This window comes from Trachemys scripta, chromosome 14 (assembly GCF_013100865.1).
Source record: "Trachemys scripta elegans isolate TJP31775 chromosome 14, CAS_Tse_1.0, whole genome shotgun sequence".
Lineage (NCBI taxonomy): Eukaryota > Metazoa > Chordata > Testudines > Emydidae > Trachemys > Trachemys scripta.
This window is the reverse complement of record NC_048311.1, coordinates 32,437,918-32,686,513: the sequence shown is the minus strand read 5'-3', so window position 1 is coordinate 32,686,513 and position 248,596 is coordinate 32,437,918. Positions and strand designations below refer to the sequence as shown.

The following is a 248,596-nucleotide window of genomic DNA, read 5'->3' as shown; positions in this document are numbered from 1 at the left end:
AGGGGGGGCTAGTGCAGGGGTGGAGATGGGGGGCAGTGCAGAAGAGGGGGGGCTAGCGCAGGAGATGGGGGGCAGTGCAGGGAAGGGGGGAGGGATGCAGTAAACTGACTCGGGGCTCTGCATGAAAAAATATATATCTATTATTTGTTTTAAACTCGGGAGTCAAATCACAAGCGGGGCCATTTGTCCTGCAGCCGTGCACAGACCCACCCCCACCCTACTCACACCCAGGGGCTCATTTGTTAGGGAGCAGTTCCCCCCCCCCGCATTGGTTTACCCCCCCCCCCCCCCCCCCCTTTCCAGGGGCTTATACGCCCCCCCCCCCCCCCCCCCGCCCCACGTTGCAGGATATCATCACATATAATGCTCCATAGGCTGACACTGCTTTGCCCCCCAACAGTTTTTTCTGAAATGATTCCCCGGCTGGCACCCGCTCTCCCCCAGCGCTCTCTCACACGTGCAGCCCCCACCCCCACCCCACGCTTGGGGCAGCGCCAGCACACCCCACTAGCTGAGCCCTGGGGCCACGTCTCACCCAGGCGTTGCACTCGAGATCTCTTTGTGCACCAGAACGATCCAGCATCTGGGCTCCCCGGCTGTGTCCACCCCAAGAGACTGACGAGCCCCGATCTCATGTTATTTCAACCCCAGAACCCCTAGCTACAAACAGAGATGAACAGAACAAACACAGACACGGGCGCCTGCCTGGAGCCCGGGGGCTTTGGCTACAATGGGAGCCGGATCCCACCAGAGCCCGACTGGCAGCAGTCCCAGCGCAGCCCTGGTTCGGCGCTGGAGGCATCTCCTGCAGGAGAGCGTCTCGTCTGGCAGGGCTGCGTGGCTGCAGCGGACCCAGACTTGGCCTTGGTGCACAGAGCATTCAGCTCAGCTGTCCCAGTGCTGTTTGGATTCCTCACGGGACATTTGTGCCTTTCCACTGGTTTGAAAACAGAGGAATCGAGAGTCCTGGCTTCTGTTCCTAGCCCTGCCGCTGACTTGCTGTGTGACCTTGGGGAAGTCACGTCACCTTCACCCGTGCCTCAGTTTCCCTGTCTACGAGGGGGGATGATCTTTAGCTGCGTCACAAAGGCAGAGCAGGGAGAGCACATGAAGTTCTTTTTATTGGTGTCCAAAGTGCTTGGAGAGCATCGTACTAAAAGATGACGAGAGCGTTCGGAGTCATTTGAAAGCGGCCGCTTCCACGCTCAGCAAAGCTGCTCTCGCTGAACAGAGATGGGATTCACGGCGTCACCAGGAGGCAAGATGGCTCCCAGCTCAGCAAAGTGCCACCCAGCTGGCCAGGCAGGAGCTAGTGGTGCAGGGGAATGATCTGAGGACCCAGCATCCCCTGGGGACGCGGCCGAAAGGCTCTCATCTCACGAGGGCAGCCAGAGGGGCTCCCCCCGCTTTCTAGGCCAGGGGCGTGACCTAACCGAAGAGACAGCCCTATTTTCCCAAGCAATGGTGTTGCAACAAGCCCAGGGGGAGGCTGTGCCTGGCTAGAGGTGCACCTTCCCCCTCCCTGCCTCCTGGACATTTACTGAGACAGCTGAAGGCCTAGGAGGAAACCTCCCTTGATCGGCAAATGATTTAATGTTCCCCAGGTCCTGGTGACCCACTAGCTGCTCCCCTGGTGCCCAGGCTCGCTAGGTCTCACATGCCCAGTGTGACGAAGTGGGACTGTTCTTAATGTTTCCTCTGAATACTGTGTGGGTGCCTCAGTTTCTGACCGACACTCTGTCGCCTAGCAACTAATGGCCGGGCCCTTCCCTCCTGCAAGGGATGCTAAAGGTGTGGGGGAACAAAGAGGTCAGATAGGGTGACCAGACAGCAAGTGTGAAAAATCGGGACAGGGGGTGGGGGGTAATAGGAGCCTATATAAGAAAAAGATCAAAAAATCAGGACTGTCCCTATAAAATTGGGACATCTGGTCACCCTAAGGTCAGATGACCTCCTGGCCCAGGAAAGGAACTCAGCAGAGGAGATGGAGCTGGACGGAAAGTGAGGGCAGACGGGGGTGTCTGGCTCGCCAGATCCCAGAATGGACCCGGCAGAGGGATCCGGTTCGCTGGACCTTCAAGCTCTGTTTTAGACGTGTTCCCGTCATCTAATAAACCTCTGCTTTACTGGCTGGCTGAGAGTCACGTCTGACTGCGAAGTGGGGGTGCAGGACCTCTGGCTTCCCCAGGACCCCGCCTGGGCGGACTCGCTGTGGGAAGCGCTCAGAGGGGCATATGCTGAATGCGCCAAGGTCAGACCCAGGAGGTGAAGCCGTGTGAGCTTCTTGCCCTGAAGACAGTCCGCTCCGAGGGAGAGGAGGTTCCCCAAAGTCCTGCCTGGCTTTGTGGGGAGCAGTCCCAGAGCATCGCCCGGGGACTCCCTGACACCGTTTGCCCCAACATCACGACTGGAAGCGTGCGTCGGAGGAGGGTAGGTTAGCATGGCTACACAGTGCTAGCGGCATGCTGGGAGGTTGAGCTTTTAGCACAGCAGGGAACATCCTTTCCTGCACTTTTAATATTGAAAGCCAAATTTACGTGCACCGTTAATTGATTAGAAGACCTGAGCTTGCAAAGAACACTGCGCTGCCGCTGTCGCGCGGCCACAAATAGATCCCGGCTTGGAGAAATTAAAGTCTTCTTGCAAATAAATGTTCTCCGAGAAGGCAGCCGCATCATTCAGAGCTCATTTGCTTTCTCCCTGGGACTGGAGATTACATTGCTTTGTACCCAGCTCTGCTCAGCACAATTCCCCCTTGTAACCAGCATGGAGGATTGTGAGAGTGGTTGCACAGCACACAGGCTGAACAAGAGCAGAGAGCACAACGCACATCAAAAGAATATTCCTCCGAAGCGGAAAGGAGTTGGGGTGGGGGGGTGTTAGTAAAATTCACCCTGGTTTCCAAGCAGGGCCCCAGCCAGGAGAGCTGCTGTTGGAATCACAGTCACGTCCTTACAGACAGAGAAAAAGCTGTTGGTTTCTCACTCACTTGCAGAGTTTGTGCTCATGGAGCCACGTTTTCTAAGGGCCGCTAACCCTCCTGGAGACGTTTGCATGCACATATCAACAGCAGCTGCACATGCAAATGCAGGGGAGTTTGCACCTGCTGACAGGTGAGGCTGCAACGCCGTGGGTGTGTGCCAGGCAGGTGCCCTTTGACTCGGGTTCAGGATGTGCAGTGGTGACACATTGCTCGAATACCCAGCGACGGGTTTTCCCCCACAATTCTCAAAGATCAGGCTTGAGCGTAACTGGGCTAAATCCGGAGCAGTTCACAGCGACGCTGAAGGCACCGTTATCCTGTGGTGTGCACTTGCACGGTGCTTTACAAACCGGAATGCAACCGGTCCCTGCCCCCAAAAGTGCACACAGTTGTGATGCAGGCATTTTCTCTCGCCCCCTCCCTCGAGCCTGCCTCACTCCTACACATTATACATGCCAGACTGTGCGCTCCTCTTTATACATATGCATGCATGCCAGGAAGGTAGGAGTATTACTATGCCTGTTTTTCAGGCGGGGAAACTGAGGCCAGAGAGGAAGTGCAATTTGACCGAGGTTACACAGTGAGTCAATGATGGCTCGCGGGCCGGCTTAAAACGGCTCGTGGGCCGTAGTTTGCCCATCCCTGTGCATGAGCTTCTGCAAAGTCGGCCCTCCCCGGTCACCTCAGTGCGGGGGGCTTTGCTTGCTCCTGGAGAGAGGGAGGGTTTTCAGGACTAGACATCTGTTCTGGAGACTCCCCCTCCTGCCGCTCTATGGCCAGCGTCCTGCCCCCTCCGCAGGTGCTCAGATGCCAGCTGCTAATGAGGCTCTGCTAATGCTAAGCTATGCCAAGATAATCCGAGCCGCTTGCTGCCAGCGTCTTGAAAGGGCCCAGGAGGGCTGCAGTGGCCGACAGGTGCAGCACTCCCTAAATAGCAAGCCCAAGCGTGTGCCTATAAAACCCGGGGACACGCCTAGCGCCCAAGGAGAACTTGCTGAGGGCTGTTCAGGAAGGAGCCTGCCACGAAGCCTGCACCAGGTAAGTGCCAGCCGGAGACCCAGAGGAGAAGGAAGCTGGTGAAGAACGAGGCATCAGCTGTAAACCCTGCATGGAAACCAGGGAGTGGTCAGATTGGAAAGAGCCCCCGGCTCTCCCTGGGAATGACCTGGCCAGCCCCAGGGGGAGATGGAGGAGGGAGGTGATGATGAAGGCGCCCGCCAGTCACACAGGGCCTGAGTGCATTGAGCAAGGCACCCGCTGCCCACAAAGTCTGGGCATGACTCTCCCGGCTCTGTCCCCGCAAGGGGCCGGGTGCTCCACGGTCACTGGGAACTGGGTGGCGGTTCCTGGTTTAGGGGCACAGCCACCGTCAGGGAGAAGGCTGCAGAGCGCACAGCCGCAGGGTTAGTCCTTGAGCCCAGTGGGAAGGACACGTCTCTGATGGTGAACGCAGGACTTTAGGGGCAGCTCTCTGGTGGGCGTCAGAGGCCGCCCAGCCCAGGGGAGGCCAGGTATCTGGGGCGATGGGCCCCTGGGACACGCAGGGGCCAGCCTGCAGCCTGCCTGGTTAGAGTCACCCTGTGAGCGTGCTGCCAGGGACGGGGGGGACGGACGGGGAGAGCCCAGGCGGGCATTGGCTGAGCTCTTGGGTCTGGTACAGTTCGGGGGAGCTGCCGAGTGGGGATTTTGTTTTGGACTGTTAAAGTTAAAAGTCTAAGGGTCCCCAAGCCCAGGACAGGGGATCACTCTCCCCCAACCCCCTCGCTGTGACTGGAATGCTAAGTAAATACAACACAGGAGTCCCCAGAGGAAGAGAAGGTGAATGCAAAAGCCCTTGGGGTCCCAGTGGGCCACGGGCCTTGTGCCGGGGGAGAGGGAATACAGCCTGGGCAGCACAAGGACTCAGGGCTTGTGCCGGACCCTGGCCTGGGCCCTTCCCCTGGGTCCCCCCGGCACTCGTGCTGGGTCAGCAGTGACGTCTGGGCTCAGCAAGGCCAAGATTTCGCTCCCCCTTTCAAATGTCAGTCCATCCCCGCGCTGGGGCGCCTGGCCACTTGGCACACCAGGAGCTCGCTGCGGGCCAGGGCCAGCGGCACAGCCAAGGGGCCGGAGCCAGTGGGGCGGGCCCCTGCCAGTCATAAATAGTTGCCGGCTGCACTGGCCCCACGAACCGGATAGTCCGCTGGGAAGGCTGAACTATTTCGTCTCAGTGTAACTCTAGAGCGGAGTCGCATCACAAGACGCTGCCCTGTGAATAGAAGAGTCCCAGAGAGGCTGGCGCCTTCTTCAAAACAACATGCGACCCCCCCAGAAATAAATACACGAGCTGCCATGGGGAAGGAGGGGGGCTTGAGGTTCTGCCCTTTGAGCAGGATTCCTGGCAGGGCGGGGGTGATGGACGGTTTCCAGGGTCCTTGTTGGGGTCTGTCGCTGCAGCTGGTGCCAGTCCCCATAGCAAGGACACGGTGCGGAGGGCACAGAGAAGAGCTCATGGAGGGACCCCATCAACAACCAACATCATAACCCCAGTGGGAGACATCCTACCCGCCCGGGAGAGGCAGGGCTGATGCCCGCTGCCCTCCTATGGGCTGGCACTGGGGTAAGTCAGCCCGGACTTTGACCCAGCTGGTCTGTGGGTTTCTGCCGGGAGCCAGGACGCCTGGGTTCTACTCACAGCTCACATTGTAGGTGAGGCATCGTCCCCCTCTGGCCCCCGTTTGCTCAGCTGTAACAGGTCTAGAAATCCCAGCGCGAGGCTGAGAGGTGCCATGAACTAATGCCCACAGAGTGCGCCGAGAGCCCATGCTGGACAGGGCTGCAGCGGGCGAAGGGAAACGCCAGAGCCAAGAAAATGGCTCCTTGGTGGGAAGGGGGCAGTTTGACTGTCCCTCTGGTCCCTGTGCCGAGAGCAAACCGGGCAGGGGGCTTGTGTGGGGTATCGCGCTCCTGGGGAAAGCGGTGCAGGGGCCCTGGTGAGCTGGGTGAGGGGGTGCCCGACCGTGTCGACTTGCCATGAAAGGTCACAAGTAAAAGGAACCCTCCCAACGTGCCAGGAGAACTCAGTCCATCTGACCAGCTCAGCAGGGACACAAGCTTCTAAACTAGCCCGGGCAGAACAAGAAAAATCCCCCCTCCCTGCCCGCATTCTGGCCCAGGCCCTGACGGCATGTGCTGCAGATCCCCCCAGGAGGCACTGAGAGTGCCTGGAGGTGTGAGTGTGCCAGAGTCACGCTATCAGTGTGCAAAACTGCATAGTGCCAGAGGGTTCCCAGCTCTGCACCAGGCCAACAACAGAGGGGTGTGGAGTTTGGCTGGGATCCCAGGGGTGGGAAACAGCCTGGTAAATCATGGAACATGCCGACCCCCCCTCCAGACCCTCTTTGTTCCACCTGGGAGGAGTCAGAGATTCTCAGTGTGACGGGTTGGGACACGGAAACCCCCTTGGGAACTGCCACCTGATGTGCTGAGACTACCTCTGAGACCGTTATCCCTGGCAGCTTTGGACTTCAGTGCCCTGCCTGGTTGTGACAGACACACTAGCCTGCTACAAACACAGACCCAGGTCTGAACCACGTCCCCCAAAAGCGGCAGGCTTAACTGAAAACAGCTTAAGAAGTGTTCCTGTCTCCAACACCCAGATACCCAGTTCCCAGTGGGATCCAAACCCCAAATAAATTGTTTGCCCTGTATAACACTGATAGAGATGCACTGCTGTTTGCTCCCCCAGGTATTAATACTTGCTCTGGGTTAATTAATAAGTAAAAAGTGATTTTATTAAATATAAAAAGTAGGATTTAAGTGGTTCCAAGTAATAACAGACAGAACAAAGTAAAGGACCAGGAAAAATAAAACAAAACACGCAAGTCTAAGCCTAATACAGTAGGAAACTAAATGCAGGTAAACCTCACCCTCAGAGATGTTCCAATAAGGTTCTTTTACAGACTAGACTCCTTCTTAGTCTGGGTCCAGCAATCACTCACACCCCCTTAGTTACTGGCCTTTGTTCCAGTTTCTTTTAGGCATCTCTTTGGGGTGGAGTAGAGGTTACCTTTTGAGCCAGCTGAAGACAAAATGGAGGGGTTTCCAGGGGCTTATATCGTCTTTTTCCTGTGGGTAGAAACCTCTCTCCTCTCCTGTGTAAAATCTCCTCAACAAGATGGAGTTTTGCAGTCACATGTCTATGAATGATTCAGCTTTTTGCAGGCGTTCCCAGGAAAGCTCCGACGTGGACTGGCATCTCCCAAGGTCCATTGTTAGCCACGTACTCCCAATTACTTGAATAACTCCTTCATATTATGTTGACCAAATCTGCCTTAGGTGCTTCCTACGGCAAACCCTTTAAATACAAGCACAGAGCCAACGCTCATAACTTCAGATATAAAAATGACACATGCATACGAATAGGATGACTACATTCAGCAGAACATAACCTTTGCAAAGATGTGGCATATCTAGCATAAAACATGTTCCAGTTGTGTCATATTTACACTCATAAGCATATTTCTATAAAGCATTATGGGGTGTAACATCACACTCAGCACAAACGCCCCCTGCACCCAGCATAGCTGAGCTCAGCTAGGAGACGCCTGGCCTGCGCCCAGCCCTGTGGCGGATTCACCAGCAGCCGAGGCCCCCCTGTACCCACATTTAACAGTGACAAAGGGGGAGTCAGTGCCAGCGCCCTGGGAGGTTTTACCTGTGGGACTCCCGGTGACTGTCATGGGGAAACCCTGCATCCAAAAGCAGGGAGCATGGGGGCTGAGTTAGAGCTGCGGCTGGGAGCCCTGACAGAGCCCACCCCAGCATGGCTGTTGCCATGGGCTGGCTTAGCTGGCAGGCACAGCCACCGGGCACCTCCTTAGATGCCCGCTGCTTCTCCAGGAGGCGTCGGTGCCCATGCACCAGTCCCCTCCGAGTGCTGGTCTCCAGGATGATCTTGCCGTGCCGGGTTGGGGGTGCTAGGACAATGGACCTGGGGAAGATGTGTCACCTCCACGCACAGGTCAGGGGAAGGGCTCAGAGGGCTTGAATGCTCCCTCCTGCGCTGAGACAGAGCCGCTCTCGGGGCCGAGAGCGCTACAGAGGCAGGGCTGCCCTTGGCCTGCCCGCACTGGAGAGCAGCTGGGGCTAGGGGCATGGAACACCAAACACCTGGCTTCTGGCTAGCCCCCGTGCAGCAGGCCTGGGCCTGGCTCCTGGCAGGGTCTCAGCAGCTGTTTGTCCACCTGCCCTGGCTTGGAAGGGCAGAGAGGAGCCCTGCTGGGAGAGGCGCTGGATGGCTCACGGTGCATTGACAGAGCTACGCAGCGGCTCGACGTGGGGCAGCAGAGCTGCGTGGTGCAGCCTGGCAGGTCTCAGCGCCACGCGCGCCAGCGAGCTGTCAGCCCCGGACACAGGCAGTGCTGGAGCGTCTTCCCTGAGAGGGCAAGCTGTTCCCTCATGGGGTGGGCTCTGCTCAGCCCAAGGCAAGTAGCCACAGAGGGTTGAGGCTCAGTGAGGAGGCGCTGTGGGTGCAGATTTGGTGCCCTGCATACATGGGGGGGCTGGGCCCCGGGGCGCTCAGCCTGGGGTATTTCTCCAGCGCTAAACCCTCTACCAGCCTTCTGCAGACTAACAAGCAGCGGGGGGAGGAGGGGCAGGTCCAGTCCAGTGTCCCCAGGAGTTTAACCTGAGGCCTCCACTAGCCCCCGGCTCCCCGGTGCTGGAGAATGGGCGAGAGCGGGTTACGTGGCCTCCCCGAAGGGGAGCACCGGAGAACATCCCCATCCACACACACAACACCTGCGTCCTCCCGTGGACACGCAGCCCCCGGGCTCTCGGCTCAGCTCTCCCCTTTCCTCGCCAGGGGACAGGATGGAGGAGAATTTTTCCTGCCAAATCAAGAAGATGGCGCTGGCCTTGGGAACGTCTCTGACGGACAAGGATATTGACCTGCTGCCCTCGGAGATGAGACATCACGGTACGGAGGGGCCGGGCCCTACCCGCCCTGGGCTTGAGGCTGGCTCCGACCCGGGCCCCGGGTGCATGGCGGGGGGAGGCTCATGCAGATGCAGCCCCGGTTCTGGGAGGGGCAGGGGTTTGTCCCCCAGCTCTCCTTTTTCGGCCAGTGAATTCAAAGGCGTTGAAGGGGCTCAGCTGGGCCCTGGGGAGGCCATCCCAGACTGCAGGGCTGGAAACCAGCAGCAATGAGCCCGGGCCTTGCGGCCCCTTCTTGGAAGGGCAGCGGCTGGTTTGTCTCCTGCTGCGACGGGCAGGTGCCCACTCGCCCCCCCACCCGCCCGCTTCCTGACGGGCGGGCCCCCTGCCCCTCTCTGCCCACAGCTGCCTTCAACTACAGCAAGTTCTTCGAGTACATGCGGAAGTTCCAGACACCGAGCGAGCAGCAGGAGCAGTTGCGCAAAGCTTTCCAGCTCCTGGACAAGGACAACAGCGGCTTCATCGAGTGGAACGAGATCAAGTAACGGCCAGAGGCTTGTACCCTCCCTCCCCCTGTCCACCCCCCCCAGGGCACACACCTGCCCCCCCCCGTGGTGCCCCACCTTGCCAGGGGAGCGCTGGGGGAGCTAGTGCTGCGTTATTGGGCTGGCTGGCGCGAGGCCTGTGCTCCCCAGGGCTAAGCGCTGCCACGGTGCCCCCGGCTCAGGGGTGGGATCCAGCAGCAGGCCCGGGAGCAGCTCTGGGTGCTGGCCCTGTCTCCTCTCAGCCCATGTTCCCAAGGTCTGTGGGCATCCATCAGCTCTCAGCCCAACAAGCCCCTCCCCAGACAATCGAACACTACCCTGGGGACCCATGGGCCGAGTCTGGCCCATCCCCTCAAAGCCCACCTGTCGCTCTGCCCCGCCTGGCACCGTGAAACCCTCCTTGTCCCAGGCCAGCTGAGGCCCCAGCCGCCTCCTGATGTACCCGCAGGTACATCCTGTCCACCGTGCCCAGCACCATGCCTGCGACGCCCTTGTCAGACGAGGAGGCTGAAGCTATAATCCAAGCGGCTGATGCAGATGGGGATGGGAGGATTGATTTCCAAGGTAGGGGGCCGGCTGGCGGCCGGGGAGTCCATAGCACTTGCCCCTGGGGGATCCAAGCTCTGCTAACCCTGCCCCCACTTTCGCTGGAACATGGGACCCCTTTGGAGCTGCCCTTTGCAGCACGGGGCGGGAGGGGTGTCAACCTTCAGTGGAGACTCCGCTCCCCGCACCGGCCTCCCGGGGCTGCCTGGAAGGCGCAGGAAGCCAGCTGCAGCGTTCGGTCTCCTACTGCCCATCTCCCCGGCCTCGAAGCACGGCTCGCCCCGAAACACACGGCAGCCTGGCCCAGCACCCACGGCTCCTCTCCCCCGTCTCCCTGCAGAGTTCTCCGACCTGGTCACAAAGGAGAAGATCCCCAAGAAGAAGTAAGGCAGGAGGCAGAGGAGAAGGAGCGCCCCACTTCCTGGCACCAGGCTGCCTGCTTTGGGGGCAGCCCCCCGCGGAGGCCACCGCCGGCCACCCATGCAACACTGTGCTTGTCCTGTGTGTTCTGTCGCCTAGACCCCAGTTTGGAGGGGAAGGGGCTGCCACACCTGGCCTGGCGGGAAGGGGAGAACAGGGGTGGGTACCCAGCTGCATACCAGGCCCAGAGCGGTAGGAGGCAGTTCTGGGCCAGGGCAGGAGAGAGGGAGGGCTTGAGAAATAACAACCGCCCCACTGCAGCTTAACCTCCCCAGCACACGACCAGCAGCAGGGGCATTCGAGATGGTGCCGCTCTCCCTCCGGCCTCCCACCCCGGCAGAGCGTCAGGGCCAGCCAGACCGGGACTGGAGCAGAAAGACTGAAGAAAAACCAGACCCAACCTGGCTCCGAGCCTTGGGCCTCCTGCATCCATTCCCTTCCCCCGGCTCCTCCCCTCCCGCTCAGACTGGGCCCAGCTCAGCACCGTCCCGAGAGCCCTGCCTGTGCCGGCTGGCTGCTCTCTGCCCAGAGAAGGGCGAGTTCACCACTGGCACAGCCAATGGGGCCTCCTACCACGGGCAGCAGCTGCACTAGCGCCAGGAGGGTGGGGGTGTGGGGTGGAGAAAGTTCCTATTTGCAGCCGCTGTCCTTGTGCCGTGTCCTGCGTTGCACCCGCCCCGTCCCTGCCCCACCGTGCGGGGGCAGGGGAGCCTCAGCACTTGCATTGCAGCCCTGGTGCCGTTCGCATCCATCGGGTCCGTTTCCTGCCCCGAATAAAGACTCTCTTGTGACCCTTTCTGCAGCCAAGCCCCCTGCTTTCGCCTGGCCAGCGCTGGCACAGCTAGGGGCCGGGGGAGAGAGTGCGCACCGGCCCCCGAGCCTGGCCCCCTCCCTGCACCCATGGCAGCCTCAGGCAGGAATTCCCGCTGGCCCTAAGGGCTTGGCCGGACAGAGGGCAGTTAGTGGCAGAGAGAAGCCAGGAGGCCTGGCTCCCAGCCCCTGGCTCTGGGCCTGGGGAGACCTACTCAGGATCCACAAACCCTACTGGACTGCTGCGGTGAACCCCTCTACCCCCCTCCCCAGCATGCAGCACCAGCCGTAGAGCTGGGGGTTAAAGTCCCTCTGGACACGTCCCAGGGCCTGGCACCGCTGGGCAGTGCCTGTTCTCAGAGCCCCACGAGCACAGCTCAGCACAACTGCGGCCCGTTCTGAGACGGAGCAGAAGCTGGGCCAGGAGAGGACGGACCAGAGAGGGAAGCTGAGAGCCAGGGAAGGTGCTGGTGCGATGGGGAGAGAGGAGGAAGAGGAGACCCCCCGAATGCTGCAGTGAAAGGGGTCCAGATTAATTCGCCGCACCCCTTCCCCTGACACCCCCAGCCCGGTGCGCCATACAGCACTGGGGCCAGGCCCAGGGGTGCTCAGTCCTTAAAGTGAGGCGCACGGCGCAGGGCCGAGCTGCCTGCACTGTGACGCTTGCTTCCCTGCTGCGACGAGTGTGCGCGGCGTGAGAGCCCTGCGCTCTGCTCCAGCCGCCGGGGGAGATCCCCCCACGCCGTGCCAAGCCTGCTAACGTGTTCCAGACTCCCAGCTGATACGGCTGGGTCAGCTCATAATCGCCCCCGCCCTGAGTAGACACCAGATTGACCTGCAATCTCCCCAAGCTGCAAAACCTCTGGCAGCGTCTGCCCTTCTCCCCAGAGGAGCAGTTCAGCTAATCCCCCGCTGAGAGGTCCTGTTATCCCACCTAATCCACTAAACAAGAAGCTGGTTTTCAGCCTCCTTAATTGGGGATCTTTGGCCTAGCTTATTGTAGCTGCACTGGTCGCATGGCCTTTCTAGCCCCGTTCCTCCAGCGGGGATGGGCCCCACAGGGGCAAACAAGGAGCACGGCAGCAGGGATGTGGCCAGAGCAGGATAAGGTCCGTGTGGAGCCGCCTTGGCTGACTCTAGAGCTGTGGGCGGAGAGGACTCGCCTTCAGTTTAACTTCTCCCTGGTGCAGAACACGGGAGCGGAGCTGGGCGAGGCTGGACCCAGCAGCTCCAAGCGGGCGATCCGTCTCTGAACCAGAATTCCTGGGGCGGGGACCGGGCCGGATCTGCCAGATGCAACAGCTGGGGCCCCAGACACCATCGCCTGAGGGACATGGGGCAGCATCTCCAAGAACATGGCATAAGGAGCCAGGCTAGCGCTCACCAACGGGGTGCAAACCTGTCAGGCCAAAGGACACTCCCCTTCTGCTCGAGCTAAGGGAGCAGCACCGCTCGCTGGCAGCAATAGTGGGCTGTTAGCCGCCACAGCAGGCGACACCCCCCCTTTGCCATTGGGGTACGCTGCCTCGACACTGGGGTTAGGGTGAGGTAGCAGCAGGTGCAGGAGCACCCCCAGGCTGTTGTCAGCGCCAGGGCCCTCGGGCCAGACAGAACCACAGGGCAGGCAGTTCAGGGCTGCTCTCCGCCCCCGTACAACCCCAAAGGCCATGACTGCAGCAGGGGACTTTGGGAAAACAGGTGAAATTCCCTGAGCTGGACCAGGCTATGGCAGAGCTGCCATTACAGCCCAGGTGTTCCTGGCTCCCAGCCCTGCTCTTACCCCACTCCACCTGTGCATGAGCAGGCCCTGGCTCCCACGGTGCTGGGCCTTGCAGAGATGCCCCCCAGAGTCCACTCTAACCCCCCGCTTCCACGCCAGCCCCGAGCCAGGAGCAGGACAAGGGCTGTTTGGTTGCACACAGCTGAGCCTGAGTTCTGTCTTTGCTCTGCTACCCAGAAAACGTCTCTGCCCTGCTGTGCCGATGCTGGGAGCCAGCTGAGGTCACTCAATCAGGGTGAACTGCAGACAGACTGGGGCAGACAAACCCCAAACGCTGGTGGGTTATTCCAATACTTAGATTTACCAACCAGCCCAAAACAGCTTCTATAGAACCTCACTGGTTGCTTAGAAGTCCAAACAACACAGTTCCCTTAAAGTGCCCAGCCTCAGGCCTCCGTCCAGACACACACGTCAAACATAGGATGATAAATTCTGAAAATCTTACCTCGTCATATAAAAGAAAAGGTTCTCCTGATCCCAAAGGACCAAGCCCCAGACCCAGGTCCAATGATAACTTAGATCTTCCCCAAAATACACATTTATAGACAATTCTTGTTAACTAAGCTAAAATTTATTTAAAAAGAAAAGAGAGAGAGTGTTGGTTAAAAGATTAATATACAGACAGACTTGAATTCAATTCTTGAGGTTCAGACACAGCAGAGATGAGCTTGTAGTTGCCAAAAGTCCTTTTAGAAATAGTCCAGAGGTTATAGTCCAATGTCCATATTCAGGGTGACTCCAGTCAGTGACTGGGGATCTCAATCCTTATGGCTTAAGGTTTCTCCCTCTTGAAACCCAAAGCAGATCTGAGATGAAGCAGGATCGTGTCCCAAGGTTTTTATACATTTCCAGCAGCTTTTTGGCCTGAGAAAACAATAGGCTCAACTCTCCTTCTCCCAAACACCCTAGCAATTAGCACAGGGTCATTTATCCATTAAACAGTTCAGATACAGGTTACCACAACCTTCAAAGAGACATAGAGACAATAATACTATTTCACTCAAGTATCATCACAAATGTTAATATTCCTTTTTTGATCTTTGAATCAAAGCAATAGACAAGACTTGTTTGCTGACATGACAAGCCCTGAGCAAACAGCTCCCCTTGAGATCTCTAACAATGCAGACTTGCATTTCAAAGCTCTATTCATTTACGGATCTTCCTAACCAGTCTCTAAAGTTCGGCCAGGGGTCAGGTCAGTCTGAGTTAATTAACTCTTTCTGGCCCTGTCACCTTTCAATGAGATATTGTATTACACTCACAATGTCACACCTGCTGCACTCCTTCCCCAGGCCGCATGGACCAGAGGGGGCAGCCGTGCCCCAAGCCTGCGCCAGCAGATGGGAGCGGGGGTCAGCCAGCAGGAAAGGCTAAAGCCATTGCTGAGTGACGCCTGGCTCCCTCGAGGGAAACGTCCCAAGGAAGCACTTGGCCCCATTCTAGCAGGACAGACGCGGCTGCCTTTCCGTGAACACGACTCCCATCAAAGGGAATAGGAGACCTGTGGGTGAGGACGGAGTCCATGGGCCGACCGACCTCCCCGCCAGGGGCCCGGACTACTGCCTGCAAACCAGACCCGGGAGCCCTGCAGACAACTGGCTCACCGCCCTGCGATTCAGGCTCCGTTTCCACCGAGGGTCCCAGGCAGCCAGCCAGGATAAAGCTACAGAATCTGTTGTATAAATTGCCCAATTCAGACGTGAATAAATGGGCTATCGGCCTAGAAGTTAGCCAACGCTGCTGCTCACGGGATGGAGAGACACTGCCATGAAAAGGCAGGGCTGAGCCTACGACCCAAAACTACGCCAGCATCGGCCATCCAACTACATTGTGCCCACCGCTGTGGGCTTCCCGAGCTAGCAGGGCTGGGTGGGGTTGCAGGACTTCTGGCCCACTCCAAACTGATCTGGAAGCCCCAACCCGAGAAGGGAACCTGTACCTAGAACCCCCAAGCTAGCGCCAGGTCTGGCTGGGGCCGGCTGGTTTGGAGCAGGTGGAGATCACAATACCTGGGGGTACAATGATCTCGCTACAGTTCAAGTCACATTTAAAAAATGATGCAAAGAGAATGGGGGAGGGCTGGAGCCTGAGCCGCTGTCCCATCCAGGGAGCGGTTCACAGCAGCTGGGAATCCGGCCCGGGGATTGTAGATGCCCAAGTGAAGCGCAGCCGAACTCTGACCCCGAAGGGAGAGGCTTGAAAGCGCTAGGCAAGGTGCAGGAGCCGCGTCCCAGCTCACAGCGTCCTGCCCTGAGCACAGTGGGGCGACAGCTGGACAGTCCAACGGGGCTTTTCCTTCCCTGAGGTCTAGGTCCCAGCTTCACGCTTGACGCAGGGTTTGTTCCCAGTGCAGTGCCGGTGTCTCTGCCCCAGCGCCCCACCAGCCAGGTCCCGTCTGAGCCGGTGCGTCAATCCCTTCACTCTGCACTGCCCAGCGCAGACCTGATCTTCAGCCTCTCATGTGCAGCGTGAGGAGCCGGCTCTGGTGCAGTTCCTGCCACAGGCTCATCTCCAGCTGCAGGTCGTGGTTGGCGTAGAACACCAGGGCCTTGTGCGTCAGGTCGAAGTAGTGATCGGAGTAGGCCTGGTAGTCGGGGGTGATGAACCCGTAAGCGCTCACCTGGGAGAGGGGGTGGAGTTAGCCAGACCCTGCCAGGAGCCCTGAACAGCCAGGCACAGATCCCACCTAAAATCCCACTTGGGGAGGGGCCAAAACAACACCTTACCCCGCCCCCAGCCCTTTAAAGGGAGATGTGGAGCAGAACCTGATCAGAGACCTCCTGCCTGCGGTGTACGAGCCTCCCCTGACCCACTCCCATGTGTGTGTGGGGGGTGTCACCCTCATGAGGGTCTTGCCAGGTCCGTGGGGGGGGGAAGATTGTTGCACCCACTGGGAAAGTGCAGATAAAACTCTCCTGCAGCTTCCAGCTAAGCGAGCAGGGCAGGAGCCCTGCAGCAGCAGCGATGCGCCACGCACTAGGGCTGCATGGCCAGACACGGGGACCGCGCGTGCCACACACCAGGGCAGAGCCATCACCACAGCGATGAGGGAACTACACATGCGCTAACTGCAGCGTGTGGCTCGCAGCAGGGCTAACACACCAGGCCTGCGCAGTGCAGCCACCAGCGGGCACGGCGCATGGACCGCAGCGGGACAATGAGCGCAGGCCAATGCAACGGCTGGGGCCCAGGCAACACAGGGGTGCACGGCTAGGCACATGGGCTCGACCAGCAGGCTCCAGAGAGAGGCCGGAGGGAACGCAGGCTGCAGGGGTTAAAGCAGCCAGCGCAGCCTGCCAGGCAAGCTGTGGCTGCTGTCCAAGGAGTCCAGCACCGGGGCTGGGGAGGGCGAGGAAATGACCGAGTCCCTCCCGTCCTAAGGCTGGCAGTGTGCCCTGCGACCAGCAGATGGCACCTTCTGCCTTGTGGTCAGGGCAGAGTAGCCTGAGCGGGTTATTAGCCGTCCCTACCTCATCGCAGGTGTGGAGGGCAGCCAACAGCATCACTGCCCCAGTGGAGGGACGGTACAGCCTCCACTGCGGGGTGTCCAAAATGCCAGAGCGAAGGAACCTGCCAGCCAGGAGAGAAGAGGGAAGACTACAGCTGCTGGTGGGGACCGTGCCTTCACCCCACGGAGCACGGAGAATTCACCCACCTGGCACTGGGACAGAGGATCCCCCCGCTGCAGTTACCCGTCTTCTGGCGGATGGCTCCCCTGCGAGCCAGCCACACAGGCCCTGCAGATCAGCTGGGCTCCCTCCCTGCCTCCCCGGGGGGCAAAGGCTCCGTCTCTGCAGCGCTCGAGGGCTCTGGGGCTGCGGGGCCCTGGATCCAGCCCTCCCCCCATGGCAGTGCAGGGCCGCGGGAAGCACTTGCAGCCAGAGGCTCCGACGCAGGATCGTTACCGGTTCCTGATGTAGCGGATAAAATCCGGGTGAAACATCTTAAACTTCTCCGCCCGCAGGTCGTTCCCGAAGTATCGCTCCGGCCTGTGGGGAGGAGACGCGCTGGTGTGAGAATCCCCCCGGCCCGAAGGGACTCCCCACAGGCATGTCCTCCGCCTGCCCAAGCTGCTTGGGTCACAGCAGAACAATGGCCCGTCCAGCTCAGCACTCCCACCCCCAGCTCCGCGGACATTAACCGAGCCCCAAGGAGCGGGTTTGCGGGGGCTCCTGCTGCCCCTTCGCTGAACGACGGCAGCATCAGAGCAGGCTGCTGCTGCGGCTAGCGACCGGACGCCGGGGCACCACGGGCAGGGAAGCTTGGTCCGGCACCTGGCGGAGAGCAGAGGCCTGTACTGCACAAGAGAGCCTCCATGTCTATCCTGGGCCACGCGCAGAGATCTCCAGGCCTTGGTTTGCTCCACTTTGCCTCAGGAGTCTTCACAGAGCCCTGCCCCCATGCCGGGACCCCTGCCAGCTGGCCTCTGTCACATGGTTGTTAAACAAAGGAAATTCACCCACAAAAAACTTTGTTAAGCAGCACCAGGCTCCGAAATGCTGGGTCAGCAGTGTCGTGGGCTCTCAGCTCCCCCATAACAGACACTGCCCCCTTACCTGTGCCTGATGGGACCTGGCCCCCACTTCCCAAGCGTTACATGGATGGCGGGCACCCAGCTCCCCTCGTGTGGTGAGCAGTGAGCGCACAGATATCCTGGAGCATGTCACGGACCTTGGGCAGCACAGGAACCAAGCAGCCTGTTTCAAATCATGGACCCTCCTCCCTGCCCCGGGACTCACCGAGCACCCTCATCTGGGCCTCTGTTGACAGGGCGGTGGGTCAGGGCTGCCCGGAGCAGCAGGTAATCTCGGTCGTGGTCCGGGAGGAAGATGTACTTGGTTTCCTGTTGCAATGTATACGTCGATTAATGGGGTCATGGCCCCTGGCCCAGCACTGCCTTCCCCACCCTATGGAGCCCTCGTCTGGGCTCTTTGTTTGCTGCTGCCTGACCTGGGGGGGTGACAAGGCAGCCGTGCTCGGCCCGGGGCTGGGAAATCCCAGAGTCACCCCTGGCATTCAGTACACCTGGCAGCCTGGGCTCAGATAGGCCCCACAACAGGGCTAATATTGAGGTGCATCAGGAGAGGCAGTGTGGGGAGGCCAGGGCTGGGCTAGCAGAGGGGCTGTGGGTTGGGAGTGCAGGGCATCGGCAGAGCGGTGCGTGAGATGATAAAATTAATAATATTGCGATGTTCATCCGTAGATCTCACAACACATTACAGGTCAGGATCATTCTCCCCATTGTGCAGATGGTAAACTGAGGCCAAGGGAGAGAGGGACTCGCCCGTGGTCACCCAGCAGCTCAGTGGCTGGGGCAGGAATAGAACCCCTGTCTCCTGAGTCCCAGTCCAGTGCTCCATCCATTAAGCCACACTGCCTCCTTGCTCACGCTGCTCAGACACCCGGGCTCTAGCCAGCGGCATCAGCGTGTGACGGCCGGGGCAGGCGCGTCCCCTCACCAGAGTCTGGGGCAGCTGGCGGAAGCCATCGCTGGCGTAGTTATGCAGCGAATTCATCATGGTGTTAGTGGAGAAGACGTAGAAGGAGGTCCTGCGGCCCACGTCTCTTTCGAAGCCCTTGGTGAGGGCCCCGTTGACCCTGCGAGGAGAGGAGGGGAGGAGAGTCAGCGCTGCAGGCCGCTCCGGGGACTGAGAGCCGAAAGAGCCCGCACCGCCTTAGCGCAGCTTCGGCCACAGGGACGTTCTTCCAGTGCTGGAGAGAGCGTTCCCACAACGCCCTGGGGCTGCTGGAGCCAGAGGGATCTGGTGTTGTGACAGGGCTTCTCCAGCGAGGGCCACAGACGAGCTCTCGGCCCAGGGGACCAGGCGCCCGCGGCTCCGTCCTGGAGCAGGCGAAACAGCTACCGATGGGGAGCAGAGAGCACCAGCCAACATCCGACCCTGCCCTGCTCACGAGTTTCATCCGCCACCCCCTGGCCAGCCTGCCCCCTCTTCCTGCTCGCGCCGGGGGAGACTCCGGCTCTGCCTGTACTATGCTCTGCCTGCAGCGCAAACGTGACAACCCCAGCCCACGGCCCTCATGCAAACATCACTCACTCGGTGCACGACTAAGCGAACTCCCCTGTGGCCTGCGTGTTGCTGGGGGACCTGCAGGTCCGATTCCCCCCCACATCCCTCCGCTGCGCTGCCCAGACAGGTTCCCAGTGAGCTCTCACCTGGGGCAAGTATGCCCCCCCCCCCGCTGCCCAGCCCCCCCAGCGAGCTCTCATCTGGGGCAGGTACGCCCCCCCCCGCACCACGCTGCCCAGCCCCCCAGCAAGCTCTCACCTGAAGACATAGTCGTGCCGGTCGATCGCAGCCCCTGCCCGGGAGCCATTCAGGATACCACCGTTGCCCACCACGGCGCAGCGGACGCAGGGGGAGACGCCCGCAGCAGCTCCGGGGCGGGCGTCGAACATGTGCTCATTGGCCGACGTGTTGAGACGGGTCAGCGCGTCCCTCACAACTGGAACCACAAGCCAGGGGCAGAGGGTGAGCCGGGGGCGGCCGACGTGCCTGGCACACGGCAGGCTTCACCTCCAGGCACGGGGGCACAAGGGGAACTCCAGTGTGTATGGCAGAGCAGGGTGCCCAGCTGCCAGTGCTAGCCGGGTTGGAGACCGAGGCAGATTCTGCTCCCAACACAGCAGACCCAGCACTGCCTCCTAGGGGCGGGAGTCACCCCCAGGGCAGCGCCAGGCCCCAGCCTTCCTGGGAACAAGCGGCCAGCGCTCGGCTCTCAGGGCGACAGACAGCTCCTCCCTCGGCCCCGTTCGCCCCTCACGCCCCGCCACGAGCTCTCACCGGGCCAGCCGACCTCCTGCCAGCCGTGGGCCCCCCCGTAGCTCCGCAGGCGTTGATACTCAGCCAGCCGGGCATGCCGGGCCCACTGCAGCACTGGGATGGCCTCCAGGAAGACGCTGCTGAACTTGGTGCTTGCGATCCTCTTCCTGATGCCAATGGGGCACCTCTGGCAAAGCAAAACCCGAAGAGCGGGGGATGAGGAGGAGCCAGGCAGCCCCGCCAGGAGGGGGTGGGGGGGCCTACCAGTGGGGGGCGGGGGGGAGCAGTCTTTGTGTGAGCCCAGCTCGAGGCCAGCGCTAGACACAACCAGGAGGCCCCTGGTCTGGGCAGCCATGCAGGGGAGCTCAGGCTGGCCCCTTGGAGCTGCAGGATGAGAGGTCGCCGAGGGGGGATGACGGGAGCCTGGCGGCAGGAGCCCAGCATTGTCCTCACTGGCACGGCACACCCCTCCTGTGCACAACCGCGCAGTGACACTTCCCCCTCCAGGAAGGAATCCATGGCCTGGAGCCCCCAGGCCTTCACCCCCCCCAAGTGCATACCGAGTTCCGGTACGTCTCGTCCCGGCCATACAGGTCCCCCAAGAACGGCTGCAGCGTGGCGCTGGGGGCCCTACTGCCCAGCGGGGTCACCGGTGCCTGCGCTGTCATGGCTCTGGCTCCAGGCTGGCGAGCGCCGAGAGGATCCCTTGGGGCCGGGGGCAGAGAAGAGAGCAGTTTCACGGTGCGTTCCCCCTCGGCCTGGCAAGGTGTCTGCCTGGCAGAGGGGACGCGGGCCCTGCTGCTTCGGGCTGCATGGTTGGCCCCTGTAGCTAGGGACTGCGCCCCCCATGGCTAGTTACAGGACGGCACCTGTGGAAGTGCCGGCCAGCGGTGCCATATGAAGGCAGCTACGCAGGAAGAAACAGGGCATTAAAGGAGGCTCTGCCCCCTCCCTGCCCCCCTGTTCCTGCACATCAGCTCTGCCCCCAGGCATGGGAGTTTGGTCACTGCAAAGGTTAAAGCCCCGAGATTGCACAACCAGAACCCTGCCCCCCCGTCCCCCGGGGCATGTGGGAATGGGACCCGACCCCCTGCGGTGCTGGATTGGAGCGTGAAGACCCCGACGCACAGAGCAGGGGGAGCAGCTCCCCACCCCGGAGCCGCACACAGGAGGGAGGGGCAGCGCCAGCCGCCCGGCCTGCTCGGCTCTCCCCCGAGGAGACAGGCACAGCTCCGTATCCTGTTCCTGATCCCGGGCCCAGTCGCTGCTTGTGAGGGGAGGATTAGAGCTCAGCACAGACACCAGTGCTAAGCCAGGGCGGCAGGGCTGCAGCCCCGCTGAGGGGAGGGCCACAGGCAGGCCAGGGGAGTCGGGCTCGCATCCGGCTCTGTAGGGCAGACAGAAGCGGGAGCAGGGGCCCGTGACCCCCCCAGCCGGGACCGTAGGGAGCTGGGATTCTGAGTGTGAAGTGCTGGGCAGCCGTTCCTGCCTCACAGCAGCCCCCCCCTGCAAACGCTTCATCCCCAGCTGCCATTCAGAGCAGTGGGCGAACGCACAAAAAGGAGCCAGGGGTTCGTTTGCTTCAAAAGCAAAAACCCCCTGGCCTGCAACGCTGCCTCACAGCCAGCGCCCCAGAGCCCGTCGCCCTGCTCCTCTGGCCCGGGCGGCCCCAGGATGGGCCACACCCCACCGCGAAGCAGCCAGAGGGGTAGAGGGAAAGTCACAGGGGGAAGGGGGTCCCCGGGTTTGCTAATCATTATCCGCCTGCTGTTCGGAAAGTTCCAAGGGCACAATATTGGCACAAAGACCTGAGCGAGGGCGAGACGCCACCGCTGGCAGGGGCAGCTTGGCAGAGCCCCAAGGCAGGGAAATCCCCCCAGATCAGCAGAACACGGCACCCTAGCCACGCGTTTCTGCTGCTCCCATCGCTGGTGTCTACATGCTGCGCTACAGGAGGCCCACGGCAGGGACGGGGTCGCCTTCCTCGCGGCTAGAGCCCTCCGAGAGCAGAGAGGAGACCGGTTGGTCTTTACCTGTAGGAAAAGCTCGGGAAGCTTCCCCGGCTGTAGTGGGTCCTGGCTTGGTACAGAAGCAGCAGGGTCCCGGCACCCAGCAGGGCCCAGCGCAGGGCCCAGCTTCGCAGGCGGACCATGGCTGGCGCAGCGGCACCGGCAGGTGTTGGAGCAGGGTCTGGGCGACGCGGCGGTTCTCGCGGCCCCGTGGAAGCTGTGGAGCAGGTGCAGACACACAAACCCGGCTCACGGTCGGCCTCTTCGTGCACACAGCCCCGAGCGGCCCCTCCGGATCCCCCCACCTCGTACCTCTCCGCTCAAATTCTAACCCAGCTGCGTTTCTCCAGGATCCCAGGCAGCCTCGAGGCTAAAGCACGTCAGCTCTGCCAGCAGAGGGCCCTTCGGAAAGAGATCAGGCGGATGGGAGGTGGAGTGGACGGCTCTGTCCAGCCTGGAAAGGATCCCAGAAGAGGGCGGCACAGAAAGGGGGAAGGGGAAGAGACCGTTCCTAGGAATCTGCAAGGAGAACTCCATGCTATGCAAGATGTGGCTTCCCGTCCACCGACCCACCCAGCCTCGGTCCACCTCACTGCCTGCCTAGCCCACCTCCAACCCAGCCACCCCACTTCCATTAGCTTCCGTCCCATAGGGGCTCTTTGCCCCTGCCCGGGCCTCCTCCCTGCCTTTGCACCTTCCAGCGGCACTGCCTGATCACAGAGGGCTCTTTCCAGCCCTGGGACGTGTCTCTGAAGCACCTTTGGTCGTACTGGAAATTACGGGCGGGTGGATTGTACGTGCACTGAGCTCGGTGCAGCCCACAACGGAAACCCCAGCTGTAGCACACACAGGATGTCTGATCAGCCAGCCTCCTGCATCATACCAGTAACATCTGCACGCTGGCGATAAGGAGGAGGTCCTTTGCTGGGGACAGCCTGTGAGGGCCGGGCAGTCTGAAGTACTCACTGGGTTTGCATTCCTCCAGGCCGAGGGATTTCCCCAGGGCTGTTTGTTTAGACCGTTCTAGGTGCCCTTTATCAGATCTTCAAAACACAACAGAGAGGTCAGTCCAATGAGACTGGCCAGCGTGGAAAAGGGCGCATGCCGAGAACTTGGTAGCTAGCTGAGCAGGACGCATTCAGGGCCACACGCTGCAGGGGGTTGTTTCCTGGGTCAGCAGCACCCAGGCCTGAACCAAGGGCCGGTCGCTGCACGATGCCCTCTCAGACCAACCCTGTGGGAATGCCGGCTGGGGCATGGCCCCCAGGGAGGTCACACTCCCAGCATCATCCTGCAGGTTGTTATGCTGCTGCTGTCTGTGGGGAGGGTGGTAAAGGAAAAGCAGAAAAGTCCCAACTCTGCCTCTCTCCCCTGTGGTCAGTAACTGCCCCCAGACCTGGAGGAGCCGTCCTGGCCTCAGGGCGCCGGGCAGCATGGTTAACACACAGCAAGGCAGCCTGGTTGCTCTCAGAGGGAGGACAGAGAACACGGCCCCAGCTCCCCACTCCCCGGCACAGGCGGCCCGGCTTCCCATGCTCACACGTGAGCCCAGGGCTGACTCACCGGCAGGTGGCTGTGTTCAAGATCAGCAATTGGCTTGTGACCTTTAACAGGCCATGGGACGGATCCAAACAAGAACACATTGGGGAACCAAGAGAGCTACAAGCCCATCTTGGAGGAGAGAAAGGCCCCTCTCGCACCTTGCCATCCATCTCACATCCCCTTCCCCCGCCATGGTCTGTCTGGGGTGTTGGGATGGTGCCAAATCAGTGTGGCCATACTGAATGAATGGTGGGAGCGTATCTCGGGGGAACACCCTGCACCCCCATGTTCATCCTTATGATCGTGTGGGATCCAATGCAAAGTTTGTCACGGTGGGTGTCTTCAGAAGGCTCATGATGCACTGAGCATTGTTCTAGTAATGTTCTAGGTTGTAATTTCATGTATATAGTTATGAGGCTGAAAATGTGCCCTTGTGGCTTAAAACAAGCCCAGGCAAAACTCTCCAGGAACAGAGAAGCAGTTCACACCTCATCAGGACATGGATGGGACAAACCCAGCCCAGCCTCACAGGAACAAAGGACGCTGGCTTAGGCAGCAACAAAGGATCTGTTGGACTCTGGAGTGAGTCACTTCCCTCCCCTTGGTCAGTTTGGGACTGCGATGAGGTAATGCTCGCCTGACCCTGAAGGGGGGGCAAAGCCAAGAGGAAAGAAAGGACATGGTAAAAGGGACGTTTGCCATGCTCTCTCTCTTCCTCCTCCATCTACAGACACCACCACCAAGCGACTGAAGCGCTGATCAGGGGAGAGCCTGGCTGAAGGCAACCAGCCAACCTGTGGTGAGAAGCATCTAAGTTTGTAAGTGTTAAGTGTTGAAAGTGTTAAGATCGACTTAAAATGCGTTTTGCTTTTATTTCATTTGACCAAATCAGACTGGTTATGCTTTGACTTAAAATCTATCCTTGTAGTTAATAAATCTGTTCGTTTGTTCTACTTGAAGCAGCACGTTTGGTTTGAAGCGTGTCAGAGGCTCCCCTGAGGATAACAAGCCTGGTACAGATCAATTTCTTTGTTAAATTGACAAACTCATATAAGCTTGCAGTGTCCAGTGGGCATAACTGGACACTGCCAGATGGAGGTTCCTAGCGTTGTGTCTGGGACTAGAGATATTGGCTAGTGTCATTCGGTTGCACAATCCAAGCAGCTTACATGTCAGAGGCTGTGCGTGAACAGCCCGGGAATGGGAGTTCTCACAGCAGCGCAGGGTCAGGCTGGCTCCCAGAATCATGGACTGGAGTGACCGAGCAGATCACCGGTTTAGATAACACCAGGGAAACGTCACAGCATAACTTGACATGACTGAAACATGGCTGAAGGGCTGCAGTGTTAGCAGAGCTTGAAATGAGTTCAATGGAGAGGACAGAGGCTGCAGGATGGAGGATAGCTCGGGATTTCTTAACCCCCGCTGAGTTAAGAAAGGTAGTTTCGCTGATGCATCATGAGGAGGGAGAGTCAGTTACGGCTTATTGTGCTAGCCTGTCCTCTAGCTGATACGGAGGAAGGGCAAGTAACAGATTGGTTATACAATGATTTAAGGGAACCTATTAAAGTGTTTATAGGATCTCAAGAGAAGTTGGATCAGGCTAGATTGATTAAAATGACCTGAGAGGCCGAAAAGGTAATAAGCAGAAGTGGCTCCTCCCAGAAGGCCGTCAGCGAGGTTTCTTACTGCAACTGAGCAGGCTACAGCGGTCCTAATCACGCCGGTATGGAACGTGGAATGGGACAACCCAACAAAGGACGCAGAGGGTCTGGTGGAGGATCAGTGCGAGTGCAGATATGGGCTTTACACCAGGAGAAAGGAGCAGATATGGTTTGTTTAGATGGACGACCTTTAGAGGTTCTGTTAAATGTTGTGAGTGATTTGGCAGGGAACAACTTACAGCCTCTGCCATAGCCTGGGGGTAGGGCTGTTGAGATTGCGGGAACAGGAGCGGGAGATGTGGTAGGCCCTTACGGCTTGTTGTCCCAGGAATTGGCTCAGATGGACGTGGCAGCTTCCCGTCAGAGTAGCTCCACATCTCAGTAGGGTTGCCGCACCCTTAGTAACCCCTGCCCCCCAAGATTGAATGTTAGTGGCTAAACTGCAGTCCCATGTAACTGGTAAACCTTATGTGGAACTGGGGCAGGTGGGGATGGAAGGAAACATATAATGGTTGCTAGTATTAATTGATATTGGAGCGGAGGCAACGCTGATGAAATCGGTGCAGGAGGACATGCAGAAAGGACAGACTATTCCTTTATTTGGATTTCAGGGCACAGGAGTGAAAGGAATTTTATTGAAAAACCTGCCATGGGTGATAGGACACAGTAAGTTTTGGACAGATACAGTGGGTCTGTAACAGCCTGACTGAAAATGCCATCTCAGGTGCAGATGTGGTACAGCAGGAGAAATGGATCATTGATCTGGCAGGAGGTTGGCTGTGGAAAGGGGAGACGGATTATGAGCGAGCAGGTGATTTCAGGAGGATAGAGGAAAGGAGCTTGCAAAGCCACTGCAGCTGTGGTGCTACCAGATCATGACTGGACACAAGAGTTCCCTATGGTGTGGGCCAAGAAGAAATCCAAATTGGGGGCATACAAGCAGCAGTGGAAATTGTAGGAACATTTGTAAAACCAGTTCCTCGATATTCCTATCCTGCCGAAGCTGTTCCACATATAGAACGGCTACAGGATTGAAAGGAACAAGAAGTGGTGGTGGAGTGCCGAAGTCCATGCAATTCTCCACTCTGGCCTGTGCGGAAAGCGGACGGAAGGTGGTGCCTCACACTTGAGTATAGAAAAATCAATGCGGCTATCGTCCCGATGGCACTAATAGCAGCTAAGCTCCCAGCTACACTGGTGGGAATAGCTGCAGCTGCTAACCGGTTCTCTGTATTGGATAGTGCTGGTTCTTTGCCATTCCATTAGCCCCCGAGAGTCAGCCTCGATTTGCTTGTACATTCCAGAACAAACAGCTCACATTTCAACGTGTCCCCACGGGTTACCATGATGCTCCAGCTATAGCACATGCACATGTGACAAGGAAGTGGGATCAACTCCCTGATTTGGATAATCCGGGGGTTACTTCTGATGTGGATGACATACTGATAACAGCCGTTTCCCAGGAGGAGTGTAAACATCGAACTAAACTGGTCCTGGGAATAGCGGAGAAAACAGGCTTTAAATTACCATGGGACAAGGCACTGCTGGTACAAGACGTTGAATACTTAGGTACTATCTTGGGACCGTGGTAAAAGCATTCTTATTAATGATGGGAATCAAACAGAAATGGCAGATAGTCTACCACACCCAGAGTGCAGGAAAAGTGGGAAGGAAGAATAGAGCCTTGACCAAGCACATTCAAACACAAGGCTGAGATTAGGAAACTGCTTTACCCACATTCCTGATGACCATGAGTGCCTTGGGACACGCTGGAAGTAAGTACCCGCCTTTTGAGTTAATGACAGGTCGAGCTAGGAGGACTCCTGAATTCCTACTCCCACCTAGAAAACAGAGACCTGAATGGGTGTGAAGGAAATTGGAATTTGGAATGGAAAGGAGGTAATCTCACCATGAATTTACAGTGGAAAAATGGTTGGTGGGGAGTATATGAAATAAACCAAGATATATGTTGGTATCAAAAGGAAAAGGGTAATGTAACAACCAACCAACCAAACCTGGTTTATGAACCAAGGGATGTGGTGTACTCATGGAGATATAACTCATTTCCAGTACGAACAATATCAGTGGCACCCTCAGATGACTAAAACCTCACCCTAGATTAACATCGCCAAATTTGAGGGAGGGGGAGTGGAATGATACAGATTGGGATATGGAGATACAAACTCATCAAGGCACACTGGACCAAATAGAACGGTCACTAGACTGATAATATCTGTAAAAGGTATGCTTGCTCGAAAGTATAAAATTGTTGAAAAGGCTGTAGAAAAAATAAGATCTCAAATGTGTGCTTGGTACGATGTTATATGTCAAGTCACAACATGGAATGGAGTTGAATGGGCAATGTTATTTTGGATTTCTGGAACTGCCGTATTATTCCTTGTGTGTTTCTGTTGGGGATATCAGATGTGTAAGCAATACAAGGAAATACAAGCTTTGCGGAAAATTTATAAGATTGAGTTGTTGGCTTATGTTACTGATCATGGCAAGATAATGCTTTAAGTTTTATAGAATCCAGAAAAGGAGACACAGGATCTAATAGTAGCGTACAAATTGCAGGTCTGATTGATGCGATATTACAATTCTCTTTGGTAATTGAATATCGAATGGAGGGCTGTTGGGATGGTGCCAGATTGGTGTGGCCGTGCTGAAGGAATGGCGTGAGCACAACTTGACGTGACAAACATGGCTGGAGGGCTGCAAAGGATCCTGGGAGCAGGGTCCCTTTAAGCAGAAGCAGATTTGATAAAGGACTGGCGAAGTCTGCGTGTACGATTGATATTGAACCTATTGGCCGGCAAATATGGGCCCATGCAAAAGTAAATATCACATGTATAAAGTTCCAGCATGGAGCACAGGTCGATCTAGTTGTAGTGACCTTACAGCAAGGAGAGCCAGAGTGAATGACTGATGAGTGAGTAAATGGGGGGTAATCTTCGTTCGATACCACCACCCAGACCCTTAAAAAATATATGGAGATATATCTATCTCATAGAACGGACCCTGAAAGGTCACTGAGTCCAGCCCCCTGCCTTCACTAGCAGGACCAAGTACTGATTTTGCCCCAGATCCCTAAGTGGCCCCCTCAAGGACTGAACTCACAACCCTGGGTTTAGCAGGCCAATGCTCAAACCACTGAGCTATCCCCCCCCCCCCCCAATCAGATCACATTAGTAACCACACACCCCCTGGGGACGCTTTTAAGACATGTGACTCCTTTGAGGAAAACGAGTATGAGCACCAAGCAAAGTACATTACTGGGGTTGAGATTCCTTACTTGACTCTTGAAGAAGCAACACTGCCCGACAGAATAGCCAAACCTCTGCTTCGTGGGCTCACGTAGGACTGTGACCAGAGGGGTCTCAAGGCACAAGGCCTGGCCTCGAGGGAACCCAAGGCAGACCAGAGGGCTGAGAAGAACGGACCAGCAGAGAAGAAGCCGTCTATAAAACTGGTAGCCCCCTTCGCTGTTTGCCAAGCAGGAACTGTGTGAGGCCAGCGCAGGGCCTGTTTGTGTATGTTCGTGAGAGAGACACTCGTTAAGAGGAATGCATCTCTCTTAATGTATAGCTCTTAAATGTCTAACATAGGAGTTGTGTGCTTAATATAACCCCTTACCACTTGTGTAATTCCTTCTCAATAAACTACTGTGTACTGAAGACAATGACTGTGGACCTTTCTCACTGGTATGACAGTAATCTGCTCCACTGGGAGCCAGTAAAGATCCATTTCAGGGGGAGTAGAGCCCGCTGTTGTCAACTTGGGGGCGACCCTGTCCCCTCCATGATCAGCCTCCCCTCCTGGGAATGCTCAGCACCCTCCATTCCCACTGCCTTCTGAGGACATCCAGCACCATTGTAGATTAATCTCTGATAATTTTTATATAACTTTACATTGTGCCTCTTCGTATAACCTTGTGGTGGGTCTACCCACGTGTGACCTCTGTTTTCATGGGACTTTGCATTGCCCTTGGTATAATATTATAGCCCCTAAGGATAGAATAAGATAGAAGAAAAATTTTTTTTACTAGCAGTAGAACAAGAGCTCTCCCCGCCCCCACTCTTAATCAATTGCCCTGTTGAATGAATGAGGTGTGGATGAGCAAGGCATGGAAGGCAGCACCTCCAGACAGCCTCAACTGTTGGAGAGGGGCTGGGAGCCAGACCCAAGAACAATAAAACGTGTCAAGTGGGCTCATTAAAGACAAGCAGACATACTGACGGCCTCAGGGGTTAGAAGCAAGCACCTTCTTTTGGAAACACCCTCTTTGCAGCATTGGGACAACACTCAAAAGAAAGCAGCACAAAGGACCAATGGACACGGACACAGAGTTTGAATCTGGTATAGATTTGCATAAGAGGAAAGCTGCTATAAAAGTGAGGTGTCTTGCAGAGGACCCCGGGTCTCGTCTTGTCAACATGGGAGCATCGATCCGGATCGGCAGAAGCCCGGCTCCACCCCCTCCCCCATCTAACTCACCTGGCCAGTGAAGTTAAGGGGAGCAACTAATTGGTAACAACAAGACGAAGTGTGTTTGTGTGTGTGTGTGAGTGTAAGTGTAATATATTATATGCATATAATACAGTGTTAATGAATACATGTATTACTAATAAATGTGGTGTTTTGCCTTATTCCCCCTGAAAAGATCCTGTGCAGTACTTTAAGTACAACATTTTGGTGGAGAATGCGAAAGGGGGAGCAAGCATAAAATCCACAGTTATTATAAAACTGGTGTGCACACCGCCAGCTTTAGCAAGCCTGGCACTAGAGGAAAAAGAGCGTAAACTTTCAGTTAATTAACCAAACTCTGAAGGATATAGGAGTTTAGGTTTAAATTGTGTTCATGACTGAGCTAAAGAGAAGAACTTAGTGTTTCTCACTCTGATCCGGGGAAGGATCTGATCCGGGGAAGGATTTGTATAATTGGTGTATGAACCCTCGGAGGTAGCAGACTGAGTAATACAGAGGGAGGCTTAGCGTCTCTCCCTCTGGCCCAGAGTGGGTTAAAAACATAAGATACAGATCTTGTTCTGTTAAACCAAACTCTGAAGGATATAGGAGTTTGGGCAGTGTAGTGTGGTTTATGTTTGTTTTGTTTTGTTTTTGTAAGTAATATTGTGGTAATTTCAGAATTTTGAAGAAAATGTTTAAGAAACGGAACCAGGAAGGGTGGGGGTTAGTTGGAAAGCCCACCCTCCTTGCTAAATTGGTAGTGGAACAAGGCTTGTGCCCATGGAAAGAAACTGTTTATTGGAAAAAGCAGGATCGGGCCCAGGCAAGCAACAGATAAAGAAACTAAAAAACAGGTTGGGTACAGAGAGTTAAAACAGCACTCTCAAATCTTACAGCAGCAGTAACATCAGGAGAAGAAACATTTGAGACCCCAGAAGGGGGCAGACCTTTGGGACCCCTCTGGAGATTGGGAAGCGGAATATTTGGGATATTTGGGTAAATTCCTCCTCCCAGGGCCAAAATGCCATTAAAACAGTTAACAACAGTGCCTGCTTCTGCCTCAGATCTCCAGGCCATGGCAAAATGGCTAAAGATTTTAAAACAAAATTTTTTTTTCTAGATGGAGTGTTAACGCCCTTTTACTGAGAGAAAGGAAGGATTTACACTCACAAAAAATGCACCACTTAATTAGCATTTGTGCAGCCCCAAGTACCAAACACACTGTGGCAGAAACCAAGCAGGTTCTGCCATGGTAAAAGCACTGTGCTAATTTGTTTCCAAGCTTCTATTTTTCAGGCTCTAAACCAGAACATCAGGAGAGCTGGTACCAGCTGAAGAGTTATAAAATACCATGGTTATAGTGTCATGACAAAGTCTGTGTTCAGTGTTCTGTGTTGCATGTTCTGTGTCTGTCTCTAGTGGTGTCCTGTGCTAGCACTGGGTCTAGAAAAAGAGGGGATACTACACTAGACAGGGTAAATGTCTTTTCCTCTCTCTACTTCCCCCCATCTCCATCCAACTTGTCAATCACCCCTTGTCTCCAAAAGACTTTGGTCCCCAGTGCATCAGGGTTGTTTTGTTTTGTCAGGTTCTCTAATAGTCATTTTGTTGTTAATTTTTGTTATTAATACATTTGTATTGTTAGTTACATTTGCTTGTATTATTATTAATTCCACACTTTCCTCTATGCACTCTGGTTCTATTTCCCCAAACCCTAAAGGGTAGTTCTTGGGCCCCCATAACCTGTAAAACCTTGGCCCATAATTGTATGGCCCCATCTTTCAGGTCCCCAGAAACCTCTGAGAACAACTGTTAAAAATAGGAAATTCTACAACATTTTAGCAACTCAATGTTAGTTTAAGTCCAAATCAGCTTAACCTTGCATAACAACTGTGGTACTCCTACAAAATCTTATTTGTTGTGTGTGCTTAAGAAGGTCCTGACCTCAGTGACTTTTATTGTTTGATGGCTATTGCAGCATCAAACTTGGGCCTCATTTTTTTTGTCAATGTACCCAATTATTGGAATGGTAATGGTTTTGTTGTATTTCCAATTATTATAATGATAATTGTTTGCATTTGTGTTTATGTTATATCTGGTGTTTAGTCAATTGTAATGGTTTTAGTTATAGTCACCTGGTTATAATTGTTTGGTTTGTATGCAACAAATACAAAAGATTTATATGGTGACCACTCAAAAATTGTTCTTGAGAGGTCAAAAGGGGGACAATGTAGATCAATCTCTGATAATTTTCATATAACTTTACATTGTGCCTCTTCGTATAACCTTGTGGTGGGTCTACCCACGTGTGACCTCTGTTTTCATGGGACTTTGTATCAAAGCCTCATTTAGAAACTTTGCATTGCCCTTGGTATAATATTATAGCCCCTAAGGATAGAATAAGATAGAAGAAAAAATTCTTTTTACTAGCAGTAGAACAAGAGCTCTCCCCGCCCCCACTCTTAATCAATTGCCTTGTTGAATGAATGAGGTGTGGATGAGCAAGGCATGGAAGGCAGCACCTCCAGACAGCCTCAACTGTTGGAGAGGGGCTGGGAGCCAGACCCAAGAACAATAAAACGTGTCAAGTGGGCTCATTAAAGACAAGCAGACATACTGACGGCCTCGGGGGTTAGAAGCAAGCACCTTCTTTTGGAAACACCCTCTTTGCAGCATTGGGACAACACTCAAAAGAAAGCAGCACAAAGGACCAATGGACACAGACACAGAGTTTGAATCTGGTATAGATTTGCATAAGAGGAAAGCTGCTATAAAAGTGAGGTGTCTTGCAGAGGACCCCAGGTCTCATCTTGTCAACATGGGAGCATCGATCCGGATCGGCAGAAGCCCGGCTCCACCCCCTCCCCCATCTAACTCACCTGGCCAGTGAAGTTAAGGGGAGCAACTAATTGGTAACAACAAGACAAAGTGTGTGTGTGTGTGTGTGTGTGAGTGTGTGTGTGAGTGTAAGTGTAATATATTATATGCATATAATACAGTGTTAATGAATACATGTATTACTAATAAATGTGGTGTTTTGTCTTATTCCCCCGGAAAAGATCCTGCACAGTACTTTAAGTACAACACCATGCAGGATTGGGCCTCAGCTTCCCTGTCATGGCAGATCCAGGAGCAGAGTCCCCATTGAGCTAAGAGAAGTAAAGGAAGGGAAGTTACTTCAGGGAGCTCCTCCCTGTCTTCCCTCCCCCATTATCTCAGCACCTTCCTGGAACAGACACCAGAGAAGCAGCCCAAGGACACCAGTGAATTAACCCAGCAGCAGCGCCTCACACTAGCTGGCCTGGATGAAAGAAAAACCATCAGCTCAGCCTAGGCACAATGGTCCGTTTCCCTAGGCAGGAAACACAGGATGTGCCTGCCGGCCACACAGCCGGAGAACCACGGTGAGCTGGATGGGGAACTCCTCCCCAGAGAGGAAACAGACCCGAGGCTGAAGTAGGACATTTCCTGGAGCTTTCACCCCTCCCCCCGACAGGGATCTGCAGACAGAGTGAGACCACGCAATCCCTGGCTGGCTGGAGAAAGCCCCAGGAAATGTCATGTCGGCCTCTCGGGGCAGGAGTGACAGGGAGCACATGGGCTGCACCTGTCGCCTCAGGATCCCAATGCGCTTTACAAGCTGGGATCATCCGTACTCTACAGATGGAGAAACTGAGATACAGCGAGGAGAAGCGACAGCGAGTGGACTGAGGTCTGCTGTTAACCAGTTCCCTGCTCCTCCCGCAGATCACGCCCTGCTCCCAGCACTGGCAACGCTTGGATGGTAGTAACCAGCTCAGGGGTAGGTGTCAACTGTTCTCAAGTGGGCCATGGGCAGGACTCCCTTAGTCAGCAGAGCACAAATAAGAGGTAAGAAAAGGGGGTGAAAACCCCATCCTAGTCCTGGGAGGCCCCAGAGCAAGTGCCAGTCAACACATGCCTGCAGGCACGCGCCAATGCTCTGTAACAGTCCACACAATGGGTCTCTCTCAGCAGGGTCCCGGCCATGGGGAAGACTGAGCGGCATCCCAGGGAGCCTTGCTTCTGAGAAGACCAGGGACAGTAGAACTCAGAATTATGAGCACCAGGGTTACGAACTGACCAGTCAGTCACACACCTCCTTTGGAACCGGATGTGCACAATCAGGCAGCAGCAGTGACCAAATCAATCAATCAATCAAATACAGGGCTGTACAGGCAAGTCTCATCTTACGCGCATTTAACATGTGCAAATTCAACAACAACAACAAAGAGAAAAATAACAATTGAAATACTGTACCTGTAGTGTGGGCGATTCTGCCCGCCATTACACTCAATGTAATTTTGACTATATGTGATTTTCGCTTTACGCGCTGACAGCAGAAAGTAACCCCAGCATAAGATGAGACTCGCCTGTACGGTGTTATATGTAAACTACTAAGAAAAGGGAAAGTTTAAAAAAAGATTTGAGAAGGTAAAGAAACTTTCTGTGCTCGTTTCGTTTAAGTTAAGATGGTTACCTAATCACATCAGCCATACCATCAGGGGCTCGTTCACCTGCACATCTACCAATGTGATATATGCCATCATGTGCCAGCAATGCCCCTCTGCCATGTACATTGGCCAAACCGGACAGTCTCTACGCAAAAGAATTAATGGACACAAATCTGACATCAGGAATCAAAATACTCAAAAACCAGTGGGAGAACACTTTAACCTGTCTGGTCATTCAGTGACAGACCTGCGGGTGGCTATATTACAACAGAAAAACTTCAAAAACAGACTCCAACGAGAGACTGCTGAGCTGGAATTGATATGCAAACTAGACACAATCAACTCCGGTTTGAATAAGGACTGGGAATGGCTGAGTCATTACAAACATTGAATCTATCTCCCCTTGTAAGTATGCTCACACTTCTTATCAAACTGTCTGTACTGGGCTATCTTGATTAGCACTTCAAAAGTTTTTTTTCTCTTAATTAATTGGCCTCTCAGAGTTGGTAAGACAACTCCCACCTGTTCATGCTCTCTGTATGTGTGTATATATATCTCCTCAATATATGTTCCATTCTATATGCAGCCGAAGAAGTGGGCTGTAGTCCACGAAAGCTTATGCTCTAATAAATTTGTTAGTCTCTAAGGTGCCACAAGTACTCCTGTTCTTCTTTTTGCGGATACAGACTAATACGGCTGCTACTCTGAAACCGATGGTTACATGCAGCATTTTTCTTCTGCGTAGTAAAGTTTCAAAGCTGTATTAAGTCAATGTTCAGTTAAAAGCAACAGAGGGTCCTGGGGCACCTTTAAGACTAACAGAAGTATTGGGAGCATAAGCTTTCGTGGGTAAGAACCTCACTTCTTCAGTTGTAAACTTTTGAAAGCACCACCACAATGTTTCGCTCTGAGTGACGAACAGCCTCAACTCCCGAGGTGCTCTGACGTCGGAGGTTCTAGTGGAACAATGCGAATCCCTCCTCACAGGAAGCAGCAATGCTGTGAGGGCCCAGCAAACATTGCTCAGAGCCCAGCCCGCTGTCCTGGCAGATCCTGGCACCATTAGCCGTAATGGTGGCCGATCCCTCTGCTTTCCCACTGCTGCAGACAGGAGCCTGGGGGAGAGGTGCTGGAATGAATGGAGACGGGTGAAGAGACCCCGGTCTCAGCCTTGTGGCCTGACATGCTGAAGCAGAGGTACCTAGCTGCTGATTCCCGGTTCCCTTGGTAGCGTATTTATGCAACAGGCCCCCCGTTATTAAAGGGTGTCAGTGCTAGTGGCAATTGGTGGACTGAAGCCTGGGGACTGAATTCCGCTCCCTTGGCACAAGATAGCTTCTGTTGTGCTGCCTCGCTGCTGGCAGGAGCGCAGCCGACGCCCAGGGTCTACCCCAGTTACAGAGAAGGCCGGGCTTGAAGCACCTTCTGCGCATGGCACGGAGCGTGACTGTACGGGCTGATCACCTAGCACCAGGCCTGAGGTGAGCGAGTCGCCAAGGAGGAGCAGCCTGAACCAGTGGGAACCTTAGCTCGGGGTTTCCTGACTGATGCAGTTACAATGCTAGTGTTAACCTGGCACTGATGGCGGGGTGGGCTGCGTGTTCTGTGTACCAGCCAGCAGGATCGCCAGGCTGGAGAGCACAGCCCAGACCAGAGACATGTAACCCAGGGCTTCTGCTGATCACCCGTGGGACAGCGACAGCTCGCTCACCCCATTGCCATGGGCTCAGTACAGCCGTCTACTGACGTCGGCCACACCCAGAAGCGTACGGTGAACGGGGAATGGAAGCCGCCGTCCAGCTCGGCGTGTGTGCGTAAGGAGAGTAGAGGGGGCTGAGGGCTGGCTCAGCTGTGCTGGTAGGAAGCAGTGAAGGTGCATTTCCCACTAAACGCTCTGCTCCATCCCTCTAGCCCTTTGCTGCGAAGTGGGGACGAGTCCTCATTCACCGCGGGCAGCCAGAGTGTCTGGATCACACTAATCCCTTGCATCTGACCAAGAGAAAAACCCGGGGACCAGCAGCAGCAGGTGTTGGGGGAGGCCAGGGCATGATGAAGGGCGGGAGGACATGCCCTAGTGCATACCCAGATGCTACTCAGTAAAGGGGTCAAACGTTTGCTCTTTCAGAAACTGCACAGCACCTGCTCATCCCCCCCAGCAACCAGAGATTGGACGGACTTTAGAAACACGCACGCAGTTTACTGTTAAAATACCACACAAAAGCCTGAGCACTGGGAGTCCTCTCCAGCAAGGGGTCGGGCTGAGGCACAAGTAACGGAAGTTGTAAAAAGAGAACAGCACAGGAGGAGGGGGAGACTCCACTTCCAGCCCCGCGACCACAGAGCAACTTCCTGGGCAACGGGAGCCCCTGTTCCTGCCGTACTGCGGGAGGGGGACGGCGCCCTGGTTGCTAGTTAGTAGCCAGCAGCTGTTTTCGCTGTTGCTCTAGCAGGGCTTCCAGGTGGTCTGCCCGCTTCATAGCTGCCTGGAGCACACAAGACAGGAGAGGGAGCTGAGGTTAGACACATGGCAGAGGGGCACAAGGAGGGACAAAACCGGTGCCAGAGACCCTGCCCCAGCATCAGGGCTCCTGCCCGCAGGGACACTTACTTCGTACTGTTTCCGAAGAACATTCACCGTCTCCTCTTTCTTCACGATGGCCATCTTCACTCTGCACGGAGACAAGGGAGACACGCCCACGGCCGGGCTGAACACCTGACACATGGCTGGGATTCAGCACAGCAGCGGCCAGCGACAGGCGCTGGCGAGGTGACAACGGTCCCTCTCCTCTCCAGGGACTCACGTGCCCCTGCACACACTCATCGAGCCTGTTGTGCTGATGAGGGGGTGTCGGGGATCAGACGTTAATAAAACCCTTGCTCCCTGTTATGACATCAAGCAATTTGGGGGCCTGGATCAAGTTACCAATGCCGAGGAGGAGGTAGCGACCTCGCTGCGCTGAAATTACCCAAAATGCATTGAGATGACTTGAACCCTAAATACTGCCTTTCCTTTCCAGACTCTCAGGTGCTAGCCGCACTCCTCTGCCGCTTTGCCAGCAGCTTATCACAGCCCTTTCGGCTTCAGCAATACCCTTGGCACCAGTTTTCCTAGTGCCAACTTGGGGTGACCTTTCCCAGCGATTGTATGTAGCAGAGAGAGCTGGACTTGTCACCTCAGGCACAGCATGCTGGTCTCTGCAGCAACCGTCGGCCCTGCAGGGAGGTCACCGATGCTCTCCCTGTTGGATGCACGGTGGGGAAGTTGGCAGGCTGAGAGGGAAAGTGTCTCACCCCGAGCCACAAAGCATGTTAGTGTCAGAGCAGGTAGCTGCTCCCAGATCTCCTGACTCAGCCTTGTGGCTTACCACAAGAGCATGCTCCCTCGTCAAGAACACGAGAGGCAGAGATGGGCCCAGGTGGTGGGGAGGAGGAGACACTCCGAGGGGCTGGAGCGGTCACACAGCCTGTGTGCAGACACCAGCACACCGCACCCAGGGCCCACTCCTCCCCAGGTACCTGCCGAGTCCTGAGCGCACTTAAAACCACACAGCAGGAAGGACGATGCCCGCCGCCAGCCCCAGGAGTTCACGTCACTGTAGTGCTTCACCCGACGCTGCTGATCAAGAACCCCTCGCCCCAGCTTTGCCTGCCAAGAAACATCCCGTCCCCCTCCAACCTGGCCTGATGGTGCAGTCTCCCCCTCCTCCTTCCCTCCCCCCAGCTGAGGGCTCTGCGCCAGAATTCCCCGCCTTCCCTGACAGCGGGATCAGCTCCCAATCTGCTCTTCTCTACCTTTCCGGTCAGACTCTCAGTGCTGCTGTTTGCCATCTTTGGCACGCTAGGTCTACAGAGCCAGGTCTGCCGCGGGGGCGGCCTGGCTATCTCCACGGCAGCACCTGACAGGAGCCGATCGTAGGCCAGGCATAACCCAGTTGCTTCTGGATAGTCACAACGAGCGGCGGCATGTCTGCGCACATGTCTGCACTCCTCTGCCCTCTCCCGGCAGGAGTATCTACACCACCAGACCAGCTAGAGCCGCTGAAGGCCCCCCTAGCTGGGCCAGCAAAGGAGCAGCTCCGGTGGCTCTCCAGGGAGAGGCCCGTAGGTCTGGTGCCACAGGGCTGCCACTGGGCCCAGAGGGATCAGCGCAGAGCAGCAGAAACCACAGGCAGGTAGCTAGGGTGACCCATGGCTCCACGCAGGCAGGCATGTGTTAGAAAATGCAGTGCTAGGACCCCATGTGACATGGTCGGTTTTGCATAGGTGACAGGCTGTGGGGCTCGACTGCCCCCAAGCCCCAGTCTTGCAATCGCGGAGCCCAAGCCCCATGGAGCGGGAGCTCAGCCCTCACCTCTTATGAACCTCCTCCAGCTCTTCCTCCTTGTCCCGGGCTATCCTGTCTAGCTCCAGGCGCTGGCGGGCTCGCATCTCCGACATCTCTGCCTTCAGCCGCTTGTTCTCCTCCTCCGTCCCCACCAGCCTGTCCGCAAACTCCTGGCGAATCACCTCCGACAGGCTGCTCCTCTCCTTGGCCAGCTGGTCCTTCACCTGCGGGGGACAGGAGAAGTCAGGTGCTCTGATGGGCACCGAGCATCCAGGTGGAGCTCAGTGCTACGCGAGGGGGAGCTCACAGGAGAGCATCCCACACACCTGGGCAGCAGAGCTCCTGCCCAGTCCCAGTGCACAGCCTGCCCCTCACCCACCTTCCTGATGTCTTCCACCTCCTGCTCCTTGTGCTTCACGAGGCCCTGCAGGTGCATGTTCTCGCCTTCCCGCTCAGCCAGCCGCCCCTTCAGCTCGTTGCAGCGCTCCTGCAGCTTCCGCTCAGACCTCTCCAGCTCCTGCAGCTCCGCTTCGTACTTGTCTCGGACCCTCTTTATCCTGGGGGAAAACACAGGAACAGCCAGCCTGGATCAGAGCCCAGGCCCACCTAGCTCCGTTTCCCACCCCTGGTGTAAGAGCCCCACAGCAGTAGACCCGGGATAATCTTACCCCACATTGGGTCTCAGCCTGGCCTCTGATGGTTAGAAATCGGCTTACACCCTTAAGCAGATGGTTTCGTATCCCTGCCCCAAAGATGTAATTCTGTAACTCTGGATGTTGTTCTTGTCCACAGAAATGTTCCATCCCTTTTGGAATCTTGTTCGATTATTGGCCTTCATGGCCTGTGGCAGTGGGTTCCACAGGCTAACCACACACGGGTGGAAAAACCTTTCCCTTCATCGGTTTTCCATTTCCCACCTTTAAACTACACAGAATGTCCCATGGTTTGAGGGTATAGGGGCAGGCAAGGATGCTGGGTAAATAAGGCCCTAAAGGGAGTCAGGTTACGGGGGAGGGAAGCAGTGTCAGAGCTCTGAGAAGGAGATCAAACAAGACAGCTTTCACTCCCATAGGTGGCCTCCTCAGCCACCAGCATGGCATTGTGGGAACCACTGGGCCTACATAAAGGAGGCCTGCCCAATGGCTATGGAAGATCAATCCCTCCTGGCTTATTTAACCCCTTCCCAGCCATGGGCGGGGATGGGTGCCTCTAAAGGTTCAGTGGGGAAGCATCTGCTTTGCCATTCAGCACTCAATGGTGCAAACCTTCATACATGCTACCTCTTCGCTCCAAAATTAACAGTGTTCAGACTCAACAAGGAGTCTGGTGGCACCTTAAAGACTAACAGATTTATTTGGGCATAAGCTTTCGTGGGTAAAAACCTCACTTCTTCGGATGCATAGAGTGAAAGTTACAGATGCAGGCATTATACACTGACACATGGAGAGCAGGGAGTTACTTCGCAAGTGGAGAACCAGTGTTGACAGGGCCAATTCAATCAGGGTGGATGTAGTCCACTCCCAATAATGGATGAGGAGGTGTCAATTCCAGGAGAGGAAAAACTGCTTCTGTAACGTAGCGTTCAAACTGCAAACACAACTGTGTGCCTAACTGGGTGCGCAAGGTTGCGGAGGTGCAAACTGGGCTTTGACACACACAAATCATTAGATGCGTATCAGCTGGTGATGCAAGCACTCATAAGTGCATCCACAAATCAGGCACACAATTTCAGGCTGAGTTCAGAAAAGCCAGGCCTTTACAAAGAAGCGTAAGTGAAGCCGTTCTCCAAATACGAGTACCAGAGCGCTTATTTTCATTGCTTACTACTGTGCGCCTTAATTCCTGGGTCAGGGCGCTCCAGAGCCCCCCAACTCACTGAACCCCTGCTTTCCTCCACTGAGGTATGGAGCCTGGGGCATCCTCCCACACTCCGGTTAGCGTGTTCTTGGCATGGAGAGGTGGGCCCAGCTACAGAGATGCCAGATGACTGGGTTGGAGGCCTAGAAGCACCAGGGCTCACTCATACAGGCTCAGTACGTCACTGTGGCCACCTGGCCCCTTCCTACCTGTTTTCTGCCACCCTCTCGCACTCTTCCTTGGTAGACGACATGTCGGCCTCCAGGCGCTGGATGACCAGCTCGATCTCTTTGTCCCTCTCTTTCCTCACCTCCTCCTTCAGCTCCCGCTCCCGGGAGAGCAGCCAGGCCTCCTGGGGAGAGAGTCAGACATGGGGTCAGATGGCAGGAGATCCAATTACAATTCAGACTGGGGTAGGGGACAGCAGCTTCAGCGAGGAGCTGATGTGATAACTGGGCCTACACATTTACCCTAACTGTGAGCTCAACTGTGGGAAGTGACTGAAAGTTCATACAGTGTCACAATAACCAAGACAACAAACGCTGACGGGGTGCAACAGGAAGAGACAGACAAGCAGTCCAAACCAAAAGGCCTCCTGCTACACCTCAAGGGTTGCGTTAAAATCATGCCTGATAAACAAAAACAATGTGAGACCAGAAATTATGAACCCCTTGGTGCGTTGGAAATCAGGCCAACAGAAGGAGAGGATGGGCTTCCCCACCCATCACTTCTTTTTGAGGTCCCCCAGAAGTGACTTGGGGTTGAGGGCTACTGCAGCGCTGGCTGAATGAAAGAAGGGGAAGGCATTAGCTTTGCCATTGGAGTTACCACCCCCGCCATCTCCTAGGACCCTGGACTTTTTTCTTCCTAATCCTGAGAGAGATCCTGAGCAGACCAGGATAGAGAGGGGGGCGCTCAGGTGACATCATCATCTCCATTGGCTCCAGCTGAGTCCTGACCACTACCTGGGATGTGAGACTGTCGCACTCCTCCCCCCACCTGGTGCCGTCTTCCCCACTTTATTTTTCTCTTGGCTATCTCCCCCTTCTTTTCCCTTCTGTCTGAGAAGTGTCTGGCTTAGCCAGCCACAACAGTATATTTTGCAACAGTGCTGCGAGCCTGTGACCAGAAAGGCAGCGAAATGCAAGGTCCTAAACAGCCCGTCGCTGGTACAAGTTTGCCAGGTCTCAGGGTGGCTGATCAGATCGTGGGCTGGGCCCGGGGTTTCCCAGCAGCGAGGATGCAAGTGAGAGTTAACACCAGAGACTGAAGCTGCATTTTCTCTCATCGCTGTTCTTCTCTCTCCCCTTTTGTGGGTCTTTGTCTTGTTTTGTCCTCTAGGAAACGGGATGGGACTTTACCAGCAGCGCCAGCTCCAGCTCCCCTCAACTAAAGTCATCCCTTTTCCCAAAGACCGTTATTACCGTCTTAACCCCATCGAAGAGATGGTCCGACAAGGGGGGTCTTTGTAAAACCTCTCTCCAGCTAAAGGGAAAGGGAACAAGGGCTGTTGTCAGACTGAAAGCTTTACTCAACCCTTTCTATCCCAAAGGCTCTCACTGGTTTTCCTTCTTTTCTGTACCGTTACTAACAGGTGAAAAGGCTGTGAGACGGCGTGTTGCCATGGTGCTAAACGGGCTCAGGTCTCCGGGTACCAGCCCCCAGACTGGCACCGTTTAATGCTGGACAGTGACTGGGTCATGTTAACACCGATTCTTTGGGCCCGCATATTCCATCTAAATTCATAGAACAGCCACATTCGCAGCCAAGTGTGCCGTTACCTCCTTCTTCATGTAGTTAGCCTCCCACGCCTGCTTCTCAATCTCCAGCCTGTCCTTCAGCACCTTCACCTCCGCCTGCAGGAGGGAACAGTAGGGTGAGAAACCTGCTCAAGGGAGCGCCACGCACCATTGGCCAGCCAGAATGCCCCAGGCCTTCCGCAGGCGAGGCCCAGCTCCTGCTCCCGGCGGGCAGTCTGCTTCACCCAGCACATCCGGAGGAAAGGTGTCCACACTGCTGAGAGGGGGCTTCGACCAGCCCGGCAAGCTGCACCCAATGCAGGAATGTGGGTGTCCATTCTGCACCCCATGGCTGACAGGAGTGTGGGGTGCAGCTGACTTTAATCTGCTCACGAGGCCACCCTCAGGGCACCCACAGGGGTATTCTATCGCCCAGGGCTAGAGCCAGGAGACCACACGCATGGGCTGGGGTGTGGGGCAAACCTGGTGCCGCCTCTCCTGCTCCTCCTTCCCCTTTTCGTACTCCTCCTTCAGCGCCTTGGTGACTATGGAGCCGTTCTCCTCCAGCTGCCGCCTCAGCTCCTCCAGCTCCACTCTCTGCCTGTCGGACACAGGGTCAGCACTGTCAGTTCACTGTCACAATGCCCCTCGCCAACCCATGGCCCAGCGAGCTGGCAGCCCTACTGGACTCAGCAGGACTCTCACCAGGCGTCTGTGGCCCACCCTGGCCCCTCCAGCACTCGCAGCACAGCCTCCCCAGTAAAAAGCCAGCTCTGCTATCCCTAGGCCCAGCAATGCTTGTCCCTCAGTGCAGCCAGACTGGGCCATCGGCTCCCGCCCCATTCCAGATAGGAAACAGAGCCATTCTGCTTCCACAAACCCGGGGAGCAGGAACCGGCCGTCTCCGCTCGCCGGGGAGCGCAGTGAGAAGAACCTCACAGCTGACCTCTCCTCCAAGCCCCACCAGCCAGGATCAGAGCTGTTCTCCCAGCCCTTTCCTGCAGCGTGCTTGCGACCGCATGGAGAGACTGCACCCCGCGGCACAGGGTCCGCCAAAGCCAGGAGTGACGCCAGTGGGAACAGCAGCCCCTGAGAGACATGGGGGCCGGTGGAGACAGGATTTGGCCTAAAGGTTCGCGCTCTTGCTGGACTAACAATATGGTTTTAGCCAGTCCCTTGATCAGGGAAGAGTCCGAGAACCCCGGTTCCACCAGGGGGCTGGTAACAGTCTGGCATGGGCATTTGCCTCAGACAGCCCAGACGAGCTGGGTGGCGTGAGGGAGAGCCCGATTCCCACGCTCTAGGCTGAGCACAGACCCATCTCTGCACCGGGCTGCTCTCACCTGGCTGCCTGCTGACTGAGCCGCTCCTTCTCCTCAGCGACCTCGCCGTAGAGCCTGCGGCGCTGCTGCTGGAGTGCCTGCTCCTCCTGCTCCAGGTGCTTCTCGTACCTGCCGTGGGGGAAGGACCGCTCCGCTCAGGGAACTCGCCTGCCCTCCCAATGCTGTCCCTCTGGGGTTACCAGTGGATTAGTGGGACTCAGCTCTGCAGAGCCGCTTGCCTCTCCTCCCCCTGCAATGCCCCAGCCCTGTTACGCCGCTCTAGCTTCGCGGGAAGCATTCATTCCCTGCTAGCTGCCCGCGCCTCTCAGTTGAGGCAGATGGGGGTGGCTGTCCACGTGGGGAAGGAACTTCTGCAGCTGAGATCCACCAGCAGGCCGCAGGCTAACGGGGGATATGGGCAGCTCCTCTCAGGCCGGGGCGCTGGAACGGTCTGGCCAACGGGTGCTAGTTTATCCCAGTGGGTGGGACACATGAAGGCTTGAGCCAAAGCTGCAGCTGGCCATCCAGCCTAGGGGTGATTATCTCCCCCCACCCCTCTGCCTCCCGCACAGGACAGAAGCAGATGGGAAGGATCCAGTGTGAAACTCCAGCCCTCCCTCTGGGTCCCTACGTACCGCTGCCTGGCCAGCTCCCTCTCCCGCTGGCCCTGCTCCTCCTTCTCCCGCTCCAGGAGCTCCCTCAGCTCCTCTGTCTGGCGGATGTAGCGCTGGGCTGCCCGTTCGTCCGACTGAAGCAGCTCTGCCTCGTGCAGCGTCTTCAGCTTCTTGATTTCCTGCTTGTGTTTGGCAATTAGCTTCTGGATCTCAGGCTCCAGCCCTGGGGGTCGAGGCAGGGGGCGGGGAGGGGAAGGGAAAAGACACTTAGCTGGTGATACTCATGGGGAAGGACAGAGGCATCATCCACACAGCCTGGGTGAATGGGGCTCTCAGAGTGTAACATACTCACACCCGATTCTCAGACCAATGTCCTTGGAAGGTGAGTAATGGCTCTGCCAGTGGTTAGCTCTCACCACATCATGGCCTGGAGATAGGACAGGCAGCTAAAGGAGTGGGAGGGAAGGGGGAGCTACCCAAGCTTTCCAGCTTCAGGACTGAATACCCCATAACACTGATGGGGCAAGCCTTGAGTCCTTCCACCATGCCAGCAGGGAACTAAATAAAACACTCTGCTATCCCTAACTCAAAGCTTCGCCGCAGCCTGCTAGAGTGTAAACTGTGAGGGACAGGAACCGGCGTCGCATCGCATGCAGCATTACTTATGGGCAGGGGAGGAAACTTGCTGAGCCCTGGACAGAAGTCAAGGTCCTCAGCTCAAGAAACAAAGTCCAAGAAGAGCATGAACCAGTCACTTTATTGTGAGCTCCGGCCAAAACCCAGCCTGGGGCGGGAAGAGGGAGCCGACAACAGGAAGGACAAAGGACCCAGAAAGCGCAGTAAGGAAGGATCCTGCACTGGCTCCTAGGACAATGGGCTGGATGAGCTAACAGGGCGTTCCCTTCTCCAGCTGCTAATGCTCCCGTCTGCTGTGACTACTCGGTGCTTGGCAACTGGCATAAAGGACAAAACCAGCAGGGAACCGTCACTGCTACTGTGAGCTGAGCTTCAAAAGGGAGAGGACCAAAAAAAAGCACAAAGGCGGGGCAGCCTCCAAGTCAGGGCCAGGACGTGGAAACGCGCCATGGGCAATTCCTGACCCTCCCCACCTCGCTTGTTGATTTAAGTTACTGTTCAGGGGCATGTGTCCGAAAGCAGGATCTTGGCTCCTCAGAAGAGCCTGCTCTCAGCCCAGTACCTCACAACCCTCCTAGCAACAGCGAGCTGGGACGTCAGCACAGCGCGTTACGGCCCCGGGCAAGGAAGCTGCAGCCGAATCTCCTGCTCGCACTGGACCATCAGCAGAGCAGGAAATGCACAAGCAGAATAGCCCTGACATGTGGAATCTGCAATGAGGTGTCAGCAGCTCCTTATGGGTGGGGCGCCCGCTGTGTGCATGTGGGGGTTAGGGACAGACGCACACTGGCTTTCACACCTCTGCAGCGAGAGGACCCTTCTGTACCTTTCACAGTGATTTCTTTGATCTTCTTGGTTTTCTCATCAATCCATTTCTCTCGGCGGATTTTCTCAGTCGCACTCATCAGCTCCTTGAGTTTCTTGATCTCCTGTTGGGAACCGAATATCAAACTTCAGGGACAAGATGGAAGGCAATAAAACTCCCTACAAATGCAGTTTTCCCATTGAGAGGAAAGTCCCTTACACCAGACAAGAGCCAATGACCTTTGCTATGCATGGGCAACTTGAACAGCCGCAGCCCAAGCGCGCACCCCACAGCTAGGCAAAGACACACTGTCCCAGTGCCTTTACCCCTCTCCTTGGAGGGGGCCAGAAAGCCCTGCGGAGCTCAGCAAACAGTAGCAGCGAAGTTACCTGTTGTAGTAGGAAGCCCTTGGAAATGCATCTGCTGAAAGTAGCAAACAAATGAGAGCCCCAGCTGGAAACCTGGTTTAGGGCGAATCCAGGCTGATGGTGCCTATCTGAGGACACAGGGAGGCACATATGCACATCCATGCGCACATGCAGTTACCTGCCTGGAGAGGCGTGTACGGAGTGCTGTGTTCTTTTGGGGAATCTATGAGTACTTGATTTTCCAAGCCCCGATTCAGGACGGGAGCACGGGGGCTATAGGAGGACAGACAGACGCACCTTTCACAGGATCTTGCAACGTCACAGTTGAATCTACACAAGCTTTACAATGCCACACAGCTCTGCTAAAGAGGATGTTTTCTGGCCTTCCTGCAGCAGGCTGTGCCCAGGGCAGATATTAGCATGTCACTCCTTCCTTAGACATTACTGCTTCGCCAACTGCTTCCGATTCCATGGGCACACGTGATGCTGGACACTCCAGGTCCTACTGCTCTTACCGTTCTTCTCTAGGGCGCTTGTTTGGGAGAGCCAGCTCCAGCGTCCAGCCCAGTCAAATGTAAATCATTAACACTTGGCATTAATAAGTTTCCATGGAGGTTTCAGTTGAATAAAGCATCTCTAATTGCTGGCTGGAATGCAGTGCTCCATGTTCGCACAGGCTACAAAGCACCCTGAATCCTTTCGGATGCAAAACACTACCGAACCGTAGGACAGCTGTATCACCTGGACTCTGTTTGGAAGGAAGGAAGGTGGGGGCCATTCTAAAGGGGCTGTGGCTCTCTCTGGACAGCGTGACCCCCTCGAGGGAGAGGAGACAGCGAATTGCACAGCAGCAAAGTCAGAAGAGGAAGAGAATGATGGCTCGGACTCAGCCCCTGAGCCCAGTAACCAGTGCAGGGAGGAAGTGTGGTTCTGGCTGTTATTGTCAATGACCAACCCTCTGTGTCGAGCTGTGAAATCCTCCACATCCTCCCTGCCCCGGGCAGGGGTTTGCCTATTACCATCTTGATGCTTTCACCTGTAGGTGCTCAGAGACAGCAGCAGCTCCAGGTCAGGCAGACAGTGCACGGAACAGAGGTGCATGGCACAGAGAGAGCCAGGAATAGTTTTACCTCCCACAAGGGGGCCAGAGTGCACCAGACTGGGGAGAAACCCAAAGGCGTGTAAAGTCCGAGAGTCTGGGTGGGAGCAGAAACCCAACAGGGGACTGTGGTGACGACAGGAAGATGCAGCCAAGCGGGTGAGTTAACATGTGGACAGTGCTGAGAACAGCACTAAGGAGTATCACAGCTGGTCCTGCACCAGAACATAGCTGTCTCTGCTCACACAGGCGAGGGAGTGCAAGTCACACCTAGGCTTCCGGCTAACCGGCTGCAGGAAGTGCTGAAGGGAGGGGGCACATGAAAGCACCAACTGCTCGTTCACCCCCGTGACTCAGAAAGCAGATGCAGCAGCCTAACTAGCTAGGCAGTGGGGCCAATACAGAAACCGGCAGCTCTCAAAAGAGCCGAGTGGCAGGAAAGTCCCATGAACTCAATTCCTCTCCGCGGACCAGCATGCGACGGGGCTAGCAAGGAAAGGAGAAGGGGCTCCTGACTGCTTGGCAACCCAGCTGGCCTTAGAGAAGCCGAGAAAGGGAATTTAACCCATCACACAAAGGATGACCCCGGGGCTGGGGCATCAGCGTGCGACTTAGGAAGCCTGGGTTCAACTCCCTGCTCTGCCACAGACATCCTGTGTGACCTTGGGCGAGTCCCTCAGTCCCTCTGGGGCTCAGCTCCCCTCTGTGCCACGGGGCTAACAGCCCTGGCCTGCTGCACAGGGGGACGTGAGGATAAATGCGCTAAAGATCATGAGGACCCCAGATATTATGGTCATGGGGGCCAGATGAGTACGTGGGGCAGACAGATCATGGCAGGAGCCCTCAGCCCGGGTCTGTACCACCCCTCACTGTCCCCAGCTAGTCTCTCGCCAATAAGTATTGCTGCCTCACCTCTCGACCAGGTGCTGAGCCAGCTCACCCACTGCAAGATGCGAGCCACCCAGAGGCTCTGGGGAGCACGAGCGCACTTGCCTTTCCCTCCTGTCTGGGCTCAAACTCTGGCTTAAAAGCCAAAGTGAAACGAGCGTGGTGAGTCTTGACTTAGTTTCTATGCGTCCACGTGACAAAGTGGCCACGGTTTGATGCTAATGGCTGTCTCCACTCGATGCAGGGCTAGGAAATAAACAGCAGGACTGGGGTTCATTGGCTGGTCTGTGGGCAGGCAGGGGGCTCAGAGCACAATAGCAGGAGATGCAGCAGGCCCATAGTCAGTGTGCATGGGAGGGTCGGGCACCCTCGCCAAGGAGTCAGTTCAGAGCTGCTGAGACTGGCTGAGGAGAACAGATCTGAGTAAGGCGAGGCGATGGGTTGCTGCTCTGTCTGACCAGCGCACAGCGACTGAGTCACAGGTAAAACCTGGGCGAAGGGAAACGCAGGATGACCGTTCCTCACGACGAGGCAGCATCCCGCAGAGGATGGACTGTTTGCCGGAGGGCGGCAGGACAAGCTGAGCTCTCAGAGCCCCTTTGCCATCGCTCCCTCTGAGGATTCAACCCACATTACCCTCAGGCCCTGCGCATTTCCAGCCTGGGAACAAGCCCCTCTGTTCAGTATCCAAAGCCACTGTAAGAAATTCTTCTGCAGAGGCAGGTTTGTTCTGGTGCCTAGTAAGGCCTCAGCCGGCGCTACCCAGCGGGCTTGGGGCGTCACCTCCACAGCCTGGCCTCGGTGCGGAAACAGGCCGTCCTCAGCAAACTGACACTAACAGCTTTCCATTGCGTGCCCAGCTCTAATTCCGGTTGGCCCAGCCAGGCAGGGCTCGGATGTAATGCAGCAGCCCCAGTCAGTCAGGATGGAAGCCTCCTCTGGCTTGCCAGCTAGACTCAGACTGGATCCACCCCGTGGGGGAAGCCATGCTCTCTCCCTTTCATCAGCAGAAGAGGTAGCCAGGACCTGGATGGCTCCAGCCTAAGAAAGCCCACAGATTGGAGAGGACAGAGTGTTCTGCCTCACTTGCGCTCTGCTGTGATGGTCTCAGAGCGAGTCTCGTCTCTCCACTTCCCACCCCGCACCCATCCCTCCCTCCTCCACACCTTCTCACCAGCTCATGCTGCTCCTGCATTTGGGAAATCTTCTTGGTGTATTTCTGGTCCACCTGCTTCAGCTCTGCCACCATAGCCTCGCACTTCTCACTCAGAGCCTTCTTATCATCAATCAGCTGAGAGAGAGGGTGGGGGAAGGTTAGATCACCCTGCTCGGGACCCAGCACCCACGTCATGGGTACTGACTCCACTGCAGGTCCTTGGGAAGTTAAAGGGTGCTCTGCCAGCTAACTACTCCGAAAGGCTGGTATAGAACCTGCTCCCTCCCCACCAGGCAGCCCCTTGCTGGAGAATGGGAAGCAGGGTCCCCCCACACACACACCCAGGCACAAGGGCTTTCGGAAGGAGTTTGTAACTGGAGCAGACTCCCAACACTTCAAGAAGGACCATTGGAGGGGTGTGAGGAGGGGGCTCCTGGCTTCGTGATTCTAAAGCGTCCCACCCGGGAAGGGAGATTACCTGGTCGATGAAGGCCAGGTGTCTCTGGATAGCAGCCTCGTACTGCTCTCTCTGCAGCTGGAGCTGGTGGCCAAGCTCCTTCTCAGTCTCTTTGACGTGCCGCACGGTCAGTTCCCGCTGCTGTGCCTGTCAGGCGCAGGGGAAATAACCACAGGACGTTAGGGAGAGCTGCCCACATGGAGCCGAGGCTGGCATAACCAGTCACTTTAGTCCTGAAGGGCACAGAGAGGGCAGAGACCAGGAATGTGCCTGCCCACTAGGTTCAGCTTGACTGGGGTTGAGGGCTACCATTCTAGCCTCCTGGGGCTGCCAGGTCCCAGTGGGAGGAGGTGGGGAGGAGAGAAAGGGAGCAGAGCACAGACTGGGCAGGTGGGGCCAGGGGCAAGACAGACAGCAGTCCTGGCATGCTAGTGCTCTTCCCTTTCCTGAAGAGTTACAGGCTGCATCAGGAGCGTGGCCAGGACCCAACCAGCTCCCATTAGGGTCACTGACACTGTCGGGAACTTTGGCAGTACAAAGAAGGCTCAGAAGTCCCCACCCGACTGGGCATCTTGTGGACAAGGAGAGTGGAGGTGAGCACACCATGGAGGGGAGGGATTGCCCAGCCCCCGAGCTAGACTTTCCCAGACCACTGCCAATGGCGCAGTCCGTGTCAGCTCAGGATCCATCCTTCTGGTCCCTCCACGTTAGCTTGGCACCATGATGGAGAGGATCTGTCCCCAACTTGCCATGGGTATTTAGCATGACTAACTGCTCGCCCTTTGGTGCAGGGAGTGGTACAGCTGCCCTCTCACATGGTCGAGAGTGCAGGCCAGCCCTGAACGGCCAGCTCTGGTTCCCACTGCTGCAGGCCCCACGGCCCTCATTCCCGCCCCAGGCTGACGAGTGTCTGGGCTACATACCAGCGCGGTCTGCAGCAGGGTGATGGCTCGCTTCTTCTCCTCCACCTCCAGTTTCAGCCTCATGATGGAGCTGGTGACCTCTGTTGCTACGGCTGAAGCTTGCTCCAGGTGGGCCACCTCCTCTTCAGACAAGAGCCCCTGGGAGAGGAAACCAGCTCAGTGTCGGACCAGGAGACCCCCTCTTCCCCCCAGCATCCTCCCCTAGGTCTCCAGAGGCAGGAGGGACTCAGCCACTGTACGGTCAGGCCCCTCAAACGGGCTCTGGAAGCCCAGCCCTCACCTACAGGACAGGTCCCTTGCTAACCTCCTGGAATGGAGACAGCAGATGTATTCCCTTTCTGTGCTCCAACCCCCCACTTGCCCAAGGCCACGCCTTTTAGAGACTCCCCGCCACCCCAGAGCATTCTGTAGGAGTCAAGAGAGCAGCAAGGAGTAGGGGAACATAGTCCGAAGGCCTCGGTGGCTTCCCCTTTCCCAGCGAGGATGTCGACGGCTCCATTTCAGTCTCCGTTATATTGGCCCCATCTCATTCTGTTCCACAGCAGCTTCAGAGCGGACCAGCCAGAGGGCAAGTTCCCATTTAACACAGTTCCGGGGGCTAGGCTAGCCCACTGCCCTGCTGCTCACCTCCTGCTGAGTGGCAGAGGCAGCAGATCTGGGCCGCTCCTGCTCCGACTTCTCCATCTCATCCAGGAAGGTGATGATGCTCTGGATCTTGGCTTCGGAGAGCAGAGCCCCGTCCCCAGGGACGCCGGGGCAATGGTTCAGCTTTCCAAACTTCTCCAGGTTGTCAGCAGTCAGGGAGTTTGAGTCGGCCTCCTGCTCAGGGAGAAGATGTCTCGATTTCATGGACACAGGAGTCTGCAGGGAGCAGAGCAGTGCAATAGCACAGCAGAGAGTGGGGACTGCTTGGGAGGACGGCATTGGGTGAGTAAATCAGCCGTCACCAATGGAACCGAATTCTTCCATCGCCCCCTAATGGCCAGTCCTCATGTGGACACGCTCACACTCCATGTCCGCAGGAATTCTGGCCTGGTTGAGAGAAGGGTTTTAGCAAGGCCCTGCTGCTCCTGGGGGAGGGGAACAGGGCATGCATGCTTCACTTCCCCAGCCAGGCCAAATTCCACCTTGTCCCCGATTGACACTCCCAGAGGCACAGTCTGAAATGGTGGCATTTCACGGGCATTAACTTTGCATCCCATCTCTGACTGCGTGGCCCGGGGAGGGAAACCTCCTTGCCCACAGCAGCCCTAGCCCAGCTCTGTCTAGGGGATGGTCTTATCCAACCCTGAGCCCTGACATTACCCCATCTATCCAGGCATATTTGTCTTTCTTGTAGAGCTTAGGTTGGGGCATCAGCTCCGGCTCCTCCTCCAGCAGTTTGAGGGTGTCCAGAAGCTCATTGAGGGTGACCTTGGACTGGGCTCTGCTGGTCGCAGTGACCACCGTCTGCAGCTCCTCACTGGCCAGCTCTCTGGAGTTCACATCCTAGGGAAGAAGGGGTGGGAGGAATTGAGGGAAAACCCACACATGGTAAAATGGTTTACAGGGCCTGCCCAGCTTGTAATCCGGGCTTTAAAGAGCCACAGAAGGCGGGGGGCTCAGTGCGGCCTGATGCAGAACAGGGAGGTCAGTAGCCTTGAATCAAGACAGGCCCAACGCAGTCCCAGCTTTCTCTGCAGTGGGGTCATTTTCCACGCTCTCATGCAAGCCTCTTTAGCGCAGACCCCTGGGCCGGCTGAGCACCTGCTGGGCCTCCCTGAACTGAAAGGGTCTGGAGGGAGGGGAGGGGAGGGGGAGCCAAACCCGGCGCCTGAGCTTTCGAAAGCCCCAGGGACTGGAAAGAAGAGGAGAGCTGAGCCCACCTGCGGTTTGTCCTCTGCCGCGTTATCCTGTCCAGTGCCCGAACCGGGCCCTGGGGGGGAGATTTCTTCGGGCTCGGCAGCTGCTGCGCGGAAATTTGCATCTGTGGGAATCAAAGCAGCATTCACTGCTTTACACCAACCCCAGAGCCCTGGCCCGCCGTTCGGCTCTCCCGCCCCAGCACCCGCTGCCCAGGCTCTCGGCCGCTGGCGAGAGGTGCACACGGAGCTACGGCCCGAGGGCCTTGGGGAGATTCTCACCTGCATTATTGGCTTTGACGACGCTGTTGGAGGGACTGATGTTCTTCACAGAGGCCGGCTTGGTGGGTTTTTTCCTTCCCACCCGTCTGCTCTCCTTCAGCAGCACCAGCTCCTCCTCCGCGAGGCGCTTCGCATCAGAGGCCTTTTGGGCTCGTTTCTGTTGAAGCTCCTGTAACGGGAGACTGTCCGTCAGCATCCTGCCTGGCACAAGGCCCCCCTCTGCCCATGCAGCTGGGCCCCTGCACCACTCAGTTTGTGTGATCACTGGCTGGGGGCAGGGGGCGACAGCGTGAGCACTGGGGAGATGCTAGTGAGCGCAGCAGGCACTGAAGGGTTAATGAGAGGACAATCCCAACCAGCGAGACTTAAAAATGGACATGTCCACGCTGCATCGGCAGCCCCCGGAGACCAAGCCTTCCTGAGCAGGGCTGGCAGGGTGGGAGTAACCACGGTACAGCCTGCGAGCTGCTCCGACAGCGCCGTAACGAGGGCACGATACACAGGACAGACGCTGCATGCGCAGCAGCAAAGCCAATGCTCCCCGCCAGCGTGCTTCAATCTGCCCTGTGGGGACCTGCTCCTCCCAAGAGAGGAGCCCTGTCGCTGTGGCCCACTGAGCCGTGGCCTCTCTGCAGGGGCGGCCAGTTCGGATGTGGACGCCAAGAGCGAGACTGAGATCAGCTTTTCACACAGACTGCTGAACGGCAAGAGACTCCAGGCTGGCCAGGGTAGAGGTGCTGGATCCCACCCCACACTGAGCTGCCCAGCATCCCCTCAACTCTTCCCCCAGCTAAGCTGCGTGCAGCCCTTGTGAAGGCAGAGAAACACCCCTCCCTGCCCTTGCCCCACATACACATTAAAGATGGCTCCTGAGTAGGTAAGCCAATCAAACTGACCCACCCATTGCTCAGAGCCCACGGGCCCCACCATTACCTGGATAGCAGCTCGCCGGGCCAGCTGGGCCTTCTCCTCCCGGATTCTCTGTCTCTCCTCATCCTTCTTCCGCTGCAAGTCCAGGACGTTCCCCTCCTCCATCCGCGGCTGCTGTCTTTCCTTCACAGAAGCACAGATGGATGTTACTGAGAATGATGGATGCTCCTCGCCAGCATTCGCTACCCATAGCAAAGAGATGCGAACAAACTGCATTTCCCTCCTGTCTGGGTTGCCCCAAACCCAGAGAGTTTCCTGCCCCAACCCTCCCTTTTCAGAGACTCTGTGCCCAGAGAGGTTTCACCCGAGGGTGCATGTTTATGAAACACTAAAAGCAATTATCTGCTGGCTAGGTTTGAAATCACTGATGAGACAGGCTTAAAAATAGAATCACACATGCAAGAGCTACGGTTTTTCCCCCTTATTTAGATAAATAATTAAATACAAAGAAATATAAAAAGCTGCAGATGACGCATCACTTCCTAAGGTGCCAGTTATTACCAACGGAGCACAACATGCCAACACAGGACATCACTGCCCTAGACATTACGCGTGCCCAGTAACCGGACACTGCAGAACCAGGACTGGAGCCTTCAACAGGAACTACTGCTGTTACTGCCAATCAAGTGGCTGTTTGCAGCTACACCAAGGGAAGGGAATGACACTTGCAGAGACCACTCAGAGGCTGAAGCCAGGGGCTTGTGGCCTGGTTTTCAGAGGAACTAAATTCCCAGGGATGTCAACGTGAATATTCGCCATTCGAACACCCAGGCCAGCGGTGCTCTGTGCTGCCACATGAGCCACCCGAGTTCGATGCCTGGGCCCTTCTCTGGCTCCATGAGCCTGGAGGGGCCTAATGCCGCTCAACACATCCCTCTGGCTACATATCAGACCCTGTCCAGTTCTCAGCTGGGTGGCTTGGTGGCCAGAGGGGAACTACTTTTCCTGTTTCCAAGGGCAGCAGCACGCCAGCATCACACAAGGCTGTGCTGGACTGGGGAGTTGGCTCCGAGCGAATACCCAGGAGACCTGCCAGTGACAGACCTCTCTCTTGGAAGCCAACAAGTGCTCGAGAGCGGCTGCACCCATCTTGTGCCTCTGTGAGTGGCGTCGGTACCAGCGCTGGATGGTCACAGCTGCCAGGTTAACCTGATGAATGAACCTACAAGGGAAAGAGGCGGCTCAATGAAACTGCTGCAAGCACATGGGCAGAGACTACACACCCACAGCCTGAGGGACTACTGACTACCTCCCTCATAGGTCTCGCCGTTCAGGTGGACATGCCCACCAGGGGACAGTAGTCAGAAGAACGGCCATACTGAGTCAGACCCAAGGTCCATCTAACTCAGTATCCTGTCTTCCTGTCTGATCAGACACACAAGCTCCCAGAGAGACTGACAGCACAGACCCAGACCACAGGCAGGACGAAATCGACGTAGCTCCATTGAAGTTAATGCAGATATGCCGATTTCCACCCGCTGAGGATCTGGCCCACAGACAAACCCACAGAATATGCACATCCGAATGTGTTACTGGACTAAACCTGCTCCCTCTCCCAGCTTTTGCGCTGTATCCCACTTCCATTTCCCCATGCCCTCTGCAATCTGCCTTGACAGTGTCCATTGCCTCCCCCAGCCCTGGCCCTCCCTTCTCCCCCTCCATTAGCCCCAAGCTTCTCCCACCCTGCCTGAAAACTCCCCCCCCCACCTTTCTGTTCCGCTCCCTGCCTCACCTCTCTGCCTCCTCCTCCGTCACCTCCTTCCTCTTGAGCAGGCTGCGGCTGTCGTTGCGGGGCATTATGTTGTTGCTGGAAAAGTTCTTCTGAGACTTCTTGAAGCTGCTGCTCTCACTGTCCTCATTCGAGGTCGCCTTGATCATATTGCTAAGGGAGAGGAGGAGACTGTCTAGGGCCATCCTGCTGAATGCCACACCCACCCAGTGGGCTGGCCCAGTGCACAGGGCAGTAAAAGGCGCTTTGCTGTGCCCATGGGCACCCATAACCGTCTCACTCTGCATAAAACCAGAACCTCTTGCTGGACAAGGAACTGCTCTTGGGCTTCGCCCTTTGCCAGGGACCAGCACCCAAGGGACAAAAGCACGTTTCAAGGGGTAAGGAAACCTTGAGAGAGGAGAAGGCACTTGCCCACGGCCATATAGCGAGTCAATGGAACAGCTGAGAATATAACCAGGAGTCCTGGGTTGCCAGATCTCTGCAAGCACCTGCGCTGGTCAGGCAAGCACAATGAAACTCCATTTGTAAAGAGCGACTAGGGCTTTAGGAGCTGAACGGAGAGTCAAACGCTCAGTGTTTCACAGAGGAGCCCCCTCCCTTCGCCTTGTCTCACACACCCCCTCAGTTCAAGGGCTAGACCAGTTCTGAGCCCTCAGGAGGTGCCTGGAGGTCCATGGACAGGTCTGGGAACATTCTATCAGAGCTGCTAGCAGTCGTCTGGCATGACGCAGCTAAGGGCCTGCACTGTCAGCTAGCAATATCAGTCACACTTAGGGGGTGACATGTTTGAAGACGCATCCTTTCTCATGCATCTAAACCCCTCCTGAGCGCATGGCGCAAGCCAGGCACAGAAGCAGGTCTGGTCACCCAGTCCAGGCCTGTCCAGCGGCAGAGAAATAGTCCTCAGCAGAGCGTTCACCCATACGTACTTGAGGGAAGTTGCTGCTTGGTTGGAACTTTTCGGCGTGGAGGCCTTGTCTGCGGTGGAGTAGTTGTTATGCACCATGGTGGTGACGCAGTTGCCCATGGCTCCTTTGTTACTCCTTGCGTGGAGAGAAGAATGAGACGTTAGGACTGGCTGGATCAGAGCACAGAAATGGGCTCTTAGGATAACTGTTTTCCCAGCACCCCAAATACTCACAGCTTCTCTTAGGCTTTCAGGCATTGTTACCAGGTGCATTGCTGCCCAGAAGGCAGCTCCTAGAAATTCACTTGACACCTAGAACGTACTCCTCCCCGGCTGGTACACAGCATTATGCAGAGAGCTACACACACATCCCCTTAGTGCAGGAAATGTGCTAACGTGGGACTACAGCCAAGAGCCTGTGAGTTTGCGTCTGCCCGTCCTGGCATTTTCAATGCGTTGGTCTGGAGTAAGCCTTGCCTTTCGCAGCACGGGAAAGGAGGGAGTTTCAAATGCTGCATTGCAAAACCCTCTGTACATATTTCCTATACCATCTAGTCACCTGCAGTACGGGACTCCTGCTCTCTAGAGCAAGTGGAGCCACTGTACTCTCTAGTAAACGAGTGAGGAAGGAGCTTTGTACCCAGTGCACTGGAGCTACTCTACCCAAAACATTGCAGCTAAAGCCATCTTCCCCTCCTGCCATGTTCTCCTCCAACACCTTTGTCAGCTTCCTGCCTCTTCAACACCAGGTTCAGTCTCCTCATCCTCACCTGTGCAGCTCCATCCCCCTGCCTTTGCCTGCTCCTTCTACTCCTGGAGTCACACATTATTCATTCCCTCTCCTAAATCTAGAGCAGCGTCTCTCTTCCTGGGCACTAAGCAACCTTCAAGTGTCTCCTCTCCAGCCCAGCCTTCCAGGACTAATCTCTGCTCAGATGCCATCAGCGTCCTGTTGCATCTGACCCTTAGCTATCGCGGTGCAGTTAGTTTAGATGGGGAGCTCCATCCCCCTGGTCTGTGAAATCCCATGCATACACTATACATTACGTGCATGGGGGTCTAGATAGCCGTTCACATCTCATTCTCAGCTGACTCATATCACTACCTCCTTTTCCTGGTTTTAGCTCCACATCTAAAGAAGAGGGGTGAACCGTCCCAGCCCTGTGCTGCTCCCTGTCTTACCTGTTATTGGCAGTGAAGTTAGGTGCCAGCAGCACAGTGGTTTCTTTCTTCCTCATGCCTGCTGGGGACTCCAGCGTGCTGGAGCTGCGGGTGCTGGATGGGATCGGGAAGACCCTGGGCTGATCGTCCTACGGTGGCGTTAAGCAGAAGCAGGAGTGCGCTCAGTCAGTGTGTATTATAAAACCTCCCCAGGAATGTGGACTTCCTGCAAGGGCCAGTGTCTCCCAGAACGATTCACTGTCCCACCATGCATGTGCTCTGAAAGGTCCATTTGCACTCCTCCAGGCGAGGGACCAACAGCCAATGGGCCAGACAAATAGACCATGGTTGAACACAGGCCAGGGAGCACCCACGTGGCAGTAGGCTACCTTGCTAACCATTTGTGCTGCAGATCTAACGGGCAGGATATCAGGGTGTTCAACCACAGCAGCACCACACTGGAAATGTACCCCTATACAGAGAGAACCGATCAAGGACTGAAGCACGTGGCTTGCCCCATTAACTTGAAGTCAATGGGCTACTCACATGAGTATGGGGAGCGTAATGTTGCCCACAGCAGTCAAAATAGGATGTCTCCCTTACCAGGATATTCCATGTGGTTTTCTTTTCTGGAGAGGTTTTGCTCAGACTTGCCAGCTTTTTTCTTCCCCCAGAGCTGCTGTCAAAGAAGGTCAAGAAGTCTCCAGGCTGCTCGGCACTGTGTTCCCAAAAGAAGGACATCCCAGGAAAGATAAGGAATGAAAAAAATCCTTTTCAGGAACCTCAAATGCAGAAATAACAGCAAAAAGACAGTGCTGCCCTGGGGGTTTCTCCTTCAAGGGCTGCATCTGTGGTGCCAGGGGAGGCTGTTGGGTGCCTTGCTCTTCACAAATCGGCACAGTCTGACACTAATCCATAGAGCTGGCCTGAAAAAGCCAAGACTCACCTGGCACCTGTTATCCAAAACAGGAAGTAAAAGAGCTTTGCAGGAAGAGGGTGTCGTTAAGTAGTCATTGGTTCTACATAGAATTAGCTCATACACAGTGCTGTATATTTCAAAGCCCCATGTAAAGGACTATGAGCGAATGGCACAGCAGGGACTGAGAGTCAGGACTCCCAGGTTCTATCGATGACCCGTGGAAAATCACTGACTCATCTCAAATGGGGAGAATATCTCCCTCGCAGGGGTGTTTGGAGACTTAACAAGAGAGTGCAAAGTGCTTTGTGATTCCTGGAGAGGTGGAAAGCGTGGAGGAGTGTATGTGAGGACGTGTGTGCAAAGGCTGTACATACCTAGCAATAACTCAACGGGGGGAAATCTTTCACTGAATGCAGCATTTTTATTTTTTTTTTTTAAAGTCTGAAAACCAAAATACCCAGAATTAAAGCTCGGCCGAAAAGAAACCTTCTGACAGCGGGAAGCACCTGAGCACAGCATCTGCCGTTCCCATGGCACCCTGAAGTCCATGCGGACACAGAGTCTGGTTATGCTTCTACAGCCAGTCCGTCTGTGGATAAACGTTGCGCAGTCTGTCAAAGCCTTTGCAAACCTCGCAGTCCGCTGCACCCCAAACATTCTCTCATCTCTAACTCAGCAGTGAGCAGCCCCTGCTCAGCACAGACCTGTGCTCCACCTCCTGCTAAGAACTTGCAACTAAACCAGGGCTCATAATTTCTGAGCTACAAAGTGGCAAAACCAGCGTTACAAGAATTTGCCAAAGAAGTAAGCCTGTTCATTCAAGCTCCCATCTTTCAGAAATGGTGTCTCTCTTCTGCCTAAAACTGGCCAGGACGCCTCCTCTATCCACCAACCACAATGCAAAATGTGAAGGGCAGAGGGCCTTTAGTGAGGATTTACACAGCGGGAGGCAAAAATCAGGCTTATAAGGCAGAGCTGATCACAACTCGGAACATGGGAACAAGCGAGCTCCCCAAACTAGCCCCGATTAACCTGGAAACTTTGTGAAGAACCTCACAAACAGCACACTAGTCTGAGGTGCCAGCTAGATCAGGACTCTGGTCTGTGTCAAGTGGCATATAAGAGAACTATTCTCTAAGCAGACTGGGACTTAAATCCCCATTTCATCTACTATTCTACGCACAAAAGAATTTCCCTTCAGCATTTAACAATGCATTCCTGGAGGTGGGGGAGGCCTAGCTTTTAAGAGAAGCAGCAGCAGCAAGAAAAGCAAACCTTCACTGTGCATCAGCTCCTAGGAATAGGATGTCCAGAGAGCCTGCATACCCCACTCTTACACTCCGATGTTCAGCTCCCCCTTTTCATGCTGATCAAGTAATCAGCCTTTAGAACGTGTAAGAGAGGCCCTAGATGAGAAGCACGGTATAAAATATTACAGCCTGAAGCTGGAAGAGACATGGCATTCGTTTCTTTCATTCCTATAGTTCCCCTTTGCCTCCCTCTCCCAATTCCGCATTTTACGTCCCTAAGAGTAACAAAGGGCGAAAGAGCAGCAGGATCCCATGGCCTGGAGGCAAATTTCATTCAAAAAGGAAGCACGGTCCTTCCCAATCAGAGACAGTCAAGAATCTGAAATAGCAGAATAATGCCCTCCTGCCCCTTGCAAGACAAGAGGAGTGAGGACGGGCCCCAGGGAGATCACAGCAGTTGACAACAGTAGTTTCTTCGCTCCTGAAATAATACTGGATGCTCTCTCCCCTCTGAGAGCTGAAGAAATCCAGTTACCTCTTTATTAGGCCTCTACCTCAGTAGTGTCTGAGCACCCACAGGATTGGGAAGCAGATTCGGTCAATTCAACAGGTCAGCTGTCCCCCTCCCTGCCTTGTCCACCTTGCAAGCACAATGATTTGCTATTGTATGGTTGCTCATAAGTGCTAGGCAGCACAGGTTGGATTATTAGCATGGGCAACAGTGCCTATTAGAATGAATATGGCATTCAGTTTACTTGAGGCTTATTTCTGAAAGAGGTTTCAGGCCCACAGAATTACACTTCCTATCTCCCTTGGATTCTAGCCCCATGATCCCCCAAGTGAAGTACCTGGAACTCAGAGACTGACCAGTTAGCCTAACAAGACCACGAAGCAGAGGGTTTCCTTGCTGTTTAGTAAACAGGATGGGTGGGTATTTTTTTAGCCCTTACCGAAAAGCACCGTTCACTTGCTGGTTGACCTGGGTGGTACTATTGGATCTCCGGAGATTATTAATGGCTCTGGAGCAGCCAAGTCCTGCATCTTCCTGCACAGGAGAAAGTGAAATCTGTGACAGACACCCCATATTCACACCCTATACACTACGGCAATGATATCTGTACAAAATACGCCTTGTGAGGTGTCTTAGGAAAGCTAACACCACACTGGATATTAATGTCATGATCCAAGGCACGTGTTGACTTTATATGTGGAGTTACAAATTCTCTCTGTATGATGGTGAAGACAAGACAGCCTCGCCAAGGTAAAGGGGATGCATGGGTCTGTCCTACACAAAGGAATGTGGCTTTACCTCAATTTACATATTAGCAGTAAACAAAGCTGTCCAGCTAAAGGAGCAGGGGGTTATCCTGTTCCCAAGCTCAAGAGACAGAAATTAACATGGCACCTGCACCCTTGACAGATGCAGGAGACTGGGTCCTTAGAGGCCTCCCTGCCTGGTAAGATGAAGAAATCCTTTTGGGGATGTAAGAAACAGAGAGAGACTCCACCTTTATCCTTCACCTCGGGCGAAAAAGAAACCAAGTGATTTACTCTGTGATAGGTCCTGCCCAGGCCAGCCAGTTAAAAGCTCGAAAGGAGATGGGGGGTAAAAGAAACCGTCTTGAATAAAGACTGTATCTTTAAGTTTTAGACCTTGAGATGCATGTTTTCACTTTCATTTGCTTGTAACCGTTTCGAACTTTCTCTCTTTTACTTGGCATCACTTAATCCATGCTCCCTCGTTAATTAACTTGTTTTCCTTTTACTATAACCCCCTTCGGTGCTGTGATTGAAGGGACGGGAATATTTACCTCAGTGATATTGATAAGCTGTGCTGTCTGACTAACAGAGCAGCAAACTGAATGCCTTCTGTGAAAGCACAGGGGTAGGGGCTGTGCACTGCCAAGAAATCTCTCTGAGGCGCCTGGGGGCTGGAATTCACTGATTGTTACGTTACCTGCTGGCGAGGTCTGGGCTGGGAGAGCCCTGAGGAGTTTGCTGGCGAGGAAGACAAGCTGGCATGGCAGGGAGCTGACACACAGTCTAATTTGCCAGCACAGCTCACTCTTGCAAAGGCAGAGAGGGAACACAGTGGCTCAGAGCTCTGGGTATCCCTAGTAGTGTGTTACAAAACCCAACAATAACTCTCTAAAGTGATGCATGGGCACAGAATGCCGGGATGGACTCAGCAAAGCAAATTCCTCCCAAAGAACTAAGGAATTCTAGAATAAAAATGCACAGCAATGGTGCCTCATAAAACAGCAACAGACCCTTCGTGGAACCCCCCATTCCAAAGCACACACCTAACTTCTGCTCAGAGAGCAAAAGCAAGGGGAACGCATGTCCCCAGGGGATGAAGTTAAACACTCAGCAACCCCTAGAGAATAGAAGTCTGAAATGTCTGCCCAGGTTCTCCTGGTGATGGGAGGGTTTGGGAGAAAGCAACCCACAAACGCAGTACTCACCGGAGTGTTCCTTCTGGGCTTGCTCTCGGTGATGACGGAGATGGAACGAGCGATGTGCTTAGCTGGAGAGGCACTGCTCGGCCGCCGCAAGACTTGCAGTGGGAGGCCTGTTAGACTCAGGTCCAAGCCATTGGTATTGACGGCTTGGAATGAGGAACTGCCGCGGGTGCTTTTCATTGTGGGATGGAGAGGGTGACAAATCCTAAAACTGCAGTGGATTGAGAGGAGATGAAGCACAGAAGAGTACAACTATGGTCAGGTGGCAAGAGAGAGGCACCTACATAGCTCAGTGACAGGATAAGTCATCTGCCTCTCCCAGGGTCGGCTCTGGCTTTTTTGCCGCCCCAAGCAAAAAAAAAAGGAAAAAAGGATTGGACGGAATGCCGCCCCTTAGAATCTGCCGCCCCAAGCATGCGCTTGCTCGTCTGGTGCCTGGAGCTGGTCCTGGCCTCTCCGCTTTCCCCCCCAACAGCCCAAATGCACAGGGGTTGAATATCCACCAGCTCACACCCTGCTTGGCCTGGCTCTCTGCACCTGCGAGTACTTGCTAAGCACCCAGGCCAACATCTTCAGAAGTAGCCTAAAATTTTTGAACTTCAGGCACCTTAGGCCTGATTTGCTAAGCATTTACAGCTCTCTGCATCTTCAACTGGGTTTGTGGGCACTCAGGCCCTTTGAGGGTCAGATCCAGCATGTCTCAAGTTAGACTCCCAAAATGTAAGGTACCCAAAATCAGTGGCCACTTCCTTGGTATCTTGGCCTAACTAATCCCCAGACCCACCTGTGTCAGGCAGGCATGTAACACTGTCCCCATGTGACAGATTGGGAAGCTGAGGCTCACCCCACTACACCATACTGCATCCAAGAGGGTTCTTTCAGTTCAGACACCATTCCCCACCTCAAACTCCCTTCATTCAGATTTTACAAGTTGCAACTGGAGTGTGTTGAGAAGGGTTGTGAGATGCACGAATTAACACAACTTTTGTCACTCACTTCTAGCCAGGAATGTGTCCTTTCAAAGAAGGTTTTGAGGGAGTGTGAGGCCAAATTAACACACTGCACCCTCCAACCTTAACAGCCAAAGCGGTACTTTAATTCTGCCCCTTTCTTCCTTTTGCATAGCAAATCCCAGCTCCCAAGGACCGTGCCGGCTCCTTTCCAACCCCCATGGTCTCAAAGCAGTTTCACAATTACTCTGCTATGTTGTTTTATTTCTTTAAATAGTAATAAATGTCCTGGGAAGCAGCTGAAATTGCAGAAAGCTTCAATTCTTGGAGAGAAAGGGGAAAACTATCTGACCTCACATCACATACATACCTAAGCTCTTTCCAAAGACATTTGCAATTCCCTTGGCACAAGAAATAAGAACAAACAAAAGGCTCTCTATGGAAACCACCAAGCTCACACCAGGAAGATGGGTCACAGCCTCAGCTAGCGCTGGGCTTGGGAGTTGGGTACATATTTGATCAGAGAAATGTATAGTTAGGTTAACTAATAAAATCAAAAGGTTTGCTCCAGGTTCCACACAGGTACAGCAGAAGCGATTTCAGGATTAGGGCTGTATGCAGTAAGCCCTTCGAGGCGGGGACCATGGCTCCTTATTTGCATGATGAGGTGCCCAATACACTTTTGAGTGCTATAAAGTAACCAGCTCTGCAATCTGAAGGCCACTTGACTGTAACTGTCCATTAGCTGAAGCGCTATAACAGGGGTTCTCAAACTGGGGGTTGTGACCCCCTCAGGGGGTTGCAAAGTTATTACATGGGGAGAAAGGTCATGAACTGTCAGTCTTCACCCCCCAAATCCCGTTTTGCCTCCTGCATTTATAATAGTGTTAAATATTTTTAAAATGTGTTTTTAATTTAAGGGTGGTCGTATTCAGCCTTGCTGTGCAACAGGAGTCACCAATACAAAAGTGTGAGAACCACTGCGCTATAACACCAGCCTTCTTATTCCAAAAGCTCCTCTCCCTATGCCAGACCCCTCTCGGGTGCCGTGGCAGGTCAGGTGTGCATTGGGCCAGGATTGCTCCTTGCACATCCCCAGCCAGAGGAAAAACCGCACACGAGGAATTAAAAAGAAAAACTAAAAGTTTGTTGGCAAAACATCACTCACATGTGCCAGCACCCAGGTACCTGCATGCACAAACAAACCAAAGGGGATGAATAAGAATACAAAGGGGGTTCCTTACCTGCCTGAACTTCCAGCCGTCACAGTGCTGGGGACACCTGTATTTAGGGCTATTTGCCCAGCATCTATTTTTTGGGGGGTGGGGGAGGGGGATGCTTGAGAGAAAAAGGCAACTGAAGACTCCAGGCCTTATAATGATGCTCCAGCAGCAAAGAGGAGCTTGGGACCCTGTTACAGCCCCTCTCTCCTGGGGACTAACCCTGAGCTCCCCCTACACTAGAGAAAGGGGGCTGCAAAGCCCTTGGTAGGATGGTGACCCTCCCCTAGGTGACTCGGGAATTCAGGGTCCCCAGGGGTGATTTTAAAAAATTTCTGGAGGAATCAGGGGCTGGACACAACCTGCTACCCCCAGCAGGAGCTATAGGGCCGGGGTCCCTCCACCTCCCCCCCCCCCCCCCAGAAGCCGGGGGGGGGGGGGCCCTCCGCCGCCCCCCAGCAGGAGCTATGGGGCGGGGGCCCCTCCGCCTCTCCCCCCGCGCAGGAGCTATGGGGCCGGGGTCCTCCGCCTCTCCCCCCCGCGCAGGAGCTATGGGGCCGGGGTCCCAGCAGGAGCTATGGGGCCGGGGTCCCTCCGCCTCCCCCCCGCGCAGGAGCTATGGGGCCGGGGTCCCAGCAGGAGCTATGGGGCCGGGGTCCCTCCGCTTCTCCCCCCCGCAGGAGCTATGGGGCCGGGGTCCCAGCAGGAGCTATGGGGTCTGCTGCCCGCCCAGCAGGGGCTCTAGGCTCCCGCCGCCCCTACCCAGCCAGGAGCATTGTGGGAAGGGTCCCTCGGGCCGTGCCCACCCCGCGCAACTAACGAGGGGCCAGAGCCAGACGCTAGTAACCGGCCCAGGCACAGCCTAACCCCGGCGGGGCGCGAGCCCGCCTCCCCAGCCACGCCATTGGCGCGCTATGGAGACACCGGTCTCTCACTGGGCGGCTTGGCTGCCCGTCGCGCGGGGAGTGGGAGGGGGGGGAAAGAGTTCGGTTGAGGTGGCAGGCCGGACAGGGGCAGGAGTGCGGGGCTGCAGGGCCCGCCAGGGGGCGCTGAGGGGCCTAGCCGGGCTCTGGCCTCCTGCGGCGGCGCGGCGCGGCGGGGCGGGAGGAGGAGGAGGAGGGGCAGGAGCAGGGCCAGGCCAGGCAGGGAGTGGGGTGAGGAGAGGAAGGGTAGGGTGGGGAGTGGGATAAGCTATGGGGTGAGGAGGAGGGGCAGGAGCAGGGTCAGGCCAGGCAGGGAGTGGGGGGAGGAGGAGCGGGCAGAGAGTGAGGAGGGGCCAGCCAGGGCAGGGGGGTGAGGAGAGGAAGGGTAGGGTGGGGAGTGGAGAGACAAGAACGAGGAGAGGCCAGGCAGGGGGTGGCATGGGGTGAGGAGGAGTAGGGCAGTGGGGGGGGGGAGAGGGGGGAGGGCAGGGGGGGGGGAGGGGGGGGGGGGGGGAGGGAGGTGGGGTGAGGAGAGGTGGGGGGGATGAGATTAGGAGGGAGGGGGGGGGGTGGGGCAGCCAGAAGAGGGGCTGGGTGCAGCCATCCCATTGGGGTCCCCATGGAGTGTGGGGTGTCGGTTGAGGATGCCCCGTGCAGGTCCCGTGGGGGATTTATCGCTACCGGAGCAGGCTCTCTGAGGTATTCAGGTGTCCGTTCCATGATGCAATCTGCTCCTCAGGTGGAGTGGCCTCGTTTGGAGAAGGTGGGTTTACACGTGATGCGGTTTGGACTGTGGCCTGTCTCCTCGGCGCACAGGCTGCCCTATCCACGCACCTCGCTGCAGAGAACAGCTTCCTTGGTGCGACTGGTGTGGCTGCTGGAGCGGTGATGGGAAACGTAGCGACCTGTGAGTCCATAGCTGTCTGTCCCGTTGTTGAAGCTGATTGTGATGCGCTTTCAGGTCTGCCAGCCGGACAGGTTAGTTCAACAGACACAACACAGTTACTACACATGCTGCCCGCAACGCCCCCTCCCTGCACTGACACTGTGGGTGGCAGAAGGCCAGGCTTCACAGAGCCTACCTGAAAGAATGCCAGGGGGCTATTTATATGTCAGCAGACAGTTCTCAACAGGAAATAGAAAGTTTTCCACAATTCAATGATTTCAAACCTAATTGTGCATAGCAAACCTGGTTCCTCTGGAGAGTAGCAGGGAGCACGAATTCAGGGATCATTATGCCCTGGTTCTGGGCCTTGTTAAAGAAATACAGACTATCTGCCCTCCTGATTGCACCCTGCTGGCACAGCTGTGACCTGGAAGGCAACCCTGCCAAGGCATGCTGAGAGTGTGAGATGGCCAAAGCTGCAGGAAGAAGGAAAGTTACAGGCTTTGCCATGGGATGACAGCCCTTTGGTGTAGGTAGTCTAGAAGCCAGCTGAGGCTTAATGCTTGAACAGGGACATCTGAACCATACGTATGCTCAGCAGGTTTGTGTAGCTCTGGAACTGGGGGAAGAAGAGTCCTCTCAGACTTGGTTACATTTCATCCTATAGCTGCTCGCTCCTCTGAGCTCGCCATCACCGCTAAGGCCAGGAAAGCCATCCCAGCGTGCTCTGAAGCAGAACGCAGATTTCACCTGAGGCACAGGCTATAAACAAGCACACTTTGTACCTCAAAACAAGAGAATTAGTGGAACTTTAAATATGCACAACTTAGTGTTTATTAAAGTCATATTAGCAATGCCTCCCCCCCACGCTCTGTAAACATGGAACATCCTCCCAGGAGGCTTTCTGGACAATGGACCCTTCCCTCCTCCCAGCCCTAAGAGCACAGACAGGTTGCGGGAGCTAAGTTGGCAGGAGTCTGTGAGCAGGGACCTGGCTGCAGGATGTGATTTGCACACAGCAGGAGCCCACCCAAGCCTCTGCCCCGTGGGGCAGATCAGACATTGCTAGAAAGGGATTTTCTCCAGCGATTTTTAACTTGCCTGTTGCAAATTTGCCCCAAGGGGACAGGTGGGCTGGTCTGGATGTCATAAGCCCAAGGACAACACACAGACTTGTACATAACCAACTCTCACAGCAAGATGGACTCGCGTGTGACGTGTAAACACTAAATAAATGCCAATCTGCTGCCCAAAGCAGCCTGTGCCTGTAATTTGACTTCCCTTTGCCCAGTAGGATTTGGCAAGAGATCAATCTGCAGGTGTGAAAGGGGCTGCTGCCCCACACAGGGGTTCATGCTTCTACGCAGATGTTCTCTAGTCCCTTCCATTGCCAGCCCTGCTAAAGTGCACCAAGGGGTGTGTGTGTGTGTAATGCACCTTCAAATAACAAGTAGCTACAATATCGGATTCCCGGTAGGAAAACCAAACCACCTCAAAGAGATTCCCACAGGAGCTCAGGCAAGGTCTGCAGGGGATGTGGTATCAACTGAGGTCCTAAAGCGTCACCTTCCTTGGAAAGATCTTCTGAAACCTGGCTTCCAGACTGCCGCACTCAATGCCTCTCTCCCTCAACAGCAATGGGACTGAGCAGGTGCGATGCTGGGGAAAGGCAGCCAGCGTCCCTGGACCTTCCAGGGTACCATTAACCACGCCCCAGACATGTTAAGTGATTGAGGTGGTTACTAGTGCATTCATTCACACAGGCAGAGGCCCAGCACGAGAGGTTGAGTCCATATGGACTCACTGCCCCTCCCTCCCCAGCGTGCCCCAGGCCCTAGTCTGAGCAGTGTTACAGACGGCCACTGATGGATGACCCAAGCAAGGGGCCAGAGCAGCCAAGCCCATATGATTAGCCTTAAACCTCTAGCACAACCTTAACGTAGGGGTAGAGTCAAGGGGATTCTCATTCCCACTCTCCCCTTTGGGAGCCTGGAACTGGCTATCGTGACACATTTCCCCCTCTCCCCCCCATGTGGGATCATGCTGGATTGTTATTGTAGGGTTGCTCATGGATTTTTTGAGGGCACCTCCAGGGATCAAACTGAAGGGAGTGACTGGGGACTCCATTTCCTCGTTGTGCCCTAGCGAGATCCTCCCCAGCAGCACCGGCACTGCCAGCCCCTTTCTGCAGGACGTGGACTTGGCAGCACCCACAAGAAACGGGGAGGCCTCGCTTTGAGCTGAGCAGCCGGTGCCCCGTAGTGCCAGTCGGTGCCCCTGTAGTGATGGCCTGAGAACAACACGCAGCGAGCGAGACCCCAGTTCCTCAGTGTCCCGCAGCCCCAGCTGCTACATGTTGAGGAAGGAGAACGCCGAAGGTTCCCTGCTGCCCTCGGAGTCCCCATGAGCCTTGGCGCTGGCAGTCCCAGTGCAGGGCAGTGTCCGTGGAACATGAGAGGCACATTCCTCCCCACCAGGGTTGGCTACTGCTGTGCCTGGAAGGGCCACCAGCTCCATGCCAGCGAATAGGGAGAGGCTCTGAGGGGATGTGGCTGCCCCCCGCCTGCCATTCAGAGTCTCTGTACGCCCGGAATCCATCCGGGCAGCATCCAACTGGGACTCAGGCCCCGTTAGTCTGCACTCCACCTGCTGCTGGCATCGACTGCCTGGTGAGACATCCCCAAGCTGCTCCCAGGTCTCCGCTTCTGTGCCCTGCTCTCCCGCAGGGGCGGGCACGGCCGCAGGATGCGCATCGAATGCTGGGGCTTTCCATGTCTCCGAGAGGAAAGGGGCTAAGCTCACGGGTTTGAGAACGGTCTCTCCTGCCAGAGGCATGAGGTCCGTCAGCAAGTCACGCGCGTGCTGGGGGGAGCCCCCGGCAGGAGCAGAGGGATCCGTGTCCGGCTGTGATCTCTTGGGAGACGGGCAGCTCCTGCACAAGGCCTCAAACTGCCTCAGGAGCTGGCAGGGAAAGGGAGGAACAGAGCAAGGAGTCAGTGCAGCACAGCAGGGCCTGCCCCACAACTAACCCCTTCACAAGCAACAGACAGCCAGCCCCTGCCAGCCTGCTCCCCAGGGGGGCTGGATGGGGTTTTGGGGAGCCCTTTTATTGCCTGGCACTGAGTGCTGGAGGAGCGCGGGGTGTGCCATGCACAGTAGATCAGACATCAAGCTGGTATCCTGCCTGGCAGGATTCAATACCTGATGCTTTGCAGGGGGCTCACCACCCACACCATACCTGGCCTATTGTGCAATATTTCATTCCTTCTTTCCTGACCTGTGCAGCCACCAGCTGATGCCCTGAAGCATGTTATCTCCTCTAGGAGCAAAGTTCAGCCCAGTACGGGGGTGGGGAAGGGGAAATGACCCTGCACCCTCTGGTGCTCCCTGCTCCAGGGGAGGACAGAAATAGCTGCGTCCGGCCCGGCAGCACAGAGCCAGTCCTTCGGGCTCGCAGGCTGTGCTGGGGTGGGAGTGAGACACACGAGTCACCTTTGTTGCTTTGTTGGCCACCGGCCCGGGAGTTCTTTGGCTGAGCTGCTGCAGGTGTGGCCGGGTAATCCCGGAGATCTGCTCGTGGGCCAGCAGGTCGGAGCACAGGAGGGAGGATATGGCACACATGGACCTCTGGCAAGGACAAAAGAGCAGGTCAGAAGACAGGACCTACGCCGATACTGCAGCTGCAGGCAGCTCGTCCAAGCTGGCTTTAGTGCCGTGACACGCACTGGGGCGACTGCCTGCAGAGCTGCAGCTCCCCGATTCCCCAGGGCCCAACATCAGCGGCAGAGCAAGTTTCCCCAGCCCAGGCGGGACCAGCTCCAGGGCCCAGTCGCTCAGAGTCCAGCCATGAGGCAAGGGGTGCTGGAGCTTTCGCCGTGGGAGCCCTTCCCCACTAGGGACTGGGCTGCACCCCAGCAGTGCAGGCAGATGAGGGCATGAACCAGCTCACAGCCACTGCTGACCCACACTAGATCCCTCGTTTCCTGAGCCACCTCCTCCCATGGGGCAGCCGGGGAGCCCCTCCACACTCCTGAGGCTTCTCGGTCCCCGTGCCCGCAGGGTGGATGCAGCGTCTCCCCCGTGCACCCACCATGCAGACGAGCTGGCTGGGGTCCTGCAGCGTCCGACTCAGCAGCTCCAGCACCACCTCGCAGTTCAGCAGCCCGCACCTGGGGAGAGTGGGCAGCGCGTGGTCACGGCAGCAAGCAGGATGCAGCTTCCCAGGCTCACGCAGGGGTGGGCTTGGCATCCTCAGCCTCTCCGAGATGGCAGGGAGCAGCCCCATGACCTGCCCCCCAGGGGTCACTGGCTGAGCCCGCCAGGGTGAATGGTGTGGGGCAGCACCTTGGCGACACTCCTGGCTCCCTGCTCTGCTTTGCGGCCAGATCTGCCCATCAGACAGCCCAGGAAGGGGCAGGGGACCCCGTGCGACCAAGAGGGCTTTGGAGAACACCCAGCCCAGCCCCTCTGGCACCCTGGCAAGGGTGGGGAATGCAGTCTCCCCCCGAGCCCAGTGGCCCGGCAGCACCGCTGGGGGTGTGGAGGAGGGGACGCGGCGGACTCTTACTCTTTGATGAAGTGCTGGGCCTCCTCCCGCGTCAGGAAGACCTTGGAGCCCCTGGTCAGCGCGCTCACCAGACTCAGCTCCTGCAGGCAGTCGCCCTCCACCCTGCCAGTGGGGAGGAGACACCAGCCCCGTTACCTGTGTCCTGTGAGGGAGGACGCGCTCCCGGCCCCGCTCCCCGATTCGGAGGGGCAGTGAGCAGGCTTCCCTGCCAGCTCGAAGACCCTGCCCCCCAAGGAGCCCCCCAGCAGGGCACGGAGAGAGCTGGGCACTCGGCACTCCTGCATCCCAACCCCGCACCAACGCCGGCCTTGGGCAAGTCACTGACCCTGGCCACCTCCCACGAGCCCCAGCACACAGGCAGCTGCAGCCCCAAGTGCTGTCACTTTGCTCCGCCCACCCAGGAGGGGCTGAAGGGGCCCCCAGGCACTGGCCCCACAGGGTGAAGCAGCACAGGCTGGAAGAACCCCAGCATCTGCCCGACTGCTCCCACTTCCAGTGCACTGAGCCGGGTGGCTGAAAAACTGGGGGGGGAAATGGGGACCCAGCACCCAGAGGGGACATGAATTAACAGGGCCCAGCGAGAGAGGAGACCATGCGCATTAAGGGACTTGCAGGGATACTGGAGAAGGGGGATTCTAATGGTTTTAACCCCAGCTGCACCCGTGCCACAAGCTCAGAGCCCTTCCTTCTCTCTCCACCCTGGCCCCGGTCATGGGCTCTCCGGCTCACCTCTCAGTAATGTTCCCCAGCTCCCTGCTGGCCCCCGAGGGGCTGTCGCTGCCTGATTTGCTGTAGGAGTCGGAGGTCCTGCTCAGCTCCCCGTTCTCCTGCGAGGAGTTCTGGGAGCTGTGCCCACTGTCCGTCTCTTCCCAGCCACCTCCTGCCTGCCCAGGCTGGTGACTCACTATAGGAGAAGCAACAGCAGGAGAGAGTCACCCAGAGCCAGAGCTTCCTGCCTGCTTCAGGGATTGGCAGACAGCTCTGCCACGACCCAGCCTCCACCTGCACCATACAGGAAACGGTGGGCATTCCGGAGGAACCAGGGTTCTTCTTCTATTCCAGGCCTGGACTGTGGAACAGTGTTATGTGCTGCTAAATGGCAGCTGTGTTTCACCCCAGAGGTGGCTGCATTTCATTTGCTGAGCATGCGGTGAGCCCGGGGGCGGGGTGGAAACGGCTAACGAACATTAGGCATTAGCATCACTGCATGGAGGAGTGTCATCCAGCAGCGAGAGCTGGGAACTGGCAGCCTAGACTCCTGGGTTCTGTCCCCAGCTCTGTCACTGAAGCTAACGTGTCCATCTTTAGAGTAGGACCAACCTTCCCCTCCCGGCTGGGGTGTCAGGAGCCCTAATTTGGCAGGGGTGATGATGCACAAGAGCTGTTTGCGGGAGCTACCACGGGAGCCGCTTTCCATCGCCGCAGCCCCACACACCTACCTCGCAGGCTGTGGGCTGCAGGACCAGGGGGCTTTGGAGGCACCACACAGCTTTTACCAGGAGAAGGCGCCGTCACGGGCTGGTAGGCATCGTCCTGCAGCTCCCTGGGGCAGGGAGGGGGGAACTCCGGGCTGGGCAGCACAGCGCTGGCGACCACCTCGGCTGCTTTCTGTATGGTGGCGAGCAGGGCCTCGCCGGCAGAAGCTGGGCAAGCACAGGAGAGGCCAGGGCGTGAGTCTCTGTGCAGGGCTCCACCCCGAGGGCAGCACTGCCACCCACCCTCGGGGCACCCTGCCCGCAGGGGGGGGGGAAATTAGGCTGAATCCCGTTGCCCGCCAGGGGCTGTAGGGGCGTTGGGCCTTCTCCCAGCCCAGCAACCCTGCCCACTCACTGGCAACAAGAGGTCTCTGAATCCAGCCCGCCCCGAACTCCTGAAACACACCCACAGCTACTTCCCGAGGGAGCTGCCTAGAACAGCCCCGCACAATTTGGAGCAATGCTAGTTGGCACGAACTGGGCACTTAACAGGCATCTCAGCAGGGACGCCAAGGTATGGGCCAGGGAGACTGAACTGCCCTTTCACCCCCAGCCTGGGACCCTGGGTTGGGGCTAAGAGACAACGGCAGGGTCTGGGCACAGGGAAGCTCACGCTGCTGCTGGCTGGGCAGTGCCTGCTTTGGGCCTATGGCACTTCAGTCTAGCCCTCTCAGCAGCACATCAGCACTGCCACCTGGAGCGTTCAAACGCCACGAGCCAGGCCCCAGAAATCACAGTTTGGCTGGAAAATCCAGAGCTTTATTTTCACATAAGAAACGTGGGGTTCTTGCTCTTTGCCCTCTGGTTTGTGAGCACACGGGGGCATTTGGGTCGGGGGGTCTCAAGATTTTCTCTGCCATGACCAGGGCTAAAAACTGGTTTCACGTTTTAAATGACTGTAGAGCCTCCTCTAATCCCGGCCCCCGGAGCGGAGGATGCTCAAAAAGCACCGTCTTTTGGGATAGCAAATGTGAAACATCAGGACAGAGGGTGTGTGTGTGTGGGGGGGTAATAGGAGCCTATATAAGAAAAAGCCCCAAATATCGGGACGGCCCCTATAAAATCGGGACATCTGGTCCCCCTAGTTGGGAGCTGTGGGCTAACCCCCGTGAGCTGGCGACGTGGCAGGGGGTGGCGCGGAGCCGGGCCCTGTGGACGGCACTTACGAGAGCCGCTTCTCTCGCCCGTGAAGCCAAAGCCTTGGAAGGAGCGGCAGGGGCTGGGCTTGGAGCCCATTCCTACGACCAGAGGCACAAAGCACATTTCAGAGAGAGAGAGACAGAGAGCTCCAGGGTCCCCTCCCCATGCTGTGCCCCCTCTGCCCATTCCTGCACTCAGGGGCGCCCGTCCCGCCGCCCGGACACAGCCAACCCCAGCTCTGCAGGGGGCACAGAGCCAGGAAGCCACTGCAGCTAGTCTAAACCAAACTCGGCCTGTGGACCCGACACAGGTGCTGCCCCCTGGTGGGGAAATGCTAGTAGTGCTGGGGAGCTGGCACGCGCAGCCCTGAGCCCTGCTTGCGGCAGGACCACAGCCTGGCTGGCTGGAGGCTGCAGGGCTCCTTGCTTCGGTGACCTTTAGGGGTCGTATTTTCCAAGGGGCCGAAGGGAGCCTGGTGCCAACTCCCACTGACTCCCCATGGCAGCTGGGCACTTAATGCCCCTTGCAGCCCCCACCCCATTTTCTGACCCTCTGTTTGACGTGAGTCGCTGCCCAGCCCCATGGCACCCACCCGACGGGAGCTGCAAGGGCCGTTGCTTTCCCTGTTCTGCCAGCACCTCCATAGCCTCCAATAAGGATGCATTTGTCCTGCCATGTGAGAGGCCCTGCCTGAGTTCCCTCGGTGGGTGGGCCACGCGCTTAGCAACTGGAGCCACGGGGCCGCAGTGGCGCCACCAGCTGGGAGATGTGGCCAGCAGGGGCAGGGACCGTTTCCTAGCTCCCTGGGCGAGTGGGATTCCCAGGAGGATCGGGCATGAAAGCAGCGCAAGGTCGTTAGAGGGCAAGCCAGTGTAAACAGTGAACTGCCCATGGAGCCTGACCGCCCCTTCCCAAGACTCCCCTCATCGACAAGCAGCGGGGGGCGGGGGGAGTTTGCCCTGCTACTGTCTGAGTGCACCTGCCCTGGGGATAAGGCACTGCCATCAGGGTCTCCCCCCCCCCCCCCCAGCACCCGTCTCCAGGGCTGCCAGCTCAGCACCTCCCGGCAGTGCCATGAGCGGGGGGTGGGTGGAGGGAGTGTTCACACCAGGGTGCTGGTGTTTACCTGTTGGGGGAAGTGGCCTGCAGGGCTGAGCAGAGGGCGGGGGCGACAAGGTATCCGAAAATAAAGCACCGGCCAAGTCCTGCAGGGAAAGAACGGACAGTCACAGCCGGGAGAGGGCACTGGGCTCCCGGCCGGCTCAGCAAATCCCTGGCCAGTGCTTGGAGCAGGGGTGGGAGGGTGCCCTGAACTCCCCCGGCCCGTGCAGAGTCCTCTCCCCAGGGTCAGTCCCCTGGACGGGGCAGGGTGTCACTCACCTGTGCTGCTGCTCGGACCTTCTGGTACAAGCTGTTGCCGTGCAGGGGATCTGGTGGCCCCGCGAACACTAGAAGGCAGAGGGTGAGGAAGGGCTGGGTTAGTGCAGCTGTGTAAGGTCTAACGGGCACAGCTAGAGGGGTATGCCGGGCAGTCATCACATCACCCAGCAGTACCATCGCCCCTCCTGCAGGTCCCCATCTGAGCCCCCCGACGGCTGCACCAAGCTCACAGCCAGTGGCAGGGAAATCAAGAGCACCGGCGGGATTTGGGGCTGGGGGCCTTTCCCTCCGCAGTGCTTTCCCCAGTCAGCGCGAGGCTGGAGCAGCGCTGCCCTCGGCTAGTCTCTCTTCTGGTAACAGTGCGGACCCCAGCCCAGCCCCAGGGCCGCCCAGGTGCCCTGTTACCTGCTGCTTCCTGGATGAAGGTGGAATTCCTTTTCAGCTGCTGGAGGAACTGCAAAGAGCCGTGCGTGCACATATACAGCAGAATCTTCAGCACCTGGAGACACAGGAGAGGCTGAGCAGTGTCTGGGGCACCAGAATTGGACACCTGGGGACTCACTCGGCTGCCTGCACTTCACCAGCCCAGAACTGTTCGGGGCTGATGGAAAGCGCCAGGTCCAGACTCAGGCGGAAGGAGTCAGTGCAGAGACTTCGCTAGGAATGTCCTGACACCAGCCCCTCCCCACTCACACCATGGGGGTGGTGGCGCCTGCCCCAGCCTCAGACCCCCCTTTTCCTGGGAACATTCAGGTCCCAGGCCATTGCGGAGAAACTAAATGAATTCTTTGCATCGGTCTTCATGGCTGAGGATGCGAGGGAGATTCCCAAACCTGAGCAGATGAAATTCAATGTTGATAAATGCAAAGTAATGCACATTGGAAAACACAATCCCAACTACACATATAAAATGATGGGTCTACGTTAGTTGTTACCACTCAAGAGAGAGATCTTGGAGTCATTGTGGAGAGTTCTCTGAAAACATCCACTCAGTGTGCAGTGACAGTCAAAAAAGCGAACAGATTGTATATATATTGCCTCTATAGAAATCCATGGGACGCCCACATCTTGAATACTGTGTGCAGATGTGGTCGCCCATCTCAAAAAAGATGTATTGGAATTGGAAAAGGTTCAGAAAAGGGCAACAGAAATGATTAGGGGTAGAGAACAGCTTCCGTATGAGGAGAGATTAATAAAACTGGGACTGTTCAGCTTGGAAAAGAGACGACCAAGAGGGATAGGACAGAGGTCTATACAATCATGACTGGTGTGGAGAAAGTAAATGAGGAAGTATTATTTACTCCTTCTCATAACACACGGACTAGGGGTCACCAAATGAAATTAATAGGCAGCAGGTTTAAAACAAACAAAGGAAGTATTTTTTTCACACAATGCACAGTCAACCTGTGGAACTCCTTGCCAGGGGATTTGTGAAGGCCAAGACTGTAACAGGCTTCATAAAAGCACTAGATAAGTTCATGGAGGATAGGCCCATCAATGGCTATGCCAAAGGCTGGGAATGGGCGACAGGGGATGGCTCACTTGGGATTGCCTGTTCTGTTCATTCCCTCTGGGTCACCTGGCATTGGCCACTGCCTGAAGATGGGATACTGGGCTAGATGGACCTTTGGTCTGACCAGCGTGGCTGTTCTTATGGAGGTCCTGGCATCCTTGAGCTCTCGCCTCCCTCCCGCCTGCACCCTAAGGACAGCCCCTGGTGCTTCGCTCCCCCTGGCAGCACCCAGCTGTTCGGTTACCTTCAGCTTGACGTGACAGGAGTTATTCTGCAGTCGGTTGAGGAGGTGCTCCAGGAGGCACTGGCTGCTCCCTGGGGAGTCGTAGGAGATCTCTGAGAGGGTGCAGTGTTAGAGAAGTGACACTCACTAATAAGCAGCCGATGTCAGGTTAAAGGCCGAGGACTCCAAGGGTCAAAGGATCCTGCCAGTCCCTGAGCCATTCCCACTCCTTGATCACTGCTAATGCAGCTTCATCACAGTTAAGCAAAGAACAGCGGGTCTCCCCTCCCACCTTCGCCCCACTGAAGCCCTGCCCCCCTCACCCCACTGCATAGTCCCCTTCACCCCCCAAAATACCAGGGTCTTAAACCTGCTGCACCTGCCTCTTCTAGCTGGGATTCACAACAGAACAGTCCCTCTACATTCTCTGCTCCTTGCACCCGCAGATCTCAGAGCACTCTGCACACGTCCGTCCATCTCTCAGTATCCCAGGAAGAGAGTCAGGCCTGATTTCTCTCCTGAGCACAGCTGAGGCACAGGGAGGTGGAGTATCAGAGCAGGGAAGAGAACCCAGATCACCAAACTGTTCCCCCCTCCCCCGCTCTAACCACTAGTCCACGCTCTCACCATGGAGTGCGATTCCAAAGCACTAGTGATCCCTGCTTTTAGTAACAGAAATATCTGACACTGGCCTTGAAACTTGCAACAGTCTCTTATCGCGCCTCTCTCGCACACCGCTCCAACGCTGCCTTCCCAGCCTTACCCTGGGAATAAAGGATACTTGTGATTTCCTCAAACAGGTACCCAGGGCATGGGACGTCGTCATCCGAGGTGCCTTTCATCAGAATGGGCAGCTGAAAGAGACCAAGCCTACACTGTCCAATCAGGGGTAGAGGGGCGGACCCATCAAGCCCCCTTTTGACATCTCACCCCAGCTGTTAACGCTGTCCCCATGCGCATGAGATATCAGCTGGAACAGAACATCTGCTCCCGTCCCGTCCCCCACACACGCCCACAACTCCAATGCGCACTGTCCATGTGCTGAAGGCACTGTCCCCACGATCCACCGAGACATAAGAGAACCTCCACGCCCCTCACATCACAGTCCTGAGGACAAGCAACTCCCTCAGCTCTCTGCTGCCATCATTAGCTGCCTCCTAGGGAAGCTAGGACAGCCGGTTTGGGAAGGACGTGTTACACCGCACCCTACGAGACGTGAAGCCCTAGAGAAACGTTGGTCAAAGCCTGGCTCCACGGAGACTCCAGGTCCCAGGCTCTGCCACTCAGAGGGAGCATCACATGCTGGGCCTGGTCACCTCCAAGCTCCCACCCCCAGGTGAAAGCAGCTGCCTTCTGCTCCACCAGAGGCTCGTTACTGAAGGTCCAGGCAAGTCGCCAGCACAATCTCTCAGATGGGCAAAGTCTGGACAGGTTCCCTCTTGTCCTAGCACCACCAGGTGGGGTCACGCGGGCCCTGGATCACAGAGATTTCCCACACTCAGCGCCTGGCTACCCAGGGAAAGCCCAGGAGGACGCAGCATGCCTCTTAGTCCTCCCATACGGGGCGGGCTCCTGAATTTGTTGGTGTGGAATATCAGCCGGGCCCAGGCGACACCTGGGGAGAAGGCGCTTACCCTCCCCCGGCCCGGGAGGCCAAAGGCCTGTAACAGCCCAGGCTCCTCACCGCGCCATGGCGGAGCCGGGAGGCAGCACGGCCCGTCTCCCCTCCGGGCGCCCTGGGACAGCCCGAGCCAGGGGCCGCCCAGCGCAGCCACTGGGGGGGCAGGGGCAGCGCCACGCAACAGCAGGGGGGGTGACATCACTGGCGAGGGCGGTGACGTCACAGAACCTCATTGTGGCAGTGACGTCACAGAGGCGTGGGGGCGCGATGACGTCACGCGAGCGTGGTGACACCTCTCAGGATCCCCCCCGCGCGATTCTTCCCCGGCCCAGCCCCGTTGTCCCATCAGGCGGCTGAGGCCGGCCCCCGAGGCGGGACGAACAACCCCCGGCCCGGCCCCCGTACCCGGCTCAGGAAGCCCAACCGGTCCCGCAGCGGCGCCGCCATGATTCTCTCTGCGCTCATCCCGCCCTGCCCCTCCTGCACCCGGCCTCGTCTTCCCGCCCCCCGGAACCCCTGCCCGCCAATTAGAGTGCGACTTCCTCCCAGCTCAGCCAATCAGCACTGGAGGAGGGTGGGGCCCCAGGGGGAAGCGACCGTCACCACTGACGGCACCGACGCGGGCATGAGAGAAGGGCAGTAAATAAAAGGTAGCTCGTCCAATCAGAAGCCCCCGTGTCAGAAAAGGGACCAATCAGAAGGAACAAAGAAGGTGGGCGTTATTCGTAACCAACCCAAAGCCTCGCCTAGGTAGGACAGGGCCGTGAGAGGGCGGGATGGAGCGGTGAACCAATCCAGAGCCTACAGCGGTCTGATGGACACCTCTCAGAGGCCATCAGTGGGAAGTCGTTAGCCGGACCCAATGGGAGAGTGCTAGGCGGTTTGACGAGCAGCGAGACGAGCCTATCAGAGCCCGGTCCATCATGGCGGCGCCCAGCGAGTAGAGAGCCGGCGATGTCAGACCAGGGGGTCTGGCTGCGAGCCCGGGAGCGGCTGCGGCGCTTCCCCGAGCTGCTGGCGGGATGTCGGGACCAGGTGGGGCCGGGCCGGGCGTGGGGGGGTCTCCCCAGCCAGTGCCGGCCGCTCGGCCCCGTGCCCGGGAGAGCCACAGCGGCGCTTTGCCCAGCAGCCAGGGGACCGGATGTCCCGATTGTCTCGGGACAGGCCCGATATTGGGGCTTTGTCTTATATAAGCGCCTATTACCCCCCACCCCGTCCCGATTTGTCACACTTGCTGTCTGGTCACCCTGCCAGCATCCCTCCCCCCCCCAGGCCTGGGGAGAGACCCCGCCTCCAGGTCTAGGGGTGAGAGCCCCAGACTGCCCCCGCCCCAGGCATGGGGAGTGACTAGGGTTGAGAGCCCCGGGCTGACCCCGCCCCCAGGTCTAGGGGTGAGAGCCCCAGATTGCCCCTGCCCCAGGCATGGGGAGTGACTAGTGGCGGGAGCCCCGGGCTGACCCCGCCCCCAGGTCTAGGGGTGAGAGCCCCGGGCTGCCCCCGCCCCAGGCATGGGGAGTGACTAGGGGTGAGAGCCCCAGACTGCCCCCGCCCCAGGCATGGAGCGTGACTAGTGGTGGGAGCCCCGGGCTGACCCCGCCCCCAGGTCTAGGGGTGAGAGCCCCGGGCTGCCCCCGCCCCAGGCATGGGGAGTGACTAGGGGTGAGAGCCCCGGGCTGACCCCGCCCCCAGGTCTAGGGGTGAGAGCCCCGGGCTGACCCCGCCCCAGGCATGGGGAGTGACTAGGGTTGAGAGCCCCAGGCAGCGCCCCCCTCTTGTCCTGTCTAGGTCCTGCTGTGGGGGTCAGGGTGCCTGACTCAGCCTAACTCTTGGGGCTGGTGACCCGGCGAGAACAAGGCCGGGTGTGAATGTTACTATGGCGCCGTGTGATTTTAGGCAGCGGCCTACGGAAAGTGTGTAGCTGCGACGACCACAGGCCATGCCGAGCTGCGGAAGGACGTGTGCGTGAAGGAGTTTGAGGCCCTGAAGGAGTGCTTCACCCAGGCAGTATGTTGCAGGGATATCTGTACACAGAAAAACTCGGGGGCCACTCTGCGGGATGGTTCTTGGAGGGGGACTGGCCTGGAGAGTTCAGTGCTATCATGTTTATACTCTCTTTGGTGCAGTACCATAGGCAAAACATGGGTCTGGGGAAGTAATTCTCAAACCTAGGATTCATGCCCAGGGCATCTGAAGTCTAATACGTCAGAAATGACCACTGTAGCGATAGTCTTGTGGTTAAGGCTCTGGACTTGGGATAAGGAAATCTGTTAATTTTCAGCTATGACTCAGCAAGTTACAGTCTGTGCTGCAGGATAACAATGCCCCTCAAGCACAAGGAAGTTGTAAGAATGAACAAATGTTTGAACTACTCTGACACCATGGGATAGTACAAGTACAGAGGTAGAGTGGGGCTGTTTTCCCCTCCATGGTGATTGGTTCTGTTGGTCAGTGTGGGTAGCTTATCTGGCAAAGTCCTCACAACAGAGCAGGAACTGGATGTTGTAATCAGAAAACACCAATCCTCTTCCTCCTAGCTTATCTGACTCACTTCTTTTTACAGGCAAAGAAGACAATGAAGTGAAGGCATTAGTAACAATACAGGGGACTGGAATCTAGATTTACAGTCCTGGCTGGTGTCTGTCCAGATGTAATCACGTAGTTCCAGGACAGAAGAATTTGCATAATCTAATTAAATCAGAAGGAAATGGGAGCCGAATAATGGAATACTCAACTCTATTTCATGCAACCTCCTCCCCCAGCTGTTTCAAACAATGCATGTAAATAGATGTTTGGAAACTTTTTTTAAATAAAACTCCAAAATCTGAGTCAGTGTTTTAAGACCTGCTCTTTATTCTACAATTTAACTATGCAGTCTGGAAAGGGTAGCAAAAACTGCACTAAAACTAAGCTTCTATTCTAATGAGTGGCTACGCTCCCTTTGTTTGCTGCAGTACACTTAGCCTACTCTCAGATGGCCCTATTGTTCTAGAGCTAGCTTTGGTCATGTGGCTTTCCTGAGAATTTAGGATTCCATCTCCCCTTCCCACAGCGTCCTAGGAATGTTAGGGTGGGCAGAAATGCAGAATAAGTCACTTGAGAGAGGGTTCTGCTTTAGCTCACGAGATTTCAGTATCTCTGCCCATATTATGACTAATGCTTAAGTTCAGCTAAAGCCATGGTACGCTAAAGAGCTGCCCCACTACAACTGGGAACCTTGCTGCTAAACCTCCACGTCCCATGTGAATACAGGCTTTCAGACTGCAGCTTTGAAAACCTAAGCACTGAAACTCCTAAGACGAGGGAAGAAATAGGCCAAGGTTACAAACCATGGCAGAGCTCCTCATCTAGCGGCTCATGTTACCCTCAAGGCTGCCAGGGCCCTCGCAGTAGTGCAAGGACACTGGTTACGTTTAGAGGGTTAAGCACAGGGCTACGGAGGAAATGCTGGGTACAAGGATGAGTAAATCCAAGCTGCAGCTTGATAGAGGTGAGGGGGGTGCTAGCTAATGAAAAGCACTCTGATAAGAGCAGGTCACTGCTTGGGCCATGAGCGCCCCACTTTACACTGCACTCACCCTGAAGCTAAACAATCAAAGTGGCATTTCATGAAATCTCCCAGTTGGGGGCACACGGAGCCCCTCCCCTCCCAGCCAGGAGGAGCCCAGCCACTAGCTGCAGCAATGGCAGAAGGGATGCAGAATGAGCGGAGTTCTCTTAAGGATACGTCCCATCCTGGACAGCAGGAACTGCCCCCCAAGGGCCGAGAATGGCTTAACGGTGCTTGTTACAGCAAGAAGAGTTCAGCTCAAAATGCTTTAACTTATTTTATTGATTGGCCTGGCGTGGCCACTCCTCAGCCTTTCCCAGCTGGGAATGTCTCATTCACAACACTGGCCAATTCCAGGTGCTGAGGAATTTCAGAATTATCTTTGGTCCCTTTGTGGTCGGCAGGCACCTCAACAGCAGCACGTGGTCCCCCTAAACTGCTGCTCACATGGTGTAAGAGAAGCAGTGCTCCCCGTGCCAGGCAGGATCGCAGCACGAAGCTGACAGAGGCCAGGGAGATCCCTGTACACAAGTTAGGGGCAAGCAGGGCGGGTGTGCATAGGGAGTATTTAGTTCCCGCCCCCAGAGCTCCCTTAGAGCTTTAAAGGGCTAGTTCTTGCAGCAGGGGCAGACTTTAGATTTGGCCATGAGCAGAGGAGACTGCTGCACTGAAAGCATGTGTCTTACTTGCATCTGACGTCCACAAACGCTAACAATCACACGGAGGCCGTTCTAGGGCCTCCTGCCCCAGAGCAGAAGTTACAAGAGTCCCAGATACGGATTAATTGTGCTTTGAGACAGGGTCATGGAGGAACTCCAGGAGACTCCAGCTATGGCAGTCCCGTCTACAACAGCCACTTGAGGATGCATGCAAACGCCCCTCCTGAAGACGTACAGCTGCCACAGCGATTTAAGCACTTCAATAATCGGCCGACTTTAAAGACCGGTCCCAATCCTGTTCTTCCCTTTTAGGAGCTCAGAGTTCTCTACTCTGAAGGCAGAGTCATCCCCCCTAGTGTTTCTCCTGGTAACCAGCCCCCATCACAACAGTTACATAGTTCCCGCTTCCAGGAGGTTGATTGGATATGAACGAAATGAGGCGGAGTTACCGAAGGATTCCGGACAAACCCCGACTCTGCTGAGGTCGACAGGCTCCTGGTAGGGCGGATGTCAATCATTCTAGTGAAAGCTGGGGGATTTTTTTCTTACATTTGGCAGTCAAGGTCTCTCATTTACCACACTTTAAAATTTACTACTGATCCCCAACTTTTGAAACAAACCAATTCTCTTAAGAGGTTCCTTCCTCCGCTCATGTATATGTTACCCAAGTGTCTTGATTACCGACCTCAATGGATTTAATTACACGTTGAACAATTGCTCTGGGGGATACAACTAGACCAAACAGTACATGAACTCTGCAAAGGGAGAAGAGAGGTAGGTACGATTCTGAGCCAACCCTCCATGACACTGTCCCTTGAAATCATACGCTTTCATTCCCTGATATCTGCTACTTCTTGCCGGAAATCTCAAGCCGTTTTGAGAGGGGAAGAAGGGAGTCTGCAGTTCCCAGCACGAGCCCCTTCATGCACTTTGGGCAGGAATACTCCCGTTAAAAGCACAATCTGAAACGTAACCGCCAAGGAAGAGAGGAAGGTAAAGCTCTTCATTATTACTAGTATGTAGCCAACTGAATGATCCCTGGGAGGAAGGAGCAGCACAACAGTAGCCGTTGTGCTTGTTTAAGGCAGCATCGGACATTAACTACACTGATATTCCTAGCACAAACTTCAGCCCAACACACGTAAAGCTGATGGAACGGCTTCCCATTGGGCAAACGGACCCCAGCAATTGGCTAACCCAGTCCTAGCGGACGTATTTCCAATGCGGATCGCAGCATTCCAGGAGAAGTGGAGCCGTGCGAGCTCCCCCTCTCGAGGCCCAGATAAGTTGGACTAAGCAACTCAATGCACTTATTGGAGAAACATTTGCAAGGAGACAGTTTGAGCAACCTGGGGATGTGCCTCAATACTGAATGGGCAAATTGGGGCAGGACGGACAAGGCAATTCAACATGAATCAAACAGCACAGATCCTTTGGGAATGGGGAGGACCTTCGAAAGCCAGAGGGCAGTCGGAGCTTCTCTTTCTGGGTCACTGACTCTCCAGTCACCCCCATGACAACCACGGGCAGGATGTTAACATTGAAGTAAATGGATGGGCCATGGCGGCCCCCATGGAGAGAGTAGTCTGAGGTCAGAATCAGCCCGAGTGTTGGGGCCCAGTCCAAGTGAAGTGCTGCTGGGTTAGACTGTCAGCAGTCGTGTATGCAATTGGAGTCCAAATGGTCGCTTGCTAAGTGGAATGTTGGATACCGCAGACATTAGGATCGATAACGGCTTCACCACCAATAGAGCAAGGCCGGGTCTCATCACACCTCCTCCTCTGCCATTTGTTTGATCTGCCGACTGTGAATCACCTGCTGGGCACCTTCTGCTGCCTGGTTTAATCTGGTCTCCAGGGCACTGCGGAGGTCGTTCACTTTCACATCCGGAAGAGGGTTGAGACCAATGATGACACCTTCCCTCGCCTCAGTCTCCTCCTCCAGGCGAGGCGGCAGGTCCCGTCTCCTCCTCCGGAGGTCCAAGTCAGCCTGCAGTTTCAGGTCCCGGTTTGGTTTGACGTTCCCCTGGTCTGGTTTCTGATCCGCAAGGGGGGCTGCTCCCTTCTCATGCTTTAAGGCAACGTCGTTCTCAAAGGCATTCCTCCCAGCAGGATCTTTGAGAAGTTTTTCATCCAGGACCTTTTGCTTGTTCAGGTGGCTTCCCTGAGGACCCTGCTCCATATCCACTGCCTTTTCCCGGAGAACTTCTTTCTTAGCCTCCACTTTGCCGGCCTGATCGACCTGGGAAGCCTGCTGCTGCTTGCTGCCAGCTCCGTCGGCCTGGTCGTCATTTCCAGGTCTCAGATGTTCTTGTTTATGCTGCACGTTCTCTGCTACTTGCAGTTTATTTGAAGAGTCCAGTGGACGTTCCAGATCTTTGGGCTCCTCTTTATTTGCTGGTTTGGTTTTAGAGTCCGCACCAAAGACTCGTTCTGGACCCTTCCCTGCCGTCTCCTGAGCTTTGACAGCCCTTAGCAGCTGTCTCTGGGTGTCAGTGACTGCTCCTGCCACCACCTCTCCAGCTTCCAGGGCACTCTTCTTCTCCTGGCTATCTCCCACAGCTCTGGCTTCGTGCCCTCCCCCCACTTCCTTGGCTGCGGGCTTCTCTGGATGGTTTCCTGCACCCTGGACTGCATGTCCTATGTCATTGGCTTGTCGTGAATCATCGCTATGAAGTGGATCCCTTAAGTTCTCTAGAGAGTTTTTAACGACTTTGTTCGCCTTGTGTTGTGGGACCTTCCCACCCTGAGGAAGAGCCTCAGGAATTTTAGGCCCAACTACACTGACTTGAACAGGAAACTTCATTCTAGGTCTGTGCACAGCCTCTTCCAGACCATCTACATTCCCTTGGTGTTGCTCCACTAAGTCAACAGGCTGATGGCCAGGCCCTGGCTGAGGAGGGTCCAATCTCTCCTTAGGAAGGTGCTTTGCAGCAACATCTGCTTTAACATCTCGGCCCTCTTCCTCGTTGCTCTTTGTGAGAGGCAGGTCGGGCTCCTGGGGTATTTCTGCTGCAGAAAAATAAACGAAAGTTCTTTTTTAGGGAATGCCCAGCAGCAGTTTTCCTTTTCCACAGTGCACCTGCATGTTCTTCAGAGCTGCCAATGTGCCAGCCCCCGAGAGTGGCAGGTGTTTGCGAGCCACATCCTTACCTTGCTTTGGCTTCTCATCACCTCCCTCCTCCTGCCTCTGCTGGTGCATTTCCTTATGCTGCTCTTCAATCACAGCCAGCAGTTTCGCCTGCTGGTCTAGTAGCTGCTTTTGCTGCACTTGCTGTTCTTTAATCACCTGCAGCAGGACGGCGTGATCAAGCACCTTGGCCTTCCCGGCTTCTAATGGTTAAAAAAAAATAAAATGCAGGGGGGAAAAGAGAAGAAAATGAAGCTTGCTGGGAGCGGCAGAACAGCGCCTCACATTTCCTGTGTTTATTGGGAGGAGAGGGATAGGTGGGTACATGCTTCTCCCCCCAGAAATAACGCTTGCACACAATCTAACCACGTAACGATTCATTTCGATAGCTATCCTCCTCCTCCATGGGCCACATGAGACCCTCCTCCATATCTGTGACCCACCGTGTTTTGCTGTAATACTTCGTGGCCATAGGCAGCCTGCAATACCCTTCCTCACTTAGAGCAGTGCCCTACTCCTCGGACAGTCCCACTGCCATGGGGGGAGCAAGGGCATCACAATACGGCCCTCTATCAGCAGCACAGAGATCCTCCACTGAAAGCTCATAGCAGCCAGATGCAAATAAGTGTGTGTAGGGGGTGATCTGTCTGATCGCCCCTCTTCCCCTCCCACATACAAAAGGAAAGCCAAGGGCTCTGCAGCGAACGTGCACAGACAGTGGCAGAAGCGACACTGGGCAATGTTTTGGAGGCTGCTTTTCACACAAAAGGCAGGAGACTCAGAGTAAGACTGACCAGTGCACGTGTATTTATCCTGGAAGGGGAGAGGTCTCTGAAACAAGGTGGTCAAGAGATAAGGGACAGTCAACGGCTAACCAGATTCAAAACAAGAGGACTTCTGCTTTTTAAAACCCTTCTCTAATCCCCAAAGGGGCAGATGGATAGGCAGTTCTGACTGCTGTCAGGGTCTGCGATGACCTCTGCAGGGGCTTAACATGGCAGTTCTAGCTCTGACCCCTGGAGAGAATTCATCCATTTTAGTGGGCCTAGAACATTTCCTCCTAGCTACTGTTGAGCAAAGACGTATCATTCTGGGCCAGGAGTCCAGCAGCTCATCTGAACCCTACTGAGAGGGAGCCCAGCTCAGGGAGCCTACCAGAGCATTTGCACCCAGACGTGGAAGATCTGCACAGCCTCCAATGCGTGGCATCTGATTCTAGCCTCTCAAATGGGCAAGGGCTGGCTGGAGGTAGGGCTGGGAAAATGCCCCTCTCTTTTCCCCAGACCTGACCCCCACACTGCGCTTTTATCCTGAGCAGGTAAGTGACGTCTAACAGCAGGCACAGGCTCCGAAAACCCAACACCACCGCCCCAGACCTGGGCTGCAGCTGAACACCAGCAATCTAACACACGGCACCACCCAGGGGCTGGGTGCTCAGGTTTAGCTGTCCTGGTGTTAAAGGTTGTGTGAGCCAATGTACAGCTTTGTGGAGAGGGCAGAGGGACTAGATTACCAGTCTGAACTGGAGTAAATTTCAGCCAATGAAATCTGAAGTAAGCGGTGCTCACAAACAGGCTAGTAGAGGACGCAGCAATAACGTATCATAAGACTGTACGTTAAACCAGGACGAAAATCCTGCTCACTAGCTCTGCACAGACACACAGTGGGGGAAGATCTGGAGAACACACCGTTTCTATTTGAATTGACGAGTTAGTTTAGCAACACGGACTTGAGTTGAGCCAGGCACTGTGCAAGCTACATGCAGTGTGCAAACCACGCAGACACCCTGTCTGTATGGAGACATTACGACATCTTTCTTCTTAGGAAATGCACCCACTGCATATACTGCACAGTGCTAACCTGTCCTGTGCTTCCCCCCACCCCCGACACGCCTAGTGGCATTTCTCCAAAACTCTCTGGGAGTTTCCAGAAAATTGCACCCAAAGGAATTCATGGCAAAGATTAACAGCCTGTAAAATGCCATTTAAATTAAAAAGGGAAGTTGTCCTGCTAATAACCCACAAAATGAATAAAGGGGAATATTTTCGGTGCACAGCAGAATGCTATAAAACAAACAGCAACTTTGGAATTTCCCCTTATATTCCCATTTACAAAAGCTCCATTATGGGCGGGGGAAGTGAAATCACTGGAAGAGTGCAGTTTCCTTCCCCCCATGTCTGTTTACTTTCAGCACTTAGCTCGGCAGGGCAAACAGAAGTCCTTTCTACTCTCACGTTCTGGGGACTGCACTCCACTAGCTCTGCATGGTTAGCTTTGGGTAGCAATGCTGAAGGAGAAGGTTTCAAGCCAAATCAAACTGGTTTTCATGGAGATTTTTGAAAGCCTATGTAACTCCTCTCTCAACCTATTCACACCCCCAAAACCTGCTAGGCTGCTACCCCGTCACACTCCCTCTGATCCGAATGAGAGTGGAGGGAAACCTGTCAGACTCTGACTCGCTTTGGGGGGGTTTAACACACCTCTGATAAAAAAAATATCGTAAGCGATTTAACAACAAAACGCAGAGGACTTGGGCATCCCGAGGGGCCACGGTTCAGGAGCTGGGGAAGGAGCTCAGAGGGAAGTTACTGTCAGTGAGGGGCATCCGTGCAGGAGGCTTGTGGGCCCTGGCTGTACCACCACCATTTCCCCGTTTGTTTAGGTGGGGGATTCAGCTCTGTACAGAGGAACGGGACAAGTCCCACACACCCTCTTATGTGCCATTAAAGCCCAGAGGCCTGGGGCTGACTCTCTGCCCAGGGCTGAAGGCGAACACGTACGCTCATGCAATGCATTCACAAGCCCAGAGGCCATGCATGCTACTCGTTCACTTGCACTTGGATCCTGGGATTTTAAACCCTCCTTACAATTCAATATGGTTCATACCTGCTACTAGCTTTTTAATCTCAGCTGTTTCAGGCCCATTGAGATGCAGAAGGAAGAGAAACAGATTAGGAAAACCAGGATTTTTCTTTTCTTTTTTGTTTAAAGCAAACGAACAAGTCAAAAGCATCAAATAATCTTTAGTGGCAGGATATGGGGAAAGCACCTTCGTGAAACGGCCAGATGAATGCTAGATTCTACAGACTTTGCACAAACAGCCACCTCAGCGCGTGTCCCGCACATGCACTGCATACGTGCAGCCTCTCAGGATATGGCATGTTCGGTGTCACCTCATCCAAGCTGCAGTAAGCAGGGTACGCATGATCTGTTCCCACGACGGAGATTCCCTGGATGTAGCCTAGCGTCATCCAGCAATTCACGGGGCCTGCAGCTAACCTGCTCTCGGGCTGTTCGGGAACCTGGTCTGTTCCAGTAACACAGGTGTGATCTGCTGGGCACGGGTTACACAAGGGCTGCCGGGGTTCAGTCAGTCTCTCCAGTCCACCATGGCGAGAATGTGAGCAACTGGGCGCTAGCAGCGGGGACCTGCCACCACACACGAGCCCTGGGTCTGAGTCTTGGATTTTGCCATCCCAGATAGGCAGAAGCTAGGAACGTTCCGGGGTCTGTCTACACTGCAGCTGGCAGCCTGCTCCCCTGTGCAGGTAGCCGGCCACGTGCTAGCCCACTAACAATAGCAGTGTGGCCACAGCGGCCTGGGTGGTGGCTCTGGCTAGTCACCCGAGTACAAATCCACCCGAGGCCCTGCTACCTTGAGCAGACTGGTGTGTCTCTGCCCACCTGTAACGGGAGGAAGTGCCTTTGGAGGCCCCCGCTGGGCTGGTTGAGAGGCCATAGGCTCCAAACCCTTGCAGCGGTGGGAAGAGCCGGCCGGCCAGTACGCTCTTCTTGGAGAAGCTGAACTTCACCGACCTACCCGTGTGTCATGAGCTAGCATGCAGCCACGCGGGCGGGAACAGGATCGGTCGAAGGATGTGTAACTCCCCACAGCAGAGTTCACACAGCCATTTCCCACTGTGCTTTCATTCTGGCTTCGCTCTTGTTCACCCTGGGGCCTTGCTCTGTACTCTAAGCTTGGGCGGGGAAGGGGAGAGAGCGCCAGGCCTACAGTCCAGCATGGGTCACGGCACCAACAGGGCTGGCGGAAGTTTTGCACTGAAACATGCCATCCTCTCCTGGAGTATTTACCCTTGAGACAGACGCTAAGCACTAGAGCCTATAGCCGCTGGGCCCCAACCCATCAGTGGTACAGTGGAGTTCCAGATGGGTCGCAGGGCTGGGCCAGGTCCCAACCCTGGAGCGGGGAGCTGGGCCCAGCCCCACAGGACAGGAGTGTGAGTGTGGGAGAGGCTCGCTCTCCAGCGCCTCCCCTCGGCGCCTGGCCGGGATCAGGGCTGCGGTGCCAGAGCAGAGGGAGCATGCATGGAACGGCAGGTAGCAAAAAGCCAAAAGGAACCACCGGCCTAAAGTTACATGATCCCAACCACCACGGCCAAACCGTCTGGGCGGTACAATCTCGCTGTCCCTCGCACGCCGCCTAACGAGGCAACGGGCTCCCAGGGTGATTGGCAGCTGTGGGGAGGCTAAACCCCACTTCACTCACCCTCCAGCTTGCTGTCGGCGTTCTCCTGCGGCTTGTCCTCAGCGTTTCGGATCTCTCTCTGCTGCGGTTGCTGCACCTGTGCTGGATCCAGCCTGTCGGGCGGGAGCAGCTCCTGCTTCTCACCTGCGGACAGACCGACCGACCAACTCAGCTCTTTGGTTGGAAAGGAAGAAGCGGCAGATGTTCTCTAAAAACAGCTCCACACTCTGTCCCGCCTTCCCCGCCCCCCGCCAACGCAGTTTATATTCAACCTGACAACTGCAAGGGAAGTAATAAAAAAAATATTTAACAATCTTATAGACTCCTGGCAGAGAGCCAATGCTAACTACCTTAACCAATTAAAATGCAAGAACCGTCCTTGCTAGCTTTTAGATGGGCACTTAGCAATGTGTTACCTGTCAAGATCTCCCAACTCCACGTCCCCAGTGAGTTGTGAGACACATAACAACAGCACGGCACCTGACATTTAGTAGGCTAGCAAACAATTGTTTGACAGATATTATAGTAGCTGTCAAAGACACCAGATTCCTCGTTTCCCCCAACAGCTGCTGAAGGGGCTGTGCATATTCACATGCTAATCTGGTGAAATTAGACGGGAACACTGGAATGTAGGGAGGAGTAACCAATCGCTGCCCTCCCCTAGCCTAGACAAGAGGAGAATTGGCTCAGATGAGACACCCAGGAGATGACTTACCAGGGTCAACTTCCTTCTCTACAGACTTCACAGCCTCCGCAACGTTCCCAGCCTGCTGGAGATTTGCATTCTCCCTTCCACCTGCGGCCTCAGCTCTCTTTTCGCCCCCAGGTAGGACAGCCAGTGACCTCGGTTCGACCACCTGTTTGCCGGGCTCCAGATCTTTGTACAGCGGTCGGCCATCTCGTCGCACCTCCGGGGCATTCTTCGGGCCCTCGAGGGGCCTGTCAACCTCTCTCTGGAGCTGGTTGTGAGCCCCATCTTCCTTTCCTGGTTCCAGGTTGGGCTCCTCTCTCTCGGGATCCAGCTGTGCAGCCTTCTCCACGGCCGGCTTGAGCCGATTTGCATTGGCTTCTTCCGGTGGGCGCTTGTTCTCCTTGGATTCTTCCCGGTCCTGCCCCTCATCTACGACAACTGCGTCATGTGGGACAGGCGGCTCATGGCGATGGGCTTCTCCCACAGGTAAAGCGATCCCTGGGGAAAAGGGGAGGGGAGAAGGTCAATGGGCCCCTCTGGTGGGATTTGGCGAAATTCCACCCAGCAGACCCATGTCATACCCGTGTGTACCCTCCTGCCCTGATACGTGTCACCCCTTCCAGTGAGCAGGCCTTGCTGCCTAGCCACACACAAGCATATCCGGCGAGCTCCAGGAGCAGCCATGCTAGGCCAGGGAGGGAATCGGCCTGGACGGGGATGGAATCATGAATTATCTGCAATAATGTTGCTAACCACCCCTTCCAAGTATGTCAAGTTGCACCTCTAAGCTCTCGCCCTCTCCCCAGCCCCATGTCTGGGATACCCTGGTCAGGCCGGTCGAGCTGCACTTCCTCCTCCTGCTTGGCCTTCGCTTCGTCTCTCTTGGGCACGTCCATGGGCACCTTGATCTGCGGCTGTTCCATCTCTTCCTTCTCGTTCGGCAGCTTCGGTTTCTCACGGCTGTCCTCCGCCCCTTCCGCAACTGGGTCCTGGACTGTAAGCATGGCACAGTTAATTGAATGAGGTCACACATGGCTGCACTGTCAATCTATAAAAGGAATCGGGGCAATTCTTTTGTCAGCTGTAATCCTGTTTCTCCAGCTAAGTGACACGGGTCTAGGAGGCAATTTTGAGCTCCTCAGTCAATTGTCAGTGCTTCGTTTTCTTTACTAGCCATCCCTCTTTTGTTATCAAAATACAGAAAAACAGTACAGCACAATTTACAAAAGCTGCATGCTACCATGAACTACCACCAGATGGCAGCATTGATCGTGCGCTCTTTTCCGCCACCACAATGAACGCGCCTGAGCTCCTTTTAATCTCTCAGAGAGCCCCGCGCTCCAGACCAGCAGCCGCCGGTGGCTCTGCGGAGATCCTCCTTCCCAGCTGCTAGGCTCCACTCAGGACAGGAAAGGCACATCAAATAGTTTCCTAATGTTACTTCTGCGCGAGAACAATTGCTGTAGCTGGCACGGGGATGTAATGGGACCGAGTGGGAGGGGATCAGAGATCGGGCACAAAATTTTAACCATGCGGGTGATTAACCATTGGAACGAACTTCCCAGGAGAGTGGCAAACTCTCCGTCTCTTCATGCCTTGTTTGGAAGGCTGGATGCCCTTTTGAAAGGCCTGCTGCAATCAAACCCGAGTTACTGGGATCAATAGCGAGGTTACTGGGTGGAAGAATTCTCTGGCGTGTGTTGTACAAGAAATCAGGCCAGATGTTCGAATGGTCCCCTCTGGCCGTAATCTCTGAAATGGGAATGTAAGTGCCGCCCATACGCCGCTCTCAGCAGCAGCCCACACTATGGAAATGTTCGAGAACCTCGGCTTCAGAGGAAAAACAGAGGAGGGAATCAGATTGTTTTCCAGCTTTTGGGAGATGAAATCACATAGAGCATTTTCTGTCCAATGAACTCGGAAATATTTACTTTCTCTATCACAAAAACACACTTCTCCACCCCTCCCTCAAATTTCCTTTGGGGAATTAATGCTATAAACTTCTTTCAATGTTCTCCTCCCCCTCCCTGGAACTGGTGCAGTTGGTTACCAGATGAATTCATGGGAAAGAGAGACTGCCACAATTTCAGCTGTGCGGGTCTTATGTGAGTTGTGAAATAGACGGAACAGTACAAGATCCAGGCCCGTGTGGGAAGCCCGGCTGGAGCAGCTGACAGACGTGGAATCTTTGCCCTAGAGCACTGCGCCAGGTTGGGAAACTAGTTCAAGTCTGGGTGGTTTTCAAGGTTGCTTTGGTTAAGTAAATAAGAAAAGGGGCCTGAAGCAATGGTGGACACTGCAGGTCACGCAGCCTGCATCTGCAGCCTCGCTCCCCTTCCCTGGGAAGATGTAGGGCCAGAGTCACTGCCCAGTGAAGCCAATGGAAAGATGCCGATTGGCAGGCGAGTTTTTCTCCCAGTGGAGCGTGGCTGCGAGGCACGGGCGAGGGGGAGATGTGCTCTCCCTTCTTTGCCCCCCCCCGCAGGGAAAACGGATTCCCGCAAGCTGTCCCTTTCCCAACACGGGGCTGTGTCCCTTTCAGCACATCACCAACCAGCACCCTTTCAAATGTGGCCCCACCAGCCTCGGTGGCCCTCGCTTCTAGCCCTTCATTAGCGGGCGGGGCAGCCAGGCAGAATCCTGAGGGCGGGGAGGGAGGGAAGCAAGCGTTTCTGAACCAACTCTGGGAGGATGGCAGGCTTCCCGGAGAGGGCTGCCGAGCCCTGGGAAGAAAGTGCTCTGCCCTTCGGAGCCAGGACGTTCCAGCCAAATTCTAGCCTCACAATCCACAAGTTACTTGGTTTGCCCCAGAAAAGCTTTAGTTTGTTACGGGGTCCCTGGTAACGAGGCACCTCAGTCCTTATTGCATTGACCGAGGTCTGGCTCATTCAAGAGCAGGCTCACTACAGATCTGCCATACACCCAGCGTTCCTTGGGGCCAGGGTATTAGTAGGATTAATTCTACAGCAACCCCAACATTTCATAAGCAAAGCAAAAGGGTTCGGGAGCCAAACACGCTGAGCTTACCATCTGACGGGTAATGGAAGAGGGCTCCTACCTCTGCCTTTCACAGCAGGATTGCAGCTTAGCCAAGTGACCTGTGGCTGTCCAACAGACTGCAGCAGGTGAAACCAGTGAGCTCTCCCCTACGATGAAATCACTGGTGGAGCCCCATGGCTGTACCCAGGACCAGTCGTATATCACGAGATGGCTAGCACGTTACACGCATTTCCAAAAACCACACAGCAAAACAAAAAAAGATCAAACCTCCACTCCGTAATAAGGCCAAGTTGCCTCTAAGCTGTCATTTTCTCAGCAGGAAACAAAATTAAGTTCATCATCTGGGCGTGAATTAATGGCCTTGCATGCTGCATGGAACCCTATAAGGAGCTATATGTGGTTTGCAGAGAACAATTTTGCTCAGGATGTGTAATAATCACTAACTGTACAGTCGTCTTTCAGGTCCCTTTGGATAACGTTACAGTAATGCTGGGCCTCTGAATGTTTTATGAGTGGCGCTGGACTTTACAGGCAAGGGCTGAGAGGCTATAAAAGCTTCTTGCCTTACAACAACAACATCTCAGCATCAGACGGCAAGAGGGCTTTCTTTGCTGCTCGCTGGGCCTTCCAGAACCAGCCCAGCACACAATGCCCTCTAGCAGCTGTCTCCCTTTGGAGATATATGGGGGGGACCCAAGACTTCCTGAAACAGATTTTTTTTCCCTCTTAAGTGGTTTGCCAACAATGTCTCTAGGCTGCAATAAAATTGCATGATTAGCAACCTAAAAGCTTCCCTCCCCCACAGCTTCTGGTTGGGATTCCAGCAACGGCCCCAGAAAGACGTTACAAATTACTCCTTGCGTGGTTTTCATATCACTCTTGTCCACCATGTTAACGACTGTAGCTGAAGCCTGCATCGATAGCTCCTGCTTGTTCGGAAGGAGGAGACGACAGCTTGGCATCGTTCTCCTCCTCCTCAGCGGAGGGGGAACTGAGGAAAAGGAGGCCAGATGTGGCCTGGGAAGAGCAGAGAGTGGATGGGGCACTGGGAAGATTCTGTCAAATTGAGGAAGAAAATACATTTTTTGGCCATGGTATCACTCCCAACACAGGGCTATTTTCAGTCCTTGGCAGTGTCATCAGGCGCTGTTTCCCCAGTTCTAACCACGAGAGGGCGCTAACAGCTGCAAAGCCCTTGATTTTAAACCCTTGCTTCCATTGTCTGCTTTTTGAAACTGATCAAAGATAGTTCTCAGATCCGCTCCTAGGACCGGATCGGTCCAAGCTCGGCTTCCAGGAAGCTCCCGCCCCCCCAAATTCCTAGGCTGAGGTCAGGGGCGTTTCTACCCTCACCCCACCGCTGCAGCACCCCAATCCCCCTCTTTGCACGACACGATGTTTGGCCTTGGAGAGGGGAAAGGTTAGAATGAAGCAGGCCCAGCCTCAACACGATCAAAACGATTTGGCTGGCACGCAGCTGGCAGGGAAGCCTGATCAGCTGGCATGCCGGGCGGAACCAAGTTCCTTGGGCAGGGGCTCTCTGAGCCTTGGAGAGCACCGACCATACTGTCAACACTGAGCAGGTAATAAGTGTCGACGTTCGACTCTTCTGGAAAAAGAATCTGTTCATTGACAAGGCTGCAAGACCTGAACAGACCTGAGCATTTTAACCTGGCTCCCAACAGCACTGTACTGAAGTGGTTTCATCTTCGTGGAAGCCCTACAAAAGGAGCCTCCAATTATGGGGCTGGGCGTGGAGGGGGATTGGGGGCTGAATGGTTCAGAAAACCAAGGAAAGGCTTGGACCCTGATTTTCAGAGGTGCTGAGCATGTCTGAACAGCAAGCACTTAGAGTCTAGCCCACAGTCCAGCCCTGATCTGGGCTGGGGAATCGTCCCCACACTCTCCAAGGCCAATGGGAACGAGTGATTACAGAGCGCGCCGTGCCGCCCCTCCCCGGGCTCTGCAATGGTGACAGATTTCACAAGGTTATCGAATGGCATCAGTGAAATTAGCTCACAGTTGTCTCCTGACACACCAGCCGTAAAAACGAACCAAAATTACACCAGGGTGAGAGTTCCTTTTCTGTGTCACAGGCCCTATTAAAAGCTCCCTCACAAAGGCACTAGGGAGTGCTACTGCAGTCAAGCTGTTCCTGCAGCCGTCAGGAGTGAAGGGAGCACAGTAACTGGGTCCAATCCACACCGCACACTCGCCGGGGCTGCTCCTCCGCTGGCGGGGACCAGCGTGGGATCTGGGCAGGTTTCTCGTGGGAATGCAGACTACAGAGTCAATCTGAGCTGCTCGAGTGGCAGTGCCTCCAGGAGCCTGTATGGATCCCGAGCCCCCACAGATTGGTGGCAAAGGAAAGAACCCAGCTCTGAGCACAGTGCCCCCAGTTCCACGCAAGTCCTGTTAAATGTGAAACAGACTAGGGGGCACCTCCCGCCAAATACTGGCTCAGACACCCCTGGCTCAACCAAGCTGAAGCACAAGGGTTCGAGGAGTGGCTGTCACAAAGGGCATGAATCAGACCTTTGTTACAAGATATTGCACAATGAAAAAAATAAAATAAAATGAAGCCGCAACACTCAAGTAAGGAGCTGAAAAATATTAAAAAAATCTTAATCCGCCCCAGGAGACCCTCTGGGTGCTTTCAAATACAGAGAGAAATTGCCTAATTAGCTTTTTTTTTTTTTAAACGGATAATTGCCTTCATGAGCTTTCACAGGCAGCTCAGCAACCTTTTAACATACATACCCACTGTATGGAATGGCAGAACATTTCCCAACGAGCCGCTGACAGTAAACCTCACGCAATACAGGCAGGGGCCGTAATGGGCACTTGGGTGTCATTAGTGAAAACACTATTCAGAGTTCACTGGTCAATACGTGTTCACATAAAAGGGCAATGTTCTAATATTCATAATCCCAGGGCCCACAGGGCAGGGTTTTAATGAAAGTCTGTACAGTTCTGGGCTCCACAACATCAAAGAGACCAATAAAACTCCTCTCACATGCTGACAGGCAAGAGTCAGACGGAGAACGCAAAACGGTAAAAGGCTCAGCTCAGCTCCAAGCTTTGCCTCAACCAGGCAACTCATCAATTAAAAGGGGGGTGGGAAACCCCCCAAGAACATGCTAAAAACAAACTGCGCGCTGCCTGCAGAGAAGCCAGGTGTTTCTGGGAAAGCCTCGTGCAAGAAATAAGAACCAGATGTGTCCGACAGAGGGCACCCAGGTGATAGCAGGGCAGCCCCCAGCCCTGCACATATTTCGAATTACAGGATGCAGCTGCTCTGAAGGCTTCAGGGCCACAGACTAGCCCCTTCCCAAAACAAACCAAGGCAGGGCCAAAGGGAGGGGCAGGAAGGTGTTGATTAAAGCAGGGTAATTCATTGCCAGCCAAGTCTGCGTCACGTGGAGATGTGAAGAAAGCAGTGTCCAGGGATCAGGAGAGCTTCAGCGGCTGAGCGGGCAGTAGCCTTCGCTCACAGGGAACACCGCGTGCTGCTTGCTACCCAGGGCTGAAAGGCTCCCGGAGCCTCTTTGAGTTCATTGTCCTACTTCCTCTCCCTGGCCCATTGTCCCCTCCAATCGCTTCCTCCTCCCACAGGACCAGGCTTCAAAGTCAAGGCTGGAAAGCACCTACTCTGCTTCCCAGGGCAGAGCCTCTCCCGGCTCTCATCGGGCACAAACCAGAAATCGGCAACGTTTCGCTGTGGACATGCCCATTAGAGCTGTGTGGCTAGTCTCCAGGGAAATTTAAAATCTAAAAATGTCTTCCCCCAAGGTGGGATTATTTAATCCACCATCAAAGCGGCAAATGATCCGGGCTAATGCTGGCTAAGTAGTTCTAACTAATGTGTGTAGGCGGGCGTCTAGGGTTCCCTAGGTTATGACTGAACACAAGCATCAACACAGGGATGGAGTGGAGGGGCGACTATGACAAACACCAACGCACCCAGTCTTTTACGGGACTGTTTATTTTACCCGTTACGAAACGTGAAAGAACCAAACACATGCTCTTTGGCCATTACTGCTCTGAAATTAACCAAGATTCAAGAATTAAATTGCATCCTTCCTCCCAGCCCGGCCCCACTGCGTGTGCATTAAGGGTCTGAGAGTGTCTTCCGCTCGGACATCCTGGCCACCTCTGTGCAGGGGAAGGTGCGCACTGTGAATGTATAAAATCTGACCGTCATCAGGGACGGAGCAGCGCAGGAGCGAATGTTATCGCAGGCAGCACCGCTGTCTCGTAGACGCTCAAAGCTGTTCTCCAGGAACAGGGCCAGCGACTAGGAGGGAGTATAATCTCCAGCAGAAAAACTCGACTTTTTTTTTTTTTGCTTCCATTCTCACTATCCGCGATATTTCAAAGCCCTGAAGAAAAGAAAACCCCGAACAAAGCCAAACAAGACTTGAAAAAACCAGAACAGAACCACAGACGAGGGGCAGGGGAGGGTCAATCGACACCTGCTAGCGATGGCCTTGCAAAGCAGGCCTGCAGCTGCGGAAGGGAGTGTCAGGCCATAATTCTATCAACGGCCACAGTAAACAAATAATAAATAACACAAACCAGTAAACAAAGCGGAGGCATAATCACAGGCTTGGTCAGGGCTAAAACTGGCTCCAAATTTATATCTTCACAACCAAAAAAAAAGTCAGTGCCCATAAATTTACATACCTTTGAGTGCAATGAATGGCCTGTTATTGAAACCTTGTGCAATATGCTGGCAGAGATGGTGAAAGTGGCCCTGTTCTGGCTCCTTGTACCCTTTGTACAGGTGGCCAGTCCAGTGCTCTCTCGAGTCCCATGCGCAGAGCTCCTTTTATTACAAGGCTTCTGCAGTTCCAGAGCCCTGTCACTAGGGGGAGGGCTGAGGGCTGCCCCTCTCACAACAGAACAAAAAAGAAAACCCAAGTCCTGGGCAGAGACCCAAGAGGCATTTTGGAAAGCAACAGCTACACTCTTCCTTGGAAACCTTCTCGGGAGGCCCTGGAGATGCAGGCACTGGAAAAGGCTCCCGGTGACACAACAAAAGTGGCTTTAAAGGGGTCAAGACCGTTTGGGAGCAGGGTTGAGACGAGTGTAACACACGCAGAACACATACCTGGTATTTTGACTTGATCTTGGTCAATTACATTCTTAGCTTCTTTCAGCGGATCAGCCAGTTCCACTGCTTCCGTTTTCACGGGCGTGTCCTCCATCACCGACAAGGTGGTATAGGTGCTAATAACCAGGATTCCCAGGCCGATCCCCAAGATGAGCTGCACAACAAATGGGTCAGCGCCAAAGTTAACATACCTTGAAGCAAACGTCACTGTTCCGAATAGCATCTTTCATGCAAACTGTACCTCAAAAACAGTTCAGAGCTCAATTTAAGTACAGAAACAAATAAGTAGTAGAAAGGGAGAAAAACTTAAGAGGGAAATGGGAGAGAAAGGTAGTTTTCAGCGGCCGTTTGAAACGTGAAGCAGAGATGCACAACAGCTGTTTCAGATGCTAGAGGCTGCAGAGGAGAAGGCTCTTGCATGACAGCACTCAGATTGTCAGCCAGAAGAGGTGACTGCTAAGGGAGCGGAGCTGAGGTACGTGAGGCAGGCTAGAGTATGTCCAGACAGGATTTTTAAAAGGAGGCTAATTTTGACTGGAAGTGACGACTCATTATATTACATTTCTATCAGTTAAGTGAGGACAACAGTCAGGCCAAGTTTGGTTTAAGCTTTTACAATCAAAAGAAAATCTTTCCAATCAACTGTTAACATCTCCCTACATTGTCCACAGCCTAACATTGCAGCATGGTGCAAGTGCCCGAGGACATGACTAGTCTATTTCCAGCAGTACAAAAAGGGAAACAAGCTGGTATCTGGGTTGAGCCGAGAAAGGAATGTTGTGGGTTTCATCCCACTCAAAGGGAGAGCAGCGGGTATTATTTTCTAAATGTGAACTAACCAGCATGGAGAGAAGCCTGGACGATTAAGGTGACGCCATCAGCCATTGCAGAGCTTACATCCAAATGTGCCAATATTTCAGATAAGAATCTCCCTGCACCTTTGATTTTAGAAATCTCGCAGTTTTGGAAATGTCTGGGATACTCCCAGGGTGTGTGTCTGTGTGTGGCAACGGAGGTACCTGAAAAGTACGTACAGGCCCAGGGAATGTTTGCCGTGCTTGAGCACTGGAGCTGTCAAATGACAGACAGCTGCCCTAGCTGAAAAAGGTACCAGTTGAAAGAATCGAGTGGATGGATTGTTGGCCAACAACACTGACAGTTTAGAGATTTAATTACACTCCAATGTATTATTTTTACCTTGTTAATCACAGTAATTGTCACTGCAACGGCTTCTCCTGGAACCTGGTTTGCATGTCAATGCAGTCACCGTATTAAGAACGGCTGGTAGAAGGGAAAGAGCCCGCCAAAGGCTATGCTGGAGTCACTGGCGAGGATGATGGTAAAGGGACCTGGACCCCACCATAAAGACCTGTTTGTCCCCACACACCCCTTCTCACAGTGGGACATGAAAGCAACAGGAATAAGTGCAAAAACAGAAAATACCTCTGCACCTCTCCTGCAGACTATGCTAGGCATATTTCACAAATAGCTTTATGAGACAGTGTCTTGATTTGCAAAAGAAACTTGCTTCTTTGCTACAAGCTCTCCCCACCAGTGGATGGAATTAAAGCACCAGGCTGACTGACCCTCAGACAGAGATTAAGTGGATCATTCTTATTTATTATAGAAACAGACTCATAGAATCATAGGACTGGAAGGGACCTCGAGAGGTCGTCTAGTCCAGTCCCCAGCACTGAGGCAGGACTAAGGATTATCTAGACCATCCCTGACAGGTGTTTGACTAACCTGCTCTTAAAATCCCCAATGATGGAGATTCCACCACCTCCCAAGGCAATTTATTCCAGTGCTTAACCACCCTGACAGTTAGGAAGTTTTTCCTAATATCCAACCTAAACCTCCCTTGCTGCAATTTAAGCCCATTGCTTCTTGTTCTATCCTCAGAGGTTAAAGAGATCAATTTTTCTCCCTCCTCCTTGTAACAACATTTTATGTACATGAAAATTAATATGCACTCCTACCCCCCCCCCCCGTCTTCTCTTCTACAGACTAAACAAACCCAATTTTTTCAATCTTCCTGCATAGGTCATGTTTTCTAGACTGTCCATCATTTTTGTTGCTCTTCTCTGGACTTTCTCCAATTTGTCCACATCTTTCCTGAAATGTGGTGCCCAGAACTGGACACAATAGTCCAGCTGAGGCCTAATCAGCGAGGAGTAGAGCGGAAGAATTACTTCTCGTGTGTCTTACAACACTTCTGCTAATACTTCCCAGAATGATGTTTGCTTTTTTTGCAACAGCGTTACACTGTTGACTCTTAATTAGCTTGTGATCCACTCTGACCCCCAGATCCCTTTCTGCAGTACTCCTTCCTAGGCAGTCATTTCCCATTTTGTATGCGTGCAACTGATTGTTCCTTCTTAAGTGGAGTACTTCGCATTTGTCCTGATTGAATTTCGTTCTACTTACTTCAGACCATTTCTCCAGTTTGTCCAGATAATTTTGAATTTTAATCCTATCCTCCAGAGCACTTGCAACCCCTCCCAGCTTAGTATCGTCCGTAAACTTTATAAGTGTTTGCTCTATGCCAGTATCTAAATCATTGATGAAGATATTGAACAGAACCGGACCCAGAACTGATCCCTGCAGGACCCCTTGATACGCCCTTCCGGCCTGACTGTGAACCACTGATAACTGCTCTCTGGGAACGATTTTCCAACCAGTTTTGTACCCACCTTATAGTAGCTCCGTCTAGACTGTATTTCCCTAGTTTGTTTAGGAGACGGTCGTGTGAGGCCTTTATACTGAGATAGTGCCCAGAGTCCCACATGGATCCGGTCCGATTGTGCTAGGTGAATACAGAGTGACGGCCCGCTGCCCTGCGGCACTTACAGCGTAACTAAGACAAGACCTAACAAGAGGGTGTAGAGATATGCAGAAGGAGCATTGGAGGCAGGATGAGGAAACCAAGATTATGAACAGGAGCTGACCTAGCCCAGCCAGATGACTGGGCCAGTTAAATATATTTTAACATAAGAATATAAAATAAATATCATAAGTCCTTAGCAGGCTTCTATGTAGCTGTTTCCAGGCGACAGTTACTCAGAGGCGTCTTGGGAGAGATAGGTCTTTTGGAAGGGATTTGAAGGGAGGGAGAAGGCTTTGCAGATTAGTTGGGGAAAGGCGTTTCATGCCTCTGAGAAAGCATGAAGGTGCTCGTGGGTGAAGAGGGCAAACCAGTGATGGAGGCTGGCATCGTCTGTGGACAGAGGAGGTGAGACATGGCAATGTGTTACAAAGGGTGTCAGGAGTCTGAGAGGTGATGGGGTGGAGAAGGAAGAGCGTGCAGAGGGACTCAGAGGTGTGGAGTGATGTGGGGCCAGGGAGACGGCTGTTGGGAATGTACCTTGGAGGAGGGCACATCAAGAGAGGAGGAGGTTGCAGTAGACCAGACAGGAGATGCGGCAGCTCTGGACAGCGTGAGCAGTGTGGTCAGACAGGAAAGGACAGATCTTAGAGATGTTAAAGAGGAAGAAGCAGCAAGAACTGGTCACTGCCTGGATGCGTGGGTGTAGAAAGAGCAGGACATCCTGCCATGCTGTGTACGCCAAACGCAGAGTCAGCGGGCTTTGCCATTTCTGCCCTTGGTTTTCACGTTGTCCGTTTGCTTTCCCCAGACGCCCCTGCATAAATGCAGCGCTGTGACTCGCTCTCTGCCACCCTGCCTTCGGAAACACAAGAGCAGAAATGAGTGTTTCTGCAAAAGACCTCCTGAAGCACCAGCACTGGCCTGAGAGCTCTCTAGGGAAACGGGGCATCGGAAACAGCTGAAAGTCTGAACCGTTTTAAACCTGCAGCAAATGGTGGTTTTGTTGGTTTAAAAGAAAATTCAATTCCTAGTGGGCAACGCGGGCTGGAACCCAGGAGGTCAATCTCAGCGCAGGATTCAATGCCTGGTCCCTTGAACATCTTCCACTCTGACATTCTGAGCAACTCTGCCTCTCAGCTTTCACAGGCATGCTGGGTTGTCCATGAGCCAACAACAGTGCAGGGAAGGAGATGGGCAAGCTTCCCCTTCACAGCCTGGCCAGCACCCTGATCACTCCACACACCGCTGGAGAGGTCCTGAAGGCCACCAACTGGGCCAAGCTACACAGCATGTGGTGTGCACAGCCGGGGGTGCGGGGACTTGAGGGACAGCCAAAGCCCCCATTTGTGTCAGAATCTGAACGCAGCCTTCCAAGGCTGAGTGGTTAGAGAGCGCTAACTACCCAAAGAACCATCTCCTGGAGAAAGGGACTAGAGCAAACCAAAGGGAATGCTGCGCAGTGAACAGCGAGTGGGGGCCAGATCACAGCAACACTTCAGCTTAAGGCCAGGTCCAGCACGTGGTACAACTACAGAACAAAGCTCGTTAGTCAGACTACAATTAGCCAAGTGGAAGGCAGCAGGGAACGGCTGCTCCAGCTGAGGTCTCTGTCCGGTGAATTGGTCCAGTTGCCTGAAAAGGTTTGGCAGTGCTGCACGAAAACACTCTTAAACATTCCCATGGAGCCTCTCTTGAATGATCCCCCTCCAGAGGGGCTTGTTTTAGAGTTCCCAGAATCAAACACTGTTCCAAGCAACATCACTCAAAGAGTTAATTTTTAAAACACCCTCATTTGCAGGTGACTACCCACGAAGGTAATGGATCTGACACAGCATTTGCAGTCAGCTAGTCGAACAGCAGAATGACCTCGCTGGAATGCAAGGGGGAAAGAAAAAAAAAGCCATTTATCTCCCTTGTTGGGCTTCCCGTAATGCCAAGAGGAGAATTACAAGATCTAAGTGAGATCACTTAAATAAGAATAAAGGAAGTCGGGCTGCACCTGCATCACTGCGGGGTCATGGCAGGGGGACTGCCAGAGAACGACAATGAAGAGCAGAGACCCAAGCAGACGTTTCCATGTCACATGACGGCAAAGCCCAAATGCGCCCCGAAAAGTCACTTGTGTGTGATTGACAAGCCTCCTGCTGGTGTCAGCAAGGCTTTGGGAGCTCCCCCTCATTGACCCATCCCGTCAGGGAGCCTTGAACCAACTATAGGCCCAAAGGTGGACGCATCCGGTTAGTCACCCTCTGCAGCCCCCGTCTATGTGAGCGGATTATTTTGTACAGAGGACGGGGCGCTGCTGAACAGCTGATTGCCAAGTCTCACCCGTCGCAGAACATCCGCCCGCAGCAGCTCACCGTGAGGCTATGGAGGGAACACGGGCAAACCTGAGCGGCAGGCGTGGCCACGGCTTTGGAAACATGTGTCTGCCCATTAAGGCCCCACATACCACGAGGAGCATTCTAAACATGGGGGGCGGAGGGGGATTTACACTGAGGAAGGAGACTTTCTTTTGCTTGCTGATGTCACTCAGTGGTGTTAACTCCTCCTTTGTACAGAAGTTAGACTATCCCAAGGTGCTTCCCTCTGGACGTGTTCGAGCCATCGGCAGGAATCTAAAAGTGCTTTTGCCCGGGGTAATGACTGTAGCAAGTTTTCTTAACCCTTCTCCGTTTTGGACCTCGAGCACAGTTAGGGAACACCGAGGGGGGAGAAAGCTAATTGCAATCAGAGTATGGAGGAGGACTGCAAGACGCCTGCTCAGTCCTTGGGTTCTCTATTGCGCTGCAAAGACCTTAGGCTCTAAGAACTGTAACAAGTCTGCAAGGCGACAGGGTCTGGCCACTGTCCTAGCAAGCAGGAGAGCCAAAGAGAGCCACTTTCCATCCCCACGAGCTCGGTATAAAGAGGGGTCACTAGGCGACCTTGGGTAGCCTCTCTGTGCCTCATTTCCCCCAGTCTATCAGACCGGGAGGAGAGTGACTTCCTCACCAGAAAGGGCCTCGCAAACAAACTATGTAAGCCAACACCTTCCTGTCAGAAGCTAAACCCTTTGTTTACAGACCTTAACCTGACCTTTAGCAGCCCTGGCCCGACTCTCCCAAATGGCAGCTTTACATGCCATGGCCCCATTGCCGTTCCATGCCGAGCCGGAGAGCGCCCTGCACTTTACAAGACACGCTTGATGACGCTGACCACAACAAAGGGGGCAATTTCCCGATTCATTCACACCTCTGTGAGTCTGGCTTTAAGCTTTTAAACTTCCCCTTGTTGCTGGTACCTGATCATCTTTCCAACACACCAAGCCTTTTAACTAAGCCACCCCCAGAGCTTAATCCAAGCTGCAATTCCCAGACTGTGGCTCGCTGCCAGCTGTTGACTGACCAGCTGTCTGTAATAATTAACAACTCCCTGGCAGAATTAGACGCCCTTTGCTGGCCAACAGAAACATCTGGGGATGCGAACGCCCCAGCCCCTTGGAAAAGAACTTCTCAACCCTTCTTCCAACTCCTCCACTTTCTAGTTTAAATGGTGCCACCCTTTCAGTGTTCAGGCATGTAAAACTCAGCTCTGCCTGACAGGGAGTCCCCCAAACGCTTGCGGGCTTCCAAGAGTCTGGGCATGGTAATTAATAACACAGCCAGAATCCAGTACCAGAGGGCACGGGGAGAGAACTGCTCTCACTGGGAGAATCACATCATGAGTGTTTTAGACAAAGTAAGAGGCCCATAAAGATGAATTTCAAATCTTTTTTTTTTTTTTTTTTTTTTTAAACCCAGCAGATCTGGTAACTAGACAGAAGATGGACCATGCATGCAGGGAGGGGGGGAGCAGGTTTATTGTCCAGGGGTGGGAAACATGTCACATTGGTGCCCCTTCTCCCCCATCATTCTCACTTCTCACCACAGCATCTGTTGATGGGTTGAGGGAGAGAGCAGAGCTGCTTCTCAGGAGGGAGGAAAAAGCCAAAGGAATGTGAAAGAGCAGAAGTGCTGCATGGGAGCTTCCTGGAAGAAATGAAACAAGGCTTCCAGAAGAAGTGGCGCAAGGAGAGGGTGGGCAGAGAATCCAGCATTCAAGCTGTAGGCCTGGGGAGAAGTTCTGCAGCACCCTGTTCTTTTCAGCGAGGCACAGATCCCTGCTGGAATGCTTCCAAGAACAGGGCAAAGCAAGTATGCAAACCTGATGGGCAACGGCTGATTCGAGGGTAGGCCGGATGAATCCCCAGCCCCTAGGTAACCTGCTGACCTCATACTCTGCGGAAGCCACTATGCTGTGGTGGGGAGTTCTGTAAGATACAGCCATCTGCCTTGCTGTTCTCCTGACCAGCATTTCAGGCCGTGCAGTCCGGGAGCCTCAGTGCTTGGCTGAGAACAGCTGACTGTCCCCTCCAGGCAGCCTGTCCAACAGCTCAGCCCATCCTGAGGGCAGGGTCACTTGTCTCGGAGAAGGGCCCCGCTCAGCAGGAGTGAAAAGCAACCCTTGAAAGTGCTTCTGTTCCCCTGAAAATTCAGGTGGGCCTTCAGCCCTTTCTTTGGGGTCTCAGCCCAGCCCCAGTAGGACCCAAGTGTCAGGATTCAGAGTGAGAGCCAGAAAGGTGCGTCAGACGATGGAAAAGGAAAGCAATAGAAAAAAACAACACTCTGCTTTAAAAGTCTCGTGTGTTTGCAACCCACAGGTCATTAAACAGAAAAAGCCATTATTTCTGTAGGACCCACAAAAATGTCTTCTCCCCCTGTGGATTTTGCAGTTAACTAACAAATCTGACTCCCTGGGACTGACAAGGCTGGAGCCCCAACAGAAGCCTGTTAAACATCTTTAGAAGATAAAGGCCTGGTCTACACTAGACGTTTATGTCGAAGTTAGCGCCGTTACATCGAATTAACCCTGCACCCGTCCACACCGCGAAGGTATTTAGTTCGACATAGAGGTCTCTTTAATTCGACTTCTGTACTCCTCCCCGACGAGGGGAGTAGCGCTAAATTCGACATGGCCATGTCGAATTAGGCTAGGTGTGGATGGAAATCGACGCTAATAGCTCCAGGAGCTATCCCACAGTGCACCACTCTGTTGACGCTCTGGACAGCAGTAAGAGCTCGGATGTTCTGAACTGCCACACAGGAAAAGCCCCGGGAAAATTTGAATTGGAATTCCTTTTCCTGTCTGGCCAGTTTGAATCTCATTTCCTGTCTGGACATCGTGGCGAGCTCAGCAGCACTGGCAACGATGCAGAGCTCTCCAGCACTGATGGCAGTGCAATCTCAGAATAGAAAGAGGGCCCCAGCATGGACTGATCGGGAAGTCTTGGATCTCATCGCTGTGTGGGGCGATGAGTCCGTGCTTTCCGAGCTGCGATCCAAAAGACGGAATGCAAAGATCTATGAGAAGATCTCTAAAGACATGGCAGAGAGAGGATACAGCCGGGATGTAACGCAGTGCCGCGTGAAAATCAAGGAGCTGAGGCAAGGCTACCAGAAGACCAAAGAGGCAAACGGACGCTCCGGATCCCATCCCCAGACATCCCGTTTCTACGAGGCACTGCATTCCATCCTCGGTGCGGCCGCCACCACTACCCCACCACTGACTGTGGACTCTGAGGATGGGATAGTGTCCACGGCCGGATCCTCGGACATGTTAGCGGACGGGGAAGATGAGGAAGGAGATGAGGAGGACGAGGCAGTCGACAGCGCTCACAACGCTGATTTCCCCGACAGCCAGGATCTCTTCATCACCCTTACAGAGATCCCCTACCAACCCTCCCCAGCCGTTACCCCGGACACAGAATCTGGTGAAGGATCATCCAGTAAGTGTTGTAAACATCTAAACATTTATTTGTAACAGAACATGATTATTAACAATTTAAAAAATGGGTTTCTCATGATTAGTTTGATTAACTTAACGGTTCAGTCATGGGCAGTGCAACTATTTGAAAAAAATCTAGCAATGTCCGGTTTTGCATGATTGTCCTGCCCAAGCCGCTCTACTGTTTAGTCCCTGCTACTGCAGCTACAGTAAGATGCGGTCTATATGTCCGGGGATGGAGCAGAAATCCTCCTGGGACATCTCAAGGAAGCTCTCCTGCAGGTAATTTGAAATCCGCTGCATTAGGTTCTTGGGGAGAGCGGCCTTATTGGGTCCTCCGTTGTAGGACACGTTGCCGCGCCACGAGACTAGCAAGTACTCCGGAATCATTGCTTGGCACAGCATGGCGGCATACGGCCCTGGTCTTTGAAGGCTTTCCCGGAGCATTCTCTGTCTGTCGCTCTCAGAGATCCTCATGAGGGTGATGTCGCTCATGACGACCTGCTTTGAATGAGGTAGGGGAATGTTAGTGTTGGGACTGCTTTACCGTTCCTTTACAGAACTGTAACCGCTGGTTTGCAGCCACGCGGTGGAGGCGGGAGAGGGTCAGCCGAAAGGGATCGTTCCCGGGGACAGCCGCGAGGGTGTGGGACAGGAGCAGACTTCCTGCTTGCCGGATTGCTGGCAGCAGGGACCGACATTGATTTCAATGTGAAATGAGGCCATTGCTAATATTAAAGTTTTAAGCTGCCACGAATCTACGGCTTACCATGTCTGCGTGCAAGAGCAATTCCGTTGTCCTGACAGGGTTCTCGAAAGTGCTCTGCAAAACCCCAGACACTGAATGCGAAGGCCGAGAATTCGACCTTGTGCTGAGTGCGCATGTGATAGGTGCTGTGCATGGTCCTGTTCACAGAGAAAGACTATGTTCTTTGTTCACAAGTACATTTAGCTTTCTGAGGAATTCACTCCCTTTTTCCCATTCCCACAGCCCCATCTGCGACTGTCTCACAACCTAGCCTGTCATCACACTCCCAGAGGCTAGGGAGGATTAGGCATAAGAAGAAGAGGACACGGGAGGACATGTTCTCAGAGCTTATAGCCTGCTCCCGAGCCCAGGCAGCACAGCAGACCCAGTGGCGGGAAAACTTGACCCGAATGCACCAAGCAAACATGGATCGGGAGGAGAGGTGGCGTCAGGAAGACCAGCAGGCGACTCAAACCCTGCTTGGACTACTGAGGGAGCAAACGGACACGCTCCGGCGCCTTGTGGATGTTCTGCAGGAACGGAGGCAGGAGGACAGAGCCCCGCTGCAGTCCATCTCTAACCGCCCTCCCCCGCCACCAAGTCCCATACTCCCTTCACCCAAAGTGCACAGAAGGAGAGGCGGCAGAGTCCCTGCTAACTCTCACTCCACCCCTGCAGAGAGCTCGAGCAGCAGAAGGCTCTCATTCCCCAAAGTTTGACAAGTACTTTCCTTCCCGCCTGACACAAGCCCCCGTCCAAGTTTCACTTCCCAGTCCCATGTGTAGTTGATAATAAAAAATATGTTTCTGTTAACTACTGTTTCCATCATGTTCTTTTGGAGGAGGGGGGGAAAGGGGGTTGGTAATTGGACAGGACAGTCACCTTTGGCAGGGTACATAGTCGGGGGCAGGCACAGCAGCAAGGCACATACATAGTGCAGTGATGCAGTGACTACTTACCCTGGTTAGTCTGGGAGGTTCTTTTCATGTTATGTGGTGGGGGGTGGGTTGCTCTGTGACTTTGTGGCAAGGGAGGGCAGTTAGAGATCTTAAGCGGCGGTCCTTAGGCAGGATCACAGAGCCACACAGCAGGGGATCTGTAACCGTCCCCCCCCTGCCACAAAGTCACATAGACCCCCCATACACACAGTCCCTATCAGGAGGGGTGACAGGCTCCGTTGAAAGAACCATCCCACCGCAGCGGAGCCTGTCAGTCCTTGAGTTTAGAAGCTGCATTCGCGCGACTACACTACACCCGCTCCGCACCACAGTCTGCGTCCCAGTTTTTAAAAATTCCCGCGAAAACAGTATTAAAGAAAACGGTGTGCTTTAACAAAGTTGAACTATTTTTATTTTGAAACGTGTGTTGGAAGTGGGGTGAAGGCTTCTCTGTACACAAAATTAGAAAGTCACAGGTTACCCTGCTCACTCAGGAACTTTGCTTTCAAAGCCTCCCGGATGCACAGCGCTTCCCGCTGGTCTCTTCTAATCGCCCGGCTGTCTGGCTGTGAGTAATCAGCAGCCAGGCTAATTTCCTCAACCTCCCACCCCGCCATAAAGGTCTCCCCCTTGCTCTCACAGAGATTGTGGAGCACACAGCAAGCTGCTATAACAATGGGGATATTGGTTTCGCTGAGATCACAGCGAGTCAGCAAGCTTCTCCATCTCCCCTTGAGACGTCCAAAAGCACACTCCACCACCATTCTGCACTTGCTCAGCCGGTAGTTGAAGAGTTCTTTTTCAGTGTCCAGGGCACCTGTATAGGGCTTCATGAGCCAGGGCATTAGCGGGTAGGCTGGGTCCCCGAGGATGACTATAGGCATCTCCACATCCCCAACAGTTATTTTGTGGTCCGGGAAGTAAATACCTTGCTGCAGCCGTCTAAACAGACCAGAGTTCCTGAAAACACGAGCGTCATGAACCTTGCCCGGCCATCCCACGTAGATGTTGGTAAAACGTCCCCTGTGGTCCACCAGTGCTTGCAGCACCATGGAAAAGTAGCCCTTTCTGTTAATGTACTGGCTGGCCTGGTGGTCCGGTGCCAGGATAGGGATGTGAGTTCCATCTATGGCCCCACCGCAGTTTGGGAATCCCATCGCTGCGAAGCCATCTATGATCGCCTCCAAGTTTCCCAGGGTCACTACCTTTGGCAGCAGTACATCAACGATTGCCTTGGCTACTTGCATCACAACAACCCCCACGGTAGATTTGCCCACCCCAAACTGGCTCGCGACTGACCGGTAGCAGTCAGGCGTTGCAAGCTTCCAGAGGGCTATGGCCACTCGCTTCTGGACAGTCAGGGCTGGTCGCATCCGGGTGTCATTGCGCTTCAGGGCAGGGGACAGCAACTCACAAAGTTCAAGGAAAGTTCCCTTCCGCATGCGGAAGTTTCGCAGCCACTGTGATTCATCCCAGACCTGCAGCACTATGCGGTCCCACCACTCAGTGCTTGTTTCCCGGGCCCAGAATCGCCGTTCCACGGCATCAACATGACCCATTGCCACCGTGATGTCCTCGGCGCTGGGTCCCCTGCTTTCTGAGAGGTCTGTGCTACTCTCAGACTTCAGGCCATCACCGCGTTGACGTAGCCTCCTCGCCTGACTTTTCTGCATCTGCCTCAGGGCAACCTGTATGATAAGCTGCGAGGCGTTGAGAGCGGCCACAACTGCAGCGATGGTTGCAGCGGGCTCCATGCTCACAGTGCTGTGGCGTCCGCGCTGTCAATGACTTGAAAAGTGCGCGAAATGATTTCCCGCCGGCGCTTTCAGGGAGGGAGGGAGGGCGGGAGTGAGTGATGGATGGATGACGACAGTTACCCAAAAGCACCCTCGACACATTTTTTTACCCAGAAGGCATTGCTGGCTCGACCCAGAATTCCAATGGGCAGCGGGGACTGCGGGAACTGTGGGATAGCTGCCCACAGTGCACCGCTTCCAATGTCGACGCTTTCCCCGTTAGTGTGGACTCACAAAGTCGAATTACTGTCCTTAGTGTGGACACACACGTTCGACTTTGCAATATCGATTCCAAATATTCGATTTAAGTAAAATCGAACTACTCTCGTAGTGTAGACAAGGCCAAAGTTACTGTGAGAGAAAACCAAAGCATGTTCATTTCAGCTCTATTACCAAAAAATCTGAGTTTGCAAGATAGAAAATCAAACCCAGCCAAGAGCCATTTTGTTTCTGGCCCCTAGGAGGCTGATCCAAACTGGAGCAAGGGAAAAGCTAAGTTACCAATAGCCTCTGAATGACCCCGATTGTTCAGAAATCAATTCCTGCAGCAACACCTCTGTGCGTGTGTTCCCTTTGAGTAGTAGTATTTTGGCTGAAACCAGAAAGCGGAGGGTCAGCAGCAAGGACCCCCCTGCAGAGAAGAGTTGTTTATTTTACCCAGCCCAGACAGGTTGAAACGTAAGCCCCGTTACGGTTTTATATGCTACCCGGATTTCTCATTCTATGGCACGACAGCCCCGAGCCCACAACAACATTTCACATGTAAAGTGACTGCTTCACTTGCTGCTACAGAGATAAAAGTGCTGGCACACTGCTTTCTGAGCGACAACTCCTATTCTGGTCAGCGCAGCAGACCACAACAGTTCCCACCTGAATGGGGGAGGGGGGAGTTGACAAGTTTCCCCTGCTGCAGTGAAACTAACGAAGTTCCCAGGCTCTACAGCGAGTTGGAGGAGAAGTCAATTAGCATCAGCACTGACCTGTGAGCAAAGGGCATTCTTGTGGATTTTCTTGTAAATAAGAGCTGGGCAGATAAAACAGATGAGGCTTCCCATTGTAGCACCTGTTAGGCCCAAGATGGTCTCCACTGGCAAGAAAGAGCAAGAATAATAATAAATAAAGGTATGCAAAATCCTTGGAGCAAGGGAAAGCATCTAGGGAGGTTGGCCTGGTGCCACAGACTGCAGCTCTGAGCAACCCACTAGAATACGAGAGGAGCCTCCAGCCAGCAGAGAGCTAGAACAGGGGTAAAATTAGTCACTGCAATTTATGCAGCACACAAGTACTTAGTCACCTTCTAATGACTTCAACCAGCTGCAAGTCCCTGATGGGCTTTCCCTCTACAAGGGCAGCTCCTCCCCAGTCCCCCTCCCTGCAGGTCTCCGTGCTCCCGCTCAGTGCCATGAGAGCAAATGACCCCTCCGCAGGCTTCTGTGGCTGTGCATAGGGAGCATGCAGACCCGGCCAGTGCTAGCTGGACATGCCAGAGTGGGGGACCAAAGAGCCATAAATAACGGGTGTTCTGGAGAACACAAGATCTAGCGGAGCACGAACAACATGGTGACGAGGAACGGGGAGAAAGGACAACAACTGGGCGTTTCAGTCTCTATTCTATCCCACCTCTGCACTTACCATTTGGGATCATGATGCCTCCAACCATGGTTCCAAACACAATGGCCAGCGTGAGGGCTTTAAAGCGAAGGGGTGGCATGTAACCCCCCGCAGCAAAGGTGCCGTCTTTTTGCTATAAAAAAAAAAACCAAAAACAAGGAGTTAAGCCCCTGCTTCGCACCCGCAGGTCTCTAAAGCGATTACCCAGAGTGTCCTGCTAGATAAGCCAGACAAGACAATGCAGCACTCGAACGGTGATGGTTTCACCTGCCCATGCAACAGACTTCCTAGGTACCCAGTAAGAGGCTGAGCAATTTTAACGTGCAGCTTCAACTCGAACCTGCACAAGAACTGCCAGAGCTGCTAGTTCACATCCTGTGCGGAACGTAAACTTGACAACGGCGTCGCGGAACGTTAGCGCCCAAACCCTCCTCCACTGTCCTTCCCGCTTTGCAGGCAACACCCAGCAGAGGCCAGTGCCTGAGAAAGTTCAAGTGATGGTGACGACATGAGGGAGACGGGGCCCACGGTCAGCAGGGAAGGAAGCCGGCTGTTGCTCCGGCAAGTTGCCACCGGAGTGCAGTTGGGGAGCGGGAAACCGTTCTGCACCACTGCCTCGTAAAACAAGTGGAATCTGTGCTCTGCAAACAGGCAATGGTATTTTTTGGTGCCACTCCTAGATCACAACAGGTCCCCACAGCTAAAAACACCCCTCCACATCTCCACAGCAGTGTGTGTTCAAAGCTCTGCACAAGCATGAACAGACACGTGACCTACCTAGGAGATAGGTGGGTTAGCATTCTCCCCATTGTACAGACAAATGCAAAGCGACATGCCCACAATAATCCAGCCAGTCCTGGGCAGAGTCAGGATTAAACCTCAGGACTTCCCGATTTCCATGGCTTCCTGCTCCAGACCACACTCCTTTCACCAGCTGGGCCCACCACCACTCAGAACAAGAGAACAGAGCCAAGGGGCATCGTACGGACAGTGGCGGCAGGATCTGGAGCACTAAATTGCATGTGGCTTATTTCCTGCCCCAAGAGGTTTCTCTTTAGCTGAATACACAAAGGTCTCAGAACATTCCCACAATCTCTCACCGTTATTTACTGAGTACCGACAGCATGCTTAGCGCTGTACAACACACCGAGGAGAACATGTCACTGCCAGCAGACATCAGACTGACTGTAGTCACAAAATACACCCCCGGCCGGGAGAAGGCCTGCCTCCAAGAATGGGGAAAGTGCGGAAGGGATTGATGTAGTTTAAGTTGTATTTCTATAGCTGATCATCACTGAACAGTTCTGAGGAAGCATCTGAATGAAGGAGGGGGACGTTTGGCCTACGAGAAGGGGAGACTGACTGTTCGGGGCAGGATAGCTAAAGGTGCAAAGTTGAGCTAAAGAAGAGAGCAGGAAGAAGCAGGTGCAGAGATGTCAGGAGGAGTGAACCTGTCCAGAGCTCTGAAGATGGGGACCATGAGCTTGAGCTAGATATGGACATGAGCTGGCATTTAGGTCTGAGCAGCAGGAAATAAGGAGCGTCCTCTCTTTCTAATGGCTAATTCTTCCTCTCCTCCTCCTCAGAAAGAGAACAACCTCGGCTCTGTACTACACGACACTTGGTATAAGCCAGGTGTGGGGCAGGTAACGAGCACTGCACAGGACCTCTATTTAGGGGGTGGCAGAGCAAATGCCGGGGTTTCACTCCGGTTTCACCTCTCCCCATTCAATTATTCTGTGTTCTGCAAGGAGGACAAGACTCCAGAACTGCTGCATATTAACAACTGCTCAGAGCAGTTGCGTTTCCACAGAGCCAGATTTACAAACAGCTCTGCTGGGATCCTCATGCTGCCCCTATTAGCACACCACAGACGGTTACAGTTTCACTGGAAGCTGCAATACAGTGCCTGGGGCTGAGGGTTCATCCACTCTCAATACCAAGTATCTGCAGCTAATCAGAAATACGGTGCCATCAACCAAGCTGTGCAGTCGACTGGAAAAAATAAAGGTGGCCCTTTGAAAAGGGACAGGGTGGATGGTGCAGGGCCAAGACCAGCCTGCAGGAGGGTCTTACCTGCTGCTCAAAGAGAAGGGTGTTCAACGCCTGTCTGCATGGCAGAATCATCATCGGGAACCCAACAGCTACCGACATCATGAATCCCACTCGAATCATCTCCGTCACCAGGTTGGAGGGGAAGTTCATGAGCACGTTCCCAGCGATGGCTTCCGTGTAGCTCACGTAACCAAAGAATCCCACCTGCGCCGGGGGGAAAGGAAGGGAGTGCTTTTCTGAACATCAGGAGTCCCCGAGTCCAGGGGCTCCCACTGGACCCACCCTTATGGCACTGGGGCAGCATGTACGATACTTTGCTTCCCAAGCCAGGGAGAGCAGAGGGGAGCGACTGCCGGAGTGGCACGTACTTGACATTTTTCAGAAGAGAAGCAAAGCCCCACAGCTACTCAGACAAGTGGGACAGAGCAAAGCATGTCAGTTAAAACAGGGCAATGCCCAGCTAAGATGGGACCATGTGGCAACTTCCTCCAATGCAGATCTTCCCGTCGGCCTAGCCAGGATATCTTCGCTAATCAAACTAGGTGGCTGGAGGAGCTTTCGCCTAAAAGCCACTGACATCATGAGCAGGTATGCCTGGGTTTAACTGGGGGACCCCCTGGAATGGGTGATAATGGGAGCGGAGCAGCTGCCTTCCCAGCGCCTTATATTGGTCTGAGTTTGCTAGTGGGATTAAGCATTGCAGCTGAGATGGCTGCCGAGTCCCATGAACCTGAGCCCCTCAGTGAGGGAGGCTGTAATACAATCCCATGCAGCCGCCTAGCTCACATGGGAGCCTATTCTTGGGAATTATTAACTGGATTTTATTAACTGGAGTTTTATGAGGCATAACTTTCTTTATAACCTTCCAATTGCAACAGGCTGATGGGCAGCTCTCTCTAAAGACGGCAGCTCATTGGACGGCATCTCCACTTCCAGTTACGTGATTGGAAGACCGAGACCCAGCCACTACACATGGAAAAGAAGAGACTGAAGCCCCCACTCCAGCGCTGCTCAATGGGACCTATTGTTCCAAAACCCCGGGCTCTCTGAACACCTCTGTGCATCTGCAGTGCGGTCCCCTTCCATTTTATTTCACTTTCAGCAAAAAGACACTTCATCCTCTAGAGCAGATAATGCCCGGCCCATCTCATGACGGCTCCAAAGCTTATCCCAAAAGTCACTTTTTTGGGAGGCAGGGGGAAAAGGGAGGAGAAAGAAAGGGTAGAGGCTTCTCACCGTAACATAGAAGGTGGTGACCACATTCAGAGAGGAGGCAAATATGGAGCTCATTATTTTAACGGACGGTTCATCCAGGCTATCGTAGGTCGGCAAGACCTGGCTGCAGAAAAGCAGGTTAACAGATTAAGCAGTTTCAAGGAAACTTTCCAGAGAGATGCAAAATCAAACGCATTCCCTAAGTTCTCTTGCTACAGCCCAGCAGAGAAAAATCTCCGACACCTTCCCCCCACAGAGCGTAAACACACGGCTAGTCCACAATTTATATTGCTAATGCCAAGAGATTTCAGAACACTCACAGTTTCAAGTGTTGCAAAAATATTCATTCTCCCCATCCCCCACCACCACGTGGAGTTAAATGTGTGATGTAAACATCTTGGTTCAAAAGTGTTGCAAAATGAATGACCGTTTGTTCCACTGAAACACCAGTGGCACGGGTCCAGGCAGCACATCGGAGATTATTGTTCTTGGAGCGCTCCGTGCTGATAATTAAAGCAACCAGTGTTTACAGAATAAAAGCGGGAAGAGGGTTAGAGCATCACACTGTCTAAAAGAAAAGTTAAACAAACAGAACTAAATACAGTGCCTGGCATATTTCAGCACCGCTGTGAGAGCCCAGTTCAGAGAACGCTGGAAACGTCAATTACACAGGATTGGGGGGTATTTATGTACTTGGAACACACATGGAATCCACTTTTTCTACATCATCAGGTGCATATTTTAGCAACTCATTAACCTCTTGTTGCTCTAATGAATCCAAGTGGCCACCTCTTGTGTACTGAGAGAGCAAGGGGAGGCGGGGTAAGTTAGACGGGCCGGGGGTACCCCCCAACTCCAATGGACATTAAAAGAAAGTGTGTGAAACGGAAGCCAAGCTGGGAAAATCTTAACCTTTAGTGCACCAAAATGTTCTGCACAAAGGAAACTGGGCTGTCCCTTTAAACTGCATATCGAGATGTGTGCAGGAGACCATACGTATAGCCCTGTGAGAGTCATGTATTTATGGGGACCCACGAGAGTAAATCCTACGTGACCCTGTGAGAGAATTTAACTTCTTCACTGATCTTGAAATAAAAACCCTTAATATAGCAACTGCCAGACATCATGGACTTTCCACCGAAATAGCAGCAGGCCCAGTGGGGGGTGGAGCGGAGCGGAGGCAGAGCCGTCAGTGTGTGCGATGACACCGCTCTCTAGTCCAGGCTCACATTATGAGCAATGCCGCAGAACGGCATTGGGGGGGGGGGGGAAGTGCCACGTGAATTCTAGTTGCAACCAATCCTCCTGTGGTCGAACTGCAGTGCCCATCTAGTCATATTGGGTTTCTAGTCACAGCTGCAGAGTCCCTCAAATCCAGACCACATGCCCCCGTGCCGCCCTGCCAGTCAAAATCCCGTCTGGGTGGAGCAAGCGTCTGACATGCACACGGCCAGGAGCACGTCCCGACGTGCTTGGGTTTTATTTTTAAACGGGAACGGTCGTGCGGAAGGCCAATGAAAGACCAGAAGCCTTCTCCTGACAAATGCGTCGTATGCTGTTTAGGCACCGTCACATCACAGGTGATCAAGTAAATATAATGTCTCAGCTTGGGTTTGAGAAAGGTATTCAGACCACATGCCCTTTACAGTTCTTGTGTTCCTGAGATGAGAACAAGGAGAGAGGGCGCAAGCAAGACAAGTCCAAGCTGGAGCGAGAGAACCCTGGGTTCGTTTCAGAGGTGGCTCGAACTAGTTCCGTTCTCCTGTGAATCTGTATTTTCATCCCCACTGTAAAGCCCATCTCGGTTTTTGACTAGACTCAGGGTCTTATCCTGAATCATGAGGACCCGCAAGCTGCCACTGACCTCCCAGCACCTCGCTGCATTGGACCCTGAGCGCCACTCGAAACCCATAGCAGCCAATGGACCACATGATGATTTTGGTGTACTGGTGACCTCAATGGTGTTACACCAGTTTCACTGGCATCAGAACCTAGGATAATGGGTTTGCACAGGGTGCAAGTCATATTAATCCTCAACCCTCCTGTGAAATACGATAAACCCATTTTACAGATGGGGAAACAGAGGCACAGAGGTTAAGAGACTTGCCCAAGGTCACACGGGTAGACTGTAGCAGAGCTAGTATCAGAACTCAGGGATTCCTAGTTCTCAGTTCCCCGGTTAATCTACTAGACTACACTACATAATGGTTGAAAGTAGGACACCTCTCTGAGCTCAGCAATGCTAATATACATTTCAAAGGGCAGGGGAATTGAATCTACAAGTATGATCATACATTCAAGGTAAATGAGAATAATGGTGCATTCTGCTTGTCACCACTGTATGTTGCATTTATATGTCTGGAGGGAAGGAATATGTTTTTTATGTTAGAATTATGTATTTTTCTAAAGGTGATTGGAAGGTCAGCAAAATTAAACACCCCTAGTCAGAGAATAATATGCTTGTGACATCACGTGGGCTGCAGAGAGCATGTTTTTCTGGTGCTTGGGGGAAAAAAAATATAGGTTTTAGCTGTAGGTTTGGATTGCCATTTAAGTGGTATAACAGAATCTATATTTAGATAGATATATGCACACACTAGTCCAGACCATATAATTTTGCTGGGTTTCCAACTCCCTACAAATGTGCACTGGTTACTAAGAGGCCACCACAAGAAAAGGACAATTTTCTCTTTAAAAAAAACCCTACAGTGGCAACTAGGTAAAGCTGTAAAAGAACACAACTTCTGTCGCCAATTATAATGGAGACATTAAACAGCAAGACTGGAGCGCGTTCTGCTAGAAACAAAGCTGCCAAGAGAGACGATAAGTGGGAAATGATGATTTGGATCTCACAGGTGGGTGTAAACACAGCAGTATGAACAAATTTTATTTGTCACATTAATTTCTTATTGGCATGCCGCGCATTCGCTGGAACGACCAGCTCTGCCAGTCTTCCTCATGCTGATGGTCTCTTTTGTGTCCACATTTGGATTGACACATCTCTTTTGAGCCGGCTGCTGCTTCAACCAGGCATGAATCACTGGCTCTTGTCATTTTGGTGGAGAAGGGAATGGTGCTGGAATGATGGAAATAACCCTGTCTTCAGCACCAGGCCTCTGTGCGCCCAAAAACCCAAGCCTCATTAAAAGACGCGGGCAACTGGAAGCAACAAGCTGAAGTCAAGAATTATGCCATTTTCTTTTAAATATTTTCAGCTACATTTGGTGAGGCTAAGGCTGCCCAGGGGGCGGGGGAGCTCGGACGGTGGTTAGGATGGAAACAACCAGGTTTCTTTTCCTGAGATGAAACCATGATTTTCAAGCAATGGGTCAAGTTCATAGTTGGTGTAAGTCCAAGGAAGGCAACGTAAGGCACACCAGGGATTCACCTGACCCAATGCATTTTATGAACAAGTAACTGCTCAAGCACAATAATTCTTGAGTGAAACCTAACTCCCTCCCCCATCGAGGTAACAAGAGAGTCACAACTGAACGAGAGGCTGTACTTCAGTGGGCTGTAAAACACTCCAGCTATCCCATTCGGATCCTTGGGACCCTTTGCCCTCACAAACCTCCCTCCACACGACAACTGCTAGAGCAGCAGGTACTTACGACTGACAGGCGAAAGACATGCCGAAGATGGGAATGCAGCGGAAAATGCCCTCCCAGCGCATGTAACTGACTCGCTTCAGCCACTGTCCACCAAAGAGGCCGTGTTTGAAAGAGGAGAGCACAATCTGTAGCCAAAGGGGAAAAAGAGGTTAAGAGCCGAACAGCAGAGACGCCAAACCAGACCTAAGGGGACTGAGCACGCTGCCAGGCAGCAAGGGAGGGCAGGCATAAGGCAGCTCTATCGGGAGGACGAAGAGGCTTTGAGTAACTTCCCCTGCAGCTCACAGCTGGATATTTAATTCCCTAGATTTCCCGGTCTCAGCCCCTCACCATCAACCCAGGTTAGTCAACCTTCCAGCTACTCGGATCTGTATGGGTCACCCCAGCTGCCAAGCAGATCAGGGTATTTTAAAAGGCATATCCCATTCCCTGGTTGATGCTATCCTGCTAGCAGGCACCACGACCCCCCTACACACACACCAGAGTTAGAACAGTTCCTGAGGGACGCGCTCAGCTCATCGGATTGCTCCCGAGCTGGGGCCACAGAAACTGGAAGCAGCAGACACAGGAGAATGTTACCTATGGATGACAGGCAACGGTGCACCCGGATAAGACAAGACACCTGCATACTGCCCAACCAAGCCCCCTGGACAACGCAAGTGCTCTGAAGACCAGGGTCAACGTCAAGGAGGTAAGCAGAAGCACCAGAGATGGGTTATGAGAGCTGTTCTGCCATGGACAAGGGAACTGATGGGCGTTTGGTTGCACGGGAACATTTATAATCTAGTCTGAACGGGTTTGACACTCCTAGAGATTCTGTCAGCGTTGCCAACTTTAATGACATTTGATGTTTTTCTTAACGTCCCAGCTCCTGGCATCACGTGATTGTAATGATCACAGCTTTCGTTTCGAGCCCTCACACTTACGGAGAATAGTTTGAGGCAACCAAAGCGCAGCCTCGGAGCTCAGAAATCAGGTGGCCAGATAAAAAGAACTCAGGATCTATTTCTTAAAGTCGGAGGATATTCTGGGGGCCTGACATGATTTTGAACACTCGGGACTAGCAGTACCGCTGTCCATTAAGAGAATGAAAGTCTCCACTGACAGTTAATGGTGTCGTTTGATGAGTTTCCCAGATTATAAGGCCTGAAGGAACACAGTGATCATCCTGTCTGACCTCCTGTATAAGACACACCATAGAACCTCCCCAAAATAGTTCCTGGAGCAGATCTTTCAGAAAAACATCCAATCTTGACCTTAAAATTACCAGTGATGGAGAATCCTCCACAGACCTTGGTAAACTGTTCTAGTGGTCAATGTTAAAAACACTGTGCCTTATTTCCAGTCTGAATTTGTCTAGCTTCAATTTCCAGCCACTGGACCTTGCTACACCTTTGCCTGCTAGACTGAAAGAGTCAGTTTTTTGTTCCCCATCTAGGTGCTTATGGACTGGGATCAAGTCACCCCTTAACCTTCTCTTTGTTAAGCTAAATAGATTGAGCTCCTTGAGTTTATCATTATAAAGCATATTTTCCAATGCTCTAATCATTCTCGTAGCTCTTCTCTGAACCTTCTTCAATATATCAACATCCTCCTCTAGGCTGGTACAACTCAGTAAGCTACGGAAACTCATCAGTGCCTCCTATTTAGCCAAGTTGGCTGGTACCAGTTTTCTCAAGATGAAGCTTTTTCATAAGGCCTAAAACCAAACATTTTTCCTGCACCACCTCTGTGTGTTCATGAGGTCTTCACTGCATAAGCAATTGAATGTGCTGCCATTTAGGAGGGAAAACGCTTATTGGCTCAATGACATTTACCACGGATACGAAAATTGCAAGCAGTGTAAAAACTTGTGTCCTTAAAAATAATCATTTTTCTCCCTAAAGATCAAGGTTTTATGAGTTTTAAGGAAAAAAGCTATTACATTACAGAATTCATTTTGCAGCCGTGTAGGTCTTCCCTCATCTCCTGTCCCTAAATGTAATCAGAAATTCAGAATGCTATAAGCTGCAGAGTACTCGTAAACACACAGTGAAATGCAGGCCACAATCTGGTTAAGCTGTCACAATGTATTGACTTCATAGTGACTGACAGATATGCTAGCCAATTCCTATACAATATGGCTGTATATTCTTATTTCCATGTGGATAGGAGTGTGGGCATCAGAGCAACAATTATCCCATGCGGAGTCAGCAATATTTAACAGAAAAGAATACAGTAGTGTATTTCAAACTTGGATCCCGAACCTGCATGCTCTTCCTGGTGGGCAACCCCTGTGACCACGAAGACCCCCACTGGGCTGCCATACAGGGGTCCCTCCCAGACGGAACAGCTGGCAGGATCAGAACCTCTTTCAGATGAATTATCCACCATCTCTCTCCCCACTAACGAAACCAAGTCTTCCCGCCATTGATACTCACCACAAACATAAACACAGTGTAAAAGATCAGCGCCATAGCACTGAACGACTGTATGGAAGCCATCATGTTCCTCTGGAGACTCAACGGAAGGACGATACAGAGGGAGACAGCAAACAGCAGGATTATCCGGAAGCTGCCAGTTACCTGAAAAAAGACCAGCATAAGGAACAGATGTACAGAGCATGCAGAGATCTCCCAATTTTATTAACTGGAACTCATGGGCCCGTATCGACAAAAATAGCTTATTATCCCCAAGAAGGAGACACGAAGCAAACAGAAGAGACTAGGAATCTGAGGTTACATGCTCCTGACCTTAAGAAAAGGTTCGGAGATAGAGAGCTTGCTATTTCCTTAGCAAGGTCTGTGATTAACCTAGACAGTCACTGGGTGCCACTGTTGCTCTATATACCACATGACAGCCTCGCTCTAAAGCAGATTTGTTGGGGGTTTAAACAATAATCCAAACACAGACGATTTGAATATTTTGTATGCACTTCCAGCCAATAAATGAAAATTAACCTTGCATCAAAAAAAAAAAAAAAAAAAAATGGGGAGGGAGAATAGAAATGGAAGTCTTGAAAATTCTGATCCAGAAAATTAATCAGAAACTCATATTGGTATTTATTATAGCAGAACACTCTGAAATGCCTGGAAATATTTAATAACTAATTTGGCTGCAGCCACAATGCATCTTTTTAACTTCACAGTTCCTTAATCAGAGCTTAACAGCATCAGGCTGGAGCAGATAACAGGCACGCCAAGATCCTGGGACATGTCCATTTCACGTCCCCAGCCTGCCCCATCCCAGCTCCAAAAGCTGCGGACTATTCCCTTGGCGAGCTGCGTGCCAGGGAACAGAGTGCCTCTCCCATCAGAGGCAGGGAGAGGCATTCTCAGAAACAGTATCAACATCAAGTGGGGCAGGGGAGGAGTCACTGCGTGTATTTTAATTTGAAGAGGTGAAGAGATCAGCCGTGCCTGAGGTATCCTGATCCTTCCTCTTCACCCCCCAAAGTACTATCGTTTGGGAGCAGGAGGAGGACTCTGAACTAGAATGGTAAATGGGGATGAGGATTTGGGCAGAAGAATCATGTCACTGCTTTTTAGTTTCTGGCTGAGCAAATGAAGAGGGACAGAATGTACCAACTCCTGCAGAAAATTGACTTGGGATTTGCAGCAGGCCACATATTTCATGACAGAGACATATTTTAACAGAGTTATTTTGATTCATGTGCTGTTTCCTGTCAGGAGTTGTATACATCCCACTGTCTGACGTGCATCAGAACTCCCAGGTGTTGACATGGCAAGCTGCTCTCATGTTCTAGTGCATGACACTTGCCATTAAGCTTTAAAGTGGGAGAATAGTAAGTTACCTGGATGTAGCTTGCTGAGATTATTAAGGCGGGTTGCTCTCTGTGGCATCATAACACACACTGCGTGATGTACTTATCCAACAATCACAGTCTCGTTAAACTGTTGGACAAGTACAAGTGATCGTAAGTTTACCTGTAGTCCAAGCAACCGGGCGAAGAAGTTTGATCCCAAGTCACCGATCACAACGTAGAAAGCAATGCACGTTCCCAACATCAGCCCAATCATGCTGGAAAGAAACACACACAAATGAAAAGCTTGACATCTAAATTCCACTCTGGAGCAGAGAACTCCCTTGGAATGCAGCACTTACCACATACCTGCAAGTAATAACGGCTGCATTCCTAGAGGATTAGCATTTTGCAACCCTCACCATGGCTACATCTACACTGGACTCCTCTTTGGAAAATTTCTCGCCGTCGCTACCAAACGTGAAGCTGCCCTGGTGGCAGTAGGAGTGTAGACCAGACACTGGCGTCTTAACCACTCTATTGTCTGTCCCCAGCTCAGAGGGATCTGGAGGGCACAGTTCTGAAAATGCCAGTGGTCACTGACTCTTCACCTGCACCACAGCTCCCATTGCTGTTACCACTGATAGCAAATGAAGGCCAACCAAGTGGAGCGAAAGTCAGTTGGAACAGTTTGGGATTCTACTCTAAGCAGTTGCAGTACAAGGGCTTGTCTACAGTTGGACACGCAGGAGAGCTAAGCCTAATTCATTAAAGGTGTAAATTTAAAGTGGAGTAGTTGAGTGAATTAAGCAAAAAGAACAGGAGTACTTGTGGCACCTTAGAGACTAACAAATTTATTAGAGCATAAGCTTTCGTGGACTACAGCCCACTTCTTCGGATGCATTAAGCTAAACCAAACTAAGGTCTGGTTTACACTTAAAATGTAGGTTGATATAGCTACGGTACACTCCTGAGCACAGTAACTATGCCAACCTAACTCCTGGTGTAGATGCAGCAAGGTCCACGGAAGAATGCTTCCATTGACCTAACTACCATTGCTCGGGGACCTTACGCGGTGTTCCTACAGCAACGGAAAAACCCCTTCTGTCACTGCAGGCTGCGTCTACACTACCGGGTTATGCCAGCATAACTACAAAGCCAAAGCTACGTGCTACAATCCTCATAGTATAGGCGTGGCCTAAAGTCACTTGACTTCTAAATGAGAGCATCCACACAGGGGTTTCATATGTTTTAACTAATGCACTTTAAACTGACACCTTTAGTTAATTCAGCTTGGCTCTCCCGAAGGTCCCCATGTAGACAAACCCTACGTTTTGCAAGCCTGTTGCACATCTCTGTGCCCTGTTCAGTGCTGAGAACATGGCTGGCACTCAAGGAGTTTACAGCATCCAGGCATGCAGAGCCCGTCCCTGAGTGGAACCCCAATGGGACCACATACAGAGGCACAAGTCCACCCACACGACTGCCCACATGATTTCTAGTGTAGCCAAAGCCAACAAAGCTCCATCCAGTTTACTTCCTCCTGTGTGCAAAGTCTTTGTAGCGTCGCCAAGGACCCACAGAGTTCTGCTAACAGCATGTGAGTTAGTTTAACCGCTGTTGGGAGCCAGGGATGGGAGCTCAGTTTGGGAGTGTCCCTTGAAGATGACAATTCTGCATTTCTTAAACATTGATCATAGTCGTGAGGGTACAGGGAGGTATTTGGAGCCCAAGACTAGCTCACTCCGCAATCAGCAGTAATGGACTGCGCTTGAAATCTATACTGCAGTACAAAGGTTTGCAGACATTTGCACAGGGCTGACCAGATTTTAATGAGGACACTGGCTCATGAACCACTTCCCCCTCCCATTCATGGTTGCATGGACCACTTCACCTCCCATTTCTGATCATATAATATCCTTGTGATAATCACAGCTATTGCTTGCATGAAAAAGTAACATTAGAAAAGTACTTGGTGTGTTTTTAGCTGTCTTACAGCAGTTTAGCAGCTGGGAATAAGGAGGAGGGCCAGAACCAAGACATCAGCCAGACCTCCACAGATCACCCTCTGCTCTACAGAATGGGCTGCAATGCCACCCCTCACCTGGAACAGCGACGTAAGGCCAACCAGACTGTTCCAGCTCTACTATGTGTCCTTTGAAGCTTCGTGAATCGCATTTTTAAGAACAGAAATGTTATAGTTACAAGAGTCAGAGACCTTGGCCTAGGCTGTTGTTAAATGAAATCAGGATTCCCAGCCCACTGTCCCGAACAGATACTGTTTCTATTAATTTGCATCTCAAAGAGCTTTACTAAGGCAGATCAGTGTTACTCCTAGTCGACAGGGGGAAACTGAGGCACAAGGCAGGCTAATGGGCTGATTGTCAGAGGTACTAAATGCACCCAATTTCTGTGATTTCAGTGTTATGTTCATCACCTCTGTAAATCACACCATAAGTGATTTGACCAAGGGTTCATAATAAGTGTAGCAGAAGAGGGAATGAAACCCAGGTCTCCTGAATCCCAGTCCCTCACTAACTACTAGACAACATTGCCTCTCCCTTCAGAAACAAAGGGAGCTACCGACCCAACTGTCTGAATGAACGTCTTACAAAGCAGACAATGCAAGTGAAAGTTCAGTACAGTTCAAGTACTGTAGTTTAGCTCGCGATCAGCCCAAATTCCAGGTGTCAAGGGAGGCTTTCAGAAGAAGAGAAAGCAGGGGGGTAAGAAATAAAGACATGGTGAGGCAGTTGCCCTGTAGGGGTTTGGAAAAAAGCCTTTTATTAACCGAAATAAACTAATTCAAACTATTTCGATTTTAAAGGAATAGCTCTTTACCTGGTCTCCACCAGCATTTTCCCTGCTTTTCCATAGGCATGAAATGCTAGCAAAAGAGAAAAAACACCACAGTGAGCCATGGGAGGGTGCAGCCCGTGACACATACATCAGTTCGAAATGAACAATAATCGTGATGAAGGGCAATTTGACAGGAATCTGCTAGTTTTGCATTTTGGGGCTGGTTTCTCCTGCCCACCCTCCCATTTTCTTTTTTCGGACATGCCATCCCAATAGCAAAACCCACATCAGACAAGAACAAAGATGAAGGAAAGATACAAAGCAGGTTCTTTTTTTACTCTGTTGAGGAAAAAAAAGCAGCGCTAAGTAGCAGTTACACATGGCAACCATTAGAAGAAGAAAGTCAGCGTGGAAGAGGAAATATGCCTGTATAAGATGTTGTGTGACAAAAAATTACTACAGTGCAAAATTTCAGTCAAGGTCCCATTTTTATTTTTTCCTTCCCATTATAACTGAGCTGCCTGATGTTGCTGGATGGGAGATCTGAAATGGTGCCCAGAATGTTCAATTCCATTCCCAGAATACCCAGCATTCACAGCCCACACCACAGGGATTTTGCCAAGAGACTTTTTTTTCTATACTTTGGCCGTAGCTTGTAGCAGAAAATGATCAGTATCCTTTCAATGACTGCGTTTTCTGAAAAGAAAGAGCCAGGAAAACTCGGCTTTTACTTTTGGAGACATCTTACTGGGGGGTTGGGGCAGTTAAGACCTCCAGTTCGAATACAGACCACATTGTTTTTGCTTTAGTCCTGGGTAACTAACTCTAGTAGAATCAAGCAAAGAACGGCCTGTTTTTCCCCGCTGAGCTTCTCTAGCAGTGGCTGTACAGTATACGTGCCTGAAGGTGGCCAAGAAATAGTTTGTTCATCTCTGGAAGTGCCTTCTATGACCTTCAATGTTATCATGCAGCCCATATTTCCTTGGAACCTCCCTAGTCTGAAAATGAAGGAAATCAACTGGCCACCTCTCTAGTGGGAAGGAAAGTGTGTGGGAAGACACCTGCTGAGTAACTCAGAAGGCAGCCAATAGCATGGTAAAAAGTAGGGTGAAATCCAGTCTTTGTTAGATCTCTGGGGCTCCAGGGCACCACCTGTCCGTGCAGAGAAGTTGCAATATTTAAAAGGGACGAGCAAGCAATACCTCTGGACTTTGTCTTGTCCCTGCATGAAGGGTCCTGGCAAAAAGGGGAAGCAGATGTTGAGTGGGACAGTTAAGTGGTGTGTACCTGAGGACTGGGAGTGCAGGAAGACGAGCAACCAGGAAAAGAAAAATCACCTTCCTGGAGATGATTTGTTAAATGACCTGATCTCCACAAAGGATGGCTGTTATTGCATCACCCCAAGAAACCTCTTTTTTACAGCGTGTAGAAGTGCAGGCACCTCCAGGCAATACTGAGAGCCACTGGTTACAGTCTAGGCGTGGGATTTTATGAAATGATCAGTGTCCTTGGCTACTCTGAAATAATATTTAATGAGAATGAGGCTTCAAACATGGATGCCAGATGGCCCCATCTGGGGCTGCTAGGAAAATTGGATCTTTTATCTTCTCAAAGAGGAAGGAGGAGATGGACTGGGCAGAATTACTCAGCCAAGCCACTCCAGAAATCTCACCAGCTGCGCACAGCTGGATTTGGTCGGGATTTGGAGAGGCTCTTCCACACTAAACCCCAAGGTTGCTACCCAGTGGCCTTGGTGATTCAGCACATGGCACTCGTCTCAATGCCACGTGCCTCGTCCTGCTGTTAGCAGACGAGGGGCTGGTCCTGAGCACCAGTAGTCTTTAAAGATCCCACAGCACTTTTGGCAGCAGCAAGGAGCTGCTTTAACTCCTGTCCTGGTCAAACTCTAGCTGCGGTAATTCCATCCCACTTCCCCAGTTCCCACTGCAGACTCACTTGGACACAATATTCACTTCTTAAGAGCCTAACGTGTTGTACACCGCTGCTGTGCACTGACAGCTGCTGAATGAGAGCGAAGGGGGAAAGAGCTGTAAAAGCTAGAATACAGATATTCTCTCCATTGAGAATTGCTGCATAAATTAAGGTGTTTATCCTAGACCGCCACGACCCTGGCTCTTTTGTTATTGCATCTAGTGATCTGAATGTTCTTCCGGAAGGGACTAGCTGACTGAAGTTAATTTGCAAAACTTTCCTGCATCTTTCAGAGCTGCCAAAGCCTCCCACAGAATCAGCTGCAGGAGCTGCCAGGATCTCTCGCAGATGTACAGCGTACAAGCAAACGGTGACAAAGACTGTCTGTGTATAGTCGCTCAACCTTGATGCATTAGGATGCATTGTAGGAGTGCTGCTTTCATTTGCGCGGAGGACGTCTTTCCTCTCAGCGCTGTCCCTCCTCTGGCTGCTTGTGGTGGCACCTCTCCCAGGGCAAAGATGGGGAGGAAGGGATGGCGCTTCTTTCAGTGCCAGCGTTTGTGTGACAGGAGGTGCCAGGAAGTTTGGAAGCATAACTGGCCCTCTGTGTCTTTGAGCTCCTTGGCTTTGGAAAGTGCAGAGGATCTCGTCTTCCTGGGAGACACTCCAAGGTGAAGGGGGACTCTATGTATTTCAACAAGAGAGAAGCAGCACACAAAGGCTTACTGTATCGAGGAAGGGGGTGGAAGAGGCGCTACGGGCAGCTGGTATTGGGGACGCTGGGCCGTGTGAGACTCCACCTGAAGGCTCAGCCATCTTTTCAGTCCCAGAGGAACAACCTTTGAGACCACAAGAGTTTTCTCATCTTTGCTGCTTTTGGTCGATACATTTTGGCAGAAGCTGCACTGTGCAGCTAAATGATGGGTCTCAGTCATTTAATGCACTGAGGGGATCCATCTGTCAACAGCACGGACACCGAGCAGACTGCATATTGCTTTCAAATCTTTTGTAGACAGTGAGACCAGCCAATTCTCTCAACCGACTCCCAGGAGAAGTTACATTGAAGTCAACTAGGCAATTGGGGACACAAAGGATGGGCTTAAGGTCACGGGAAGGGACTTCCAGCTATGAGAATCTTCCATCTCTATCACCTGCAGGAGGAAATCCCACCACTGCAAAGGTGAAGGCTGAAAAAGCACAGGGAAGGATTTCTAACCCCTGGTGCAGCAGCTCAAGTAGGGGCTATTCCGCCTGGATCTCCGTGGTTTCCCAGGAAGGGAATGCTTTCAATCAGCAACTCTTAATTATATATGTTGATCAAGAGGATTCAAACTGAGGCCAGACCCAAGTGTCTCCTCCCCCCAGTATCCTTGGGAATCAGAGGAGAGGTCATAAATAGATGCCAATGCCGAGTAGACAAACTAGAAGGAAGAGGGATGGTGAACTCTGCCAAAATCTCACACATGAATCTTGCTCATGGTTTTATTTTCTTGGCCATTTGGACCTTTGTGCACTGTTTCCTCTCACCTCCCCCTTGCTCTGCCATAAGCACTCAGACAGTTGAGATCCAGGAAGCCTGTGCTCTATGCCAGGCACTCAACTGGCAGAACCCAATGTCCTCGGCAGCACACTGGCTGGGGAAGCTAGTGGGTTTCATACAGAGACCAATAATTTACAGCAAACACCCACTATGCCAGCTCCTGAGACCTTGTGTTTTGATCGTTCAGCACCGCAGCGCCTCCTCCTGCACTGCCGAGTCAAAACAATTCTGTGCCTATTAACTTCACAATCAAAGGCAGAATTAAACCCTCAGATTCCTCTGGTGACAAGAAGCAGGAGGAAGGGATAAACGAGGAAGGCAAAACACAGTAAAAACTATGCCAGAAATAATGTTAATAATACAGCACTATTAGTATGAAAGTTGTAAATTAAAAGTGCAGTAAAAAAAATAAAATACAAAAAAGTGAAGCCCCAGAGCTGAAAATTCTCACCAAGTCCTGGATAGGTCCTGCGCTTGCTAAGATTGGCCGATTTCACCAGGAACATACAGGATTGATGAGTCATCCAGGAACAGAAAATCAGCAGCAAGGCTCCCAGGACAATGCCACACTGCATGGGAAGAAAAAAAAAAATACAAGCACAAGATGGAAAGCAAGCCATTTTCCTGGTGCGACTGCTACTTCACACATTCTTACTGCTCTCCCAGATCACCTACAGGCTCCCTTGCACATTTCCAGCCCCATTTTAGCCTATTAAGGGAGTTCCCTTGCCTTCAACTACAGCCAGTAGAAAAGTGACGTATTAGTTCAATTTCACTCACTTGCCCCAGTCTGAGGCAGAGTCACAGAGCAGCCACCTGTTTCCTAAATGGCTCAGTTGCAACACTTTTGCCTGGAGAAGTGAAACCTGGGCAATTTATGAAACAGAACTTTCTGTAACGCTGTTTGCGTCCTGCCATCTAGTCAGTTTCAGGGCACATTCCAGCAGTGTTCTCTACAGTTCATAACAGAATCATGTAAAGCAAGTAGTTATTCTGTAGATCCAGGAGTTAAAAATCTGTCATAACACCTATCCACGAGCGCCAGGGGCTGTTCAATACGTTTACAGCACAAATTATGAAGCGAGCTCTCTACCCTCCCAGCATTGTTTGGCTCACTGATTTATATATGTTTGCAGAGGACAGTGTTAATCATTGAACATTTATGAAAACAAGTGACTTTAAACAGGCATAAGTGGTGTCAAATCTCACTGTGGCGACACACAGTTCTATTTTATTCAAAGCAGGTGTGTCACTGGGGCTCCTGGCACCCGTGAACAGGAAACGCAAGGGCTCATCTCTTTGCATATAGAGCCTATGGCTTGGTGTGCAATGCCTTAAAACCCAGCTAGCTTGACAGGCTGCCCAGCACTGGTAAGGATGTCGACTTCCTGGTTTTTTATTCACACTTGGGGAGAAGCTACTGTGTGAAGGCCTTGTTCCAAAGGAGACGGTGGGTTGGGCAAATGAGAACATCAGTCTCAGGCAACTGCTGGAGCATCCCCTCACTCTGCAAGTGAACTGTATAATGGGCACAACTTCCTGGCACCAGTGGTTTAAAGTAGTAAAGAGAAGGTTGAACTACCCGTGCATGTGCATACCAACAGGCTGAGTACACATCTCTCAGCAAACCTCTCCCCTCCCTCCAATTGCCAGTTACTTGTTATACCACATGGCAAATCAGATGAAGATCTTTGGGGTGTGTCTCTCATCAACAGCAGATGGTCCAATAAAAGCTATCACCTCCCCCACCTTCTCTCTCTCAATAGCCTGGGACTGACGTGGCTGCAACAACACTGCATAAGATCTTTGGGGCAGGGACCACACCTTTCTGCCTGTCCTGCAAGGTGCCCAGCATGCTTGTGGGCATTCTTAAAGTTAGTGACAACGTACGTCAATTTTTCTACATCTCAAAGGCAAGTAGATACAACAGAATCTATTCCCAGAAGAGAAAAAGCTGAAAATGTAAACTGTCTGAAGTATCAGGGGGTAGCCGTGTTAGTCTGTATCTACAAAAACAATGAGGAGTCCGGTGGCACCTTAGAGACTAACAGATTTATTTGGGCATAAACTTTCGTGGGTAAAAACCTCACTTCTTCGGATGCATAGAGTGAAAGTTACAGATGCCGGCATTATATACTGACACATGGAGAGCAGGGAGTTACTTCACAAGTGGAGAACCAGTGTTGACAGGGCCAGTTCAATCAGGGTGGATGTAGTCCACTCCCAATAATGGATTAGGAGGTGTCAATTCCAGGAGAGGAAAAACTGCTTCTGTAATGAGCCAGTCACTCCCAGTCCCTATTCAAGCCCAGATTAATGGTGTTAAATTTGCAAATGAATTTCAGTTCTGCTAAAATTCATTTTAAAATTCATTGCGGAGGGACTGTCTAGTTTGGCCAATGTACATCACATACAGCCCCCAGCTAAAACCTCTCCAGCGCATTATCCATGATCTACAACCTATCCTGGAAAATCATCCCTCACTCTCACAAACCTTAGGAGGCAGGCCAGTCCTCGCTTACAGACAACCCCCCAACCTGAAGCAAATACTCACCAGCAACTACACACCACACCACAGAAACACCAACCCAGGAACCAATCCCTGTAGCAAACCTCGTTGCCTACTCTGTCCCCATATCTACTCTGGCGATATCATCAGAGGACCCAACCACATCAGCCACACCATCAAGGGCTCATTCACCTGCACATCCACTAATGTTATATATGCCATCATGTGCCAGTAATGCCCCTCTGCCATGTACATTGGCCAAACCGGACAGTCCCTCCGCAAAAGAAGAAATGGACACAAATCGGACATCAGGAAGCCAGTAAGTGAACACTTCAATCTCCCTGATTATTCTATTACAGATTTAAAAGTCACTATCATTGAACAAAAAAACTTCAGAAACAGACTTTAAAGAGAAACAGCAGAACTAAAATTCATTTGCAAATTTAACACCATTAATCTGGGCTTGAATAGCAGCTTTAAGGTGCCACTAAACTGTATGAAGTTTCTCTGTCTCCTCCCACTACCAGTGTTGTGCTTTTCCCACACTACCTACAAACTAGAACAGCCGCCACCCAAAGGTACATCAGATGTCATCTTCTCTTGGAAGTCACTGCTGACAGCCCACTCCTTTGACGAAACCTGCCAGCACCAATGGCCTTGTGCCACCCTTTATTAACAGCGCTGTACCCCTTCGCACCAGCTAGGAATACTTCGCTCTTCAAGGCCTGATCTACACTGGCAATATTGGGAAACCTCCTGCCATTGCACCACCTCTGGTACTACCAACAGTGAGAACCTCAGTAGCGACTGGCTGATGAAATCCTAACGCCCCAGTTATCTGTCCCTGCTATGAGGTAACAGAGTGGTAAATGGTCAGTAGCAGTGCTCCTACTGTAGCTACCCGCCACAGAGCTGCACCTAGTGCTAGTGCAATTCCCCAAATGTATTCGCGCTGACACAGCCTCACAGGGCCTTTCACCCAAAGGCCCCAGTGCTTCTTACACTCCTGAGCGACTCACTCTTCACAAACCCTATTAAGTATTACCCCTGCCTTAAAGGCAAGGAAACTGAGGCACAGAGAGGCAAAATGACACACATCAAATCCATGGCAGAGGTGAGACCTGAATGCAGCAGTTCAGGTCCCCTGCTGTAACCACCGGCTCTGTTTCTGCTCTGCGGGGCAGGGAAATGTTTTCCATGTTGCCCGTTCCACCCAAATGCCACGTATAGGCTTCGGGCGCCACATCCAGCTCCAGCCCACCCCCAGAGCCCGCACTCACCTGTCTGAAGCAGAAGGGCATGGTGAGGACGCTCACCCCCACGATGCTATTCACAATGTTCATGATCAGGCCCCAGTTGGACCCTGCAGCTGCAGAGGACGCCATGGCGAGTGGGGCGGGAGCCTGGACCACCCGGGGACGGAGCAAAAACAGGGTCGGGAGGGACCGGGGAACCCCACGGGAGGGGAAAGGAGGCCTGGGGATGGGCTCCCCGACAGAAACTGGGACAACTCCGGGGTGGGGAGGCCTGAGATGGGGGGCAGGGAGCAGGGCAAGCGATGGGGGGGGCAGATCGGGGGGGGGGGGGCCCGGGGGGGGGGGGGCAGAGAAAGCGACGGGGGGGTCACCCGGGGGCAGCGGCCCTGGGTTCAGGCGGGGGCCCGAGTCTCGCTGTGCCCGCCCGGCTGGCCTCCCCCCGCGGTTCGCCCCATGCTCCCCGGACAGGCTCCCTCCGCGCCGGCCGCTCTCCCGACGGCAGCGCCGAGCCCGGCCCAACCACCCGCCACTTCCGGGTGCTGCTCCGCTGGCGTTTCCGGGAAGCGAGGGGCCGCACCAGCGAGACGAGAGGCGAGAGCGGGCCCCGCAGAGGAGGTGTGCGCCGCTCCTGCCGGCGTGGCGGACCCGGCCGGAGCTCGCTGGGCGGGGCCCCGGCCGGAGGGCACCACCTGCGGCGATGTCGCCATGACAACGTTGCTTGCTGGTGTCGTGTCACCCTCTCGCCCGGTGATGGCGTCAACACGTTGTGACGTGAGCCGTGATGTCACTGTGATGTGTGACATCACACCACCGCCTGGAACCATGCCATTGCAGTCCAGCCATGCCATCCCATCATTCCCCGGCCCGCAGCCCGGGCACCGTGCCCCTGGGTCAGGCTGTTACTCCGCTGTCTTGCAGCTCATGGCCTTGCGTCATGGCCTCGGTGTGATGTCATCCTGCTGCATCACAACGTGTAAACTTTGCCTTGTCGCTCCAGTGTATCAAGACGGATCTGAATTTTGTCCCACGGTGACCTAACGTGACCACGTCTCCCCAGAAGCCACCAGCTCAGGTTGTGATATAATGTCATCTGCTTGTCACCAAATCATCAGCACCTCAGGCCACACGGGCTGCCTCATGCTGATGTCCTGTGAGCGCCGAAAGACGTTTCAGGATCCATTACTGGACAGGGGGTCACCTATTAAAACCAGGGTGAATCTAGAAAATGCGGGCCACTAGCCAGGTGAGGATAACTCTGCCGTTTGTAATGCCTTTCTCCCCTGGGTCAGTTCCTCTGAACACTAAATGCAGAATAACTTTCTGGGTTCACCAGTACACACAATGATTGCGGCATGGGATAGGATGTGTTCTCCAGGACATGATGGTATCCCAAGGCAATACTGATGCGGATTAACTGTCCCTGCTGCTAAGAGGGCTAAAGAATGCAGGAACAGTCCATGCGGTCAGTTCCCATTATAAAATGGTCGTGGCTTCAAATCACACCTCAATGGGCAGCGATACCACATGCACGTGTCCAAGCCCCCACTTCTGGCTGTCTCCTTTGTTTCTTTCACGTGGTTGGGCTGTCATAACTGCAACACTTATGTGTGTGCCTGCCCTCTACTAGATGTAATAAGAACTGCTCAGCTGTGTTTCACAGGCCTTGTACTGCCACACAAATTCTCCTTTAGCGTCAGTGATAGGAGCAGCGGGACCTGAGTTTTGCCCCCACTGCCTCTGCAAAGTTTGACTGGACATGGAATACAGCATAGTGGCAACCAGGAGCTCCTAAGTGGCCACGGATGGTATATGCCTGAAGCAGCCTCCTAGCTGATATCTGCCACTGGCCACACTCCTTCCTGCTCCTCCCTCAACAAACTCCTGCAAACCTTCCTGTTGCACACAGCATTCCAGCTTCAATGACCACAGAATCCCTGTAAGTTTATCTGTACTGTACCTGTCCATACTGTCGTATATGGTATGGCAATCAGTCGGGCCTTAGCTCTTTGGGGTAAAGAATCTGTTCTTTGTTTGGTCCGGTCTATCTCTGATAAAGTACTGCATCCATTTATGGTGCTCCATAAATCATAAGGACAGTGTAGCAGTGGGGACTAGAGCTCAGTAATTTTAGCTACAAACCCACAGGCCTCTCCTGCTTGATTGAGAGGCGATTGTTTAAGCTAACAACCTCTCTCTCTATATATGTTACAGATGCATATGAATGGGAGTTCTGCACAGTGCAATAGTGTGGCTCGAAGAGGTTCTCATCCTTTTCTGTTTTATTCAGTTACACCTCACATAAAAGTACATCAGGGACTAAACTTCTCTTTCATGACTGGTCTCAACCCCCAAAGAGATATTTATGGAAAGTTTTGTAACAAATCTTTCCAACACTTTACCCGGGAGATGTTGGGAGAAGTGTTCTAAGGTGCTAAGAAAAAACTTGGAAAATTAGGACATGGCTCCTGGAAAGTTTGAGCCTTGGTTTTATGTTGTTCTCAGTGAGAAATATACCTGGGGAGGTTCCATTTTTGGAAATTTGGAGCCAATTTTTAATATTTGTTTAATTTTTTATTTTTTTTTTACAAAAGCAAATATTATTAGAAAAGTCTTTGTGGTATTTACAAAACATTGATTGAAACTGTTAGTTGTTTGGAGATAAACATTCTCTTGCAGGGTTTGTATGAGTGCCACAAAGGGCGGCTGGCTAAAAATATAACATAAACCAAATTGAAACTGACCAGACTCCATTGCCCAAGTTAAGTGAAATGCAAACAACAGACAAGGTGCATGAAGAGTGTACATTCCAGGTTTTACAATTATGTAGGCCAACATTTTTCAAAAGTGACTAGTGATTTTGAGGGCCTTGGTTTGTAGTGCCCAACTGGAGACACCTTAAAGGGGCCTGATTTTCAGAGGGTGGATGCTTGACCTCAGTGCATGCATGTAACTCCTGGGCATGGTCACAGGAAGTGTGTGCATTCACTGAGAGAAACTAGTTCCCGATGCAGGGAACCTGTAAAGAGAGTGCCCTTAGGATAAACACATCAATAGCAATCCAGCCAGTGCCCCAAGACTGGGGCTGAAAGCTGGTGTGAGTGAGAGCTTTCAGTGCAGTTGGGTCTAGGGTTACAAAGTGACAGATTAGCAGAGAAAAAACACACATACCTCAACTGTGCCTAGCCAGCTTGTCAGTGTGGGAGAGCCCTTCCAGGACTGTTTGCATAATGATAACGATCTTATATTTATACAGGGACCTTTCATCCCAAAGGATCCCAAAGCATTTCACAAACCATATACAGCACACAGGCATCGCTTTGTAATGAAGCCATAGACACAAACAGCAGAATTGCGAGCTACACTGGACATATGCCTTGTCAGGAATACATTTATAACCTTAGGTTCCCAAAACACAAGCGCCTACTATTTGAGCTAATGGAGAATCTCCATGAGCCCTCACCAGAAGTAGGGCTTTTATCTTCTCTGTAGCCTGCAGACAGTAACTTACAACACACACAATAACATTACATGACAACTTTACCCACCATTTAAATGCAGCCACCTCTGAAGTGGAACATATTAGCTATTTAACAGCTAATCGCTATTATATTAACTACATCCTAGTTTAAAAGAGGAAGTGAAGAACAACATATCCAGTTGAAACTATAAGTGGGAATTTAGTGAAGCAGAATGTCATTACGCAGGTTGGCATTTGGCTACGTGACTCAGGAGTAGGGTGACCAGATGTCCCGATTTTATAGGGACAGTCCTGATTTTTGGGTCTTTTTCTTATATAGGCTCCTATTACCCCCCACCCCCTGTCCCGATTTTTCACATTTGCTGTCTGGTCACCCGAACTCCTCTACTCCTGGGAAAGGGGCCTGCCCGATCTAGGATGACCACACACTTTTACACGACTCTGCAGGTCAGCCAAAAGACCTTAGCTGCAGAAGCACAGTGCCTCTGAACACACTGGTTCAATAAGAAGTGCACCACCTGCTGAATCATGAATGCCATCAAAAGCCCCACCCGGAGTTTTGGTTGCAGGTCTCCTATCAAAATACAGGCCAACTTCACCTCAGCCCTCCTTGGCTTGTGAGTTTGGATGGGATTACTGGCTGGCGAGCAGTCTATGTTACCTACATGCCTCCTAGGAAGACATCTGATCACAGAGACCTCCAAGGTGTGGATGCATGAGCAAGGCAGAGACCAGTTTCCAATATGAGGTCACAAAAAAGGGCAAAAGAGCAAATCGAAGAAACGATTGCAGAGCAGGAGTCTCAATCACAAACACTGGGAGATTTCTCTGTTTGCCTCACACAGCTTGTCACGGTCAATCTCTGGGCTGGTCTTCAGTCCAGCAGGAGAGCAAAGAGAACAGCAGCATCCAGGGGAGATAGTCATTAGAGATGTGCCAAAGAAAGCCAGAAGATCACCCCTCCTGTCCCGCACTTCGCTGGGTGGTGAGGGATGGAATCAGGATTTGATGTTCCCCACCCAGCCTCAGCTCAGAAGTTCTCTGTTATCTAGAGACCCATGCACATCGCTAGCGGGATGGGGCAAGCTCCGTAGCTTCTTGCTCATTATGGAGTCCTGGGTGTGAACAGGCCCCTCTGTGCAACAGTCACTGGGTGAAGCAATTCAAAACTTAGACAGTAGCCAAAGGGTTAATCACCCCCCAGGCACACACACATACACACAAATACACCCACAGGTGCGCGCACACACACACAAAATTGACTCAAATTTAAAAAATCCCCTGCCGCTTTCCTCCTTTGCCACAGGGTGCAGAAACCCAAGTCCCACACTCCCAGGGTTTTGTATTATTATTTAACTTTGGTTTTGACACATGTTGAAAGCCGTTTGCAGTGTGTCTGCAGGGTTTGCATTCCAAGCCGAAGCCCAAACTGCGAGCAATTCTACAAACCAACCGGCATTTAAAACACAGAAGGAAAAAGTAAATTTAGCAATTGTGGGCTAATGGGCTCCCCCCTTCTCTCCTCCCCCTCCTGCTCCCTTTCTCTCCCTCTCCTGTTTATATAACCCCAAAGTCATAAAAATGACAACACATCCAATAGAAGGGAATGGATCTAATTTACCATCAGCCGCCCCTATAAAACCACAGATGGGCCAGAGGGCTGCGGTCTGGGACTCCTCTATTAGATTCTATGCAAAATGAAATTCCATGAATATTGTCCCAAGACTGATAGATGGGGGTTAAACCTCTGAGTCCCAAATTATATAGGTTTCTGAGCCAAAGCCGAGGAGCTGCTCTCAGACACCCTGGTAATGAGTAGCTTCATAGGAGTCTATTTTTCATAACTTTGAATTTCAGTGTCACAAGGTCTGGCACAGAGACTCCTTGATCCTGCTTTACAATGTGGCCTGGGGGCTGCTGGGTTTCTTGACCTCTGTGTAATGGTAGAAGAGAGGAGGTCTGTTAAGGAGACATGTGCTTAGCATTGGTATTCATCCGGCTGATTTTCTTTTGTCACATGATGACGTTCTTGGGGCTGTTGTGTTAAAGACCAACATAAAGGCACACAGTCCTTGGAGAGTCTGAGCCCTATTCCGAAAGGGTGTGGGGAGCTACTGTAGCCAGACAAGGCAGGGTGGAGCTGGGGTCTGGGCAGTAAAGCAGGAGTCAGGAGTGGGTACCTCAGAGGTGGACCGGTCGGCTGCTCAGATCAGCGGTTCCCTTTCTGGGGCTGTTTCGATTTCCTTTCTCGGGCTTCTGATTTGTTCTCTGCATCGTGCTTGTCCCAGTGGGAGAGAGAGAAACTTTGTGTGTGTGTTTGTGCATGTGTGAGTGTGTGTGTTACATGAGCAGCACCTCTGCTGCTCAGCCCCTGAAGAGCCTGTCCTGAGTGCTGAGATCAAAGCCCATGTGTACAACCCCCCCCCCCACACACACACATACAAACACACACACATACACACACACAGAGAAACAAGAACCGTGGGGAAGGGTTCAGAGCTCCCCGCCCAGAGATTAACCTTAGATTTATGATCTCCTAGTGGGAGCCGTCCCAGCTCAGCCCTGGCCCGGCCTGGCCCTCTCCCAGCTCTCATGGAATCAGGGCATTTCGGGGGCTTCTCATGTCTGGGACAGAGGACCTTGCTCAGACGCTGCGAGGAGGCTCTGCGCCCTGCTCCTCCCTCTGTGTCTCTTGGACTCTTGCTCCCCACATCTCTGTCCCTGGGTCTCACCCTCTTCCCTCCTGGTCTGCTCTCCAGGTCTCTCCTCTCTCCCCACGTGTGCCTATAAGTGTGTGGGGGGGTAAGAGGCAGGGGTGTGCTCAGGCCCCCAGCGACATTCTAGGGAGGTGGGGGGGACGCTGGCAAGGGATACTTTCCATTCGAGGCTGACAGGGTGAGCCTCCTCTCCCAAGTGCAACAAGCGAGCCAGCCTGCCATTCACCTCTCCCAGCGTGACCCCGGCGTGGCCCTGCTCGGGATCGCTGGAAACACCCTGACAAGCTGACGCAGGCCTGGGTTTCCTCACAGCCATCATCCGAGCCTTCAGACATCCACCGGAGAGGAATCCCGGCCTCCCTGCGCGTCACACACACACCCCTTCACTTTTTCCCTACCAAGGCCTAGGCCAAGTCCCCGACACTCCCCTCCCCCCTGGCCGCTTTCTCCCCCTACAAACCAGCCCTCTAATGAACTGCAGCTGAAATGCCTCTGGAAATTAACACCCTTGGAAATGAGCCCATGCTAACTGCTGGCCCTGCACTAGTTCCTGTTATTGGCAGCTCAGTTCGGGGCACTGCAGTACAGGGGCCTGTTGTATTTATTGCTAGTTTAGAAATGGGGTCGTTAGCTTTAAATCTCAGGCAATGGGTGCGTCACATGGCAGCACTAACACCACTGGGCCCTCGTTAGCTGCTGGAGATACTGGATGGGGACACTTTCATGTTTCATTAGTAGACTTCGGTTTACTTCTCTTTTCTGTAGAGGGGCTTCAGTGCCTGGATCTAGAGCAACATAAAACCTTCGCGGCAAACCCAGAGCCAGGTCATAGCCACTCAGCGCCGGGACAGACTCCAGAACCCTGAGCCAGGTCAGAGCATCCGGCACCGGTACGAACTCCAGAACCCAGAGCCTGGCCGGAGCCTCCGGTGCCAGTACGAACCCCAGAACCCTGAGCCTGGCCGGAGCATCCGGCTCCGGTACGAACTCCAGAACCCAGAGCCAGACAGGAGCCTCTGGCACCGGTACAAACTCCAGAACCCAGAGCCAGGCCGGAGCATCCGGCGCCGGTACAAACTCCAGAATCCTGAGCCAGGTCAGAGCATCCGGCGCTGGTACGAACCCCAGAACCCTGAGCCAGGTCAGAGCATCTGGTGCCAGTACGAACCCCAGAACCCAGAGCCAGGCCGGAGCCTCCGGTGCCAGTACAAACCCCAGAACCCAGAGCCAGGCCGGAGCATCCGGCACCGGTACAAACCCCAGAACCCAGAGCCAGGCCGGAGCATCCGGCACCGGTACGAACCCCAGAACCCAGAGCCTGGCCGGAGCATCCGGCGCCGGTACAAACTCCAGAACCCTGAGCCAGGCCGGAGCATCCGGTGCCAGTACAAACCCCAGAACCCAGAGCCTGGCCGGAGCATCCGGCGCCGGTACGAACTCCAGAACCCAGAGCCAGGCCGGAGCATCCGGCGCCGGTACGAACTCCAGAACCCAGAGCCAGGCCGGAGCATCCGGCGCCGGTACAAACTCCAGAACCCAGAGCCAGGCCGGAGCATCCGGCGCCGGTACAAACTCCAGAATCCTGAGCCAGGTCACAGTCTCTCAGTAACAGAATGTGCTCAAGACTCTGGTGAGGTTTCTCCCTGATCGCAGCAGACCCGGGTTCGATTGATGATTTTGCATCCGTCTCACAGAGAATTTGGAATTCCTGCGTAAAACCTGGTAAAAAGCAGCATCGGGGGCTCCCTTAGGGCTGGTTAAAGCAAGCGAGAAGGAGGGAAAGGCGGGTCTTGCTGCTAAAGCACTGGGCACATTTTACTAGGTTTTACGCCAGCAAGCCACTCAAGTTCCTGATGCTTTTGTGTAGTTTGTCTAGTTTGATTAGAAACTCTTCAGGGCAGGACCTGTCTCACACGACTTCCATATCCAGCCCCCAGCACCATGGGGCCCTGATCTTGGCTGGGACCTGTAACAATAATATTAATAATAGGTGCCACTGGCATACAAATAATTGTATTTATTAATGTGTTTCACCTGCACAGCGTGCCCTCCCCCCACAGCTAAACCATCAAGGCCAGGCTCACCTGCACCCTTGTGACATTAAATAAGTGAGTTTCTCACAGCTCCACCTGGCTGTGCTCCTGCATTCACAACCCGGCAGCACGAGCGTTGTCTGTCCCTCGAAATCAAAAGGATAGCAACAGCAGAAAACTCCCTGGAGATGCTAATCCTGCATCTGGGAGCCTTCTGAGACATCTGTGCGGCTGGGAGCTGCCTTCTTTTCTTCTCTTTACTGCCCTAGCCCTAAAAAAAATCCAGCTGAATGGTTTGTGTATGCATGCTCGCACGTGAACGCACACACACACACAGACACACACACAGTGACAGATCAGACCTACCCAAGCCAACTGCATGCTCTCATTGGAACAAAATACACGACACTTGTATAATTTGCAGCAATTGCAATGGGTAACCACAAGAATTTGCTCTCAAAAGTTTTGCAAGGAGGTGGAACACTTCTGCCTAATTCCCTCCAGGTGCCACTCACGCTGAGTCTCAGAGCAGCAGTTTTCTGACTCCTATTTGGGGGTGTGTCCGGGCACCCTCCGTTGGCAGTGCCTGTCACCTGCACAACTTCAGTGCTCAAGAACCTGCTGGCAAACGGGCTGGCCATTCACTGCCCTGCCTGAGGGGAAAAGATTAACAGCTGCTGGCCCTCCCTTTTCCTTCTCTTCTTCACAGACTCCTGCTCATGTTCTCGCCTCTGCTCTCTTGCAGGCAGCACACAGGACAGGACTGGCAGGGCCCTCTCTCCAACTGGCCTAAAGTAAAACCAGGAGTGAAAATTAACCTCAGGGGCTATGAGGGCTCCTTCCCCTGGGGTGGGATTAGACAATGTTCCCCTCTGAAAAACACGGATACAGCCTTATACTTGGGCTACACTGGAGATCTATGAAGACCTTTAGAGACAGCTCAGCGCAGCCAAGGCGAGGAGACCCCCAGATGGGCCAGGTCAGCATAGCCCCGCCTGGCTCAGCTCAGCCAGGGGAAACTCCTGTCCTGTTCACCGGACAGAGCTGTTGCCTGCAGAACACCAGTCTCAGCACACCCAACACACACACTGTGACGAAGTGGGGGATTTTCATGTTTTTTCTTGTTTTCGGTGAGGTTTTAATGGTTTGCATGCGGAGGGGGTGGGACTCAGTTTCCCTGGGTGTTACTGGTTTAACGAGGGGAGGGGAGAGGGAGTTTGTTGTTGCAGAGGACCAGAGAAAGGACTTGGGACCCCAGCCAATGGCCTAGAGGATGGATACCCCAGCGACCGTTAACCTGAGACCCCGACCCGACCCGGAGACCCAGCTCAGGAGTTGCAGCTGGTTCTGGCCAGTGGGAGGACAATGGGCTGCAGAGTGAGGACCCAGTGACCTGACCAGCCGGTTCCAGCCAGAGGAGAGAAGCGAGGAGAGGAGGCCCCAGTTCACGACCCTGTTTACCTGGAGAGAAGACAATGGACAGCGGCAGGGCTTGGGGCCGGGGATCTCAGATGCCCAGCAGGGAAGCAGGGGGGCTCTGGGCTGGAGAGGGGGAGCAGGCAGAGCCCACCTGGATGCAGAGAGACTGGGATGTGCTGGGCTGAGGGAGGCCAGGCCTGAGGCCCTGAGAGTTTCCTGTGCTGTGTTCAACTCTCAATAAACCCTCCTGTTTTACTCTGGCTGAGAGTCACTCCGGTCTAGAGAACAGGGTTGCATCATCCCCTTCGGGGGTGGAGGCCCGGGGGGTCCAGAGCGAGGGGACTCCCTGAGGGGGCCCACGGCAGAGACAGACGTGCTAAGGCTCAGAGAGGTGCGGCTCCAGGAGGTGGTGGGGCCTGAGAAAGTGTATCCCCAAGAAGGGCTGTCTCACTGAAAGGGGCACCCCCCATGGACCTCACGGGGCCAAAAGTGGGCACAATCTGTAAGTCCGTGACACACACGTCCACAACCCCAGTGATACGGCAGACGGAAGGTAAAAGAGATTGAGTCCAAAGCCAGCCGCCTCCTCCCCGGGTAATGACCTGCCTGGGATGACTGGGAAGTTATGCATTAACAGACTGTGTCTGACCCATGGCCTGACCCATCTCTGACAGTGGTTTCATTAGCCAGATGTGGGGTAACCTGCTCCACAGGTTAACCCCTAATAAAACCATGGCAATGGGGAGCCCCGGGGAGCGGGAGTCCTGGTTTCAGTGCCTGGGACCTGTGTTGGGTTTGAGTTTCCAGCACTGCAGGCCAATGTTTTTTAGAACCCAGCCCCTCTCCAGAGGCAGATGTGCCTGATGTATTGGGAAGGCTGCTGCGGACTGTGATCGCACTGGACTAAGCACAGTTGTTAGGACTAACACTAGAGGGCAATCCAAGTACCACCGGCAGGGCTATAATCCCCGCACGGGGGCGTGAGGAGCTCCGGAGGGAGTCCGGGCAGTGAACGCTGGTGCGAGACCAAGGCACAGATCAGTCATGTGATGATTCGCACTGCACTCGCGTACATCGGCCCCACTCAGCACCGGGGCCCAGATGCGCCTGGTGCTGGACAAACCCACTTGAAGGGGATATCTGCACGGCAAAAGCTGTGCCCAAGGCTTGACTCCAGCTAGCACGGGAAGCTCTAGCAGCAGCACAGGGAGTAGACAGGCACCACAGCCCCCGGTATGGTCTCGGCTCGCTAGCCCACACGGACCCGCGCCCTTGTTACCTGGGCTAGCTAGATTCAAGCTAGCCCATGCTCAGCTTCGGCTGTGCAGCCAGACCTTAAGACAGGGTCCCTTTGTTGTCCTTTGCACTTCAGCAGAGAGGCCCATGATTGGCCAGGGCGCTGGGCCGGAACTCCCCTCTCACTCCTGGGCTGAGGGGAGGGGGTCCCTCCGGTTGTGGGGCGGGGGGGGGGGTTGCACACCTGCTATCCGTGCTCCACCTGGCCTTGGAATCACCAGGGGACTTTGTCCACCCAGCACCCTTCGGCGACGAGCACACTCCTCCTTTAACAAGGTCTTTAGTCGGGCCCGAGGCAGCCTGGAGAGGCAAGGCCCTGGGAGGTCCCGTGTCCCGTCTGGCGGTCTCTTCTCAAAGGCTGGGTACATTAGCTGAGTAATATGATGACGACCGCCTGACATGCCTCATTGTCAGGATCCAGCCTGGATTTCCTCTGGCTGGTCGGTCCCATTATCCAGCCATCCTGGCTGCTGTGGCGTCTTTCTCTTACCATAAATCTGTGCCGAGCGCCTCTCTCCATTAGTCAGCCCTCGCCAGCTCTTCGGAACGTCCCCGACCCCCGCTGCACCCAGCGACTGAGCTGCTCCTCCGGGGTGGGCTCTGCTCGGCAGAAGCAGCAATGGTGCAGGTATCTCAAACTGTGCGCCAGTGTGCGGCACCTGTGACCTCAAACCAGGGACAGGACAGGCCAATGGGAGAGGATTTGCAGCTTTTAAACTGTGTAGGGCCCAAGTCAGTGCTGTCGGTCATCGTATTCACTAGCAGTCACACGGAAATGGAACACGGAACAGAACAGGTCAGACGCCTGATTCCCATTGCCAAGGGCCTGAGAGTGGCAGACAACCGCCGGGAACGCCACACCTGCCTGGGAATACCCCCTGGGAACACCACGCTCACCTGTGAATACCTCCAGGAACGCCATGCCCACCTGGGAATACCCCCCTGGGAACACCACGCCCACCTGGGAATACGTTCTGGAAACACCACGCCCGCCTGGGAATACCCCCGGGAATGCCACACCTGCCTGGGAATACCCCCGGGAACGCCATGCCCGTCTGTGAATACCCCCGGGAATGCCATGCCCACCTGGGAATACATCCTGGGAACACCATGCCCGCCTGTGAATACCCCCAGGAATGCCACGCCCGCCTGTGAATACCCACAGGAATGCCATGCCCACCTGGGAATAGCTCCAGTGAATACCACACCTGCCTGGGAGTATGCCCTGGGTACGCCACACCTGCCTGGAAATGCACCCTGGGAATGCCACGCCCACCTGAGAATACACCTGGGAATCTTATGCCCTCCTGGGAATGTCACCCTCTCCCAGACATCATGTATCCTCTCTCCTACAGCGCAGCTGTCTCCCCTGTCTGGTACAGCCCCCACAATGCTTTGCACGCCCTCCCTCCCCTAGGTCAGATCCTCCACCCCACATGTCACGGCAGAGTCCTGGGAGAAGCACTGCGAGTCCCACCCAGCCAGGCCAGGGAGTTGGAATGGGGTTATCGGGAAGGCAGCCAAGTGGGCGCGGCCCCTTGCAAAACACCTGCCAGAAATTGACTGGCTGCCAGAGTCTACAAGCTCAGCCCGGCATCCCCACCTGTGTGATCCTGTGGGGCACCTCCCGCTCCCTCCGGGCCCTGCGCTGCCCTGCACACTGGGAACGGCTGAGCTAAGAAGCTGGACGGCCTGTGGGACCAGAGGAGCTGAGCCTGACCTGGCACCCTGGCCCCTGGGTGAGCAGTGGAAGAGCTCTCCCAAATCCTCACCCTGCTGGGAATTAGAGGGGTCGACGGAGTCATCCACACCTCCGCAAATCACTCCGACACCTGCAGCGCACAGAGGCCACCGCTCCCTCAGACGGCTTCCGTTCATACTACCCCACTGGAGCTAACTTGGCGGGAGCGGCCACAACCAGCTTGCCCTGCGTGCCGGCTCCAGCACAGCCCACATGCGAAACAACCCGTGTCCTAACCAGTGAATGAGTCCTGTCCTCGCCCTGAGGGCAAACGTGGCAGTGAAAACCGGCATCCCCACATGCCCTCACCCTCTGTGTTTGCAAGGGCAATACACGAGCTTGTTCCATCCGGGGCTTGTCAGGGCAGAGGGTCAATCTAGTCCAGCCCTGGAGTGCACTGCCCCAGTCCCAGCAAATTTCAGGGAACTGCAGAAGGCCCATGGGGCAACCCCTTTGTATCGAGCCTGGCCCCAGTGCACGCAAGCCCCCTCTAGCTCTAGCCAAGGGACCGCTCCTCCTCCCCGGCGTGATCCAGCCTTCCCCAAGCAGCTGGTGCAGACGCAGAACGAACCGGGTCCTGGTCTGTTTTGGGCACCATCCGATTCTGGAGTCCTGCGTGGGGCTGACGATGCACAAAGGTGAATGGACAATACCTGCTGTTCGGATCCCAGCCAGCCTGGCCCATCAGGGAGCCAGCAGCAGACTCCGAGGGAAGCCCGTGCTCTGGTGTGGGCACCAGGTCCCCTCCTGCCCTGTGCACTCAGGTTAGGGATGATAATGAAGCTTCTATTTCCCCTGCCCCGAGATGTGCGCTGCGTCTCCCCACCCCACTCCGGAACAATAGCCTGAGCAGGAGGCGTGCAGGAATGCGAGGGGCTGTGTCTGTGCAGTGCGTTCAAGAGGAGCAGACAAAAGTCTCTTTGAAGCGCCCCAGCTGTGGCTAGGACAGATGCAGATGGCGCTAGGAATGGATGAGCGGCGGAGGCAGAGGGGCGCCTTGCATATGGGTAGCAAGCACTTCTCAGGAGCGGGCTGCATGGAGCTGGCCGGTTCCTCTGCCCCTTCGTGCCATGGTAGGCTGGCCAGTGATGCCGGGGGGGCCTTGTGCCACAGCCACTGCTGGAACAGAGGGGGCCTCTGAATGGCTAAGGGCAGGGCCGATGGTCAAGCAGGCTGGGTGCGGAGCAAGAACAAGCAAATCTCCCTCCTGCTCCTCCTCCAATTCCTCCCCTGGCTCCCCCTGGCCAGAACCTCCTGTCCCTCCAGCCAGGTGCTCGGGCGTGAGAGTCACACTGCCAGAGCAAGTCACGCCCCCCGCACTGAGCCACTGTAGCTACTGGGTGCTGCCCACGGTCCCATCTCAGCCCCCTGGTATTGTCTCGACGGGCCCGAGGGAGTCACCTCGCAGCAGCAGACGCATGGGGTGGGCGGGTGCAGTGATGTGCCCGGAACAAGGCAGCCCTGGGTCCTTGTGGTCTGCTGAGATTGGGGCCAAAGGGGTTAATGCCATGGGCTCTACCAGGGTCCCCATGGCATCAGCCCGGTGCTTCCCTCAAGGGCCCTGCATCCACGCTGGTCGCCGGCGGCCCACTGCTTTCCCACGGCAGGCTGTAGCCTCCTCTGGACAAGGCCCTTGTCTCTGTGCTGTGCCTAATCCTGGCTGGCTGCTGGACTGGGCTCCCCCCAAGGACAAGCCTTCCCTGGTGTCTTCCTATGCCACTCCCCAGCTAGCCACAAAGCGTCACTGCCGAGCAATGAGGCACTTCTCTCCCCACCCCGAGGCCAAGTGTGTTGCTTCCACACCTCTCCCAGCCTCCTGCAGGCCAGGTGACCCCCAAGCAAGAACCCAGCCGCGGGGGTCCCTAATGCACACTGCAGTTCGGGTACCCCGGGCCCGCCCTGCGCCCGGCGTTTAATCACTCTCTTGGGCTGCACAGTGCTAGGGACAAATTGCTTGGGGGGAAGGGCCGACAATTGCTGCTGACACCGAAGAACCGGAGCATGGGGCTTGGGGATGGGAGACAGCCGAGCTTCTGGCCCCCCAGACCCCATGGACTGAGCCTAGCAGCTTGAGTGCCAATTAACGAGTGGCTGGCGCCTGGGTTACTGCGCGGGAGGGTCTGCTCAGGATCATTTCTCTTCCTTCCCCCTCGCCCTCTCCCCACCTGGCCCTCGTCCCTGTTCTTTATTTCTGAAGGACATCTGCAGGAAAGCAGGATCTTCCTTCCTTAACGGGACTTCATCTGGCATAGCCTCCCGTGGAAATAGGAGAGGAAGCGTGGGCCAAATCCAGCCCTGGTGCAATGCCACTGCCCTCACCAGCATCACCTCAGGGCTGGATTTGACCCAGTCTGTCTAGTGGACAGGACTGGAAGCCAGGATTCCTGCCCGCAGTTCCCAGCTCTGCGAGAGACGTGGTTAGAGCCGCGGGGTGGGACGCCTGGGTTCTATTCCCAGCATTGCCATTGACTTCTGCAGTGGGGAGTGGGGAGAAAGCTCCTGACCCATCCCCAGGAGCACATGGGGGAGGGCTGGGGTGGATTGCTCTGGGACCCCAGATGGAAGACGCCCCATTGTTCTTGAAGAGTCATCATCTTCTGGGTGACATCCTCATGGGACTTTGCCTGATTTTCTCCCACCCAGAGGATCCTGATGCCAGGTCGGGAACAAGTGAAACTCCCAGGAACAAAGATCTGCTTTCCATGCAGATGCCCTTAGCTGGCTAACTGGGGGAGAGGAGACGATGGAGTTGCTCCACGGCGAGTCTATTTCCGGAGCCTTGCTCGAGGCCACGGGGGCTCTTGGGAGATGTCCCGGTTGGAAGTGGGAGAGTGGGATGTGTTCCCTACGTCACACGAGCCGAGAGCTTGTCACACAACGAAGCTGTTAAACAAAGACCAGGTAAGGGAATAAATCAGCTACGAGAGCAAATTTCCGGTGCCCCAAAAAGGTACTGTAAAATACAAGAGAAAATTGAGCTGTCAAGGGAATAGATAGGCAATGAAACCCAGACATCCTCCTCTTCCCGGGAACCTCTGTGTCCCCTGCCTCTGGCCGACACCCGCTGCCTGCTGCAGCCATAGGCTTGCCGGCCCCGCTGACACATGGCGGGGGGGAACCCCGGGAGCGGGGATGCGTTTACTGGGCCCCTGTGCCAGCCCACGAGAGGCGGGTTTCGGGTTGGCCAGGGAGCGCCCGGCCTGGCCTCCTGCCTGCATGGCTGCAGCACAGCTGCTGCAGAAAATAAGACAATAAAATGGATGAAGCCCAGCGAGCCTGTCAGCAGGCAGTTATAGGCCTTCCCCCCCCCCCTTTTTTTTTAATTTAATCTCTCCTTTCCACCCCCCAAACCAAGGAGGGTAACCGCTCCGTAACCCCGGCCCTCTTTCCTGTGCAGGATGGCCTTGGAGCCATGAAACTTTGCATAGCTCAGACATGTAAGCGTAAGCTTTCAGAAACGTCCTCCTTAACCTTGACCGTCCCTGGCTGCGGGAAAGCGCTGAACATATCAGGGGCTGGCGAGAGAGATGGGGCCGGGGACAGGCTGGGGGAAGCCAGACTGCCTCCTCTATGAACTATTTGTTAAAGTCTACTGAGGAATCCAGCGTGGGAGCTGCTGTGGGGTTGGCTGCAAAGACCCTGTATCTAATCAGTAACTGCAGGATTTCAGAGAGTCTGCTGGGGGTTGGGGGGTGGAGAGGAAACCAGAACCCACCCAAACCTTCTGCCCCAAATCTCCCACTCGATCCTCTGGGACTTTCTGCCAAGCCTCAAACTTGGTGATGCATGATGAACTCTCTGTGTCACCTTCCTTCCCAGCGCCAGGTGAGTCGGCCCCTCTGGGTTTCATCTGGCCCGGGAGTGCCAGCAGGACCCCAGGATGGGCTGTTCTTGTGAGATTTCCAGCCTACTCTCCAGACCAAAGGCATTCGGAGACATCTGGAAGCGGCTCCAAACCAAGACTCTGACCTCTTGACGGGTCACCCTGCACACACCAGGAAATGGTGCTGGAAGGAACTGCCACGGAAGGAGTCCCAGGGGTTAGAGAGGAAGGAACTAACCATGTGTTTGCTCTAGTTACAACGCTCTCCCCCCTGGAAATCCCCAGCCATGCTCTGGCCCTTCCCCTGGAAATGAAAGGTCCAACTGTGACCAGGAGCCATAGTCCCTGTCTCATGGAGTTCCACAGATGTGGTGGGGAAGGAAGCTCTGTTCTGATGCATTAGGATGTAGGAGGAAGTTTGTAGTTCCGTGATTGGGCGCACTGACTCCCCCCCGCCCACCCAGCATGGCCAGTCCCTGCAGCCCGGCCCACACTGAATCGAGGAGCTGCTGCCGCCCTTTCCAAGAGCACCATGCAGGAAATTTAGTAGAGTTTCAAAAACTGCAGGGTGGAGAAGGGCCGGAGAATCAGCAAAGTGCCCTTGTCCCATTGCTGGGCGGAGGGGCCTGGGGAGGGACTTCCTGGATCTTTGACTGCCCAGCGTCCTTGAGACGCTGCCTTCTCACCAAGTGCCCAGAATTTACTGCAAACTGCCTAGCGCGCTGAGCGCGGATCCCGAGCCTCCCTGCTCAGAACGCGACTGAGACCCCGCCCCCGCCCTCCGCCCCTCTCACGCGCCCACCGGGACCAGACGTGACAAAATCAAGCCAGGCCTGTGGTCTCACCCTCCTCTCCAGCCTCCGGCGGAGCTGAGCTGTGTCCGTCGCTCCGCTGAGCATCGCGCCCTTGTCTTCCCAGCTCTGCACCACTCCTGCATGGCAGCCAACAGGCCACCGAGCTTCCAGGGGAGATTCCACAGCCACTCCCCAGGGCCATTTCCCCAGGTGGGCAGCATAGTCAAGCCAAACTCCTGGTTAGAAGTGGAGCGAAGGCCCTGGGGATTTGGCCTAGGAGCATATTAATCAAATCCCTCCAGCCGGCTTCTGTCCGTGGGGCGGGATGGGGGCAGGAGCCGTGAAGCCTGTTCTACTAGCAAAGCACCACACGCTGCTCTCCAGTACTCTGGTGTGAATCTAGTTTAACCCCGTTGGCTTCAATGGCGTTACCCTTTGATTGGCCTTTGATCCTCAGCAAGGGCCAGATTCTGCCCCGAGGGGCGTCCCGGGGGACGTGAGTGAGATGCGATCTGAGACCTTCCAGCTGCCAGACCCCTGCCCACGGCTCAAGCCCCGGGCACCACACCCAGCAGCTCAGGCTGGCCCTGGGTGGTCCCCCTGCAACAGGCCTTTGGCTCTGGGTCCGGTCGCCGCAAGCGGCTGCCTCTCTAACCAGGAGGGCTCCACCTGCTGAGATGACCTTGGCGCAGCAGCTGTCCAGGGAGAACGCACCGTGTTCCTGCTCCGAGGAGACATCTGCACTGAGTTAGAGGGGAACCATGTTTATCCAATTAGTTTTACATGGCCCCTAACTCAACACTGGCAGAAAAAAGGGCTCAGGTGGTTTCCCTGTGTGTTGATAGGCGTTCAGCAGCCAGGAATCCGCGCAAAGGCTGAGCGAGCCCGCTCCCTCCAAGCCCCCCCCGGCTGCCGCCTCCCCGGCATCAGCCTGTCTGGGGAGGGAGAAGGACACAGGCCGCATGGCTGGGAGCTGCACCGGGTCTGGAGGAACAAACAGCTCATAGGGTGGCCTTGGCTCCGCAGCACCTGGCCCTGCCGACTGAAGTCCAGGGGCCCTTTGCGCTGCGTAACTAGCCACAGGCCTCCCCTAGCCGTCACTCCCGCTAGCTCCCGCCCCGCCAGCCCGCCTCGGAACGTCAGTGCCAATGCAGCGTGACCCCAACTACCCCTCACCTGAGCCGGCCCCAGCCAGAGCTCTGACCTCTCCTCCTAAGGCCACGTCTCCCCACCCCTCGCCGGAACCCCCCACTAACCAGCCCCAGCCACTGCCCCACACAGGAGTAACGCGACTGACCCCCCCGGGCCTGCAGGTGACCTGTGCGCTGATCAGCCATCACAGAGCGTAAGGGGCTGCCCCCAATCACCCTTCAGCCAGGGCTATGGGCGGGCGCGTGTTCAAAGCCACGTGGTCGGCAGGCTTCATTACCAGGCCTTGCCCAGGCGCCACGTGGCTCCTTCCTGGAGACTCGAGGCTGCATCTGCCTTGCAACGAAGCAAACTGCAAGTCCCCTGGGTGGCTTGGCTCAGGATGGAGCGTGCTGTGCTGGGACAAGGGGCCCTATGAGCCACCCCTAGGTGCTACAGGTGAGGATGGGTGCAGCCCGGAATGCTGGTAGCCTGCCCCTAGAGCAGGTCCGCACAGGTAGAGAGGAAGGAGAGAGGCGTGGTCTGCGCACAGGCCCAGGAGGGAGGGGAGCTGGGCTGGCTCCCGGCTCTGATTCTCCCCGAGTGACCTGCCACCTTTCAAAAGCAGACGCTAGCTTTGGGTGGCTCAGCCTAGCTGGCACCCAGAATGAGGGGCCGCTTTGGAAAATGTTGGCTGGCCTCTCCGTATCTGTCTCTCTCCACCTGGCAGCTGGGGACAGTCTCTGGGGTAGGGTGGGGTGGGGATGAATTCATTCGTCTTTTAAAGTGAAGGGAGATCCCGGGACGGAAGGGCCACGAGGAACTGTATTTTCCCTGGGCCTTCGCAGACGGCAGGCTGGTCAGGCAGATGCTACAGTGATGCGCATTGTACGTGGAGCGACCGGGACAGCTCATGCAGGCCTCCCTATGTCTGCACTGCAGAGGATTATGGGGCTTGGAGGGGTGGGAGTGGCTTCCCCATTGTGCCCACCTTAAACATGAAATCTCCTATTGCCATATAGTGCCTGCCCCATTCATCTCCTAGGGGACAATGGCGTCTTTATCACTGGGCAGAGCCACCACCTGGCTGGCAGGGTCTGCGCCTGGCCTCTTGCCATCTCTGCACATGGAGCCCTGTTCCGAACCAGGCAGAAGAATGATAAAGCAGCACTGGTAATAAAAGACACCCACAGTTCATCCGCTTCAGAGCACCAGCTCGCAGGGACCTGGGGGGCGGGGGACACACTCCCCATGGAACTGTGGTTTCAGTTGCCAACTTCCCGCTCCCTGGGAAAATCTTGTCGGGGGAGAATTGTGCTAAGCCACCGGCCGAATGTCCCGGCTTAGCAGGGTGTGCGGGCTGCCAGGCAGGGAGGGACAACCCCAGGGCTGGCAGTGGCAGCTCAGGGACCTCGTGGGCGGCTAGCTGGAGTAATGGGCTATGCCGGCCACGCTGGGAAGCGCAAGGAGCGAAAAAGGAGCCAATAAAACCCCCCTCATGCTGCTGCCCATTCCTGGAAACCACCTCTCACCTCTGCTATCCCAGGGCTGCCAACCCACTGGCGCCTGAGAGACGACCCCAGGCTAAGGGAGTCGGAAGAGAGGCTCTGAGGGGGCGTCTATGCTGCAATCAAACACCCGGGGCTGGGGGCGGCTGACTCGGGCTCGCCGGGCTATAAACCCCAGTGTGGATGTTCAGGCTTGGGCCTGAGCCTGGCTCTGGGATTCCAGGCGGTCGGCCGGTCCCAGAGCCCGGGCTCCATCCCGAGCTCGAACGTCTTCTCTGCTGCGGCCCCTCAAATCCGTCCTGCAGCCCCCACCACTGTCCCACTCCTGGCCCCCCAGGCAGCCCTGACAATGGCGCATAGGCCTTATCTGCAGCAACTCCACAGCCTCAGTCGTGGGCGTCTCCTGAACCGAGACTGGTCATCATGCCAGGTGCAGCCACGGAGCAGGCTGACGCCACCCGGCTCCTTCCACTTGTCACCACAGCCACATCGTGCCTGTGTCCACAGCAGAGACAGGCCATGGGGCAGCTCTGTGCAGCGCGCCAGCCCCCCCCACCCCATGCCAGCTACCCCCCGACAATCTCAAAGGTGCCTCTTTGCAGTCAGCATCGGCGAGAGCGAAGCCGCTGGAAAAGCCGCCCGGCACGGCCGCTCGCCCCAGCCCCAGCATGGATGGAAGCACATCTTTCCCCAACAAATAATTTTATGCAAGTTAATGGCTTGGAGTTGATGTAAAAATTACGCAAAGTACAGTCTGGAGAGAGAGGAGGGGGACCCTTTAGAAAATATAATTGAGTTAATGGAACCTATAACAGCCCCTCGTTTTTTTGGTAATTGGCTGCTTTTGTCACTCCTGGCCATTTACATACTTCTATTTTCTTTTTGTTATTGATTTTTCTTTATAAAGTGAACCACTTTAAGGCAATTTTTAAAGCCCAAATGATTAATAAAACCCCATTTTCACTCTCATTAAGACAAAGAAATGAGAGGGAGTTGCAGCCCAGGCACTCAATTTGCTTAACAATCCCAGGAATGCTTTATTTTGGTCAGCGAGGAGGATTCTCCTATTTATTCTGCCTGGTTCATCACTGGTCACACGCAGCAATGGAAGCCCGGGGTGAGGAAGGACAGGAGGAGAGAGGGCGATGCAGCTCCATTGTCATTTGCTGGGTAAAAGAGAGCACAGCCGATTAGCTGCATGGGACCAACAGAGAAAGAAACATGCGAGAGCCCTGATTCAGCGGGGGGCTGCAGTGGGTAGGGTCCATCCCCCCGCAGGAAGAGTTCCAGCACGGGCGTCTTTCCCTGTGCAGGGGGCCAGGCCTTGTGCCTGGGGTGAGGCACCCTAAGGCATTAGCCCAGGGTGGGAACATGCCTTGGGTCCCACTGGCCCAAACTGCGTCAGAGGCTGCCCCATGCTGGCTGCATGCCATGGAGACGGGACGGGTGCTCCAGCCGTCTCTCACCCCAAGGACCCATTGAAATGTAGCTTTTACCAGACAGCCCCTGCTTCCCATAAAGACTCTGGGCTGTGCATGACCTGGGGGTGGATGGAGCAGTAGCAGCTGTGGATGCCTGACCCCGCTAGCAGCATCCTCCCCCCCCCCCCCCCCCGCATGCAGAAAGGCCCTTGGGGAGAATGCACTGGGGGAGCCGGGGCATCTGAGCTGTCTTGGAGGAAGCTCCATCAGGCCTGAGGCTGCGGGACAATCCTGTTACGCAAGGGAGTGGGTGAGCTGCAGGGCCCGCCTCCCTCCATCCCTGTGCAGCTACAGGGCCTGGGCCACATTGCACAAGCCAGGGAGTTGGCCTTGCATGTGTGAGCAGCTAAGGGGAGGGGCAGGACTAGCCCCGCTGGGTGCCTTGCCCTGGCAGAGCGGTGGGGCAGGGACCGAGCTGCATTAACAGAGCTCTGTGTGGAGGATGTTGGCAGGCTGCCCACACGCTACCTGGGTCTGGCAAGCACATTCACCACCCCCTGAGCACTCAGCAATCTCCCTGGGCTTCCCAGCTGGTGTGGCTGGACTGGAGCTCAGCCCCAGGGCACTGACGGTGAGAGCTCCACTGGCCCAGCCAGCCAGGAGTTGGGCTCTGCTCTGCACCTCCCCATCACCCGTTGGGTTCCCTTCTGCTTTTCTGTCTGGCCCAGCCCCCCCAGAAGCAGCGGTGAGGGGGATCACGCAGCTTGTCTCTGGGGGGGCAAAGGTCAGGTCGTCACTCTTTTCCTAAGAGCATCTGAATTAGCAAGTCCCTGGGAAGCGGCCGGATTGCAGAGATATTGGGACGGATGCTCAGGTCATTGTGGGAGGGGAAGTCCTGGCTCCCCACCCTCATGCCCCAATCCCCCTCCCTCTGCCAGTGCCTTCCAGATTCAAAGCAATCAAATGACACCCATTCAAACTGGGCCAGGACAGGCACAGAAAGGAGAGACGGCATCAGTGAGTGTCTCCAATGATCAGAAATTGGCATTGGCCAGGTCTTGCTTGGGATCTCGTGTCATAGCCCATATAATGCCCCCAAGCCTCCCCCATTGATAATCCAGTTACTTGGCAATGCCACTAGCGGCGCCTCAGATGCCAGCTGGCCCTGGTGGCATAATGCCCCCCCGGGGAACTTACTGAAGTCAGGATACCCAGTCTGGGCCTGTGCATACGAGAACAGATCAGTGTTTCTCCATCTGTGCAGGCCAGTACTACACAGGATGCGTATGGACTGATGTTCCATACATGATGTGCAGGTAGATGCCCCATACGGGATCGGTGCACGCTGGTGCCATGTGTTGGATCTAAGCAGGTCACTGGATACTAGTGTCCTGCCAAGGGCTTATAGAGACCGGTCACTACAGTCTATAGCTAAGGAAGATCTCTGCAGGCTGATGCCCAGTACAGTATAGACTGCTGCCTTATACAGAATCTTTACAACGTGGTGACCCATATACGATCCGTACAGACTCCAGCCTTGAGTCTTTCCCCAGCTCTTCGCTTCCATTCGCTGTTTGTTCCCCAAGACGTTGCTGGGATGCCCTGCAGCCCTGAGGGTGGAAAGCCGTTTCGTCCCGGCGATATCGTTCGCAATGTTCATTTACAGTTAGCAGGAATAACCGTCCCAGGCAGAGGGCTATAAAACCAAGAAGAACGTGGCGGCAGCCTCAGCAGCGCTACTCGAAAGCAACACAAAACCCAGCTGGGAAGCGTAACAATTAAAGTGAATAAGATTGCAGGCTAGAGACGCTCACAATGCACATGTCTCTTGGCAGCGGGAGAGACCAGAGCCGATCCTAACAATTAGCTCACACTCGGCAGACTTTGGGGGTGGCGAGAGTGGTTCACTTTGGGGGGGGAACGAGGGCATGGCAGAAAGAGAGAGTGGGGTGAGTGGGGCAGAAGAGGCCTAGAGGGGACTTTTGCAGTGAGGAAGGGAGACAGCCACCAAAGGGTTAGCCAGCTGTGAGGAGTTGCTAGGTGACAGGGTCCTGCCCTCAGGCTCAACCCCTAGCCAATGAAATTTGGTTCTAATGATGTAATGCTTGTGATGCCCTATCCTGGCAAAGAGGGGGGTGTGGGCGGAGTCCCAGCAGACCTGGAACTGGCTCCTTTGCTCGTGTAGTTGAACTGAGTGTCAAGGGTGAAAAATCGGGACGGGGTGGGGGGTAATAGGAGCCCATCTTAAAAAAAAGCCCCAAAGATCGGGACTGTCCCTATTAAATCAGGACATCTGGTCACCCTCTGGGTGTCCCCCCCAGCACAGCGCCCCCTGGCGGCCCTGCCCTCACAATGCCCCTTGCTGGGAGGGATGCGGAGACTGTCTAGGTCCAGGGACACCACTGGTAGCCCCGGTGCTGGGGTAGATGCTTCGTCTTTGCCTGCCCCAGAGCTAGTCGGACGCGTGCATCCAGGCAGGGCTCTAGAGGGAGGCTGCAGGACTCCAGGACATGCAGGGAATCGTTCTGCGCAGCACCTGGGCTCTCCATGGCTTGGATGGCGCGTGGCAGAGGAACCCTACGGTGTGGCTGCGGGTCCCTAAAGGACCAGGGTGGGGCCCTGATGGCATCTTGGATGTCCCTCCCCTCTGCCCCTCTGGCATGGAGACCTGTGACCCTGTCCCTGTCCCATGGAGCAGCTTCCTGTGGGCACCTGAGAATACCAGCCTCAGAGCTGGACGTGTCCCCCAGCCCCCCAGCATGGCACGTCCCTCGCCCTGCCCGTTCCCTACCCATTGAATACTCCTGACAGGTGCCGCCGCAGCATGAGGTGGCGGAGAAAGGGGACCCTCCGCACACGGCTGACAGGCCTGGCACCCACTCCCCTGTTAGAGCCGCAAATCCAGGACAGCGCACAGGCCCACGGCATCCCTCAATCCTTCCCGAGGGTGCCGTGGGCTGCTCCCATGACAGCAGCCCCCGTGGAGCAGCGCGCTCCACCCTGGAGGGAAGGATGCCGCGCTCTCGTTCCCTCTGAATGAAGGGCAGCATTGGGCACTTCGGAGAGCCCCGGTCACAGGTCACTGCCATGGGGATGTTGGGGGAGGAGGGGGGAACTACCAACCCCACCTCCCAACCCCCAGCCCCTTCAAGGGAGATCACAAACTCCGCGTAATGACCCAGCAAAGCCTCCAAAGAGCCAACGCCCCCGGAACAAGCCTCAGCGCCCGGAAGCCTGCGGAGTATTAGAGCCGCTAATAATTGTGATTGAAATTAAACTGGGACCCGGCTAAACACTGTAATCTTGTTGCATGGAGAAAAGTCCCCACTTAACACGTCGCTCCCGCTGACAGCAGCCCTCTCCGGGGGCCTCAGCGCTATTCTAATCATTGAAAGCGTTTCGAGAACTGCCAGGCGGATTCCTGCTGCAGGACCCTGACCCCAGCACAGCCGGGCTGCGCCCGCCAGGTTAACGGCACGGGATGGGCCCGGGGGCAGGGTGAGCAACGGCTGAGCAGTGCTGTCCCAGAGCTCCACCAGTGCCCCTCGACTCCGACCCACAGCCGCCTGCCAGCCTAGCCCTGGGCTCCTCCCACAGCTCTACCGGTTCCCCTCAACCCCGACCCACAGCCGCCTGCCAGCCCAGCCCTGGGTCCCCCCCCCCCCCCGCCCTCCACTAGTGCCCCTTGACTCTGACCCACAGCCGCCTGCCAGCCCAGCCCTGGGCTCCCCCCACAGCTCTGCTGGTGCCCCTCAACCCCAACCTGCCACCCCCCATGTACACTGTTCCAATCCTGCAGCCCCCGACCCCGTTCTTTGGGGCCCGGTGGGGCTCCCTGAAGTGGGAGCTCCCCGTCCGCTCAACCTGTTCTGTGCTCTACAGAAAATGGGGGTGAGGCTGAGCACAAGGGCCTCGTCTCCCAGGTGACTGACACGCTGGGTCTCAGCTCACAAGGTGCAAAGTGCCAGCACTCCCGGCCCCTGGGCCCTCTCTCCCCAGCCTCTCCCTTCTGCCCAGGGGCTAGGGAGACATTTCCAGCAACCAAGTGCTGCAAACCAAGCTCGGCTGGGCGGATGGGATTGTGGGGGAGGCTAAACACTTGGAGGGAGAATCCCCCGCACCCCACACACACATTTGGCTTTGCACCAGCCAGCCAAGCAGGGCGGGAAGGAGAGGGCTGCTGGGGTCTGATTTGACCCGGCTTTGCTAACACACCATTAGCCGCCCAGCCCAGCCGCTCCTTCCTCTGCGAGCCAGCGGGACCCGGGAACAATGTGTTTCCAATTCCAATCGAATTGTCCCGAATATCCCTGCAATCCAGACCACGTGCAATCTGCTCACCTGCAACTAATCAGCTCCCAGCTACTGAATAAATAGGTTCCACACACTAGCCACGCTGCCACGTCAGCCCGCTCCAATGGGAGCTGCGCTGCAAGAAGCCAGGAGAAGCACGCCGGCCCCGGCTAACTCTGCTCCATGTTGAGTGCCAGACACCATCAGCTCCAGTCAGGCATCAGATGCTCGGGGGCCTGGGGCGTTAGGGCTGAGCACGGAGCCATCGGGTAGGAGGTTTCCTGTGTCATAGACAGGGCTGGGTCCGGGTGCAAGCGAGTGGGTTCCATTGACTCGGCCGCCAGTGGCCACGCTGTGAATGGAGTAGCTCCGCTCAATGAGTGGGGTCCCTCTGGACCAGGGGTGGGCAAACTTTTTGGCCCGAGGGCCACATCTGGGTGGGGAAATTGCATGTAGAGCCATGAATGTAGGGCTGGGGCAGGAGGTGGGGTGCGGGGTGTGTGTGTGTCAGGGTATGCTGGGTATGTGTGTGTGTCAGGTGTGTGTGTGTGTTGGGTACATGTGTGTGTCAAGGTATGTTGGGTATGTGCGTGTGAGGGCGTGTTGGGTATGTGTGTGTGTCAGGGCGAGTTGGGTATGTGTGTGTCAGGGCATGTCAGGTGTGTGTGTGTCAGGGTGTGTCGGCTTTGTGCGTGTCAGGGCGTGTCGGGTATGTGTGCATGTCAGGACGTGTTGGGTATGTATGTGTGTCAGGGCATGTTGGGTATGTGTGTGTGTCAGGGCGTGTTGGGTATGTGTGTGTCAGGGCATGTCAGGTGTGTGTGTGTCAGGTATGTGTGCGTGTCGGGTATGTGTGTGTCAGGGTGTGTCGGGTATGTGCGTGTCAGGGCGTGTTGGGTATGTATGCGTGTCAGGGCGTGTTGGGTATGTGTATGCCAGGGTGTGCGTGTGATTCATCACCAGACCGGAGGCCACTGCAGCTGATTCCTGCCCTGAGGGGGAAATCAAGACACTGACTGGGAGCTTGTGTTTTCCATGCAGATGCCTTTAGCAGAGAGAAGGGATAACTCGAGGGCCCTTCGGGCAGGTGGGGTGGGGTCTCCCGCCATAGCCCCTTGGCTGAGTTGGTCTGCTCCTGTGTGTGCAGAGATGGGGAGCACCGGGTGTGAACCGGATACAAGTACCTGCTAATCCGCTGCTGAGACCTGTCCTACTCCTGGGATCGGCGCGCTGGTGACTCACTCAAGAATCCACCTTCGTAGGAGGGAAGAAAACAGCATATTCTCTGTCTGGTTTGCTATCCATAGGGCCTGCTCCGCTAACCCACTCCCATTACCCCAACTCCCATATAATCCAGCTACCACAGCCCAGCTCAGGCTCCATAGCGCAGCCCCCATAAACCATATCAACCCCTTAATCCCACTCATTTCCCACAACCCTCCCAGCCTGTGTAACCCATCACCCAGCCAGCACCTCGGGAACCACAAGCCGACCCAACCTCCATGATACAAGCCCTGTAAACTCAGCTCCTGCTCTCAGCTCTGGCTCATAGACCCAAGGGACAGAAAGACCCTATTAGGTCCCCCAGCCTGCGGCTCTGAGCCCCAAGCACCCTCTCTTTCTGTATGTCTTGATGAAGAGAGCTCCTCCAACTCTCTTCTGCTGTAACACAGGGCATGGGGAGGGAGATCACGGCTCTGGTCCAGGTCCCTGTCAAAGGAAGAGTGTCCTCCAAAAATTCCCAAGCACTGAGTCTTCCAGCACGTCCTGCACCGGAAGCGGTTTCTGATACTCCGAGACCGTCCGTGTGAAGAACGGGGTAGTGGCTCGAGCACAGGACTGGGACTCAAGACGCTTGGATTCAAGGCCTGGTCTGGGCTCCCTTGGGTGCGTGACTTGGTCTCTCTAAGCCTTTGCTCCCCAGCTGCACACTGGAGACAGCAGCACTGCTGCCCACGTGGCGCCTGACCCCTGCTAGGACGTGAAGCCCTAGGCTAGGCACACAGAGCCCGTCCCAGCTAGTACTGAACAATCCAGCTCCTTCTCTAGCATCCCTCCCAGACGCCGGGCTAACCCCGGGCCTGACTCACATATAGACTAAGGCGCTCCGAGGGGGTTGGATGCCTAAGGCTCTGGGAACTGGGTGTCCAAGTCTCTTAAGCAATTCTGGAAACCCCCCCTGAATTGCCCTCGACTGGACAAAATCAGAGAGAAGGAATTTAACTCCTCCTGGAAGGTCTGTGGGGGTGGGGGGGGGCAGGGTGACATGGTCCCCTCCCAGGAACCCTCCTCCTGCTCTGCCTCTCTCAGCCGGGACGGGACGGGGAGAGCCCCTGCCAGAGGCTCCAAGAAGAGACACCAGCTGGGAAGGCAAAGCCAGAGGGATTGGACAGATCCTATCAGACCTGGGGCCTCCCACCCCACTCCAGGCAGCTGGCTGTCCCAGGTGAATCTGCAGGTGTGAACGATGTCCACCAGAGGGCGCAGGGAGACTCCTGACGTGCAAGAGCTAAGCAGGTGGCCCCTGGACACAGGCGGGGGCCAGGGCCCCGTGCTGCCATCAGGGCCCCATGAGCACAGGCCGCTGCGCTGAGGCGGGAAGGCGACACATACGTCTCCGGGGGTGGCTGAGAAGCCTGGCGCTGCCTGGACAGCCGGTCTGCCGCCAGGCCGGGGTCAGCGCGGCACGGAAGGGGAGAGTGGGTTGCATGGTGCCCTGACCCCCTATGGAGCCAGACAACCCCACGCGGGGCTGTGGCCCCATGCTCAGCTGAACACTCTAGCTGCCGAGACCTCAGTAGCTGCAATGGCTTCCCCTGCCTCCCTGGGAACGGGGGGTGCTGGGGCAGGGGGCTGGGGCTCCAAATTCAGCCCCGACTTTTCGCGAATATTGTGTCTGAAGAGCTGGCGGATTGGCCCCGGCTGCCCAAAGCAGGGACGAAAGCCCTGCCCTGAGGAGTCTCCAATTAGACAGCCAGACAATAGACAGATGGAACAGCCCGGACCCAGCATGCCCCCGAGGCAGCCAGGCCTGGCCCCAGGCCAGTGCTCTTTAAGAGGGGTGCAGCCACATTCCTTGCCTAGGCGGGGCAGGAAGAAAGTGTTGAGGAGGGATTTAGATGAAGGGGAGGGGTGGCCATGGTGCGTCCCAGGCCTGGGGAGAGCAAGGGGAAAGCCTGAAGACAGAGCAGGAAGGAGATGGCTCTGAAGGGAGCGGAACGGGGAGGCCTGCACAGAAGGAAGGTTAAATGTTAGAGACTGGGATGGAAGTCCCAGGAGGACAGGCCGTCTCACTCGCGGGCTGCCCGGGCCAGAGGACAGCCTGTCTGGTGGGATGGCAGGGGCTGCAGGGTGACGCTCCAGCGGGAGACCCAAGAGGCGTGCAGCCCCGGGCCGAGAAGCAACCAAACCTGCCCCTGTGGATGTTTGTGCCACTGCCCGTTGAGGAGCTGGGTACCGTGGCAGTTTCTCTCCTGCCTTTAGATTGACAGTGTCACCCGCACACTCACACCCACTAGCACCAGCCTGACCCGCAGTGTCTGCCTTTCCCCCGGCTGGTGGGTGTGAAGCCTGCGCTGCCGGCACGCGGACCGTGCCCACAGAAGAGGCTGCAGGGCTCCCAGAGCTGCGCTGGCTCCTACGGGGCTGGCAGGCAGGCGTGAGTCCTCGTGGGGCGTAGAAGGGCCTGATCGGAGAGTCACTCGGCCGCCCTGGTGAGCTACAAGGGGAACAGAGGGGACCCAGCTTGGCCAGGGCGTCCGGAGGATTGGGGAGTGTTGGTTTAACAGGATTTCCATCTCCGGGCTCCCAGCTGGTTGTTCTGCTGAGGCGCTGGTGCCCCCATGTTCCCCCTCGTCCGTTTCAAGGCGGCGCCCTTGGCCCTGGCAGGGAAGGTCTCTCCTCTCTTGGGTCCAGGTCCAGGACTCTAGGCATAGAGGGACTGGCCAGCTGCTCAGCTGAGCGGTGGGACCCCTGGATGTGTGGGTGCTCCCCACCCATCCCCCTCCTCAGCTCCCCATAGGGGTTCCCCAGCAGAACCGTGCTCAGCCAGGCACTGAGCCTGGGACTGGGGTGTGAGGACGCGGGAAAGGAGAGCGGAGAACGGGTAGAACGGGCGCTTGCCCAGAGCGCTGGGTGGGCATCCGCAGGAGGCAGCTGCATCTGGTGTGGGGCACGTGGTGTTTGTTCGCATGCTCCAGCCTTACGAAGCCTAGAGAACAGCAGGCCCCCTCAGCCCAGCCAGCCAGCAGCTCACCCCTGGTCCCACCCCAGTGGTTCTCACATGAACCCCATGTCATGCCCGAGAATGGGGAGCAGGAGCAGGCGGTGCCAAGCATGGCAACCGAGGATATTTTACAGCCTGGCAGAGTCACATGGGTACCGGGATCCCGGAGCCCTCCCTGTCCTAAGGCAGGTCACGGGGGCCGGTCCCGAAAAGCCCAGCAGGGACCAGTACAGGGGACTGGCACCCAGGCTCCTGGGGGCTGTAGCACAGATGGAGAAGCTGTGCTGCATTAGGGGAGCCCAGTGCCCGCCTGGCCGCCTCAGGGTGCCCGTCTGCAGCAGGCCCAAACAAGGAGGCAGGCCCTGGGCTGGAATTGCCATAACAACACTTGCCATGGCAGGAGGCAGAGACCCACTCTGGGCAGGGAACTCCCTGGGTTCCACAAGCAAAACGCCTGCAGGTATTTCTCCCGCTGTGGGCAGGCAGGCCGGGCAGGGCTTGGCCAGTCCAGACAGCTGCCGGGACCCACTTCCCATGCAACGCTCCCATTAGCCGTGTCCCCTCCATCTCGGGCCCTCCCGCCTTCTCTTATACGGTCCCAGCCTGTCTCTGGTTTTCTTAACTTCTGCTCAGCCCGGAGGGTCCCCCAGTCCGAGTCATGTCTTGGGGGGCTTTGTAAATGTTCAAGCCTGCATCTGGCCCAGACTGTTAGCACAGGGCTGGGCTGGAAACATGTGGATTGTTCTCTCCCTTGCATGAGTTCACTCCGAAACCCACCCCACCTGCTTCCCCTCCAGCGGCTTTGGGAGCCAATATTTTACATAGCTCTTAAAACACTCCCTGGCCAAACATCTCACAAGAACCCTGCTGATCAGCTGGGGCTTAGCTGAGAGCAGAGACCGCACGCGACTCCCCTTTGTGAGATACGGAGCAATGGTCAGCCCAAGCCGGGGCAGGTCCGGGCCTGCCCGGGTCAGACAAGCCGCACGTGCTGGCGGCCTGGTTCCGAGGGGCCGAGAGTCGGCTCCGCTCTCCCTCCTGGCGGAGTCCCAAGGGCAGGTTCCGGCTCTGCGGCGCTTTGGGCAGGGCGCTGGGGGCGCACAGACCAGCTCTTCACCTTGCCGCTCGCTCTCTCTTTGGGACCCCTTTGGCAGGCCGGGATCCTCACAAGGCCCCAGCTTCCCCGTCGCCTCAGGGGGCCGAGCAGAGGAGAGGGAACTCCCTGCAACTTGGGCATCAGGGAACCAGGTGAATGTTGGTGCCTGAACCGGCCATGGCTCAGGGGTACAGCTGGGCTGTGGAGGAGTTTTCTACGCTCAGTCCCTGGCTACAGGCTGGGCTCGGGTGGGGAGCGACGGAGAGAAGCTGCTTGGTGGCCTGTGGCAGGTGCCTCCATGCAAGTCCCACGGCCCACCCAGCACTAACTGCCAGTCCCACCGGACAGGCCGAGAGCTAACTGGGCCATGCAGACCACCTACCCCACGGCGCTCTGGAGGGGTCCCTCCAGCAGGGCAGAATGGGGTGCTGGATGGAGCAGCGGGGGGAGCTGGCTCTGCTATATTGGACTGACGCTGTGAACAAGGAGGGTTTGGATCTCCAGAGCACCCTGCGCCGCCTGAAAGGTCCTGACACACTTTCTGAAAGGTCGCGGCTTCTCTGAGGGGCCTCCGCTCCCTGGGAGGTGACATTTCTTCCCTCGCACAGATGGACAATAGCTTGCTGAGCTCCTTGGGTACCAGCAGCTCTTAAGCTAGTGATTAATGGCATAGGGCCAGATTCTGCTCTGCAACATCAATGTGAATCCGGAATAACTCCAGCCAGCAACGTCGGTTCCTCTGTATTTACCCCCCGGGGAAACGAGAGCAGATTTGGCCCCACCATGTTTGATGTTTTGCAGGCCGGCCTTTGCAAAGAAGAGGCGTTTGTCCGATTCTCCTTCTAGACATGTGACAAAACCAAGTCCTCACGTTACCGAAATGTCAACATGGCAAATGGCCCTCGATCCAGCCCCGACTGCACATAGCCCCGGAGTTCTGGAGCTGCCCCGTTACTGCCAGAGGTGGGCCTGGCGCTGGAGGAGAGAACGGAGGCAGTCCTTGCCCAGGCTGCGTTAGAAGGACATGACATGATGGCAAGGGGGGAGATTATCTCAAGCCAGAGGGGGTCACAAAAAGAGGAGGTTGCGTATTTCTGGGCCAGGCCAGGCCCGGCCCGTGGGCTGCTCTATATTGGGAGTCTGGTTGTATAGTGCAAAGGATGTTTACAGTCCTAGTCAGCAGCGCGTCTCAGACCGGCTCTCGAGGTGTGCTGCTGCTCCACACCTTTCTCTTGGCTCTGTCAGGGGCTGTACGTGCTCCAGAGCAGAGCCTGTCTTTCCTTGGGTGTTTGTACAGCACCTCCCACAACGAGGGCCAGGCACCAGGGGGACTAAGGATCTGACTCCCTCTGGCATATGGCAAACTTCACGGCAATCCAGGGCAGTTTGGGATGCTCCTGGAACACAGGGCCAGGCCCTTCAAGCACCTTGAGAAATGACAGTGGATAGACGGCTCATTACAGCAACCTGTAACCCACTGACCCCCTCTTCTTGTCCTGTGACTGCAGAGGTGTTAACAGGCCACACTCCCTTCCAGGGTCCCTTCAAATACGCACCAATGACTCAACAGTCTTGCACTTAGCTGTGATGCTCAGAGGACCGTTCCCAGCCCTGAGGACGATGTGGCTGGAAAACTTGTCTCTCTCACCACAGGAGTTGGTCCAAGCAAAGATATTCCCTCCCCGACCGTGTCTCCCTGGCCATGGCAACAAAGGGCAGGCTGCCGCACGAACCTGTCCTGCAGCCTGCAAGAGTCTTGCGTGTTTTACACAAACTTTTAAAAGGCAAAATAAAGACACATTTATTTTAAAAAGTAGAAGATAAGAGAGGAGCCAATGGATGTGGTTTCTGATAAGAAATTCCAGGCAGTTTCGGGAGGGGGCGGGCAGCTTTTCCAGTCCTGCCTGATGTACCAGATTCCTTTTGGTTGGATTTCAAGAGCTAACGAGAATAAATACACCCTAAAGGGATGCTGGGAGGCTGTAATTATTTTAATTAGAAAAGGTCCTCGGACAAGCTCAGGCTCTCAGTCTAGTTTATGAAAATGCAAAAAAACACCAGGAGGTCCAGCACTCAATAAATGGGAACTGATTACAGATCTTCCTATTGACAACCGGCCTTGTTTTAAGCAGCTTAATCGTGTGTGTGTGTGTGTGTGCGCATTTGTGTGCGTGTGTGTATGTGTGTGCATGTGCGTGTGTGTGCGTGTATGTGCGCGTGTGTGCATGCATGTGTGTGTGTGTATGTGTGTGCATGTGCGTGCGTGTGTGTGTGTGTGTGCGCGTGCATGTGCGTGTGTGCGTGTGTGCGAAGGTACAGCAATTGAGGAAATAAAGGTAGATTTGGAATTTGAATTTGTAACATTGCTCCTCAGGAAAACAACTCGCTCTGTCTTCTGCTGGGCAGAATCCAATTGCTGGAGTTTGGAATTCGTGTCTAGGCCAACCCTTCTGTCCAGCAATTGATTTCCTTCCCATGGCTGACATTTTTCACTCTAGGAATTCATCTTGTTGGCAGCTATATGTCCAGTTGCTTTCGGCCTCCTCCCCCAACTCAAATATTAGAGGTTTCTATACGGTGAGGCTCCCTTGAGCAGCTTTGCTGAGGTCAGCAGCAGGGCTCTGAGAAATGACCTGGGTGAAAAGCAAGAGATTTTCACAAAGGTCTGTGAGCCCCAGCCGAGGGACATGGCTTCCCGCAGCCAAAGAAAAATGGTGAAATCCCGCCCTCCCCTCGGGCAACAGAGAATTTGCCCAGGTGGAAGGAGGCAGTTGGAGCAGTGCAAACAGCTCTCGTGGGGAAATGACAGTTTTCCACATACTAAGAAATTCCAGAAAAGAACGAAAAAGGGTTTGACTTTTCCCCCAAGCCTGCAAGAATGTGACTTTATGCACTGGCATTTTCCATGCAAGGGGGTGAGGGGAAGAGCCCGGTTGTTGTCCAGACCATCTGACCCACTCCTTGTGTGGAAGTGGAATCTTTCACTGGCCAGCCAGGTGGAGGCCTGTACACAACCCCCCAGGCACAGCCAGGGTGTGTGAGTGTGTGAGGGGGCCACTTAGGGAGCTGGGGCAAAATCAGTACTTGGTCCTGCTAGTGAAGGCAGGGGGCTGGACTCGATGACAGGGTCCCTTCCAGCTCTAGGAGATGGGATATCTCCATATGTTATTATGATTTTTTTATATTATTGTAGAAGGGGCAGCTATGGCCTACGGGGCTGAACATGGGTGCTGGGAGATCTGGGTTCTAATCCTGACTTGCTGTGTGACCTGTCACTCAAAGTCTCTTTGCCTCAGCGAGGGATAATAATTAGGAATGTATCCCCCCCGCACCTCCCGAACCCCCCACTTGGTAAAGCACTAGGAGAGCTAGGAATTCAATCTCAAAGTAAAAGCCAGAAGCAAAAGATCTGGAAAATCAAGATTCTCTCTGGAGATTTAAGACCCCTCGTACTGTTGGTAAAACCAAACATTTTCCCTGATATCCCAAGCCAGAATGATCCCTCCTTCCACTCCAGACAGTGGACTAATGCCCCCCACCACCACCAAAGGAGGCTGCATTTCAGTGCGGACATCCACATACAATTTGCAAAACCTTTGGAGGGGAGGGGGTCCTTTGGAAGATAAGGTGCTAAGTCCCTGTGGCCTGTTATTCCAGGGGCATCCATTGCAGCGAGTTACTGTCATGATTTGTATCACAATAGCATGTCCGAGCCCCCGCTGAGCTCAGGGCCCCGCTGCACTGCACAGAGTGAGAGGCAGCCCCTGCCTCAGAGAGCTTCCAGGCGAAATCGACAGAGGAAGAATTATTACCCCGTTTTACCCCAAGGCACTGGGCCGGGGCGCGACTGGCTCCAGGTCACGCAGCAGCTCAGGGCGACCCTACATCTCCAGAGGCCTACGCCAGAGCCGCAGAACCCAAGGCCATTCTCCCGCTGGCCCCGAACCCTCCCATCTCCTTGGTGATGGCCAGAAGTGACTCAAAGTAGCTGGAGGCCTGAGTCACTCCCCCAGCTAGGGAACGCAGGGGCCCAGGCCTGGGCAGTCTGAGTGCGGCTATTGTTCTGTTTGGCTCTCCGGTCACTGCCCAGGACACGAGGCGCCGAGGCCCCACATCTGAGCGTGCCTGTGAAGGGCGACAGCTACAACCACCCTGACAGAGGCACATGAGGGTCTGAAGCCCATCCCTGCGATGGAGCCCTCGCTTGATTTCATAATTGTCACTAATCGCTGCAGAGCAATCTGGTGTCTAAATCTAAATATACTCCCTTGCCTGCTGGCTGCATTCAAAGCCGGGCCACCCCCCAGGCCTTCAGCACTGCTATCCCTCTGCCGGCCCCAAGATATTCCCTCTAATACTAATGGCTTTTCAGTCTCTCTCTCTCTGACTCTCTGCTTACCCCAATCCGCCCAGTCGGGCCTGATTAGTAATGAGAAGAGAGCCTGCAACATTATTCATTTCAATCAGTCAAGTTTACTTCTGGGAAAGTTTAGCAATTAACTTTGCAAAGATGCTTTCTCAACACACAACACTGGGAGCATGGGAGCGGGGGGGGGGGGGGGCTCGCAGAAAGAGCAGTGACCTCTTGATGAGGGTGGGGTGAGCCGTGCAGAGCCAGCCAGCAGCCCTGACCCAGAGGCATTCCACAAACTGCAATGAACTGGGGCTCTCCGGGGTGGAGAGGGGGATGTCCCATGTGACAAGATCAGAGGTGCTTCCCTCCAGCCCCTCCCCTTCCAAGTTCCCTTCCCCACTGCAGGATGTGGGGCTCAACCCTCCGGAGACAGGGTCCCTGTCTGACATGAACTCAGCCAGCTTTCCATGTGGCATTCAGAAGAGACGCTCTGGGTTGCTTCACTGCCGAGGAAAAGCTGCTAAGACAGAAGGGCACAAGGCCTGTTCTGCATGACAAGTCACCAGTGACCCCAATGGCCTTTCACATGAGACAATAAAGTTAAACCTTGGGGTTTAAACTCCCTGCTTCAGCACCAGGACGGGCAGATTGGGGAGTTTAACAATCATTAATTCAGAGGAACGATCCAGCCTTCACAGCTCCCTCCCCCCCCCCTTATCCCTGGTACATTTCCCAGGGCTGTTGGCCTCTGCTTGCAAAACAAGCCGAACGGCAGTCCTGGGGCCTGATTCGGCTCTCGCTTGCACTGGTGTAAATCAGAAGCGATTCCACTGGGGTCACGTTGGGGTAAATATGGCACAAATGAGAGCAGACTCAAGCCCCCTGTTTGACTCTTGATCATATCCTCAGTCCTGCGAGAGCAACTCAGGGTAAACCCACGCACGCAGCCCTGGAAGAGCTTCAGAGGAACACCAGTACGGAGCAAGCTGAAGTAGACTCCACGCAGCCTCTCCCTGGGGCAGGGTCTGGGCATACCCCGGCCTCTGCCACAGAAGGAGCTCAGGGCATGGTCTTTTTATGCCGTGCTCCCCATGGAATCCAAAAGCCCTTTCCTCGGGGCAGGGGTGATTTCAATGAGAGGAAAGATGTTTCTCTCCTTCTGCCCAAATGGCAGAAACTTGCTGCTCACTGCCAGCACTTGTAGGGGGATTAAAATCCCCAGTCGGCCCAAGAGCATGAAAGACACAAACCAAGCAAGAGACCCTGCGTCCTTCCAGCTCTGCACAACGAGTATCTGCCACTTGGGGCAAGGCGAAGCTGTTGGGGGACAGACAGCCCAAGCCCGTATCAGCACAGGGGCACCATGTTTGGGGCTATGGGGGGCTTCTCTTCCTCTCTCCCCATGGGGGTTCACCCTGCCATCACCCCGCTTCAGACAGGACTCTGTCCACGTGGGAACTCCCCCAAACACAAGACCTTCAGTCAGCTGTTCCTTCCGCAAGGGCTGGGGACTCAGTGAGTGAGCTCTGGAGGCCTTCATTCCCCTGACACACCCGGGGGCACAAGCACCGCTCTGGAGCTGGAGGTAGGAAGGGTCCCCACCCTCTGCCCTGGCTGTGGGGAGAAGGAAGGATTTGTGCCTGGAGGGGGTGGGGAGATTTTCCATCACCCAAGCTCCATTCACTTGAACACTGGCAGCTCCCACCCATTGCCAAACGGCGCGGCCCGGCCCCTCGCAGTCGTTGCTCTGTGGGGATGTTTATAGAAATCTCGGTCTGAACAACATTTCCATGAAGAGACATCAAAAAATGTCTTAAGTGTCTGCTGCGGCTCTGACTTTTCTCTGCCCCTTGCCTTCCGCGCCCAGCCGTGGAGACGGATGCCTGGCAGGGCCCGCAAAGAAACTCAGTAAGTATTTAAAAACATAAATTAAAACAAATTGCGTTTTTATATCGCAAATAAGGGCAGTTTTATCGTTTTTATTGCATAACAACCATTAATGAAGTGCAGTTTCAGGCGCCTTAATTGCTCGGAGACTAAAGTTCAATTCATATCTTTAGTGCACACTGGAAGATGCAATGTGTCATGTTCGCGTACCTGGCATATTAGAAATGTAAATAAATTTATGGTCACTATTAGGAAAATGGAAGAGAGGGACCTTATTTATCCAATCTATTTATACAAGAGAGAACTCTTGGAGGTTAAATAGCAGAGGAATAAAGAGGCCCTATAAGAAAAGCAAAGACATTAACAAAAGCTGCTATAATAACCCTACCGTTAAAGCTGGCCCCATGCTACCTGGCTAGATTGCATGGCCTCCATCTGAATGAACTTACACCCCTGCAAGGCTGGGAAGTTTCATCCCCATGCACAGATGGGGAACTGCCGCACAGAGAGACCTGGCAAAGCTGGGAACCAACCCCAACTCTCCTGAACCTGCAGTCTAGTGTCTCCACACAGGACAGAGCTCACTACCTAGCAGTTCCTTTCGGACCCACACAATGTGCAATTAACCCAGGAGGGAAAAAATATGTGCAAAACTAAAGGCTACGGGGGCTGCTCCACTGTTCCAAAAATAATTGTTAAATGCACCCCCCCACCAGTATTTTCCCCTTTAGAGATCCTCCCCGCACACCCTCCCTGCCCCCCACTTCGGAACATGTTGGCATTAGGGGCAGGGCAGGTCTCAGCAGTGGGAAACTCCTCTAATGTTTAACATCGGAACAAAGGGGACCTGGGTTTTTTTGTTCAGCTGTAAAGGCAGGTGCAGCCCCCAGGACTGATAACTGCTCAACCCTGTTATCTGTGCTCCCTAAAGAATAACCCCAGTGCAGCTGGGAGCCAGGGCCTGACCTGGCCTGTTTAATTTTTAACATGACTCCAGTTGCTGGTTTGTTGGGGATTCTTAGTAAACACCAAACAAGCATGGAGACTTTCTGTGCCAGAAATTGAATTGTCCTGCCATGCTGGCAGCTTGGGGGTGGCGCCTGTGTCCTGCAGATACCCCACTCCCCAAGGGACAGGTGGCTCCCTGAAAAGTGGGCTGGGGGCCAGTCACATGCCGTAGACAGAGCGAGATGCCCCTGCCCCCTCTGGCCCCGTAACAGTAAAAACTCCAGGGGTCATCAGTGTGAGGAATGCCAAAGTTTTACAGAGCCTGAGCCCCCTCCCCAGCTTTGGGACAGAGGAAGAGGGAGGGAGAAGGTTGGCCTGGGCCATAAATCCAACTCCAAATGAAAGGGGCCAGGGGGAGCTGGCATGAGCATTGGCCTCCCCTTGCAGGCGAAGGGCAAGCCCCCCACTTTTAGTAGGAGAGGAGCTGAGATCTCTGAGCTCCCGCAGGGTATGTGGGTGTCTGTGGTGGGGGATAGATCACTGAGCCCTGCTCCGCTGAGGTGGGGGGGTGTATCTGTGGGTCTCTGCAGCTTCAGCTCTTTTTTCCCCTCTGGTCATGTTCTCCAAATCCCTCAATCTCCCCTTCCCCCACCCCCAGCCAGCGCCTTCAGGAGCCCAGCGCCCAGGGCCCGTCCTTTGCCAGAGCCGGGTTGGCTTTCAACGTATGTCTTTGGAAGGGTTCAGAATGGAAGGAAAAGCCTAAGGGCTGGGCAGGGGCCGTAAAAAGGTTATTGGGGAGGGGCCTATTGGGCCAGGCCACTGAAAGAGCCCACTGATCTCTAGCACAACTACACACACACACAAAGGTATCACTCGTCTCCCCAGTGAACAGCACGGTGGGGTCTTGTGCAGGTGGGGGGGCGGGAATTCAACCATCCATACCCCAAGTGCAGGTGAGCGTGAAATGCCCCTGCTTCCCCTCCAGGGCCCCCCCCATCACCAGAATGCACCTCCAGCCCGAGCTCCTACTGCCCGCCCCGGGGCCAGCTTCAGAGCCAGGTGCCAAAGCACTAGGCAGCCCAGCCGCAGGGCTGTGTTTGTGGAGAGGTGGCTGTGGGGCATCTTTTTGGGTCTGGCCCAACTCGGGTGCCCCTCGGCCCTGCTCCCTCAGGGTGTCCGTGTGGCCGACTGGCCCCGGATTCGCTGGGGCGAGTGCATTAAGTGGAGGGCAGCGTGGCTGTAAGCTGCTTTCTCTAAGCTGTATTGTTTTGCACTTGCTGGGTGATCTGATGTCTCACTTTTCATATTCAATTCAGCTCCGATGTCTCGTGTGGGTTAGCAAGCTGCCAAACCCCGTCTGGTCGGGGGGGCATTGCCCCCAGAAATCCTCCAGCTGGGTCCAGGGTGCAAACTCTCCAAGTATCCCTCCACCAAGTCACATGCGGGGGAGAAACAAGTCCCCTCTTCCCTCCCCCACCTGCTGCAAACAAAGCCAGGGGTGAAAAAGAAAAGCCCAAACAACAACAACATGGGTAGCTAGCAAGTGTGAAAACCAGAAGGGCCAACAGGGCGGAGTGAGGGCTGCGGGATGCTGTTGTTTTATCCCTCCAACGGGAGCTGGGAGGGAAATCCAGCCATTTCCAAGGTGAAATGCAGGCCAAGGCCAACTGCAGAACCACCCATGCATGCTGCCCTGCAGGCCTGGGCTGGGCACTAGCTGGCCAAGGCGGCTGTGCTTTATTTCGGGGGGCGAAGGGTGGTTTCGTGTTGTTGGACCTGACTTTTGCTTCACCCCGTGCCAGTGGCGGAGGGCGGGCAGAGGTTTCAGAGGGCTGGAGAGGAGCAGTGACCCCGGGCTGGCCCCAGGGCAGTTCGCCAGAGCCCTGCGCATTGCGGTCTCCCCGTTTCTTCCCCCCGCAGCAGAACTGGGGGCCCATTTGTGGGGTGGGCTGAGGGGCTGCAGTGAGGGGGGCTGGGCCAAGATGGTTCTGATTAAATCACAGTGTCCAGGGATGATACAAATGAAGGTGAAACCAGAGGCCCTTTGGCTGCGGCCTTGTGCCCAGAGCCTTCTGCCTCTGTCCACTGGAGAGGCCCCAGCCCCCCCGGCGGCCAAATTTGCATTCAACAAGGCAGCAAATACCCAAGGCGGGGGGAGGGGCCGTTTCCCCTGATCAGGGCTCGGGGAGACTTTAACAAGGACTGACAGCGAAATGGGGCTTGGAGACACGGGACAAGCTGCTGGGGGCTGGGGTGGGAGAGGCAACGTCCCTGGGGGGAGTCCGGTTAGCTCTGCGCGGACGGGGGAGGGGGCAGGAAAGGTCGCAGGCCCAGACCCCCCTAAAGGGAATGTCCGCCCAGGCGACCGGTGTGCCGAGAGGGGCCTCCACGCAGTTCACCTCCCCACGCGGGTTTTGCGGCCCACGCGGCACATTGGAGCAACGAGCCCGGCCACTTGCGAAGGACGCGAGGAGCAGAGCGGGGGCTGGACACAGACACGCAAACACCTCCGGCGGGGCATGCCCGCAGCCACCCCGCTCCCCGCACATGCCCCCGGCCCGACCCCCGCCGCAGGCTCGCTCGAACCCAGCGAACGGGCCGGGCCGCCCGCGTTCCAAGAACAAGCCAAGGCGAGACGCGAAGCCGCGTGGACACGGAGCAGCGGAAGCCCCCCCCCTTAAAGCCCCCCCGGCGATCCCTGGCCCTGGATGCGCCTTCGGGCCGGAACCAGCTCGCTCGGGCTCGCCGCGTGACCCTGGCCATCGTTGTAATATTTCAAACTCTAATTAAGAAAAACGCTTGGACTGGTTCTAGGAGCCCCCCCCCCAGCCCAGGGGCCCCAGGGCCGGTCCGATTCCGGGACAGGGTCAATAGCGTGCAATTAACCAACGCCTGGGTGGGGTTTTTTTGGGGGGGAGAAACCCCCGCTCAACGGAGAGGAGCGACTGGCACAGATCCCCCAAGTGCGCGGAGCACTGCGCCCCTGAACTCCCCGGACGAAAGGCGGGGTGCCCCGGGCTGGGGGGGGGGCGCCCCTGCTCCCCTCCTTCCCAGCGCCACAGGGGGAGCGGAGGAGGCAGAACGTCCCCCCGCCTTGGGTGAGGTTTTGCTGACCCCGAAATTCACTGACCCGCATAAACATCTCTGCTTTTCCTAGCCCACCTTCCCCGAGTGACCCGGCAGCCCTCGTTAAACAAAGAACCAGGGGGACAAAGTGCCCCGCATGGGGGGGGGCTCACACCGAGCGGGAAGGACGGGATGCAGGTTCTGCTAAAGGCAGGTCCTTGCAAATATTATTTCCCAGCAAACTTTTATCGTAAGTAGCTCTGCGTGTGTGTATAAGTGTGTGTGTGAGTGTGTGTTGGCTACCCTGGCTGGCGATCCCAATCCGCTGCCTTTTTACTTTAAAAATTATATCTCTTCATGTCACAATCGTTTCCCTTTAAAAGCACAAACATCCAATTTGGCTGCGTGTAATAAAAATCAGTCGGGGCTCCTTAAACGGTACCATTCGGCTGAAGTAAGTTGTGAAATCTAATCTATTATATCCATAAAGGAGAATGCTTTCATTGTAAATTCAGGTTATAAAGAAAACTATACCTGTAACAGTCCCCCACCCCACCCCCCCCTTTTCGGATTTGCTACTTGATGGCTTATCAAATTACTTCAAAATGCCGGGCTCCCCCCTTCCATAGCTCATTGGGACAAAAATTAGATGTGGCAAGACATTCCTTTTAACAGCATGAAAAGGTCATAAACTGGCAACAACAACACAGGAAAGAAATACACACAACGTCAGTCCGGCCCGCTGCAATCCGGGTTGTGGGATTCATTCGCAACTCTTCCCAGAAAAAGGCTCCATTTGACAAAGGCCTGCACGGAGTGGGGGTGCCGGGCTCTGGGGGTCCCCCCACAGCTCCTCGTGCAGTCAGCAACCACACAAACCAAACAGGGAGCCAGTGAAAGGAAACCAGCGAGTCGCAACTCCCCCGCCTGCCACCCGGGTCTGGGGCTGGGCTGCAAAGCTTCGCTCGATAGAACTTGGTAGATTTATTTGTATTTAATGTTTCGACCCAGCGTCTCTTCCCCAGCAGAGGATGGCCCGGGCGCGGGTGGGGGCAGGAAAGCTGCCTCGCCATTTTTTAAAAGATAAAAAAAGATGGTGCGAGCGGAGTTTTGCTTTGTGCCGTGGCGTGGGGCTCGAGAGGAAAAATGCCCCGCCGATTAGCTGATTACACATCACCTTTCAGAAGAAATTAAGCAATACTCAGGCACAAAAAAGTGTGTGTGTGTGTGGGGGGGGTGCTGCTTGCCAGGCCTGTGTTCAGGGAACAAAGCCCAAGGAACAGGACAGAGGAAAAAATCATAAAACAGACCCACTAAGTTTGGATATGAGGGGAGTTGCGGGGAGGATCCCACTTTTGTCAGCGCTCCGGAGAAAGGTTTATTAATGGCAGGCGAATGTCCCCACTGCCGCATCCGACCCGATTTCCTCGTCTAATCTTTGATTTCCACCTAATTGGGTTTTTTTTTTCTGCCACTTGCAACCTAGTGTCTTGAAAGGAGGGAGGGGGAGAGAAAGGAAAAAAGCTGCAACTTGCACTTACAACATTCTTAAAATACTCGGGAGAATTTGCCAGGCGTGGGATTTCCACGCAGCCGCTTCCACCCGGGAGCGAGACAGTCCGCCGAGCGCTGGCTAACCAGGCACCGGCGTCAACACTGTAGGGCGTTTATTGGCGACAAAAAGTGTCGAAATAAACCCCAGCTGCAACCCTGCAGAAGAAACCAGCAACTTCCAGAGACGGTTTGGTTTCCTAAATGCTTTTTTTTGGGGAGGGGACAAAATATTTGGCATGCGGACAAGAACATAATTAAATGGCAGTAGAGAAGGGGAGAAGAGGGTGGATTTGGGACCTGCTTTCTAATTAAATTAAATGTTTGCAAGGCAAATAAATATAATTAGCTAAATATTACCAGGGCATAAATAATAATAATCTAACCATGCACCAAAGGCAAAAAAAAATATTGGTTGCCAAGGTTTATTTTATTATTTGCAGTTTGTTGAACGTAGTTTATTGTTCTGGACGCAGTTTGTGTTTAGAGCAGGGGCGATTAAATACATTTGCAGGGAGGAAGAAATGAAACTAGAGGATCGATTAGAAGGAAGAAAAATTCCGAGTAAATTCAGTCAGTTTTGGGAGCTGCCGAGGGTGACGGGGGTGGAAGGGCAGGAGAAGCAAGTTTTCCTGGGGAAAAAAAAAATCCGAAAAGCAGCAAAGTGACCCGTGACAAGAGATTTAAAATGGAATTAAGAGACTGCTTTCAAAAAAAAAAATGTTAAAACGGAAAAAAGAGTGGAAAGTCTGACATCCCTAAACAAACTGAAACGGGACTGATTGCAGGGCTGGGAATTCTCCAACCCATAAATCTACCGAGACTTTTTCAATGAAATCATATTTTTATGGATTGTTTAGTTTTATTTAGAGAGCAAAAAGCTTTGTACGTTTGACCAAACCTGGGCTCGGCCTCGCCTCGCCTCCTGCTCTGTCTGACGGTTACACACAAAATTCCTCTAAAAGGTTAATTACAATAAAGGGTATTTTTAATCCAATCGAGGGGGGGATAAAACCAAAAACCTCTTTTCATTTAAAGCCAATAAACCTCGAAAGAATCACTTGAATTTCCCCCTTCGATAGTGGGTTGGTATCGTTTCCACACGGGTTTGCCATTGTGCCCTAATCCAGATTGAAAACCTCCCTCCATGTATTTCCTAGCCGTCAGGAAACCCATCTTCCAACTCGCCCAGCGGCTTCGGTTATTGATCCCTGGCTGTGCCATTGTCTGGGGAGGGGGGTGAACATTTTATTCGTGACCACTCGGATCGAGACACTCCGGTGTAGGGCAGCGTCTGGCCGGAGCCAGCGAGAATCTTCGAGCTTTCAAGGTTTGCAACAATGCAACCCCCCCATTCCCGATACTGCTCTCTCCTCCCAGCCGAGCCAGGGCCTTGCATGGCGGGGGGCGTGAGGGGAAGATTTTTATTTTATTTAGCGAGGTAACAAAATAATCAAAAACATTCAGATCCCTTAAATCCCTCTCCAAAGATCTTCTTGGAAAGAACCCGGGATAGTTGGAATCATTTTTGGGGAAGCCTCGTAAAACCAATTGTTTTCCAGGAATCCAAATAGCCGTAGATCCAGAGTTAAGAAGGAAAAAAATTTAGGCTTTTAAAAAAAAAAAAAAAAAAATCTACAAAGAAAAAAATTTTTTAAATGCAATTTCTCTTTTTAAAAAAGATACACAATTTAGCAATTCAATTATTCCGTGGGTTCCCCCCCACACCCGGATTAGAAAATACATTACCTTGTTCTCCCCAAATATTTAAAAATAATAAATTTATGCCTGGTCGCCCGGAGAATTAAAATAATAATTAAAAAAACCAAATCACTTGGAAAGTAGTTACAGGGGGGAAATCAGACCAGTTCGAAACGAACCGCGTGAGCGCCGAGAAACTGAGATTTCTAGATTCAAATCCAATCTCCTCGCTTTTTATTTTAAACCGGTTTCCTGTTTACATTTCGAAAGCAACATTAGTTAGAATTATTATTACCCCGTCTAAGGAGTTTTCCCATCCCGAGTTTTTAATATTTGCTCTGATTCAGAGACACGTGGAATGATTTCTCTGCGTTTTATTTCAGAGCCCCGTGTGGTATTTTTGTTGTCGATAAAAATAAATAAGCAAGCAAGCAAAGACTGAAGTTCCCTTTAGAGGATTTACTTCTAATCGGGATTTGTAGTTTTTAAAAAGGGCTTTCCTATTGTTTTCTGTCCGCCTATTAGCTCAAACATTGCATTCAGGTCTTTCCCTCTCTAGCTACAAAAGGAACAATAGGTTTTTTTTTTATTTTACACAAAAAATTAAAACCAAAAGACCCCATAACCTAGAACAAAGGAGTCTTTTAATATGCTTTATAGTGGATCAGGCCACCGTGGAAAATCTGAATTGCCGGACAGATTTACTTGCTGCGTGGAAGAAAGAATCCCGCAATAACCCCAAAACCCGCAAACCGCTCGTGTGGGCTGGAACAAATCTCTTCCGAGGCAGTTCTACGTTTTATTACAACCCTTTGCTTGACTCCAGCTCCCTAGACCTGGAGGAAGCCAACTCCGCTCCTCACCACTTTTTTCCTGCCCTAAATGATCTTTTATATATATTATATTTTTAACTCACCAAAATCATCGCTTGATTTTTATTTTTTTTGGGGGGGGGGGAGAAGGGAAAAGAGCACATACCTGGCAATCCAGAAATCCAGCCTCTTCCCCCCCTCCAGAAAAACAATTCGGGGGGAGAAAGCTATTGAAAATAAAGCAGAGTTTGTAGTTAACCCTCCCCTCCCGCCGGCTGGGAAGTACCCAGCGGCCCTGGCTCGGCAAGCCGGGAGCATGGCTTGGGCCCGCACGCTGCGATTTTGCCTTTGGCCAACAATCGTTTTTACCTTCCAGGGACAAGCAGCTGCCGCCCAGACCGAATCGCCCCCAAATCAGAAAGAGACCCCCTCCCCCACCCCCTGTCCCTCCCCAGGGCAGCTGGGCCACGCACCGCCGCTCTCCCGAGCTGGGGCTCCGGGCCCCCGCCTGGCAGCGGACTGCGGCCCCTGCGGCTTCGCACGTAGTTCGAGTCTCCATCCCGCCGACTCAGGCTCGCCTTCTCCGCAGGCGGGGGGCGAACTCCAGCAGCTCCGAGAATCCAGCCGCCGAGAGCCCGGGCACCCCGGGGCCGGGGTGTGCGCCCCCCCCCCCTCCTCCCCCGGCTCTTCCTGGGGGACCCCGGCGGCAGCCCCCCCCCCCGCCTCGGCCCGCAACACGTGCGAGCTCCGCGCCGGCGATCCGGGCTCCCCGGTTCTTTCGGGCGCGGCCCCTCGCCAAGCTGCAGCGACTCCTCCGGCGGCCCGGCCCGGCCCCCCTGCTCCCGGGCACCGGCTCCGGGGCTCGCCCCGGGGAGCAGCAGGCGCGGCCCGGGGAAGGACGCCCCGGGCGGGGCGGGGGTAGGGAGGGGGAGACTCCGCGGGGAAGAGCCGCCCCCTCCCCCAGCAGCCTGAGTCACCGGCATCCCCGGACCCAGCCCCTTTTAAGGCGGGATGGAGGCAGCCGGGCTGCTCGGGCGCAGCGGAGGCTCCCGGGCGGCGGGAGACCGGCTGGGGCTGGGCTCGCTCCCGGGCAAGGGGCGTCCAGGAGGCTGCAGGCACCGGGCGCGCCCCGACTGGGCAGCGCCGCAGCCCGGAGCGTTCTCGGGTCACCTTAAATCCGTCGCGCCGCCCCCCTCCGCGCACCCTCGCGTCGCCGCCAATCAGCAGCGGCGCCACCGTTCTGTGAATGATTCCTTCTGGGCGGGTGGGGCGCGCCTCCTCCAATCGGACGTGGGGGCGCAGCGGCCCGGGCTCTCGGGCCAATGGGCAGGCGGCTCTCAGCGGAGGCTGGTGTGCGCGCTGCTGGGGATGCCCCAGGCTCAGGCTCGCCATGTGCTCACCCAGCCGGCTCTGCCCGCGTGTCCGGGCCTGGGACTCCGCTCGTCAGCCGGGCCCAACAAGCCTCGAGCCTGCACTGCTCCCAGGGCCAGTGGCTGAGACACTGGGGAGCACAGGCGGGTTGCGCACGATAGGGACTTAGCTCTGCCCCCTTGGCCCCAGGGCTGCCACCCCTGTGCCCCTGGCACTCAGAGAGAAGGTGGCTCTGTATGTAAAAGGACAGCCAGCTTCCCACCTCGTGGGGTTTTGTTACTGTTTACCCTGAGCTAAGAGTTGGCCTGCCAGTTTTCCTGGTTTTACAAACACATTTTCTTATTCTTGTAAATTGGTTTTCCTCTACCTGGGTGTTGTGTGAAAGACCCACACAAACAAAGGCGCTTTACTAGGTCACACAGGAGAAAAAGTGAAACCGACTATTCACAAAGTGCTGGCGAAGACCCAAAGTCAACAAACTGAGTCAATGGGGAAAACTTTTTTTTTTATTTGATTGTCATCCTAGATTGTCCTTGTAACAGTGCAAGGTACAATGCAGAAGCATGTTTTCAAAGTTGACAGCGCCCCTTTAAATAAAAGATCATTGTAGGTATTACTAACCGAGCCTTGGATGATTAAAACTGAGAGCATGTTATGACCGCACTTTACTTTGCAGCCTTTATGCTGTTTGTCCAAGATGAGTGAATTAGCAAAAAGCAAAGGACTACAGTAGCTTAGCCCCTTTCTCTCTTGTTTCTACTCAGTTTCATGTCTGGGTCCCATGCACTAGCACAATGCTGCAATGTCTCGGCTGCAAACACGGCGTGGGGAAAGTTTACTTCCAAACCAATCAAACTGTTTTAATTGACATTTATTTTAGATGTCATGAAACATTTCTAGTACTATCCCATTTGGAAAACCCTGGGATCATTATTACTGTTGAGCAAATCTTAACTTTTGGGTCTAAACTACTTATCAAGTCCCTCTGAAGGGCAATATTGAAGCCGTAAGTAGTTCATTGGTTATTGTCTTCTCCAGCACTGCTAGCCTTCCCTCTGATCTGCCTGGTTTTCTATGCATTTATGGATAAATGCATTTTATAGACTGACAGCCTCTTGAGACTGAAGTTTTCCATTAATTCACAGAACCGTTACAATACATGCAGCAGCTGCACCCGAGTGCCTTACCCTGACCTGCAGGAACCAGTTCCGCAAGCCAGAGAGGCGTTCGGTTTGCATGGCCGGCTCAGTCCTTGCTCTCTTTTGGTTGACATTGCCTGGAACCTTGTCAGCTGATACCAGTGGGGATGATGTTTCCATGTGACATGGATTCCTGATCGCTAGGAACTGGATTGAGACCCACTACCCTGCATATAGGCCACTAATCAGCATAGACCAGGGATTCTCAAACTGGGGAGCGGGACCCCTGAGAGGGTCAGAAGGTTCTTACATGGGGGGGTTGTGAGCTGTCAGCCTCCACCCCAAACCCTGCTTTGCCCCCAGCATTTATAATGGTGTTAAATATATTAAAAGTGTTTTTAATTTATAAGGGGGTCGCTTACTATCAGAGGCTTACTATGTGAAGGGGGTCACCAGTACAAACGTTTGAGAACCACTGGCATAGACCATCCCACTATCGATACAGATAGCCTCTGCTCTGATCTGGATTCCCTGGGTCCAGCAGGTGTAGAAGTGGGATGCAGATGGTTTATAATAAAGTTGGACTTAAAACAAAAAGTGAACATCGTTTTATAACTGCTGTTGTTTATTCTCATTTGGAATGACGTGTCTGTACATCAGCTAGCACCATGAGGGGCCCGCCTGGCTAGGGCTTCGTGGTAGTACTGCACTACAAATAATCAAGGCAAGGCAAGCTGTGTGTCTGCCCGGGGGTGGATCATTTCTTTGCTGGCTACGCTGGAGCCAGCGAGGTGGTTCACTGCACCGGTGAAAAAAGTGTGAGCACAGCTCTGTGTTGGGCACCAAAGCCAACATGCTGTTTACACCCATGCACAGTGAAAGCAAATTGGGTGCAAATTGTTCCCATTCTGGCTTAGCAGCATTCCACGCCCGCTTTGCAGGAGGGGGAGCGATTACCCGAGGTGCAGAGCAGTGGAGAACAGGGGCCCGTGGGTGCAGGTCCAAGCACATAACTGAGTGGGTGCGTGGTTATGACATCCGTGAAAGGTGGTAAATCAGAAGCTGGCTTTGGGGCATAGAGTGTGCCAGTCCAGACGCTACCGTTGGCATTGGATTGTGCAATGCGTTTGGGAGTTACAAATGGGAGGAGTAATGCATCTGTTTCCAGGGGCCTCTACAAACAGCTGGGTGCCCATGAAATTGCTCTCCCCTAGCAGCAGCACATGGAAATCATGGCTCCTTCCCAGCCATCCCCCTGAGAGGTGGCAGGCCAGCTCCATACAGGGAAAGTTTATTCTAGAAAGTGAAAGTGGGAGCTGATCTAATGCTCCCAGTTCAGCTTCTTAAGTGGAAAACTCTCCCAGCCACTCTGGACTGGGGAAGGAGAGGGGACTGGAGGGGAGCGGGTCTGGCTGTCTAACCAGGGACATAGTGTGGCCCTTTGGCCATTACTAACTCACCAGCAGGCCGCAGACTGTGAAGGAAGCAATAGTTGATCTTTTAGCGGGCAGCTGAGTCCAGGGGGTCTGGGGACCAAAGGGAGAAAGGATTGTAAAATACTCCACTACAAAGAGTCAAACTGGTGGAGGGGCAAAGAAGAAGTATTTCTCCTGTCTTTCCCTAGTCTACACCCTTAGCTTTCTGCCGAGGACGACGTTCCAGAGTGGCGGGATATGAGACACAAACCCTCCACCCCAACATTTTATTTTTAAAATTGAAAATGAAGCATCAGAACTAATACCGATTAGCCACTTCAGGGTGTGCATGGCTGGACCTTTGCCCTCTTGACCCAGCAGGCACCAGAGAAGGCAGAAATAAGTCATGAGTCCAGGGGGAAAGACTTCCTTCTGATCCGGTTCCTTCCCACCTTCGTTCCTTCCCACGTCCAGGTATTCGCTCGTTGACGCCTGGGCTGTATTTCCCTTCACCACCGACCCAGGGGCCTCCCGTCCTCAGAAGCAACGATATTGCAATAGTTCATCTCCTTCCAAACACAGCACCAGGGACTCCTGTTGCTCAGGGCGACGTCCCCCACCCCTTGGAAGGAAGGTTCCAATCTATTTGAAGCAGAATTTAATCTTGTTGGGGGTAGTTTACACTGGGTAGTAAATAAAGATGGTGGAGTGTGGCGCGCTTAGGGGGCTGCGCTCGGAGTTAAATGGAAGCAGGGGTGACGCTAAGCCTACATCCGTCTTGGAAAAAAGAGCCACACATCATTAACATAGGGGTTAGAACTGGCTTTAAACACATCAATGTTAATTTCTTCACACACGTTGGAGAAAGGCCCTGTATCCCTAACATTGTCTATTGACGGCTCATGTGATCCCAATCAGCAAATGTATTTCAGTCAGAAGGTTCCGTCTTAGCGGAGTTTCTATAGCGCAGAAGAATGCATATCATTAGGAGTGTAAATCCTCTGGCAAGCTGACGGGTACCATGAAAGGAGACATCAGCCGCGCGGCTCCCGGGCCGCTGAGGAAACACAGGCACAATTAGTTTCTGACAGAGGGACAGATGGAAACAGAGCCGGATCTGTAGATGGGTGGAGATACCTGCACACACGGAAAAGGAGGGAGAGGGCAAAGACCTGCGCAGCTGGAAAATGGTGACTGCTCTTGTTTTCCCCTTCCCTTCTCAATTTTCATCTGTGGCTATTGTCCCTGGGAGACGGGTGAAGGGAGGGAATGCCAGAGCTGGACCTTTGCCCATAACCCAAGGCAGGCTACAGCGGCTGCCGGTGGCTTCAGCCGGGAGCATCTCTCTGACACGGAATAGAAAAGCCTGCTGCATCCATCTTTCCAACCTGGCGTGGGCAACGGCCCGAATGCTCGCTCTTTGGGGGTAAAGGGTGGGTCGGGGGAGGCAGAGCCATTCATGTCTAGGTTGCCAGTTCAACGCCCGCTCAGATCAGTAACAGAGAAGAATTGTCACCTTCAGAAGCTGACTGACCGCCCTGGTGTGAGATGAGCTCCTGGGTCCCTGCCCAGTGTGCAGATCACAGGAACCCCTTTCTCAACTGGCAGCAATGATTGGTGGGCCCAGAAGCAAAGCCAGGGACCAAACAAGCTGTGGAGAGTGGAGTAGGAGCAGGTGGGTTTGGCTTTCGCTCTCTGCTGGGTCCATGGAAACGGAGAGACAGGTGCACTGTCTACCTGGCCAGTTCTGAGCTGCCCCCTTGCAGAGCCTTGTGTTCATTACCGGCTGCGAATGGTGGATGGACCCGGGACCCAGGGCCACAGATCTTCTCGTTGTTCTGGCTGGGGCAGCGAGTGGCCCCCGCCTTTGGCAAAGCTGCCCCGGAGGGACGCTCTACCCCCTCTTTTGGCAGCACACTTTGATGTCAGAGCCACCGGTTGGCCTGGATCTCGAGTCTGTCACAGCTGGCTGTGGCTTGTGGCTAGCAGGGAGGACTAGTCCCCGGCCTGGCTTCAGCATCCCTTTCCCACACATGCAGTTGCTCTGCAGGCCTTTCCTTCCCCCAGTCCGTTCAGGCCTGGTTCCCTGTGTTCTCCTGGCTTCCTGGGACTGACGCTTCCTACAGCAGCTTCCCCAATTCCTCATGTGCATCCGAAGAAGTGAGGTTTTTACCCTCGAAAGATATGCCCAAATACATCTGTTAGTCTTTAAGGTGCCACCGGACTCCTCGTTGTTTTTGTGGATACAGACTAACACGGCTCCCCCCTGATACTTGATTCCTCAGGGGTCGCCCTCCTGTAACTCTCAGCCCAGCAACGTGGTGCCCAGTCCTGCCCCTCGGACCAAGGCCTTTCCACAGACCGGGGGCCCGTCTCACCTCTGGCAGTGCAGAGTGCTCCGGGGTGCTGGAGCGGGGCTGGCGGGAGTGGCACGTGAATGGGAGCCCAGCCTCGGAGCCGTCCTTTTCCAACTCTCGTTAATCACTGGGGAAAACAGAGCAATTTTCCCAAATGAGCAGAGCCTTGGCATTATTAGCCCTGTCCGTCCCGCGTTCCCCAGCCCTGACGGATGGCAGGAGAGCCGCAGGCCAAATTGGCTGGAGCTGGCTGCGGGCGCATTCCATGCCCTGCACTGCCAGGCAAGCAACTGGGGCAGAAGCCAGGATAATGCCTTCCGTGCCTGTTGCTGCTGCTCGCTCACCAAGAAAGTGCCTCGTTCTCTGGCTTGACAGCTGAAAACAAGGCCCGGGCTCCAGGTCTTTGCTGGCTGGGCTGTCCAGGGTGGGGAGCCCCTCCCAAGAGTCCCCTGCTCTGCGGAGGGCTCCACTTTGAAGTTCAGAAGGGTTGTTATTGTAGAACCATGTGCCGGGTCTTTAAGAGCCACCAGAGCCCTGGGATTCAGTAGGGACAAAAGACCAAGGTCTTTGCAAAGACCGGTGTACTTCCGCCAGCGCACAAAAAAGGAAAGTAGTCCCCCCCAGGGCACTTCTCTGGCAAGAGGTCAGAGCTAGCCGCTGCCAGAGGTTATACACTAGCAGAGAGAACAGAGGGGTCACAGGGAGAGCAATCTCTCGTGGCAGGTCCCAGTGCTGGGGGGAGACGGGGGCAGGTTAGCAAACGTCAGACTAAGAGAGTGACTGGACCAGAGCAGACAGCACCCTACTTGGCAAGGTGCCTAAGTCCCTTGGGCTGCAGAGACGTGCCTAGGAGCTGTGGCCACTCGGCGTCTCGCCCGGGGGGAGCCCATGACGAATGCACAAAGAGCTAACTGGCCCAGTCTCTCTTGGGAAGTAAATGGGGGTACACACTGTTCAGAAGGCAGGGATGGGACTCAAGACATCTGGGATCAATTCCTGGCTCTGCCACAGCTCCTGGGGTGACGATGGGCAAGTCACATAGCCTCCCTGGCCTGGTTCCCCCTCTGAGAAATGGGGATCCCACCCTCTCTGCGTTTGTCTTCTCTAGTTAGACTGGGAGCTCTTTGGAACAGGGTCTCTCGCACTATGTCTGTAGCGCCCGGTGCGACGGGGCCCTGATCTTGGCTGGGGTCTGGGCAGCGCCCGGCGCGATGAGGCCCTAATCTTGGCCGGGGTCTGGGCAGCACCCGGCGCGACGGGGCCCTGATCTCAGCTGGGGTCTCGACAGCGCCCGGCGCGATGGGGCCCTGATCTTGGCTGGGACCCGTAAATGCTATTGTAGTACAAACAATAATGATAAGACAAAAACATGCTCTGGAAGGAGGGGAACGATCCACCCTGGTTTTCCCTTATGAAGTCAGCTGTCACACAGTCATCTCTTTGTCCTCCCATTTCCTGCCCCCTTCCTTCCCCCTCCCCCATGAGCTGGGGCCCATCTCTTGTTGCCCTTGCAAACAATCGGGTGCTTTCAGCCACCAAACAGAAGGGAAGGAAAAAATCATCTCACACCGATCTCAGCTTCTCCAGGAAAGTCTTGCTTCTTTCTGTGCCGTTTTGACTCCTGTGCCCTGACAAATAACCCCCATTGCTAGGCTACCAAGTAGCAGGCCTGGGCAGGCCGGCCTGCGGGGCTGAGCTGAACTGGCCTGTAATGAGACCCTCCTTGGGGACAGCCCTGAACCCTTGGATGGGAACAAGCCTTGATTTCTTTAGGCCACCGACAGAACATGGCCAGGTAAAAGCACACATATGCCAGAGGGCTGGGTACCAGGTTGTGTAATTTTTGTGGTGCCCAGAACGGGTCCAAGCAGAGACGTCCCATCCATAGGACGGACCAGGGCAACCGCCCTGGGCCCCGCGTTTTGGGGGACCCCGCGCTTCAGGGGGATGCAGGGTCTAGGGTGGCCTGGGGGGCTAGTGGGGGGCCTGGCACTGGCAGCAGCGGGTGACCCAGCCACAGCCCGCTTTGCCTCACTCTGCCGGTGTCGCTCGTGGGAGGGGGTGGAAGCCGGAAAGAGGTGGGGCGCGGGCGTGTGGCGGAATGGGAGCAGGAGGGGGCGGAGCAGGGGCACTGGCTCAGGGGTAGGGGCAGGAACTTGGGGGAAGGGGTGGAGTGGGGGCAGGGGCGAGGCAGAACAGGGGCGGGAAGAGGCAGGGCGCGGACATGGCGGGCTGGGGCTGGGTCGTTCGCTGCTGCCCGTGTCAGGCCCCCCCGCTAGCCCCGCACCCCGGCCTGGACCCCACGTCCCCATGAAGCAGGGGGGGGGGGAGAGTCGCGGGGCCCTATGGATGGGACGGCTCTGAAAATATCAGCCCAAATGTTGGTGGAGCCGGGCCCACGTTCCTGAATATTGCTGGAGCACGGGCACCACGGGCACCACTGGCACCACGGGCACCTAGAACTCGCCGCCTATGCCAGAGGCTCTTCCTCTCGCTGTGTTGGAGCTGCAAAGCCTCCCTTGTCTCTAGCCCCCTCGCTCTTGCTCTGCTGCGGCAGGCGTCTGTGGAGCTGCTGGGATCTGACCCTGGGAGCTCCACGCCAGGCCTGGATACTAACTGCCCTCCCCCTGCATGGCGGCGCAGCTCTCCTCCCAGCCTCCTTCGCTCACGCAGAGCAGCCGTTTCCCTGTGGCGGAGCCGCTCCATCCTGGACCGGGGTGGTCCTGGGAGCACCACAATTTGCCAGATCAGCTCTGGGGAGCCCGTCTCAGCCTCTCTCCTCTCCTCTGGTCTCCTTCCCGCAGCGCTGTCCACCTTCCACCTCCTCTTCCCATTGCTGTCAGCTGCTCCGTGGCCTTTGCCATCGCAACGCTCTCTGCTTTGCACTCAGCAAGCGTCTTTCCACGCCTGGCTCCCCAGCTTCCAGCCCTCCTGGGGCTGAGCCAGACACAGATTGTGTCCAGCCCACGGCTGAGAGCACTGCCGTGCCGCTGAGCTGGGGGGTCACCCTGGCCTCACCCTTCTAGTTTTATAGACAGTGAAATCGGGGCCATCTCCCCTGTCTGCCCATCAGTCGGTCTGTCCCAGGATTTATGGGGTCCTCATTGCTGTGTGGCAAAGGGCACTAGAGTAACTGCTCTGGGGTCTGAAATCCTATATTCACAGAATGGGACCATCAGTGTCCCTCTCCGGCACCTCCATGACCCGTTCAGCCCGCGGTCTCTCGTCACAGTCGTGCTGGTGGGGCTTGCTAGGAACCAGGGGGAGGCCAGCAGCTCACTCTACACGGGCCTGGCCGCTCCAGAGCTCAGAGCTTTCCTCACCATGGCGTAAACCTAGCAACCTCCCACTGCCTCGGCACAGGCCGTCCAGGTACGCAATCAGAGACGGGGCCAGCCAGGTACGCAGTCAGAGACGGGGCAGAGCAGCAGTGAACAGAAAGGAAGGGGAAGCCGAGGATGTGCCATGTGTGTCCAGGTTCATCTCGGCAGCTTTGCCTCTGCGTGACGCTTTGCCTGTTTGCTGAATTCGGCGCTGGTCCCCAGCACGCCTACAAGGGGTGTGTGTGGATGGGACAAGCTCCTCACTTCTTGCTTTTCGGTGGTGCAGGCCTGGGTGTGGGGAGTGTTTTGTTCTCAGCCCAGAAAGGATCAACCCCCCCTGCCGTCCCATGCGGCATTGGCCACGCTGCCTGCCCGTCTGGACGCTGTGGGGATGGCATCGCAGGCTGTTGGCTCTCCCGCCCCGTATCCCACTGCTTCGCTGGCCCCCAGTGCCTGGGACCGGGATTTGGGGAATGAGTGTGACCCGGGTTCAAACTGCCGAGTGTAAACAGGGCCGGCGGCGGGAACTGCAGCGTGACGGGGGCTCGACAGCTGGAAGCAGTTGGAGCATAAAGGGCTTTGGAGATAAGAGCCGCACAGCAGATGTGGGCTCCTCCGGCCAGCGCCCTCTCACTGGTTCCCATTAGCGAGCTTCTGGCAAGAGGCTGCAGGTAGGTCGGAGACAGAGGCTGTGTGAGAAACAGGAAGGGGAGGAGCAGGGAGTTTGGGCCATCCCAGGGGCACTGGCTCAGCCGCTCACCCCTTCCCAGCTACCGAGAGTTCTCTGGACTTGGCTGGGGGGCAGGCAGCCTCCGGGCCCGCTGCACGTGGGTCTGTGGCAGGGGGAGCTCAGGGAAATCCCGAGAGTTCCTCTTCTGCCTCTTGCCCGAGCCTCCAAAAGAGGCATGTCTGGCAGGAGATGGCAGCAGGGCTGGGCCCAGAGTTCCCGAGTCCTACCCTGGCACTGAGCCACTACTGCCTCAGCGGCCTTGGGTGCATCACTTCTCCCCGCTCCCCCCGCCCCCGATTTACCTCCCCGGGAGCTGGGCCGGTTAACAGCTACGTGTCCTGGCGCTGCCCCTGGGCCGTGCACGTGCAGCAGGGCTTGGCCGTATGCTAGAAAAGAGCAATTCCCTGGGGTCTGCTCTGGCCACAGCCCCCCTCTCTAGCCTAGGATTTATAGGCAGGGCACAGGCTCAACCCAAAGCGATGCCACCTAGGCGAACGTCTCCAGCCGCACCTTCTGCCCCTGCAGATTTACAAGCGGTAAAGTCCAAAATACAGATCAGTGGTCCTATGTGCCCCCAGAGCGTCCTGCCCTGTCCTCTGCTCACGCCCCTGCCCCCTTGTGTAGGGTGACCAGACAGCAAGTGTGACAAATCGGGACGGGGGTGGGGGGTAGTTGGCACCTATATAAACAAAGCCCCCAATATCGGGACTGTCCCTATAAAACCAAGACATCTCCTCTGGGGGTCACCCGGCCATTTCTAAGGTCATGAGCTCAGCTGCACCCAAACAGCTCCCAGCTATGGTGCCTCTGACCCCTGTCTGGGGGTGGACCCCCAAGTCCCAGGCTGGGTCGGAGTCAGTGGGGCCTCCTGCTGGGCACCTTGTGGAGGTGTGGGGGGGATGCTGTGACCCTGGTATTCTGGATCCCCGTGGTGGGCTCCATGGAGCACGCAGCCCAGCTGACAAGCTCTCTGCCGCCAGGCTCCTGGATCTGTCTGTCACTGCTGGAGCTGGAGGTGCACACTGGAGCGCATCCACTCCCAGCACGGTCAGGACAGGCCCCAAGACGGCAGCAGCCCAGCCTGTTCCACTTTGCTGTCTGCTGGCTTCGGGCTGGTGCAGCCGGACGACTCTGGCGGAGGGCGTGGGAAGGAAGAGAAGCAGGAACAGTTCACACCTGCGCGTCTGCCAGGCCCGAATCGACGGGATCTCAGCAGGCCGGGATCCCCTCCAGGCTCGGCAAGCAAAGCCTCTCCCTCGCCAGCGTGTGCACAGCCTCGCTTGGTTGATGAATTTGTCAGAACTTGAAAGGGCCCCTCGTTTATAATAGAACTTCCTGTTCCAGCCCCATTGCCAACACAACCACAGGCAGGTTCACTGAGCGTCCAGCAGCCAGCATCTGTGAGGCAGCCCAGGGAGGTCTCCCTGCAACCTCCCCATGGATTCCTGGGAGGTGAATAAGCTCTGGGGGATTTCAGATGCTGTTGCGGGGAGGTGGAGATCTGTCTATATTGAATATAGCTCACTGTTTCCTGGCTTCAGGGAGCTTCCGAAAGGGACTGGTGAAAGTGAGTCAGGGTGTGACATCCCCCAGCCGTCTGCTGCCTCCGCTGTCCACACAGAGCGGGGACCTCGCTGGGTCGAGTGAAGGTGAAAAGAGGGGAAAAGCTGCTAGACGGGGGACCCCTCCACCCCCTGCCTGTCATGCTCCAGTCCAGCTCCCAGCGCGTGCAGTTTTGGGGAAGCAGCCAGCGGGGAACTGGGAGTTGCTGCGACGTCCCTTCTTGTGATGAAATTTCACCCCCCAAAAGGAGAGACAAAATGAAAACGTGGTGGCGTGTGCAGGCGCTCTGCCCGGGAGCTCACCGCGGGGCGAGGCGGGTGACAGGGCTGGGAGCAGCTGCACAGCTGTTTATATGGGGGTCAAACCTCCTGCCCAAGGAGTCACGGGAAATGCCTTGATGAACAGCGACTCTACAGCCCCAGCACATGCTGCTGCGAATTGCACGACTGGCATATGACATAATGCAAAGAGCGTCGGTGCTGAGGAAACAGAGCCAAGGTTTTCTCTCTCTGCTGGTTCTCATCCTCCCTTTCTCTGCATATCCCTCCCCTTCCCTTCCCACAGTCTCTCCTCCTTCCACTTCCCCCTCGTGGCCCTCGCTGCTCATCCGTTCACTTCTAGCCCCGCCGTGGCCCTGCCATGGAGTTCATGGCCCCAGCGGGCTCCGTAGGGAACCCCTCTTAGCAAAGGAAGGAGAATCCCCCAACGAGATTTCCAAGGCGGCTGCTTCACTGGGAGAGGCAGCCCGGGAAAGGGTGAGGGGTCTGAACACAGGACATGTCTCCAAGATCTCCTGGCTCTGTCCTGAGTGGCCTCCGCCAAGTCGCCCTGGCTCGCGGGCTCCTCCAGTGAGGCTGGCACTCAGCCAGCCCATGCCTGGAGTTTTCAGGCAGGCGAAGCCCGGCCGAGGGTAACACTTCCGCACTCGGCACCTAGATCTGTCATCTGGCCCTGAACCCCGTGGCCTGGTTTTCAGAGAGAGCCCAGTTCAGCAGGGGTCGTGGGTGCTGAGGCCTCCGAGAGGGCCCCGATCCTGGATGGAGGGGCCTCCCTCTGGGCACCCGGCTGTGGCAATGTTCCGCTTGAGCGCTGTAAAAGGAGAGGTCTGCTCCTGCCCAGGGTGCTGTGCAGATCAGCTGGCTGGGGGGGGGCGGGGCTGCTCTCGGAGCTGGTGAAGCCCGGTGTGCCTGCTAAATATTGGTGTTAATAGCAACGGTAACAAAGATAAGTAATTGACCATTCATTAGTAATGCCTAATAATCTCTGTCTCCTTGTTTTAAAAGGATGCAATCACGGGCCGGCTGGAAAGAGAAGCGAGGTCACCATCCAAATTCCTCTGGATTCCAGGGCTGGGGGGTTGGTGGGGGTCTCTGTGTCACTTGGACTAAAGAGGAACTTGCCAACTGCCAACAAAGACATGTTTGATCCAGAGAGCTCCTCTCCAGCTCCAGCACTGCGACCCTGCCAGGAAGCCGTGATCCTCAGTGACATGACTGCCGTGCTACAGAGGCAGCTTGGTGGCTTCTTGGCAGAGTCAGACAGGAGGAGACGCAGGGGGAGGGATGTAGCGTTTGCATTAACAGGAGCAGGGCTGGCTCCCAGAAGGAGGGGCTCAGACTAGGCTCTGGATCTAAACTCCCCCTCCCCCCGGACCCTGGCTCTGACCTTTCCAGCTTGGGCTCACCTCTAGGAATTAACAGCCCGGTTACAGACAGCAGCAGCAGATGAACCAGGACAGGGCTGATGGGGGCAGGCGATGCGTGTGGGGAAAGCCCCTCTCTGCTGGCAGCAGGCTGGGGAATTTCTGAGGCCTGCAAAGGACAAGACCAGGTTCCAAGGGGGCCCGGGAAGCAAGTGCCGAGGCGTATGGACGGTGTGTGTGTCTGCATCGATTCTCTGTGTCTCCCGCTCCAGCCCGAAGCACCACACCGCCGACGGAACAAGCGGAGCGGAGATTTACAGTGGCTGGCGCGACACGCCGACCCTTCCACTCCACTTGTACAGCAGCATTTTCATCGATCTCTCGGAAAGCTGACAGCTCGGCGAAAGAATGAATCGCTTGTTTCCACCAGCACTGCCGACGGATCCTTCGGTGTTCCACTGGAGAGAGACAGAGACAACAGCCGGCAGCCCCACAACCCACCACCACATCACAACCGCCTCAACCCCACCCGCCGTGCAACCACCACAACATCACAACCACCACAACACCCAGAACCCACGGACTACCACGACATCCAGACCGCCTCAGTCCACTGCCTGCTGCAGCCTTACAGCCGCACACCCCACTGCACCGACTTCAACACCACCGCAGCCCCTCCCCACAACCCAGCTGGAATTGTGGCCCGTTCCACATGACAAGGAGTCATCTGGGAATGGGAGCGTTCAACAACTGCACAGAAATGACTTCTTGCTTCTCCTGAGTCCCGGATGCAGGATCTCTTGGTCGCTAATGCCCTGTGTCAGCTGGGGGTTTCTTTTCTGTGGGAGAAGATGGAAGTGGGGACAGGGAGAGAAGGAAATTCAGTTCACAGTGTTTGGGACCGCGGGCCCCAATCCTGCAAGCTGTTAACTCCTGGCTGGAGCTGCCTGGATTTCAGGGGGGGGGTCTGGGGAGACATACCAGTTCTGCCCTGCGGAATAGCTCGAAGGGTCATGGCTAAGTCCGGGCTTCGCAGTCACGGCTCAGTGTCCCAGGCCTGACACACGTTCCCCTGCTCCACACCAGGGCAGTAATTATAATTAGAATAAACACTTAGCTCTTATCGAGCCCTTTTCATCAGTGGGCGAGAACCTGTCAGTAGACAGGGTAACCCTGGCGGCTTCCGAGGAGTCGCTCCAGATTCACACCGGGTTAAACTTGAGTGGAATCAGCTCTGTGCTCTGGGCCTTCGTGCCGCGCTCCCGCTCGCCTCCCGTTCCACTACGTGCCAGCGCTGGCCTCGTGCGTAGCCCTGCCCCAGGCTGATGTGTCGATTGCGAGGCTGAAGTCTGGAGGAGTCCAGGCTACCCGGTGCAGCCGAATGGGCACGGCTGGCACAACTGAGGTCTGAGCCTGGCGCCTCTGCCCCAAGAGGTTGGTCGGGTCTCTCGGCTGAGGTCTAGAGCAGAAAGCGTTTAACAAGGCAGCTTGGTGCCCAGCCGAGCCGAGCCAAGGAAAACTCGGCCAGGAGGGGACGGCTCAGCCCCTAACCCTGCCCTGCCTGTTTCAGACACTCTCTCTATTACACCCTCGGAGCGGCAACACTCAAGATGTTTGCCTGCAACAGACAACTCCCTAATAAAAAGTGGAATGCACGTCAGCATTAATCACGGGGCCGAGCGGGGGAGCCGAGTGCGGGGGCGGGGGGCTCGCCCCCACTCACCACTCCATTAAGAACGTAAATGAGGCTCCGCAGAAGAGGAACAGCTCAGTGCCGCCAAGGAAGTTCCTGCCTCTGGCAGCCAGACAAGCTGACAACGGTGCCGGTTCGGTGACCGGCCAGGGGGGCCGGCAGCCCCATAGCAAGGCTGGAAATGTGACCCTCTGTCTCAGAAGGTTAAACCCGTGACACTTCTCTGACATGTCTGACAATGAAACCCAGCCTTCCCGGGTCAGCCCCGAAGGAGGCGACCTCTGAACCAGCAGGAGGTCGCATCTCATTAAAAACGAATCTGTCCAGTTCTGTATCGATGGCCTTTACTTGCTGTAATTAAAAAAAAATTGTAGTCCTAGAGCAATGTTCTCCTGGAGCAATTACCTGGCAGTCAGTATAGACTATGGCATAAATGTGATATGTATCCCGTCCAGCCATGGCATAATGATGAACTGTCGGCTACAGAGGGCGAGCAAAGCACAGAACTTGTACAGCAGCCGCCGCTAGATGTGAAAGGGAATCCATCCAGAAGAAGAGATCTCCTTGGGTTGGGTGACTCTGGTCTGTTTCGTCTGTTCTGTGAGATTCCCCCACTTGGGCCGGGCCCCCACCCAGCCATCGGCCTTGGAGGGCCAAAAAGCTCAGTTTTAGGAAGATCGCATTTTATGCCAGATAGAGGCAGGGGTAGGGAAACAAATGTCATGGCTGTGACATCTTGGGGGGTCTAACCAATATAAACGCAGTGAATTAAAGTCAACCCCAGTCTGATCAGTTGGGTCAATCTAAAGTCACAATGGGTCCCTCCCCCCAAAGTGAGCTGCTCCCTAAATGACAGGAGTAAGAGTTAAATTGGGGAGGCCAAATTCTTGCTAAAGCCTAATCCTGACGGGAGCTCCACTGTAGTGGCCTCATCGGGGTCAGTGAGCGCTGTGGGGTCTGCGACTGCAGAGTTCATTGTAGGACCCTTGGTGCCCTGACTGCACTAGGAGTTTGCCAAAGGAGGGACTTGATCTGTGCACTGGTTAAGGGCCCTGGGCTCTGGCTCAAAGACTGGTCCGAGGTGTCAAATGACTTTTGTTTGGAAAGCTGTTCTTTGGGCGGGCGCATTGTAGGGTGGGAGATCTGCAAGGTGGATGCCCATCTCCCTGCTGCACGTGCCACGCCTGGACAGGATGGCTCCTTTCTGGAGCGGCTGGAATGCTGCGAGGGTCTCGGTGGAATGACTTTGCAGGGTAAGGCAGCCCATGTCTCGCTACTGGTTTTTAGTAGCGTCTCTGTTGGGAAAAGTCCTTTGGGGCTAAATGTTCAGAGCTCAGAACCTGGCTTGCAGTGAGCAATTCCACGGGCAAACAGAGACCTGAGCATGCAACTGAAAATGAGCTTGTGGTTAGTTCCTGCACTGTGGGCAAAACTCCACTCAGGCAGAGGCCTAGGCATCACTTAAGTCCTACTCAAACCCCTCCGGGTCTGCTCCGGGAGTGGGGTCATTGGACTGAGACCTTGTTGAGGTGAGTGGGCCAGGAGCAGGCCCTGTGTGTTTCAAATAAATGCCCAGGGTGTTTTGCTCTTGCGGATACTTTTAAACATCATCTTGTTTCCTGGCGTTTGTGCTGCTCTCGCCAGCACCCAGACTCCGGGCGGTGCTAGGGAACAGGAGGTATTTCGCTTCACATTCCTTGCACAGTTAAGGAATTAAATATTTTCCTGGGGCAAGATTCTCAGGAGTGACTGGCAACTGCAGAGGCCTCCAATCGTGGGGCCTCATCTTGAGACCTTTCAAAGGGACCCAATTTTCAGAAAGTGCTGAGCAGTGCCTCAGGAAACCAGGCTCTTTTCGGGCGTCCCAAGCCAGCTCTTTGAAAGTGAGACACCTCAAATTCTGAGTCACCTCTGATTGCAACGGCTTCTTGGCTAGGGGTGGTATGCCTCACTGGAGCAGGCTGAAATGTACTGCTTCCCAAACGGCTAGAACATTATCAAGACACATCGAGTGAGTGCATGCCACGCATGGCTGCCTAGTGCACTTGTACGGCCCAGGCAAAGCGAATGCTCCCTCGGATCGCGTCTGTAAATTGCTGCTGTTTGAAATGAGCCCATGGCTAAAAAGGTGAAGGTCAATGTAATTTTTACCACTATGAGCAAAGCCTGACTCCTGTGTTTGACTTTTCAAATCCCCTTCAGCGCTCTAGCATGGTTGGTGTCAAATCCAGGCCTCCACCTCATTCCGCGCGGAGGGCCAGCAAAGCATTCCCATTCATGTATGCAAATCTGCAACTGGTGAGATATTGTTTGCTGATCTGCGGGGGCCTCTTTTCTCCTAATCCAAGCCTGGAGAAGTGCCATGACAGCTCCACCCGGGATGACAAGAGATCTCCCTGCCTGTCTTTCTACAGAATGCCTGTGTCCATGCATGGGGGGTTATTTTGAATATCCCACTGCTATGCGAATGAGTGTAGCAGGACTCGGGATTGGTTCCCATCATGTTGCCTGCCCCTGCTCTGATCAGGGCTGGACGGCACAGAGGTAAAAGCGCTCACGACCATTGGTGCCTGTACTGCTGCCATGGGGCCACATGAAGACTAGGCCAGGAAGGCCTGTAGGAAGCTTGCCCAGTGAGTCACTTTAAAGCGCATGGAATTCACCCGCACTCTGCAAAATCACCACAGAGCGAAACCAGGCCTAAGGCGACACGTGGCATCCTCTGCTGGCAGTTACCGCGAGATGGCCAGGGCCCCAGGATGGAAGTGTAGCCGGGTAACGCACTACGAGCCGATCAGGGTGTGAAGTGCAGTGCACCAGCGTACAGGGGATTTCTAGCACATGCTTCTGAGGTCATCGGCGTCGTTCACCTGACGCCACGGCCCAGAGTGCAGGTGTGGGGATACAGGGCTGCAATCAGATCAATACATGAATTCAACAAACACCCTCTTGTAGGTGCTGAATGCCAGAAGCAGCAAATCCACGGAGCGCCTTCAACTGTGTGTTTGTGTGTGTGAGAGAGAAGGAGAGATCTTATGATAAAACAAGTCCACTGGGGAATTTGTCAAGGAGTCTTGGCACACACGGCAGGGCTGTGGTGCTGTAGCTTTGCCGCGGTAGCTAATCAAGGTGGCATCAGAAGGATTAAAGCGTATGTAAATTCTTTCCTGATAAGATCCTCAACCAGGAGAGGGTCAGGTGCCAACTGGGTCCTGAATTATCCCCCAGGAATCAGGGTGCAAAACTCCCCTCTCCCCTAAGCTGCTACCGGCTCAGTCTCCAAAGCGCAGCACCTGGCTTGGGAGACATCTGGCATGGGAGGTGAGGGCAAGTGTGGAACCCCCCAGCCCCTGGTGACTTGTAGCAGGCAGAAGAAGTGGTAGGAAAGATTTTACACCCTGCCTGGCTCATGACCACAGGCTCAAACCCTGAGCAGAGGGAGGTGGAATCCTGGCCCCCTGGGAGTCAATTGGACGTTTGCCATTCATTCGAATGGGGCCAGAATTGTGCCCCTGGTCTTTGTCTGTCTGAGCTGCCACTGAAGCCTGCAGGTGGGAGTGCCTGCTTGGGGGAATGCAAGCAGCAATGAAAGAGGAGGAAGAGGGAGCGAGAGGGACAGGAGACACAACACAGAGATGTAGCAAAAAATCCCAGAGTCAGCAGTTTGCATTTAACTTGGGGGCAAAACTGAAATCGACATTGATGGGAAAAATTGCCCCGTGGCATTGGGAAGAAAAGCCCCTCTGTTTCGTGGATCCACAAGTGAAAACCTTTTGATGTTGCAGAATATAATTAATGTCATACTGTCGGAGCTGGTAATAAATCAGTTCGTAGATGTAGAGATTTCAAGGTCCAGCACCGAAGAGTCAGGCTCCCCTGGCCCATCAGAGCTACTGCTAGAAGACAGCACATTCTCCACCTCCATTCTTCTGTCACCTGGCTTTCCTTGCCTGCCCGTCTGCCTGAGGACCTGTCCGTGCCTGCAGAGCTGCAGGAGAACCCTAGCCCAGATCTCTGCAGTGCTCCGCTGGTTACACGGCTCTGCCCCTGGGTTTCACCTGCTGCTGCTCTGGTTCCAGATCATGCATCTCCCCCAGTTACATGGCTCTGCCCCTGGGTTTCACTTTGGGATTCTCATACCTGCATCTCACTGTCCCTATGGGAAAGGGTCCCTGAATCTCTGAGACCTTCTTCTCCACAGCATGCACCCCAATCTTTGAGGCCTCCCCACTGTGTAGCACTCTCCCAGCCAGGGCCATCAAGACGGGCTGCCAAACCTTCCCCCCCGCCCCCCGCGAAGGTTTCAAGCAGGTGGAGTGAGTCTGAGCACAGCACTGTGGGACGGGGCAGCACACTGGGGTCTCTGGATTTCCTTGTGCTACCGTTGCTTGCGGCCGGCTGACCCTCAGGGCCTCTCCTTGTGTAGAACTGGATCCGGCGAAGTGTTGAGTGCCTTCTTTGGCTGCCGTGGGAGCGAGACACTCATCACCTTGCGGACTGGGCCCTTAGCCCACGGGGGCTGTTGGACATGCACAGAGTTTCTTCTCCCCCTCCTCCAGGGAGGGAGGGACATATCTCCTCAGTGCTTTCTTTGCCCTGCAGATCCAGGGAGCAGGAGATCCAGGCCGAGCAGCCTGGTCTCCCTCCCCCAGGGCAGTGCAGAGAATTGATCATTAGTCCTCAAATCCCACAAGCCTTCTGATATCACACCTCTACGTTCAGACCTGCCTTTGCCTTAAATGTCAGAAATGGGCGAGGAGGCTCTGGGCTAAACCCACCAGAGGGCGGCTACTGTGCTGACATCAGCGTTGTCGTGTCCACTTAGGTCGGTGTTTGGTCGTCCCTGGCAGCCCCAGAACTTAGCGTTCCTGTTTCTGGAGAGACTGCCCCAAATGCAGGTTCATTTGCCTACCACAATAGCCTAGAGTTCTCCTCCATCAGTAACAGCTGAACCTGACCAAATGGCAGATGCTCGTCAGTGAATTCAGGTACCTGGTAACTGGGTTAGCAGGATGGTCACTGTAACGAAAGCAATAGTGTAAGGACTTGTATAGAGCCAAGAGATCTGAATGAGGCCCCCAGATAGGAGCAGTGCTCCATTATTTAGACGGTGAATTCTTCAGGGTTCTGACTATGTCTTTATGCAGCCCCTAGCGCAATGGGGCCCTGACCTTGGTTGGGCGCTGCAGGTGCCAGGGGAACAACAGTAATAATCAATGCCGATGAGCTGGTGGGAAGATTAACTCTTGTTAGTGTGTTACTGCCTTACTGGGTTTTTTGTCTGAGCTGTTGCACAACACATCAAGTAGCTAGGTAAGACACTGTCAATCATGTTTTGCTGGCCAGGGAATTCCAGATGAGTTAGTAACTGATAATGGCTCACAAGGAATGAGTGGCTCATTGTGGTAATTCGCTTTGATATTTCGGTTCAGGAATGTGAGGCTGAGCCCTCCTGACTGTGCACAGTCAAACGAGTTAGCAAAAGAAAAATCAGTACAAATAGCAAAGAACTTGCCAAAATAAAAACTCCTGCTGGATTCAAGGGACCCATCCTCACATTGCTGGAATATCGCAGCACATGCAAAATGCAGTGTCAGGCTCAGCAACACAAACTCATGGGGAGAAAGACAGAAATCTTGGTGCTGATATCTAACGAATGTCCTGAGTCTAGCACAATTAACCCTGATGAAACTACAAAGTTGCTGGATGGCAGGAAACTAGACTAGAAGAAATGCTACAGGCCGAATGCCAAACAGTTACCCCCGTGCAATGGGAGAGGATGTTAGACCAGGATGCCTGGGTGCTATTCCTAGCTCTGGGACCAAGTCTCTCCTCCTTATTCATGCTGCTTTGCACCGTCCCTTTGGGAGGAGTAACATACCACTCAGCTTGGGGATGGATGGGTGAAATTGGGCACTCAGCAATCTTGGGGATGTCTCTTCACCTGTCTGTGTCTCGGCTTCCCCTCTACCCTTTGGGATTCTGATAACATCTAACTCACCAGGCTATTACCTGGGGAGCTGTGAGCACCTGGCCGAAATGGTGCTGCTTCCCTGCGGCATTGGCTGCTCTTCCTTTTATTTTGATCAGGGCCCCCGATTAACTTTTTCTGAATCCACCGATCAATGCAAGAAGCTAGAACCTGGCCCCTGCCAGCAAATGAAAAACAAAGTTGTGGATAGGACCCTGCCAAATTCACTGTCCATTTTGGTCAATTTCATGATCATAGGACTTTAAAAATCGTAAATTTCATGATTTCAGCTATTTAAATCTGAAATGTCATGGTGCTGTAATTGTAGAGATCCTGACTCAAAAAGCAGTTGTGTGTGTGGGGGGGGGGGTGGCAAGGTTATTGTAGGGGGGTTGTGGTGCTGCTACCCTTACTTCTGCACTGCTGCTGCTGCTGGCAACGCTGCCTTCAGACCTGGGTAACTGGAGAGCGGCGGTTGCTGGCCGGGAGCCCAGCTCTGAAGGCAGAGCCGCCGCCAGCAGCAGCACAGAAGGAAGGATGGCCTGGTATGGTATTGCCACCCTTACTTCTGCGCTGCTGCCTGCAGAGCTGGGCCCCCAGTCAGCAGCCGCCCCTCTCCGGCCACTCAGGTCTGCAGGCAGCAGCGCAGAATTCAGAGTGGCGTGGTATGGTGTTGCCAGTCTCACTTCTGCACTGCTGCTGGTGGGGCGCGGCCTTCAGAGCTGGGTGCCTGGCCAACAGCCGCTGCTCTCCGACTGCCCAGCTCAATGAAGTGGCAATACCGTGACCTGCCTAAAATAACCTTGTGACCGCCCTGCAACTTCCTTTTGGGTCAGGACCCCCAATTTGATAAACGCTGGTCTCCCCCCGTGAAATCTGTATAGTATAGAGTAAAAGCACACAAAATACCAGATTTCACGGGGGGAGACCAGATTTCATGACACGTTTTTCATGGCCATGAATTTGGTAGGGCCCTAGTTATGGAATAGACCTTCCCCTTCCCATGGCTTTAACGCTACCCTTCGCCAGGAGCCTTTGCAAAACCCCTCCTTGAGAAAGCGCTCATGCGTCTTTCTACCTTCCATCCCACCCCTCCATCCCACAAACAAAAAGTGCTGGTTGTTTGCACTGCCAAATCCTTCCTTTGCAAATGAAGGTCTGTATACATTTCATTTCATTTACTGGCCTTTATTCCCCACTCGGACTTGGGAACTTTGTGCATAATTAGGTACGTTTCCCCTTCCCGCCCCAAAAAGGCATTTTCCTTCCAGAAAATATTATTCGTCATTATGCAGACAGTCCCATGTGCATGCACACGGCGTCAGACACACACAGGCCAGGGGCTGAGTCTTGCGCCCGGCGCCTTCTCTCATCGCTCACACCTGTGGAAATGGAATGCAAAGTGGGTGCACTGATTTGCACAGATGTAAATAAGGATGTGTGGAGTGAGGCCCTGGTGAAGGGAATCAGATCGAGAAGAGGGTGATTCTAAGAGCATCTTCAACCCCCTTAACTTTAGCCTCTCAGAAGGAAGCCTCTATCATACAGGGGATACAACCAATGAGAAGAGGCCGAGGTGAGGAGAGAAGGCAGTAAGCAACGGGAGGGGGATGTCACTTGGGGGAACCCTGCTGTTTATTGCAGAGATCCGCTTGTGTTGTTTTGATGTGTATCTTTTGTGTTAGTTACATTATTTTCCTTTTGTTCCCCGCCCTGGCCCCGCTCCGGAGCTGAGAGGGCTGCAGAGATTGGGGCTGCAGATCGGCTCCGGGTTTTCCTTCTCCCAGCACGGCATAGGGTGCCTAGGCCAAGGTCACCCAGCAGAAATGAGTGCAGCTCAGCGCTTGTGGAAACAGGATTTGACAACAGGCTTTGTGTTTTCTTTCCATTGTCAGAGCCGGGCGATGACACACATCCATTCCTCCCTCCCACCTGTTTGCCAGCCATCCCCAAAGTCCTCGGAGCAGAAGGAAGTCCCGACAGCTACGCCAGGCAGTGAGATGGGGAACGGACTGATCGCACTGTGCATGGGGATCTGTGTAGAGAGAAGAGATGCGGTGGGCGTTCAGCACTTTGGAAATGTGACAGACAGACAGATCCATCTTTGGATCCTTTACGAGCGAAGGAAGAACGGGCATGTCAGGAAGAGGGAAATGCCACAGGCTGAATGTTCCAACCCTTTAAAATGCACTGGAATCCAGCCCTCCTGCTTTCTCACCAGGTGCCTTTGATCTACCCTCACCCCCAGAAACAAACGGAGGTCTCTCTTGAACTCGTTTGTAGTCTTGGCTTTCGAGCATCTTCAGCTCTGTGTTTCCGCTTAGCCCTTTGGGCTGAGTCAGTGCAGTTCACACGGAGACATTAGCAGATAGCACTTTATCTTACCAACCTTATGTATCTGCTCTGCTCCTTCGGAAGGGGGACGTGGCTCAGTTTCGAAATGAAAGGGGCCTGAGCAGGAATAATGGATCAGGGACATTAGCCTCGCTCCACAGCGCAGCGCTCAACCTTCCGAGACCTGCTGGGGCAACTCTGACCTTTCCGATGTCTGATGGAGACTCACTGCAAGGGACACAACACAAAAATCGCCTGGCAGAGGAGCAGAGGAGAGAGCTGGCCATGACGCCAGCGTCACTGCTTTAATGGCTAGAAAGTTTTCTATAACCTGCTTTCCTGATTCAGCTTTTCTGCCATGTGTAATTGACAGTCATGTCCAGTGAGACAGCGACATGCAGCTTTACATGGGACACAGGCCAATGTGGGTCTAAAATGAGTGATCCACCTTGTCATGAGGGAGGGGTTGTGAAGTCTGCTCCGGAGAACTCTGCATTAGCTACTCTCCGGTACACCTGGCTGGGCGATGTCTGTAATCCCAGTGCTACGACCAACCATCCTTCGTGTAGATTCTAATAACAGGCTGTGGTTCTGAAGCACGAGGCCTGTTGCTAGAAAGGGCTCTGGCTTGTCGTATTATTGCCTTTGCAGTGCATCTCCTTTCCCGTCGGAGCCCAGCAATGGCAGCTCTCGCGAATGCACTCGGGATACGCGACGGGTCTGGGTGGCATAGTCACAAGTCTCTGTTTGATCTTGTTAGACGTACTTGGCGTCACGTGCGTATTCAACCCCGGCTAATGCTGCACCATAGAAAAAGTCTCACGTTAACGACTTTTGTCACAAAAGTCATTAACATAATAGGACTTCCACATCAAAATTGAATATTAATACTACACCAGGCTGCGGCAGTAAGAAGGATAATTGCTCTAATACATTTTCCAGTAGGATTTTCGCATCATAGTAGCAATTGCATTAGCAAAACCGATTATTAACACATCTGATACAATAGAAAGGGCTCATAGGAGTTAAGTTGGTTCCTTTTTCCTCAGGACTACAGCCTGAGCAGTTGAGCTGTGTCTCTCCCCTTCACCTCACCCCAAAAGAAAAATACCCACACATCAAACCACAGACCCTGCCAGAATGGATGCTACAAGCCATGGGAAGCAGACAGCCAACTGGAAATGTTTATGGACAGTTAGGAGATTGGGGGCCTGATCCACAGTTGGTCAAGAGAAAAATTCCCCTTCACTTCTGTGTAAGTATTCGGAGCAGCAGCAGGGACATTTTGCTGTTACAGAGACGGCTAAGTGACAGGTCACTTGCATTATGTACAACACACTGGATTGTCAGTGCACACACCACATGCAACAGTTGTGGGTTGCTTTCCTGCAGCCCCTCCCAGGCCTAACCAGTAAACTAAATGCAATGTGGCAGAGCATTCATAATCATATATACATATCTCACTTTTTCGCACAGTGTTTGAACTGTAGAAGGTAATGGGGGTGGTGATGGGGGGGTTCTCTTGCCTTTCATGAGTTTCATGCAGCTTTCCTGGATCTACTCAATCATAGCTACCAGGGTGAGTCTTTCATTGGCCTTTGGAATGCATTGGATTGCACCTGATGCCTTAGATGTGTGTGTACATGAGAGGGGGAAACTGAGAAAGAGAGAGACCTTGGAGTGAAAGTGGACAGCAAATTAGACATGTCTTTGCAATGTGATGTGTCAACAAAACAACTAGGCCATTGCAACTCTGAGCTGCATAATGAGAGACATCACCTCCCTGGAAAGAAAGGAAATAATCCTCTCCATGTCTCTTGTATGTCCCCACCTGGGATATCACCATAGCTGAGAAAGGTGTATATCCAGGATTAGAAACCAGCCCTCCTGACTCCCAGCCCATGTGCTTTCAACACCAGAACATGCGTCTTCTATTGCTTCTCATGTGCTCCCTCCTGATCTTTGTCAGACTTTTTAAGTCCGGATGGAAAATGCATCCTAGAGAGGATGGCTTAGTCAGATGAGCACCCGCCTACCAGATTCTCTAGAACCATAGGTCCAAACCTAGGGTCTGCTCACCCCCCCTTCTTTCTTCAGGGAGTATATGAAGGAGCACACAGCTCACTCAGTGAGGGCGCTGGGGCAAGGCCGTATAACCAGGGCCATCTCTTTTGCATGGATGTCAAAGATTCTGCAGCAGGTCCCTGGTGTCCTTGACTCAAACTCCCCTCCTTCAAATGTGGGGCTGTTTTGTCCACTTCACGCCCACCCTGCACCTGAGAGATGGCAGAAGATACGTGGTTTGGATGTAGTATTGTACATGCATAGAGCTACACGGTGTATGTATGTATGTGTAGTGGGGCCAGATCGATAGATAGATCAGTGGTTCTCAAACTTTTGCACTGGTGACCCCTTTCACACAGAAAGTCTCTGAGTGTGACCCCCCTTATAAATTCAAAACACGTTTTTATATATTTAACACCATTATAAATGCTGGGGGCAAAGTGGGGTTTGGGGTGGAGGCTGGCCGCTCGTGAACCCCATGTAATAACCTCGTGACCCCCTGAGGGGTCCTGACCCCAGTTTGAGAACCCCTGAGATAGATGGATAGATAGATAACTTTGCTACACTAGAAAGTGGCCATTCCATGCACAGGGGGCTGCCTTGAGGAAAACACAGAGATGGGCATGACAGGGTGGTGGAGGGGATGCGATGGAAGGTGAGGTCTGAAATGTTGGCTGGGGGGAGATGCGCAGGGCCTCGAAGGTGTGACACATCCATGATGCACAGTGAGACCACAGACCCCCTTGGTGTGTGGGGCAGGACAGAGGACTGGAGAGGAATCCACACTCCCCTTTGGTGGGTGAAGGGATCAGAGTGTGTCACAGGGTTACATATTTTGAATACTAATCTGATTACTTGCAACTAGTTACTGTCACTCTAATGCCCTAGGGAGCAGCATTGTGCTTAGGACTCACCATGGCCTCCAGTCCCATTGAGGGTCAATACGACCCTTGATCACGCATGGCCCTGGGCACAGAGATAAAACTCATTCGTTCTGTGAATCTGAAATTAGTGGGAAGCCTGAACGCCAGGAGACCTGCCCTTCCCTTCCAGGCACTGTGCAAATGAGAGGCTGATTGCTTATCAGACCCCTGGCTGGGTTGGGCCTTGCACTATTGGCTTAGAGGACTCGTTGGTTTTTGGAGAGGCACATGAAGCTTGCACCTTGGCATTCTTGCTCTCTTCTACCCCACCCCTCTGGCCCTGAGTTTAAATTTCCACAGCTTTCCCTTTACATGACACCTTTCCCGAAGGCATGCAGCTTTTCTTCTAACCCTCCCTTTTTATAATAACAGCCAGGGCTCCGGGGAGTCCCGGGGGGAAGGAGACGTTTCCTATCACCTTTGGAAGAGACTAAACCCTGGTGGTGGAAAACTGATGAAACATTCAGAGCAGAAACTCATTCAGTGTTGCAGACCAGCAGATCTGCAAATTAGCAAGTAAGCACAATGAGAATAATTTAAAAAGCCTCCAATCAAATAACCCAGGATACTGCATCCCAAGCTCAGACTAAAAGTCACGCACTCTGAGTAATACCAGGCCTCACGGCTATGAAGAGGAAAGGGCTAGCGCATCAGATCAAATGCTTGGAGTTATGAGACGGGGACATTTGGATTCTGTTCTGGATCCTTTCCTGGTGACTTGGACTAACTCTGCGAAATCCTTGCTGAGAAGCAGGGTGACTGGCTGGGATGTTTTGTGAGAATTCACTGGGGCTTGTGGATTAGCCAAGTGAGAATTAGAAAGGGTTCGTTGTGCGTATTGTTATTTCTAGAGCTCGGCCTGCGCGCTGGATGCTTTACAAGGGAGCACAAAGAGGAGGTCTCTGCCCCAAAGCGATTGCACTCTAACTAAACGTCTCTCCCTGTCCCTGCAGTGACAATAAACAACCCCCCGAAAGACTCAGGGCCTGACTCTTATCTGCTTTCACACCAGTCTCACTTCACTGTCTTCAAGTTACTCCTTGTTTACAGCAGTGTCAGTGAAATCAGAATCCAGATCTCACTTTTTCTGTGAGGCCACAAAAGGAAAATATATTTAATCTGCCAGATAATTAATTAATATATAATACATAGAATAGAATAGTAATATAATAACTTATGACAAATTAACAAACTGCCAGATGCATCTATGTAGGCACAGGGGGCTGCCCTCGTGGGTGTATTTGCAGGATTGGCACCTAAAGATTCCCTGTATGACCTTGTCTGTCTTTTCAATGTGTTTACTTGTGTCTCTGACCACACCCAGTGCAGGGTTGGCACTTGATAAATAAACAATCAGACTGGCCCAGGTGTCTAGCCGGGAGTCCCACAGAAACAGGGATAAAGTTTGCACTGTTGAGGTTGCACAGAGGGGTCCTCCGCGGCGCTACTTGGTCTCTGTACAAGCAGAGGGAGAGGAAGGCTGTGGCGCCTGCGGGGAAGGCGCCGATCTGGGACTCAGTTGGATTCTTGGCTCTGCCACAGACTCCTTGTGTGCACTTGGGCAAGTCCCTTAGTCTCCCTGCACCTAGATCGCCCATCCACTCAAGGGGGTAATGCTGCCCATCTCCCACCATGTACCTGCCTTGTCTAGGCCCTGATCCTGCAAATGACTCGTGGGCCTCCAGGGGTTTAGTGGAGGGCCCTGGGTCACTGAACCTATGGCAGGATGGGGCTTTAGGCCTTTGTGGGCAGGGGCTGCCTGCCACAGAGCTCCCCAGTGTAGTCACATCCTGCACCCACCGAAGGCAGTTTTCCTGCTGGTGCAGATGTGACCGAAGCACTCTTCCCTGGGCCTGGCTGAGTCTACACAGGGGCATAGCTAAGTGGTGGGGGTGGCGGGTGTTGTATCTGGCTCCGTGTATGTGCAGCGCCCAGCACCACCCGATCTGGCCGGGGCCTTTAGGTGCTACAGGACCAGCTGCCCACAGTGCAGGGAGGGGAGAGGGAGACCCTGGAGGGCTGGCTCCGGCGGCTGGGGGTCCCCTGCCCCAGAGAGGTCCCTGGCCTCCGCAGTGACCTGCCAGGAGGAACAGACAAAAGAAGCCCCGGGAGGCCGAGGCGAGCCCGGCGCCTTTAAGAAAGCGGAGGCTCCAAGCCCGCCGGAGATCGCGGCGAGGGAAGGCCGGTGAAAAACCAGCAGCCCCCCGAGAGCAGGGAAAGAGCTCCCGGTGCCAAGCCCGCGCCCGCCTGCCCCGAGGACTGTGCTGAGCCGGGCGCGCGGAGGGGGGGGGGCGCTTCTTCTTGTTGTTGTGTGCGCAAAGGTCCGAGCAGCAAATCTCTGTTTCCTCCTCTTGTTTTGAGCGGTGCAATGTAGGGATTTCCTCTCCCCTCCCCCCAGCCCGCTTGGCTTTTGCAGCTGCAGCAAGGACGTTACTTTGTCTGGATCCCGACCGCTCCTGCCCGCCCCGAGAGCCAGGGCGCCAGCTCCGGGCCTGGGCAGCCGAGGGGCATGTAGCCGGGGCCATGCACGCAGCAGCCTCCCCATTTGCATTCGCCAGGGCAGACGAGCAGGAAGAAAAGGGAGTCCCGCTTGTCCGCCAGGCCGGGCCCAGAAGCGGGCGGCTCCGCTTCTCTCCCGGGGAAGGGGGAACATGCAACTCGGCACCAGAAAATCCAAACCCCGCCAGGTAAGTCCCGTGCCCGGGGAGCCAGAGCTGGGCTGGGGCAGCTCCCTGCAGCCCTGGATGGCAATGAATGAAAAGCCCCGCTCAGCTTTGCATGGGGCCCCTGGTATAAACCTGCCCCCCCCCGGCCCCAGCAAAGGCAGCGGCAATGGCGGGGGGGGGGATTCGATTCCGCTTCGCTCTCATCCATGGTCTGTTGCATGGCCCCGGCTCCGTTGGGGGGGGAGCGAGGCGCGTCCCCCGGCCATAAATCGGTGCTGCTGGAGGCTCCAGCCCCCCGGGCGCGCTAACAGAATGGGTTTACTCCGCGCAGGCAGGTAGGGGACCCTGGCACCGGAGCAAAATCGTAAAATAATCACAACCGCAGCCGGCCCCAGAACGCAGCGTCCAGCTCCGCCGTGGAAAAATCCGGGATCCGACACCAACCCCCCGCCCCCCCAACAGCCGCCGTTTCCGCTTTCGGGAGAGCGAGAGGACGCATTAAAGCAACATACCCCCCAAATTACCCTGCATCCGAGGCGTTTTCCATCGGCCCGCGCTGCAAACTGGCTTCGGGGGCTCCAGGGGCCCGGGTCTCTGCCCTGCTCTGGATTTGGGCTTATCCCGCAGATCTGGCCCGGGAGGCGGCGGCGGCCTGGCGGTAGGTGCTTGGGGCTTGTTTGCCTTTTTCATTCTTATTTTTTTTTTAAGTCTTTTTGCCGCATTTTCTCCTGTCCCCCTGCCCTCCTTAATTCCTAAACGAATGGGGCTTTAATTCCAGAGGGAAACGGTCCCCCTTGCCCTGGTCTACTTCTGCATCCCCCCCCCGTGCAGTTCAAGGAGCTTTCATAGCTATTCCACCCCCCCCCCCACGAAAACACAACAAAGCGGGGTTCAACCCAGCCCCGTTTTCTCTGCTGCGCTCTCCTGTGTATTAGGGAGCGGTGTGTTGTTTACTAACTTTGTGTACGGACTAGCAGGACAATTGCAGCCAGACTCCGATCTGTGCCAGCTCCGAGACAGGCCGAGCCTACACATGGCTCTCGTTTCCAACTTTTAAAAAATAAATCGCTTCTGCTTTCATAAAACCGCAACGGTTCCGCCGCCGAACGAGCCTGTTCCCGGCTTAACCTTTGTCTTTAGAACGTAGCTGACATTTGGGGGTTTTTCAGCCCTGCAATCTGGCCTGGAGAGGCTCTTTTGCAATTTGCAGGCTGGGTTTAAAGCAAAACTCACTGCGGACATTTTTTGTTGGTGAGAGACGAGAGAATTTTTTTCTTTTCTTCTGCAAATAACATTCCCGGCTCTGATTTTTAATTCTCGATTTCATTCTTTTTTTTAATAATTATTTTCGTCTTTGTACTTTTAAAAGCCCAACGAGACTTTGCAAAAAGAAATCGAGAGAACAAAATAGATCGTGTCTCCAGGTTTCCTTTGCAAATAGATTTACAGCGAGCGAGGAAAACACGAGGTAGGCACGGCTAGTATTTAATACAGCTTGTATGTAAGGATTGCCTTCGAAAACAGCCAGGACAGGTTAAAACAGGCAGCAAAACCCGGCTTGATACAAACACAAATGTGATACTGGACCTGTAAAATCTGCAGTTTAAAACCAATCTAAACTGTAGCAATCTTTGCACCGCTATGTTTAAGCTCCAAATGTTCTGGCTAAATCGCTGCTTTGTACCCAAGGAAAAACACAGCTTTGTTTCTGTCCAGCACTGGAAAACTAATTACAAAGAAATACAATTATCCACGCTTTTAAAACAATCTAAAATTACCGTCCAGATGGGACTAAAATGACTTCTAAAAAGGAAGACGTAAAATAGGATGATTGTGATTTCCTAGGCGCCCTAAAGATCCCGCCCCGACTCCCCAATCTTTTGTTTCTGTTTTCTTCAAGGAAACTGATCGCTGGGCTCGGCCACTAAAGTTTATATCGATGTCCTGCAAATTCAGTGGAGAAAGTATATTTGTGCTAGTAAAAAATAGATTTATGTAACGATTTTTAATTAAAGTGATCGACTTTTCTGTTAACAAAAGAGGTAGTGAAAGCCCGAGCTGCCAGGATGAGAGCGCTGGGTTCCGCTCACGGGAAGCGGCTGTTGGGGCATTTCGAGAGGGGTTCGCTTAGACGCGGTATTTTTAGCGTGTGTCTCTTCCCCGTTCTCCTCTTGTGCTCGGTGAAATTCGGTTGCAAAGAGAGGGCAGGAGCCGGAGCCGCGCCGGGCTCGTTCGGAAAACACGCAGGCGGGCTCGCTCGCTTTTGCCTGGCTTTTGTTGTTGTTGTTGTTTTAAATCCAAGAAACAAGCCAGGACATTTTTAGTGCGTTTAGAAAAGCGCATCGAGGGGGCTGGGGGCTGGTTCAGGGCAGGGGGATGCCTCTGATCTAACAAACCTAACGCGGGGTTTCTGTGGCCGGTGGGTCCCAGGCTAGGCGGGGGAACCCGACCCCCTGGCTCGCAGCCCCTTTGCGCCGCGGATGGAAAGGCCCGGAAATGGAGCGGGAGGCGGGTTCCCGGCCCCAGGCTCGCGGGGGATGGGGAGGACGAAGGAGGCTGGGGGGCAGAGCGGGGACGGGCAGGGAAGATGGCCGGCGGGGCGAGCGCCTGCTCCCGGTGGCGCGGGGAGCTCTTGGGGGGTCCCTGGCCGGCTGACCGGGGCGCGTTCTCCGCTGGGGGAGGCGGAGGCTCGCGGGTTCTGCATCGCCGGGGAAGGGGCTCTCCGGGGCCGGAGGGGAAATGGCTCCGGCCTGGCACCGCAGAGCCAGCGCGGTTCTTTGCAAGTTTCACAACAAAACCCGGGGCTCCGAGGAAACCCAACCGCCGGGCTCTGCTCGGAGCTGCAGGCCCGCGGCGCCCTGGGCTGCCAGGGGGGAAGGAACCCGCCTTCCCAAGGCGAGCTTGGGGATGGGGCCTTCCCCCTCCACTGGGTGCAAAGGCGATGCTCGCTCGGAGGGCTGGGGGGGCTGATTCTCTCGCCTCCCCCCACCCCCCGTTTTCGGGGGTCGGGATACAAAAAAGCAAATCTCCCCGCTTTTCTCCAGCCGGCTCCCCTTGCAAAGGCCTGTCAGAGCGAACAGCCGGGACCCCACCAGCAGGGCCCGGCGCAGGCAGGGCTGGGGGGCCCCGCGCCCCGCTGCCGGGGGGAGAAGGAGGCTTCTGCGAGAGAGCAGCCGCGCTCGGCTTCCCTAAAAGCATTTCTTTCTCTTGGTTGTGGTTTTAAAAAGCCATTCATAATTGATGCATAGCCTGGTCCCCCCGCGCGGCCGCTGGGTGCAGGCGTGTGTCTGTCCAGGAGCTTTTAGCCTTTTCAACAGTCCGTGCAAATCAGAGCCGCTGTTACACACACACACACACACACACTCTTTCGGATGCTGTGTGAGCAGATAAGGCAGGAGGGGGCTTCCAGTCCTGGCTGCTCCCCCCGGGCCCCGGGTGTACCGCCCCCCACCTCTGTCTCCCCCCCCCCCCCCGCCTGGGGGGCAGCTAAAAGTCCAAAACAAAAGTGTTTAAAGAGAAAGCAAAGAGCTCGGGTCCCTTCCCCGGGCTGTAAGCCTGCCAAGGCCTCCCCAGCCACCGGCTGCCAAGGTCTGGTAGCACCGCTCCTCTCCAGCCCTCTGGATTTTCCCCAGTGTCTTTTCAATGGGGATTCTGGATCCCAGCTCCCTCTTCGCTCCCAGGTGCAGTGGGAGATGGAGCAGGAGGCAGCCGTAACTCCCTGCAAACACCTTAGCGAGAAACACCGGGCAAAACCGAGGGACTGGGGGGTCCTTTTTTCTTTGATGACTTTGTGCTGGACTTAGGGCAGTGGGGGCAACTGTGAATCCCCTCCTGGGGAAAGAACTCGGCCTGTTGGGCCCGAAGAATGTGAACCCCCAAGTGCAGGAGCTGGGAGCCCACACTGGATTTCCTCTGTGCCGCCAGGAACACACACACACACACACACACACACACACACGCCTGCCCTTTACACAACAATACAAAAAGTCAAACCTCAGCCAGCCAGCCGGTTTCCCATTGGATGGCAAAGGAAAAGCCCCAGCGCTTCGGCCCTGTATCCCGGGCCCTCCTCAGCCAACCCCCGGAGCCAGCCTCCCTTTCCCAAGGCCCTGAGTTATTCCATCCCGCAGGCCCAGCACACACACACACACACACACACACACACACACACACACACACACACACACACACACGTGTCAAACAGCGGCCCTAATGATCACTTAAGGTTGCGTTTGCAAATCCCGTTCCCATTGGCGCGCAGAGCCGCTGTTCGCGGCCTAGCTGCCAGCTGCAGGATTCTGGCACTAATTGCGTGTTTATCAAAACATGCCCCCTTTTGACATGTCACAACATATTTGCGCAGAACGCGGTGTCCCCCCCCCTCCCCCAACGTGGGTTCCCTTCTCTGTGCTGCGGGAGGGGCGCTGGGTGACAGGCAGGGCTGGTGCAATATGTCTGGGTGTGCAGGTAGCCAGGAGGGGGGTCCCCGAGCTGCCCTGCACAAGGGTCTTCAGGGTTCCATAGGGACAAGGTGCATCTGGGAGCCTGTCACTGGGATTATTTATTGTCACTTTGCATCTAAAATCCGGCCCCCGTGTGCTGGGGGCTTTCTCCCCATGGAAGATTCCACTAGCTCTGTGCGTTTGCCATCCTCTTTCTCTTCACCCCCTTCCTTCCCTTTAATGCCCCCCCCCCCAGTGCCTGTGTCTCCTGCCTTTTCATCATAATTCCCAAACTCTGGAGTGGGGGGAAAGCCAGGTATTAAACTCGCTTGAATGTACCCCAGATGGGTCGCTTCAGTGAGAGCCTCACACAACCAACACCTGGAGTGGTGCGTTGGGGGTGTGAACACACTGGGATAGATTTAGCTTCTCATTAGGACTCTGCATTTAACAGGGCATTAACTAAGCGTTTGGAAGTGGAAAAGCTCCCGAGCTCCTAACCTAAAAACCTCTGCTCTGGGCTGATTGGACTCCAGGCCTTCATCTGGGGGGGGGGGGGAATTCTCTCCACTCTGCCTCCCCCCGGCTATAGTAAACAAGGGCACCATTTATGATGTGTGTGTGTGTGTGTGTGTGTGTATCTGTATATGTAACACTGTATGTGAGTGTATATATTTGTGTGTATGTGGTGTGTGTATTCACTGAATCCTGTTTGGGTTATAAATGCTCATTGCATTTGAGCAAATATGCCCCCACAATCCCTTCCTACAATGCAAAAAGCTTGTGAGGCAGCGGCCAGGTTTCTTTGGAGATTAAAAATGTGTTGCTGGCTTCAGTGCAATGTCTGTCTGTCTGTCTGTCTCCAGACACTTTAGCTAGGTAGATTTATTCCATTAACAAATTTGTCAGTCTCCTGTACCAAGAGGGAGGCCAGGGCTCCCGGCTAGCTCGGGGGAGGCCAGAAGGGGGCGGGGCTGTATTATTCCCGTGGCAATTGATGTTTATAGGCGGATGGCCAATAAATAGCCCGAACTGGTTTGACTGGGAGGGGTGTCAGGATGCTGTCTGCCTTTTCCTCGCTGCTGTCCTCTCCAGGCCAGGCCCACTGTGATCAATGCAGCCAGGGCGGGGTTCCACCCCCAAAACCACCTGTTTCTACCCTGAATATTTTGCGTTTTTATCAATCACTCCAAGCCCCCCCCCCAGGCCCCCACCCTGGCTCTCAGTCGCAATGGCAACCCAGACACCATAAATAATGCCCCTGCACAAGGTCTTCAGGGTTGCATGTGTTGGCGTTTAGCAAAGGGGGTGGGGGAACCCCGCTCCTTGTCCCGTGGTCCCCAGGACAGGGGCGTGGACTGCGGAATAACCCCAGGCAACACTCCTGAGGCTAGCCCAATCTTCCTCCTGTTGGCCTGGCCGGGGGGAGGGGACACACAGGCCTGGGGGGAGGGGACTGACTAGGCAGTTGGTTGATTCACCTGGCCCTGGTTGAGGCGTTTTGGGTAGGGGGCAGGCTAAGGCAGGTGCCACCCCCCGAAAGGAGGGGCAGAGACTCTGGCCTGAGTGACAGGTGGCAACAAGGTACAGCCCTATTTTGGGTGAAGGTCTTTTCTGGTGTGCAGGGGCTTGTGTCTCCTCCTGTCTGTTCTCGGGCCAAGGATAGGGGGGGCACACACCTCAGAGCTCTCTGGACAACCCCTCCCAGCCCCATGGTGGATTCTAGGGTCCAGAGACCTCTGCCACAGTCAGAGGGCAGCTTGTCCTGTGGCTTCTACCTTGTGCAGAGTTTGCCCTGGCTTTTGGGCTGGCTAGGCCAGACCCTCACAGAGGGACACGTTCTCCCAGGTCCTTAGACCAGCCCCTGGGATGGGTCTTTCCACAACGGGCTCCGACCACGTGTTGTTTTGTTTTAAATCCCTAGCAAATATAGGGCCACATGGACTGGTCCCTCCTGCCCCTGGGCAGCGATCTCTCGGCTAACGGGGGCAGAGCCTGTTGTGGGGCTGGAGATGGAGGGGCGGGCGGGGGGCACAATGGCAGGAAAGGGGTGAGTCGGTGCTTGTGCTCTGTGCGGGAGGCAGAGCCCCCCTGACTCGTTCCCTCTGTGGGTTTGTGCCCCCCCGCCCCAGTAGCCTGTTTTTGTAACAAGTAATGCAAAACAGAGCTTATTTTCAGGGAGATTGGCAGCAAGTTACAGCACGTGCTGACTCCCCCCCCCCCCCCAAACAAAATGTAAAACTCGCGAGCCGGTTCCTGTGTTTACCGAGATCTCTGGGTTCGAGCAAATAAACACGGCCTTAGTGGAGAATCTGATTTAGTTGATTGTTTGCATTTTGATCGGAGCACGAGGGTTTTTTTTCAGGGGGGAGGGGCGGGGAATTTCGGTTTTTCCAAAGCGCTGGGTCTGGGCCCTGGGGGAGGGACTGCTGCAAAGGCCGCTCCCCCCCCCCGCCCCCCGCGGGTGCCAGGAGCGTTTGGGTTTGAAGAATTAAGAGTCATTTTTTGTAGTCAAGAAATTGTTTCTAATTTGCTCTTTGACTAATGGCACTTGGAACAATGAGCCGGCCCCAAACAATTGCATTACTCAGAGGCGCCCAACATGCAATTACCCAAATGCAGAGATTTGCATCTTGCAGCCCTATTAGGCAATTATTTAGTGTGCTGGGTTAATCTACAATATTATTTAACATACCGGGGCCCTTTGCCGTTCCGTTTCCAGATGGAGCGATATTCAATTGCAATATTTTAACCCATTTCCCCAGAGTGGGGAGGTTAGCGGAGGGCTGAGAATTGTCACTGCATATTCATTCGGACAGGAAAGGAGGCTGCTTGGGGTGGCCACTCGCAGCCACTCCGGTTGGCTCAGGCTGTAGGTGAGCGGGCGAGCCAGGGGTCACGGAGAGGGGTCCTGGCAGCCCTGCTCTGGTGCCGCTCTGGTGTTTCGCAGGGGAGGAAGGGGCCATTTTCCAGAACACACCGCTCTAAACCTCCCCCCGCCATTCAGAAGAACGGGGCTGCGGAGCGGACCCTGTACGGAGCGGATCGCTGCAAAGCGAAGGGCCAAGTCTGACTTTCAATGTGCTGCCAAGCCCGCACCAGGGACCCGGGGCAGCGCTGGGGGGCTAGGGCCGTGCCAAAGATTTCCAATCACGGGGCGGGGCGGATTTTTGCAGCCCTTTCCCCGTTGGTCTTTCCCCAACGCGGTGACGAGCAGAGGGGCTTCGGGGCCCAGGATTCATTTGCAAAACACTGAGGGGAAGCGGGGGGGAGTGTTGCAAATACTCAACCGAAGGCCGCTCTCGGAGCTGTGTAAATATTTAGTTCTGGGCGCATTATCTGCGCTCGCTCTTGTCTAAAGGAAGCGTAAGATACCAGCGCTTGGTTCCTGTTCACTGAGAAACATTTGCTGGGTCTGGACATCAGGGAAGCCTCCACTTGTGCTGATAGTGGGCTGCCCCGGCGCAGATACTCCCCGCCCACCCCCAGCAGCCCCGTTCCCTTCGCGTGGAAAATTGGGAGCTATTTCCCCCCTCGCCCCCTTTGCCAGCAGCCCCCGGCTTTGTCCACCAGGCCTATCTGCGGCTCTTTGGTGCCACAACTGCGTGGAAGGGATTTAAAAAAATGATAGAAAAATCTATTCTTAAAACAAAGTGCTTGTTTTATAGGTCGGGGCAAAATCTAGACGGGTTTAAAGCAAAATCAATCCAGCGATGTTGGGAATCAGGAATAAAAACGGAAGAAGGGCTCTGGAAGTTTCTCCCTTCTTTTCCCTGGGCACAGCGCAGCTGTATTTCCAGTCGGGTTTGTGCATTGTTCGTTTGGATTCTGCTCCTGGTCAAACAAAACTGACCCTTTAAAAAAAAATCCCCTCCCTTATTGGTCCAATAAATAGCCCAACCTTTTTAATGCGAAGGGTTTGGAGATTTTGCAACCCTCGGCCTAAGCCGGTGACAAATGCACCGCTCTGCTAGTTGCCTTTGGGTAGAAGATAGACGGGAAGTGTCAATCAGAAACGCTTCAGTGCTCAGGGACAATCCTCTTTGCAGGACTGGCCTTCCTCAAGAGCAATCAGTCACTCTGCATTAATTACCCTTCCATCCATTCCCCACTGCAGGGCAACTGCTGCTTCTCCGAGGCCTGGCACATTCATTACAGGGCAGCACCTGAAAGAATGGAGCGACCCCCCCCCTCCCCAAAAACAAAGAGTCCAGAAAGGAAAAGGATTTCAGGTCTGGACCTTCAAATCCCTCACTCCTGTAGGCAGCCCCGAGAGCTTTTCAGCCCTGCTAATGTCTCCCTCTCCCCCTCCCTCCGCCCCACATCACATCCATGTACAAGCGACAGCAGCCAGACCGAATTTATAGTTGCTAATGTTGAAGCGGGTTGTTTGTGTTGGTTTAAACGGCTCTTTCAGTGCATTGCTTCTAACTCACTCTGCTGGGAACCGCCTGGACCTTACAGGCTTGTGCTGCTCATTCACCCGGGGATCTAAAATCCCGAGTCCGATCCAGCCACACAGCCAGAGCCAGTCCCGGCGTTGGAAACAGTGTTTTCCCATAGGAACTAGGAAGGCTGAGTGGAGGTCTCGCTTTCAAAACGAGGAGCTCCTTTCAAACCAAAAAGAGGACAACTTGGAAGTAAACGAAGCCCCCTTTCTCGTGCAGCTGGGCCGTGCGTGTGGATTTCATTCAAGGGATCTCCAGCGAAAGCAAAGCCAAACTCAGTCTAGCCGGAGCCCCAGAGCGCGGGCTGCGGGAGGCACCGGGGAGGGTGACACACGCAGAACTTTTGCGGAGCTGACCTGGAAGCGACACATGGGAATGCGGCGGAGCCGCGGGACTGCGGAGAGGCAGCCCGTGGGAAGAGCACCGGACAGGCGCCTGTCCCCTTGACATTGCCCGAGTCCCGAGCTTTCCTTTCGCAGCGGCTGGAGAATTCACCCCCGAAACGCGGCGCGTGTCGGGCCCCACGCAGCACAGAGCGGGACATTGGCCTGCTTAGCAGCTGTTTTCTGCCTTTAAAACCCGGCCCCGGGTAGCGGCTGCTGCTTTGCGAAGAGGCCGCGCTCTCCCGGCTCTGCCCCGTCCGGACTCGGGGTTTCTTACAGCGCTGTTAGCCGCAGCAGCAGGCCGGCCCCCCGGCCCCCCAGTCTCGCTTGTATCCCCGCGCAGCCCCTTCGGATCTGCGCCGCGCGTGGGTGGGGGTCTCTGCCCCGGCTCGGGCCCTGTATTCCGGGCCCCCTTTTACCACGGAACCGCTTCGCACCCCAGCCGCGTTTTGTAGCCCGGGCAAGTTGGCCTGGATCCTGCGGGGCTCTGGGAGGCGCCCGGGCTTTGCACTCGGGAGGGGTCGGTATTTCTAGCCTCTCGGGTCTGCTCTCCCCCGCAGCCGGTCTGCGCGCTCGGTCTTGTCCCTAATTCAATTGGCTTCTTGGCGTAATGAATAGCTCCCTGGTAATCGAATCCCCCGTACGAGCTAGTCTGATTTATTCGGCGTTTTCAGTCAATTACAGCCTGGTGTTTTTAAAAAATAATTTTAATCGCCCTTCTAGGGAATCGCTCCGGCCATTCACCACCCCACCCCCCGCCGGCGAGCGGTGACATTGGCTGGTTTCTGCCCGGTTTATCCCCGGCACCCCCCCGGATCCTGCGGCTGGGAATATCCCAACCCAGCGCTCTGGCCGGGAAACAAATTGACGCGCCTGATCTCATTAGACCCCGCGACTGATAATTGGGCTGAAATGTCTGGGAGCGCTGGGTGCCGGCACTGGAAATGCGGGGGTCCCTGCACGGATCGCCCCCTCGCTGCTCAGGCTCGCACGGTGCCGGCTCGCTCTGAAAATCGCGATTGGAATCGATAGCTCCGACCCTCCCTTCCCCAGCCCAGCTGTGGCAGGACCTGTCCCCTCGGACCTCCACCCCCGCCCCTCTTACCTATTTGCACGGCGGAGCAGCCATCCCCAGGCACCCCGCGCTCCGCTTCCCGGGGCTTGCGGCTGCTCCCCACACCCAGCCCGGCCCTGCACGCTGCAAACTTTCCGGATGCACCGGCTGCTTCTCCCCCCCCCCCATCCTCCTTGCCTCCCCTGCAAGGGGAGGGGGCTGCCCCCCGTGCACCAAACCTGCATTGTTTTAGGAATCACTAATAGTGGCTCAGTCCATTGCCCCTGTCTCTGTCCCTTTGATCCTCTCCCTCTTTGCTCTTCTTGGCTCCGGGGCCAGTGGGGTCTGCCTAGGGGCCTCCTGGAAACAGTCCCCATCTTATCTCCTTTCATCGAGCAGCCCCGGGCCGCCTTGAAACCGCGGGGCCGGTAATTGCTTTTTTCAGGCAGCCCAGTGCGGACTGGCTAACAGCCAATCAGCGCCTTGTTTACACTGGGTGATTGACAGCGGGCTGGCAGGCTGCCAACCAATCGTAGACATCCCGTGGAGGGAGGGGGGAGTGAACACAAGGGGGGGGGGGAGACTGAAAGCTATGGGTTTAACCCCTGCGTTGCCAAAGGACAATCGAGCAAGGGAGAATCTGCATTTTCGTGTGTCTTGCTAGCGCCTCAAATCTCTCCCAAGGGGCAGGGGGGAGAGACTGGGAGCTGCAGGTGGGGGCTGTGGCTGGGTGGCGAGCACATCCCCAGACATGGTCGCAACCGCAGTGACCGTGGTGTCTGCCGTCGCTCCGGTCCGTCCCTTGTCGGGCGGGCTCGGGGCGTCTTGCGAACCGAGCCCTGGCACGTTACAAACAACGCGGGGCCGTCCCACCAACAGTCTCACAACCCACACCTGGTGGGGGGGAGGGTCTAGCTGACGGGAGTGTAATTCCCCCTCTTGCCCAGGACTGGCAGGGTTTCGTTTTGCTGGTTCCCTCTTTGGGGGAAGAGGGCGAAAGGGAATGCATGGGTGGGAGTGAATCAAAGTCTCCTGCGACTTCTCCAGAAAAAAATAATAAAGGCACCAAAAGGGCCTGTTCCGAGATCGCACATGATGCAAGTGACGGGGAAGAGCGTTGGCAGGTCGCTGTCCCAGTTCTGCAGCCGGGCCCCCCCTGCTCCGTCTGCAGCCGGTCCCGCATTGTCCAGTCCGCCTCCGACACAGGACAGGAGCCATCGCCTGCGAGGGGCCCGTTAGAAGCCCGCAGCCCTTCTGGAGTCAAAGGGACGCTCGGTTTGGTGCAACGCCCACGTACCCAGCCCAGTCCGTAATCCCACATATCGGACTGCGCCATAGCTCCGTGCAGGGGGTTGTCCCAGAGCTCCCAGCGCGGTCTGGTGCGGTAACCCCCTGCGCTGGCCAGTCCAGCCCAGCAAACTCTCCTGCCCAGCGGCTCGGAGTGTGTGTGGGCTGGAGCAGCCCCCCCCCCCACTTCCCTCCACCCCCAAACACCCCCCGCCGCGGCCTTCGCCGTGCATCCCCATTCACCCAGCCAGCAGGGCCGGGAGCTGCGCGAAAGGAGCTGCGCAGCGGCAAGGCTTGAATTCGGCGCCATTGGGCTGAGTAGTAGCCCTGCTGCTCTCTGATTGGCAGCTCGCTGGCCCCGCGCCAGCCTATTGGGAGGCCTGTTTACGCAGGGAGAGTGGCACGAGCTTATTACCGTGGAGGGCCAGGCGTCCAATCAGCGAGCGGGCTCACCCTGGGTGAGTGGCACGAGCTTATTAGTATGCAGGGAGAGTTGCTTGTAGGACTGAGCTGCGGGCTGGGGAGCTGCTGAGGCTGGAAGGAACCCACTATAGGGTCCTTTCCCTTCTGCAAGAGCAGCCAGTGCATTTACAGTGCAACAGTCAGCACAGTGCAAATACCAATAGGAATACAATCCAAAGTCCCATTCACTGATTTAATTGTATTGCAGTCACTGTGTGCAAGGAACATATCTCCAGTAAGTAACTGCAATTCTATTTTTGTTTGCTTTTTAAAAAAAAATGCTTTATTTTTTTTTTTTAAAGAATTAAAATAAAATCCAGGATTGTAAATTTGATTATTTTTTTTTGCATAGTGAGAACTTTTGGTGGTTGAAAATACCATGTCGCTATTCTTTTCCTTTTGAGAACATTCTGTAGTTCTGTGTGATGTTACATCTGTAAAAAAAATTAATAGCAGTGTTTTGCTTGGAACTGTTTATAACACATATCAATTGAAAATAATAATACTACTAAAAAAAGACATGTTGGAATACGCTACACTTAGCACCTCCAATGAAAAGAAATGCTACAGGGCATTTTTTTTTTAATGGTTACAGTAAATTGCTCTCTATACCCCTGGAAATTTGTACCTAGCGCCGGGTAGCACCAACAAAAACACAATTGTTTGCAAATTTCCTAATGCAATTCTAAGGTTTTTAAAATGCAGCCATGAATGGTGCTTTGCAAGGAAAAACAAACAGAGCCATTGTAGCACTTTAAAAAAGGCAATGGATGCAAATTTGCACCCTTTCTGTTTTAAAAAATAAATAATAGGTGGTTGGAGAAGAGGTTTAGCTTTGCATCGAGCGCCGCGGAGTCCTTTCTTCCTCCCCCAGCGCATTTGTTACATTTGAATAGAGGACAAATCTGAACTGGGAAAAAAAATCCAAAGGAAAAAAACCCCAACCCGAAACAAAATTAGGTTTGCGGGAAGGTGCAACTTGAAGCTGTTGATTTTTGTTTTTTATGGTCACACGGACTTTGCATGTAAATTGGTAGATTTTAAATGAAGATTGAGTTGGGGATACTGGGGAGAAAATCCGGCTTTTTTTAAACCTTCGGGCTCGGTAGGTTTTGTTGTTGGTCGCAGGGAGGCCGGCTCGTTGCAGATCTGCCTGCGGTCGCTGGCCGTGGCGGTTGTTGTGTGTCTCCTCTCTTCCCCGGGTCCTGGGGTGTCTCCTCGAACCGGGAAGCGGCTGTTTGTTTGTTTGTTTAATTTTCATTTGGAAACGCGAGCGGCTGGGGCCCGCGGGAGGTTTTTGTTAAGACAAATGCACCATCGAGGGATGCACGGCTCCAGGCTGCGCCCCTTGTCCGAGGAGCCGGGGCTGGTGGCGCGTTTTCCCTCTCGGTGCAAAAAGGGGTTTGCAAAGCTCGAAAGCCTCGGGGTGGGGAGGAAAACCCGCGGCCAGCCGGCCCCAAGCCCGGCTCTCGCTGGGCCTGCCGCGAGGCCGATCCCCGCAGCTCCCCAGCGGCTGCCGGCGGAGAGCGATCGCGGCGGGGCTGGGGCAGTCGCTCGGATGGCGAGCGGAGCGGCGGGGAGGAGGCCGGGGAGCCGATCCCGGGTGCGGGCTCCGGAGAGCCCGCTGCCTTGGCGCGGTGCGGGAGGGCGGCTGCACGGACTGGGCCGGGTCGGAGCTCAGGGCCGCTTGCGGTGGAATATTTGCTCCCACCTTCTCCCCGCGGTTTCTTTTTAAGCGCTTTCCGCGCATTGTTCCAGCCGCGGCGGGCTCGGAGCCGCCCCGGCCCGCCTGCCCTTGGCTGGCTGCAGGGAGACCGGCGCAAGGAGAGATTTTGGGGTGGGGTGCGGGAGGGGATTTGATGAATGGGGTTTGGAGATTGGGGGGCGGAATTTGCCGAAACCCCGCCGGTCTCCGGCAGAAGCACAGCGGCTGGGAACAGAGGCGTGTGACCCCCTCGGCCCCCAGCCCTTCGCCGCCGCCTGCTCCACCCTGGCCTGCAAACAGGACACGATCCTGGCAAATCATCATCATCATCATTAATAATTCCATTGTGCAAACAAAGCCGGGTGCGGCCTGCGGGGCGGGGTGTCCGGCCCCCCCTCCTGTAACTGATCCCGGGACTTTTCCTGTTCCCCCAGGCCCTGGCCGGATTGCGAGCCTTGTATTCATTTCTAAAAAATCTGAACCCGAGATGAATCAGAGAGTGGGAATCTTTCCCTCTGCAAAACAACCTTTCCCCTCCGCGTTGCTATGTGAAACCATTCCCCCCGCCAGGCTGCTGAAACTGCGAACGGAGCGTTGTCTTGCAGGCTTCAATTTTTCCCCCTGTGAATTTCATATCTGTATATTGCTTTGAAGTGGGTGTTTTCCTATAGTCTCTCCCAGACCCATTTCCGCTGCTTTTTAGGTGATTTCGGCTGACTGCTGAGAAAAAAACCCCTTCCGTAAGATTCTTGCAAAGCGAAGGATCCTTCCAATAATTCCCTGTAATTGCAAAGTAGGAAATATTCGTTAGGCTAAAAGAGATAGATTATGATCTCAATAGGGGGAGAAAAAAACCCACCTTCCTTTGTATTAAGTTGTAAGCCACAGAGAGCTCATTGTGTTACTTCCAATTTATTTACAATGCAAAAGCACCCCATCTAAATATATATATAAAATACTTATCAGCTGTGCAAATATGTATTCACTTAATACATTGTGTTTTCGGTTATAGATTAAATCAAACACAAAATAGTCTGCAAATAAGACACTGTAGGACTGGAAGCATTAAATATAGCAATTGCAAATGGTATTCGCTAAATGAAAAACATCTTAATTGCTTGGTTGTTATGATCCGGGTTAAAAAAATATACTTTCTCCCCCCTGTAATGTTAACAATTCAGGGTAGTGACTCTAGGAGTCTCCTCTCTCCTTGGGCTGGAGGTGAGATGAAACGTTAAAACAATACAGATGGAAGGAGAAGATTAGATATGCAAAACCCGAGTGTCTGGGAGCCCTGGCCTGGGGTGGGGGGGCTGGACTGTGAACGGGAAGGAATTGTGGGGCAGGAGCAGAATTGTCCCGGTTGTGCTGGGGCTTTGTTTGTATTTATGTATCCACGCGCGCCCAAGGCTGGAGTCGGGAGCTAGGGGAAATTCTTAGATGCTACCTTGTCCTTTGCTTCCTCCCCCCCACCACATTTATGAAGCAAGACCCCCACCCCCTTTTGGCCTAATGTTACAGGCGCTGGGCCCGAGCCAACCAGCCTTGTGTGCAAACGCAGTGAATGCCCGGGAAGCACCTTACATAACTGTTTGGGCTGGGAACCGTGTCTAGAAGAATTTAAAGCCCGGGCCGTGCCCGCCGCATGCGGGGTTTGCCACCGAGGTGGCCGGAGGGAGAGATTTATTTCGGGGCCAGCGTCACCGATTCTGCCTCTTGCACCGGCTTTCCCGGGGAGCCGCTGGAGACAATAGCGCAACTTCTCTCTCTGGTGGGAGCCCGGATCGGTGGGTGGGGGGCGCAGGCCCGGCTCCTGCGGCAGGGAACTGACCCCCCCCCCAGGCAGAGTTCGGGAGAAGCGCTGCCTGCGCCCCCGGATCGGCCCCGCGCAGAGCTGGCGCTGGCTTGGCCATGGAGGCAGGAGCGCCGAGAAACACCTTTTCCCAGAAACGGGGGGAGAATTTTGTTAAAAACCCAGCCCCCAAAGGCCTGGTCGGGGGTGGGGGGTTGTCTCTCCCTCGCAGATGCAATTCACGTTTTGGATGAAATGTAGCTCTGCCTTGCGGGGTGGGGGGAGAGGCTGCGCGGAGGGGGCCTGCGCGGGTTCTGTATTTTTAAAACCCTCCCGTGCCCCCATCAGCGCAGCGGCTCGGTGACCAGCCCGGAGCAGGGCCGCGGATTTCTCCCGGCCCCCAGGTGGGCTGCAGCCGGTTTCACCCGCTCTCTCTCCCCTCTGCAGAGGATGAGCCGGGACGCCAGGAGCAGACGCGGGGCCCGAGCCCGCCGGAGCCCTGAAGGAGGAGCGCTGCCTCGCTGAGGAGCCGCCGCCGCCCGCCCGCCGGGCTGCGTGCCGCGGGCCCCGGCATGGACGGCCGCGAGTTCGCGCCCCCGCCTCACCTCCTCGCCGAGCGCGGCAGCGTGGGTCACCGCAGCAGCGCCGGCCGCCTGGCCGCGTCTGGCCACAGCCCCGTGCAGCACCCGGGCCACTTCCAGCCGGGCAAGTTCTTCCCCGCGCCCATCTCCATGGCGGCGCACACAGGTCAGTGGCGTCCCCCGCAGCCAGGCTCGGGTCCCCGGGCCGCTGGAGGGAGAGCGCATCTCCGCGCGGGGCTGCCCCGGTTCCACGGGGGGCTTGAGCTGGCCGGCTTTCCCGAGCGGGAGCTGATCTTCGCCGCCGCTGGTGGAGGCGAGAGGCGGTTCGTCCCCTTCGTGCCGCAGCCGAAGGAGAATAACCCCCAGCGAAAAGCCTTCGCGGCCCTGACCGCCCGGAGAAAGTCGGGGCGGGGAACCGGGCGGCCTTTGGAGGGGCTGAACAAAAATACTGCTCGGTGGAAGGGAGCCGGGGACTGGTTGGGGCCTTGCAGATTAGGGGCAGTGGTGTGTTAATAGGGCTGGTGGTGTAGGGCTAGAAAATCCGGTTTCTATATCAAGCCCCGAAGTGTCAGGGTGCGAATGGGTTTGCAGGGCATGCAATAGCTTTAACAAGTGCCTCCGGTATCCTGCTAAAGGCAGACAACGTGTGGCAAGGAAAATAGACCCAGTTCGATGCACTAGGGTCTTGGGAGATCATCTGCAGTGCCCTTTTAATCAACTAATGCTTCAGAGCCGCCTGCAGCCGGAGAGGAGTGAGGGGGAATCTACCAGGTACCAACTAGCTACATGCTTAGTATTAAACAAAACACAATCAAAACCATCAACCGGTCAATTATATGCATGAGCAGCTCAGGGTTTCTGGGGAGGTAAGGTGTATATTCATTGTCTTCAGTACTGGTGGATAGCGAAAGGGCGCGGGTCAATCCCCATTGTAGTGGTGTTCTCAGGCCTCACTCGGTGGGAAAGTTGCCTGAGAAAGGAGGAAGGGAAAATGGAAGGGAGGCTTCAGCCCTCACATTTTGCCTTTGCTTCTGAGTACTGTGGGCTCCTCGGATTTCCAAAGGGTTGATCCACTGTGGGACTGGATTTTAAAGTGAGCTTCTGCTGTGTGCAAAATGAAAGATTGGAGTTAGAAATCTTATTTCCTCCGTATTAACCCACAAGTGAATATATTTTTGTCCTCAAAGTTTTTGTGCACAGACTGCTGGGTTTGAAATCTGTTAGCTGTTTTTTAATGTCAAGAAAGAACGGCTGTGGGAAGCTGTGTGTGCATTGTGTATATGTATGAGATATATTTATGGATGTATGGATGTCATGCTAGTCTTGCACAAGCACATAGCTGGCTCGGTTTGTTTACAGTTTGCTTTAAACATCAGAGTAAATGTTTTGCAGTTTAAAAAAACCTCCGCAGTAAGAGTTATTATTGCTAGCTTGATGAACTGTGAATACTAATAAAATTATATCTGCTTTAATGGGATTACAATTAGTGTGTGGATTAAAAAGGACGGCATGAGATGGACTAGAATGGAGAATTGTCATCTGGGAGTGCAGTCAAAAGACGACTGTAAATTTCCTAAAAAGAAAAAAATGACACACAAAAATTGCATAATTACTAATGGGCTTTTAGCATGATGAGATGAAAAAAAGTGCCACTAACAAACGCAAGGATCGAGACGTACTTATTCTGAAATGTGCTGCATTTTAAATAATGACATCATATATTTGCAGAATTTTCCCTGGATGAAATGTGTATTTCCTCCGACTCTTTCTTCCCTTCCCCTTCCTTTTTTTTTGTAAATTGCAATATGTTAATTGCAGCTCAGCCTTTCAGAAACGGTTGCTCCTAAACGACACCGAGGTTTATTTTAAAATATAAAACTGGACAAACAGGGCAAATAGTGAGATTTGTGGTTAAATCTGGTTTCTTCTGTACTCCTGGGTTAGTGCCCCGAATTCAGACTGTGCCCCATCCCGCTTCAGAGAAGGTTTGGTCCAAAGCTCCATGTCGTCTTCCCTGGATGAAGCACATAGTCCCTCGTGTAGCTCAGAGAAACCCCCTTTCTAAAGTCCTCAGCGTCATGTTTAAGTCTCATTGGGGAATTCGGGGGAGATGAGAAAATTTGCAGGTAAGCAAATTGGTGATTCCTGTAGAATAAATTATTGATGGTATCTTGACACTGAGTATTTAATTATAATACAGGGAACGACCTTACAAGGACCAGAGGCCATTGGGTAGGAATATACCGACTAGACTGGATGGAGCTTTGCCAATTTTTTTTTTTTAATCTGGAAAAGGTTATTAATGTCTCTTAACCCCCTGCTCTCAGCTTTTAAACACACACACACACGGGGTGTCTCAGGAAAGACGACGAGCAAAAACTGTCCTGGAGGAATTGTTTTGACTCCTTCAATTTTCAGGTGGAGATTTGGCTAAACATTGAAATGTACGGCTCGGGAAGGCCCCCAAATGAGACAGATCCATTGGGGGTATATTGGTTCTAATAAGAAGAGCACGGTTCAGAATGAGCTTTGTTTTTATGTCCAGTCATTCTTCTAGTCAGGCAGAATTCCAGACGGCATACATAGTGGATCGAGCATTTATTGTAACACTCCCGTTGCTGTGGAATTCTCTCCCCACGGAAAGCTTCCCTCTCCCCCCTCAAACTGTACTTTTTTATTTTTTTTTTAGTCAGCGGCAAAGACCTTGATTTTGAAGTTAGCTTTTAATGTTTCACAAATTGTTTTTCTTAAAACGGAGTGCTGATAGTTTTATAATCCTGCTGTAGAAATTTTATGGTAAAGTGCTGTTATAGTAACCTTGTCACAAAAGGTGCAATTAAAATGTTTTGTAGCGTTATTTTTAGTGCAGTGGTAGATTTTTTTGTCTCTAATGCAGATGGTCCAAAGTCAAAGCTGTGAAAGTTGAGAGAGAGAGAGAGAGAGAGAGGAGCAGGGTTATTTAGCAGTCCTGCTGCCTCAAGCTGCTGAAATTTCAACATTGCTGTAGACTCTTATTCAGTACGAGAGACATTTTTATCTTTTAGGGAAACCTCCAAATATAAACATTGTCTCTCTCTCCCCTGCCGCCCCTCCAAGGTAGCTGCATGCTTCAACGTTTTAGCTTGAATGGAAATGACAATAAGAAATAATCTGTGAACTGCTGCAGCTAGAAACACAAATATAATCATCATACTAATTAATAAAGATTAATAGTAATCAGGAATGGCAGCCGTCTCTAGCAGGGACCATAAAGGACTGCAAGCCGAGAATTTCTGGTGGAGTCCTTCCATCTTTTACTCCACCACCGTCCAAGCCCCGAAACTTGCGAGGAAGAATAGATCGTCATATAGATTTAGTTATCATTAAATCCAGTAATTTCCTGGTGAGACAAACCCCGTAAAGGGGTTTCCCCCCACTGCCTTTAGTGTTCTTCTTTTTTTAAAAGAAAATACATTTTAGTAAATACCTCATTAACTGCATGACACCAGTGAGTGTTTTTGCAACACAGTTACCAGCATTAAATAGGTGCTAAAAGAGTTACTGTTCAAAGACATGTTCTAAAGACTCTAACCATCTTTACTTATAAATGACAAGTAGCATGAGACATCAAAGGCAATGCACAGCTAACAGCTAGGAACTGCCAGGGCTGATCTTTTGCACAAGAACTGGAAGATATACATTGTTATGCAAGGCAGCTGCGGTTAACACACACACTGGGAAATTAAAGCTCAGTTTTGGAATGTGCATTTTTCCACTGGGAATTGCTACACCATCATGTCTAATTATTCCTATAAGAAGTGGAATTTTTCTATAGGACTATCCACGCTGGGTGATGCTAATTTAGTGGCAGGCAGAGCCTTGGTGCAAATAGCGCATCCGAAGAAATTGACTCCAGCAATTCTTAGAAACCTGCCCAGCCTGGTAGGAGAGGCTGTGCGACATATGGAAGTCCAAATGCAAAGAAGTCTGTTAAAATAACATGTATGAGTCTAAAAATACCCCTCCAGAAACTCACTTTAAAAAAAAAACAAAAAAAAAAAACCCAACAACAGAAAGATCTAAAAATATTCCGGGCTTTGGCAAGGCCCATGAAGTTAAATAAATTATACAAGAGCCATTCATGGGAGAGTCTCCACTTTCTCTTACGGGAACATTGTTCAAGCTAATAAAAATTATAATTTACTAGCCACCGAGCTTTTCATGAGTCTAAATTTAATTGGTTGGGCTTCTGGAGTCCATCATTTCCTGCTGGATTAGTAGATTTGTATTGGAGTTTGTGACACGGCAGAGAATGAAAAAAGGCAGAATCATGAAATGCCATATTTCTGGGCATAGGCAGGACAAGGAGACTTGCCCTGCAAACAGTTCCTGTTCGCTGGCCCGTGGAGTGGTGGGGTTTTGGGAAGGGGCTGCTAGGAAGCGAGGATGCAATTTGGATGCTCCGGGCCTTTGGAACGCAACACGGTCATTTAAATTTGATAAATGATTGGACACCTTTAAGAGTATGTTTGAACAATCAAGATGCACTCCAGCAGGCAGATAGGATGTATGCTGTCAAGTTACCTATGTCATTAGTGCAGGCTGTGAGCATAAATAATGGGAAGACAGAGCTCCTCTGAATACCCTCCACTCCTCTGCTTGATACCCACAAAAGAGCCCTCTCACCTCCCTTCAAATTGGGGACGTCTGAGAGCAACCTCTCCCCCCCCTCCTGCTTTAGGACACACTCCTCTTGTAGCTGGTGCCAGCAGAGAGCCTTCAAAATAGAAACATATTAAGGATAATGGAGCCACCAAATGTGATCTCGGGAAAGCTGGGTGTAACCGCTCCAGCTAGTTGTGGCCGGGTCTGTAATTTGGAGGGGAGAGAGTTGGTTGCAGGAAAGAGACATCGCAGCTCTTTTAGAATACCGTCCGTTTACTTCTTGAGCTGTTAACCTAATTTCATTCTTTTCTCGCTGCTGTTCCGTGGCCTGGCGCTGCGTGCTTTGGAAACGTGGCGAACGGTAATGAACCATGATTAATAATTACTCTTCCCGATAAATAACCAAACAATGTAGTGGGTTGGCTGCAGTAAACCGAAAAGGTGGAAAGACAAGCGCAGAACGGTAATTACAAGGTCGGGCCGGATCCCCAACTGGTGCCAATCAGCGAACTCCCCTGAAGTCAGGGAAGCTGCCCGGACTTACACACGTTGAGGAGAGGACCCAATGTCTTGCCCTCATCTGATTTTTCCTTTGCTTTGGTACCGGCTGCCTCTCAGTCAGGGTTATCCAAAGTGCAATTCACAGGGTTGTCTGTCTGTAACATGGCTCCCTCCCCTGCTGCCCCTTTAAGCGTGGGACTACACATCCCAGAATACCTTGCAGATGGCTGGCTCCAAGGTTGTGGGTCACTTGGAGGATGTGCAGAATCTAAGATACAAAGGTTTGGTTTTATTAAACCCATCATTCAAAGTTGGGCAGTTAGAACAGCCAAATGCTTCGCTTTGCATCTGGTTTTGGCGCAAAGATCATGCAAATGAATATGTCAGAGAATGTTCTCCAGCGCTGGCGCACAGAACTGGGAATCGTGACCCCCTGGCTCCATTTCCAGCTTTCTCACTTCCTTGCTCTCTGAGTCTTTTTCTGGCCTCAGTTTCTTCATCTGTACAATATGGAGACCACTTACCCACCTTTGTAAAGGGCGCAGAAATTCTCCAATGCAAGTTACTAAACAAGAGCAAAGTAGTATTTATGCGTTATAAGCGCAGCATTGTGTTCTGGGAAGTTGCCTGGGTGACTTCTGCTACGTCAGAGTTTGGATGCTTGACATTTCTTATTTCTGATGCAATTATAGAGGGAAACAAACAGAACAGAATAGATTTTGTCCTTTGGAACCTATCGGGGCATATTTTAATTTTCCTGCCTAACTCCTATTAAAGTCACTGAAAATCCCTCATGGAACATACCCTGTAATATAGAACAGATTTTCTATAAAAGTCACTTTGTTCCACAATTAAAATTCTACGAAGGAACTGAAAGATTATCGCTGAATCAATATGAAAAGCCTGCCAGACCCCATCATGAGACAGGAAAGAGTCCTGCCTTAGTAGCAAACTAGCCTCATCAAAGTTATCCTGGTTCAAAATCTGCAGACTTACTGCAACTTCACACTGGTCTAGCAGAGGGTGGATGTTGGCCTGGGACCTTGAATCTCACGTAGTGCTCAGGCACCACGGTGGAAATGCCCACAAATAAATGAAAGAAGGGAAAGAAGAAGTGGAAAACTTCGACAAAGAGGTTCTGTGAACTCGATACTTTACACGGAGTCTACATTTTTGCCCTTGTGACATTTTTATAGGCTAATATATAGGTTAGCTCATGTAGTGCTATTTGTCACTGCACCAAAGCTCTCTATTTGTTGTAATATATAATAATACTGTACCCTGCGAGCAGCAGCCTGGAAGGGATTTTACATAAGGCAGGAGCAGGAGTTTTGCCGAAGCCAAACATTGCTGGGTAGCTGAGGGAGCCCCGGAGCACCGCTGTGACGTGATCCTGGTGATTTCTGGTTTTCAATCAGGCCCCATCGTGTGTCAGATACGAGCCCTCAGGGCCCAAGTTACCAGCATCTCCTGCTCCAGTTTGTTCTCGCTGCAGCTGTCTCGGTGGATTAAATTCCAGGCTGGGATCGGTCCGAACACTTAATTTTTTTATTCCGGCGTTCCCGAGAAAGGGATGGGTCAGAAACAGGTGGGGCTGTGTTTTCTTTTTTAAACGGACTGGAGATTGTTTCTCTAATTTCCTAAGACCTTGAAAGCAGCCGAATCCACGTCACCGGAGGCTGGTGAATTGGGATCCAGGAGCCCTTGGTCGCACGCACACATACATGTGCAGCTGTGTGTGTCTTCAGCAGCAATCCACCGAGCGTGAGAGAAGCAACAAAAACAATGCTGGGTGGGAGCAAGAATGAAGAATGGATCTGGAGGCAAACCACCTCGCAACTGTCTTTTAATTACTTTAAGATTAAATCTGACTCATTTAAAGTGTGTGTGTGGATGGGGGGAGGGGGCGTGTATACATCCAGCCCCAGTCACACCGGTTGGGCGTGGTGGAAGACGATAGCCTTCCATCTTTTCCAGGCAGAGCCTGGGCAAGCGTGAGGATGTGAAGCTGCAGGGATCAGTTAGCGATCCATCATCCTAAAAGGAGCTTTTTCTTCCTCCGCTCCGTATCGCCTGTGTTTCACTGTGGCTTGCCAGCCCAGCCTCTCTGGAACATGCATTGCATTTTAAAAAGTAGGTGTCAAAGTTAAAACAGATTTTGAGATTAACTTGTCTACTCCTTATTAGTGACACTCCTGCTGAAGATTACTGAGGAGGGGAGGCGGGAGGTAAATGCACATGTGTCAGGGAGAAAAAAAGCAGAATACTAAGAAACCAAAATCTTGTGGAATTACACTTGAGTGGTTTCATCTGTTCATTAGTTATTATTTGGATCTGGGCAGAGACACTCGTGTGTGCATGTCTGTGGAGAGACAGATAGGCCGGCGCTAGACCAACTGAACGGCACATTTTTTGATCTCACCTGTAGACACTAAGTGTCTCTAATAAATACTGTTATGATTGCCCCAAAATATGGAAATGAATGCTTGACACCGGGGTGCCAGAGCGGCCACGCTGTAACATGGAATTGGATTCCGGTTTCAGGGATGTGAATCTCTTTGATGTACTGGGGGATTTTTTTTTTGTGTGTATAAATTTGTTATTCATCATGGTGAAAGAGACATAAATATTCCAGCTGCCGGTGATGTCAGAGGGAGATCCTGTGAGTGATTGTGTGTGTCTGGGCATGAGAGAGAGAGAGAGATCCTGGGGGGAAGTGTATATTAGGGGAAGAAAAATGTACCGTGCAAGTCACTGATCTCTGTTCCCAGGGACCCCATGGTGCTGAGCCCCCAAGATCTGAACAAATGTCCCCTTCACCTGACCAACCCGGTGTCCCAGGGGTGCATGTAAGGGAAGGGGAATCTGTTGCTGTGAGCTCCGGAGTTTAAACAGGCAGTTTCAGAATGGAGCCAGGGCTGGGCTGGGCAAACGAACTTGTGTTAAATGCACTTTCTGTAAATGCTGATAGATGGTTTTGGAAAGTCCCGTGGAGCGCACTGCACGGACAGAACGTGCGAGCGAGAGCAGCGCGCGGAATCCCAGGAAACCTCGTTACAAACCTTGGGATTAGAAAGCGTTTTTAAACCCGGGCTCTTCCAAGGCGGGTTTGCGAGCCCTGGTCCAACTCCTCCCTAGTCAGATATGGAGGGAGGCGTTGGCTCCATCACTGGCAGGGGAGTCGCCCCAAGCCCCCTCCCCGAAGCAGCCCTGCCAGTATCTTGTGAGGTCTCTGGGCAGGCAGGTGGCCTACCTCAGACAGAACTCCCCGTGCAGAGCTGATGTGTAGGGCACAGGAATGCCGAGATTGCGGCGTCCAGACCCGTTTGGGAATGCGTTACCCAGGTGCTGCTGGGAGCTGAGCAAGGTACCTCCAGCCAGCAGCAAGGCCAGTAATACCAGGGTTATGAATGTGGGGCTCTCTGCCCTGCAGTGCATCTCATGTTCTCCTCGGGGTACTGCTGCCCTTACGGAGGCTCGGGGAGTCAACAGAGACAAGTCAGCAAGCTGCATCCCAGCCTAAACAGAGCGTGAAACACACAGGGCGTTTGACAGCAAACCTGCGTGCGAGCTCTGCGTGCGAGCTCTGCGCTGGCCTGATCTCCCCATCCAGCAGAAGGGAGGCTGGCAGCAGTGGTAGCGTCTCCGAAGGCCGGGGCCGTGCGCTGATGGCTACGGAAAGGGACAGCAAGTCTGGTAATTACAGCAAAGCATTAAACTAGCAGGATTTGGCTACTAGGTGACGCTGCAAAGATTCACATGGGCTTCGAAGGGAGAGCGCCACTCCCGCGTTCAGTGCGTGTGTGCGAATACACCATCCTCCACGCATGGGACCGTTGGGCTGGTTCCTTCTTCATCCACTCTGTAAAATACAACAAAACCGATGGGCCCAGAGTTGCAAACTCCGCTCCCTGCTGCCCTGTACTCCCAGGCTGGGACGTGGGAATTCCTCTGGACTGGAGAAGAGCCGATCCCAGGAGCTCAAACCCCGATTTCCCCTTCCCTTCTGGGGCCTCAGACCGATTCTCCCTGTCACAGCTCATCCAACCAAGGGTGGGAACCTCCCGTCTCTCCCCACCCCCGCTCTTCCCTGCCTGGGGGCTTAGCCCACCTCTTGCCCTCCCAAGCCCTTTTGGTCCCTCAGGCTGGGACTGGAGGCAGGGGGGTCCCACAAACGGCCCTGGGGAGACATCCGGCCCATGGGTTGGACCAAAGCAGCTTGTCCCAAGTTTTGGGGACACATCTGAGCTCCTGGCTGGTCTCTCCTTGCGCCCAGATTTCTTAACCTGCCTCAGTGCCCGGAGGTGGGGTCTGGGCCTTGTGTTAGTTCGGCTGCTGGCTGTGGGACCGTCTCTCCCAGGCCAGGGGGCATGGGGGCGACACTGGGGGAGGCCGGGGAGCCCATCTGAGGTGTAGCCCCCCCCTCACGAGCCAGCAGGAGTTCCAAGGGAGAAGCAGCTGTTGGGGCCCAGGCAGGGCCCGTCACTCACGGGCCTGAGCGAGAAACCACTGAGGGGAAATGCACTGAACCCAGGTGCAGCTTGGCGGTGTTACTGCTTCGAGGCCAGTGGGCCTTTGACTTCACTGGGATCAGGTGTTCCCCCTTAAGGCCTCCTCCTCCATGCCTGGGAAGGTGGGTGCAGGGGGCTAGCAGGGGACAGATCCCTCCCTCCCTCCATGCAGCTGAGATGCCCAGAGCCTGTGGCCCCTTTCCCGGCTAGCTCCCCAATCCCTTCCCTGGGCAGAGCGATTTGGGGTCCCTCTGACCTGCAGGGACCCTGCCTGTCCCCATGCTGCGGTGTGGCAGGCCTGCTGTATGCTCTCTACAGGCTGGGCTGGGCAGCCCGTACCCTCGCTGGTGACTTCGCCCCCGCTGGCAGGGAGTCGGGGCGCAGCACTCTGGCTGAGGCAGGACCACAGCTGTGTAAAAGAACAAATCTCCCGGGGCAGCCGGGAGGGAAACACCACGGGGAGCTGGCTCGATAAACAAAGACTCTTTCCACAGACCAGGCCAACGCCCCTCCCGCAAAGAGCTGAGGCCTCTGCAGTGGAGAGCCGGCAGCTCCAGGGACAGGCCCAGCTAGTGGGAGGTGCAGTGCAGCCAGGAGACCTGTGTTCTTATTCGCAGCTCTGCCAATGCCCTGCTGTGTGACCATAGTCAAGTCACTTCCTCTCTCAGAGTCGCCGTTTCCCCATCTCTAAAGTGAGGCTGAGGAAACTCAGCTTCCTTTGAGACTACAGATAAAAAGTACCACGCGCACCTCTTCCAGCGTCCTCTGCGATGGACAGCCGGACGTCAGCGGGCATCAGACCGCGCCCCATGCGAGCTGAGCCGCACCGTTATCAGAGCCCCCTTTTGGAAGCAACCAGACTTAGCCAAATCCCAGCACGTGTGTATGGCCTGGATCGAAACCCAGCTGTTTTATTTATTTCTAGGGTAACTGAGAAATTCAGGAATACGTCATCAACTAGCAGGGTGAAGAAGCTCTCCTCTTGAAGCTGAGTGGGATTCACCGAGTAAAACCAATATTTATGTTAGCGGGGCTTAGAGCTGGCCTACCGATAAATTGTGCTTTATTGCTTACGCTCTGGTTTGGTAATTTTTTGGTTGTTGCTTTGCTCTGGGCCCGCTCTGACTTCTCGCCCTTGGTGGGGATTTTATGTATTTGAAACACTTCCTGAGAACTGAATGGAGCAATTCCAGGGGCTGGTTCTCAGCCCTACAGACAGCAGCTCGTCGGCAGAGGCCCTTTGGATTTACCCCGGGTGGCAGCACGCAGCCTCGCTCGGAGCCTCCTGCTTGTGTTGCAGAAACGCAGGGAGCAAAGCAGGCTGTCAGGAGCGATTTCCCGGCCCCGGTTTGGATGCCAGACGCTCCAGTGTGATTCTCCCCATCCGGCCCCTCTGCCCCCACTCTCCTTCGCACCTGGCCAAAGTGGGTGTGAAACCGATCAGCTCAGAACCGCAGCATTTGCCCTCCCCCCCCACGTGCGGGGCGAATGGTGACACAAGGGGTCAGGCAGGAGAAGCGGGGCCCGGGGCCAAAGCAGCAATGGAAGATTCGCATACGGGGCCAGGTGCCCAAGAAGCTCCAGGTGGGCTGGGATCGGACTCAGTTCCCAGGGTTTATTGGCTGCGATGACTGTATTCAAGTAGCACCTGGTGTTGTGAGTAGCCCGGGGGCTAGTAGAGGCAGCACCCAAGAGATCCCTTAGCTGCCCTGATTCCAGCCGGCCAGGGGTGCTGTCTGTCCCAGCAGGGAGCAGGCGCCCAGTCTCCCTGCACTCCCTTGCAGCCAGGGAAGAGCTGGGCATCTGCCCCACTCCCTGGGTGCACCTACCCCTGGGGGGCAGCCACTCTCCATCCAGCACAGCTCCTCCCCATGCAGCAAGGCCGGAGAACGTAGCGATTATGGTCCCATTGGCACTCTGGCAGAGCAGGGATCTGAACCCGAGTCTGCCAAGTCCCAGGCTAATGGGATCACTGGTGCTGTGATTGCGGTCACAGGAGGGGAGAGGGGTGTGACCAGTCTAGACCCACATCCCCAGCAGCTTGTATCTTGTTGCTTCCCACGGGCACCTTTGTGCTGGGGCTGGAGCGCGTTCCGAGTGGTACCAGTGTGATGGTGGGGGAGCTGAACTTGGCAGGGGGAGTTTGCTCTGGTGGTTGTGTTTGTCTGGCTTTTTAAGCATTGGGACGTGAAGTGGCGCTGATCAGAACCGCTCCTCCGTTCTCTCTCTCAGTCAAAAGGCGACAGATTGCAAGTGGCACTTACAACGTAGAAACTAGCTTGTGATTACCCATTGGATAACATTTTAATTGTACGTCTGGCACTCTGTCAAGCTAATTTGAACTGCATTTCAATATTACAGCATTTATTTAGTGCCATAACAATATGGATTAATCTTAAATTATAACACTGAAGAAATTATATTACACTTATTTCCTATTTGCCAAATATTTAAAGGGGCAGCATCAGGTTAAAAATCTCATTATCTGAAGGGAAAAACAAAGGAAATTCACGTGCTGGCTCTGGGATCGCGCTTTAGATTGGTACAAGGGAAGGACTTGAAAAGACTGTCGTTATTTACGCTGTTTGTTGGTTCTCTTTGCATTTCCGGCCTTTGAGGCGGAGTTATCCAGCTCTTATTCCTAACTAAGGTGGGTTTTAGGTCTCGTGCCTGGACGCTGCTGAATGGGGCAGGTAGCAGTTACTGCAAAAGGGTTGGGGTTTAACTTGAGAGGCAAACTGGGTTTCATTGTTATTTAAAAAAAAATAAATCAGGTGATGGTTGATTTCTCATGATGCCAGTTATTATTATTTTGGGGGGGATGAATCTTTCCAAATAAACCCTCAGTGTCTGGCTGGGGCCGGGGCCGAGTGGAGCTTGAGCTGTCCTGGGAGCAGCTTTGAGTGACCAATCTGGTATTTCTCAGTCCAAAGGTTTGGTTCTAAGAGCAGGCGGGGATGGAGGGAGTCCTCTTCCCCCTCCTCGGTGTTCCTGGATCTCTCTCACATTAGTGTGAACATGGCTACACCCGAGGGGCAAGTGCCCAAGTAGAAATATGCCCGGGGGCAAGGGGCGCAAGAACAGCCTCTCTTTATTTGTGTGCGCGCCTTATCTCCTTTTCTATGTATGTTTCCTTTCCTGGAGTTTCATGTAGGAAACCAGGGTTAGCATTTGTGGAGACATGCACCCTGTCCCACGTGAACAAACCTCCCATGAGCTGACCCCACGGAACAGGACTGACAATCCGTCCAGTCCTCTGCAAAACTCCGAGGGGCGAGCCGGGCACAGCTGTTGCAGCCTGTAAAGTAGGGAGAATGCTGCATTTCCAGGCACCAGGATCTTGGGCTTTGAGAGGAGCAGAGCGTTGTCCACCCTCCGTGTTTTACAAACACCCAGCGCTCTGAGTGGAAGCCACAGGGGAGCCGGGGGAGCGCGCTCAGGCCCCCTAGCGTGGATGTGTTCCTGGTCCCCACCCCACAGCTGTTTGATGGCCCCTGTGTGAAATTAGCTGCCGGCTTCAGCCCTGTCCCCAGGGGGCAGGTGCCCAGATCACAGAAACACCAGGAGCAGAGGTGCTAATTGGTCCCTGTGCTGCCGAGGGAGGAGGGGTTTCTGCGCAGGTGGTGGTGGCGGCGCCGTGCATGGGGGGAGCCGAGACTTGCTTTGCCTCTGCCTGTGGCTAAATAAAGCACCGGATTCCCCAGGGCTGCCCCCCTGGCATCTCTCCAGTGGGGAAGGGACCAGGGGAGCAGTAGCCGGGATGCTAGTGCCTGGATGGCTCCGATGGGCAGGGAAGGTGGGCGCCGTTCCCGAGTTCCCTCTCTTGGTGCCACGTGTATTGCTGGAGCCAGTGGTGAGGTGCTCCTGGCCCCGGCGCTGGGGCATCCTGCAGGCAGAGCGCTGGCCGTGGCTTTCCCAGAGCCACAGAGGATTCTGCAGGCAGCGGCGGCCCCAATCGGCTGGGCCAGGCCCCCTGCCCCACGGTGGGGACTGAGCGGGTGGCTCGCTCTGGCCCGGCCACACGGGGTCACTGGAGGGCACCCGCCGGCACCCTGTGCCGTGGCTGACGGGTGGCATGTTCTGCCCTCCCTGCCCGCTCTGTCTGAGGAGCAGCACCCAACGCTCTGCTGGGGCCAGACAAACTTTCACTGGTATTGTTTACACAAGGCTTTGTTTCTATAGGGCTTTGGGCTGTGGCTCTCAGAGCACTTTATGGATCTGGGGGAGACACGGGCGGAGTTTTTGCCATTAGCCTCCTCTTTGGGTGGGGAAACTGAGGCACAGAGTGGGGACGTGACTGCCCGAGGCCACACAAGAGCCGGGAGTAGAACCCACAAGTCCTGACGCCAAGCCTGCTCCGGGCTGGAGGTTTGGAGAGATCCAGGGTCTGGAAGGCAGTTCCCACTGAATGCTCAGAGCTAGGCCAAGCCTCGGTTGTTCCTCGCACCATTGCCCCAGTGAAAATACTGGGGCGACTGCCCCATGCTGGGGACAAAACTGAACAGTATTGTCTCCTCCCCCCGTCCCTGCCACACAGCCAGCTCCACCTTTTCCATGTTAGCTGCCATTTGTTTTCCAGTCACAAACTGCCCCCGTCTCCCCCCGGTACCGCTCCCAACTTTTCGTTTTATTATTATTATTATTTTGCTATAAATTAAGAAGCATAATCAATATTTAGAGAAGCCGGGATGGATTTATTCGATTTGCATAAATGGATGGAGTGGATGTTTAGCCGATATTTCAGCATGTCAGGGAGCTTTATGGGACAAATTGATTGATGAGGAAGATGGGGAAAGATTAGATTGGAAGGGGCAGGTTGCTGAAACTTGTGAAGACCCGCCAGGGAAGGAGGGGGGCTGCACATCGGTGGTGGGGGTTGCAGTGCTACTTGGGTGCTAATTTGCATCCCTCGGCTTTCCGTTCTGGTTAGGGAACCTGCTAAACGGCTTGCAAGTGAACAGACAGATTGCTGGGTTCACCGGAGCAATTTTCACACGTTTTCAGGGCCAAAACTTTAACAAAACGGTCTCCATAAAATGTAACGGCGTCGACTCGGAACACCAGCTCATGCCTTCGGTGACAGGCGTCTCCCCCAGCTCTGCCTTTCTCGGGGGGTTTCTTTTGCAGTGGAAAGGGAAATTACTTGTGTTTTCTTTGTTTGTTTTTTCCCTATTTCCAATGTAATCTACCAGTGTTTTATTGGTAACAATAGATCTCTAGATTATAGCATTTTAACAGCAAACTGAACCTTTCTGTTCGCTGCACAGCCTGTGAGAGCATCTTCTCTTTAGCGTATCACCGGGTGTGCCAGCTGCTTGTGTGGGAAATGAGCTGTATTAGCCCCGAAAGATGGGGAAACCGAGGCACAGAGCAGGGACGTGACTCACCGAGGCCCCCTGCGGGAGTTAGTGTTAGAGCCGAGATTAGAACTCAGTGACTGGCTATCCGGCAGTGGAAGAATGAAATAAACGAGTATCCGACCAGGGGAGAGGTGGCTCGCAGCTAGCCCGCAAGTCTCCCTCTGTCTCCTGCCTCGGGGAAGTCAGGATCAGTAGCCGGCGTGTGAGGGTGGCACCGTAAAGACTCTGGTGATTGGCACTCTAGGAATAACATAGCTCAGATTGCAGGGGCAGATGAGGGGTCACACTGGCAGATTTAAAGAGATAGTGGGAGTCAGATGGAAAAGTCCCGTTTCATCTTCCCCCTTCCCTCCCCTGTCTCCAGATTCCCTGTGCTCCTTACACGTGGGGCAGCCCCTTGCTCGCATTAGTGCGAACTCCTGCGTGGGAGCAGCGTGGAGTGGCTGCCCTGGGGTTGCAGGGAAGGACCCCGCCGCAGCTGGAGTCTCCTGCAGGAATAGTGTCTGTGCGCCCCTTGTCTTGTCCCATGCTTTGAGCCTGGGCACGGAGAGAGCGGGGACCGGCCCACCCATCATCCTGGGCAGGGCAGCACGGTCCCCGGCAGGGCCTTGACCTGGTCCTAAAGGGCCCCCTCCATGCAGGTCCCCCTGTGCAGAGCCCACCCAGCACAGGACCTGTCAGTTATGTCCCCTTTAAAAGCCTGAGGCAGTGTGTTAAGGCGGGACCCCCCGGCCCAGGTGTCTCTGACACAGTGCTTCTCGGCTCGGAGCCAGGAGCGTGGGGGCCCTGGGAGCTTCCAGATGCTGCCGAATTTCAGTCTGAAAAATATTTCCAGCCCTCGCCATGGCGAAGAGGCCCTGAAAAGCCACGAAGTGAATGCAAGCAACACAGCGATCGATGGCTGCCTGAGTCTGCAGAGAGCCTGACACCAGGGCTCGGGGAGGTGTGAACGGCCCCAGGCACTGATTGGCTGGAACCGGAGCGTGAGCATTTAACTCTCTGGTGCTGTATGCAGCGTTGGTGCAGCTGGGCTGGTCCCAGGGTAGGAGAGAGACGAAGTGGGGGGAGGTAATAGTGTTTGTTGGACCCACTGCTGTTGGTGAGAGAGAGACTCACTTGCTTCGCCAGGGCCTGGAGAGCTTGTCTCTCTGACCAGCAGAAATTGGCCCAATGAGAGAGATTCCTTGTGTCTCATTTAACTCTGGCGTTGTTAACGACTTCCTTGTGTCCTGACGTGCCTGCCCAGCTGTCCCGCTTTGCTCAGTCCAGGGGCGCATTGGGGAGCAGGAGATGGTGCACACAACTGGACTCCATCTCTGCCCCATAGCCGGGTCCCATCGCGGCGGAGCCGAGGGCGCTGAGCATGGGGACAACTGTGAGGAGGACAGTGGGGCCCACGTGGGCTGCCTGTTCTGTAGGTCCCTTCTTCACACCCCAGAGCTAGCATCTGTATTAGCACGGGAGCCCCAGGCACAGAGCAGGACACCGCTGTGCAAGGTGCTGGACAAACCCAGAGCGGAGTCAGTCCCTGCCCCAGCGAGCTGATGCGCTACATATAGGACAGGAGACAAGCTGGGGGCAGACGAGGGAGCCCAAGGAGACAGTAGGACAGAGCTGGCAGTGTCACGGACAGTGCCAGCAACCACCCTGCGGCCATGGGTTCTGTGGGTAGGTGGCACACGGGAGTTCCACGGGGGGACCTGAAGACTAGGGGGAGCACTTGGGGGCTGCCTGCCCTGGCCCGCCCGGCCAAGAGGAGTCAGCCCCCTCCGTCTGTGGAACCTTTCTCCAGCCGGCCAACGCTTCAGCTCCGAGCTGGCGCCGGCCCCGCTCCTGCAGCAGGGAGCTGAGGCGATCTGGGAAGAACCAGGCGAGACCCCGGCCAGCAGCCTGCCCCAACGTTCCCTCCCCATCCTCCTGGAGCGGTTACGGCTTCGCCCCCACCCGCCTCCCCTGTGGTGCTGGGGAGCTGCTCCGGCTGGGGGCAGACAGGGCGCTAGAGTCAGGTGGGGGACTGCTGGGCACCAGGGGATTGTGTCTGTGCAGGGGGCAGAAGGTGGGAGGTGTTGCTGAGGCGGGGGATGGACGGCAAGGAGGGACAGGATGGGAGGAGGGTCGAGGCGCAGGGCCTACGCCATGGCTGGTGCTGGGGAGGGGATAGCATCAAGGCCAGGCTCACCCCCGTCCCCGCGGTGAAGGGGCAGGATGGAAGGGTCGTGGGGCGGACGCTCTCCAGGAGGACAGGGGCTGGTAGGGGCCAGCCCAGCTCCCCAGGGTGAGTGGCTTTGGGGGTGAACGGGAGTGGGAGTGCGTTCTCCGGGGGTGGGATTTACTACGGTAGGAGGGGAAACAGCCAGGCCGCACGCTGGGCCTTGTCTTCACGACTCTTGATGTGGCTGGGAGGAATTCTGCAATGTACCCGGCGAAATCTAACGCAGGCATTTGGCCAGTGTACACGGATCCAAGGAGTGTTTCTAGCCCATTACAGATAATTACCTGGCATTCAGGCCAGTTTAAGGCTCTTCTCTTTTGTGTTTGCGCCTTGCTCCTCCCGCTGCCTTCTGGCTGGGGCTGTGGGTCAGCTGTGGGTTTTAGCGAGGAAACGCCTCCTGCCGGGGAATCCAGAGCCTGGGGCATCAGGAAAGGAGACAGGGCCTGGTGGGGAGAAGTAATGCGGGAACAATCAGTGTTGTGTCAACATGTGTTCATATGCACATGCCTGTTGGTCTGAGGTTAGCACGTGTTCACACGTGCATAGACCCACACGTTAGCAGCAGGAATGCGCCGTTCACACACATCAGTGATATGCCAGTGCATGTTCGTATGTTCTCACACACATCAGTATCTCGTTCGTATCCGTGTGTGTGCGTGCACACAGGCACATCAGTATGTTTGTATCGACGCGTGTGTGCCCAGATGCGTCAGTATCCCACCCAAGCATGGGATCCCAGTGGGTGCACACAGCACCGAAGGGCAGGATTGGGGCCGTAGACTATTTGGGGGGTTTATTGGGGTGGGGCAGAGCGCGAGGGGCTGAGAGCACTGGCTAGCATCGGACAGGCTGGCGTTACCCAAAGCCTTCCGGCAGGCGGCACAGGAGAGAACACGGGCTGCTCCCTGTCGGCTCCGGGGACCCTGTCCCTGCTCAGAATGTTCTAAACCTGAAATAGACAAATGAGTAACTCACCCCCAGCCTGGCTGCTCCCCCGGCTTCCCTGCTGGGGTTTGAGTCACGCTCTGGCATTTCTCTGGGGCAGCGACCCAGCCAGATAGTCCCCGGCAGGGAGGTGTCAGCCTGCAGGCCGCGCATGGGACTGGGAGCCAGACATTCCCGGGGCCTAATCCTGGCTCTGCCACTGGCTGGTGAGGCCTCCTTGGGCAAGTCCCTTCCCTGCCTTTTGCCTCGGTTTCCCTTTCCTGTTGCAGGGAGTTAGGGATGCCAGCTCCTCTTAGGAGCTGTTTGCGAAAGGCTGCGCTAAGCAGTATCAATAAGAAACTAATCAACTCTTCCACCGCGATGCATGACGGGGGGACGGCCTCCCAAACGCCTGCGTTTCTCATGGGCGCCGGCTGGTGCTACAGTGGCGCGATAGGAGCCAAACCAGGGGCAGCGAAGGAGCTGGTGTGGAGGAGGGGCTGTGGCCTTGCCCGCTGGCCAGGAGGCTAGTGAGGCCTGTGGGTCTGGGCACCCGGCGCCCAGCCAGCTCCCAGCCTGCCCTGCCTGTAGAAGGGAGTGAAACACTGGGGTCTCCCACCTGGGGGGCTGGCCCGCTCTTGTGCTCTACTGCCGTGACCCTTTCCCTGTCAGCCACCTGAGCAAGGGGGCAGGGGGCTGCTTCCCGGCCGCCCCGCACTGTGAACACCTCCCCTCAGGGTCGCTGGCCTCATGTGGTGTCTGCTCCCCGGGGGGTCTGTTCAGGACACTGCTCTCCGGGAGGGAGGGGCAAAAGCTGCCAAGGGGGGGGGTCAGCGAGGCTGGAGCTGCCCCCGGTCTGACCTGCACGGGAGGGGGGGGGCATGAGGGACGAAGTGGGGACCCGGGGTGGTTAGTTACGAGTGCAGGGGCGGGCTCTGCCCGGAGAGGAAGGTTATTTCGGAGCTGGGCTCCGTGCCCCCGTCCTTTCCTGGCAGCGCTGGTTTGGCTCCTATCGCGCCACTGGAACTTGGAGGCTCTCAGCTACTGGCCAGAAACCTGCTTAGTCGCAAAACAGATGTTGCCTCCATATTTCCTGTGTGGCCCCCGGGGTCTGCGGCCAGGGCGAGGTCTCCCCAGCCAAGGGGTTTGGAGGAGATGCCGAGTCCTGACCCGCAGCCCCAGCCCAGCTGAATGGACGAGTGAAACTTTCCATCCGCCCAGAGCATTTGTGTGAGTGTGAGAATTCGGTGCTCTCAAAAGGGAGGAGATAACTCTATGGAGGATGCAGGAAGGCATGGTACAAACTTCCCCAGGCCACAGCCCTGCCGGTACCCCTCACTCCCGACCCGTAGCCCCCTGCTTTGCCAGCCCTGGGCTCCCCAGCCCTGCCGGTGCCCCTCACTCCAGCCCTGGGCTCCCCAGCCCTGCCGGTGCCCCTCACTCCTGACCTGGGCTCCCCAGCCCTGCCGGTGCCCCTTTAGTGCTGTTCCATTTCTCAGGGCCAGGCTCAGCTGTGCTGGTCAGTCGTGTTTACAGTGTTGACTGATGCCCCCCGAGGGGACTGTGCTGAGATCTGCCGGGTTCGCTTCACAAGGGTCTGCCAAGCGAAAAGCCCCCAAGCCTCCCGCAAGGCTTCCCAGCCCCCCTGCCCCTCCCCCACATTCTTGGCAGGTGAGAAGAATGAGTCTAAACTTGGTTCCCAAGGTTTTGTTTTAACCCTTTCCTGCACCCAGAGTTTCATGTGTTTCCTCTAAAAAGTTCTGAAGTCAATTTGTGTGCATGTGCATGTACACATGTGCGTGTGTGAACATGTGTGTGCGTGTGAGTGTGTGCGTGTGTATGTGCATGTGTACGTGCGTGTGGGTGAACGTGTGTGTATGTGCGTATGTACATGTGTGCATGAGAATGTGTGTGTGTACACATGTATGTGTGAGAACGTGTGAGAACGCATGTATGTGCGTGTGTACACGTGAGTGTGAGAACATGTGTGTTTACACGTGCGTGTGAGAATGTGTGCGTGTGAGAATGTGTGCACAGCCAGCCCAAGACAAGTGCAAACTTACTAACTAACACCACCGTTGCAGCCCAGTCCCCCAGAATCGAGCTGCGTGGAGGTTTCCTCTGCTGGCATGAGGCCGCCATAGAGGAGCGGCTCCTGGTTCCTTTCCCAGCCCTGCCACTGAGGTGACCATGGACAAGTCACCCCCCCGCTTGGTGCCTCAGTTTCCCCTCCCAGCCTTTGTCTGCCTGGTTCGATTGTGAACTCACTGGGGAAGGGGCTCTCTGTGCTTCTGCACTGGGGGGCTGGAGATGGCACTGCAGTAAATCATTATAATGCATCTCTGCGAGTGAGCATCTTGGATCCGGGGCTAGTTCTGGCAGGGGAGGGGGTGGGACCCTGGTCGGTGACTTGTGGATAAATTAAACGAGATCAGAGCCCCCCATGCATGTGAGTCAGAAATGCCCCCGAGCTCAGTCCCAGTGTCCTGGGGGGAGTCTCACGGGGAGGACTCAGGGAGGTTCGTGGCCTTGGGCATGAATCTCCGGAGACGCAGGAGGCCGTTGGTGCTGCCTCGTGCCCCAGAAACGGCCCTGCCCAAGTCAGGGCCTGCGAGCAGCAGGCGTGGCTGTGGCCCGCTCTGCTTGTGCTGTGTGTGGGGCCGGGGGGGTGCTCGGTCAGTCCCAGGGGATCTGGGTTTGCCTCATGCTGGTTTGGCTCTGGCTCCAGGTGGTTCTGCTCCAGTTCTGCTGTGGCTCCGGCGTGGCTCGTGCCCAAGCCAAGTGGCCCAGAGCGGCTGGCCAGGCTCGGGCCTGCGTAGCCAGGACCCTAGCAGGCCTTGGGGGAGGCTGGGCAGTGTATGCCGTGCGTGGGGGTGGGGTGGAGAGGGCCCCCCATGAGCTGCAGCCTGGGCTGGGATAAAGGGAACATCCTGCGCAGACAGGAGCCCAGAGAGCTGGACGGGGGAGCTCCCAGCTTGGCTGCAGCCTGGGGACCCTGGTGTGACTCACCAGCGACCCCGAGCCCGGGTGGGGTCCCTGCTGCCCCTCCTGCCCCCCGGCGTCCTGCGCTGCCCGGCTCCCCACTGCACTGGGCCGTTCCCAGGCTGGGCGCGGGGTCGGGCACGGCTTAGCTACTGAGGTTCATGGTGACTGACATCTTAAGGAGATTAGCTCGCGCGAGCAGGGACGCCAGCCCGTGTTAACGAAACCAAGCGTCACCGCCACTCAACGTGTGCCACTCAAACGTGGCCGGGCCCCCGAACAAGGGGGGATTGCTTGGGGCTGCCTGGTCCTTGTGGCCCTTGTCCCTCAGCTCAGCGAGACGTGCGGTGCCGGGATGGGGAGGGGGTTTGCTCCGGGCCCCTGAAGCTGGTGGGGCCAACCCTGGCCCCCATCCTGGAAGGGGGCTGCCCCATGGCACAGAGGCCCAGTTCTCCCGGGAGGAGAGCACTTGGGGCTGGCTGTCCTGTTTTACACAGCCTCAGGCGTCAGCTCAGGGAGCCGTTCCAGGGACCTCGGCGGCCAGGCCGCGGTTGGGGAGGAGCCCCGAGCCGGGCGAGCGATGGGGGGCCTGTGCATGGGGGGGGTGCGATTGACAACACGGAGAGTGGAGGCTGTGACTGAGATGGGGGGGTGGGACGCGCAGCCCCAGCCCCAAGGTCAGCCCAGCCCTGCATGAGGAGAGGGGCTGGGAGGGGGCCTGATGGCAGCTGGAACAGAGGCCGAGGGCTGCACGGGCGAAGGACCGAGCTCCTCTCTCGAGCCAGCGTTGCCCGTCCGCCAGGGGGCCAGCCCGACCCAATGGGGTGGTTGGGGTCTGGCTGGGGCCCCCAGCCTCCTGTAAGATCTCATAGGGTTTGCCAGTGTCTAGGGTGCTGCAGGATACTCTAGGCCAGGGGATTTCAAACCAGGGGTTGGGACCCTCAGGGGGTCGTGAGCTGTCAACCTCCACCCCAAACCCCGCTTTGCCCTGAGACCATCAGCCCCTCTGGGCACTGCTCCCCATGCCACACCCCTGTCCCTGGCACCCAACCTCCCGGGTCTCTCCTCTGGGTTGCTGGTGGTTCCCTCCTGCTCTCTGCCCCTCTGAGCGCCCGACCCACCTTCTGCGGCACGGTGGGTTTGGGGTGGGTGACATGGGCGAGGGGCTGGGCTGCTTTGGCTGGTGGCACCTGCCAGTTCGGGGGCAAGGCTGAGTGCTTCTTGCGGCTCTCAGGTGGGGAAGGACTGGCAGGCGAGGGGCCGGGGCAGCCTGGGAGCCCCCCAGAGCAAGTCCTGCTCTCTGAGGCAGGAGGAGAGAGCCCCGCCCGGCTGGCCCCGTTGGTCGCTAATGGGAAGCACATGGGGCTGCATGGCTCTCGGCCGCCCGGCCGGCCGCCTCCTTCCCAAGCACTTTCCCTGCCGGGGAGAGGAGCTGCGGGTGGGCTGGGCTCGGCTTGCTGGCTGGTTTGTGGGAAGGGAGGGTCAGGGCCCATGGGGGGTGCCATGCACTATCTGGCTCCCTGCTTCCAGCTGGGACAGTCACACGGCAGACAGGGGGAACAGCTCGCCCCCTGCAGCCATCACCAGCCCAGCCATGCCCCTCTGCACGGGGCCGCTTCCCCATCCATCCGCACAGCCTTCCCGCTACTCACCCTCGCTGCCGGGAGCCGGGCCCAGCCATGGCAGGGTATGGGATGGCAGAGATGTGGGAGGAGAGGGCTGCTGGTGGGTCTCACCCAGGGTCAGAGCATGCGGGCAGCAGCTCCTGGGGGGTACGGAGTGGCCCCCAGACTGGGGGGTGCTGCCCTGCAGCCAGGCCGGGGCCAGGCACTCTCCAAGGGGAGGACAAACCTGGCAGGTTGCTGCTGAGATCAGGCAGCGGGTCCCCCACCCTGCCCAGCGCTGGGAGCAGCTGGCCCCAAGCGGCTCCTGGATAACGCACCTGCAAATGGCCCGGATCTGCCGGGCTCTGGCCACTCACCCGCGTGGCCCTGGCTCGCCCTCGTCTGGGCACGTCGGCCGGCTAAGGACCTGATGGGGTGGGAATGGCGCCATCGGGGCCTGACGGGGGAGCCTGAGACCCATCTGCGGAGACATCCAAGCCTGTGTCCCAACCACTACGCTCCTCAGTCACTGCACTGCCTAGGGTGAGGCTGCCCGGCGGATGGGACTGAACTTCCTGTGATCCGGCCCTGGGTAGGGGCTTCCATCTGCTGGGCTCCCTCAGCCCGTCTGGGCGGCCTACAGGCCTAGCATGGAGAAGGGCCCGAGCTGGGCAGAGCGGGCGCCCCTCACTCGGGTCTCTCTCGCTCTCTGGGCCATGCTCTGGCTGCTTCCAGCCCCCCTCGCCTGTACCGGGACCCCCCCTGGCAACAGCCTGGGAGGGGGGGAACGGGGCTTGGGGAGCAGCCCCTCCCCTGTGGCTCTGCATCTCTGTCCGTGCGTCTCCGCAGCAGGCAGGCTTGGGACACACGGACGAGGGCAGAGCAGTCGGGCTGGCGATCAGCTGAGTGGGGTGGGGGCTGCTCGATATCGGTGGTGTCACAGGGATGGATAAAAGGGGCTGTTTCGTGGGGGGGCGGGGCACTGGGTGCTGCTCAGTCCGACTTGTGGACTCTCTCCAGCCCCTGGGGGAGACTTTCTCCATTGCAGGGGCAGGGAGTGTGTTCAGATCTCTGCTTTGGGGGCAGGCGGGGAGCTGGGGGATCTCGACACGGGGAGAGGCTCCGGGGAAGCCTCTCTTGAGTTGTGCTGAATAAAGACCAACTCATGGGAGCCGATGGCTTGTGACCGTGTGTGCAGGGTTGGGAGCTGCTCCATCAGCCACCCCGAATTCAAAGCCAGCCTCTTCTCTCAAGGGAAAGTGACTCGGTCTAGCCCCCGTTCTCCACATCAAAAAACCAACTAATTCCTGGTGACTTTGGTGCAACAGAGAATCAGGGGGCTGTGGGTCAGGGTTGAGGGGCACCGGCAGAGCTGGAGTGGGGGGAGCCCAGGGCCGGGCTAGCAGGGGGCTGTGGGTCGGGAGTGAGGGGCACCGGCAGAGCTGTGGGGAGGGGGGAGTCCGGGGCTGGGCTAGCAGAGGGCTGCGGGTCAGGGTTGAGGGGCACCGGCAGAGCTGTGGGGAGGGGGGAGCCCAGGGCTGGGCTAGCAGGGGGCTGCGGGTCGGAGTTGAGGGGAACCTGCAGAGCTGTGGGTAGGGGGGAGCCTGGGGCTGGGCTAGCAGGGGGTGGGGGTCAGGGTTGAGGGGCACGGGCAAAGCTGGGGGGTCGCAGGGGAGATGCTTTGGCTCTGGCGAGTGCTCTTTCCATGAGCGCACGGGTCCCCCAGCCTGTCAGCCCCTTGCTCCCCCCGGGGCAGTTCCGGCGCTTGCGGGCGGCCCCTAGACATGCTGGTGGTGGGAGGACTCAGTGGCCAGCCCTTTGCAGTCAGTAGCCACGCGGGGGTGTGGCCGTGCCCCTGCCCTGCAGGAGCCCCCGAGGGCCAGCATAGCTGCACTGTGGATCCAGCAGCCAGTGAGAACCAGCTGCAGACGCGGTGGGAGAGCTGGAGCCAGGCCCCGGGCCGTGGGAAGGACACACCCTCCCCGCTGTTCTGGGGCTTTCCTCTAAGGATCCAGGAGTCCTGGGGAGGATACCCCAGCCAGCTGCAATCTGGTGCTGGGATGGGAACTCATCAGCCAGCAACGTACGGGGGGCAGGGGGCTGTGACAGCCCCACGCCAGCCCCTGCCCGGCTGATGCGCTGTGCCCGGCTGGCGAGATGGAAGCAGCACCCCTCCCCCCCCCAGCCCTGCTCCGTTCTCCTGGGGTTCTGAGTGTGGACAGGAGATTTAAGGTGGATTTTTTTTACCATCACCTTTGAACTGGGGAAAGGGAAATGTTTGTTTCCTGCTGCTCTGTGGGGTTTGACCTTCCCAGGGTTGGATTGTACATTGATGTCGGTCCGTCCATTACCACACTCTGTCTGTCTGTCCTGAGCTCTCACTGCACAGGGCTCTCCCTGCCCGGGACTGCGCCTAGGGCCCTTTCTCCCCACCCGGGGCCATGCCTGGGGCTCTCTCTCCCCGCCCAGGGCCACATCTGGGGCTCTCTCCCCGCCCGGGGCCGCGCGTTGGGCTCTCTCTCCCCGCCCGGGGCCGCGCCTGGGGCTCTCTCTCCCCGCCTGGGGCCGCGCCTGGGGCTCTCTCTCCCCTCCCGGGGCCGTGCCTGGGGCTCTCCCTCCCCTCCCGGGGCCGCGCGTTGGGCTCTCCCTCCCCTCCCGGGGCCGCGCGTTGGGCTCTCCCTCCCCTCCCGGGGCCGCGCGT

The 248,596-nt window shown here is 54.7% G+C and overlaps 6 protein-coding genes across 15 annotated transcripts in view; 2 read left to right on the top strand and 4 right to left on the bottom strand.

Moving 5' to 3' along the window:
* The first annotated feature begins 8,836 nt into the window (after window positions 1–8,836).
* PVALEF (parvalbumin like EF-hand containing) lies at window positions 8,837–10,917 on the top strand. The gene is made up of 4 exons (XM_034790520.1): window positions 8,837–8,942; window positions 9,305–9,440; window positions 9,893–10,008; window positions 10,331–10,917. Exons 1-4 carry the CDS (start codon window positions 8,837–8,839, stop codon window positions 10,375–10,377), a joined length of 405 nt encoding a protein of 134 aa, XP_034646411.1. The 3' UTR covers window positions 10,378–10,917.
* A 3,208-nt stretch (window positions 10,918–14,125) lies between these two features.
* Window positions 14,126–22,624, bottom strand: LOC117887671 (alpha-N-acetylgalactosaminide alpha-2,6-sialyltransferase 2-like). 5 transcript variants are annotated; one of them, XM_034790343.1, is made up of 10 exons: window positions 22,486–22,624; window positions 21,816–22,310; window positions 20,343–20,487; window positions 19,804–19,969; window positions 19,288–19,465; window positions 18,460–18,598; window positions 17,740–17,843; window positions 16,906–16,989; window positions 16,471–16,570; window positions 14,126–15,620 (listed from the first exon to the last, which is right to left on the bottom strand). In XM_034790343.1, exons 2-10 carry the CDS (start codon window positions 21,932–21,934, stop codon window positions 15,450–15,452), a joined length of 1,206 nt encoding a protein of 401 aa, XP_034646234.1. In that variant the 5' UTR covers window positions 21,935–22,310; window positions 22,486–22,624; the 3' UTR covers window positions 14,126–15,449. The 5 variants fall into 5 exon arrangements, with proteins under 5 accessions (XP_034646234.1, XP_034646236.1, XP_034646235.1 ...); XM_034790345.1 differs by having other exon boundaries at window positions 21,816–22,245; window positions 22,486–22,618; XM_034790344.1 differs by having other exon boundaries at window positions 21,816–22,008; window positions 22,104–22,606.
* A 13,491-nt stretch (window positions 22,625–36,115) lies between these two features.
* On the bottom strand, window positions 36,116–64,191 carry CEP131 (centrosomal protein 131). 3 transcript variants are annotated; one of them, XM_034789903.1, is made up of 26 exons: window positions 63,806–64,191; window positions 61,615–61,822; window positions 60,100–60,194; window positions 57,584–57,698; window positions 57,002–57,129; window positions 55,842–55,955; window positions 54,913–55,062; window positions 54,225–54,342; window positions 53,184–53,303; window positions 52,251–52,419; window positions 51,993–52,093; window positions 51,433–51,615; window positions 50,755–50,988; window positions 50,128–50,265; window positions 49,226–49,351; window positions 48,766–48,882; window positions 45,258–45,360; window positions 43,817–44,018; window positions 43,203–43,310; window positions 42,343–42,460; window positions 41,902–41,976; window positions 40,330–40,472; window positions 38,643–38,820; window positions 38,291–38,487; window positions 36,548–36,608; window positions 36,116–36,422 (listed from the first exon to the last, which is right to left on the bottom strand). In XM_034789903.1, the coding sequence occupies exons 2-26, from the start codon at window positions 61,789–61,791 to the stop codon at window positions 36,348–36,350; spliced, it is 3,345 nt and encodes a 1,114-aa protein (XP_034645794.1). In that variant the 5' UTR covers window positions 61,792–61,822; window positions 63,806–64,191; the 3' UTR covers window positions 36,116–36,347. The 3 variants fall into 3 exon arrangements, with proteins under 3 accessions (XP_034645794.1, XP_034645795.1, XP_034645796.1); XM_034789904.1 differs by having other exon boundaries at window positions 50,755–50,946; XM_034789905.1 differs by lacking the exon at window positions 49,226–49,351.
* A 2,221-nt stretch (window positions 64,192–66,412) lies between these two features.
* Window positions 66,413–77,986, bottom strand: TEPSIN (TEPSIN adaptor related protein complex 4 accessory protein). Of its 2 annotated transcripts, XM_034790401.1 has the most exons (13): window positions 77,915–77,986; window positions 76,670–76,742; window positions 75,910–76,001; window positions 74,558–74,651; window positions 74,153–74,220; window positions 73,899–73,977; window positions 72,799–72,870; window positions 71,597–71,800; window positions 70,887–71,061; window positions 70,158–70,259; window positions 69,681–69,759; window positions 69,083–69,217; window positions 66,413–68,551 (listed from the first exon to the last, which is right to left on the bottom strand). In XM_034790401.1, the coding sequence occupies exons 1-13, from the start codon at window positions 77,972–77,974 to the stop codon at window positions 67,940–67,942; spliced, it is 1,845 nt and encodes a 614-aa protein (XP_034646292.1). In that variant the 5' UTR covers window positions 77,975–77,986; the 3' UTR covers window positions 66,413–67,939. The 2 variants fall into 2 exon arrangements, with proteins under 2 accessions (XP_034646292.1, XP_034646293.1); XM_034790402.1 differs by lacking the exons at window positions 76,670–76,742; window positions 77,915–77,986 and having other exon boundaries at window positions 74,558–74,722.
* Window positions 77,987–81,319: 3,333 nt separating this feature from the next.
* Window positions 81,320–132,803, bottom strand: SLC38A10 (solute carrier family 38 member 10). 3 transcript variants are annotated; one of them, XM_034789607.1, is made up of 16 exons: window positions 132,546–132,803; window positions 129,208–129,325; window positions 125,327–125,372; window positions 122,670–122,763; window positions 121,164–121,307; window positions 118,744–118,868; window positions 115,154–115,256; window positions 113,939–114,121; window positions 111,884–111,995; window positions 111,232–111,338; window positions 98,135–98,291; window positions 90,845–91,015; window positions 90,046–90,519; window positions 89,352–89,474; window positions 84,868–85,047; window positions 81,320–84,726 (listed from the first exon to the last, which is right to left on the bottom strand). In XM_034789607.1, exons 1-16 carry the CDS (start codon window positions 132,648–132,650, stop codon window positions 83,483–83,485), a joined length of 3,486 nt encoding a protein of 1,161 aa, XP_034645498.1. In that variant the 5' UTR covers window positions 132,651–132,803; the 3' UTR covers window positions 81,320–83,482. The 3 variants fall into 3 exon arrangements, with proteins under 3 accessions (XP_034645498.1, XP_034645499.1, XP_034645500.1); XM_034789608.1 differs by having other exon boundaries at window positions 81,320–84,723; window positions 132,546–132,650; XM_034789609.1 differs by lacking the exons at window positions 121,164–121,307; window positions 122,670–122,763; window positions 125,327–125,372; window positions 129,208–129,325; window positions 132,546–132,803 and having other exon boundaries at window positions 115,154–115,252; window positions 118,744–118,852.
* A 74,721-nt stretch (window positions 132,804–207,524) lies between these two features.
* The window catches only part of BAHCC1 (BAH domain and coiled-coil containing 1), an 84,834-nt gene continuing 43,762 nt past the window's right edge, over window positions 207,525–248,596 (top strand). The window contains exons 1-2 of the mRNA XM_034790535.1: window positions 207,525–207,661; window positions 223,024–223,323. Coding sequence (XP_034646426.1) covers window positions 223,149–223,323 — 175 coding nt within the window. The 5' untranslated portion in view covers window positions 207,525–207,661; window positions 223,024–223,148. The remainder of the gene's footprint in view (window positions 207,662–223,023; window positions 223,324–248,596) is intronic.

What these genes read in the sequence shown, in the direction of transcription:
- SLC38A10 (XM_034789607.1), bottom strand. Translation starts at nt 132,650, where the DNA reads ATGGCGTCCTCTGCAGCTGCAGGGTCCAACTGGGGCCTGATCATGAAC. An exon ending in CCCGGTTGCTTGGACTACAG is followed by an intron (nt 121,308 to 122,669) that starts GTAAACTTACGA and finishes GTCTTTTTTCAG; the next exon opens with GTAACTGGCAGCTTCCGGAT. An exon ending in ATGTCTTTCGCCTGTCAGTC is followed by an intron (nt 115,257 to 118,743) that starts GTAAGTACCTGC and finishes GCTTTTCTGCAG; the next exon opens with CCAGGTCTTGCCGACCTACG.
- PVALEF (XM_034790520.1), top strand. Translation starts at nt 8,837, where the DNA reads ATGGAGGAGAATTTTTCCTGCCAAATCAAGAAGATGGCGCTGGCCTTG. An exon ending in ATCGAGTGGAACGAGATCAA is followed by an intron (nt 9,441 to 9,892) that starts GTAACGGCCAGA and finishes ATGTACCCGCAG; the next exon opens with GTACATCCTGTCCACCGTGC. An exon ending in TGGGAGGATTGATTTCCAAG is followed by an intron (nt 10,009 to 10,330) that starts GTAGGGGGCCGG and finishes GTCTCCCTGCAG; the next exon opens with AGTTCTCCGACCTGGTCACA.
- LOC117887671 (XM_034790343.1), bottom strand. Translation starts at nt 21,934, where the DNA reads ATGGTCCGCCTGCGAAGCTGGGCCCTGCGCTGGGCCCTGCTGGGTGCC. An exon ending in GCAGGAGGTCGGCTGGCCCG is followed by an intron (nt 19,466 to 19,803) that starts GTGAGAGCTCGT and finishes TTGTGGTTCCAG; the next exon opens with TTGTGAGGGACGCGCTGACC. An exon ending in CCCTCCACACCTGCGATGAG is followed by an intron (nt 15,621 to 16,470) that starts GTAGGGACGGCT and finishes CCCCTCTCCCAG; the next exon opens with GTGAGCGCTTACGGGTTCAT.
- TEPSIN (XM_034790401.1), bottom strand. Translation starts at nt 77,974, where the DNA reads ATGAGCGCAGAGAGAATCATGGCGGCGCCGCTGCGGGACCGGTTGGGC. An exon ending in CAGGCCACTTCCCCCAACAG is followed by an intron (nt 72,871 to 73,898) that starts GTAAACACCAGC and finishes CTCTGGTCGTAG; the next exon opens with GAATGGGCTCCAAGCCCAGC. An exon ending in GGGCGAGAGAAGCGGCTCTC is followed by an intron (nt 71,801 to 72,798) that starts GTAAGTGCCGTC and finishes GTGCTTGCCCAG; the next exon opens with CTTCTGCCGGCGAGGCCCTG.
- CEP131 (XM_034789903.1), bottom strand. Translation starts at nt 61,791, where the DNA reads ATGAAAAGCACCCGCGGCAGTTCCTCATTCCAAGCCGTCAATACCAAT. An exon ending in TGTTGGCTTCCAAGAGAGAG is followed by an intron (nt 53,304 to 54,224) that starts GTCTGTCACTGG and finishes GCTTCTGTGAAG; the next exon opens with GAAAGACAGCAGCCGCGGAT. An exon ending in ACCTGGCCTTCATCGACCAG is followed by an intron (nt 48,883 to 49,225) that starts GTAATCTCCCTT and finishes CCTCTCTCTCAG; the next exon opens with CTGATTGATGATAAGAAGGC.